This window comes from Sus scrofa, chromosome 7 (genome assembly GCF_000003025.6).
Source record: "Sus scrofa isolate TJ Tabasco breed Duroc chromosome 7, Sscrofa11.1, whole genome shotgun sequence".
Lineage (NCBI taxonomy): Eukaryota > Metazoa > Chordata > Mammalia > Artiodactyla > Suidae > Sus > Sus scrofa.
In genome coordinates this window covers 5047566-5309963 of record NC_010449.5, presented here as the reverse complement: position 1 = coordinate 5309963, position 262398 = coordinate 5047566, and the positions used below count along the sequence as shown (strand labels likewise).

The window sequence follows — 262398 nt, the reverse complement described above, 5'->3', positions numbered from 1 at the left end:
GAGTATAGTTGACTTACAAGGTTGTGTTAGTTTCAGGTGTATAGCAGGTGGATCAGTTATGCGTATACACATATTCATCCCTTTTCAGATTCTTTTCCCATATAGGTTTTTCAGATTCTTTTCCCATGTAGGTTATCACAGAGTATTGAGTAGATTTCCCTGTGCTAGACAGTAGGTCCTTGTTACTTTTTTTTTTTCTTTTTAGGAGGGCACCTGCAGCACACAGAAGTTCACAGGCTCCGGTTTAAATCGGAGCTACAGCTGCTGGCCTACACCACAGCCACAGCAACACCAGATCCGAGTTGGGTCTGCAGCCTACATCACAGCTCACAGCAACGCCAGATCCTTAACCCACAGGGCAAGGCCAGGGATCAAACCCACATCCTCCTGGATACTAGTCAGGCTCCTAATAGCTGAACCACAGTGGGAACCCCAGGTTTATTGTCTTATAAGCTCATTAGACACACTTGAGTTCTGGGATGTGCAGAAGTTACTAATCACCCAAGAAAGGGGTGATTCTTAGGACCACGTGGGTGGGAGACCCTCTCTCTCTCCTCTTCGCCCCTTCCCACCAGGGAGTCGTTATTCTCACTAATTAACTAATTCCTAATTCTCACTAATTCTCACCAGGAACTGGTCTAATTCGCCTAACTAACGAGCCTAGGCACACTTGATAGCAATCTCAGTGGGTGGGGTTCCAGAGGACCTTCCCCCCAGGAGGCGCTCGGGGAGTGCGGTTTGTAGGAGAGCAGGCGCTGAAGGTGAGTGAGTTATGCTTTATAAACCAGATTATCGGGTTGTGACTCTTTCCGTTTTGGGACCCCCAGTCCTTAGCAAAACCTTTTTTTCGATGTTCCCGCACAACCTCAGCCGCGTGGGGGAAGGAAGGAGGACGCAGGGAAGCATCCTGCAGGGGAGGGTGCCTGCGGTGCCAGTTGCCTCTCTTCCAGATGGAGGATTTGTCCCGCTGCCAGCCCAGAGCACCCGCCCTCAATTTTAGTAAAAGAAAAGGGCAAGTTCCTCTCTAAGTGTCAGGGACAGGAAAACCAAGGCCACCGCCGGTGACAAATAAGAGGCAGACTCACAGCTGCTGCCTGCGCACAGGCTCCATCCAGCCACCCTCTGTGTCCTAAACACACACACCAAACAAAGCTTTAAATGTGTGCAGAGGAAAAATGCATGCTTCCAACATCAGTTATAATCAATTAAATTTTATTTCCATTTTTCAGAAGATGAAAAGGTAAAGACTTAAAGATGATGCAAAATCATTAACGTAGCATATTACAAATGTGTGAGAACTGCCCCGCAACCCGAGACACGGTCCCTAGGCGCCACGTTCACCCTTTCGCCGCCGCTCCAGGTCTGCTCACGTTTGTAGAGAAACGCCTGGAGAGAACTACGGATATTTGGGGCTATGGCCACTTTGCTCACCTCGTGTTCTCCTCTGAGCCCATTCCAGCCCCCCTTTCAATGCCTCTCCTCCCCTGAAGCCCCTCTGGTCAAGGCCACCAGCCACCTCCATCCGGCCAAATCAATGACTGGTCCTCGGCTCCTGTTCTTTAGCCTCAGCGGCTGACACTGCTGGTGACTCCCTCCTTCAAGAGACACCCTCTTCACCCCGCTTCTCAATGGCTCTGCATTTCCACTTTGCCCTCCCTCCTCCCCTTCCCCTCCCCTGGGCTTCCTCTCCTTCAGCCTCTGATGGTGGACCTGCCTCCAGCCTCTCCTCTTGTCCCCTCGCTTTATCCGCTGCACAGGTGATGCCTCCAGCGCTGACTCGTCCCCTCACACAGTCCATTGCCCGATTAGCATCTCCACGTAGGTATCTAAAACCTGGGTCCAACTTCAGTGTCCGAACAGAACCCTGGACGCCTCTTCCTCCCAAACCTGCCCTTCCCAGCCTCCCCCCTCCGTCACAGCTCCGCAGATGATCCAGCTGCTTGGACCAGAATCTCGGCATCGATTCTTCCCTCCCACCCACCTCCAGTCCATCAGTTAGCCAGGTTGGCTCTGCCTTCATATGACATATCCCCTCCAGTTCCTTCCACCTGCTTGGCTCGACCCTAGGCCACTGTCCTGTTCTACCCGCACCCCTGCTTCTTCCCCACTCTCCTTGCTTTTAGGCCTGTCTCCCCCAGCCCCACCCCGTCCACTTCCACACAGCAGCCAGATAACTTTTAGAAAGTGCGAACCAGAAGTTCCGCTGTGGCGCAGCAGAAATGAATCCGACTAATAACCCTGAGGATGCAGGTTCCACCCCTGGCCTCGCTCAGCGGTTAAGGATCTGGCGTTGCCACAAGGTGCGGCGAAGTTTGCAAACGCGACCGCGATCTGGTGTGACGGGGGCTGTGGCCGTGGCCATTGCACTCCGATTTGACCCCTAGCCTGGAACTTCCATGTGTCACAGGTGCAGCCCTAAAAAGCAACAACAACAACAACAAACGTGCAAACCGCATCTTGTCATCCACTGACTTAAAACCCTAACAACACCCTCTCCCGCTCAGTGACATCCAGACCCCTTGCCCATGGCCTGCGGGGCCCTGTCGATGTCACTTTTCATCCCCACCCACACCCCATGCACCTCGCTTAGTCCCACCTGGTCACCCTGGCTTTCCTGCTGATGGGCTAACACACCTGAGCTCACTGCACCGCGGAGCCTCTGCCTGTCATGCTCTTCCCTCAGATCCACCAAGACATCCTCCCTCGCTTTCCTTAGCTCTCTGTTCAAAGGTCCCCTCCTCCGAGAGGCCTTCCCTGACCACTCAGTCTAAAAGAGCACCCTCGCAGTTGCACTTAATGTGTTCCTGACAAGAGCATAAGCCCCACGAGGGCAGGAGCCTTGTCTGCCTTATCCGTTCTGTATTCCCAGCACCCGGCCTGTGGGACTTAGTCGCTGGCTGGCTGGCTGGCTGGCTGGCTGGCTGGCTGAAATTGATGGATGGATATGCTGTAGTCGAGCACTTTTTCTTTCTCTCTTTTCTTTGTTTTGTTTTGTTTTTTTAGGGCTGAACCTGCGGCATATGGAAGTTCCTGGGGTCAAATCAGAGCTACAGCTGCCAGCCTACGCCAGAGCCATAGCAACACCAGATCCAACCCATGTCTGTGACCTACACCACAGCTCTGAGCAACACCGGATCCTTAACCCACCAAGCAAGGCCAGGGATTTAACCTGCATCCTCATGGATCCTAGTCAGGTTCATTACCGTTGAGCCACAATGGGAACTCCCTAGTCTAGCACTCTTTTCACCTGGATTTCTTTACACCAGATTTTTAAGTGTAATGTGAAAGAACTAAGGTATTTTCTTAATTGCTTAGTTCTACATTTGGTAATAGAGGTTTAATATTCATTTAAGGTAATAGAGGTTTAAAATTCATTTAAGGATCCTTAAACTTCTGGAATGACCATGCTAGGCATAGATAGTCTGTAGAAATGGTTTATTCTTTATTGAAGTATCATCTCATATGGCCCAAGGCATACTGTTCAAGGGAAAATAAAATCCCTTTATACCAACTTTAAGAAACCGAAGTTGAATTATAATAGGACTCTGGTGTTTCTGATAAAACTATTTCAATTCCAAGTGGGAAATGTCCGGTACTTCTCATCTCATTGACAAATCATCCAGTAATCATCTCTCGGGAGAGAGGGTCATTGTCTCATAATTGAGTGTCTGAGGGGAGTTCCCGTCGTGGCGCAGTGGTTAACGAATCCGACTAGGAACCATGAGGTTGCGGGTTCGGTCCCTGCCCTCGCTCAGTGGGCTGACGATCCGGCGTTGCCATGAGCTGTGGTGTAGGTTGCAGACGCGGCTCGGATCCCGAGTTGTTGTGGCTCTGGCGTAGGCCGGTGGCTACAGCTCCGATTAAACCCCTAGCCTGGGAACCTCCATATGCCGTGGGAGCGGCCCAAGAAACAGCAACAACAACAACAACAAAAAGACAAAAAAAAAAAAAAAAAAAAAAAGAAGTGTCTGAGGACCACAAATGGGGGAGAGTGGAGGGGTAAGAGTGTCCAGTCTGAGTTCCAATCCCACCTCTGCTCCGTACTACCCAGGGGGCCACAGGCAGGTTACTTCACCTCTGTGCCCCGGGACCCTCATCTGTAAGATACAGGCAGTAAAAGTGCCCAGACCCACCTATTTTGAGGATTAAATTCATTAACCTCTGTCATACATGTTAAATGGAGCCTGACGTATAAGTGCGGTATCTAATGTTTGCTTTTATAACAGTTTTATTATCATCCTCGCCATCGATTCTAGATGTTATTTAGGAATTTACTCTCTGGAATCCACCCATCAGAAGGCTGATAGGTCATGATTGCAAGCAGTTTAAGCGTCTTCAAGTGAAGCCGGGGCAGCTCCCCTTGGGCACTTCGCTAGCTTGGGCCGCTTTCTAGGATCCTAAATGCATATTAAAGCCAGAGAAATACTAGTTTTGTAAAGCCTTAGATGGCACACCCAAACAGCTGGTACCACCAATGACGTCACATTTCAGGAAGATCAGCTAATATATTCCATGCCCTCACAGGTACTTCTCAGGATGAAATGTGTTTTAGTTCCCAGGCTGGTCTTTGATTCAGACCCAAATGAGAGGAACATCTAGCCTTTCAAAGAACTGAACTCATTTTGATAGCACTGAATTTACTGGGGTTATTCCTCTCCCCATTTAGTGGTATCGGTGAAACGTCTCATTTCTCAAAACAAGTTTTGCCGCCGCCCTCTCGAAAGAATGTTACTGGTATGTGGGCAGGTTGTCCGGGGCCAGCCTCTTATCTGGAGACCTGATTCAAAAAGTCTGAGTGCAGCGAAGGGCCTGAGGCCGCCTGCTTTGGTTTTCTTTTGTTTAAAGAGCATGCACGGGTCTTGCTAAAGCACCGTGCTGTACCCCCATCCAGGAACCCCGCTGCACACATCACTTCCTGAGCGCCCGGAGTTGGAAGGCCATTATCTCCTCACCAAACAGGCTGAAACAACAGTTCCTGATATTCTTCTCAAATACTTGAACTTCCCAAGGCATCCGGAAAAAATAATTCCATGGGATGGTGTTGCGAATAAAGGTAGGATATTTCCGTTTCCTTGGCTGGAACCCAGGGACCAGCAGAAAGGAATTACTGCCCACTGAGTAATTGCTGAATTACGGAGGGGGGCTCGGGCTCCGGCGGCGGGGGGTGCTGTTTGTCTTTGTTTTGGGAGCCCTGCGCTGGACATGATGGCCTTGGGTTCCTGTGTGTCCATTTGTGGGAACCATCCCAGACATGACCTGCAGCTCCTGGAACTAACTGGTCTAGGACTTCGTTTCCTTGCACGCCTAAAGAGAATTCGAGACTCCTGGTTCCGACTTGCCAGATAAGAAAGGCATACTTTCTAGAAAGAATGAGTATAACCTGGTTTACCGTAGAGTGGGAGCTTTTTGCACCCTGTGCCTCCAGCTTTTTTGAATGTGCATTGGTAGGTTTTCATAATAGGAGCTCTCTCCTCTTTGACCCTTAACCATCAAGGCGCCGCCAAGGGAGCCTAATAATGGTCACGGCCAAAAAAAAAAAAAACAAACAAAAAAAAAAAACAATTAAGATGAATGTTTAGACACGGCCTTCTGGAATTCTCATCTGAAGAACAACTTATTTCATCAGGGACACACAGGCGGGTTTTCTTCGACGTGTCCTGAGACAAAATTGGGCACAGCCCTTTGGATGTTGAGCCTCAAGCATGTTGATTCTAAAGCTGTTTGGACATTTCCAGGAGATTACCTGCTTTGAACTTCATCTGAGTCTCTGGCTCTGTGTTGACCTGTCCTCCCTACTAAATCAAAGGTGTAATATATGGTGTGCAAGTGTCACAGGGAGTGGCAGTGAGCAGAATGAAGAGACACTCAAGATTCTGGAGCGTTAGGCAGGGAGATTGTGTAAGCAGTTTCTGGAAACGTCGACTATGTCAGTTGGCTCATCCTCCTGTCTGGAAGCTTAGGTATTGATTCAGTGTCTTTTCATCCCAATACTTCAAAGCACATTGTTTGATACTTTTCTCTAAGGAAATGTATAACTTTTGAAAAGGTAGTGTGAAATTGGCATTTAAAATTGTTCCTTTCTTTCTTTCTTTCTCTCTTTCTTTCTTTCTTTCTTTCTTTCTTTCTTTCTTTCTTTCTTTCTTTCTTTCTTTCTTTCTTTCTTTTTGTCTTTTTAGGGCCACACCCATGGCATATGGAGGTTCCCAGGCTAGGGGTTGAATTGGAGCTGCAGCTGCCAGCCTACAGCACAGCCACAGCAAAGCCATATCTGAGCTGCATCTGCAACCTACACCACAGCCATGGCAATGCCGGATCCTCAACCCACTGAGCAAGGCCAGGGCTTGAACCCGCAACCTCATGGTTCTTAGTTGGATTCGTTTCTGCTGCGCCACAATGGAACTCCTAAAATTGTTCATTTCTGATTGTGTCAGAAATCAGCCAATTCTTTAGAAAGAGTGGACTATCTAAACGGAGACTTTCTTCCTTAGAGACGTCTTTCCACTGAGCCTGGCCCTTTCTTGGCCGGACAGTGGGGTCGGCCGCCTCCATCCAGCTCCTCATGGCCACACGTCCACTTCGGAGGAAGCCTTGTCGCTGGACGTTGGCTCCTTTTGACTCCCACCCAGCCTGTCGCAGCTAAGAGATCAGACTGAGACCTACAGATGGAAATGGGCCGATTTGTTTCATTAAAATGTAAGAGGTAAAACTAAGACTGCACCACAGAGTCCCTGGCAAAATAAACGTGAAGGGAGCCCAGAGCCCACAGTCTGAGGTTGTGATTAAAGCCAGCTCTGTGGACAGACGAGGGCCAGGCCTGGCCTCGGGACTCTGCTCCTTCCGTGGCATCAGCTGGGCCAGGGTGCGGTGGTCTTCGGCCTATTTCGGGAGCTTAAGGAGAAGAGACTGTGTCTGGAGGCTTTAGTCAGTTGCCTTTGCTGTTTGGGCTCTCGTCTCTATCATGGAGTTACTCTGGCTTCTTATCTTGGCTCACTCCCAGGAGGGGCTTCGCACAATGGTTTGCCAATTCTCTAAATCCCAGTTACCGTAATGGTCTTTCTGACGACCCCAGAGGGAAATTACCAGCCATGAGTACAGACACACGGATGAAGCAGTTAAATCCTAATGGCCGCCATATATCTTTAGGGATGGGCGCCGTTAATGCTTCTGCTCTCTTCTTCTAGCACCTTCTTCTTGGTAACATAGCAGTTCCTGGGTGATAAGATATGTTATAGCTTTGTATTTATTTATTTATTTTATTACTCGATGAATTTATTACATTTATAGTTGTATCATGTCGTCCCTTTTAAAAGCCTTCGACACCTCGGTATATCACGGGCCGTAGGAGCCGAAACAAACCAGGTGTGCAACCAAGGTAGGAAAGTTCAGTTCCCGTTCATTCCTCATGGTCACTTCAGCATTACTCACGCTGGAGAAATGATAGGTGATGCGTCTGTAAATTAAAATAAGTACATGAAAATACAGAAGGAGGTTTTTCTGGAGTTCCTACTGTGGGTCAGTGGGTTAAGAACCCAACCAGTATCCAGGAGGACGTGGGTTCGATCCCTGGCCTTACTGAGTGGATGAAGGAGCTGGCGTTGTTGCAAACCTCGGTGTAGGTTGCAGATGTGGCTGGGATCCGGTGTGGCTGTGGCTGTGGCTGTGGCATAGGCCGGCAGCTGGAGCTCCGATTCAGCCCCTCGCCTGGGAACCTCCATGTGCCGTGGATGCGGCCCTAAAAAGACAAAAAAAAAGAGATTGCGGTTTGTCCAAAGCAAATCTGTCTTAGACTATATCCAGGGCCTGCACCGCTAATCCCGGCCGTTGTGTCTAGATCTTCTGATGTACTTTGCAAAGAACAGGGGCATGAACGAAGTAGGACACGGGGCTGCTGCCGAAGGGAATCCGTCAGGTGAAGAAGCAAAGACCGACTTACGGGAAGGGGCTGGAGAAGAGTTTCACACTCAATTGCACAACTCCTGGACTGTGGAGCAACCGCTGGGGGCCGACCTGGTTCATTTCCCCTTTGAGGGGGCTTCACGGAAGAGGCAGGATGTGCAAGCTGGGGGGGCACAGTAACGGGTCGGAAAAGGCAAAAGAAACATTTCAGAGCCGCCTTTGAACGTCAGACTCCGTAGCAGCTTCACACAGACCATCTCATGAATCCTGCAGAGCAGACATTCACAGCCCTGTGTATACGTGAGAATATTAAGGACTAGAGAGATGAAGCAGCTTGCTCGAGCTTACGCAGCTAGGGAGTTGCTGAGAGGTGGTGGCTAAGAGTATTGGCTCTGAATTCTCCCAGCTGCTCTACTGCCTGGCTGGGCTTATCGTCTTTCTACTTCAGTTTCTTCACCTGTAAACAGGGGGGAGCAATAATAATAGCTCCCTCATAGGTGCTGTATGATGAATTAACTATTTAGTGAGACAAAGAAGTTAGCAGTTTCTGACATAACTGTGCCCACTCAATAAATGTTTAAAATGTATGCAGGAGCTCCCGCTGTGGTGCAACAGGATCGGCAATGGGAGCTCGAAGACTTGGGAGCGCTGGGACGGGGGTCCCTCCCCAGCCACCCCCAGTTGTGCACCATGGATCTGACGTTGCTGTGGCTTAGTTCGCGGCTACGGCTGGAATCTGATGCCTAGCTCGGATCTGATCCCTGGGCCGGGAGCTCCCTATGCCACAGGGGCAGCCAAAAAGAAAAAAAATATATATATGGAGAGAGAGAGGATTCGACAGTGTCTCACCTCCATCTTGCCTGACTCCAAAGCCCACACGCCCTTTTAAAAATTTTTTGTCTTTTTAGGGCCGCACCCAAGGCATGTGGAAGTTCCCAGGCTAGGGGTCCAATCGGAGTGCAGCTGCCAGCCTACACCACAGCCACAGCAATGTGGGATCCAAGCCGCATCTGTGACCTACACCACAGCTCAGGGCAACGCCAGATCCTTAACCCACTGAGTGAAGCCAGGGATGGAGCCCGTGTCCTCATGGAACTAGTCAGATTTGTTTCTGCTGCGCCACAACAGTCAATCCTAAAGCCTATACCCTGATTCTGTCACCCCGCAGAGCAAGCAGGTAGAAAATTCCAGACTGGAGATTAAGTACAAGCAACGTGTCTGCTAGAGAACGGTGACTTCTCTTCCTGTCTGAGGTAGGGTTGAGCTGGTGAAGTAATGAAAAACGCTTGGCTAATCAGATGGACGCTAATTACGTCGGGCCTTAGACGGTGGCCGAGGATGGAGACTAGAGGCCCCCAGACCCGGAAAGCCAGTGAGCTGGTGGCTGGGCTGAGAGTGTGTCTGGAGCAGCGTGTGGGGTCACAGTGGGGGTTCCCAAACTTGACCCGGGACGCTGCCAAGTAAAGCGTGTGGTCATGTGGCCCCGCACTGCGGGACATCGCGGCAGAGAATCCCCCCAAGTGGGAGGGTGCTGGCACTGATGTCACCACGTCGCACGTTTGGCGGTACAACCTCAGACCCTCAGTACCGCCCTGGCTGCTGAGAGATGCCACCTGCTGCCGGGGGTGGGGGTGGGGGGCATGTCCCCCTGCTGTGGACCTGACCTCCCTGACTCCCCAAAGCTCCCATCAACTTTAAGTTAACTAGAGTTGATTCTGTAGCCATTAAAAGAAAAAGTCATCAATGTTTTATTCCAGATAAATCACAAAATCAAATGAATGAGAAAAATATAATAGGAGTTCCCTGGTGGCTCAGTAGGTTAAGGATCTGGTGTTGTCACTGCTGTGGTGAGGGTTCAGTCCCTGGCCTGGGAACTTCCTCATGTCTTGGGCCACAGCCAAAATATATATATGAGAAATAGATATAAATGAAATGCATATGAAATATATATGTGAAATATGTATGAAATAATATATATAAAATATATCAGAGGGTCTCAGGGTATAATTTTTTGGCTTCAGCAAGCCTTACATACTGTTTTAATGCATACGTATTTACTAAAGATTTAGTAAATTGACTACACTGCTCAAAATACTTGACATTTCTAGTTTTACACCCCATTTCCCCCATTTATTATATTTTCACCAGAAAGTTTATTGCAGTTTCAATACAATAATGTCCAATCTTCTTTCTAAGCATAGAGCCTAGTGTCTCTACCTCCTAAGTCTTATGATTACCTGCAAAGGTTAATACGTAAAGATTAAAAAGAAGTCAAGGAGTTCCCTTGTGGCGCAGCAGGTAAAGGACCCAGCGTTGTGACTGCTGTGGTGCAGGTTTGACCCCCGGCCCAGAAATTTTTGCATGCCTTGGGCATGGCCAAAAAAGAACAAGAAAAAGAAAGAAATCAAGCTGACTACTTCCTGAGCAAATCTTTTGTTTATTAAATTAAAAGCTGCCATCTATAGGAAGAGGTATTGCTAAGATATCAATTATAACTCTTGCAAGTGATTATAATCATTGTATGTTCAGCCAGTGGTTTGAATTAAAACATAAGAATTATAGTAGGGAGTTCCCATTGTGGTGCAACGAAAATGAATCCAACTAGTATTCATGAGGATTCGGGTTCAATTCCTGGCCTTGCTCAGTGGGTCGGGGATCTGGCATTGCCATGAACTGTGGTGCAGGTTGCAGACTTGGCTTGACTCCTGCATTGCTGTGCCGTAGGCCAGCAGCTCTAGCTCTGATTTGACCCCTAGCCTGCGAACTTCCAGATGCTGAGGGTGCAGCCCTAGAAAGGGAGAGAGAGAAAAAAAGAATTGTAGTAACAACAGGAATAGTTATATCATGTTAGGAAAGAGGACACTGTACTGATTAAGAATAAGGATTTAGAGCCAGAGGTCTTGGGCTGAGTTCTGTCCTCACTCCTCTGTCTCTAGCTGAATAAACTTTGCATGTGACTTGAAAATTGTATCAGGCATTAGTGTTTACAAAAAATTTTGCACAATACTTATTTATTTGAAAGTGTCAGACCCGTGAGGTAGGCAGAAAAGGTGTTACTCCTCTCATTGGACTTCAGAACTGAAGTTCAAAGCCACATGAAGTAACTTAATGAAAGTTAATTACGGGCAAATCCAGGACGCCGAACCTGGTGCTTTGTCCTCTCTGTGGTTCTGCTCTACAGACCAAAACCAAGAGGGTGACAAGGCACCTCGACTTTTGTGACTGTAAGAGCAGGTCCCTGATGGCGGTAGTTTCCAAGGGCCGGTCCACAGACAGCGATGACACTGTTTCCCTGCCTGTGTCATCCAGACGCTTGGGCTGATGGTGAGGTGAGAAAACGAGGGGCAATGCAGGGGTTTTAAACAGAGTAAAATTTATTCCACTCGAGGGACTGCCTTTTACTCTAAGATCGTATCTTTCCCACGATTTAGTGTTAGAATGGTCTCATGACACGATGAAAGAACCTCATGTCATAAGCCCAGTTTGTTGCGGTGGTGGTGGTGGACATTTCTGCTTGATATAGTAGAACTTTGGCAAAACCACATTGGGCCACAAAGTTTATTTTAGAAAATGTTCGAGTCCAAAATTTGAGAATCATTGCTCTGGCATGATTTCGTTTTTTTTAATGTATTCAAAGCTTAAATTTACGGTGTTATTTAGTTTATATTAAGCCATGACCTCAGGCACTTGGATTTTTATATACATTTAATTTTTTTCTCGCTTTTTAAAAATTACCTAAGTCACAGACGCTTAGCTTTTTTGGCAGAGGTCAACGTCCATGTTGAGAATCCAATGAAAACTGTGGATTCGTTTAGTTACCCCCACCCCCCAAAAGTCCCCCCACAATTACCGGTACAAACTGCAGTACTGAAAACCGCCTCTAGGCGGCGCTCGTTGGTTTGGTCTTGTTTTCTCCTGTCTGCTTTGCTCTGTTAGGTATTAGGGCTTGTGCAGGTGGCACTGATTTTACAAGAGACGGGGTAGAGGCTCAGTGTCAGGACCCAACGTGTCTCAGGAGGGCCCTACACTTTGTGTGGTTTTTAGGTAGTATTGTCATTCAGGGGAAGACTGTGAGTGGGCTGCGTCGGCAAGAAGTGGAGGGAAAGGATTCTTTATATAATTGATGACGGTATAAATTGATGTCATTTCTTTGGAAGGCAGTCTGGAAATATCTATCAGCATTGTATTTTATTTTATTGTATTGTATTTTTTTGTCTTTCTTCTGTCTTTTTAGTGCCGCACCGTGGCATATGGAGTTTCCCAGGCTAGAGGTCCAATAGGAGCTGTTGCTGCTGCCCTACGCCAGAGCCACAGCAACACGGGATCTGAGCCTCGTCTGCGACCTCTGTGACTGCTCACAGCAATGCTGGGTCCTTAACCCACTGCTCGAGGCCAGGGACTGAACCCGCCACCTCATGGTTTCTAGTCAGATTCGTTTCCTCTGAGCCATGACAGGAACTCCTATCAGCATTTTAAATGTACATACTTGTATTTGTATATGAAGACATGTATACAAAGCTCTTTGTTGGAGTTTCTCCTATATGAGTAAACTGCTGGAAACATAAGTATCTATCCGTATGGACCTGGTTAAAGAAATCATTATGTATTCTAACAAGAATACTACACAGCCACGAAAAAGGGTGACACAGTACTATTTATGACCAAATGGAATGATCTCCAAAACACATTGCTATATGAAAATGTATTTTAAAAGGAGGAAATGCACACACACACGTGGGCTTGAATATGCCAGGAGTTTACACTAGTGGCTGGTAATAGTGGCTGGCTTGGAGGTAGGGACTGGGGAGATAAGCATCTACCGTGGGAGAGATACTTACTCTTTCTATGCATTGTAGTGCCTGAATTTTAATTGGTAAAATGTATTTAATTTTTTATAAGCTATGTGTTTTGTGTGTTTTTTTAAGGGCCACAGGTGTGGCCTATGGAAGTCCGGGCTAGGTGTCCCATCGGAGCTGCAGCTGCCAGCCTACACCACAGCCACAGAAACTCTGGGTCCAACTGACACTGCAGCTCATGGCAATGCCGGATCCTTAACCCACTGAGCCGGGCCAGGGATCAAACTCGCATCCTCACGGATACTAGTTGGGTTCCTTTCCGCCAAGTCACAATGGGAAGTCCAATGAGCTAATTTTTAAAAAGGAATTTTTTAAATGGCCTGTGCAATATGAGAAAAAGACATTGAAGGGTATTTACATTCAGTGACGTCTGCCTAAATGAACGGGCTGATGCAAAAGGAACAGATTTTTCTTTTTCCCCATCCGCTCCCCTAAGAACAAGGGGACATCTAATGGCATGAAGGACTGGTCCATGAATAAGTCAAAGGACAAAGCTTTTCCCACCGCGTGTGGCCAGGCTAAGGAATTCACCGCCACAGGCAGTCATAGAGTCAAACACTGTGGCCGGATTTTTTGGGGGGTGGGGGCGCGGCGGGGGAAGTCTGGTCACTTCTGTGCAGTCATAACACTTGTAGTTATGCAAGAAAAGATAAGGGCAATCACTCCTGGTGGAGCAGGATGTAAGCTGATCGGTGCAAAGGAAGGAATTTCTCCCCAACCCTCCCTTCTTTTTTTGGCTTCTTCCAATGCCTCAGAATAAACATGACACAATTGGCGAGGTCCACTTTAAAGAATCGACAGTGCTTCCTCTGAATCATGAGGATTAGCCACTGCCAAGGGAAGGGCTCCAGACCTGCCTGGGCAGCAAAGCTCATCACTCTTTTTTTTTTTGCACCCAGAGTGAGGGCCCCTGTCGTTCAAAATTAAGCCAACCCTCTGCGACTGCGCCGTTCCAGCCATTCCCAGGACAGAACAGGCTCCAAGGGAATTACTGGGCTTCAGCCCCCCTCCAGGGGAGCTGGCAGTCTCGTGGAACCAGCAAACCCCAGATGATTGTGGGAAGGACTGAATAGATAGGAAATAATTCATGCTTTTTTTCTCTTTCTCTTTCCTTCTTTGGCTCCAACTGGTAATGAATCCCTCCACGGGGGGGGGGGGGGGCAGAAGACATAAACTACCACTGACCACTCTCATTTAGCCCCAGCTCCCAATCTGACATCTTGTGGGTCTCCTTTAGCCATGCAACTCAAGAAATACTGCACCCATGTACCTCTGTCTTGTATTTTAAGATCAAGAGGAGCGTGGAGCGGGTTGATTTGGATGTGAGCAAGCAAAGGCGGTGGAATATAGAGAACTGTGTCCAGGTGAGCAAGGCGAGATGCATTTAACAAAATCCACTGCAGCGAGTTCCCGGCGTGACTCAGCGGGAAGAATCTGACTGGCATCCATGGGGATGAAGGTTTGATCCATGGCCTCGCTCCATGGGTTAAAGATCCGGTGTTGCCATGAGCTGTGGTGTAGGTTGCAGTCGAGGCTCGGATCCTGCCTTGTTGTGGCTGTGGTGTAGGCCAGCAGCCACAGCTCCGATTCAACCCCTAGCCTGGGAACCGTGATGTGCCTTGGGTGCAGCCCTAAATCACACACACACACAAAAGAAGAATGAAAGAAAGACAGAAAAAAATCCACTGCAGAAGGACTCTATTCTGTCCCTCTGTGTGATCGGGTCAAGGGCAAACCTTTAGGCGTCCAGTCGCAAGAATAAAGGACTCTCTTGTTGTGAAGCGTCTCTGCCCTGTTGTGGGCTCCAGCAGCAGGCAGACGGGATTTGTTCAATGTGCAGGAATGAATGTGCTTCCCTTTGCCAGCACTTTGCTTTGCAGAGCCTCTGCTGTCAGCCTGCAGCTGGATGATGTCTACACAGGCAGTGATCCCAGCCCGTCTGGTGGCTGAATACAGAGGCACGACATCTTGTGTGTCCTACAGACAAGACTCAAAACAGATGGTCCGCCCAACACCCAAAGCCAAGAGCAGCCTTGTTTCTGTCATTATCGTGTGGCTTAATTACATGCTAGAAAGTTCCAATGGAACTTAAAAAAATCTTTTTGCATTTAATTATAATTCACTTTTCTGCTAGCCAAGCCCACTGGCACCACGTGCAATCCCAACTTCCCACTGTTTTAGGAGACCCGCTCGATGTCTAGTGTTGTCCCTTGGAAGTTTCTGCAGCGATGGAAGGGTTCTGTATCTGAGCTGTCCAGTGTGGCAGCCCCAGCCCCCAGGTGACAACGGAGCCCTTAGAATGTGGCTTGGGAGACTGAGGAACTGGGTGTCTGATAAGACCTGATTTTCACTGTAAACAACAATGCCACCGAAGCCCCAGGGTCCCTTATGTCCCAGCCCATTTTGACATCAGTGTCCCAGCGAAGATACAGAAGTGATGCAGCTACCTTCTTTCTCCCCGCCAGAGCTCTGGCTCTCTTTTTTTGCCAGTAAGATTTAAGGCTGCAGGAGTTCCCACGGTGGCGCAGTGGATTAAGGACCCAACATTGTCTTCATGAGGATGCGGATCCAGTCCCCGGCTTTCCTCAGTGGGTTAAGGATCTGGCGTTGCTGCAGGCTGTGGCATAGGTTGCAGATGTGGCTCGGATCCTGAGTTGCTGTGGCTGTGGTGTAGCCTGGCAGCTGCAGCTCCGTTTTGACCCCTAGCCAGGGAACGTCTATATGCCTCGGGTACCGCCATAAAAAGGAAACAAAAAGATTTAAGGCTGCTGTTGTGACTCAGGTGCTGTCACAGGAGCTGGGCTCACACCTAATACCTGAATAGTGACCTCAGTGAACAGCAGTGAGGGCTCCTTTTCTAAGTGGAATAACCTGGAGGAAAAATCTAAAACTCCAGTGTTGGCATAGCCAAGAGCACCACAGGGCACTGGGAAATGCCATCAGTAACCCAAGCAACTTCTTGGCAGCGACCCATGTCTTTTATCTGTTTCCTTAGTTCCTGGCATCCATTTTTTCTGAGTGCTTCTCCAGTGAGTGAATTTGTGTGTGCATGGACCAGTGAATATGGCTCCAAGGGATGCTGGTCACATACCATCCCCGGGTCTCTTGCTAAAGCCCCTGGTGCCCTGGCAGCTCTCCTTACCAGCAGATAGGTTATGGAAACATACAATGTAAGTGATAATGTTTTGCTCTCATGGAACCACTGATGCAACAAGGCTGCAAACTCACCTGTGGCTACTTTGAGCGCTGCATAGACGAAATGGTAGCCTACGTTTATAAAATCTGTGAGTCCTGGAGTTCCCGTCGTGGCTCAGTGGTTAACCAACCCGACCAGGATCCCTGAGGACACAGGTTTGTTCCCTGGCCTCGCTCAGTGGGCTGGGGTTCCTGCATGGCCGTAAGCTGTGGTGCGGCTCAGATCCCATGTTGCTGTGGCTGTGGTGTAGGCTGGCATCTGTACCTCTGATTTGACCCCTAGCCTGGGAATTGGGAACCTCTATATGCCGTGGGTGTGGCCCTAAAAAGACAAAAAAAAAAAAAAAAAAAAAGCACTAAAATCCGTGAGTCCAGATGAAAATTTCCATTTTTCCACAAAACTTTTACTTCTTTGACTTTCTTCTGTACAATAGGCTTCAGCGCTTCCTGGCCATTCCTCCATTCCTTCCACCTTGACGTGCGTTTTACCACCGCCCTGACTGGTGGCCGTGGCACTGCCTCCCTCTCTCACTCCTTTGCCCCGTGATTATGGGCAGTTGCGTGGAATTCCTTTGTCAACTAAAGCCCGGGGTAGTTCCCTTTGCAGATAGTGAGACAAGAGCCTTGCTTTTCTCTTTTAAGATGCACCCTCAATAGCGTTCACTGTCTGCCTCCTTTCTAAGAGCTGGGTAGCATCCGTTTTCCAGCCTGTCTGCTTTCTTCATTGTTCTCATCAAACTAGTCCATCAGGGAGCTCCCTGGTGGCCTAGCAGTGGTTAAGGATCGAGCGTTGTCACTGCTGTGGCACCGGTTCCATCTCTGGCCTGGTAATTTCTGCCTGCTGCGCGCACAGCCAACAAAACAAAACAGAAACAAAATAAACAAAAAAATAGTCCATCAGTTTCTTCACCTGATCAACCCATTCCTGCCTTGGAGGCTTGTTTCCCCCCAGCTCTACCTGATGATCTGAATGTCCCATCAGCTCAAGGGCTCTGGCCTCATTTCCTTCCTCGTATCAAAACATACTTGAAATTCCAACGTGTATGGAGATGCTTTCAAAGAGCAAGACCAGTGTGCCTTCTGGAAGGAAGAATGCCGAGCCTCAGGAAGTGTGATAACCGATTGAGAAATCCACTCGTGCCACCGGCTGGTCGTCCGGTCCCGGGGAGGCGACTCGCCTGGCCTGGGGTCATTTCCTACCTCTGTGGTATAGGGAGAAAGGGCTCGGGGTGGCCCACGTGATCCCATCACGTTCTGATCCGGGGGATGAAGCTACCGTTTGCGCCCCACCATCCCATCAAACCCCACGTTGGTGGCGTGCTCTCCACTGATCAAGCAGTGCTGCGCGTACATGCTGTAATGCATTAGAAATAATTGCCCCCTTGATTGATATGAAATGTATTACGTACACTGCTGGCATGTCAGCATGAGGCCACGGATGGACACGTGTTTAATAGATGATGAATGATGATAAAACACGTGTGGTGGGAAGTTGCTTCTGTTAATGGCAGGTCAACCCTCCTCAGAGAACAACAACAACAACAAAAAAATTTTAGGGCGTTCTCTGATGGCCTAGCGGGTTGAGGCTCCTGCGTTCTCACCGCGGTGGCTCCAGTTGATGCTGTGTGGCGTAGGTTCAATCCCTGGCCCAGGAATTCCCGCATACTGCTTGTGTGGCAAAAAAGAAAAAAAATACAAAACAACAACAACAGCAACAACAAAACAGAAACAAGAGAGAACCTGAAATAAATGTTGCAACTCTCATTTAAAAAAAAAAGTTTTTAATTGGTTGAATACATGGCCTGCTCACAGATTAGTGAATAATCATAGCACGAACATCTGGGAAAAGAAAGAATGACAGAAAGAGGCATTTGGGCTCACGCTTTCCTTGGGGACCTCTGTCTGTTCCACGGGTGGTAGCTGAGAGTTGGAAAAGCTGAGCAGGGACTGCGACAGACCCTCAGGACCTGGGAGCCAAAAATTGTGTGGGGTCCGTGATGGCAGCAGGCTGTGGACCACAAACACTTGGGACTGGCGAGGAGGACGTGCGTACAGAGATGGACAATCCCTCACAGATGCCGCAGGTCACCTGTGAATCATCCAGTTCCTGTTCGGAATAAGAGAATTGAGGTCGCTGTGCCCCCGCCCCGACGGCTGGCGAAAGTCAACTTCCAGGCCTTAAATTCTCACTGCAATATTTCCTATACAAGGCCCATTATTCAGTCAAATATAATCCTGCACGTGGCCTGAAGACAATGGATCAACTCCCAAGGGAAACAATAAACAATAGAAATAGACTCACAGGGGTCTCTAGATAACCAATTCTCTTACACAGACATTGGAGTAACTGATGAAGATGTTTAAGGAAATTAGACGGGCTTTTGAGCAGATGACATAGAGCTGAAGCAAGAATTTGCGGCATGGAAGAAACATCTTAAGAAAGTATCCAGAATGAAGCATGAAAAAATAAAAGTTTAGAAAATACAGAGAAGAGAGCTGGGGCAGGGGAGGGGTGAACAGGGAGGGAAGAAAAGGAAAAACATACCAGTGGGAAATAGTACACTTTCCAATTATTGGCTCTGGGTGAATTGAATATCCATATGGAAAAATAAAATGTGGCCCCTACTTCCATACCACACAAAAAATTAATTCCAGGTGGACTGCAGGTTTAAATGTGAAAAGTCAAATTATGGAGTTCCTGTCCTGGCTCAGTGGTTAACAAACCCGACTAGTATCCATGAAGACACAGGTTTGATCCCTGGCCTTGCTCAGTGGGTTAAGGATCTGGCATTGCCATGAGCTGTTGTGTAGGTCGAAGACCCGGCTCAGATCCCAAGTTGCTGTGGCTGTGGTGTAGGCCGGCAGCTGTAGCTCCAATTCAACCCCTAGCCTGGGAACCTGTATATGCTGCAGGCACAGCCCTAAAAAGACAAAAGACCAAAAAAAAAAAAAAAAAAAAAGAGGAAGAAGAAGAAGCTTCTAGAAGACAATTTAGGAGTGTCTTTTCATGAGTTTGGAAGGGAACAATTTCTTACACAGGACTCTAAAAGCTTTAACTGCCAATGACAAGACTTGACCATCTGTAAAGTTTACAGCTCTTTGTTTATAAACAATAACATTAAGAAAGTGCAAAGGCCACAGTCACAGAGTGGGAGAGTGTATTTATAACATCTCTACCCAGGGAGTTATTGCTAAACAAGTTAGTTATAGAGCCCAGTTAAAAAGATGAGCAATAGGAGTTCCTATTGTGGCACAGTGGAGATGAATCCGACTAGGAACCTCGAGGTTGCAGGTTCGATCCCTGGCCTTGTTCAGTGGGTTAAAGATCTGGCGTTGCTGAGAGCTGTGGTTTAGGTCACAGACATGGCTTGGATCCTGCATTGCTGTGGCTGTGGTGCAGGCCAGCCGCTGCAGCTCTGATTGGACCCCTAGCCTGGGGACTTCCATATGCTGCAGGTATGGCCCTAAAAAGCAGGGGAAAAAAAGGGCAATAAAGTTGAACAGTCAAAAAATAAAATAAAGTGAATTGGAATAGTCAGCTCATAAAAGAGAATATCCAAATGGCTAATAATCATTTGAAAATGCAAATTAAACCAGAGTGCAATATTATTCCAAACACACCAGAATGGCCACAGTTGATTTTTTAATTTTTCTTATTTTTAAAATTATTTTAAAACCATTTTTAAAAATTGAAGGATAGCTAGTTCTATTATTTTCGGGTTACAGCAAAGGGATTCAGTTACATATATATATTCTTTTTCAGATGCTGGAAATATATATTCTTTTTCAGATTCTTGTCCATTATAGGTTATTACGAGGTATTGAATGTGGTTCCCTGTGCTACACAATGGATCCTTGTTATTTATTTTACATGATAATCCCAAACTCCTAATTTATCTCCCTACCTCCCCTGTCCCTGTCCCCCCATCACCTTTGGTAACCATCAGTTTGTTTTCTACGTCTGTGAGTTTCTTTCTCTTTTGGAAATAAGTTCATTTGGATCATTTTTTAAGATTCCTCATATAAGTGCTATTATATGGTATTTACCTTTCTGTCTGACTTGATTCATTTAATAGGATCATCTCTAGGTCAGAATGGCTACAATTGAAAAAATTGACCAAGACTGACCATACCAAGGGTTGGTCAAAATGTGAAGCAATGGCAATGTATATAGTGCGGCCAGGAGTATAAACTGGCACATTCTGGGAAAAGCTGGACATTATCCGCTAAAGCTGAGCAGAGTCTGCTCAAAGACCTAGCAAGTCTCGCCCCAGCAGAAATGTGTGCCCAGGCGTCCCCTAAGACACACACAGGACTCTTTATCAGAGCATGATTTGTAAGAACCCCAAATTGGAAGGAACCCAAACAGATAGCAGCAGCAGAATGGATACATAAATTGTGATGTATTCATGCAATAGAATAGTGTACAGCCTCCGCAAATGAACTAACTCAGCAGCATGGGTGAATCTTACAAATGTAATGTCGCATGAAACCAGCTAGATACAAAAGTATCTCTCTGATATGATTCCACGCATATAACGCTCAAAACAGTAAAACTAATATCTAGTGGGAAAAGAAGTCAGAGGAGCGGTATCTTTGGGGTGGTGGGAGAATGTAGCAGTTGGGAGGGGGCTCAAGGTGGGGCTCGTGCAGTGCTGGTAATTTTCTAAGTCTTGACCTAGGTGAGAGTTACACAGGACTCTTCTCTCTAGATGATTCACTGAGCTGTATACTTTTTTATTTTTTCTTTTTTGGCCACACCCATGGCATATGGAATATCCAAGCTTTGGCTTGGATTTGATCTCTGGCCCCCGAAACTTCCATATGCCGCAGATGTGGCCGAAAAAGAAAAGAAAACACCTCTCCCCACCCAGTGATTAGGTTTATTCAAACTAGGGTTTATCATCTGCTGAGTTCTGGGCTAACCGGTAGAACTGCAAAGGTGCATCAGAGGCAAGCGTCTGGCATCCAGGAACTCAGAGTCTAGCTGTGGACACTGACTTATGGACAAATTACTGGGACATAATATGCTAATGACATGATAATGGGCCATCAAGGATCAATAGGCAGAATAAGATCAGGAGCAATCTTGCCGCATAGGATCACAACTGGTTTCTCTTAAGGAGTCAGGATGTACACGGCGTCTTAAAGTGTGATGAGCGTTGCAACAAATGAACAAGATGCTTAGGGATGGTCTAAGCAGAAAGGGCATAAGTAACACCAAGGTTTAAAAATGCGGGCACTTTCACTCAGCCACTAAAAAGATAATGAGAAAAACCCATCCTTATTCGGTGTTGCATCCACGCTGTCAGGGATAAAAATGCCAGGAGGACGGTCTGCTGCCGGGGGGATGAGGAAAGAGGAGTGGGGGAGAACCTTGTTAATCTTACGCTTCATGCCAGGATTCTCTTTAGAGGAGATCTGCTTTATTTTATTTGGTAGTAGCCAAGCACGGATAGAACTACTGAAAATAAAAATTGTGCATCTCTTTCGGGGGAAATGCTTCTGTGCTCCTGCTCACTCTGCTCTCCAGCGCTGATGGGGTTCCCAGGAGCACAGCAAGAAACACGTCTGCTCCCTGGATTTATGGTTTTCTGTCTGCTTGCATCACCACGCCACCACTGCACCCCCCTCTCGAGAGCTGGCGCGTGTCCCAGTTGATTCTCCAGGCGGGTGCACAGCTCCAATAAGCTGACACTTCTGCAGCATCAAGGTGCTGTTTCGTGCATCTCTCTGCTGTGCATTTAACACGGGGAGGAGGAGAGGGGTCGTCTACCCTGCTCTGTCTCTCATATTGTGGAAAGTAATGTCTTTTCAATCAAAAGAAATCTTGGTGACTCCATTTTGCTCCGGTTTTGGCTGAAACACCTTCCTGCGACCCCCCACCCCCCACCCCGCCCCAATCCTCTTTCCCTCTTCTCCCGGTAACAGTTTGTTTCAAATCAGCCATCCAAGAAGAATGTGCGCCCTGACCTGACCCATGGGAAGGGGACAGGTACATCACTCGCGTTAGGGATAGACAGGGAGGGTCTTTTCTTCTTTGCGTGCACTTTTTGAGCACCTGCGCCCTTCTGTAGAAGGAAAGAGCCTTGTCGAGATCTCCCCGTGTCCATGTGTCTCATTTTTCGACACTGGCGATCCGAGCCGTGTCCCCAACAATATCCACGTCCTTGTCCTTCTGCCCGGCACAGCGGCTGGCACCCTGTGGGTGCTGCACAAATGTTTGTTGAAACCACATTAAATAAAAAGCCCAGGTGGTGAGTGGCCCTAATATTGCAGCCATGGCATCTGGAAAGCTTACCTTGAGTCCCTTGAGGGTGTGGACAGACAACGGGGCTTATCACCCACATAAGGACACTTTTTTTTTTTTTTGGTCTTTTTGCCATTTCTTGGGCCGCTCCCACAGCATATGGAGGTTCCCAGGCTAGGGGTCGAATCAGAGCTGTAGCTGCCGGCCTATACCACAGCCGCAGCAACGCAGGATCCGAGCCGCGTCTGCAACCTACACCACAGCTCATGGCAACACCGGATCGTTAACCCACTGAGCAAGGGCAGGGATTGAACCCGCAACCTCGTGGTTGCTGGTCAGATTCGTTAACCACTGCGCCACAACGGGAACTCTAATAAGGACACTTTCGAGTGAGAAGAAAGGTGTTATGAATCCATAAGCCAGGGTCGACCTAGGATTTTCTGGAGCAAGCTGAGAGATTTGGTCACCCTCTTATGATGGTCACTGTAGGTTGACACAAGATGTCCCTGAGTCACTCAAGTCACTTCACATCTCTCCCGTAACCCCAATCCCGTGTGACACTATTCTCGTGCAGCCTCCATCTCTGAGGGGGAGGTGGTCCCGGGACTAGAGCAGGTGCCGGGCCCCTGCCCGTCTTCACGAATCCCACCGTGACATCACCTTTCAAGGCTGACGGCTCTTCTCTCGTGGGCCCTCAGGGTTCCCGCTGTACCCTGCAGCCTGGTGTCTGGACCACGTGCCACCCCTGCAGATACCGAGGGGGACTCGGTGCCCATGGCCAGTGGCTGAACCCAGCCTCCCGTGGTGCTGGCAGGGAACACACTATATGCAGCCACGCTGCCCTCTGCTTCTCTTCAGAGACGAGAACCTTCCCCAGAGCAGGGTCTCCTCCCCCTTCAGGAGCAGGCTTGCGTTTCCGTCTCACCGCAGGCACGTCCGAGGCCACCACAGTCGGGATCGGGACGGTTGCCCTATGGCACACCGATCAGTTCAGAGGACAATAAACTGAGGGCTTCCTGGTCCAGGAGGTCTGACCAGAGGGGAGATGAACGATGACGCTATAAAACTGCAATGAAAGAAAACAGCTCTCGCAGCACCCGCACATACTTTCCATGCTATGTAAGTAATCCACAAACACTGCAGCCGATTCCCCCTTGATAAACGAGGAACTTCCCCGTTCCTTTGATGGGAAGGCTGCGACGCGAGATAAAGCGGGGGCACGCTCTGAAGGACAAACATCTCGGCACCCCCGTAAACCTCCACATGTTTCTTTTGTGTTGTTTTCAAGAGCGGTTGCTATTTCCTCCGTGACTCTTGTTTAGCAACGTGTTGACTCATCCAGAGCCCAGCGCCCCGTTTCCACACCAGGGAGATGGATTTGCGCATCTGCCAAGCCGGCCAGAGATAACGGCCAGCGACAACAATGGTCTTCCTCGGTCCGGCGGCCAAAAACACTTTTGGCAGAGAGGGCTGAGAATAACTTATCGTCAGTGGCGGTTCTGGAAGCACAGAGGGCTGGTTTGCCAGACAGAGATAACAGGCAGGATGCGACGGAGAGCCAGACGCGCTCTGGAAGGCAGGGCTACACCTGGCACAGGCGCTGGAGAGGAAGGAGGGCCGAGCAGCCCATGAGCACATGGTTTCCTGGTGCCCGGTGCCTGCTGTCAACACGAGCCACTGTTCCCAAGTCAGCCAGAAGGGCTGAGTTTATTCCTGAGGCTTGCAAAGACGACGGCATGGTTTATACCAAGGGAAGAATTTCCTGAGATGTGATTTAAAAAAATAATAATAATACAAGCAATTCGTCTTGAAGAGGGAATCTGTTCATTGTCAGTTGCTTTGGTTAAAAAAAATATTTGAGGAGTTCTCATCGTGGCTCAGGGGAAACAAATCTGACTAGCATCCATGAGGATGCAGGTTCGATCCCTGACCTCACTCAGTGGATTAAGGATCTGGCTTTGTCACGAGCTGCAGCGTAGGTCACAGATGTGACTCAGATCTCTTGTTGCTATGGCTGTGGCCGTGGTGCAGGCTGGCAGCTGTAGCTCCAATTCGACCCCTAGCGTGGGAACTTCTGTATGCCACAGGTGCAGCCCTAAAAAGAAAAAACAAACAAACAAAAACAAGGACTCAGAGCAAATGTCAGAGCTGCATTATTGGAATCTTACTCTGTAATGGATGTTTTGAGAGTGATTTAAGATTCCAACATGAAAGCTCCCTGGTCAGCGGTAGGTGACTTAACTACACTGTGTATAAATACAGGACATGCTTACCTTCATCTAATCCCCACTCCTATTTGGGCAGTTACTATACAGTCGTCAGCGTCATCTCCAGAGGGATTTAGCAGGCATCTATCAGGGGTCACCTTGTGCTAGGGCACCTAAAAATGTTCCTCCCGACATTACAGCACTCCCTTTTTCTTTATATGTGAATGGATTTGTTTTTGTATCTTGGTCATTGAAATCCCCCGAAGAGAAGGATCTCCGAGTGGGAGTCTTGCTTCAATACAAACTATGATTCCTGGCTCTCCTATGACCTATTTGCAGTAAGATTTAACAAGTGACGATGAGGCTGAGCTGTGGATGGCTTCGGTTCGGGCGAGCACCACACCTCTTGGTGGAAGAATTTTTGTCATTAGCCTCTTGGTCTGTCTGAGACTGTGATTAGCCATCTGATCTCAGCGGTAGCCTGTTTCTTGGACTGGGCTGTTCACCACCTTCGTGTAGATATAACACAAAGAAATATCAAGGTTAGAAAGGCATAACGTAGGGAGTTCCCACTGTGGCTCAGTGGTAATGAACCTGACTGGTGTCCCTGAGGATTCGGGTCTGGTCCCTGGCTTTGCTCAGTGGGTTAAGGATCCAGCATTACCGTGAGCTGCGGCGTAGGTCACAGATGTGACTTGGATCCTGCATTGCTGTGGCTGTGGCCAGCAGCTGCAGCTGCAATTGGACCCCAGCCTGGGAATTTCTATACACTGCTGGTGCGACCCAAAGAAACAGAAAGAGAGAAAGAAGGAAGGGAGAAAGAAGAGAGAGAGAAAGAAAGAAAGAGAGAGAGAGAGAGAGAGAGAGAGAGAGAGAGAGGAAGGAAGGAAGGAAGGAAAGGAAAGAAAGGCATAACACTGACTGACTTGTTATGAGGGGGTTTTAAGGCCCAGAGCCCTAAAAATAGAATTCTGAATTTCGTGGCTCTGCCTCCCTTGGGCTGGCCATCTGGAGGGCCCGTGGGGAAGGACGTGGTGGTCCAGAAGCCCCCAGGATGTCTCCTGAGTCATCTTCTCCACGTAGAAAAACAGGACCTCGCGGGAAGTATCACCCGCTGGCTCCATGGAAGGCCTGAGGTTTATAAGTACACATGAGACCGAGCCGGTTCCTACCCATAGAAGGTGCCAGTGTGAAATTAGGGAAGAACTGCTTTCCAAAATTCGGCTAAGGTGACCATTAAGCATTTTTTTATTTTTAGAAATGCTTATAATAGAATGAAACAGGCCCTCGTCCAAGCTCGGCCGCTTTAGCCCCCATCTAGACAGTTATGCTTTGAGACAGGACTGTTTCAGAACAGAAAATGGATCAAGGAAAAAGTGATGGCGCTGAATACATTTTAGGCAAATCACCTGAAACCTGATGCTACCGTATTACCGTGTTTTCTCAAATCTAAGGTGCACTGGATTATTTTTGTACATGTTTACTTTCTGAAATGGATACTGACCTTACTGTGGTTGTCTGTATTTAACGTGGCAGAATTATCTTCCTTTCCCGCTTCCCCCAAAAGGCTGATATTAACTCATCATCTTAAAAGCCAGCGGGGTCTCAGCACTAAAGGAAGAAGCTAAGAATGAAGCAGAGATAACCTTTCCTATATTTCCTCAGAGTAAGTGTTTTAGATATTAAAGTGTAAAGATTAAGTTTTTTTCCTTTTTGATGGTTTGTTTTCAAAGGAGCATGATCATCCTGCTCTGTATTTCTTGGATAAAACAGATGCAAAATCATCGTCCATTATGACATTTAGAATGTCTTAATTATTGTCGGTTAATGGCTCAGAATGGTGAGAGAGAAAATATAAAACTCAGTGATGTTCCCATTTGGAGCTGGGCCTTTAAAAGTCCTTGTACACCTTCAGAACTGTTGTGTAACCCGTGTGTATACCACAGGCAGTGTGTAAATGCACCGTTTGCTCCCTGAGTGTGTGTCCTTCAACACAATCTGACACCCAACAGGGGTCACGGCTCAGTCTCCCAAATCTGCCGTCGCTTCCGACCCCAGCCGAAGGGCTCAGGTGCCCACCCTCCTGACTGACCTGCTCTACATGTAAGGGTTCCCCTTGAGTCCAGTAACTCCCTGGAGTAACTCCTAGAACTCAAGAAAGCACTGTCTCCCTGTCCATTTTCTTGTAAGGGATGCAAATCATGAGAAGAGATCCGCATCCCTTATAAGAAAGGGGAGAGGTGCTCAGGACAAGGTCAGGAGGGTCCTGGCACAGAGCTTCTGTGCCCCTCCTCGTGGAATCGGGGTGCACCACCCTCCCCACACATCAAGCATTCACCAACCAGGCGCTCCGGTTTTTTAGGGAGAGGGTGTCTTAACAGTAGGCGTAATGGATTAGACCGTTGGCCGCTGGATTGAACGCCATCTCCAGTCCCCCCTTCCTGGGGGTTGAGTGGGTCCCAAATTCCGACCCTCTGACCAAGGGGCTGGTCTCTCTGGTGCTGAGCCTCATCCTGATGCTTTCTCAGACCCACCTCGAGTCACCTCCTTAGCATCACAAAGATCCTCCCGGCTCCCTGGAAATCCCAAGGCTTTGGAGGATCTCTGTGGTGGGAATTGGGGAAAAAACCGGAGAGGTATCCTCCCTTGGGCCACAGGGCATAATCCAGATTTTGTATAAACTCTAGTTTGTGTCTCTATCTCTGCCTTTTCATGGCTTATTCACCGCCGGCTGCAGGCTCTGCGGGATGTCCCGCTGCCATCTGCAGCTCAGCCGCTCAGAAGGATGCTCAGCTCTGTCCCCTGAATCAGCTTGTCCTAAACCTCCCATAATGGTGCCTAGAAACCATGTCCTCCGGGGCACTGAAGCTCCAAGTTCAGACTCATCCTCGACTCTCTCTGGTTATTAAGACATCCTGTAAATCTTGTCTGGTCACATCATTTAGCTCCCTTGCCAGCGTTTTTGAGCCTAGGCTTCCTGCTAAGGGTTAACAGATCCCACAGTGAACAAGCCACTGGAATCCAGACCACCTTAACCCCTTAACCTCCACACCCTTCTTCACTCTGTCCTGCCTCCCGAGAGATTCCAGGCTGTCTCCTCTGATTGAGAATTTTGAGGCCAGATTAGAGCTGAGTCACAAATGCGACTAGCTGTCCTCAGCCCTTCCGAATCAAAGTCATTTTCCCAGGGAACCCGCTGCCGGGCCCTTGACTGCTGCGTCACCAACATCCTGCAAGACAGGTTTTGGGGTTTAACTCTGGGGTAGGGCTGTGGTTCGGGAGAGCTGGCCGATGCCAGGTTGCCAACAAATGAATCTCCATTCTCCTTCTCCTTCCTTTTCCTGCTTGTTCTCTTTTATACATCCCGCCAAGCCAAATATCCTGCCCCACTTTATTTTTTTTAAATATTTATTTATTTACTTACTTTTTTGTCTTTTCGGGGCTGCACCCGCGGCATATGGAGGGTCCCAGGTGAGGGGTCGAATCAGAACTGCAGCTGGCAGCCTACACCACAGCCACAGCCACATCAGATCTGAGCCGGGTCAATCTACACCACAGCTCACGGCAATGCCGGATCCTTAACCCACTGAGCGAGGCCAGGGATCGAACCTGCATCCTCATGGATGCTAGTTGGGTTCATTACTGCTGAGCCACAACGGGAACTCCCTGCCCTACCTCTTTAGTGCCTCTGTTCACCCACTCGATCCGTCGCTGATTCACCCGCCCCGATCTGTTGAGCATGTTCTCAAGACCAGGCACTGCTCCCCGTGAGGATGGAACAGCATTTAATAAAACACTGCCGCTGCCCTCGGGGAGACCCCAGGTGCGTGGCAGGGGCCACAAGTAAGGAAATAGAGAGATGCCAGGTGACTTCAGATGGGATATGGGCTATGAAAGGGTTAAAATGGGCTAAGATGAGAGACAGTGATGGGGGGGGCTCATGGAAAATTCTAAGATTCCACCGCGGTGGATGCCAGAGAGATATGGTTATTGAGAGCCTGGGACTTGGAGAAAAAGAGACCTGTCTTAGGACCACAAAGGACCATTTGAACTGAAAGAAATTGGACCAAATCTGTCCAGCTTGCGTTTGCTCCCAGTTCCCATCAGGGAACTTCTCTGCTTTGTGAGCGCTGTGTCCCTTGCGGGAGTTGGGCGTGGAAGGCCACGTGCTCCAGGCGCTGCGTCCTCAGGCACTGACCTCCCTAGTGTCCCCAGAGGCACCTCCGGGCGTCAGCCCTGGTCTCCTCTAGAGCGAGGGCTCAGGAAAGAACCTCTCTGCTTCTGTGCTTTCAGGGGAGGTTCCCTGTCTCTCTTTAAAGAACCTTCCTGCTGTTTCTTTAGGGTAGTGAGTGAGCCTCTATTTCGAGGCACACAGCGTCACAGTCAGCCCAAGGGCCCTCCCCAAGGCATTCTGCATGCAGGCATCCTGGTGGGAAGCTCACCTCCTAGGATTCACTGGAAAGGCAGTGACAGTGAAACAAGCAGAACGTTCTGGCGCGGGAGCCTCTGAAGCCACGTGGTGCCTTTTCAGAGGCAGCCGGCCCCTCAGGACCAAAGACTGATATTAAGTCATGCAAGGGGGAAAAAAAAATCGCTTTTGGACTGAAACCAGATAGGGGAACTTTCAACACCAAAGGCAACTTTCTCAGAATGTTTAAGGAGCGCTGTTGTACATTTCAAGGGCATAGAAGACCCAGCTGAAAGATACACTTCTGTTTTGTTGTCGTTTTTTCATTGTAGCTCACTTGACATCTAGGTACCTCCGTTTTCAGTCTTCTGCTTTGAGTCATTAGGACAATGTTAGGGTTTTGTTTTTAGCTTTTACTGAGGTATAGCTGATTTACAATGGTGTGATACTTTCTGCTCTATAACAAAGTGATTCGGTTATAGACATATCCGTTCTTTTTCAGATTCTTTTCCCATATAGGCTATCACAGACTATTGGGTGGCGTTCCCTGTGCCATACAGCAGGTCCCCATTGGCTAGTTATTCCATATACAACAGTGTGCACCTGCCAATCTCAACCCCCCAGTCTAAACCTCCCCCACTTCTCCCTTTCCATAACCCTGTGTTTGTTTTTGAAATCTGGGAGTCTATGTCCCTTCTGTAAATAGGTTCGTTTGTATCTTTTCTTTTTTTTAGGTTCTACATATAAGTGATATCATAGGCTGTCTTTCTGACTGATTTCACTTAGTATGATAAGCTCTAGGTCCATCTGTGTTGCTGCCAGTGGCATTATTTTGTTCTTTTTTAGAGCTTAATAATATTCCAATGTGTATATGTACCACATCTTCTTTATCCACTCCTCTGTGGATGGACATTTAGACTGCTTCCATGTCTTGGCTATTGTAAATAGTGCTGCTGTGAATACTGGGGTGCCTGAATCTTTTCAAATTATGGTTTTCTCCAGATATCTGCCCAGGAATGGGATTGCTGGATCATATGGTAATTCTATCAGGACAATGCTCTGTTTAAATGAATGTAATAGATTGTAAAATACCTTTTGGTCTATACTTGTGTCCGGAAGTTCTGGAAATTCGTTCTGGCTCCCTACGCTTTTCCCTCCATCCAGCCCACATGGGCTGTACATCCACCCCCGCCCCACCCCAGGCCAACACTCCATGTGGCCTCATAAGACTGTCTATCGCTTTCTCGCTCATTCTGATCCTTGAGCAACAGCAGTGGAAAGAAACAGAAATTCAAAGGGCTTTCTCACTGCTGTTCCCGAGGGATAAGCTGGGGTGCTTTGCAGGTGTGTTCCCTTCTAGGTCCCGCTAAGCGGACAGCTATGCTCCGTGTGAATCCACAGAGAAAGAGTCAGCAGAAGAGTGGACTCCAAAGCAGAGCGCTGGTCCGTACCTAGCTGTGCAACAGCCAATTTTGTAAAGACGTCCTTAAGTATCGGGAAAAGCCTGCCCGTGGATAATTAAATTAACAGTTGCCCAGAGAGACCATGTTCCATTCAAGAGAGCAAGTGGTAATGGTGATTTCGGTAGAAATAAATAAGGCAGCAATTCCCAGGACCGCTCTATCAACGGTGCCTTGAGCTGCCGAGAATGCGGCGGCCTCTGGGGTTCATTAGCTCGTGAAGCTTTGCTCCATACAGAACGGTCCTCACTATTGGGTGGTTTTCTTTTATTGAAGGGAAGTTTCTCGTGCCCAGTGGAATAGTTTTGTGTCTGGGGGAGAGGGGGAAGCGTGTGCAGATAAGACCCAGCCTTTTTTGTTTGTTTTTTTTTGGCCAATGAGTCGTGTGAGTTCTTTATGTATTTTGGATATGAACCCCTTATCAGATATAGCATTTTTCAAATAATTTCTCCAATTCCATAGGTTGCCTTTTTTTGTTGTTGATTGTTTCTTTGACTATGTAGAAGCTTTTTACTTTGGTGTAGTCCTGCTGATTTATTTTTGCTTTTGTCATTTGTGCTTTTCCTGTCATACATAGGAAATTGCTGCTGAAACAGGACAGGACAGTAAGACTACAGAAAGATAGAAAATGGTTTCTCACATTTTCTTCCAGGAGTTTCACAGTTAATTCTATTTGGAGTTAATTTCTGTTTTTAAAATTAAAAAAAAAATTTTGGGGGTCGAATTGGAGCTATAGCTGCGGGCCTACACCACAGCTCACAGCAACGACAGATCCTTAACCCACTGAGCAAGGCCAGGGATCGAACCCGCAACCTCATGGTTCCTAGTCATATTCGTTTCCACTGCGCCATGATAGGAATTCGTGGAGTTAATTTTTGTGAGTGGCGTTAAAACAGGGGTTGAAGTGCAGTGAATTAAATAAACTGCATGTGTTTAAATTGTACCATTTGGTGAATTTTAACATATATGCACCCTTGACACCATCATCACAGTCAACATCATAAATATTTTCATCAGCCCTCAAAAGAGCAGTTTCTTTTGAAGAACAAACTATTTTAATTTTGAGGTTCAATTGATCGACTTTTTAATTTCCGGTAAATGCTTTTATAGCAAAGCACTATGGTAAGTTCATTTTTGGAAATCTTTGAAATGTGTGGCCCAAGAGAGCAAAACGTCTATGTTTTCTCCTAAACACTTTGTATTTTTAACTTGTTCTTTAAGTCAGAGAACCATCGTGAATTAATTTGGGGGCGTAGAGAATTACCTGTACCTGTGAATTTGTTCTCAACCTCCGTGAGACTGTTTCTTCTTTTGTTCTATTCACTATGTTTTGTTTTTTTAGGTTGCACATATGAGTGATATCATACAGTGTTTGTCTTTCTCTGTCTGACTTATTTCACTAAGGATAACACCCTCCAAATCCATCCGTGTTGTTGCAAATGGCAGGATTTCATTCTTGGGTATGGATGAGTTGTCTCTTTTTCTGCCCCTTCCACGTGGGGACAGCAACAATTTCTGGTCTCTAAGGGAATCAATACCTAGGAGATCTTTCATAAATATTTGCAGAATGACTAATGCAATACCATTAATAGGCACTTGAACTGAAAGTACGTTTTTAATTGTTTTACTGTTTAACGTAATGAGCTGTACTGGTCTATCTCGGTGTGCCAGACTGTTGAAGTAAACTCCAGCCCTTCCCGCCTAGCCCCTGCCCTTCCTTCTCAGTGGGATGGCATCTTTAGGGGGAGGGGGACAGTGAGGGTTGGGAGGGTGATGCTATCTCATAGGCCAGACTCCATGGCAGCCTGGAGTGAGACATTTCATGACTTCTCACTTCTTTTTTTTTTTTTTTTTTGCTTTTTAGGGCCACAACATGCAGCATATGGAAGCTCCCAGGCTAGGGATTGAATTGGAGCTACAATTGCCGGTCTACACCACAGCCATAGCAACACGGGATTCAAGCTGCGTCTTCAACACCCGACCTACGACCCACTGAGTGAAGCCAGGGATCGAACCCACATCCTTCTGGATACTAGCCAGATTCTTTTCTGCTGATCCACAAAGGGCACTCCTGACTTCTCACTTTTATATTCTTGGCTCATTTGATATATTTAGTCATGATCTTGGGGCCCTTGTTTCTTTGCTCTGACAGGTCCCCTGAGACCCTGGCCACGGTGGTACCTCTGCGGGATTCCTGGTGTCCTGGGTCCCCAGGCAGCCCCTCTGCCCTGCCCTGCATCCCCTTTGCTCTCAACCTTCTGCGATGCCCGTTTTCCTACCTAGAAAAGAACCGGCTGACATTTGAATGTTAGGTTTTTCTTTTTCTGAGGACTCCTGTCCATATTCCATTTCAGTGAGTACTAATTCTTCTCTGCTCGCCCCTCTGAGAGGAGATTCTTTCTTTCTTGGGGGAATTACTTTCTCATATACTGTTGAGCAGTCTGCAAAGTGTTGGAATATTGTATGTCCTAGAATTGCTCTATGACATTCTGAAATATAGGCTCTGATCCCGAGACCAACACTGTCTTAGGATTGTGACTTATCCTCGGAAAAAATGATTTATTGGTCAAAGCCTCTGCTCGATAAGAGGTCTTGCCTTTCTAGAGCTCCAAAGTTGGGTCCTTACTACTTTTACTTAACTTTATTTCTTTTAAATATATATATTTTTGTCTGCACCCACAGCACATGTAAGTTCCCCGGACCAGGGATCAAACCTGTGCCACAGCAGTGACAAGGCTGACTCCTTAACCACTAAGCCACCAGGGAACTCCTCTTTTATTCAAATTTAACCAGCTGCTGTCCTTTTTCTAAAGACCATGATACCTTCTTTTGTTCCTTAAAATCATCAGCATTTATATCGGTGAACGCAACCATCTGCAGAAAAAACCCACTACTTAAACTAATACTCAGAACTCAACTTCAGGGAAATTGAAGTGAATTCCATAATAATACACAGATCAGTCTGTTTTATTTTTTGCTATTTTTCAATAATAACAATAATTTTGGAGTTCCTGTTGTGGTGCAGCAGAAACGAATCCAACTAGGATTCATGAGGTTGTGGGTTCGATCCCTGGCCTTGCTCAGTGGGTTGAGGATCCGGTGTTTCTGTGAGCTGTGGTGTAGGCTGGCGGCTACAGCTCCAATTGGATCCCTAGCCTAGGAACCTCCATGTGCCATGGGTGTGGCCCTAAAAAGACAAAAAGTCCGAAAATAAAAATAAAAAAGTAAATAAAACACAAGCAAACCAATCAACTGAGGAACTTGGGTGTGGCCAGTAGATTAAAATAATAATAGTAATAATGATAATTTTAATATTAGTATTGATTTTTTTCTAAAATGAATAGCTTTCTGTCTTCTACATTTGAGAAGAGTTTTTATATTACAGAATTTTTTTTTTTTTTGTCTTTTGTCTTTTTGTTGTTGTTGCTGCTATTTCTTGGGCCTCTCCCGTGGCATATGGAGGTTCCCAGGCTAGGGGTCCAATCGCAGCTGTAGCCACCGGCCTATGCCAGAGCCACAGCAACTCGGGATCCGAGCCGCGTCTGCGACCTACACCACAGCTCACGGCAACACCGGATCGTCAACCCACTGAGCAAGGGCAGGGACCGAACCCGCAACCTCATGGTTCCTAGTCGGATTCGTTAACCACTGCGCCACGACGGGAACTCCTATATTACAGAAGTTTATTTTCTTTGTAAAGTTGTGACAATTCACCAGTAGAACAACAATGTCCTACCGTATAGCCCAAGGAACTATATTCAATATCCTATGGTAAGCCATAATGGAAAAGAATATTTTAAAAAATATATATGTGTGTAATTGAATCACTTTGCGGTGCAGCAGAAATGAATACAACTTTTTAAATCAACTATACTTCAAGAAAAAAGAAAAAAAGATTCACCAGAACAAATATAGAGCCTACTGGGAACATTCTTTGTGACTGTTTAAATTTCTTTCTTGGAGTTCCCTGGTGGCACAGTGGGTTAAGGACCTGGCATTGCCACTGGTGTGGCTCTGGTCGCTGCTATGGTGAGGATTCCATCCCTAGTCCAGGAACCTCCACATGTCCTGGGCTTGGCCAAAAAAAAAATAGTAATAAATACATTTCTGTCTTGATGTTTGGTCTATTCAGAATTTCATCAATCTTGACAACATTTTTTTTCCAGAAATATTTTCTCTTTCAATGAGTTTGCAGATTTTGTAGGCATGTAGTTATATAGAGTCTCCTCTTATAATTTTAGTGAATTTTCTGATTATTTTTAGAAATTGAAAAAAAGATGAGGGAGATGGTTTTTATGATTGTTTTAATATTTTATTTGGCCAGGAAACCCAGAAATCTCCAAATCCGGCTGTGGCCCAGTTAGCCCTCTTTTCTGAAGAGGTTCCAAGGGAAATATAAGAACAGAGAACAATAGCAAAGTGAAACAAAGGAAAGCAAAGCCTAATTTCAGCTGGGACGTGTCTTTGCCCTGCGGGGCCAATGCGGCAGGCGGAGCTGGGTGTGGGTTACACAGCATCTTCTGGATAATGGAGGATGGGTAGAACCAGAGCCAGTTTCCAGGGCCCCACTCCAGTGATCCAGAAGAAAAGGGGCGCCAGGCAGAAGCCCTGGCCCCAGTGACTGGCATAAGCTGGCCTAGGCTTCTGCCCCAGGACGGTTCTGATTGGCCGCAGTTTCCTGCCCAGCTGCCACACTGGAGAAAAGATGGAGAAGAGAGAAAGAGGTGACAGGTGCCTAGGGACCCAGCCACAGACAGAGGCCTGGTTCCTGAATGGGCGGGGGGCACTGCGGGAGAGAGTAAGAAACCCTGAATTGTACATTTTATTTTAATATTTTCGCTGGGTATAACTTCATTTTTAAATGTATTTTATGGAAGTATAGTTGATTTACAATGTCGTGTTAATTTTCATTCTTCAGTAAGATGATTCAGTGATACGTACATATACATACACACACATCCTTTTCCATTACGGTTTATTACAGGAGAGTGAATACAGCTCGCGGTGCTGTACAGAAGGACTTTGTGCTTTATCCATCCCATTCATAACAGTTTGCCTCTGCTAATCCCGAAGTCCCCATCCATCCCTCCCCCACGCCCCTTCACCCTTGGCAACCACGAGTCTACTCTCTATGGCTGTGAGTCTTTCTGTTTCAGAGATAGGTTCGTTTGTGTCATAGTTTAGAATCCACATATAGGTGAGAGCATATGGGGTTTGTCCTTCTCTTTCTGACTGACTTCACTTAGTATGAGAATCTCTAGTTGCATCCATGTTGCTGCGAGTGGCATTATTTCATGCTTTGGTACGGCTGAGTAGTATTCCATTACATATATGCCATTATACGTGTATAACTGTATCTTTATAGATATGAATTTAACTACATACTATCTTTTTTATCCATGTGTCAGTTGATGCATATTTAAATTGTTTCCATGTCTTGGCTATTGTGAATAGTGCTGCTATGAACATAGGGGTGCATGCATCTTTTTGAATTATGGTTTTGTCTGGACATATGCTCAGGAGTGGGATTGCTGGATCCTATGGCAACTCTATTTTTAGTGTTTTGAGGCACCTGCATACTGTTCTCCACAGCGGTTGTACCAATCCGCACTCCCACCTTTTCTCCACACCCTCCCAGCATTTATTATTTAGTACAAGTTTGTCATTATTCATCTCAGTGTTGGCAAATGTGAACGCTGACATTATAGTGGAAGCACCGTCACGTCTCAGCCCTGTCGGCCCTGGTTTGCTTCTGAGAATATACTGGAACTCCTACCGGTGGTATGAAAGGGACACTCACTTTCAAAAGAGGCCAGAGAAAAGGCAGAGACTGGGGGGTGTCCCTCATTTTGTTCTAACACTTTCCTCTTTTCTTCAACTCTTAGAATCTTTTTTTTTTTTTTGTCTTTTTGGGGCTGCACCTGAGATATATGGAGGTTCCCAGGCTAGGGGTCTAATCGGAGCTGTAGCTGCCGGCCTATACCACAGCCACAGCATTGTGGGATCTGAGCCACTTCTGTGACCTACACCACAGCTCATGGCAATGCTGGATCCTTAACCCACTGAGCAAGGCCAGGGATCGAACCTGCAACCCCATGAATACTAGTTAGATTCATTTCCACTGAGCCAAGATGGGAACGCCTAGCATCTTTATTATATCTGGTTCATATAAGATTTATCATGGGTGATACTACACACGATTTAAGTGTCTTTCCTCCTTGTGAAAATCGGAGGGGGCAAAGTGGACATTTTGCTTTCAATTCGTCTTCACAAGATGTGGTGGATTGATTGCCACATAGGGGTTTTTTCTCTGAATTTATGGCCAAAATGGAATTTGAAACAAGCATATATATATATTTAAATGTAAATACTAACAAATAATTCTACAAAAAAATAGGCTGATGGTCTAATCTCCATTATATTATTCTTAACATTTTTATAAAATGGGTTGGCTAAAAAAAAAAAATCACTGTTTTTCCCAAAGCTATTTACCTACGACACTCTCTTAGGTGTTTCCATTTCCAGGCTTGTTCTCTCAGTATTTAACTCTTGGAGCCTTTTCTTGTCCCCTTTTGTATACAAATTAATGTTTTCCATGGACATTACGAATTACAGCCTCTTACTCTGGAATACCAAATATGCATTTACTTTTCAACGGACTGATAGAATTTGAACCTATAAGATGTATAGAGTTTTCATCAAAGTTTTATCAAGTGAGTATTCAGATTTTAGCAATAAATTAGACTGGCATGTCTTATTTCATACCCATGTGATGCTAATTGGAAATTTGGGTCACATGTTCATTCATGTCATTCTCAAATTAAAGAAGAGAAAAATAAAAGAGAATTCACCTACTTGGCCTTCCTTATGCCCAAGAACAAAGCTGAAGCAGATGAGCCAACATTTGCCACATTGAAAGCTGCAGCTGGAATTTGGGCCTTTGTAATTGATATTTACTTATGTTTTTCCTTATTTTTTAGAATAAATACATTTCTATTTATTATTGAGAATATAGTTATGTTGTTACACGGTTTTAACCACTTGATATTTGGGAGAATGTTTTTCAGAATTTCCAAATAGTTCTCTTTTTTTAACCAAAAGGATGGTTGCTGTAGTTCCTTTGTGTAGTCTGCATTTTATCAAAGACACTTTTTATTCTGTTTGCTGCATTTTGAATTCTGCCCGGTGTCTCATCCATGTTGTGGTCCCTGGTTTCTTTTGGCGATAGTACGCCTGAAATAGCATTTCCCCACTGCCTTTTTGTAATTGTGGTAAGACCTACATAACAGAAGATTCAGCATTTTAACCATTTTTAAGTAGACAAGTCATTGGCATCACGAGCATTCTCAGTGTTGAGCAACCGTCACCCTATCCATCTCCAGAAACTCCCACCATCCCGACCTAGAAGAACTCTGTTCTTCTTAAACACTAGCTCCCCAGTCCCTCCCTTTCCAGCCCTGGTAACCTCTGTTCTGTTTTCTGTCTCTGCGTTGGTCCTTTCGAGGTATCTCAACTAAGTGGACCTATACATATTTGTCCTTTTGGGTCTGCTTCACTTGGTATAATATTTTCAAGGGTTGTCCACGTTGCAGCCTGCATCAGAATTTCATTCCTTGTTACAGATGAAGAACGTTTCATTGTTCGTATTTTATGTCTTGTTTAGCCATCCATCTGTTAATGGGTGTTTCCATCATTGCTTATTGTGATCTACTGGGATGTATGCTACTCTGAACCCTGGCGTACAAGGGGCTCTTTGAGTCCTGGCTTTGAATTTGGAGGGTTTATACCTAGAACTGGAATTGCTGGATCATATGGAACCTATAAGTTCTTTGTTTAACGTTTGGGGGAACTGTCGATCTGTTTTCCACCGCAGCTGCGCTTTTTATTCTTCACGGTTCTGTCTGGGTCCCTTTTAGTGGTGTCTCTTGCAAGCAGTATGTAGTTGGCTTTTATTTTTTAACCCCATACTTTCTTTGATTTTAACCGTCCAAGTCATTTGGCAGGTATATACTCTTTTTGTTTTATTAGGGCTTGCCTTTAATGTTTTCCAAAAAAAAAAAAAAATAGTTTAGAACCTCTATTTTCTGACTTTAAAGTAAAAAATTTAAAGGGTGTTTTTGGACCTAGCTTCCTGCCTGCAATTCCCACGAGTGATCTGAAATTTAAATTGCTTTTGCTTCCTTTTTACTCCATACTTTGACCTCGAATCCTGATCTTCTTTAATATAAATAGGAATTTGAAATTGAGGTTATCATTGCTATGCTATAGTTTTCATAGATACGTGCATGTTCATTTTCAGATGTCATGTTTCACATTTGCCTCGACTTTAGCAGCGTATTTATGACAATATTTTCTGTAGCTCTATCTATAACTGCCTTGGTGCTCACAGCTCGTACTTTTAGGCTTGTTTTCAGCTTTCTTGGTTTCATTTATGCATCTACTACATAGACTATACCTTCAAATGACTATTTTTTCAGGAGGAAATGAGTTCCATGTATATTCAGATGCGAGATCGCTTGGCCAGGATGCCCATGAAGTTTAATTGGGGTCTTCTCTTTGGTAATTCCCTGCCGGTGCCTCATTCACAGAGTGGCCTTTGTAAAGCTACATCTTTTTTAAAAACCTCTCCTAATTGTATGTTAGAATCCACCAAGTTTTAGAACCACAAAGCCTGGATCTGCCCCGATTCTTCTTCATGAATCTCGGAGTATCTGCACCTATTGCTTTCAGGTGGGAAATGCTCACAGAGCTAAAATCAAAAACCAGTTAGATTTTAGGAGTTTCCACCACAGCTCAGCGGTAGCAAACCTGATTCGTATCCATGAGGTTGCGGGTTCAATCCCTGGCCTTGCTAAGTGGGTTAAGGATCCAGCATTGCCATGAGCTGTGGTGTAGGTCGCAGATGCAGCTTGGATCCTGTGTTGCTGTGACTGTGGTGTAGGCCGGCAGCTGCAGCTCTGATTCAACCCCTAGCCTGGGAACTTCCATATGCCACATGTGTGGCCCTAAAAAAAAACAAAAACAAATTAGATTTTAAAATCTTTCTAGGAAATTTTTTTTTTCCTATCCAGAATTCATGTGAGTTTTGTGGCTCTTTTTGGCTTGTTTTTTGTTTCGGCCATGCCGACGGTATGCAGAACTTCCTGGACTGGGGACTGAACTCCTGCCAGCCACGCCGGATCATTAACCCACCGCACCACAAGGGAACTCCTGAGGGTGTTTTTGGCCATTCGAAAATTGTGCTAGACTGCGTCACCCCCACTCTCCACCAATTTCTGCCCTGAGTTTCTTTTTCCACTTGTTCGGAAGAACCATTGAAAGCGAGTGTGCGCACTGAGAAGAGGACTGCCGTAGAATAACCAAAGAGGAGACAGCCAGATCTTCCTTTTATTTATTTATTTATTCATGCAGAGGTTCCCAGGCCAGGGATCAAACCCGTGCCCCAGCAGTGACAACACGGGATCCTTAACCTGCTGAGCCACCAGGGAACTCTCACAATTTTGGAACAATCTCACCACCTTAAGAAGAAAACCCATACTCCTCGGCAGTTGCCCCACCCCCATCCATCCTTGAGCAACCACTGAGCTTTCTGTCTCTATAGATTTGCCTACCTGGGACATTTGATAGACCTTATATCATGTCATGTGCAGTCTTTGCGGCTGACTTCTTTCCTTTCACAGCATGTTTGCAGGAGTCTGATGTGGTACCGCAGATCCATACTTTGTCCCATTTTTGGCCAAATAACATTCCACCAAAGGAGTGTTACGTTTTATTTCTCCGTTCATCAGTTGATAGACACGTGGGTTGTTTCCACTTTTGGCTTTTGTGAACAATGCTCACGTAAGCAGTGGGAAAAAGCGTTGATGGGCTTCACGTTTTCATCGCTCTTGGACAGGTACCCAGGAGAGGGATTTCTGAGTCTAACGCTGTGGCTAACCCTGGGAGGAATTACCTCGCTGTTTCCCAACAGAGCTGCCCCCTTCCTCCCGGGCAGCCACCTCTCCTTTCCCTTCCTCGAATACACGGGGCTGGTTCCTTCTGTCATTGGCTCAGCAACTTGTCACCTCTTGGCTGGTTCCTTATGACATTGGCTCAGCTCCTTGTCACCTCTTTAGAGAGGTTATGTCTCCACCTTACCCTTCTCTTTACCCTGGCTTCTTTCTTTCTTTCTTTCTTTCTTTCTTTCTTTCTTTCTTTCTTTCTTTCTTTCTTTCTTTCTTCTTCTTTTTTTTGTCTTTTTAGGGCCGCACCTGCGGCATATGGAGGTTCCCAGGCCAAGGGTCGAATCAGAGCTGCAGCCTCTGGCCTACCCTACAACCATAGCAAGTGTGGGATCTGAGCCACGCCTGCGACCTACACCACAGCTCACGGCAATGCCGGATCCTTAACCCATTGAGCGACGCCAGGGATCGAACCCACATCCTCATGGATCCTAGTCAGGTTCATTAACTGCTGAGCCACGATAGGAACTCCAAGATCTCTATTTATGTTAGAATTCATCTTTGTATGTTCTAAACCCAAAGATCATTTTCCTTCCCTTAACATGGCCGGAGGGGGGGCAGGAAATTCTGAAGAATTTTTGCCCCTAAGGTGGGAAACCATCAGAACTGAAAGGAAATTGAACTATAATAAACTGTAGGAGGCAAGAGCAGTGGAAATCTGGCTTGTAAATTAGGCTCTACAGCATAGGAATCCATTCTTCATGCTATCACTTAATTTACTTAGTGCTCAATTATTCCCACAGAGTAACTGAACCCAATCTGTATTCAATATAAGAAAACTTTCCAAATTTCCCCTGCCACTTTTATGGTTAAGAGTCATTTTTCCGCTATGGTCTTCCTTGCAGAGATGCGATCTGTGAAATGATTGTGGGCCCTTTATTTGTGCCCTCGTGGCGGGCACCCTGGGGTGTGGCCTGATGACTCATTCTGTGTAACGAACGCCCCTCTATCCAGGAACCCAGCCGTGTCCATAAATGCAGGCGCTCCAACACCAGATGTCAAAAAGTCAATGTTTATTTAGGAAAGGAAATATGTCATTGAGTGATTAACTCCTAGAAGCCATAGTGAAACTTTTGAATCATCCGAATTTATTTTAAAGTGATACTTCGTGTCTCTACTTCATAGTTGGAATTATGTACTAGACCTTTGGGTTTTCAAAGAGAAAACAGCAGAGACACCTGTCCACACCAAGAATTTCCTTTTCGGAGTTCCCATTGTGTCTCGGGGGTTAAGGACCCTATGTTGTCTCTGTGAGGATGCAGGTTTGATCCTTGGCCTTGCTCAGTGGGTTAAGGATCCAGCATTGCCACACGCTTTGGTGTAGGTCACAGATGTGCTCAGATCCGGTGTTGCTGTGACTGTGGCGTAGGCTGCAGCTGCAGCCCTGATTCAGTCCCTAGCTCAGGAACTTACATATGCTGCAGGTGTAGCAATTAAAAAAAAAAAAAAGAATTTCTTTTTTATGGTTAGTCTCTAAAATTAGCCTGGGAAATTCAGCTCTTCATAATTTCCTGCTTTGAGAGGAACTTTTGAACCTTATCAAGATTGTACCTGGGTGGACTCCACTCAGATATATATTCCCAGAGGCAGGGAACAGCCTGTCCACGCGGAAGGATGCTGGGGACCAGACCCACGTGGCTTAGTGACACGAACAGTGTAAGCTGGTTATAAGAAAAGTTTCTTTCAAGGAATACGTGGCCCCCCCCAAATGTTTCGCAATTAAGAAGGAAAAGCAAAAAATGGCCAAATCCTTTCATTGTACCCAAGTCACAGGCTATCTCAGTGACTCGGCACACACTGGGCTGAGAGGCAAAAGCAAGCTCGCTGGGTTGGCTTGGTGGGTTACAGCTGGATGCTAACAGGGCCCAAAGATGCCCTGTCTGGTCCTTCTTAAGGAAGATTCCTTGGTTCAGGGGGAGAGAGTCTAACCCAAGGCCACAAGCATTACCCTTGGCCATCCACCTAAACCTAGACACTCAAGATTTTGCTACACAGATACATTCTTGGTTCCATAGAAGGAGGTAATATCACAGCCTGTAGAAATCTCTTCCTTTTTAGGTTTTCTTTTTTGGCTGCTCTGTGGCATATGGAGTTTCTGGGCCAGGGATCAGATCTGAGCCGCAGTTTTGACCTAAGCTGCAGCTGCAGCAATGCCGGATCCTTAACCCACTGTGCCGGGCCCAGGCTCGAACCTGCATCCCAGCACTTCCAAGATGCCACCGATCCTGTTGCGTCATAGCAGGAACTCCAAGAAGTCACCTTCTAAATACTACTTCTTGGTTTGTCTAAGTTCCAAGTTTATTTCTAGGGAGAAATATGTCTTCATCTGGATGAAGGCATTTTAATAACTATATAATGGGGAAAAAATACAGATTATTATGCTAGTGATGAGCATATTATTTATAACAAACAAAACAAAACCAAATGCAGCAAGCAAGAAATATTTCATAACCTTCAAGATTATTTCCATAAGATAAATTCTTAGACAGAGTTCTGAAAACACACGACATAGAGGACAGATTTGTGGTTGCCAAGGAGGAGGGGGAGAGGGGAGGGGAATACTGGGAGTTTGGGATTAGCAGGTGCAGATTAGTGTATATATGATGGATAAAAAACAAGGTCCTACTGTATACAGCACAGGGGCTCTATTTACTCTCCTGTGATAAGCCGTAATGGAAAAGACTCTGAAAAAGAATGTATACGTATAACTGAGTCGCTTTGCTGTACAGCAGAAATTAATACAACATTGTATATCAACTATACCTCAGTAACATTTAAGAAAAGACAGAGTTCTGAAACCAAGCACTTGAGCAATTTTAATAGGCCTATTAATAGGTATTGCCAAGAGAATGTCCTTTTTTGCATCCAATGTCTATATTTCTGAAAAATAATGATGAGCTTATATTTTTCCATCCTGTAAACCATCTGTTAATTTAGGACACAGAGTGAACTATGTCATTCTTCTTGGCCTGCCGCTTCAGCAGCTGCAGCTTTGGTGGTGCCAGCAACTCACCAACCTGGCAACATCATGGGCATTTTGGCCATCATCAAAAACCACACAAAGCTCTAATGTTGGTCGGGATATAGAGAAAAGGGAACTTTTCTACACTGTTGATGGGAATGTAAATCGGTGCAGCCACTGTGGAAAACAGTATGGAAGTTTCTCAAAAAGCTAAAAATAAAGCTACCATATGACCCGGCCATTCCACTCCAGGGTACATATCCAAAAAAGCAAAAACACTGATTTGAAAAGGTACAGGTACCCCAACATTCACAGCAGCATTATTTACAATTTCTAAGAAATGGAAGCAACCTAAAGTGTCTGCCAACAGATGAATGGATAAAGAAGATGTGGTATATATATTCAGTGGAATACTACTCAGTCATAAAAAATGAAATTTTGCTATTTGCGGAAACATGGATGGACTCGGAGGGCATTGTGCTAAGTGAAATAAGTCAGACATGTAACAACAAATGCTGTGTGATTAACACATACGGGGAATCTAAAAAATACAACAAACTAGTGAATATAATAAAATAGAAGCAGACTCAGAGATACAGAGAATAAACTTGTGGTTAGTGGTAGAGAGGGGGATTACAGGGATGGGAGGGGGAAGGTACGAATTACTGGTTGTAGGATAGGCTCAAGGATGTATTGTACAACATGGGAAACACAGCCAATATTTTGTAATAACTGCAAATGGAAAGTAATCTTTTAAAGTTGTATAAAAAATTAGGAGTTCCCACTGTGGTGCAGTGGAAACAAATCCGAATAAGAACCATGAGGTTTCGGGTTGGATCCCTGGCCTCACTCAGTGGGTTAAGGATCCAGTGTTGCTGTGAGCTGTGGTGTAGGTTGCACACACGGCTTGGATCTGGCGTTGCTGTGGCTGTGGTGTTAGACTGGCAGCTGTAACTCCGATTGGACCCCTAGCCTGGGAACCTTCATGTGCCTCGGGTGCAGTCCTAAAAAGAAAAAAATAATTACAAAAATAAAGTGTATAAAAAATTTTTTTAAATCATGGACATTTTATTGGGCTCATGGTACCTACTTATAGCACTGGGGGAGGCAATGAAATTGTCTTTCTTTCAATTCAAAGAAATGAGTTCTACTAAGTTCGTATAAATTCAAATACTGAAGGTAAGTTATTATAGGTTAAAACATACTCTGCAGTGTTTTCCCCATAGGCCCTCCTATCGCTAGAAAATCCAGTCTCTGAGACATGGTTGAGGAATTAGCAAGAAAGACTGGAAGGAGAGGGCAGTCTAGCCCAGCAATGTAGGGCGACTTGAACTTGCAAATCACGTCTGAGGATCTTACACCCTTGGGGGCTCTGGGCATCTTGAAACTTGCAGCATCTACCTTCCGCCCTGGAAAGGTCCCCAGAAGGTTCTGGATGTTCTCAACATCGGTACCACGGAGATCACTTCGATCCTCTGTGTGACTCACCAGTGTCCTGTAGCAAGTGATCAAATAAATACGAAGAGCACGTGTCATGTTCCCATCAAATAGCGGAGATATTGAGAGGACAACTCGAATATACCCTTCACACAAAAGAAGTTTATATTTGTCTTCTGAGACCAAAGAGGATGCTGGTATTGGTTAAATATTGGAGAACTGTAAAAATTCCACCTTGGGAGACAAAAAGGATGAAAATGTTTAGGTACATTTGACCCCAAACCTCTCCTCCACTTTTAGGCTTTCTGGTTTCCTCATTGGTGTGGATTTTATTCTGAAACCTTCTCTCTGGCATCATTTGTGACTTCGTTTTGTGCCCTAGAGAAAATGGCATAATGTAATTAGAAATCTTTTTTATTTTTATTTTTTGTCTTTTTCTAGGGCTGCACCCACGGCATATAGGTTCCCAGCCTAGGGGTCTAATTGGAGCTGTAGCCACCAGCCTATGCCACAGCCACAGCAATGCCAGATCTGCGACCTATACCACAGCTCACGGCAATGCCAGATCTTCAACCCACTGAGTGAGGCCAGGGATCGAACCTGCAATCTCATGGTTCCTAGTCAGATTCGTTAACCACTGATCCACGGTGGGAACTCCATGTAATTAGAAATCAAAGAATTTTTGTTCTTACAAAAATACCAAGCACCAAAGTTAAAAAACGGGAGTTGCCTGGTGGCTCATCAGGTTAAGGACTTGGTGTTGCCACTGCTGTTGCGAGTTCAATCCCAGGCCCGGAAACTTCTGCATGCCATGGGCACAGCCAAAAAATAAAAATAAAAACATAAAGTTAAAACAGTTAAAAAACAAAACAAAGAAAACCCTAACTAATTGAGTCTCTCCCCCACCAAATGAACAGTTAGACTCAAGTCTGGGTTTTTTGGAAAGGAAATTCATTGGTAAATGGCTGGTAATGATAGTTCCTTTTTCTCTGCAGAATCAAACAGTAACAAATGGTTAAATGTCACCTGCACAAGGGGGGGCTTATCAGTACTTTGAGAGTCAACACTACCTCCTCCATTAGTTTAGAAGGTGGGGTAGTAGGAGTTGCCGTCGTGGCGCAGTGATAAGAACCCAGTTAGGATCCCTGGCCTCGCTTAGTGGGTTAAGGATCCGCTATTGTGAGCTGTGGTGTAGGTCGCAGATGTGGGTTCGGATCCGGCACTGCTGTGGCTGTGATGTAGGCTGGTGGCTACAGCTGTGATTCGACCCCTCGCCTGGAAACCTTCATATGCCACATCTGCCGCCCTTAAAAAAAGTCAAAAAAAAAAAAAAGTTTTGGTTTGCTCCAAATTATATTACTCGAGTCATTTGTAATGGGCTTCCTGAGTTCACACTCTCTCTACCCATTTCAAAGAAGCACTTAGAGTCAATCCAGAAGTCTTTCTTAGGTTACATTATTTTTATGGCTAAAAAACCTTCTTGTACCATCCACGGTACATTCCATAAACATCTTTTGATTAGCTTGTGGTTTAAAAAATGATTTTTTTCCCCTTGAGGTAGAAATAAAATCATGAATTTAATGTAAAGGAGGATACTTTTGTGGCTTCTGTTAGATTTCGCTAAGCCCGAAAGGCTATAACTCCCGGCATAACATTTTATTTTTTGTTTTATTGTATTTTATTTATTTATTTATTTATTTATTTATTGCCATTTCTTGGGCCGCTCCTGTGGCATATGGAGGTTCCCAGGCTAGGGGTCGATTCGGAGCTGTAGCCACTGGCCTACGCCAGAGCCACAGCAACTCGGGATCCAAGCCACGTCTGCAACGTACACCACAACTCACGGCAACACCGGATCCTTAACCCACTGAGCAAGGCCAGGGATCAAACCTGCGACCTCATGGTTCCTAATTAAATTTGTTAACCACTGAACCACGACGGGAACTCCCTGGCATAACATTTTAAAGTCTCACTATTATACATCGAATTATAAATACTGATGTTGCTTTCCAAACAGATTTTCCATTCAAAGCATCGCTGTTTCAAAACTTCTTCACGATGATATTTATTGCTCTAATCCCACGTTGGAATACACCTTCGTTTTTAGAAGGAACGTTAACGATGATAAAATAAGGAAAAACTTATTTTTTCAACAACCTTCCAAAAAGAGCTCTGCCCAGTAAATGAGCTGATTTGGCTGGTGTGAAACCTGTTCAAATGTACTGTAGCTTCAGTGCTTACGTCATATTTAACAATATCTTTTCCTGTGTTCAGTGGGCTTAGACTTATTTTTCCTGTTCTTTAGAGCAGGCACACACACACACACACACACACATACACACACACACACACACACTTCTTACAGCTGGGGACAATACTTTCAAAAGAAAACATGATTCTTATATATGCAACATGATTGTATTTAGTAATTATGTATCAAACACTTGTTACATGCCAAATCCTTACAATTTTGTTTTTGTTAGAGGTGACAGGAACTGTGAAAAAAAAAGTCTTTGTTCTTCCCTTTTTTACAGCAATTAAACATTCAGCCTTAAAATGACGCTCGTGGCTGCTTTAGTTATTTGTGGATGTGTCCATGTTTAAAGATAACTTTGCTGACAATTTTCAAGGTACACAGAAATGCTTAATTTGGGATCCCCTTATTGTTATTTTGCGTGTGTGTGTGTGTGTGTGTGTGTGTGTGTGTGTGTTTGCCTTTCCTTAAGCTCCTTCATCCCCCCCCCAATTCCCAATGTGTGGCTGGATTGTGGGAAATTATATGCCTTTTAATACACCCAGAGTTGTTGCAAAATCCCTCTTTGTGACACTTCTTCCTTCTCTGATGGATTTCCTTTCAGGTTCTCTCTTGAAAGCTGCCCATACCTGACTAGATTAAACTTAGGACTTCCAAGAAACATGTGGGTAACTGAAAGAATATAGAACTTAAAAGTGGGGGCAGGTGTTCCTGTCGTGGTTTAGCAGAAATGAATCTAGTAGTACCCATGAGGATGCAGGTTCGATTCCTGACCTCGATCAGTGGGTTAAGGATCTGGCGTTGCAGCGTGAGCTGTGGTGTAGGTCGAAGATTGGCTTGAACCCCGCGTTGCTGTGGCTGTGGTGTCGGCTGGCATCTGCAGCTCCAATCTGATCCCTAGCCTGACTGGGAACCTCCATGTGCTGCAGGTGTGGCCCTAAAAAGACAAAAAAAAAAAAAAAGTGGGGGCAGAGGGGACCAGCTTCCAGGAACTTGGCTGTCCCCTGAATCCACCTCTGGCGTGTAGCTCCTTTTCCCCTGAGATGTCCCCCAGCACCAGAGATTGGGGTAGGGGGTCCCCCCTGCTCCTCCCTCCGATGATCACAAGGAAAAGTAGTCAACCAGAAGCAGCTTTTCCACTGGGGGCCCCAGAACTGTGTTAGGCTTTAGGGAAACAAAAATGCAGAAAGACAATCCAGGACACTTCTGAGCTTCCAGTCTGGGGAGGAGATGGATAATCAGCAGGTGACGTGCGGTGAGCACTCTCTGAGAGCCCTGGAAAGGTCGGGAAGAGAGAAATGTCTGCTTGACGTAGAGGCAGAAGATCAGGAATGTCCCTAGAAGTCAACATGTGAGTCTCACGGAAGGAGCTGGCCGGTCACAAACACTCATCTCTTATTTTTAAAAAGCGTTGTATTGGAGTGGAGTTGACTTACAATGTAATGTTAGTTTCAGGTGAACAGCCAAGTGATTCCGTTATATATATGTATTCATTCTTATCCAGGTTCTTTTCTCATATAGGTTATTACAGGATATTAAGTAGATTTCCTTGTGCTATGCAGTAGATGCCTGTCACTTAGCTACTTTATGTACTACAGTGTGACTATGTTAATCCCAACCTGCTGGTTTATCCCCAAGCCCTCACATTTCCCTGTTGGTAGCCCTAAGTTTGATTTCAAAATCTGTGAGTCTGCTTCTGTTTTATAAATAAGTTCTCTTGTGTCATTTTTTTTTACTAGGTTCCAAATATAAGTGATATCATACGATATTTGTCTTTCTCTGTCTGGCTTTCTTCACTTAGTATGATATTCTCTAGGTCCGTCTATGTTGCTGCAAATAGTAGTATTTCATCCTTTTTTATGGCTGAGTACTATTCCATTGTATGTTGTTAACATATCTTCTTTATCCATTCCTCTGTCAGTGGACACTTAAGTTGCTTCCATGTCTCAGCTATTGTAAAGAGTGCTGCCGGGAATACTGGGGTGCATGTATATTTTGAGTTACGGTTTTCTCTGGATATAAGCCCAGGAGTGGGATTGCTGGATCGTATGATAGTTCTATATTTAGTTTTGTAAGGAACCTCCATACTGTTTTCCATAGTGGTTGCACCAATTTACATTCCCACCAACAGTGCAAATATGGTTGCACCAATTTACATTCCCACCAACAGTGCAGGAGGGTACTGTTTTCTCCACACTCTCCAGCATTTATTTATTTATTTATTTTTTTGTCTTTCGTCTTTTGTCTTTTTGTTGTTGTTGTTGCTATTTCCTGGGCCGCCTCCGCGGCATATGGAGATTCCCAGGCTAGGGGTTGAATCGGAGCTGTAGCCACCGGCCTACGTCAGAGCCACAGCAACTCGGGATCCGAGCCGCGTCTGCAACCTACACCACAGCTCACGGCAACGCCGGATCGTCAACCCACTGAGCAAGGGCAGGGACCGAACCCGCAACCTCATGGTTCCTAGTCGGATTCGTTAACCACTGCGCCACGACGGGAATTCCCTCCAGCATTTATTGTTTGTAGGCTTTTTGGTGATGGCCATTCTGACTGATGTGAGGTGACACCTCACCAAAGTTTTGATTTGCATTTCTCTTATAATTAGTGGCATTGAGCAACTTTTCATGTGCTTTTTGGCCACCCATCTCTCTTCTTTGGAGAAAAGTCTTTTTAGATATTCTGATCATTTTTTTGGTTGGGAGCACTAATCTCTTATTAACAGACTCCATTTGATACCACATTAGTAAAACAAACCCTCATCTTTCATGATAACCCTTTGCTCCTGGGAACTTTCTCTACTTGCCTCAAGGATGATACGTGGGGAGATTTCTGGAATATGCCTGGAAAATTTCTTCCTCGAATGGGAAAGGCTTTCTTTATTCCTGAACAGATGTGTTTCTGGAATGGGGAGGCACAGAGTAAAAGCCACAGAAGCCAACCACAGAAGGAGAAGGAGAAGAATGCCTATTCCTTCTTAGAATTCAGTTTAAAGACAAACAAACAATATGTGAAGTTATTTGCCCTCTTGGCTGAGAGTGGTGATGCAATGACGATCCTGGGAAAGATGATTTTAGAGGAGCAAATTCAGTGAATTGCACCCATTTGTAAGAACAGGACAGTGATTTTAGAGCAAATGAAATGGCCAGTTGAGGAGCTGCCGGGGAGGGGCGGGAGGGAGGAAGGATGAGATGTTATTGAAATCTGGCAACTCTCCTTGGCAAATGCCCCAGAACTGCCAGGAAATTGCGAGGCTCCCAGGCTGAACTGGGGCAGGAGTCCGGGGGAGCAGGTGGGTCCCTGGCAAGCTGGGAGACTTGGTCTACTTTGATTTAGGTGAAGGCAACATCCATGCATCAGTGACCCCTGGCCCTTGACAAGGCATTAAGGGTCTGCACGGCAGTAGCCTTTGTGACAGCAGAGAACACAAGGAACGGTGAGACTCGGAGCATTTACGGGACTGTCCCATCTTTGCCAAGTGTTGGCTTTCCATCACATGCAATAAAAATCTTAGCTGGTTTTTCCCATCTCTGAACATGGGGGATGCTGTCAAGATGGACCATCAAGGATGCAGTAGGGTAAGGGTCAAGGGAGAGGACGGAGGTGCAGCCCCTCGTGGGGGACTTTCTGCAGATAAGATGTTGCACTTTGCCTTTGGTGCATCTGCGGAGCTTCTAGGAGGTCCAGGGAGCCCCGTGAAAGGAAACTCAAGATGACAAAAGGGGAGTCATTTCAGATGCCTTTTGCTTTATCTCTATTGTTAGAATGTTAAGAGTCTCCCCCAAAAAAAGTATCAACAGATGTCTTAAAAAATGTTAAAAACGGAAAGAGTACAGACATACAACTATTTTTTTAGAGGACTATTTGATCAGTTAAGGAAGTTTTAATGTAAAAGAGGTAACTTTTTTGGCTTTTCTCTTTGAAGAGAGGTCCACAATCCTTCATTGTTCTGAAACCCAAAGAGTGTTCACAAGAAATAATTTTTAGAGTAAGTTTTCAGTGAACGTGTTTGATGGGAAAACATAACCTGAACTAATGCTAAGCTAGTCTTTATTTATTGCTTTACCCATACTTTCCGGAATGGTACAGACTAGTCGCATGCTGCGTCATACATAATATAAGAACTGTTTGAACTTTTTGAGAATCTGAAAAATTCTGATATAGGTTGACCCTAGGGGTTTCATATCGGGATTGGTGTGCCTGAATATGCATATTCAACTCATGAGTAAAACAAATATTCTAGGGGCTCCTGCTAGAGATTTAGTTAGGAAAAATGCAAATATCTCAGGTCTGGTAACTTCTCTGAGAGCATCATTCAATAAGCATCTCTCACTGAATCAGTACTTTGAGAAGAATGTTGAGATTTTTGCCCCCATGAAACTCAAATCATAGCGGTGGATGCCTTGCCCCTTACACGTAATGCAAATTACGCTGAAATCAATGCTATAACAGGTTGTCATCAGAGACCAGAGATGGGTGAGGGTTCAGGAACCCCATGGGATGGGGAAGGGGTTAGACCCCTTGGGGAAATTTGAGAGAGAAGGCTGTAGTGCCGCACCTGCAGCATATGGAAGTTCCCAGGCTAGGGGCTGAATTGGAGCTACAGCTGCAGGCCTACACCACAGCCACTGCAATGCCAGATCTGAGCTGCATCTGCAACCTACACCACAGCTCATGGCAACGCTGGGTCCTTAGCCCACTGGGTGAGGCCAGGGATCAAACCTGTGTCCCCATGGATCCTAGTCAGGTTTGTTACCACTGAGCCACCACAGGAATTCCCAGAAAGCTATCTTTTTTTGTTTCATTTTGTTTTTGTGGTTTTAAAAAAAAATTTTTTATTGATGTATAGTTAATGTACAGTGTTGTGTTAATTTCAGGTGTACAGCAAAGGGAATCAGCTGTAATATACATACCTCTATTCTTTTTTCCATATAGGTTATTACAGAGTATTGAGAAGGCTATCCTGAGTCCTGATATTTCCACTCCATTTTCTTTCTAAGTAATACATTGCGTTGTTGACACTGTGAGTCTGAGGCCTTAAGGAATCAGCATTGCCCAGATATTCCCAGAGTTATGAGATGCACTTTACGTGCAAGCACTGGGGAATGGTTACCACTCCTTTAGAATGAGGGCGAGCAGTGGTGAAGAGTCTTCCTAACCAGAGGGGGCGCTGTTGCACCCAGATCTGGGGTTCCGAAATTACACTGGTCCCTGAAAAGGTCATGTTAAAGCCTCATTTTCTGGGTGGTTGACATTAAAACACATTCATTATAAAGCCACCCAAGATAGTAGTGGCGAGTGAAGAAACAGATGTCTAAGACATAAGTACAGCCACTTTTCCCACTAAACCCTAAGCACATTAGACCAAGTCCTGAGAGGAAGTAAACGGGAGACGTAGGAATTTTTTCTCCCCCCAAAGTCTCATTTGTGTCCAGTTGCTTCATGGTTCTCATGCTGTTTGTTCCTTCGAAATTGCACCTATTTGATTTCTTCCCACTTTTATGACTGCCGGCATATGCCATTCCATAACGTGGATATAATGGCATATCCAGGGTCACAGTGACCTGGGAGCCCTCGATGCAAAGGAAGTGTGTGCCTGTTTAAGGAAGAGAATTTGAGCATAGAAAAAAATGTGTCCAGCATTCCATCAAACACAGGAGAGCAGCTGCAGGACTCGCAGGCAGGAAGCCCCCTCTTTCTGACCTGTGCCCATTTCAGTCTACACGGGGCATGTATGGGCACTGGAAGCCTAACAAGAGTCCCTGTGGTCAGTGGGATTGCAGGCAGTGTTGCTTAAGGACTAACAACACAATCGCGTATGTACTTGTTCCGACCCGAGCCTCCTGAGCCCCCGGTTGTAAGAGTTCTAATGAGAAAGGGCTCTGAAACTCACAGAATTCCTCTAAAACTCACGGAATTCCTCACGGGGCCGGAGGGGGGAGCAGCTATAGATCATGGCGCCAGGGGATGCCAGTGGCTTGTTGTCTTGGTCATAATTTCATCATGGTGACAGTTGCCAAACCAAAAATGAGCCCCAGAGAAGCGAGTAACTCTGACGGAAGTGTTGCCTCTCGAGCTTGCAAAACCTGTCAACTTAGCTGGAGTTGTCTTCCTTGGAGCGTCTGCCGTCTTCTGGGCCGTCAGGCTCCTAAGATTTGTGGGTGGCGAGATGATGTCATCTGCTTGCAGCAGCTTGCAGTAATTTCCACTCCCAGCCCCCCTGAGAGGTTGAGATTATTGCCATAAATGGGCTCTGAGCCTGCAGATGCAAGCGTCACCCTTCTTTTCCACTGAGATGGCAATAGCCTCCTCTTTCACGGGATGACAATTGTGCTGTCACCAGCACTACGTCAGGCTATCTCCCTTGAAATGGCATCATCTAAGCGTGTGAGCACAGCTGTGAAAACAAAACATATTTGACTGGGAGCTTTGTAAATCCTCAAGGCACTTATTAATTCATTTGCCTTTTGCAAGGAATATCAAAAATGTAATATAAGAGGCATGCCTGCTCAAGTGAGTCAGGAGCGAGAGTCAGGAGCTCAGAAACGGAGAGATGGGGCCTGGGTGCAGTGGCTGAGCCCCGCTGGTGGCATTCCTGTCGTGGGCTTTGCCTGGCAGCAAGGGTTCCATGAGAGATGGGGGAGGGGGTCCCCAACAGCCCAGTCAATACCACCTACCTGCCATGAAATTCATGCTCAGACCATCGCTGGTTATTTCATATTCTGAAGACAACGCTGACCCTGCTGCTACTGAAATCTGAAAAGGTGAGTACCCTTTACAACTCGTGATCCCAAATCTAGAGACACATCATCAAATAAATACAATGGATGTCTGGTGATGGATATGGTTTCCTGGCAGTGCAAGTGGAAGCTTTCCTGATGTTGGAACGACGCTTCAGCCCACATGATGTTATGTCAAGAGATGGGAGAGGATGCAAGACAGCTCAATGTGAATTGGAACGTGAAGCAAAGGGAGGTTCGTGTTCTTTGTTCCACAAATGGCAAAAACTGTCTAGCCTGCAGACACTGCCTTCTCCGTGGCCACCAGCAGTGACTTCACCCATACTGTTATGGAGTCCAAGCTCATGCTGCTCACGTCAGGCCAGTGAACCCAGAGGCAAGATGTTGGGGCCAAGGTACAGCGACTTTATTGGGAAAACCAGCTGACGGAGAAGATGGAGGACTCGTGTCCCAAAGAAACGTCTTGCCTGGGTTTGGATGCTAGTTTCCTTTACAGAACAAAGAAGTGGAAGGGGGGAGGCAGAGTGAAAGGCCATCAGTTGTTGTAAATATTTCCCAGTTCTAGTCAGACTCCAGAGGGGGTAGAACACAAAGGTTAAAGTAGAAGAAGCAGATCCAACATGGAGTCTGATTTGTTCTTCTCTATTAAATACTTTGTGAGAAGACCTGCCTATAGAGTCACAAACCAGGTGGGCCATGAGCAGCATGGGGCTGCAAGCTGTCCCCCTTCCCAGACAGCAGCGACTGGAGCTGGAGCTTTCTTAGCAAATTTGCTTGGCTTGCTGATCACTGTTCTCTTATTTGGCCATGTTAAAAAAATGCAGAGGGGAGTTCCCTTGTGGCTCAGCAGGTTATGGATCTGGCATTGTTACTGCTGGGGCTCAGGTCACTGCTATGGCAAGGGTTTGGTCCCTGACCCCAGAATTTCTGCAGGCACAGCCAAACAAAACAAAACATAACAAAAACAAAGCACAGAGAGGAGGAAAATAAGAAAAAGGGGTTCAACACGACGTTGGAGAAGAGGTGCCACCTTCAAAGGGCTGCGAACCCACAGGCAGAGGCCTCCTAGTCAACCATTCCCGTTCCTGGGGTGTGAGGCTCCTTCCAAAGCAGGAGGATGTTCTGAGTGTCAGTCTCGCCAAGTGAAGGGAAGACTTGGATTGTGGTTGACTTTGCCTGAGTCGCCACAACCAAGTATCACAGACTGAGTGGCTAAAATGACTGCAATGTGTTTTCTGAAAGTTCTGGAGGCTGGAGGGCCAAGATCAGGGTGCCAGCGGGGCTGGTATCTTCAGAGGCATCTCTCCTTGGCGTGCAGGCGCCTGTCTTTTCCCTGTGTCCTCACGTCATCTGACCTCCACGTGGCTCTGTCCTAATCTCCTCTTCTTTGAAGGATGCCAGTTAGATTGGGGCCCACCCCAATGACCTCAGCTAACTCAATTACTTCTTTTTTTTTTTTTTTTTTTTTTTTTTTTGGTCTTTTGTCTTTGTTGTTGTTGTTGTTGTTGCTATCTCTTGGGCCGCTTCTGTGGCATATGGAGGTTCCCAGGCTAGGGGTCGAATCGGAGCTGTAGCCACCGGCCTACACCAGAGCCACCGCAACGCGGGATCCGAGCCGCGTCTGCAACCTACACCACAGCTCACGGCAACGCCAGATCGTTAACCCACTGAGCAAGGGCAGGGACCAAACCCGCGACCTCATGGTTCCTAGTCGGATTCGTTAACCACTGCGCCACGACGGGAACTCCTCAATTACTTCTTGAAAGTTCTCATGAGCTTAAATACTGCCACATCGCAAGGTACTGGGTGTCAGGACTTTGACACATGAAGGGACACGTGAAGCAGGGAAGGGATACCATTCAGCCCGTAGATAACAGTGCCCTCAGCGTCGCTGCCTCCCTCCCAGCTAAACTCATGCACACTTACTGGCCGGACTGGGTGACACTGCCATGTTGCAACTAGGAAGGACCCCTCAAGAACCTCAAAGGGGACCCCATTTGGACTTGGCTTTAGGGTCAAGTCCTGTCAAGAGGCTTTTTTTTTTTTTTTTGCACATAAAAAACAGCTAGTGTCAGAAGTTCCTGTTGTGGCTCAGCAGTGACAAGCCCAACTAGTGTCCATGAGGATGTGGGTTCGATCCCTGGCCTCACTCAGTGGGTTAAGGATCTTGCCTTGCTATGAGCTGTGGTGTAGGTCACAGACTCGGCTCAGATCCTGTGGCCATGCCTACGTGGTGGCCACCAGCACGGAATTGCTGTGGCTGTGGTGTAGGCCAGAGCTGCAGCTCTGATTCACACCCTAACCTGGGAACTTCCAGATGCTCTGGGTGCGGCCCTTAAAAGCAAAAAAAAAAAAAAAAAAAAAAAAAAAAAAAATTTAAATAGCTATTGTCTTATGCAGGGACCAAGTTCAGAGCTGCGGTGGAAACATTTTCTTCTAGGGAAAGACTGGGTTTCTTCCTTTGCTTCTTCCAAAAGAACTTTCCAGGGTGTTGGGCATTTCTTAAAAATCCATATGAGGTCCCTGTTATTGTGTCTGTTTTGCAGACAAAACACTTTGCCAGGAAGTTGCTGGCAGACACAGCCCCGTAACTCAGAAATTCCAGCTCCTGAGTCTCCATGACAGATGTGACTCCTGTGCCCTTGGGAGCTGCCTGTCTGCACGTAGCAGGGCGCCACCCCGAGATGCCCGGGTTTCTGCCTTGATAGGAAAGGGAGGATGCCGCCATGGGGGTTGGGATTTGGCTGGAAGAACAGGAACAGCACCACTCTGTTGATGCAGATGCAAAGGGAGTTTTAATGGAGCAGAGACGTTACATGACGTCACTGGGGTCTGCCCATCACTAAACGCACTCGGTTTATTTTATATTATGTCTGACCTACATGTGTGGGGCTGTGGATTCTTCCGTGTTTATTCTACTAAAAAACACTGAGCAAGGAGGCATCACTGACTAAATACTCGATCATCAAGACCTAGTGTTTGATGTTGGTCAAAAGATTCAAGGTTCTCCTTTTATTTGTAAGCGTGGGGACCCAAGACCTGATTTTCTTGCCTTGATGGAAGCAGTTATTAAAGTATCTTGAAGTTAGTCTTCTATTCACACATGGATTTTAGAAAAGAGAAAGAAAAAAATAGGAGCTAATGACATATCCAGAAGAAATTAAATTTGGTCTAAAACCCTTGAAAAGGAGATTTTTATTTCTCTGAAGGTATAATTTCATTTAAAATTTGAAAAGAAGTAAAGTAGATGAAAATGTCCTGGTGTCTATATTTGTAAAACCTTTCTCATGAGGGTCTCTGTTTATAAACAAATTCAAAATGAATTTCATTGCCTAAGCGCCAGAAATTCTGACTCAGAGGGAATTCGGAGCTGCTTATTAAATCAAATATACCCTAAATGAGACATCATTCTTTGACGTTGAGAGGAATGAATTGACGCTTCTTTAGGCACTTGTACATACAAGCACTGAGAAGTTTTTTTGTTTTGTTTTTTTACTGCTGCATGCTAATTCACTCTGAATTGGTATCCATATAGGAAGTGTTACGATATTTCTAAATCAGCTATTTATGAAATAAAATACAATACAGCCTAAGAAATCTCTCACTGGAGCGTGAGGGCATTGATTTTCACTTGAACTTCTCACTTCAAAGCAACCAAGTCCATGAACAGATTCTCATTAATCATGTAGGCAATGACTAACTGACAGTCCCTTTTATCTATGATGCAAAAGGGGACCGGCCTTTCTAAGTTTTCAAGTTTAGAATGTGCTGTTTAGGAAAAGCCGTGTCATTGTCAAGCAAATAAGGGGAAGGAAACTGCTATGATCACCTCATCTAAAGTAATTACGCTTTGGAGTTCCCGTGGTGCCTCAGGGGCATTGAGCCTAACTAGGATCCATGAGGATGTGGGTTCGATCCCTGGCCTCCCTCAGTGGGTCAAGAACCCGGCGTTGCCGTGAGCTGTGGTGTAGGTCACAGATGCGGCTCAGATTCCCACCTTGCTGTGGCTGTGCTGTAGGCCAGCAGCTGTAGCTCCAATTGGACCCCTAGCCTGGAACCTCCATATGCAGCACATGTGGCCCTAAAAAGCAATAAAATAAAATAAATAACTATGCTTTCATTAAAAAAGAGTTCCAGGATTTCCTGTCGTGGCTCAGCAGTTACAACCCAGGCTACTATCCGTGAGGATTTGGGTTTGATCCGTGGCTTTGCTCAGTGGGTTCAAGATCTGGCATTGCCATGAGCTGCAGTGTAGGTCACAGATGTGGCTGGGATCCCACATTGCCGTGGCTGTGGCTGTGACTGTGGTGTAGGCTGGCAGCTGCAGCTCCAATTCAACTCCTAGCCTGGGAACTTCCAAATGCCGCAGATACAGCCCTAAAATGGTAGAAGAGAAAGAATAGAATAGAATAGAATAGAATAGAATAGAATAGAATAGAATAGAATAGAATAGAATAGAATAGAATTTCTAGTTGATTCTTCTTACCCATGTGTGTGGTCCTAGCATCTCTTTCTCCTGAGCTCTGCCATAGAGGAGTCAGTGTTATGTCCCATTTTTCCTTGGAAGGGCCTGACTTTCCTTAGATTGAAGGATACAGGTTTGTCCTGTGGCCTCAGCTCTCTCATAGGTTCATGAAAGCCACAACAGGAACTCCTACTTGTAGTTATTTAAATTTAAAATACCTATTGCCAAGTTGCAACTAAAAGGCATTCTTTAAAATTAAATCTAAAATTTTTCAATTACAGAAATATAAAACTGATCATGAAAACATGCATATTACAAAAAATTCAGATGAGCGTTCTCATTGCAGCTCAGTGGTTAACGAACCTAACTAGTATCCATGAGGATGGGGGTTCGATCCCTGGCCTCGCTCAGTGGATTAAGGATCCGGCATTGCCGGGAGCTGTGGTGTAGGTCAAAGATGAGGCTCAGATCCTGTGTTGCTGTGGCTGTGATGTAGGCCGGCAACTGTGGCTCCAAATTGACCCCTAGCCTGGGAACCTCCATATGCTGCAGGTGTGGCCCTTAAAAACAAAAAATTCAGATGGCAGGGTTTTTTTCCCTATGGCTGCACCCACATCATATGGAAATTCCTGGGCTAGGGATTGAATCTGAGCTGAAGCTGTGGCAACACTGGATCCTTTAACCCACTGCGCCAGACTGGGGATGGAACCCAAGCCTCTGCCGTCAGATTCTTAACCCACTGTGCCACAGTGGGAACTCTGACAAATATTTCATATACATTTGTACTCGCGCACACACACACACACACACACACAGCTCACTCTAGTCCTGTTCCAATCCCACTCCTGTCTCTGGACCTCCCTCTGTCACGTGTAGTGTGTACAACAGGTAGAGTGTGAAAAGCAGAGAGAGCAATTCCGAAATCATAGTGGGAGCAACATCTGGCTGGGGGAATAAGGAAACCAGCCTTTCTGGAGGAAAGTTACACAGGATAAGAAACAAGTTTGCCAGAGTAGAGGGAGCTAGGAAAGCCATGCAAAGGGTTTGCGATGCCACATAATAAGAGATACAGAGCTTTTCTTTATTTGGGGGCAACAGGGATGTGATAAGCCTGTGGTCTCCAGGTGCTCTTGGTTAAAATAGGTGCACATTTTTTTTTGCGTGTTTGGATGGGAACGCATAGAACCAGTCGTAGTAGCCAAGATCCTAGAAAGGCCATCCAGCCAGGAAGGGGGACGACCTGCACTGAACGGGGCTGGCAGAACTAGAGGAGGCGGCACTGGAAAGGACTTCCCAATAAACTAATTGACCACCTTAACTTACCGAAGATGTGATGAACTCGTGTACTGTATGCAGACACGGCTAAGTTTCACAGCTTCTTGAGCTCATTGTTTGATTTATCCAGCTACGATTCCACGCTCACGAGCATCCCCGCTCGCTTCCAGATGCATTCACTCTGCCGCCTCTCTCCTTTGCTACCTCCCTTGACTAAATCTCAATGCTGGATAACCCCAACTCCTTGTCTACTCTGTGGCTGCACCGCACAGCCGAGCATACCTGCAGGGAGTCCACGTGTGGCACGTTGGCTGTAGATGGGTCCCCAAGGCCACCAGGCTGTCACGTTAAAGCACTCTGGTCCATCACGCCCCCACGTTTTTCTAGATCTGGACGTCAGACTTTCTGTGCCCTCTCCAAACTCCAGCACGTCCCCCATCTTCAGCCTCAGCTCATGATACCACCTCCCAGGACAACATGGAAGCATCCAGAAGGGACCAGTGCCAGCTCTCACCACCAACCACATCCGCCCACCTCGCTGGACCAGTGCTCACCCTGGGGTCTGCCCTTCTCTTCTTACAGACAGCTGTCCGTATCCTGGAGCCAGCCAGCCTCTCCTTCTGTGCACCCAGTGACATCCCCACCCCAGTCAGGGACATGGCTCCAATTATCCCTTCTCTCTCCCGTAGCATCAGTGTGGCCTTCTTTTCTGGACCATTCCCATTGGCTTAGAAACAGGTGGACTTTTCTTTCAGGTTAAAACACTTGGGATAGAACAGGACGAAAGATAATATAAGAAAAAGAATGCGGAGTTCCTGTCATGGCGCAGTGGTTAACGAATCCGACTAGGAACCATGAGGTTGCGGGTTCTATCCCTGCTGATCAAGGCCACCGGGGACCTACACACGGCCAAAAACAGAGGCTCATTACACCTGACTTAACTGTAGGGGGACCTGTCACCTGTTGTCCAAATGGGGACACATTCAAGGGTGAATGGGATGCTGGCAGTGATTAAATCCAGTCCAGAGGTGTGAGTGGGGCTGGTCCAGGGGAAACCACGACAAACCAGCAGATTTGAAACCGATGCTCACTGCCTCCTCCTTGACGCCTTTCGGCCCTTGGCCTTCGGGGCCACAGTTACAGGCTGTCCTGCCTTCCTGGCGGCTCCTTGTCAGTCTTTCTCCTAAACGGTGAGGTGCCCCAGGGCCCAGCCTTTGTCCCTCTTCTCTTCCCCACACTCCGTCCCACGGTGACCGCATCCCAGCTCAGGGCTTGAAATGCCATCTAGATGCTGCTGCTGACTCTCAGATGTACATCTGGTCCCATCTCTGCCCTGAACCCAAATATCCACCTGCCTACCCTAGGTATCTGCAGACTCCTCCAATTCAATATATTCAAATATATTCATATTATATCCAAAGAATATATTCAAATATATTGGAATAAATGCATACAGAATATATTCACTCTGTAGTGACTTTTCCCTCCCCATCCTGTTTCCCACTGAAGTTCATGACATCTCAACCCTCCCAGGTGCTCTGGCTAAAAACCTCAGAGTCTCACTTTCTCTATGGCCCTTCTCTGCTCACAACCAGCGAAGCCTGTTGGCATTTCCGCCAAAGCAGATCCAGCATCTGACGACTTCTTATCATCCTACTGCCTCCTCCCTGGTGGGAGTCACCAGCATCTCCAGCTGGGATTGTCATCACAGCCCCTAACTAAGTGGTTGCCTTATGCCCGCCCTTGTCCCCTCCCCATTCCTCCATAAGCTCTCAGAGCCACAAGACTGCCACCCAAGTCCAAGCATGTTGTTCACCTACTGAAAGCCCTCCGATGATTTCCACTCGCATTCACAAAAGCCATCCTCCTCCACCGCGCACCAGTCAGAATGGCTGTCACCAAAACGTCCACCAACCACAGATGCTGGAGAGGGTGTGGAGGAAAGGGAACCTTCCAGCGCTGTTGGTGGGAATGCAAATCGATGCAGCCACTGTGGAGAACAGTATGGAGGCCTCAGAAAACTAAAAACAGAAGTACCCTACGATGCAGCAATCCCACTCCTGGGCTTAAAACTCTGAAAAGACCCTGCCTCCCAATGTTCACAGCAGCACTCTTCACAATAGCCAAGACATGGCAGCCACCTAATGTCCATCCACAGAGGAATAGATGAAAAAGCTGTTTGTATGTACATACAATGGAATATTACTCAGCCGTAAAAAAGAATGAAATATGGCATTTGCCGCAACACAGATGGACCTAGAGATGATCATACTAAGCGGAGGCAGAGAAAGATAAATATCATATGATGCCGCTTGTATGTGGAATCCAATGAAATGATACAAATGAACTTATTTCCAAAAGAAAAAGAGATTCGCGGACATAGAAAACAAAATGATGGTTATCAAAGTGGAATGGTGGGGGTAGCGATAAATAAGAGTTGGGATTAGCAGATAGAAACTATTATACATAAAACGGTTAAACAAAAGGACCCACTGTGTAGCACGGGGAACTATATTCAGTATCTTGTGATAACCTATAATGGAAAAGAATCTGAAAAGGAATATATATCTATAGCTATATCTGTATCTATATACATCTCTCTATGTATAGATCTCTAGTTGTCTATCTATGTCTAGCTAGCCAGCTGAATCATTTTGTTATACATCTGAAACAGTGTAAATCAACTATACATCAATCAAAAAAAAAAAAAAAAAGAAAGAGAGAAAGAAAGAATGAGGAGTTTCCACTATGGTACAATCCCCAGCCCAGTGCAGTGGGTTAAGGATCTGGTGTTACTGCAGCTGTGGTGCCATAGCTACGGCTCAGATTCAGCCCCTGGCCCAAGAACTTCCATAGGCTGTGGGTGCAGGAAAAAAAAAAAAAAGATTGAAACCACCAAAAAAGAAAAAGAAAAAGCCGGAGTTCCCGTCGTGGCGCAGTGGTTAACGAATCCGACTAGGAACCATGAGGTTACGGGTTTGATCCCTGGCCTTGCTCAGTGGGCTAAGCATCTGGCATTGCTGTGAGCTGTGGTGCAGGCCGGCGTCTACAGCTCCGATTAGACTCCTAGCCTGGGAACCTCCATATGCTGAGGGAGTGGCTCTAGAAAACGCAAAAAAGACCAAAAAAAAAAAAAAAAAAAAAGCCAACATTCTCGCTGTCAACTGCCTCACTGTGCCCAGGACGTCTCCCTCTGACTGCCCCTCCTAAGCCTCACCCCTTCGTCCTTTCTGCTCTGAGTCCTTTGCAGGCGCCATTCCCTCAGCTGCTCTGCTTATCCTCCAAATATTCACATCTGTCCCTCCCCCACTTCCTTTACACCTTTACCAGAAACCTGCCTTCCCAGGGAGCCCTTCAAATTTCAGCCCCCTCTGAGCTCTGACCCTTCCCATGCCCCTGCCTGCCTTTGTTTGTGCCTTAGCATTAACCTCTGGCTAACAGAGAATGTGTCTTCATTATCTTGTTACCGGCTATTTCTCCAGCTAGAAGTGAAGTTCCATTGCTGGGGGCTTTTGTGTCTCTTTCAGTCCTTGCAGAATCCCCAACACTGGAACTGTGCCTGATACAGACTAGATGCTGATAATGTATTTGAGTGAATTGCCTTGCAACAAAGTACATGAAATGCGGGAGGAGCAGATGTTGCAGCTACAGCAAGGAAAAGAAACCTACATTCATCTTCAACAAAGCTTTTGGCAAAGGGTCCTTCAAAGTGTTAATGACCCAAGATAAACCACAAGCAAAAAGGAGTCTGTGGTCAAAGAAGTCTGGGGACACCACACAAAAGGTGTGGAGAGGTTCATAGCTTGCATCTTTCTCATGTGTATCTTTCTCTGTCTTTCCCTATTACCACTTCATCCATCTGACCATTCTGTTCGGCTGCCTAGCTTTTTGGAATGCCTTTCCTATGTTCGTAGGGCTTCCTAACTCACATCCCTAGGTTAGAACTGAAATGTAAACCACTCAGCCTTAAGGCAGTGAGGCATCCATGGGAAGCCGCTTTTGTGAAGCAGCAGGTGTCATGGGAAGTCCACGCCTTTGATGACGGTAGCAGGCTGGAGGTTGTAGGGGCCGAGTCCAGTGTCCTGTACCAGAGGTGGGATGGGCGGAGTTTGCAACCTGAGTTGTTAGAGAAGTGCCACTCCATTCGGGTGGTGCTATGGTATAATTAAGGCAATGTTTCTGGTTGCTGTCTTTTGCTTTGCTTTTGTTTCTTTTTACAAATACATTTTATTGGAGTAGATTACAAAGTTGTGTTAGTTTCCAGCGTACAACATTACACATATGCATATATCCATCCTTTTCAGATTCTTTTCCCCTATAGGTTATAACACAGTATCAAGTAGATTTCCCTGTGCTGTATAACGGGTCCTGGTTACCTATCTATTTTATATATAGTAGCATATATATGCCAATCTGTTTTTTTTTGTTGTTGTTGAATTTAGGTTTTGTTCTTTTTATTTTTGTCTTTTTAGGGCTACACCTGCAGCATATGGAGGTTCCCAGGCTAGGCGTTGAATCAGAGCTACAGCTGCAGGCCTATGCCACAGCCACAGCAAAGCCAGATCCAAGCTGTGTCTGCGACCTACACCACAGCTCACGGCAGCACCAGATCCTTAACCCACTGAGCGAGGCCAGGGATCAAACCCACAACCTCATGGTTCCTAGTCAGATTCGTTTCCACTGTGCCACAGTAGGAACTCCTGCCAACCTGTTTTTAATTTTTATTGAAATACAGTTGATTGCTGTTGTGTGAGTTTGAGGCATACAGCAAAGTGATTCAGATATACACATACCATAACTACACAAACTATAACACATGTACATATATTATTTTTTAGGTTCTTTCCCATTAGAAGTTATTACAAGATAACTGAGTAGCATTCCCTGTGCTATACAGTGGGTCCCTGTTGGTTAGCCAGAAATATACTGGCTCTGTTGAAACCCAGTGTTCTGCAAACATGTCTGAGTAGAACACTTTTCTTAAGAAAACACCTCTTAACTTCCTGGGAACGCCAGCGTTCCTTGGTGGTCTGCTCAATGTCTGTGCTCAAAGGGCCCTGCAACACCCCTGTCTGGGGCAGCAAAGCCAGAGACCCTGATCCCAGGGCTTCCCAATGCTGGGAGCCGGGCCGGGGCATCAACTCTGTGCTCAGACACAAGTAATGACAGTTTGAAGCCAGAGCTGAGAGCCACTGGGTGAGGTCCACCGTTTCCTTGGATTCTAAATTTGGAATAGGGTCCTGGGATTCAGGCAGCCCCCAAGAGCTGGCCTCTGAGCACCTTGAGAAAAGCATGTCCCCATGCTCACGTGCAATGTCACAGACCATGGCCAAGGCCATCAGCACCAGCCAGTGTGGCCCAGAGAAAAGACGAGCTACTTGGTGAGCGGCTTTTGTCCTCGGTGGGCAGACCACTGCCCTGTTCCCGAGCCTGGATGCTGGCGGGTAAGCATCTCATCAGCCTGTTGGCCCGGCACCCAGGGAATCTGTGGGAGAAGAGCCACCATAATAGGATCCAGCCAACGAGGAGAAAGATGGGGGAGCGCGAGCAGAAGACTGGCAGGTGACCGACTCCATAACCAGGGGAGGGATGGAGCCAAAAGTCCACAGACATCAAGAAAGAGCATGGTTCTTTCAGCTTTGTGGTCACATCCAGTCAACAGGGGAACTCTTAATTTCTCCCCTGGCATGGATCCCATATGCATTTGGAAAGATTTATCTCCCAAGTAACTGATTCTGTTATTAGAATGTCTCTTCTCCTGCTTCTTCATTGTTTAGGAAGAGGTGGGCACTGTGGCCCAAGGAGATTATGTGGGTTGCAAGTAAATACCAACTTTCCAGTAGCCACCTGAAAACACTAAAAATAGGAGCTCCGTGCGGCTCAGCAGGTTAAGCATCCAGCGTTGTCACTGCAGCGGCTCGGGTCGCTGCTGTGCTATGATGTTCCGTCCCTGGTCTGGGAACTTCCACGTGCCACGGGCATTGCAAAAACAAACAAACAAACAAACCAAAAGAACTAAACTGAAAATCATTCCGCTTTTCCGAGTGACACTAGGCTGGGGAATTGGTTCGGTTTTTTTCCTTTGGACTTTCTGCTGAGAGCAACCCTCCAGCTACCTTCTCCCCCAACCACCACATTTGAAGAGTCATAAAGCTCGTTGAGAAAACCATGGTTTCTCTTCTTTAGATGCACTTTCCAGAATGTTTGGACCAGCTGTTAGAACAACAGGATGTAAACACTTTCAGTACCTGCCTAAAGTAGCGTTTGCAGCCCAATAATAACTCAGGATGCACCTGTGAGAGGGGTTCAAATGGGGGCGTTTTGGTTTCCATATTAATAGAATGATCTGTGGGGTCCTCTTCCCAAAGTGGAAACACACCGGGGTTCATTTCATTCTCAGGGGGTGGAAAACAAAAGCTGTGATCCCCCCCAGCCCCCTCCATCCCTCCTCCTCTGCCCCCCAACCCCTCCATCCCTCCTTCTCCCTCAACCCCCTCTGTCCCTCCTTCCCCCCACAGCCCCCTCCATCCCCCTCCCCCACAGCCCCCTCCAGCCCTCCTCCCCCCCAGGCCCTCCTCTTCACAGCAGTTCCTCCCACTGGAGTTCTCGGGTACTCACTGGCACCACAGCTTTGCCCCACACCGCTCGGGCTGCTGTGGGGACCAGGGTACAGCGCTTGGGAGGCTGCGGATTTACAAGACGACAGCAGTGCAGCAGCGCCGTGGGGGGTGGTAACACAGACTCGCAGGCCCACTGTCTGCTGTTTGGAACGAGGCTTTGATGGTGATGGCTCTTTCTGACGGAAGCCGTCATCTGAGGGAAAACAGATGTGACTTTCATGCATTCATTCAACAAACGAAGTAAGTGCCTGCCCCAGGCACCATCTTCGCATCTCTTACCCCACAGAGACTCATGGGAAGCCTGACACTACCTGCAAAATTACTCAAACACCTGATCACTATTCTGTTCAGGGGTCTGGAGAAAAAGGACAGATACTAGGAGAGCATAGTGGAGGGGGTGCTACCCCTGCTGGAGGTCAGAAAAATCTCCCCTGAGAGAACCGCATTTACTTCGTTGCCAAAAAAACTCAATTTATCGGAGTTCCCATTGTGGCTCAGGGGTAACAAATCCGAATAATACCCTTGAGGCTGCATGTTCGATCCCTGGCCTCAATCAGGATCCAGTGTTGCTGTGAGCTGTGGTGTAGGTGGCAGATGTGACTCGGATCCTGCATTGCTGTGGCTCTGGCGTAGGCCGGCAGCTGTAGCTCCAATTAGACCCCTAGCCTGGGAACCTCCATATGCCGTGGGTGCGGCCCTAAAAATGAAAAAAAAAAAACCAAAAAACAATTTCTCCGAGTTCCTGTTGGCTCAGTGGGCTGAGGACCTGATGTTGTCCGTGTGAGGATGTGGGCTCAACCCCTGGCCTCTCTCACTGGGTTAAGGATCTGACTTTGCTGCGAGCTGCGTTGTAGGTTGTACATGAAGCTTGAGTCTGGTGTTGCTGTGGCTGTGCAGTTGCAACTCGGAGTCAATCCCTAGCCTGGGAATGTCCATATACCACAGGGGTGACTGTAAAAATAATTAATTACACAGTCCATTTCTCGGAGTTCCCGTCGTGGCACAGTGGTTAACGAATCCGACTAGGATCCATGAGGTTGTGGGTTTGATCCCTGGCCTCACTCAGTGGGTTGAGGATCTGGCGTTGCCGTGAGCTGTGGTGTAGGTCGCAGATGCAGCTCGGATCCCATGTTGCTGTGGCTCTGGCGTAGGCCAGTGGCTACAGCTCCAACTGGACCCCTAGCCTGGGAACCTCCATATGCTGTGGGTAGGGCCCCGGGAAAGACAACAAAAGAAAAGAAAAAAATCCATTTCTCTCTTTTAGGCTTTCTTGAGCTGGAAGGCGGGCTCTGAGGTGGGGGTCTCAGCAGGGCATTCCCAGCTGCCACTCTGCTCCAGAATCAACATCCACTGTGGGCCCTGGGAGTTCAGAGGATGCTGAGTGGCTCTGGGGCAGGGATGTTGGTGGGTCACGGAAGAAGGGCAGGCCTGGGATTGGAGCCATTCCAGGCACAGGGAGCAGCTTGAAGGATGTTTGGGAATGAGTAAGTCATGCGGTCTTCGTGGAGCCTGGGAGAGCGAGGAGTAGAAAGACAGGCTCTCTGATGCAGCACTTTGTCTGCCACGTGCCAGGCCTGTGGGTGGTAGAGACGGAGTGGTGAGCGTGGCTGGTCCAGCTGTCCTCCGGGGGTTTACTGGTGGAGAGGAGGGCCAGTTAGCACACACATCTGCCCAGCTGTGAAAGGGCCACGAAGACCCTGAACTGTGCAGCGATGGAGTTCCTGCAATGGTGCAACAGGATGGGCGGTGTCTTGGGTGTGCTGGGACACAGGTTCGACCCCCAGCTGGGCACAGTGGGTTAAGGATCTAGTGCTGCTACAGTTGCAGCTTAGGTCGCAACTGCAGTTCAGACCTGATCTCAGGCCCGAGAGGAGGCCGAAATAAATAAACAAATAAAAAATAAAAATAAATAAACTGTCCGCGAGGGAAAAGTGCGGTGAGCAGAGGGTGGCAGGTCCAGAGGGTGCTCAGGGGTGGTCTCCCCAAGGAGGTGAGATGGGGCAGGAGAGCTCAGGGGCACCTTGAGCCAGTCACAGGAAAAGATGAGAGCGGGCGCAAGCTCGGGCCCTGCAAAGTGGTGGCGGGAGATGCCAGAAGGGATTAAGAATAATCCATGGGCTAGAATCCAGGGCAGGAGAGGGCATGGGGTAGGGGTGGGATGGCAGCCTTCCTGAAGGCCCTGGAAAGCCCAGGCAAAGGGCTGGGATTTTGTTCTAAGAGGAAAGGAAGCCACCGAAGGGAGTTAATCCAGAGTGCTAGGGTTCAGCGGTAGCTGCTGTGTGGGTGGATTGGAAGGACCTTGAACTTAACGGCTGGGAGACTCGTAGATGAAGTAAGTGTCTAAGTGTCATGGACCCGTGGGAAGCGGGAGTGGACCGGAGCCGTGTTTTGGAAACAGAAGAGACCCAGCCTGCTGACGTCATGTTGGGGGTGAGACCCGCAACTGGAAAAGCAGAGCTAAGCGTGCTCTGGGTTTCTGGCTTGAACCAACAGCAAGGACGTATCTTTTTTTTTTTTTTTTTTTTTTTTTTTTTTTTTATGTCTTTTTTGTCTTTTCTAGGGCCGCTTCCCACGGCATATGAAGGTTCCCAGGCTAGGAGTCTAATCGGAGCTCTAGCCACCAGCCTACACCAGAGCCACAGCCACAGCAACACGGGATCCGAGCCATATCTGTGACCTACGCCACAGCTCATGGCAACGCTGGATCCTTAACCCACTGAGCAAGGCCGGGGATCCTCACGGTTCCTAGTCGGATTCGTTAACCACTGTGCCATGGTGGGAACGCCCTCTTTTATTATTATTATTATTATTGGAGTAGAGGTGACTTACAATGTTGTGTTGATTTCAGGTGCACAGCAAAATGAATCAGTTAGACATAAGCGCATACCCGTTCCTTTTCAGATCCTTTGCCCATTTGGTTATCACCCAGTATTGAATCGATTTCCCGGCGGCTACAGTAGGTCCTTGTGACATGTTTATTTTTTATACAGCAGTGCATGCATGTTAATTCCAGCCTTCTAGTCTATCCCTCTCCCATCAACCTTTCCCTTTAGAGAAACACCACTGTTTGAGATGGAGAAACGGCAGGCCAGGTAGATTGAGGGAATCCCATGTGCGGGTTTGGGCTCGGCCTGTAAGAGAGACCGCCTGTAAGGTGGTGAGAGCAAATAGACAGTGAGAGCTGGGAGAAAGGTCTCTGCAGGTAACCTAACTGTTGAGTCACCAGCGCTTAGAGAGCGTCTCCGCCAGGACTGTGAATGACAGTGAGGAAGCATGGGTGACGTCACCTGAGGGAGGGCAGGATGGGTGGCTTGGAGGCTGAGAAGCTGGCATCTAGCGGCTGGGGGGAGGGGCTTTCTGAGAGGGGGGTGGGGTGGGGGCACGCCCGAAGAGTGTGGGCGCAGAGGCAGCCGGTGCTGATTGTACCCAAGCTGTCAGGAAGCCCTGTAGGAGGTATGAGCATGGCATTCCTTGGATTTGCTAAGGTGGACACATATCTAGTGACTTTAGTATATGGTGGGTGTGGGCACCAGAGGGGCACAGGCTGAAGAATGAACAGACAGTGATACGTGGATAGTTGCAGAAAGATTTTACTCTGAAAGAAAACTAAGGAATTGGGACGGTAGCTAGGGGGGTCAGGAGGTCAAGGGCTTTTTTCTGGTTTTGGTTACTTTTTCATTATTTTATCTTATTTTGTTTTATTTTATTATTTTATTGCCATGCCTGTGGCATATGGCAAATCCCTGGCAATTCCCAGGCCAGGGATTGCATCTGAGCTGCAGGGGCAATGCCGGATCTTAACCTACTGTGCTGGCTGGTGATCGAACCTGAGCCTCTGCAGTGACCCAAGCCACCGTGGTCAGATTCTTAACTCACTGCACCACAGCAAGAACTTCTCTTTCCTGTCTGTAAGTTGGGAAATACTATGGTATGCTCTGGGCGGGGATGCTCTAGCAGAGAGGGAGCGGTTGGTGAGGAACGCAGGAGACAAAGTGGCTGGAGGCGAAAAGCCCTGAGCAGGTGAGCAGCTCTGACCAAACACCACCAACCCCGGGGGCATAAAACAACACACATGCCTCCTGGTACAGTCTGGAGGTCAGAAGTCCAAATCCGTGGACTAATGTCACATTTCAGGAGGGCCAAAGGTCCCCTGGAGGCTCTAGGGGACCCTCTGTTTCTGGCTTTTCCCGGCTTCTGGAACGGCTTCCTTGGTTTGTTGTCACGTCTCCATCTGCAAAGCCAGCAGGGAAGCATCTCCAAACCAGTCTCTGCCCTGGTCACGTCATCTGCTTCTCTGTAGTCAAATTTCCCTCTGCCTCTCCTGTGATCACGTGTAGGACCTACCTCAATGTTCCAGAAAAACCTCCCTCCCCACCTCAAGATCCTTAATTTAATGACACTTGCCAAGTCCCTATTGTTCTGTAAGGTAACGCTCAGAGGTTCCAGATTCGGGCCCTGGCGATCCGCGGGGACATTGTTCAGTGGACATGGTGGGGGGGGGCCTCTGGGGTGCCAAGGAGGACTGGCCTCCACTAGGAAGGGGACATCCTTCTTGTAACCAGAGGAAAGAAGGGAAGGGACGCATGCAGCTGTGTGGACGTGGTGGCGCAAAGATGACGGACTTCCTGGTCTGGGCTTCAATTTTCTGAGAAGTAGGAGGTCACGTGGACCACGGAGAGGGATGGTGGCTGAAGGGGGGAGGGACTGGGGGGGATGGAGGTCTGGAAGCATTGCACGGGACCCTAAACTACCCCTCAGGCCTGGCCAGCATCACTGCGGGAGCCCGGCCAGGCAGAGAGGATGAGAGTCCCTGAGATCCAATCAGGAGATGGGCAGACATCTGCCTGATGGCCTGTAGGAGGCTGGGGACAGGGGTCGGGAGCTCAGAGGTCAGGATGAGGGGACCCAGAGGGGGGGACACGGAGAGGGTGAACTGTCAGCACAAGAGCGCTTGGGCAGAGTGGGGTACCTTTCGCTTGGATTCTGGAGACAGTGCATTTTCAGGTGAGACAAGTTCTGGGGTTCTCCTCGGGGAGGGTGTCACTGAGGGGCCGAGAGCTGGGTCACCTACCTGGATGCTGGAGAAAAGGGGAATGAGGACAGGAAAGAGGTGGCCAGGAAGACTGGGAGGTGGGAACCAAAATCTCCAGGGACCTGGAAGAAGGTGGATGCGGGAAGTGGGTGGGCAACCAGAAGTGGAGGAGCAGGTTGAACCGTGCCCATGGGAAGGGAGCTGGGGGTTTGGGGAGGAGGGAGGGGAATGGTTTGGGAAGAGCAATGCGAGCAAGGAAGTCCTGCTCTTCTTTCTGGCTCTGAGGGAGTCAAGGTGTGAAAGACAAGCACTACCACTCGGGGAGCTCCCGTGTTTCCATGTTTGTATTAAGATAAGGAAGAAGTTGATGCGGTAAGAATGTGTGCTGATCCTTTGGTGGCGTTTCCGGATAGCGCAGTGGAAGAGTTTGGGAGGTACGAGGTTCTGAGGTGCACAGGGATGGGAGTTTGGCAAACATTCGCTTTTTGGAGAGGAATTTTTTTTTTCTTGTCTTTCATCTTTCTAGGGCCGCACAGGCGGCACATGGAGGTTCCCAGGCTAGGGGTCCAATCGGAGCTTTGGCTGCCGGCCTACACCACAGCCACAGCAAGGCCAGATCTGAGCTGTGTCTGTGACCTACACCACAGCTCATGGCAACCCCAGATCCAACCCACCGAGCGAGGCCAGGGGTTGAACCCGCAACCTCATGGTTCCCAGTTGGATTCATTTCTGCTGCGCCACAATGGGAACTCCCTGGAGAGGATTCTTGAGATGTGAACTGAGGAATCTTGCGTTTTACCCAGTAGGGAGGGGTGGGGGAGGGTGCTGAGCAGCAAAGTATCACGGTCAAAGGCAGGCTTTGGGAAAACTAACTTTCCAGGCTTGTGAATGGAAGAAGCCTTTAGAAAGCTACTGCACAGGCCAGGATTAAGGTCTCATCAGGCATGAACCCTGAGAAGGGTGGAAAGAAATGGTATCAGGAGAGAAATGTGGTTGGCTTGTATGTGTAGGAGATAAGGAAAAAGAGGGAGTGAGTGGCAGAGTTCCCTGTTTCAGGTGTTACTGGTTAGGAGAAAAAGTCTTGAGGGGAAATTGATGGTTTGTTATTTGTGCATCACTGTTGAGTAGTGGTTGAAGCCAAGGCTGGAGGGGAGTGATGACAGGTGAATCACTGGGCGCTTCCCCTGCAGCCGCCAGGAGTCAGTGGGGTTTCCCAGATTGAAAATAATCAAGGAAGAGCAGGAGCCCAGGAGGCAACCTAGTGGGGCTGCCTGATTGAGCTTCAGATTCCCAGGGCAGGGCCTAACCTTCAGTGACCCAGGCAATCAGGCGTGTGTGCAGGTGTGAACTATGAGGCACCCGATTCACACCTGGGGACCCCTCGCAGTGGTTCCACCGGGGCAGGGCAGCCAGCGTTGGGGTATCGTTATCACCCTGACACACCTGGGGATTTGGAAGCAGAGAACACCAGCCAGTCGTTGTTTGGAGGAGGAGCCCTGCAGGATTTGTGTCGAGGACGCAAGGGTTTTGCTTGGGAAGCAGGTTTCATCACACCTCTGAGCTCAGGCCCAGAATCACAGTTGAGGCCCGGCCGACAGTTTGAGTCATTCAGGTGCAAACCCCTCCCACTTTTGCTCTATTTTCTGAATTCTGCTGACAGCAGCTCTTTCTTCCCTTTGCCTGAAATCCCACGTCTTTGTGTACGTGAAGATTCACGAGGCTGGCAACCCCCCCCCCTGTGGCTCTGGGCCTGGCCTCTGGGACCATCCAGTACTCAGCCCTGCTCTGGGCGGAGCGGCCACAGCTTGGGTTTGGGGAGGCGCGGGGGTCCCGCAGGATGTACCCGAGCGGTCCCGGAAAGTGCTGGAGGTCCGACAGGCAAGTTCTCCGGGGCGCGAACCCACGCGCTCCGCGGGGTCCCGGCCGGGCGCCCCGGACGCGCGCGGACCCACCTCCGCGGGGAGCGGGCGCGCGCCCGGCGGGGCGGGGCGGGGGCGGGGCCTCAAGGGCGGGGGGCGGGGCGTGGGGCGGGAGGCGGCGGCGGGCAGCGCGGAGGGGACCGGCTGCCGCGGCGAGAGCGCGCCCAGCCCGCCGTGATGCCCGCGTGCCCCGGACGCCTCCTCCCGCCGCGGCCCCGGGCCCTGGCCCCCGCCGCGCCGCCGCTGCCGCTGCTGCTGCTGGTGCTGCTGCTGGGAGCCGGCGGCGGCGGCGGCGGCGGGCACTGGGGCGTCCGGGCCCAGGAGCCGGGGGCGGCGGCGGCCGGGCCCCCGGCGGCCGAGGGCGAGGACGGGCAGGACCCGCACGCCAAGCACCTGTACACGGCCGACATGTTCACGCACGGCATCCAGAGCGCCGCGCACTTCGTCATGTTCTTCGCGCCCTGGTAACTGGCCGCGCCGCCCGCCTGGGGCTCCGCGGGCGCGGGGCGGGCCGGGGCCGGGCTCTGGGCGCGCGGGGGGCGCGGGCCGCGGCCCGGGGGAGCTGGGCGGGGGGCTCGGCGGGCTCCGGGGGGTCCGGGCCGGGAGCAGGGGGCCGCGGGGGCCGGTGCGAGTCGGGCGCTCGCGGCTGACGTGGCGCCAGGCGGTCGGGGCGGAGCGGGAGGGGGCGGGCCGCGGGGGCCGAGCCGGAAAAGGCCGTCCCTCCGGCTCCCGACGCCCCCTCCCCGACCCCGGAACGAGGCAGGGGGAGGGAGGGACGTCGCCCCTCGGGGCCGCTGAGAATCCGGCACCCGCCGGTCCCCTGTGCCCCGGCGCCCAACTTCCGCGCGGTGCTGCCCGGACCTGGGGGCCGCGCGCCGCTACCGAGGGTTCGGCTTGGACCCTTGGACTCGCCGAAGGGCAGGTCCCCGGCCCGCCCGAGGGTTTAACTGAAACACGGGGACTCAGGAACTCGTGATTTCCCATTTTGTGGCACAGAGGGTTCCTGCGCTCCCCCGGGAGGCGGCGAGCAGTTCCGATTCTGGGGTCCCTCCGCGGTTCCGGGTGCGTGGGGAACTGTGCTCTCGGTGAGAGGAGCCACTGACTCGGGACTCAAGGCTGACTTCTGGCCCCTGCTCCCCTGTGCTCTCTTGAGGCCTGGTCGTCTGCAAAGTCACCGCGTTGAACAGAGGTCCCTCCTGCCGTGGTTCCTGGGTGGGGGCTTTGGTTGGGCCTCAGTGCCAACCACAGAGACCCCTGCCCTGGGAGTTGTCCTCAGAAGCACTCCCTGCCGTTCACAGGATCACAGGGGCCTTCCCCCGGGGGGCCTAGATGCCCAGTGTAGGGGGTCCTCACTGGCAGAGCAGATGGCCAGGCTGCAGAATTTGGCCTTCTTCCCCAGGGCAGACGAGGCTCCTTGAGATTTGGGAAGGGGATGGGATGGAGAAGGTGCCCAAGGAAAACGTCCTGTTCAGAAAATGTGCTGAAAAGTTGGAGGAAACTTTTTCTCCCTGTATTCAGATTATTCAGTTAAATCAGCACTTTTGCTCAGGGTCTCTGTCATTTATTAACAATGTGTCCATGGGATACATCCTTATTTCAAGTTCCCTCCAACCGACTTGAATTTTTAGAACTACCCCTGGTTTGGAAAACACTTTGTAACATAAAATAATCAATCGTGCTAGTTACTTTGTGAAGGTGTATTTATTCTCAGAGTAGCTATTCCAGTTAAACTGCTTCATTGGAGGTTGTGGCCCAGCAGAAAGGAACCGGCCTAGTATCCATGAGGGTTTGATCCCTGGTGTCACTCAGTGGGTTAAGGATCCAGTGTTGCTGTGGCTGTGGTGTAGGCTGGCAGCTGCAGCTCCGATTTGACCCCTAGCCTGGGAACGTTCGTTCATGTGCTGCAGGTGTGGCCCTAAAAAGAAAACCAGACAAAAAACTGCTTAATTAGTAGCCGTCCTTAATTAGAAGCCTACTTATGTGGAATAAATCTGTCCATAGATTCTTTTCCCCCCTTTATCTTTAAAAGAAAACTGCCATGCAGACATAGTAGGCCCATGCGGTGCCAATGGGCTTTTAATTGTGGAGTCTCTATAATACTCACCAGGTTGCATAAGGGAGAGGACTGGATACATTCCTGTTTCACTGTGTGCAGTTTATAGATTTTTAGGTGGATGCTCCCAGAAAAAGAAACTTTTAAAGTTTATATTTGCTTGCTCCTTAACAGTCTACTAAGGAAGTACTTAAACAGAGGCATGTGAGTTCCCGCAACGACATTTAAAAGTGCGACTTTAAGAGGAGATGGGAGCTCTCATGGAATACATTGGGGGCTGCCCCTGCTCTCCTTCCATCTCATCTCAGGAATGTTGGGAGCCCGCAGGTGATTTGGGGGCAGGAGCACCCTGTGAACAAAACATTGATCTGTGTGTGTTTGCTCTGAACCTGGCCGAGGTAGGGTTGCTCTACTGCTGTCAGTTTTGTGCCAACATCAGGCCATAGCTTCTCTGTGGCCAGTTTCTGGATCCCACTGAATCTGGTGACACTGAGGTCAAGGTTGGGGCCGCCTCCTTGAAAGGACGAGGTGGTGGTGCAGCTGCTGTCTCAGAGGTTTGTACTGTAGCCCCAAGGGTCCAAAACCAGATGTGCCAACTGCACGGCACCTGTGGCTCCATCACTAAGAAATTGCCCAGCACTTAGTACATGCCAGGCACCTGCTAGACAGTGGGGATGCAGTTGTAGAAAGGTCAGTGCTTGCTTGCTTGTACCACATAGGCTTAAACAGCATGCTGGTTTTTCCCTCACCATTACCTTCCAGAAAAGAGGGAATCGTGTTGTACGTGAATCTTTACAAAACAGGATTCTCTTCACTGGCCAAGAACGTACTGCTCAGGGAAGACAGGTTATAGCACGAAGCGCATTCCTCCAGTGCTGCTTCAGATGTTTCCAGGTGAGGTCACCTGTCAGAAAAGAGGCAAGGAGACTTTTTTCTCCTTTTTTTTTCCTTTGGCCACACCTGTGGCGTAGGGATCGAATCCGAGCAACAGCTGCTACCTACGCTGCAGCAGTGACAATGCCGGATCCTTAACCCACTGTGCCAGGCCAGGAATTGAACCCGAGCCACTGCAGAGATGCCAGTTCCTTAATCTGCTGTGCCACAGTGGGAACTCTGAGGCCAGAAGGATTTTTAAGACTAATTTCTATTGTGCACTTACTTTGAGGATGAACTCAATTACAAAGTTGGGTGTTATTCAGACTTGGGGTTGCTGGGGCAGGGGGACTGGGAGGTTCGGCTTAGGAGATGCCAAACTTTGCATTTGGAGTGGATACGCGGTGGGGTCTTCCTGTAGCCCAGGGAACTATATCCTACAGTCACTTGCGATGGAACATGATGGAAGATAATGTTTGAAAAAGAATTGTATATATATATGTACATTGTGACTGGGTCTCTTTGCTGAAATTGACAACATTGTAAGTCAACTATAATAAAAGAACAATAAAACCAAAAAAAAAAAATTCCCATGAAAAGCTGGGTATTCTTACAACACTTTTAAAAGTAAGACAGCAAGTAGTTACATTTTAGATGTCATGACTACACACTTAGCAGGTGAATGAAAAGAAAAACCCAAAAACGTAAGCACCCACATGCCATAATGCTATGTGACTATACTTGAAGCTTGAGATCAAGTGTAATTCACATATGGTGTGCTGTGGCCAGCTGTCAGAGCAGGTGGTCAACTGTGTGACTCAAAAAGTAGCTTTAGTGACAGGAAAGATGCCGATGCCGTCAGAAAATGTGACAGGTAGAAGCAGTCATTCTAAGTTAATGTATTATTTTAAATGACAGGTGATTTAAAAATATTTGTGTAGAGTTAAATACATACAGTGAATATTGTGGGCATACATGCTGGCATATTTAATCTAGAAGTTGGAAGTGACCTCACGCTTTTTTCAAAGGTTCTCACTGGAGGAAAGGCAGAATGGGTTGCCTTGCCCTTGAGGAGTCTCGGTTCTGTACCAGGGGTGACCTGACTGTAAAGGAGCTATGGGCATAGCTGCTGCCCCAGGGGGGAGGGGCGAGGGAACTTTCCAGAAGAGGGGGACAAGAGCGTGGATCCCAGAGAGCCTGGGGTCGGCGGCGACTTCCTGGAGGAAGTGACGCCCAAACTAAGGAGCAGGAATCAGCCAGGTGGGTTTAGGGAGGGAGTGTCAGAGAGGGGGCGCTGATGCCCGGGCCATGCTGTGGCCCTTCGGGGAGGCCGAGGCCGGGGGTGGGTGGGGGGTTCGAGTTCATGCGAGCCCTGTGCTGGGGCTCTCCGGAGCGGGGACGCGGGGGAGCCGGGTTTCGCGGTCCCTGTGAGCTGTGCCCTCTCTGCATGTTGGTCACCGTCACCTCGTTGCAGGTGCGGACACTGCCAGCGGCTGCAGCCCACCTGGAACGACCTGGGAGACAAGTACAACAGCATGGAGGACGCCAGGGTCTACGTGGCCAAGGTGGACTGCACGGCCCACTCGGAGCTGTGCTCCGCCCAGGGCGTGCGCGGGTACCCCACGTAAGTGCCCCGGCGGCCGGCACCCCGCATCCTCCGCCCCCGCCAGCTGCCTGCGGCCGAAGGAAGTCCCCCTCCAACTCTTGGCTGCTGCTTGGCGGGTCGGCAGGGGAGGGGGGGATGCTGACTTCAAGCAGTCCGTCCCTGTTGTCAGAGGAGGGTTGTGTTTACACTGTGTCCCTGGTAGGTGCGCTTCTGTGCTTTGTGCGGGAAAAGCCTTTATTTTTTATTTGATTTATTAATTTTTTTAGGTCCATACCCGCGTCATATGGGGGTTCGCAGGCTAGGGGTCCAATCGGAGCTACAGCTGCCAGCCACAGCCACACCAGATCCGAGCCACGTCTGCGACCTACACCACAGCTCACGGCAACACCGGGTCCTTAACCCACTGAGCGAGGCCAGGGACCAAACCCACAACCTCATGGTTCCTAGTCGGATTCACGTCTGCTTCCCCACGACAGGAACTCCTGTTTGGGAAAAGCCTTTAATTCATCAGTTGGGTTTTCCTGTTTATAAAAGAATGTGTCTGCGAGACAAAAATGACATTCTCTGTGCGGTCCCATCACATGTGCTGTTGACATGTGCATTTACACATTGAACACCGACTCTGTCATGAATTTTAGTCCGAATCCTTAGCTACTTTATGAATTCTTAAGCCTTCTTCCTAGAGTCGTTTCCCACGTGACCAGAACCACGGCTGTTTCTGTCGGAAAGTACAGCTGTTCTGACAAGTGGTACTGCCCACCTCCTTGACAGCTCACATAGTTTTTGGGGAGTTCCTGTTGTGGCTCAGCGGGTTACAAACCCACCTAGTAACCATGAGGATACAGATTCGATCCCTGGCCTCGCTCAGTGGCACCGTTGTCGTGAGCTGTGGTGTAGGTCACAGACGCAGCTCGGATCCCGCGTTGCTGTGACTGTGGTGTAGGCCAGCAGCTGTAGCTCTGATTTGACCACTAACCTGGGAACCTCCAAATGCCATGGGTGCGGCTCTAAAAAGACAAAAAACAAAACCAAAAACACCCCAACAGCAAATAAAGGAAAAGCCACATGGTGGTTTGGCATCAGCAGAGGGGTCTGGGGTGCACTTGGTCCCTGAGCCCCGTGGTCCCTTCACCTCCACCGACAGTGAGATGGAAGCCGGAGGCCCCCACGAGGGAAGTGGTTCTCTTCCTCGGCTGTGTGAACTCAGCAAGGATCTCGGACTTGGGCAGGTTGGGAAGATGTTTCAATCCAACAGCAGGAAGAGAATCACAGAGTTAGTTTAGCTTTGCTCAGTGCACATCAAGTTAGAAAAAAAATCACAGGGTAGGTTTGACTGCATTTTAACTTCAGCAAAGAAGTGGGGAATGGGTTCAGCAGTGCCTGGTCCTTTCTGACGTTTGGAGGGTCCATTCATGTCCCTTCTGATGTTTGGAGGGTCCATTCATTTCCATCCCGAAGCACTTTGGTGGGGGAGGCACTGGGAAGTGGGGGGGGGTCAGGTGAAGAAGCACAGGAAGCCTCCCCCAGGCCTGTGTGGGCAAAGCACACCCTGCCAGGGCTGCTCAGGTGGCAGGTGCAGTGTAGCCCCGGTGGGGAGCGCAGGTGTGGGAGCCGCTTGACATGTTAAACTTGACAAAGGAGCAGTTGAACTCCTTGACAAATTGAGTTAGACTGTGGCTTTTTGTCACAATTATAAAGCTCTAAGCCACTAGGAAGGAGACCTAAGTTCTTCACTGGAGACACATCACGGCTGTCCCCAGCCCATCACGGGCTGTGAGCTTCTGGGGAAGGCCAGGAAGCCTGTTTTCATCTGAAAGCCTTCTGCAGGTGTTGGTTTTCTCACTTGGTATGAAACTTCATTTTAAGACCTCTGTGGGGTTAGCTATTCACACTTACAGTTCTGATTCTGCGTGTCTTTTTTGTTTGTTTTCCTTTCCTTTACAGCCGCACCTGCAGCACATAGAAGTTCCTGGGCTGTAGGGGTCAAGTCAGAGCTACAGGTGCGGCCTCCACCACAGGCACAGCCACTCTGGGGATCTGAGCTGTATCTGCAACCTTCACCGAAGCTGCGGCAATACCAGATCCTCAACCCATGGGTCAAAGCCAGGGATCGAACCCACATCAGGGGGTCCATGTCAGGTTCTTAACCTGGTGAGGCACAAGGGGAGCTCCCGATTTCTGCATCTCTTAACCTTCATTCAGATGCTGCACATTGGGCGGCTGCTAACGAAATCCACCCATGTGCCGAGAAGCGTTCAGGATGTTTTAGATGAGTAGGCTTGCCCCAAACTGCTAGTCTGTGTTTCTTTTTTTTCTGTCCGTAGCCGCATTGCCCCCTCCTTCCTCGACACCTTCTATTAATTCTAGCAGGAGAAGGATTATCTCGCTCCCTCCTCCCATTCTGTGACTTCTCCTAGTGAGTTTTATGTAGAGCACGTTGTCCCAGCTCCCGTGGAGTGACACCTGGTTGAACACTCATCTCGGCCTCGGGTGATGTCTTTGGTCCCCACGAAAGGCAGGGCTCTGTGTGCCACTTGCAGAAACTTTCAGAGGCCAGGATATGCGGGAAAAAGAAAGATTCCGGAGTTCCCATCGTGGCTCAGTGGTTAATGAACCTGACAAGCATCCACAAGGTTGCGGGTTCCATCCCTGGCCTTGCTCAGTGGGTTAAGGATCTGGCGTTGCCGTGGCTGTGGTGGAGGCCGGCAGCTGTAGCTCTGATTCGATCCCTAGCCTGGGAACCTACATGTGCCGCTAGTGCGGCCCTAAAAAGCAAAAAAAAAAAAAAAAAAGATTTCTTTTCTGGGGCAAGTAATGGAGCATATCAGGCAATGTCAAGGTTGTCCTAAGAGCTGGACACGAGCTCTCACAGGACCTGCGTGTTCATACTTTGGGAGGGTCAACTAGCTGACAGGGTAGCCTGCAAGTACATTTATTGCAGAACAATAGTATTTCTGCTCCAGTTTTAGATTTTTTGGTGAAAGACGCAGAACAGAAAACCTCCTGGTGAAGCCAAGGAAGGTAACTGGGACCAGGCGAAGACAGCGGAGGCTCCCACCCCCCAGCACCTGCGAGCTTGGGGTTCGGCTCACGGCCTTAGGCCTGGCCTCTTCACCGTGGGGTTTTGTTTTCTTCTTTCTTGAATCACATGAGAAACTTTTAAAAGTTCATGCTTAGGTGACTTCGTTATCTCCGAGAACCTTCTTTTTCTTTCCCCAGTGTCATCAGAGTGGCAGGTACGCGCAGGCCATTTCACTAAGTGAATAACTGGCTCCCTGATAGAGGGCACTCTGCTCAGAGAGGTTGGCAGCACGTTAACCTCTGCCCTTCTAATCCTCTGTGGTTCTTTCAGTTTGAAGCTTTTCAAGCCTGGCCAAGAAGCTGTGAAGTACCAGGGTCCCCGGGACTTCAAAACGCTGGAAAACTGGATGCTGCAGACGCTGGATGAGGCGCCCCCGGTGAGTGCACAGAAGGCTACCCTCTTCTCTTTCTTCCTGCGTTTTTGGGAAAGTAAAGAGGCCAGTTCAGGTGAAAAATTAAGCCAGCCATCCTAAAGCAACTTTTAACTTTAAAAAAAAATTTTTTTCTTATGATAGCTGCTTTACAGCGTTGTGCCAGTTTCTGCTGTACCGCAGAGTGACCCATTCTTTGTCTAACTCTTTACCCTGAGAACTCGTTGCTGTTGTAATTGAAGAGTCCCTTCTTTCTCATTTGTTTTTTCTTGTGGTAAAATACACACACTATAAAATTTACCTTCTCAGCTCTTACTAACTGTGCAGTTCAGGAGGGAAACACACTCATGAGGCTGTGCAGCTGTCACCACCTTCCATCCACAGAAACCTCGTCTTCCCACCTGAAACCTTGTCCCCATTAAATACGGGCTCCCCCTCCCCCAGCCCCGGCACCTGCCACGCTATTTCCTGTCCCTATGAATTTGACTACTCTAAGGACCATGTGTAAATGGGGAGAGATTCACTTGTTAAATCTTCTTATTATAGAAACGTTCAAATGGGCACAAAAGTAGGAAGACGAGTGGGTGCATGATGGAGGGGTGACGGGCCAGAGGGAGGGTGGGTGCAGGTGCCCATCCCCCAGCCTCGACTGTGACTTCCATTCTACTGGCCTTCCTGTGTCATCCCCGCCTCCCCACCCCCTGTTTTTGGCTGCAGAGTCAGTCCTTGTGGAGTGTCACTTGTGAATATTTCAGAATTCATCTCACAGATAAGCACTTACTACTTTTTTTATGTAAATTAATTTTTTTTTATAATTTTTTAATTTTCCCACTGTACAGCAAGGGGGTCAGGTTATCCTTACATGTATACATTACAATTACATTTTTTTCCCCACCCTTTGTTCTGTTGCAACATGAGTATCTAGACAAAGTTCTCAATGCTATTCAGCAGGATCTCCTTGTAAATCTATTCTAAGTTGTGTCTGATAAGCCCAAGCTCCCGATCCCTCCCACTCCCTCCCCCTCCCATCAGGCAGCCACAAGTCTCTTCTCCAAGTCCATGATTTTCTTTTCTGAGGAGAAGTTCTTTTGTGCTGGATATTAGATTCCAGTTATAAGTGATATCATATGGTATTTGTCTTTGTCTTTCTGGCTCATTTCACTCAGTATGAGATTCTCTAGTTCCATCCATGTGGCTGCAAATGGCATTATGTCATTCTTTTTTGTGGCTGAGTAGTATTCCATTGTGTATATATACCACACCTTCCGAATCCAATCATCTGTCGATGGACATTTGGGTTGTTTCCATGTCCTGGCTATTGTGAATAGTGCTGCAATGAACATGCGGGTGCATGTGTCTCTTTTAAGTAGAGTTTTGTCCGGATAGATGCCCAAGAGTGGGATTGCGGGGTCATATGGAAGTTCTATGTAGAGATTTCTAAGGTATCTCCAAACTGTTCTTCATAGTGGCTGTACCAGTTTACATTCCCACCAGCAGTGCAGGAGGGTTCCCTTTTCTCCACAGCCCCTCCAGCACTTGGTATTTGTGGATTTATTAATGATGGCCATGAGGTGGTATCTCATGGTAGTTTTGATTTGCATTTCTCTTATAATCAGCGATGTTGAGCATTTTTTCATGTGTTTGTTGGCCATCTGTATATCTTCTTTGGAGAAATGTCTTTTCAGGTCTTTTGCCCATTTTTCCATTGATTGATTGGTTTTTTTGCTGTTGGGTTGTATAAGTTGTCTATATATTCTAGAGATTAAGCCCTTGTCGGTTGCATTATTTGAAACTGTTTTCTCCCATTCTGTAAGTTGTCTTTTTGTTTTCTTTTTGGTTTCCTTTGCTGTGCAAAAGCTTTTCAGTTTGATGAGGTCCCATGGGTTTATTTTTGCTCTAATTTCTATTGCTTTGGGAGACTGACCTGAGAAAATATTCCTGAGGTTGATGTCCGAGAGTGTTTTGCCTATGTTCTCTTCTAGGAGTTTGATGGTGTCCTGTCGTATATTTAAGTCTTTCAGCCATTTTGAGTTTATTTTTGTGCATGGTGTGAGGGTGTGTTCTAGTTTCCTTGCTTTGCATGCAGCTGTCCAGGTTTCCCAGCAATGCTTGCTGAATAGACTCTCTTTTTCCCATTTTATGTTCTTGCCTCCCTTGTCAAAGATTAATTGACCATAGGTGTCAGGGTTTATTTCCAGGTTCTCTATTCTGTTCCATTGGTCTATCTGTCTGTTTTGATACCAGTACCACACTGTTTTGATGACTGTGGCTTTGTAGTATTTCTTGAAGTCTGGGAGAGTTATGCCTCCTGCTTGGTTTTTGTTTCTTAGGATTGCTTTGGTGATTCTGGGTCTTTTGTTGTTCCATATAAATGTTTGGATTGTTTGTACTTTTTTTTTTTTTTTTTTTTTTCTGTTTTGCTTTTTAGGGCTGCACCTGCAGGATATGGAAGTTCCCAGGCTAGGGGTTGAATCGGAGCTGCAGCCGCCGGCCTGTACCACAGCCCCAGCAATGCCAGATCCGAGCTGCACCTGTGACCTATGCTGCAGCTTTCGGCAACACCCTAACCCACTGAGCGAGGCCAGGGGTCCAGCCCATGTCCTCATGGATACTAGTCAGGTTCTTAACCTGCTAAGCCACAACAGGACCTCTCAGCACTTCATCACCCTTTAACATACCCTCTGTGCCCCTCTCACATGGAATTCGGTGCCCTCAGATTCCTCAGCACCAGCCATGGACTCGGGGCTGTCTGGGGCCAGGGCCAGCCTCCGCCAGGGCATCCCTGCCAGGCTGGTGGAAAGACTTTTCCTCCCTAGGACCTCGGCCACCACCTGCCAGGGCTGCCAGCTCATCCTCGCACCCACCGGCCACACCCATAGGGCAAATCTTTCCTTTTCTCCTCATCCCTCAGCCCCCGGTCCTAACTGGCTTTGGACACAGTTCAGTACCCTAGAGCTCTCTGTGCCTGAAGTCCCCTCCTCTAAGGATGATGTCAGGAAATTGTGGCAACTGTGATTTCTGAGATAATTTTTAAAGACACAGCTGTGTGTAGAGGGTTACTTTGCTTCCTCGGGAATTTACAACCCTCCCCCTTGCCAGCTGACGTCAGGAGCCTTAGTTTTGCTGTACATCGTTGTGATCGGGAGCCCTTGGTGCGGCGTCCCTCTGCGCGCCGTGCTTGTGGACGAGTGCAGAGGCCCTGCTGGACTGTGGCAGGAACAGAAACATGGCCAGGGTTCCCCTGCTGCCTTCTCTGACTGGCAGGTTGTCTGCGCCACTGGCCCCATCCAGGGGTCTTTGGGGCGGGGGCGGGGGGGGGGGGAACTCTGCTGCTGGTGTCATCTTCCAGGGCGTCTGTGTGGTCCCGCAGCTCCCCCCATCCCCCACCTCAAGTGAATTCTGTGTGGAGGCCACAGCTAATCAGAAACCCAGATGCTTCCCAGGTGTTGCTTGACCTCACAGTTTAAAAAGTCTAGAATCATAGTCTTAGTCAGTAATCTGAATAAGTGTTGATCAGAGTCGTAGCTAATTTTAGGTGACGGGGGAAACCACAGGCCTCCCCGAGAGGAGATTTGCATCTTTGTCAGGGCGTGAGAGCTGCCCCGGCAGGTGCACCTTTCATACAGACTTCAACTTATTTCCTCTGTGGAAATGTTCTCAGAGGGGAGAAAGCCACTGTATTTATTTTTTTTTCTATTTTTTTTTTTTTTTTTGCTTTTTGCTTTTTGCTTTTTAGGGCCACCCCTGCAGCATATGGAGGTTTCCAGGCGAGGGGTCTGATCGGAGCTCTTGCTGCCCGCCTGTACCACAGCCACAGCAACGCCGGATCTGAGCCGTATCTGCAACCTACACCACATCTCGCAGCACTGCTGGATCTTTAGCCCACTGAGCGAGGCCAGGGGTCGAACCACAACCTCACGGTTCCTAGCTGGATTCGTTTCCGCTGTGCCATGATGGGAAGTCCAGTATCATCTTTATATTGATCGTGTTTTATATTGTGGATTTGCCCTATTTCAGCTCTTCTCTATCATTGGAGATTTAGGTTATTTATAATTTTTCTGTCATCAGAAATGCTTTAGAGAACATGTTTATCTTTCTCAAGGACATTTTTTTTCCTTCTTTGGAGTGATTCTTAGAATGTATTCCCAGACGTAAGATTGCTAGGGAAAAAGATCAGCAGACCACTTTCCCGGCTCTTGGAGAACAGTGCCCGATTGTTTTCCCAAGTCTCTGTAAGCTCAGGCGAGCGGGGTGAGGGGGACCTCTCTGGTGATACCTGTGGGTTCTGTGGCACTGTCCCCCTGCCACAGGGCACGAAGTGCTCTCCGGGCGTCGTAAATGAACATTTAATGCCCGTCCCTTTGACCGTCTTGGAAAGGGTGGCAGGAAGTGCTCTCTTTCCTTCGGCTGCACTCGCTGTTCGGCCAGCCATCAACTCTCGAGGGCATCTTTTCGAGTTGATGCTTGGCCCTTTGAACGTTCTGTCGGGTCAGCAGCAGAAAAGGAAACTTCTCGCAGCTCTGTGATTACAACCCTGCACAGCTTTGAGCCGTCTGCATTTTTAAAGCTGTGCATGACTGCGCTTGGATATCCTTTTTAAGAGAAATTTCGGCCACCAGATGGAAACTGAGTCCTCCAGGCACCCCCCCACCCCCGGCTCCAGCCCGGTGGTGCCCTAGTGAGCTCTGCCCCAGCCCCGGCCGTGTGGCCTGAAAAACGGAGACGTTTCCAATCGTATTGGGGTGGTGGTGACTCCTTCACTGTCACACTGCTGTCTGCTCAGGTACTGCCAGAAACGCCTTTTAAAAAGCCCCTTCTTGGGAGTTCCCGTCGTGGCTCAGTGGTTAACAAAGAACATGAGGTTGCAGGTTCGATCCCTGCCCTTGCTCAGTGGGTTAAGGATCCGGCGTTGCTCTGAGCTGTGGTGTAGGTCACCGACATGGTTCGGATCCCGTGTTGCTGTGGCTGTGGTGTAGGCTGGCGGCTACAGCTCTGATTAGACTCCTAGCCTGGGAACCTCCATATGCCATAGGAGCGGCCCTAGAAAAAGCAAAGTCAAAAAAACCCTTCTTGTCCCTTCACGGCCCGTTTCTGTCCCAAACTTAGTCCCGTGACATGTTCCTTCTTAAAAGGGTGGCCCACGCCTGCCCTGAGGCCTGCTCTTTGTGGCCTTGCATCCGTATCCGTATCCGCCTGACTTTCCCTCCCCCTCCCCTTTCTCATCAGCCCTCAGACTCGTGCCTTCCTGCCCGGTTTTGCTGACCGTTTGTGCACAGAGTGCCAGGCCGGGCCCCTGTCCCCCGACAGTTCCCTCTTCTGTCTGGTGCGCTGTCTTTGCTGCCCCTTCCGTCTCTATTCCACGTGGAGCCCCAGAGACCAGGACAGGTGCCCATTGGGAGTGGCCACTCGTCGTTTGGTTGGCTTCGGGGACCACAAAGGACCCGAAGGTCATGGTGTGGGGACGGCTGTCACCCGGCTGCCCCGGAGCGTCCCTCCCTGAGCGTTTGCTGCGGGTGAGGCTGGCGAGGGGCTTCTTGCCCTGACAAGGTCCATTCCTGCTGGACCCCCCCCCCCAACACAGCAGCGTCCCACAGAGGTTCGAGGCAGCCAGGTGCTGGACTAGAGCCATAGAAGGTTCCAGGTCAAAGCCTGGGGCTCCCCTGCGTCGTCACACACAGACCTGGTGACTCTTCCCCGTTTCTTCCCACCAGACCTCAGAGCCAGAAGCGGAGCCGCCTCGAGCCCCCGAGCTCAAGCAGGGGCTGTACGAGCTCTCGGCCAGCAACTTTGAGCTGCATGTGGCGCAAGGTAGGCGGGCGGCCCAGCGGGGGGCCTCTGGCCCTGGTTCCTCTTGTCCAGCCCATTAGCATCCGGGTCCAGTGTCCTTCTTCTCAGAACCAATTTCTCCTGTAGTCTCTGTCCTTATAGAAATGCCAGTTTCTCTTTTTCCTTCTTCTTTTTTTTTAAATTTTTTTAATGGCCATGGCATGCAGCGCCTGGCTGTGGGATCTCAGTTCCCAGAGCAGGGATCGAACCCGGGCGGTGGTGGTGAGAGCACCATGGCCTCACCACTCGACCCCCAGGGAACTCCCTAGAATCGCCGGTTTCACTGCTAAGCCGGAGCCTTAGGTGTGGGAAGCTCACTCGTCGCGAGTGTGAGCCCTGACTTCATCTGCCCCCGGCTGGACGGCGCCCCGTGGGTAAGAAGGTGTTGGCTGTGTTGGCGGTAATTGTGTGCTTGGTGACCTGAGGCGGAAACCCGGGTTTCTCTCCCCGGTTTAAACCTGAACGGCGTGGGGCGGTTACAGCATGAGAGTCAGAGGGGGCGTTCTTGACACTTTACCTCGTTTTCGATACCACAGCTCATTTTTTGGAAAGCGTCTCCCACGTATCAGAGCGACCTGGGTGTAATTTCTAACCCCGAGAACGTCTGAGTCCTTCCCTCGCGCGTTGGGGGGCCTTGGCTCAGGCGTGAAGGGCCCAGAAGCCCGTCCCGCCGCCTTGCCCGCTCCGGGGGGACTGCTCCCGGGACTGGGGGGGAGACGCTGTTGGCAGGGCTTCACGTCGGGTCTGGCCTCGGGACCTCACGCCTGCTGGGAGCTGAAACCTCCCCCTTAAGGTCTGAAATCGCGCGTTGCGAGGCCCTCAGCCCTTGTCTGTTGCTAGTTGAAGGGTCTTCGTTCCCTGGTCCCGCTGCTCGGCAGTGGAATTCAGGGGTTCTCCCCTCCGGGGGTTCACTTTGCTTAGAGCCCGGTGGGGGCTCGCTGCAGGGTGTGCTGCGAAAACACCCAGTTAGAGACCCTGCCTGAAAGCCCAGCCCCGTCCCGCCCTCTGCAAGTCACCTGAGGGGCCGTGGCCCAACACGTGGCCTCGTGCTGCTGGTGAGGGAGACGTGGTCCCCTGCCCTGACGGCTCCCCCGATTGTCCAGTAGGTCCTGGACCTCCTGCCTCCCGTCACAGGGCACAGCAGGCACACAGCTGTCTGCAGAGACACAGTTTCAGCCTTGCCCATCAGTGCCAATGTCTGCTGTTCCACATTTTAATTTTATTTGTTTGAAAATGGAAGTGCAGTTGATTTACAGGATTGATTTTGAAGGACGTTTTTCCCCATTTCCCTCCGAGGCGACATTGCTGCGGTGACAAGATGCCGCCATGAGCATTGCCATGGCAAGGTCTGACTCTGAGCGTGACGTCAGCACCCGTTGCTTAGTGCTCTCCTTGGCCACCGCTTGATGTCGGTTTGGTCTGGTTTGGTCTCAGCCTCTCTGGCCCTGGAATCTTCAAAAGTAGAGCAGCCAAGATCAAAGGCTTCCGTGTCTAAATCATGGCATTGTGATTCTTCTAGTCGAGGGCTTCTTCTAGCCGAGGGAGGGGTATTCAGGTGTTTCAAAGCTTCTATTTTATTGTGCAATAAAACACAGACACAGGAAACAAATGTAGGCTGTAGTGGATTGTTTCAAGGTAGTCACCCTGTAACCTCGGTCTGGCTCAAGACATAAAACTGCCAGCTTGCTGTGCCTTGCCCTCCCCCCCCCCCCCCCCCGTCCCCAGGAGGCCCCAGCCCCCCTTCCGCCCCCAGGAGGCCCTGCCCTGACTTGGGGGAAACCACCAGTGGCTTTCTTTTGGGTTTTATCACCTGGGCATCTTCTTTAGCACAGTAGTTTAGATTGGTCTTTTTTTTTTTTTAATGTCTCTCTTTATGTCTCTCTTAGTCTATGTATTCCCTCAACTTCCCTTTTTCTTCCTTGTCTGCTCTTTGCCGAGCTCATTGATGGTCTGCCCTGTACGGTCCCCCAGGCGGGGACCTGCCAGGCTGTAGCCCCGTGGCGTGGAAGCCGGTTCCCCTGTACACGCCTCCTGGGTGCCTCTGTTCCCTGGGACCTGCCCGCTGGATCTAGGGATGCTCTCACTTTCTGCGTCACTTTTTTTTGGGGGGGGGGGGCGCGGGTGGGGAAGGTGAGCAGGACGACTTGAGAGCCGCAAAGTCCCGGCGGCGTGAGCAGCCGCATCCGTCGCTGCCCGGGATCCACAAGGCACTGGGCGTCCGGTGCTGCTTCGTAGGTCGGGCACCCCTTCCTCTGGTTTTATCCAGAGCCACTCGGCCGTCCCGCAGAGCCGTTCGCAGGCAAAGACACGCTGAGGGCTGGATTCTTCGTTTTATCGCCCATTTTCCAAGTGATGAGTGGGTGTGACAAAGGAGCTTTTGTGAAGGCTACTCCTGAACTCATAGATTTAGACGTTTTCGGTGGGGAGTCCCTCTGGCCCCGTTGGAGGGCTCCCCCTGAGCAGGGCGTTTTGCGGGAGGGCGGAGGCCAGCTGCTTCCAGCCGCTCTCCAGCGGGCACCTGTGAGTCACCGCCTGCCCTCCTCTCTGCCCTCCTCCCCCCGAAGGAGACCACTTTATCAAGTTCTTCGCCCCGTGGTGTGGTCACTGCAAAGCTCTGGCTCCGACCTGGGAGCAGCTGGCTCTGGGCCTTGAACATTCCGCCACTGTCAAGATTGGCAAGGTAAGCGAAAGCCCTGATTAGACCCAAAATAGACGGCCTTTGGCTGCGTTCATCCGCCGAGTAGCCCATTATTCATTCTGTGTGCAGAGTCGCAGCCCTGATTTATTCATTCCATTTAGTGTGCCACTTGATAATTCATTTCACCTCCGCAGATGGCAGCCCGGTTTCGAGTGTGCTGGCTTTTCCACAGCCTAGAGATAAAATATGGCTTTGGCTCCTTTGTTTATTTGGAAGCAGGGGCCAGTTTGGAACTGGCAGCCCCGGAGCCCTTTCTGCAGAGATAGGGGGCAGAGCCTTTGAGAATGTTCGCTGGACGCGCTTGGAGGCTCTCCACGTTTGATCTCACCCGGGAGCCCTTGCCTCGAGGCCCCTCGGCTCCAGACTCCTACAGGCTCTCCCTGCTGCCCGCAGTCTTGCCTGCCTCACGAAGGGAAGCCTGAGAGCCGGGTTTTCTGGAAATAGCCAGCATGGCTTCTGGGTCTCCAGGCATGTTTAACCTCACCATCCTCCGGCACCTCCTGGCCCCCTGCCTGGAGCGCTTTTATAAAAACCTCGTCTCCTCCTCGGCCAGCGGGCTGATGTATATGCTCAACTCCCGCTCTGTGTCCGGGGTCTGTAGCTGAGCAGGATGATCTGCCCGGCGCCCTGAGCTGGCCCAAGGCGGGAACTTGGCATCCAGGCCCACGGGGCTGGCCAGTCGGAACAGCTGCTCCTCGCCTCAGTCTCCCTCTTGGCAAAACCAGGATGAGCTCTCACCGCGTGGCGGTCACGAGGATGACCGTGAAACACCGGGCACGCCGCTGGGCAGGGGGCAGAGGCCTCAGAAACCGTCCTCATTGTCGTCAGATGAAGTTCTCACTGTCACCTGTTAGACGCACTGAACTTGACATCTGTATTGTCATCGTCGTCTTTTTTTTTTTTTAGGGCTACATCTGCAGCATATGGTAAGTTCTCAGGCTAGGATTCGAATCAGAGCTGCAGCTGCTGGTCTGCATCACAGCCAGAGCAATGCCAGATCCGAGCCAAGTCTGTGATCTACACCATAGCTCACGGCAATGCTGGATCCTTAACCCACTGAGCCAGGCCAGGGATCGAGCCTGCATCCTCACAGGTACCAGTCAGGTTCATTCCTGCTGAGCCACAATGGGAACTCCTGTTTTTATCTTTATCGTAGACCAAGTACTTCTATTGAAAATTGACTTCTAGCTTCTTCTTGATTCTAAAACTCTGAATTTGAACCTGAGACGCGTCTAAGCTGGCTTTGTGCCTGGCCTGGGTCTCTGTTCCCGACAGCTGGGCGCTTCCCCCTGCATATGTCAGGCGAGGCTCCTTTTCTCCGCTGCTCACTCAGGATAAAGTCTTGATGCCTAAAAACTGGCATTTTTAAGTGCATTAAAATGAGTCACGTCTCTAAAGCCAATCCCGTCATCCGCCCCTGGACTCAGGTGTATTTGGGGGTTGCTTTTAGGAAAAGTCTCTCCAAAAGCTGCAGCTTGCCGGCAGAGATGCTACACATGGAGTTTGAGAAGTTTTCTATGTTTGACAAGGTCCCGAGTGTCCAGCCATCCACTTCTCAGGAAGGCTTGGGGGCCTGACGGCCGTGAATCTTATTCCAGGTGGACTGCACGCAGCACTACGAACTCTGTTCTGGAAACCAGGTCCGAGGGTACCCGACTCTGCTCTGGTTCCGAGACGGTAAAAAGGTACGTCCTCCTCTCTCTATTTTGAGACAAAACGTGTGTCTTGAACACCGTGGGCTCAGGGTCGAGCAGCTGCTGGGGCGCTGGCGTCCAGGGACGCACATCGCGGAACTGGAGTGCCCGTCCCTGTGAGATTCGGGTGGTTGAGAAAGACTTCCGGCGCTGGACTCTCCGGAAACACGTGCTGGCTCAGGTTATCTCCAGAATAAGCCGAACCGACAGTGCTGGGGTAGCTGTGCTGATGACAAGCTTTGGGAGGGGTCAAGCCTGGTGTTTGGGCAGGCTCTCACCCCCGGGTCCCCGGCCAATGGGCGGCGCCCAGACCTCTGTGTCCCTGCGCTCTGCAGGAGGAAGGAAGGAGCCAGAACATCCTTGCCCGGGGCCACAGTTCAGTTTATAATCTGTACTTTGCATTTAAATGTGAGCACAGGCCCTGCAGAGGCCACATGCCCATACAAAGGCGCCTGATGGGGGCGGGTGTCTGGCGGGCCAGGGGTTGCAGGTGCAGCCCTGAGGCGCGTGCCCGTGTCTCGCGCAGGTGGATCAGTACAAGGGGAAGCGGGACCTGGACTCGCTGAGGGAGTACGTGCAGGCCCAGCTGCAGAGCGCGGGGCCGGGCACCCCCGAGACCGCCCAGCCCTCGGAGGCCCCGGCGCCGGCCACCGAGCCCGCGGCCGAGCAGGTGAGTGCCTGGCGCGGCCAGCCTGGCCGGGAATGGCCTCAGGTGACCGCGTGGGGACAGCACAGAGAAATCTGTGTGGTTGGCTGGGGCGGCTGTTCAACTTGAAACACGGGCTTCAGCTGCTTTTAGGGGCTCGTGGGGTGGACGGGAGCAAGCATCCCTTTAAAGGACCCGAAGTAGGTGTGAGACGGGGCAGCTGGGGGTAATCGGGGTCAGAGCTTCTGGCCACTTCTTCCCTTGGGTTCAGCGGTCACACACTCGAAGGTGTTTGCGGTGGCCGCTTGGCGGCTTCCGCCTGCTGGGCTGTTTGCATCTCGAGCAGCGGCTGCAGTCAGGGTGGGAAAGGCCTCGAAGGAGCAGCAGCAGGGGGGCCTGTGCGCTGCAGAGACTCGGAGGGTGCTTTGCGTCTCTGACTCGGCCAGGTGTCTCCTTTGTCCATTCAGAGTGTAAGGTTTTTGGTTGTTGCATTTATCAAGCCCTTGGCCACCAGGAAGCAAAACCCAGTAAGATCGTTTTCTGCCTGGGAAGGGTGGCAGGTCTGGTGGGGGTGGCAGATGGGAACACACACGCGCAGGTGTCATAGGGGCTGCGACAGAGGTGGGGGTCGATGGGTCAAGACGTGTCACCGAACGGCTGCTGAGAGCGGCGGCGGCGGGGGGCCTGTGTGTGGAGGTCACCCGTGGCCCAGCCGGCCAGGCCAGCAGCGGGTGTGGATGGGGTGAGGGGAGGCCCGGGGAGCCGGGTGGTGGGGGTCTCATCAGCCAGCCCAGGGTCTTACACTTCATCCGTGTTTCTAGGAGCCGGCGGGGGGGTGGGGGGTTCGAGCACATTCAAATTTTAAGGAGCTGATAGCGGTGTGTAAGAAGGGGTGGGGGGCTCTGGAGGCGAAGGATATTGAGACCCCACTAAGGCTGTGACAGTGGAGACGGAGGCAGGGGACATAGTGTGGGGAGCCCAAGTCCATGGAGCGCAGTTGCGGGGGGGAGGCGCAGGGGGCGGGGGCTTCGGCACATCCGGTAGGCAATGGACCAGGCCCAAGGGGAGGCCCAGAGGGCAGGAGGAGGGGCTCCCATCATCAGGAGTCAGTTGTCAGGCAGGGGTGGGTGCAGGTGGCTACAGTTAGGTGAGTCTAGAGCTAAGGCAGGTTGTCTACACTAGGTTCACGTGTCTGTTGAGGCCTTGGGTGAAAATGAGATGATTCAGGGGGCGTCAAGGTGGTTTCCTGATCCCAGGAACACAGTGCTGGACTCTCCGAGCCAAGAGCCGTAAGGCCTGCTTATCAGCCTGGTTCCAAAACAGCGGCCTCATGTTGCTGCTTGAGTTCACCTGACTGCCCTCTGCTATGGATCAGGTTCTCACCCCGGGTGCGGGGCCAGCCCCAGACCCGCCACCCCCCAGCATGCACGCACACACACACACATACCCACACACCCACCCAGTAGTGCTGAAGAGAGGGTGACTCGCTGAGCCACCCCGCCCTGAGGCCCGTGGTTTGGAAAATCCAACAGCCACCTGCCCTGTGCTCCCAGGGTGGGGCCGTGATGGGCCCCCTCCCCCCGCAGCCCAGCCCTCCGTGGGACTCTCGTGGGTCTGACATTGCACGGGTGTTAGTTACAAGTTGAAGTTTGGTGTAAGAGGTAAACGTGCGACAGTGCTATTCTGGACCGCGTGTCCGGGGCGTGTGTGTCACGGCGGTTACAAAGGGCCTCCACGTTGCGTCTAATCATGACCTATGATGGTTTCACCAAACAGAACAGTTTCTATCTGTAACAAGGTTTTCCACCATCAAGTGGGTCTTTCGCCGAGTGTGGCCTCATGTTTCTGGAGGTAGCATCTGCGACGGGCGCTCGGCGCACGTGGCCGCCCAGGCATGGACACCCTGCCTGGTGCCGGACTCGAGCGGGGCGGCTCCGGTCCCTTTAGCCGTGTGAGAAGTCATCTGTGTTCTTGCTCTCATGAGAGGGTCACAGATCCGCTTTTGGAGAAACAGGTGCAATTCTGTAGAGAGCCGTCAGCATAGAGCCGCCTTGGAGCAGACAGCTCTGGGGCTCCTCAGCCCTAGTCTCCACCCAGAGTTCAGATGAGCAGTTTTCACACTTGGTTTGAACTGACAAAGGGAAAGACGGCTGTTCTCTGTAAAGCACCTTCGTGGCCTCTGCGTGTGCACCTAAGAAGCTGTTACACAGAGACCAGCTTAGCAGTTTGTGGTGTGAGTGAGAGAGTCGGTGAGAGGAGCAGCGGGTATAGGCTTTCGGAGGCCAGTTCAGCAGCTGCTTGGACTCTGGTCTGTATTCGAGGGGTGGGCTCAGGCAGAGCCCAGCCAGAGCCCTGGAGACAGCGGCTGCCCCTGAACACACTGGGCTGGTCGCGGGCAGAACGCTGGACACGTCCCACCACCTGCTCGCAGCATCGCCTGGGTTGGGGACCATGGGACCTGTGATCCGTCTCTGTCTTTTGGTGGCACGGGTGACGTGCTGTGCATGTGGCTTTGGAGCACGCAGAGCTTTTTAAAAGATGCCCCATTTGTCCGTCCGCAATCCCAGAGCACGGTCCCGTCCACTCTGCGTGGTGTGATTGAATTGTGGCTTCTCCCTCCCCCGAAGGGCGCCGTGTTGGCACTGACGGAAGACAACTTCGATGACACGGTAGCGGAAGGCGTGACCTTCATCAAGTTCTACGCCCCCTGGTGAGTGGCTGGTGGCGTCGAACCTCCTTGGTCCTCCTGCACCGAAGTCGCATCCTCCAGACCCCGGGGCTGGGCGGTCGCACCTTTGCGTGCACGTCCGTTGCAGGAGAACGGGCAGTGTTGCCGTCGTGCTGCTGTATGCAGACGGGTTCAGGTTTGGGGGTGTTCGGACGCCGTTACGGGGAACGAGGTTAGCGTCCAGTGCTGCTTTGGAGAGAACATACAGACGGAGGCATGTCACGGCTGTGCGGGACCCGCACTGCTGCGGTATCGGGGCGCTTTTCCGAGTAGGTTGCTCTTTGGGTTAAATGCACCGCGAGCTTTGCTGCTCCGTCTCCCTGGATGATCTCAAAAGACCTGGTAGAGCTCGGCTGTCAGAGCCAGTCAGTAGGTCAGTTAGCTGGCCTTCTGGCCCCACGGCCCTCGGGGCCCAGCGTAGAGCGGGGTGGCCCGCAGCTGAGACCAGGGGGCACCTGCACGAGGTGGGAAGATGCAGGCTCCAGGGTGGACCGGGAACCACCGGGAAATCCTTTGAACGCCACTTCTCAGCTGAAAAAAATGGAAAGAGCTCTTTGTCCTCACAAGTGAAGCAACCTGTTTGGAAAACCAGAGTTGAGGAGAGTGTTACGTCGTCTTTATTTTTTTTGCTTTCTAGGGCTGCACTTGCGGCATAGGGCGGTTCCCAGGCTAGGGGTCCAATCGGAGCTGGAGCTGCCGGCCTGCACCAGAGCCACAGCCGCACAGGATCTGAGCTGCATCTGCAGCCTACACCCCAGCTCACGGCAACACCAGATCCTCAACCCACTGAGCAAGGCCAGGGATTGAACCTGAAAGCATCATGGTTCCTCGTCGGATTCGTTTCCACTGCGCCCCAGAGGAAAGTGTTAGGTCTTGAACAACGAAGGTCACGTCATTGCTGCCCTTCAGTTTCTTTCATGCCACGTGTTCGTGAGAAACAGTCCATGCAGAACTGGAAAGCTAATGAGCAGGTGACTTGTAGGAGTTACGCAGTGTTTCTTCTAGAAACACTAGTAAACGATGCCTTGAAAACTATGGCGTGCTTTCTGTTTAAAAACCACTAAAGCTGAATAGGTCAAGTCCAAGGACAGAAGGACCCCTGGCACCAAAGGGGGGCGGGTGGAAGCAGGGTTTGAACAGAGCTTGGTAGGGGCCACAGCGCTCACGCCACATCCCCAAGTGCCCGGGCAGCTTTGAAGTTGTTTTGAGCGTGTGAGGCCATAATCCATCAAGTCTTTGTGGCATTCAAGTGAGCCGCGACGGGAACACCTGCCCCCACGTTCAAGTTCTATAGTCTTTCAGTTACCCACATGTTTCCTGGAAGTCCTAAGTTTAATCTAGTCAGGTTTGGGCAGCTTTTATCTGTTTGTTTCTTTTGGCTTTTTAGGGCTGTATCTGCGGCACATGGAGCTTCCCAGACTAGGGGTTGAATTGGAGCTGCAGCTGCCCACCTACCCCACAGCCATGTCAGGTCTGAGCCACATCTGCAACCTACACCACAGCTCGTGGCAACGCTGGATCCTTAACCCACTGTGCAAGGTCAGGGATCGAACCTGCATCCTCATGGTTGGTTACCAGTCGGGTTCGTGACCCTGAGCCACAACAGGAACGCCTCCAATGATTTTTTACAAAACTGTGCTTCCTGTTCCTCTCCTTCTGCTCGTGCTGTGTTCAAAATCCAGTTTGCCCGCAGTGCCTCGTATCATGGAAATGGCCTCAAAAGCTGAACCTGTGCTCAGACCCGCTTGTTGCTGTCGGGTTGTCCGGAAGTCTGCTTTGGACCGGGTTGGACTTCTCTGGGATGGGGCGAGGGGGGCATCCGTGGGAGGCGCTGCCGTCTTCGACGCTTCTAGGCCATCGTTGACTGCCCTCTATGGAAGAAGCAAGGCCTGGTCGCGAAACGAGGGTGAGTGAGCGCGACCCAGGACCCCCACAGAGCTGTCGCTGTTCTGTCCCCAGGTGTGGTCACTGTAAGAACCTGGCCCCCATCTGGGAGCAGCTCTCCAGAAAGGAATTCCCGGGCCTGGCGGGCGTCAAGATCGCCGAGGTGGACTGCACTGCCGAGCGGGATCTTTGCAGCAAGTACTCGGTGGGTCCGCGTGGGTGGACACACTCCTGGGGTCCCTGCTGGGGCGGCTCCCTGGGAACCTGTGCCCTGGGGGCGTTGGATGGACTCCCCCGGGGTAACGCGCCCTGCCCTCATTCTCTCAACCAAGCAGTTGCTGTGTCCTTTTGAGATTCTGGGGTTTTTTTCTCCTGGAAAAATCTGAAAAGCCAGAGAGCTGCTTGCTCCAAGGAAAAGCTTTCTTGGAGGTCCTCCGTGGGTGGGCGATTCGGCGTGAGGGTTGTGGGCCAGCCGGGCCTAAGGCGGGGCGGTGGCTGAGACTGAGCTCGAGGCCAGCGCGCCACCTTCTCGGCCACTCTCACTGGCTGACCAGTCCGCGGGCTCGTAGCCTTCATCCTAAGCAGCCGGTGGCTTGTTTTTCACACACAGGCCACCTTCCCTAAGTGCAGCTCCACACACAGGGAGCACTGGATCCGACGCTTCCTCCTGAGAGGGCCAGGCTGGGGCTTGGCTGGTTTATGTAACTGTTGCCTTCTTTCCAAGCCATCTGCACCGACTAACAGCCTAGAAGATCTGCAGTTTTTTTTTTTTTTTTTTTCCCCTCTTTTTATGTTGTTTTCTTAAGATGCTTTTGAGGCCTCTGGAGTTAAAAGATGTAGCAGTACTTATTAGAAGATACCAGTCTTTTTTATTTTTAGGATACCAGTCTTTTTTTTTTTTTTTGGTGCTTAACATTTTAAGAGAAGAGCAGTGAGTTACAGCTGAACGTGTGTCCTCGAGGCCCATGCTCGGTGTGGTCCCCAGGAGGCCTGGCCGTCACCAGGAGCTCGTGAGGAATGCAGAGTTTCAGGCCCTCTGCACCTGCCCCAGCTCCCTGGACGACCACATGCACATGAAGGGCTGAGACCCTCCACTTTGGGGTGAAGTCTCTCCTTTAGGAGAATCTTTTTTTAAAAATTTTGGCTACACCCACAGCATGTGCAAGTTCCCAGGCCAGGGATGGAACTGGCATCACAGCAGTGACCAGAGCTGCTGCAATAACAATGCTGAATCCTTGACCCGCTGCACCACAAGGGAACTCCTGTTGAGGCTCATCTTTTTGTCTTTTGTCTTTTTAAGGCCACACCTGCGGCATATGGAGGTTCCCAGGCTAGGGGTCCAATCGGAGCTATAGCCGCCGGCCTACACCAGAGCCATAGCAATGCTAGGCATCGATCCTGTGTCCTCATGGATACTGATATGGGTTCGTCAACCACTGAGCCACGATGGGAGCTCCTTGTTCAGGCAGATCTCGAAGGTAGTTTTGAACGGAAGGCGACTGCGACCCCCGAGGCTCTGGACGGTCTGTGCCTTTTGAAGATGGAACCGCAGACATTGCTGGCATCCTTCTCGCGCCTTTTCTGCTTTTATTTAAGAAGCGCTTTGTGTGAGAAGATTTGGGCCACTGGTTTTCAGGCTGTCTTTTCCCTTAAAGGTACGCGGCTATCCCACGCTGTTGCTTTTCCGGGGAGGCAAGAAAGTCGGCGAGCACAGTGGAGGCCGAGACCTGGACTCCTTGCACCGCTTTGTTCTGCGCCAGGCGAAGGACGAACTGTGAAGCCCGCCGGACGCGCTCCCCCTCGGGCGGACGCTGCCCCTTTGGGGGCGCTGGTGATCCAGAGGCACGCGTGTCCCAGACTCTGCTCTGCCCTCCGTGCGTGCGTTTCAAGCCAACACGCTCTACTCCTCCGTTTCTCTAAGTAAACACGCAACTCGTGATCCCTTTGCAAACCGAATATTTTCAGTGGCGACCCTGACACCCTTCCCCCCCCCGGCCTTCTGGTGGTGAGGTCTGCACGCGCTCCTGAGCCTGAGCCAGACTCTCTCTGGCTCCTGCGTGATGTAGAGGAACGCATCGTCCAAAGCTTAGCTTGTGAGCCACCCCCGAGTTCTGGAAAGGTGGCCTCGGGGCAGCCTTGGCGTTGCGCTGACGGCAGGTCACGGAGGCTGGCCTCTAGCTTCAAGCAGCTTTGAAAACACCATTCCCCCCACCCCCTGCCCCGAGAAGCGGCTTTCCAGCCCGCCTGGAAGTCCGGTTTCTGTTGCTACCTCCCCCGTGCAGCGGGGTGGACGCCGTGGCACGCTCGACCCGTGCCTGAGTGAGACGACACTGGCGCTGTCGTCCCGTGTGCCTGTACTTGACAGATCACTTGTCTCTGCTCCCGGGAGGCGTCTGTCTCCCCCGAGGGAGCGATTTCATTAACAGGAAGCCAGAGTCCACGGGAACTTTTAAGAGTTGCTGTCTCCCCTGGAAACTGTGGAAAGTTCCACACGGCTCGTCCTGCCCGTCCTGTTAACTCCCAGGAAGAGTCTGGTCATCTTGCCCCCTGGGGCGAGAGAAGAGGTGAGCGTGCCCAGGCCTGGGGACCAGGGACCGAGGAAACCCCACAGCCCTGCTAGGGAGCCCGAACCAGGAGAAGCTTCAGCCTCAGCAGTCCTATTTTTCCTTTCTTTCCCATTTCATGGCCGCATTCGTGGCATATGGAAGTTCCCGAGCCAGGGAATCGAATTCGAGCCGTCGCTGCAACCTATGCAGCAATGCTGGATCCTTAAACCCACAGAGCCGGGGATCGAACCCACACCACTGTGGCAACCGGTGCCACTGCAGTCAGAGTCTTAACCCACTGCGCCACAGCAGGAACTCCAGCAGTCCTTTTAGAGGCAGCATCCTCCACTTTGCCTTCAAGGAGGGCAAGCCTTCTGCTGGAGGAAGAGTGGGATTAACTTGACCTCAAGACCAAAGACCGAGGGGGGCAGGGCCACGTCAACCATCCTTAGAATTCGCGCCATCCTGCTTAGGAAGCTTTTCCCCCACCACCCCTGGCAGTCAGCAGCCGTAGGACGAGGCTCCCGTAAGGTACGTACCTGCAGGCCCTCTGCTCTCCGGTCGCTCCCTGTAACGACCCCTCTGTGTCCAGGGCTCCGGAGCCCGCCGCCCACGCTCGGGGATGTCACTGGGCACAAAGCAAGTGGCAGTAAGAGCCTTAGAAATAAGACCACGTCTGCCGTCTGTGGCAGATGACACAGCAGGACTTTGGTCAGCCTCTGCCTTAAAGGAAATCTTTATTAATCATGTATGGTTCACAGATGTTCTTCAAGAAAAAAACAAAACAAAAACCCCAACTTTCTAGAGAACCACAATCCTCATGAGTGGCTTCAGCTTCGCATCATGAGTCTTGTTTTAAAAGAAAAATCAGAGTGGTACAATTTGTTTACACTATGATACTTTCTAAATAAACTCTTTTTTTAAAAAAAAAAAAAGTCTGGTCTTTCCTTACATGTTACAGCAAAACAGATATAAAATAGACAATAAATTATTATAGTTTCTATTTACAAAAAAGCTGTAAGTGCAGTTATAGATCATACATGTATTATTTAATCAGTTTAGTATGAAATCGGTTTCCTAGTACATCATCGTGAAAAAGACACTTGAAAAACATTCTAAGACTGCATCGGGCGGGGTCTTGCTTTCTCCAGGAGAAAACAGTGCCAAGCCCTTCCCGAAGGCTGGGAGCCCTTCCTGAGCTCATCGCCTCAGCTGGTCTCACCCCGAGACCTGGGACCCTGTCGAGTCAAAGGCAAAGAACCAGTTTATGGACACAGATGAGAGCTGACATCCCTGAAGTGACTGTGCTTTTCAAAGAGCTTCCCCCAGAGGAAAGAGGTGCAGACGTGTCACTCAGTTAAAATGATGGCTTTTAAAAGGGCTTCTGGTCCCCAGAGCCTGGCCTCAAAGCGTGGTCCCTCTCCTCTCTGGTTTTGGTCCTAGCAACACAGCAGTGGCGGGGGTCGGGGAGGGATGGAAATGATGGGGCTTAACTGAAACCAGCATGTTTTCACACCGACAAACGGCAGCACAGACACCGAACAGCACGACAGACGAAGGCACTTGCAGGCCGCCCGGCTCGCACCGGGCTGTGGGTCCCACACGAGACCGACCTTCCTGGGAACGAGCTCCGGACAGAGGGCGTTTTCCCCTGATCCCCGTTACCTGTAAAATCTACCTTTGAGAAACTACTGAATCCACGGATACTTGAGCCAAGGAGACTTTTACTTTTTTAAGATGATTGTCCCTGTTTACTCACTAATGCCACAGATGGGGGATCAAAAGCAAAACCAATTTGGTGGGTTGTTTCTTTTTTGACGGGGGGCGGGGGGGGCAGAGGGGAACCTTTCCAAGTTATCTTGCTGAGGTCACCAGACGTCATGCCACTGGCCTTCACACTCCCTCGGCTTCCTACAGAGCGGCGGTGGCACCCGTGACATTTACTGTGTAAGTTACACAAGCAGGGTCCTTCAGATCCTCCTGGGCGGCGGGGCCCCAGCCGGCTCGGGGTGGTGCCGGCTCTCCTCCCGCTGCCGCTGCGCTTCCGTGCGGGCTTTAAGGCAGGTGTCATCCGGGAAACCAGAGCAGGGCGTGTCCCCAGCAGCCTGTTCCGAGTTAGTGGCATCCACAAGCTCTTACGACCATATTCCTGTACTTTTTCAGGATGACGTTGGAGTTGTCATCAAAGTAAAGAACCGAGATGGCGTTGAGCTTCGTGGGCGCGCAGCACGGCTTGGGGACATACTCAGGATTCATCAGGTGAACCTGTCCCGAAAACGGGGGGAGGGAAAGGGTCGCTTGGAAACCATAGCGGGTCTGGGCCGACTCCCCCCCCCGCCCCGGTAGGGGAACCGCGCTCACCAGGGTCTGCACGATGGCGTGGTTGGTGGCGTTCATGTGCGCGTTGAGAGGGAAGGAGCACTCCCCGTCACAGTAATTGGCCGCGTAGCCCTTGGGTGCGATGATCCAGTCCTTAACGCAGAGCCAAAGGCAGCAACAGAAAAAGGGGTTAACACACATGCCTGGCATCACCTGTGCCCTCTGTAAACCTCTGGGGAGGTGGCGCTCACCCTGGACAGCGAAGGAGACACACGTGGGATGGCAAGGTCACAGTCGAGGGCAAAGCTCGGGTGTGAGCCTGGGCTGACCCTGGAGCCGCCCCCTCCCACAGGCCCCCCGACAGCCCTCACCTGCGCCCGTGGCCTGGAGGCCCGCGGGGGGGCCGGCTCCAGGCACTTGGACCAGAGGAGCCACTGCAGGGGCCCTGTCGCCAGGATGCCACCTGCACACAGTGGAAACGATCATCTGCCCTGTCACCTGGAATTTGCCTCTTAGGAGCTGGCTCTCAGGTCGGGGGCAAAACATCCATGCTCTTCCAGTTGGGGTGAGCCAGTGAAGGTGACATTGCTTCAGCTTTTCCAGCCCTTTCTTGGAACACAGTGAGCATGGGTTTAGATGCCCAAGAAATACAGGCCCTGTGGACCCTGACAGGAGGGACTAATACTGGGAAATGAGCTATTGCTTTGGCGGGGCAAGGAGCGTGGCCACCTGGGCCTCCCTGGAAAGGTGCCAGGGGCTTCATGCCCGAGTCAGGGGCCGTCCCACCACCTCCTTGAAGAGCCATGCACCCGGACAGGCTCCTGGGTACCTGCACAGCCCTGAAGCTCAAAGTCTCTGATGGCTGCCACCACGGAGCTGAGAAGAGACTGCTGAGTGGGGAGTTCCCGTCGTGGCTCAGTGGTTAACAAACCCGACTAGCATCCTTGAGGACACGGATGAGATCCCTGGCCCCACTCAGTGGGTTAAGGATCAGCATTGCCATGAGCTGTGGTGTAGGTCGCAGACACCACTTGGATCCTGCATTGCTGTGGGGTAGGCCTGCAGCTGCAGCTCAGATCCAACCCCTAGCCTGGGAACCTCCATCTGTGGCAGGTGCAGCCCTAGAAAGACCAAAAAAGGGACTGCTGAGGGTCCCTTGCCGCCCCGAGGACCCACCTGCCAGCCCAGGTCCTGGAAGCTGACGTAGAGCTCGTGCTTCCTGCAGGCCGTCTTCAGCTCACTGCTGTTATAATCTGCTGGGTGACAAGAGGCACCATAACTCATGTACCCGGACAGCTCGCCACCCGCCAGGTGCTGTGCCGGGCTCAGGAGGCGGTGCCCAGGCCCCGTCAGGTACACACACACACGCACACACACACAATTCCTGATTCAGAGGGGCTCCTTTCGACCACAGATGTTTGCTGTGACCCCGGGGGTGTGCATGACCTAGAAAGGGGGCGGACCAAGGTGCCTGAACCACTCCCCTGCCCCCTCCTGGGTCGTGGCTCAGAGGACATCACAGACACACCTGAAGACAAACGCACCAGGCAGGATCCTCTCGTGTCAAATGGGGCCCATCCTGAAGCTGCACGGGGACTGTGAGGACAGCGGCTGGGCCAGGACCGCCTCCTGAAGGGAGCCCAGCCCGCTGCACTCAGGCAATGACCCAGGACCGGATGCCAAGGCCCAGGAGCACCTGCTGAGGTGCACACAGCCGCCCTGAGTCGGAACCTGCCAGCCCGGCTTCATCAACCTCATCACCCGCTGGCAGGAGTGGGGCCCGGGAAGCAGCTTCTGCGCGACATGCCCCTGCGAGGAGCCCCAGCACACGGAAGATGCGTTCGACGAGGCTGGATGTGTTACCGAGTCGGAGAGAACCACGGGGGCATCTAAGAGGAGGGCAGTTGGGCCGCCTCGAAGGGAACTGAGCCCCTGACCACGGGCAGCTGTTCCCACCCCAGGTGGTGGTCGGGACTGCTCTGGACCGTAGGGCCCCTTGTTGGTGTCAGAACCAGGCAGGGACAGTTTCTGCTGGGTGGAACCAAGACGGTGCAGGAAAGGGCCACTGCCACCTTCACCCATAGTCCCGCTGTCTGTGAACCTGCTCATCAGACTCACTGCTTCACAACGAACCTTCTCCACAAGAGCAGCCGTTTCTCCCAGAGCTGGACACGGGCATTTTTGTTGTTAAGAATAGTTCGGGGACAGGAAGTTCCCATCATGGTGCAGTGGTTAACAAATCTGACTAGGAACCATGAGGTCGCGGGTTCGATCCCTGGCCTTGCTCAGGGGGTTAAGGATCCGGCATTGCCATGAGCTGTGGTGTAGGTCGCAGACATGGCTCGGATCCCGTGTTGCTGTGGCTGTGGTGTTGGCCGGCGGCTACAGCTCTGATTGGACCCCTAGCCTGGGAACCTCCATATGCCATGGGTGTGGCCCTAGAAAAAGAAAAAAAAAAGAATACTTTGGGGCCAGAGGGAGGAAAGGGAGGAATTTGACGCGCCCGTTTTTCTTCCTACGGATGCTTGAGGCCTCACTTACGCTTCCTCGTCAAGTGCTGGCAAAAGATGGATGCGTATCTGTGAAGGTCAATGCCCCAGACATAGCACCTGCTGCGCAGGGGTTGTCGGGTTTAGTCGGCAACACATTGTTTTGGGTTTTTTTTTGGGGGGGGGGAGGTTGACATGCTGCAGAAAACATCCCTCCCACCCTTGATGTTTGTTTAGATGAGTGGTCTGGAGAGGGCAGTGGCAGCTGATCCCGTTCAGTGTAACGGGAAGGTGCCCACCTCAGTGGGTAAAGGAAAGCAACACAGCTTTGTCCACGCGGGTTCCTCGGTTGAGGGCAGAGAGTCTAAGAGACACACATACATACACACACGCACAGTGACAGAACCACGCCGGACACAGCCATTCCCTAGGGCACAGACTTTGCACTGCCTCCCTGGTCGCCTGTGTCCAGCTCCCAAGTGTCACTGGGGGTGTGAGCCCCGTCCCAGATTCAATGAATCAGAATCTCTGGAGGCGGGTCCACTGCTGCCCAGGCACGTGCACAGACACTGAACTTGAGATGCTGCCCTTGAGCACAAGGCCAGAACCCAGCAGACAGCTCCGCCCGTTCACACGCAAAGCCCGTCTTCAGGCACCAGGACGCCCTGGGCACCCCGGGGTGTGTCTGCAGTGATGCCCTTGGTGCCCAGAGAAAGTTTCAAGGCTTTTTCAAACTTGAACCCAGAAGGTAAAAGCGGGCTCTCCAGTCACTCCAGGTAATTCTTTGGAGGGCAAGCGCTCAGTGACCAGCTGGGATTCTAGCCCAGCCAGACCAGGTGGGTTTGGGCAAAACAAAACAAACAAAAAACAAACACCCCAACAGTGAAATGACCAGGTGACCAAATCTAACAAACATCAAAGCCCCTAGGACTAATTCCCTCCCTAACCAGAAGAAGGAAGCACCCCGGGCTCGTCTCACCAGATGGTCAAGCTTCAAATACATCGGGAAGACATCAGTCCCCTTCACGGCAGGCTTCCCACCCCCTCTTAAAAACTGCTTCTGTAGAGAGACCTCCAGACAGGACCGGTTGAAAAAAACCCCAGTCCTTCTTCTCTTCTCCAAATGAACATTTTGACATTTGCACGGCGGTTTTAAATGGAGATCTAAATTGGTTTTGTCTCGGAGTCCCCGCTGTGGCACAGTGGGTTAAGGATCTGGCTTGTCTCTCTGGTGGTGTGGATGCGATCCCTGGCCTGGGAGCTTCCATATGCCATGGATGCGACCAAAACAGAGAAAACAAAATCAATGGGTTTCGTCTCATGGTGGGGTGTGGGGGGACCATCGCGCAGTAAGACCAGGGGCGCGACGAAGCAGGAAGGAGAGAGAGAAGGTGAGACGAGCCACGGCCGACCTGCCGGGTTGCTCCCCTAAACGAAGGTCCTGCAACCGGAACGCGCATCACTCTGTCCTGGGAGAGGCACCGGGACCGTGACTGTGGGGCAGAGAAGGTGCAAAGAACAGATGGGGGGGAGGGGGGGCTGCGGGGCGAAGCCCGTTCCTTATTCGTCTGTATCCTTCCAGTCCTTTGCTGAGTGGGCCGTGCCCTGTTGACCATTAACCCAGTGATTCAGAGACACACAGAAGGGTCACATCCATTCCCAACAGCCGAACTGGTAGCCAGTATGTCCCAGTCTCCCCCTGAGACTGGTGACAAGAGGCTGAGGTGGTCTGATCAACCATTCACCCTGGAAGAGGCCCAGGTACCACGGATGGTTCTGGAATCACTCCCCACGCCTCAGGCGTGTCATCCTGGGTACACCTGGAGGCGTTGGGAGGCCGAGCCGTCCAAGGTACGTTTTCTCGGAGTCCAGCTGATGGGCGGGAGGGTGTGGTGACCAAGCCCCTTGTCCTGGCATGTCACACGGCACCAAGGTCCCACGTCTGAGAGGGGCCACTCGGAGGCTGGTGGTTAGGGTCCGGGTGTCAGCAGGGCCAATGCCCAGGCTCTCGCTGTACCAGCTCTCGGCTGACCCCTTCCCCGTCCTCACTCCTGCCTTTCTGCCCCCGCCCTTCTCATCCCCCTCCCCCTCCAGGGCCTGGGCCACGTGCACGCCCCAAGCAGGCAGTCTCCCCGGTTCTGGCCAGGAGCCCTGACACCCAGGCTCATGGGTGACAGCCTGCCCTGAGCTCCTCTCCTGGGGGTGGCCTGAGGTGGGGGTTTACCTAGAGAAGAAACAAGTGGAGGCCTGGTGGCCCCTTGGCACAGGGTGAGCTGCCATCTGGGTGGCACCTCCTCACGGCAGCCCGTCCCCAGGCAGGGTCCTGTGCAGCAGCACCTGCTCTGCCCTGGCATGAGGTCACATCCCACGGCCCCAGGGTCCTCCTGAGGAGCCAGACACACGGTAAAGCATGAAGGAGCCACGTGAGGGGAGCTTGGGCCCAGCACCGGCTGTGGGTGAAGCTGAGCCCCACCTACAGTGACATGCGGGCTGCCCTGGAGCCTGGGGCTGGGACAGTCACACGGGAGGCGGGGGCCTGCACGAGAGGGAAGGGCACGGTGGGCTCCCACCACGCCCATCACCACACACCCGGCCCCGGGGTCTGGGCACCCGGCCTGTCTTCTCCAGAAGCAGAGAGACAAAGAGGAGACACGTGGCAAAGGGAAAAGGCAGGAGAGAGACAGAGTCAGGGCGGCCGAGGAAACCAGGGGGACAGGAGGCGAGGCAGGAGCAGGCAGGGGGCCACCCGGCATGGGGAGCTGACCACCCGCGCCCCCAGGTCACGCCAGCTGCGGGCCCCATGCTCAGCTTGGAAAACACTAGACCAGCAGGAGCTGGGAACAGGGCAGGCTGTCCACACGCCCAGCTTTGCTTAGCTCAGGCTTCTGAGGCTTCCCAGAGGAGACCTGATTTCTAGAGGGCACAACTGGCTGCCCTGATTTGCCGGCCCCCGAGAATGACGAGGGGGCACAGAGAGCAGCCGTGAAAAGCACACCTGTCTTCGCCGCCTGGCTGTTCTTCCCTGAGTCCAGCCCGATCCACTGCCTTGTCCCAAACCGGCCTCTGGCTCCCACGTCCCCACGGGATCAACACAGCCGCTGCGATCCTGCCGGAGGGGGCCCTGCTCCTCTGCCTCTGACGCCGCACCCCCTGCCTCCTCTGGGACCCCACTGAGACCTGATTCTGATACCCAAGACTCTCCGAGTGTAGGGGAGGTGGAAACAGCCAGATTTTCAGTCTCGATTTTGTTTGCCACCGGATGGTTAGCGCAAGAGGCGACAGTGAGGTCCTTTTGTGGCTCCAGGATTTCCAGACCTCATGAGGCTTCACTTAATCTGGGCTTTGGTCTCTGCTCAGCCTTCGTCTTGGTGATAAAGGAATATGGAGCTGACTATCTTAAAAGCAGGCAGAGGCTTCCCTATGGGCCTAACACCCCCTGCACCCCATCTACCTCGTTCCTGGTTCCCTCCCAGACCACCCCCTGCCCCCGTGCCTTCCTGCCAGTTAGCAGTAGTTGGTGAATTCCTGCAGCACCTGTTTACGCCTCGTTATTATTCAGCATCACTGGTCATGAACACATTCACAGGGGATGGGGTAGGGGTCGGCTTTTACTCAGCTTCGCTCCTTGATAACGCTTCTCCTGAAGGGGCTTGACGGCAAACCAGAGTCAAATATTTTAATTACGGAGTTTGAAACAATTCTAACTTTCCAGTCACTCCTGCCGTGCCTCGCTCCACAGCTGGGCAGAATTAAGTCCTGATTTCACATAGAAAGCCCCGGACAAGCCTCTGCCTCCCAAGGGAGACATCTGGAAGCCAAGCGACAGGCCCTAAAATGTTCATTTAGGATCAGAATGACAAATGACGACTCCCAATGCCTTTGAAGAAGGAGCAACAGCTACTTCACAGCCCTGACCACTCGTCCCGAGCCCTGGGTGACTGTGGGATGTCAGAGCAGTCATGCACCTGCCAGCAATGAAAAGGCCAAGCAAACCTTGATGTGTGAGAATAAGACTCCCCCTCTGTGGACTGAAATTCCCTGAAATCTACAGCAAAAGAGATGAGAGCCTTAATAAAGGACCCTCGCTGCTGTTTCGCAAGTGCTGAACTCAGGCTCCTTTTCTTATGCCAGAAGCACAGTGAGGGGTCCCGACTGGAAGTTTAAGGAATAGAAGACGTGAACTAGCAACAAGAAGGCCCGTGGTGTATTTACGTGTTGAAAAGATGCACCTTTTCTCCCAGGATCGGGTGGGTTGGCAAAGGAAGGAAGAAGAACTTAAGAGATGCTCATGGGTAGCACTGAAATCAACATTCTCAGGGACAGAGGGGGGTCTCGAGAAGTTGCTGATTCATAGGCTGTCGGCAGAGCTGAGTATCAGCAACGTGAACATCAAGGGCCAAAGAGGCCCAAAGCCCAGCTCATCCGATCTTAACATGAACGATAAAAAGTGGCAGAAAATGTTTCTAAACCCTTCACCTCCCCAAAGAGCAATTCTACGTCACTGTATTGGCAGCCAGTTGGTAGATGTGGCAGAAAATCTCAGATTCACCAGCTGGGCGGAAATCACTTCTGTCCCACCCCAAAGATGTCTGGGAAAGATGGGGGCAACCTAGCTAGAGCGGTGTCTAGAATCACCCCACGGAGCCGCCCTCGAGGCCACTTGGTCAGGTGGTGTCACAGTCCCCCAGGAGACGATGCCATGGGCCCCAAGAGAAGATACGATGAAAGAGGGGGGATGACTGCAAGTAGAAAGAGGCCGCCCAGAAGCCACAGGCAGGGTGCCAGAGGGGGCTGTGGGCTGGTCACCGCAAAGGCTGAAAAGAATCGCCAGAGTCACTGGACTCCCCAGCGGGCTGCACAGCACGGCTTGAACCGGGACAATGGATGATACTGTTCAGATGACATCCAAGGCCACCAGAGGAGGGCAAGTCAGCCACCATCCATCACCATCCATCACGCCCGGAGCGGACAGCGGCAGAGGTGCCAAGGCAAGTGAAACGCAACCAGGGAGACGTCGGTCCAAACCACTGTTCGGTGCGTGTTTGCAAGATCCAGCTTGAAGGCCAAGGACAGACGGGGAAGGAGAAGGCGCCGGGCGGTGGGGTCAGCCTCTCGGCCTTTCCCTCGCTGGCGGCTGGTCCTGCCCTCTCCAGCCTCGGCAGCTCAGCTCCAGAAAAGAGCCATGATCGTCCTGCCGTGGTTCATCCCGACACCAGGCCGTTGGGTGGAGGACGTCAACGTCTCCCCCAGGGGCAGGACGGTCACTGCTGGGCTGTGTCTGCTGGTGGGCGTTTCGGCGGAGAAATATTACTTCCCCGGGAGCACACACTGCGGAAGAAGGGGGGCAGCAGAGGCCATGCTATCTCTCCCTGCAACCTCCCAACAGACTGACGGGGGCAAGTCCTGCCTGGAGTCACACCAGAGACCACGGCTTTGTTCTCGGCAGCAGCCGCCTGGTACACGAAGGCCCTGCAGCATCTGGCAGCCCGAGAAGAAAGCACGAAGCGGGCGGTCCATTCGCAGGGATGGCAGGCCATCCTCCTGGAAGTCCCTTCTCCAAGGACAGCCTCCTCTGCAGGTCTGTATCCACTAGTGGCAAGAAGAAGTCGGGAGGAAGGAGCCCGACAGGTGAAGTAGCACCTCAGTGGGGGCCTGATCCGGGCGGTTCCTTGGACCAGCTGGAGAGGGGCTTTAAAGCGATGGCGGGAGGGAAGGGGGACCCTCGTGAGTCATACTTTCTTGGGGGCCTGAGCTCTTAAACAGAGGGGGCCGGGCTGTTCCTTATGAACCCTTGGCCCTGATGATGTTGCTGAAAGGAATAAAGCAGGTTTGAAAGAACAGGGTGGGGGTGGAGTGGAAAGACCCAGCAAAAGCAGATAGACTTGCCTCTCATTACAAATCAGACCAACTTTAATATTCGTATTTAATTCAAACTCATTCAATCGGAAAAAAAAAAAGGTTGAAAGGGATTTGGAAGAGACTAATTCAGTGATACCCCTAAAACCAACATCAGAGATGACATGTTTTCTCAATTAAAAAACCATCTGCAGGCACTGGTGGGGGCGGGGAGGGTGCATACATCAAGTGAAATTTTCATTTTAAAAAGCAATCACCAACGCGAGGGCTGCCTTCCTGTCTGAGGTCCCGGCACCAAAGTGACCACAGGCCATTAACGAACAGACATCAGCCACTGGCCGGCTGCACCCCCATCCCCCGAAGGGGACCCAGGGACAGGATGAACCGTTCAGCAGGCTTCCTCTGAAGCAAATAAAGAGAAGCCATCATTTCTTCTCTTTTTCTTCAAACCCCGGCCCTGACTGTTTCTAGGGGTAAACACAGGAACACCCATGCTGTGCGATGCTGCGAAGAAACACCAGGATGACAAGAAGCAAAATGTCACATCACAGCGGGTGCGAGATCAAGTTCCACGGCCACGTGTGACTGGTAATAGAAATGGCCCAGCCTGGACCCGAAATGAAGCACGCATTCCCGAAGGAAAACTGGGTGCTTGGGGAAGCTCCATGAACACGTCACAGCCACGGAAGACGACGTTTTTAAACCGTCGCCTGGAAGGAGGAATGCACCTTCCAGAACTATTTTACGGCCCTCCCCAGGACCCTGACCTACAATGGGATGGAGCTCGTCTTTGAGCCCGAGCCCTGCTCCTCCTCCCATCCCAGCGCGTATCCACCGAGGATCAAACATCCCGACTGAACAGCTGGATAAACTGAAGCTGAACGGGACTAGGTCTGCCCAAGGTCCCAGAATAGAAACGGGGCGGGGGGAACAAGACCCCCAACAGCAAATCCCACAGCACGTCTTCAATTTCATGCCTGATTTCTGGCCTATTTAAACGGCCAAAGGAAACCCAGAAGTTGCAAGTGCTAACTTTGGAGTAAGGTACACCTGGGTTTGAATTCTGTACTTAGCAGCTTCTGAGAGCTGGGCAGCAGGAAGGAACAGGAGTTCCGGCAAGTGGACTTTGGTGCCTCGTCCCAAAAAGGCAGAGCGTGGGAGCCTGCATTTCTGAGGGACCCCTGAAGGGACACTCGGGCTGTGGGAGCCGTTGCCTCTCTCTTGCCCTCGGCACCTGCCTGTTCATGGCAGGAGGGGGCTGAGCCCATGCCACCTCGCTGCAGGGTGGGCCCCTGGCCCCAGCCTCTCTCCTGAAGCTGAGGTCGCCCTCCTGGCCACTACGTCGGAATCAAATTTCTGAGAGTCATCACCAGCAAAGGAAAACAGGGATGCTGAGTATCACCTGAGCCCAGGCATCTAACCGTGTCAAAGGCAGAACCCTGACCTTCCGTGTTAGACCAGGCAAAGCCGTCCGCCATCGAGCGCCGTCGGAGGTCACCTTCCATCACTTCCAGCCGAGCGCGGTGACACATACGAGCCCGTGTCACATGAATATACAGACTTTGTTTGAACAGCACAACCTCCCAGGCGTGATGGCACTGGGAGAAAACCCAGGTGCTCTCAGGATCGTTATGGGAATGAAAAGAGGTGGAGAAATCTGACCCAATGGAAGGATGCTTCTCCGGAAAACCACCGAGGCTGCCTGCAGCCTGTGGACACCCTTTGGGTGACTGGTGTCCCCTCTGATGGCTTTAGGGGTCGCCTAGATAATCAGGGACGGGGACAGGCACCTGCGGGCTTCCTATGCGCCTGCGGAAGCCGGGTGCATCTGAAACCATCGGCCTATCCCGTGTCCTCATGGGCGCCCCAGAGCCCACAAGGCTGCCCGCCAAGACGGGTCCCTCCAACCCACCTGAGGCGCTGGAGGCCCGCGACACGTCCTGGGCCTGCGTGGAGCGGTTGCGGCTCTGCTGTCGCCGCCGCCCGGTGGCCGACCTGGCGGTGCGCACGTGGACCTCGCTCACCTTGAAGAAGGCCACCATGAAGGGCTGCTTGTCGTAGGGGCCGTCCCGGCCCACCAGGCCCGCGGCTCGGGGGCTGATGCTGAGCCCTTGAACGCAAACCAAAGCACACCTCTGTGACGCCACGGAAACTCCCGCCTGCAGCTACACACCTGAGCCTGCCCTGCCTCCTGGGCGCGATCGCAGAGGAGGGGGCGCCCTCTGGACAGGGCACAACCGCCCCTCCTTCCTGCCCAAGGTCCAGGAGGCCAAGCGGGGGCGGCGGGAAGCCCTGGCTCTCCCACCTCCACTGGTCTATTCCCTTCCGCCCGTCTTTCTTTCTGACCATATACCTCCCACCCAGTGAGGCAGCTTCACAGGCAGACTGGGCCGGGACCGAGGGTCCGTCAGGGGCCCTGGAATTGCTGAGCTTGTATGCTGCGGGAGCAAGCGGGGTGGGCAGGGCCCCCCAATCTACTCAGCGGCCGAATTTAGCCCCTGCTCCCACCTTTCTCTGAGTCTCAACCTCCTCTCACCGCTGGACTCTGCCGGGGAGCCCTGCCCTCCCCTGGGCACCCTCGGAGCCTGGACCACCTGCCCGGTTCCCAGTCCTTGCTTGGAGACCTGGGGGGCCAGCTTAGCTTGTCCACAGTGGCTCTGAGGGGCCAGCCAGGAAACCACCCTGGAGCAGATGGACGCCACGTCGTGGGAAGGACACCAACGCCAGCGACCCTGGGCCCGTCTGGGCAAACTCACCGTCCTGCGTCACCACGCCCAGCTGCAGCCCCAGGTTGTGCTGCGGGGTCAGGACCCACAGGTTGCTGGTGGCCGTGATGTCAAATTCCAGCCAGCCCTCCTCCGAGGCCCACACGACGCGGGTGTCCAACAGAAACAGGTCAGAGTCTCTGGAAGACGGAAGAGGTGACACGATGAGGCGTGCCCGGCCGGCTCCTCCCCAACCGGTGCTGCCTGGTGCTGGACGCAGGCCACCACTGGGTCAGGGGCAGGGACCCGCCATGGCCCTGGCTCTGTGACATCATACAGGACACAGGCCCGGCGCAATCTGGGGAGACAGGACGAGCACGCGCGCGGGGGCACCTCACAGACACAGGGGCCTCTCGGTGTCACCAAAGGCCTCGGAATGGCTGCTTGCGCCAAGTCTTTTTGAGAATTAAGGAAAATTTTAAAAAGTTCCATACACCTCAGTGTGCACAACAGAGAGCTCTACCCAGGGTGCTGTGATGTCTCCGTGGGCAGAGACTCTGAGAGAATGGATGTGGGTGTCTGTGTGACTGGGTCACGGCCGTGTAAATTACCTCGACGTCCACAAACTTAAAAAATAACATCCACGGGAAAAATAAATCATCATACAGTTGCCTCCTTTAAGGCTCATGAATGCTAAAAAGAGAGAAGGGGGGGGCAGTGAGGAAAAGGATGAGGAAGATATTAAAATCAGGATGCATAAAGAGGAACATTTACTAAGTTGGGTTTGGCCCTTTTTTATTTATTAAATTCCATCACTTAATTTATTGCTTTTCTAGGGCCACACCCGAGTCGAGGCATATGGAGGTTCCCAGGCTAGGGGTCGAATCGGAGCTGCAGCTGCCGGCCTGCGCCAGAGCCACAGCAACACCAGATCCGAGCCGCATCTGCGACCTACACCACAGCTCATGGCAATGCCAGACCCTTAACCCACTGAGCGAGGCCAGGGATCGAACCTGCGTCCTCATGGATACTAGCGGAATTTGTTACTGCTGAGCCACAACGGAAACTCCTTCTTTTTTGTTGTTGTTATTCCCTTTTTTTTTTTTTAAATTAGGACCTGACAATCCCCACGTGTTAGTTCCAGTGAAAGAAGGAGAAGCCAGGATTCACATCCAATTTCTGAGTAACCATCCGTTCGTTCCCTTTCATGAAGGCCTCCGAATGGTCTACACCGAGTGCCAAGCCCTTTCTTATATGGACCGTGGGTGGGTGTGGAGTGACTTTTAAGTCTGTCCCGGCACGGCTGGGAGCCACCGCTGGAGTTCTTCGAGGCAAACGCACAAGCCCCTCCCTGTCTCTGGGGCTCCCCAGGGACTAGTTTTATATATATATATTTTTTTACAGTTTCCAACTAACACAAGCCTAGGGGTTGTGGGAAGATGGGGTAAGGGACCCACATGCCATGACAAGGCAGCGAGGGATGGTCACCTCGGCGTGCTGCAGGGACACTCAATCTGAGCTGACGTCCCAGGGTTACTGGCACGAAGCGGCCTCGAATTCCCACGAATTCCAGGGAAGGGGATGTGTGAGCCATGGGAAGATTCAGATCCCCTGGTGCTGGAAATATTCTGCTGCCATAGCTTGCAGGACAGAAACACTCCTAGAATTCAATACTAATTTGATTGATATTCAATACTAAATTGATAAGATGAGCATCCCCACGCCAACACTGTATACACTTAAAAGGGTTACGAATCACTTTCGTCTATTTTGCTTGAAGCACCCAGAAAACGAGGTGCAACAGCATTATCCCCATTTGCCAGCTGGGGAAACTGAGCCTCAGTCACCAGTTTCCAGCCATGTGGCCAAGGTCAACGTCGGGAAGTGGAAGAACCAGCTGGAGAAATGCAAGCCAGCAGGTTCAGAGTTTTCCACGAGACTTACAGCCTTTTGAGATCATCAGGAAAGACAACCTGTAACCAGTGAATACAAGGTACCCCTGTTCCGTCCACTGTGTTCGAGGCTGGCGAAACATCTGAGTGTAAAAAAAATGTTCCGTTTCTCAGAGGGGACACTGTTCCTGTTTACATGGCTCAGGGTTCGAAGGACACGCTATTGTCATCTTTTCCGAGCTTAAAGCAGGAGGTGCGGCTCCAAGCCGTTTACTCAGCTGCAGGACGGCGTCCGCGGGGGTCACGTCCAGGCGTGCCGTCTTGAAAGCGCTGCCCCCCACGTGGGTGTCACACCCCCTGTTGACAAATTAGCCCCCAGCCCCGAGGTGGCTGTGAGCAGGCAGACAGGGGGTGTTCGTGGAAAACAGCGAGAGGGGACAGCGAGTCCAAGGCTTTGAAGTGAGGATGTGAAAAGACATCTACTCTCTCCCGGAAGGTCGGGGACGGCCTCTGTCCAGAAACAACGGACGCCCCGCACAGCAACGTGGGAAGAGCAGCCTGGACCCGAAGGAGGCCCAAGACACACTTCTCCGGGGGGAGGGGGGGCAGCTTCTAGAATGAAAAGGCAGAGGGAACGTCAGAGCAGCACTGGGCTGCCTGGGCGGGCAGGAGGGTTCGGGTGGGGGCTGCGGCCGAGGGGCACTGGTCCCCGCTAAGCCTGGATGGGCCAAGGGCACAGACGGTTTCAGGGATGCAGGAAGACACCGCTCAAGACGTGCGCGTGGCAGCGCTGGTGGAAATCGCTGGAATAGGCTTTTATTTTTACAGAGTAGAGTTTAGGCTAAAGGAACGGGGGGTCTGTTCCAAGAGGAAGTGGGGGATGGAACCCAGGGTCCTCATCGGAAAATGGGGGCGAGGAAGCAGAGGGAAGGAGAGAGGCGTGGCTTAAAGAGGGAAGAGGAGGCAAAAGCTAACCCTGGGGTTCAGGGGCAGATTCCTCCCCACGACCGGGAGGAAGTGCCGTCCCAGGGTGGGGGGGCTGTGGAGGACGCGGGAGCCCAGGTTTCCACCCTGAGGGCTCGGGCATCACGCGGGGGGCCCAAGAACTCGTGGTGCCTTTCAGCCACTCTGTGGCGGTTGTACAGTAGGGACGATGCCGCTCCAGGGACCCGGGTGAGGGGTCCATGGAACTGGCAGGGTGGTAGCTGAGCCTGGACAGGTGAAAGGCTCGGGGCTCAGGGCACTGGGGCAGGCTCAAGTTCAGCTGCTTGAACCTCGGATGCTCAGGTCCCTTGGAAGGGAGGTGATGGAGGCTTAAAATAACTGGACTAACCAATACGTCCTCTGTGGGCCCCCGCCCAGAGTCTCCCTCTGCTCCCCGAGAAGCCCGGGAGGCAGGTCCCATGTCCTGATTATGGGTGTCTTCTACAGCTGAGGGCATGGAGCCTGGAGAGGGTAGGAATGCTAAGGTCACACAGGTATTCAGTGGAGTGACCAGCGCTTGAAACCAGAGCCCAGGCTCTCAGCCACCACAGCTCTAAGAAGTAGAGTCAAGGAAAGCATAGGGCAGACAAACATCATGTGATAGCACTTATTTGTGGAATCTAAAAAAAAATGATACAAATGGACTTACTTACAAAATAAGAAACAGAGTCACAGACATAGAGGACCGTCTTATGGTTATACCAAAGGCAAAAGGTGGAGAGGGATGCTGGGAGTCCGCGGTTAACAGGTGCACATTACTGTACATAACAGAGAGAAACAACAAGGACCTACCCTACAGCACAGGGTGTTATTACTACCTCATAATAAACCATAACGGAAAAGACTGAGAAAGAACAGATGCGTCTGTATAACCAAGCCCTTTTGCTGTGCTCCTGAAACACACACAATACTGCACATCAAGTAGATTTCAATAAAAAAGAATCTGGTAAAACGTGTCGGGCAGAGGTAGTCAATGCCCAGCGAAGACTCATCAGGGTCAGAGTAGGAAGGGGTGAAAGGGCACGCAGGAGGGACCCCGGATGCCTAAAGCCTGCTGCTGGGACTCTGGTGGCCTCCCCAGTCTCACCCTCCTCCTCCTCTCAAGCCCCCCGCCCTCTGTCTAGACAGAGCCCACCACCGAGGCAGACTCACACAGCCACTCAGCAGGGGTGAGGAACTTTCCAAAAGAACGACAGCTCTGGGGAGGGACCTCACTTCAATGCTGCCAGTGACTCAGGTATTTAAGAGACATGATGGGAAGTCACTCAAACGGGTCTGGGCTGTTCCTTTTCCTCAGTGACACATGACCTTCTTAGGCTGCTGACTCTATCAGAGCACTGTCTCAAACAAGATACACCTGGTTCTGCTATGTGAGCAAGAGGGACTCCCTTCTAAACCCATTCCAGGAGTTCCCATTGTGGCTCAGTGGTAAAGAACCCAACTAGGATCCATGAGGATGTGGGTTCGATCCCTGGCCTCGCTCAGTGGGTTAAGGATCCAGTGTTGCCATGAGCTGTGGTGTGTAGGTCACAGACGCGGCTCGGATCTGGCGTGGCTGCGGCTGTGGTGTAGGCCGGCAGCTGGAGCTCTGATTTGACCCCTAGCCTGGGAGCTTCCATATGCCACGGGTGCAGCCCTAAAAAGACCAAATAAAAAAAAAAAAAAAGAAGAAGAAGAAAAAAAACCCACTCCAGCAGAGTCAAGGTCTGTGTGTCCGTCTAAAGGACAGGCTGCCAGGGGACAGAGGATCCTGAGGCCAGGCCCACGCGACCCCTCGACTGGATTATTTACATGATGTTTGACACATTCCAGTTCAAATATCATGAAAGAAAATCCTGAAACGAGAGAGAGACCATTCTGAATGAATTTACTGCCTATTTTGTTCTCACCCAACACAGAGGCCCCATGTTGTTTCATGATGAAAACGTGTCCCAGCCTCAAAGACACAGCAATGTTATTTCTCAGTGTTTTTCCCCTCGAGGGCATGAGTTTCCTCGTATCTCCATCAGCCTGAGCAAATCAAGTTTGTTTGTTTTTTTTTTTTGTCTTTCTAGGGCCGCTCCCTTGGCATATGGAGGTTCCCAGGCTAGAGGTTGAATTGGAGCTGTAGCTGCTGGCCTACACCACAGCCACAGCAACGAAGGATTCGAGCCGTGTCTGCGACCTACACCATAGCTCATGGCAATGCCAGCTCCTTAACCCACTGAGCAAGGCCAGGGATCGAACCCGCAACCTCATGGTTCCTAGTCGGATTCATTAACCACTGAGCCACGACGGGAACTCCCAAATCAAGTTCTTAATGACTACTAAGCCTGACGAGATTTCTAGAAACTTTCCAAAATTCACCCCGGGGCTAGAATTGACTGGCTGGCTGGCTGGCAGGCCGCTTTCAGGACTTGTAGACATGATGCTTGTGAATAAGGTCAACCCTGTATGGTCCCCCCACCACCCAGCCTTCAAGGCACCAGCCCCCCTGGTAATGCTCCGTCCGGCCAAGAGGCAGCAGGTGCCACAAGCACACAGTAGGTCTTTTTCTTCTTTGCCTTGGAGAAGGGCCAGGGCGTCTGAGCTCCTGCAGGCCCAGTGGCTGACCTTTCCTGACAAGTGACACCCACTGAGTCTCACTGCCCTGGAGAAGGTGTAACAGCGCTTTCCCACTATTTTACTGGGGAAAAATGTCCTTGATAAAAATGGAATTTTTAAGTTTGAAGAAAGGAGATTTATGAAAAAGTTGATAAGGTGACTCCGTGGTCCTGTTTGTTTCATTGTAATAGAGGCCTTTGCCGTTGACGTGTCTGGATTTAATGATAAACAAAGATAGAAAACGGCATTCCTACGTGGAGGGGCCACCTACCAGAAGGAAAGTACCATTTTCCAATAGGATGGGGGTCAAAAATCAATCATTTTAGAAAATCAAGGCAAGGATTTTTACTTTTCTCTTTTTAAAAATTTTTCTTCTCTTTTTAGGGCTGCACCTGCCCTGCAGCATATGGAGGTTCCCAGGCTAGGGGTCAAATTGGAGCTGCAGCTGCCGGCCTACATCAGAGCCTCAGCAACACAAGATCTAAGCCATGTCTGCAACCTACACCACAGCTCACGGCAACACTGGATCCTTAACCCACTGAGCGAGGCCAGGGATCGAACCCTCAATCTCATGGTTCCTAGTCAGGTTTGTTTCTGCTGCGCCATGATGGGAACTCCTAGTCGGGTTCTTAAACCTGCTGAGCCGCGATGGGAACCCTGGGACTGATAATCAGAATCACAGGTAAGATCAACTCTGAAGCAGAAGTCTGATCGGAAAGCTTCCTTTTATGTGTCCCCCCCGACAGGGAGAGTGGGGAAGGCGGAAGACTACTGTATGCAAATTCATGGCTGCTAACCTGTCGTCTTCGGCTTCATAAACACAACAACGTTCCCACACACTGGGGTGTGTACTCGTAGTGGTCAAGCACAGATGAAGGGGTTCTGTCCCCCTTTAAACAAGCCATGTGCAAATCTTATGTTTTAGTTCTCATCACCAACCCGACATTCACGTGCTTGCCCAATATGGGGCAATAAAACAGCCAAAATACTGTTAATTTGTGATTTTAAAAGAAATAACAGGAGTTCCCGTCATGGCTCAGTGGAAAGAATCTGACTAGCATCCGTGAGGACCCAGGTTCGATCCTGGGCCTCTCTCAGGAGGTTAAGGAGCTGGCGTTGCCCTGAGATGTGGTGTAGGTTGCAAACGCAGTTTGGGTCCTGCGTTGCTGTGGCTCTGGTGTAGGCTGGCGGCTGCAGCTCTGATTCACCCCTAGCCTGGGAACCTCCATATGCCATGGGTGCAACCCTGAAAAGACAAAAAAAAAAAAAAAAAAAAAACGGAAAGAACAACAAAAGACTCTTAACCACTTTCATGGCCTGCCTCTCACAATGCTGGACATCCTGGTGAGAAGGTGCCAGCCAGCAAAGCCACCCTTTTCTGGAATGAATGACATAGAAGGCATGGTTTCCAGAAACAGCCACCTGTTTTCTTTTCTCTTCCACATTCACCAAATGGATAAACAGTTCCCAGCCAATAGCGCCTCCTGCCCCCTCACCCTGACGCTCCCCCCTCCAGAGCCTGGCACAGGTGTTGAGTGTATACAATTCTTTATGATCACATTCATTCCTCTCTAACCTTCTCAGCTACCCTGAGCCTTTGCAAAGAACAGAACGTAGACAGGCTGAGGAAGAAGGTTTGTAGCTTCTAGAATCTTCCTCTTCTTTTTTAAAACTCCAGGCAGATCATTCTAAGTCTAAAGAATATGCTCTTGACTAAGAAGACGAAATGAACCAGTTACATAACAGGAGCTGTGGGTCAGAGTTACATCACCCTCTTTTCAGGGGCAAAGGAACAAATCCCGAAAAGGTCAGGACAGGCCTGGGGACCCCACTGACTGCGCCAGAGATTATCAAGCCAGCAGTCCGGTTTCAGGAGTCCCTAGGGATCAGACCTGTGAAAGCCAGACACAGCAAATAGGTGTGGCTGGGCAGGGTGATAAAAGGCTTTGATTTTCCTCTGCCCAAAGAACAATCGGGTTCACCCATCCTGGCTTTCTCAAATTTGCCCTTCTCTTCATAAAAGAAAATGGTCTCAGGTGTCTCACTTTCATGCCAGTGGAGATAAGAGTTCATGGAACTTCCCTTGGGTAGGCAGCGAGGAATACCCAACAGAATTCATAGAGCGACTGGCCCCTGAGAGTCCGGCTCTAAGAACTGCTTTTCTAAGAAAACTGCTCTCCTAGATCCTGGAACTGGCTCAACTGCTGGGTTCAGCTCTTGTTTGCAGAACTATACTGTTTGGTTAATGACTCAAACATCAACATTTGTGGGAGTTCATTATAAAGATTTCCAAATAAAAATAATAAAAATACGATACTTCAGCGACGTATGCTTCTGGCTATGATGTATCAAACTAACACGCACACTGAGAACGACTGAAAAAACAAACCTGATTGAAGCCATCTTAGAGCAACCTAGAAAGGCAACACCGGATGGATCAAGATCTCAGAGAGAAGAGAAATGCATTGAGGTGAACTTTGTGTTTGCTGTGGCTTGTTCATTTCAGGGCATTTGGTAATTCTGAGCATGACGCAAGGATGTCAAACAGAAAGGAAGAGCAGCCTAGAACGTAGAGCAGTGTCGCTGGCTAGGGACAAAAACTGGAGCTTCAGAAAGTTATGACTTGAAGGACTAAGGTCCCAAAGGAAAGGGGCTGCAGAGAAGTGAGCTCATAAAAGTGAGCTCATAGAAGTTTGGGTTCACCTCCTCCAAGACCTTGGCTCCTCAAGTCCTGGCTGCCATGATCTCCAGTATTTCCACTTGAGATATCTGCCAAATATTAGGCTGTGTTTGCAGGGGGTAGGAAGCTGAGAAAACAAGCAGAAAGAAACCGCTTAGAGGATAAAGAAGCAAAGCAGAGTTTTTGGCAGTCTCGAACTGCTGGGGAGTTAAAAATTCGAGGTCAGAGCCTGCCAAGGAATGGAACTTCTGATAAACAACCTAGACCTTCATCTGAGGCCCCTAAAGAGCTAAATTGCAAGAGAAATAGAGAACCAGAAACAGAGACGCTTAACACATCCGAAATCCAGCCTCTTTTGATGCAAAAGACAAGGTAATCTGCCTGCCTTCTGGAAGAAAATGAAATCCAGCCCGGAAGGAGATACCACTATCTAGAACTGTTTTTCATAATGTTCAGAACATAATTTTTACACAGTATCAGGCATGGCAGGAAGTCAAACTGAACAAAGGAAAAATCAAGAGAACAAACAGATAATGGAAACAGACCCACAAGTGATCCAGATAATAGCATTTTCAGACATGATCTTAGAATCTAAGTCTAGCCTTATATAAAAAGGATAATAAATTACAAGTTGGGGTGTGTGTGTGTGTGTGTGTGTGTGTGTGTGTGTGTGTGTGTGTGTGTCTTTTTGGGGCCACACATGTGGCATATGGAGGTTCCCAGGCTAGGGGTCGAATTGGAGCTGTAGCTGCTGGCCTACTCCACAACCACAGCAATGCCAGATCAGAGCCATGTCTGCAACCTACAGCACAGCTCATAGCAATTCCAGTACCTTAACCCACTGAGCGAGGCCAGGGATCAAACCTGCATCCTCATTGATGCTAGTCAGATTTGCTTCTGCTGAGCCACAAGGGGAACTCCCACAAGTTGGGTTTGATCCAGGGGTGTGAGGTTGGTTAACACTTGAGAACCATTTAATGTAGTATATCACATTAACACTGTAAAGGGGAAAAAATCACATGCAGACATCCCTCTGTATCCATGGGAGACTGGTTCCAGGACCCTCCGTGGACAATAAAATCTGCATATGCTCAAGTCGTTTATATAAAAATCACACAGTATTTGCATATAACCCACCCAATCCTCCTGCATATTTTAAATCATCTCTAGATTACTTGTAATACCTAATACAATGCAAATGCTGTGTGAATAGTTGCCAGAACACAGCAAATTCAAGTTTTGCTCTTTGGAGCATTTTGGAATTTTTTTTTCAAATATTTTGATCCATGGTTGGTTGACTCTACAGATGTGAAACCCACAACTATGAAGGACCAACTGTAATCATCCCAAAAAATTCAGGGGAAAAAACCTGACAAACACATTTTCTTGCTCTCTTAGCAGCTAAGTAATATGTGTGAGTTACTTAACCTCCTGTAGTTTCCTCACAAGTATTAAGAAGATGCATTTCTTCACTTCTTCAAGACTCTGGAGTTAGGATGAATCATACAAACCAGACTTAAACACACACACACACACACCACACACACACACACCCCACTTTGCCTGTTTGCAAACAGGAGTAAATTGAGATACTGCATATACCAGGAGGAACTGAATTTTAACGTTGGTAATTCATTCTCACTTTAAACGTCTTCCAAAAATGACAGCATGATAGAACACAAAAAAGTAAAATCACATGCACAGAAGTTAGACTTCACTGCTAAGTGATACAACTGCCAAAACACACGTGGTAGACTGGATTTCAAAATGAGCAGAGGCCCATGTGGCCAATCCAGGTACCAAACAGAACCATCTTTCAGACAATGAAAACATTTCTGGCTAGCTTTCAAGAGATGCTGTTTGACCTTCTCAGTATACAAAACTGAATTCAGAAGAGCCAAAGTATGTCTTCAACCAAATAAGAAATGTAGATGAAAATGATATTCTTAAAGGCCTCCAAATGCACTGTTAATATCAAGGTGCTATTAGGATCATGAGTACATGCTATGAAAAGCTACCAACACGCTACCATACAGGACAATGGAAGGTGGACAGTTAATCGGAACAGCCTTTACCCTCCAAGTACGAAGACAGTTGAGTGTGTAGGAGATGCAGGAGAAAAGGGTAAAAAAGTAAATGGCCGAAGACCTAATACTGTGAATAAGTACAGGTACTTTCACATAAATTTATTCCAATCTTTCTTCTCCTCCACAGCCCTCCTTAGAAAAGCTACCAACAGATCCACGATTGACCAATAGGTCAATGCAGGTTTGCAGGGTTTTCCACTGAAAGGCCTCAAAAATCAAAATACCAGGGCCTGAATTCTAATAGAACCACTTTTGCCCCCCGACAGAGCCACCTCACATGCCATCCAAACAGAAGTATCCTTGAGATGTTCACAGCTAAGCTAAGGAGATGAAGATACAAAGTGTGCCATAACGGACCCGCGGATGTCTTTCTGGAATTTTGTCTTTATCTCAACACTCTCCCCATGTCACTGGGGTGACTTTTGGGAAGCAAAGCAGACAATAGCTTGGGCACAACTTGGACTTGGCAGAATCTCTATGTGCCACGTTTCATCCTTCTCAAAGGGTAACCTGCCTGCCCAACTGTCTGATGTGGTCATGGCTAAATCCTCACGATGCAACACAGAGAAGGGCTTTTCCAAACTCTCGGCACTACGTAAATGCCCATTTCCACCAGTGTCATCATCAAAACACGACAATTTATGACACCAGATAGTAACACCAAACTCATCCTAAAAATCAACATCACATCATAACACAGAGTCAATTTTTAACATAAGCGATAAAGGGTAAGTACCTTGTGCCACTTTGATTGGACTGTGTACACAGTTGGGTTGCTGACCTACAAACTGTTCCAGATCTTTCATGGACTTAGAGTCCCTCCTAGGCTTGTTCTCAAGGTTGGAATGATGGGTCACACAGTTCCCTGATCTTCCTCAGAGCACCATCCATGCCAGTCATCCCCTTCTGAATGTAGTACGTGGTCCAGGGATGTCTTAACAGAGTCAGAGGAATCGGCTTCTGCAGGGTTCACAGCAGGCGCCTATCTTCCAAAACTCTTTTCTGTCCCTCCCTGGGTCAGGCTTCCGGAGCTGCCTTTTGTACCAGGAGGCCCAACCCAGAACTTCTGCCTCAGCCGCGAGTCTGACTCAGCATCGAAAAACCTGCCTCTTTTTCTTTTTTTTTTTTTCATTTTCAAGGAGGCCAACTGTTATGCAACACACACATTTGTTAAGTTAATCCATCAAATACTGCAAACGTCACTTAGACATTAGACAAATGTGTTTCTTCACAAGCCTGGAGAATCCTTTTTAGTCCAGACACCCCTAGACGGTACAGATGGGGAGAGTGGACCCTTCCCCAGAAGGGGTCCCGCAGATCCAGGCGGAGGCCTCTGGAAGAACAGGAGGAGACCACAGGCAGCCTGGGCTCCGGGCCCACCGATAAGAAGAGAGAAATCTCCTCCCGGCCTGCCTGGAACTCTTCAAAAGCATGACATTCTCCCAATTTCTCCAGTTCTTCCCCTTTCCTGTGCACAAAAATGAAACACATCCAGTCACCAAATATCTCCATCCTAGAGGGCAGAGGAGTTACAAGCCTGCTTTGACAGCGTCAGCAAAGGTTGAGCCCATTTGGGAGTCTGTCTGCCAAGCTCACGGCCTGGAGAAACGACGACACCAACCACCTTAAGCACAAGGCAGCTGTTCGGTTTTGGCCGGGGTTCAACATAAACCTTACAAGAGGTCTGCTAGCGCGTGCTCTCGCTTTTCCTAAATAATAATAATTTTGAAAAATTCCACAGTCACAACCCCTCCAATCTCGTGTTTTCCCTATAGAGCTTTTCCTGCAGAACAGAGAAAACTATGTTTTCCAAACAAATGACTGAGCCAAATAGGCCCCAGCAGAGAAAGACAAGAGGACAAATCATTAGACAGACTGAACGTCCAGGGCGAAAGCAGTTCCCAAGCATCGCTGATGATCGAAAGATGAAAATCTAACAATGAATAATTTGCTTTTCACAAGAGGCCCTGAAGAGATAAGTCTTTGAAGACTCTTTTATGTGGGAGGGAAAAATCAGCCATCAGAAACCCTCCCGTCTGTTACGGATTTTGGTCAGTTATAAAGATACCACAAGGGCTATATTTTGTTTATAATTTAACCGGCCCAGCTACGAATTCAGGGCAACCATCAGTGTGCACCTCCACCACCATGACGTGTCCCCAAAGCCTGGCGTGTCCTTCTTCTCTGGTTCCTCATTAGGGACCTGGATATGCAGCAGGGCCGAACACTGGCAGGGCTCTCCAAACGATCCTTTCACGGGGCAAGTTCACGTTTGGTGTTTCAGCGTGTGCATTGGAGACAGAACCCCGCCCCGCCCTCCCCGCGATAACCTAAGGGCAGGAGAAACCAAACGCATTCCTTTGGACTTTCTTGGAAAGTCACTAGATGTCCAGGACCAAAAGGAGGACTCTGGACTTGGTTTATAGAACCAGAGCTAAGAGAGGCCATGAAGGTGGGGTGCCCCCCACCCCGGGCCTCCGCCCCCGGCATTCTCTTCCTTTCTTATTTACCGTAAATACCCAGGCTGTCATCCCACGTGCCCAATTCTGACCTGCTGCCCACTGAGAGCCACGCACGCGCAGTGCCCACCTCTGTCCCAGGGGGACCCCCTGCCCTGGCTGGACCACTCAGCTGACCCCTACGGGCCCGGCAACAGATCAAAGTCATGGGCCTGTCTTCTGGGTGCTGTAGGATTGAAATAACTGCTGCCAAACTTCATCCCTCAGCCCCTCCAAGTCTCTAAAAATCACCCCTGGGAAGTTTTCTTTATTTGTGAGGCAGGCCCAGGAACACACTTCACTGTGGTTCTTTTGTAAAACAGTGTGGCCTCAGAGTTCCTGTCGTGTCTCAGTGGTTAACAATCCGACCAGGAACCATGAGGTTGCGGGTTCGATCCCTGGCCTCGCTCAGTGGGTTAAGGATCCGGCGTTGCCACGAGCTGTGGTATAGGTTGCAGATGCGGCTTGGATCCAGTGTTGCTGTGGCCCTGGTGTAGGCCGGCTAGGGAGATTAGATCCCTAGCCTGGGAACCTCCATATGCCATAGGAGCGGCCCAAGAAATGGCAAAAAGACAAAAAAAAAACAAAACAAAACAAACAAACAAAAAAAACCCAATGTGGCCTCATTTCAGGAAACAAGAATAATAGACAAGAATAATAGAGATGTGGGGGGGGGGATCTATTGTTCTCTTGCGTTCATGTGATAAAAAATACATTTAAGACATACATGGACAGCCTTTCTCATTCAAAGACATGTTTATCATATATACATGATACATAAATGTATATACTGTATGGACAAGAACAGAGCCTTCGAATCCCCTGATTCAGCAGCATTGGTGAGCATCCTCCTATCATTTTCATGTGTGAATTTATGTCCCCCTCCCCATCACTCCAGGTAAAGATGAAACAGTAGCAGGAAACATTTTATCCCCAGGAAGTTCTATGTTTTCTGATTGGAAAGGATGCTTAGTAAATACCATTCACTGTCTTGCTTCAGAAAAGTAGACTCTTTGGAAAATCGTCAACTTAATAGCAAAACACCTTCTTGCCAGCTAAATGCCACCACTGGGAACACTTCCCTCCTCATGCTTGTGGGCTGCCCTTGAAGGCCAAGCCACCTTCCCCAGACACACATGGGGTGCTGGGATGACAGGGTGAGAAACGGGGGCCAGCCCCCAGCCCCACCCTTCCGGGTTCCTCGAGCCTCCGTACCTGTGTTGACGCTGCTGTAAGACTTGATAAATGCTGATAAGAAAAGTTTGGTTTTTAAAACTGCCCACAACACAGTCCTTGTAGATTCGGAATTCTGCAGCCGTCACCGCCTCGCCCTCAGGAACCTGGGACAGGTTGAACTTGAACTCTTTGTGGTGTCGCTGGCGAGGGGAGAGCTCCTTGTCGTACTCCACTATAGGATTAAACGAGAGAGAGCGACAACTGTCGTTACTTGCCTAAGTGCCACAGGATCACCTCCAGAAAGCGCCCCCGTCCTCATTCGTAAGTGGATTAGCGGGGACCCACGGCTTATTCGAGGGACCAGGGGGTGGTGGGAAGAAGCACTGGCTAGGCTGTCGGGCTGAGATGAAGGTCCTTCATTTAACCCAAAGAGTGAGATGCTTAGATTCGATTTAAAGACGTTCAATACCCAGTTTGACCAAGATGCATGGAAGCCAGTGATTCAGACTTTGGCTTCAGTCTTCCCCACATCTGAACCCACGGCAGGAAGAGGGCTCCACAGAGAAGTGGAGAGAATTCAGGACACAATGACCGTGAACCCTCTGCCGCCCGGGCCCCTCGGTTCCCTCCAAGGCCCCCCTTCCTGCTCCTCTGCCCCCTCACGTTGGCTCCTCCTCTCACCATCAAGCAGTGGACAAGACCAAGGAGGGCCCTGAGCTGACCTTCCGTGGGGGTCCTGGTGGAGGGACAGGGTGCCTTTCGCCTGGGCCTGAAGCTCCAAGCGTCCTCAGCTTTTGCCCGACGCCCAGTGGGAAGTCTTATTGATGGGTTTCACGTAAAGCTTCATGGAAAATCTTTTTGTTTTTGTGTGTGTCTTTTCAGGGCTGAACCTGTAGCACATGGAGGGTCCCAGACTAGGGGTTCAATTCGGAGCTGCAGCTGCTGGCCTACACCACAGCCACAGCCACGCCAGATCTGAGCCTCATCGGCGACCTACACCACAACTCATGGTAATGCTGGATCCTTAACCCACTGAGCGAGGCCAGGGATCGAACCCACAACCTTATGGTTCCCAGTCGGGTTTGTTATGGCTGAGCCACAACAGGACTCCAGAAAATCTTGCTCCAACTCAAGTCCATTGTCTTCCCTCTACTGGGAGCAAGGGAAGGCTGGACGGCTCTGCGGGGAGGGACCCTCCATGCGGTGGGTCAGAATTTAACCCACGTGGAGAACCCAAGCGTGAGGACAGAGAGGCGGAAACACATCACCAGCGGGAAAACCGCTATTTTCTACGGCTGTTTGAAAAACTGGGAGAGGACAGAGACCAAAAGCTTTTTATGATGAACCCTCTTCCCTGCACGAAGACAGATTACGGAAAACTCCCAGTACTGATGATCATTCTTCCGAGTCAGCTTTCAGACGGCGATACAAAGCCCTGTGTGAGAGAAGCGCCAACAGCCGCAGATGCTTGATGCATAAGCCTTGTAGGAGAGAAAAAGGCGCAGCCCTCTTCCCACCACAGATCCCGAATCCTCCGCAGAGCCGAGGGATGCTTCTGCCCTGCGGTCCCCGGGAGGTTTTTCTTAATGGCCCCTGCAGTGACATTGCCGGAGCCAACGAATCCTCGATGGCAGTTTTTCCAGGGCTTGAGGGTAGAAAAAAAAGCAAGGTATCTGCCACCTCCAACAGCCCATTTTCTCCCACACGTGCTCTTCTTAACAGTCAACCAAAGAGAAGCTTTGCAGATTTAGCTTCTTCAAAATGAAAACAAACAAACAAAAAAACCCAGTGACTCTTTACAAGAATTTGAGACCTCAGTGGCACTGCAGAAGCTAGGGAAAATTAAGCCATCCATTGGTACAAGGTTGTACATAAAGAATTTCTGAAGCTGCCATGTGACTGGGCCACAGATCTTTTAGATTCAAGGGAGGGGAGAGGGAGTGGTGAAAAGAGAATAAGCTTTGGCTTGTGTTAAGAGCTTGAATATAAGTACAAAGAAAAAAGGTCCAGCCAGCAAGTAAACCATAGCTCAGTCCCAACGAGAGAACAGGTTTTTTAATTAGTGGCTGAGCATGAAAAGCAATATTGTTGGGGAGTTCACCCAAGGACACCCACGCATCCTGGGGGATCACTTTTCTCTAAAACCGATCTGCCTTTTAAGTTTGATATGTTATCATCAGTGGTTTAAAAGTGAATTGAATCTGATGTCCCAGAGAGATTTTCTTCAAACAAACAAACAAACAAAAAAAAAAAGCAGTCACAGAGTTTTTTCATAAGCCTTCTTGGACGCTTAAATTAAAAAAAAATTTTTTTAAATTTTATGGCCACACCCAAGGCATATGGAAGTTCCCGGGCCAGAGACTGCATCCGAGCCATGGCTGTGACTTACGCTGCAGCTGTGGCAACACCCCAGCCGGGCAGGGGACCGAACCCCCACCTCCACAGTGATGAGAGCCAGTGCAGTCGGATTCTTAACCCACTGGGCCATAGCAGGAACTCTGGGTGCTTACATTTTAATGTCTATAAATGAAAGCATCTTCTTAAGATTCTTTTGAGAGAACGCATGAGAATTCCTCAAAAGTCTTTCAATCACTTTTAATATAAACAACAAAGAGAAAGAAAAAATACAAATGCAAAGTAAGAGATAAAACAGTGACTTCAGGGAGCTCCTGTTGTGGGGCTCAGTGGTAATGAACCTCACTAGGATCCATGAGGATGTAGGTTCGATCCCTGGCCTCGCTCGGTGGGTTAAGGATCCGGTGTTGCTGTGAGCTGTGGTGTACGTCACAGACGCAGCTCGGATCTGGCGTTGCTGTGGCTGTGGGGTAGGCTGGCAGCTGTAGCTCCAACTGGACCCTAGAGCTAGTCTGGGTGCTTCCATATGCTGTGGCTGAGGCCCTAAAAAAGGAAAAATGAATACATAAATAAATAAAAATAAAAAGATAAAGCAGTGACTTCAGATATTTCAGTTACAGGGAGTAGAGAAAGGGGAGGACATTCCAAATACACAAGAAATATGTTAGCTCATCTTCGGGGAGCTGGGCCAGGCAGCCCCAAACCACACCTTCCCATATTCATGTCCCTTGGGTGGTGTCTCTCCCCTGGGCTGGCTCTGTGACCTTCTCTGGACCAATAAGAAGTAGCAACAGTGGTGCTCAGTGACTTCTGAAGAGAGGTCATTGGCTTTGAACTTCCTCCTACTTTGGTGTCTTGGATCGCGTGTCTGGGGAAAGATCATGACCGCGTGGGCAACTACCCTGAAACCCCAAGGCTGTGAGGAAGTCCAAGCGAACCAGGAGGCTGTCTGGTACATGAACGCACACAGAGGGAAGGGAGGAAGGAGAAGAGAGTCCAGTCAGTTCCCCGTCCCCTCCGCTGGGGGACAAGACACGGTACCAAGGCGCCATCTTGGTTCTTGGATGTGCGACCAGTGGAGACTTGGGATGACCCAACCCAGCCACCACCTGGCTGCAATTGCATGAGAGACCTGCAGGGGGAGCCACCCAGGTGAATCCAGTCATTTCACAAGATTGAGAGATGGTAACACCCCTCGGTACCAGCAATGTTGTTTCAAACCTCTGTGTGTTGGGGGGGGGGGTGGGTTGTTACAGAGTAACAGGCAGTAACCCAAGAAGAGAAGGGGGGGCAGGAGACCAAGAGAGAAGGGGAGCCTGACCTTGCTAGGAAGGGGAGAGACTGCATGTAGCCCTTAAGGACGAGGGATTTCGAAATCCTGGGAGGCAGCGTGTATGACTAAGGAAGAATCCTGGCAAGTGCTCACAGACAGATGTGAAGAGATAGACAAGGAATCTGAAAATGAGAAAAATAGAAGCACAGTTCAAAGCCTTCCGTTTTATCACCGTGTGAATTGGAACTAATTGCCTCATATGTGCCTTTCCCCAATTCTCCTCCACGGGATCTAGAAGGACCCAACGTCCTTCTGCTTTTCCTCTCTCCTTGGAGGAGACCTGGGGTCTCCCCTTCAGTCTCGTGCGCCTCTGCTCGCTGCCCACCTGTTTTCAACTCTCCCACCCAAGCCTTTTATTGTCTCCAGAACCTCTTCTCACACCTCTTAGCCCCAAGGGCCCCATGTTCCTTCCTCTTCCCACCATAGCTCAGCCACTGGTCACTGGCCTTTGCCTGGAACCGCTCCCTTCTCCTCGAATCTTCTGCCTCTAAGTGAATTTACACAGTGCATTCGCTCGCATCTCCCGGGGACACAAGACAGCAGTACAATGAGGTCACTGCCTGCAGGGGCCTCTGAAGACCACCAGAGCAGAACAGTAGTGGTTCCAACGAGCTTAGCATCCCCCCCTCAAGCTCTGCGGACTGGGCTCCTTAAATATCAAGCAGCTCAAGAAACACGAGACAGGGCTGAGGTCAGGACCTATTTTGCAGCCCCCGCATTTGGCCTCTTAAAGGAGGGGGCAGGAGGCACACGTGTGGATACAATGAGGTAGCAGTCAAGAGCGTGGACCAAGGGTTAAGCTCCCCAAATGGCTTTGAATCCCAGCACCCCTTTTATTACTTAGGTGATTCTGAGCAAGCTATTAGTCAAAGCTGCATTTATCAGTTAAAAGGGAATAACGACATTTCTGAGGATTAAGTGAGACAACCAGTACCAAAAGTCAACGGCAGAGCAGGTGCTCAAAAAATGTTAGCTGTCGGTGTTGGTCGCTGATATTGAGAACGTAGCTCCTCGGCAGAGAGCGCGTGTTTGCTCCTGAGTAAAAGTGAGTTATTCAGATTTACTCATGAGTCTTTACAGCCGATTAAGGCTTCCTCGAAGTGAGCTGCTTAAGCTGGAGGAGATGGAGTCTTTGCAAAGTGGAATCGCTGTCTTGAGAATTATCAGCCTTGGGGTTCAGCTACTGAAAACAGGGCTGTGTTCTCCGAGGCAATCACTCCTCGAATGTTTTATGTCAAGGACCAGTGAAAACATTTTTTAATGGCAATGACCTTACACAAGGGCATCTACTATTTCTGTTTGCCGTTTGTAAGGACAACAAACAGCATCCTCTTGGTGCCATGATTTTCTTCTTAAAGGTCCTTCGAAAACCAAATCAAGTAGGAAGGACAGAAGAATATAGACAATCCTTGAAGTTTAATCAATTTTGCTTTAGAAAACCCACCTCAGGGAGCTCCCGCTGTGGCTCGGGGTAATGAACCCAACTAGGATCCATGAGGACATGGGTTTTTGATCTCTGGCCTCGCCAGTGGGTTCAGGATCTGGCATGGCTGTGAGTGGTGGTGTAGGTCGCAGACGTGGCTGGGATCCCGTGTTGCTGTGGCTGTGGTGTAGCCTGGCGGCTACAGCTCAGATTGGACCCCTAGCCTGGGAACCTCCATATGCCGTGGGTGCGGCCCTAAAAAGACAACAACAACAAAACACAACCAAAAAACCACCCTCTTTGCCTTAGACCACACCAGCTGAAATTTCAGACCCGTGCCAGAACTCTGGCCGACATGTAAGAGCCACAGCCTGAAGAAGTAATCATACATGGAAATCAGGTAATACTGTACATGCAAAAGTATGTATATATGTAATTTATGGAGGCCACAAAGCATAATATTAAAGCACCAAGGAAACAACACCCAACTGAAAAACCTGAAAGGGACCAATATTCCTCCTCAGTGCCGCCCCCACCTCCACCCAAGAGGGACCTCGTATCATGAATAATGTCTGGAAATCCTCGGCCTTTTGAAAACTAACAGTTTTATTACACACGTGTGCATCCGTAAATCACAGAGCACATGCGGCTTTTCTTCTTTCTCTTCAAGTCTTTCCTTCCAGACATAATGAAGTTTTACAGGCACAGAGGGAACATCGAGGCATGGCCACAGCTGAGCGCGAAGGCGGCCAGGCGGGGTCTGCACGCCTATCAGCTGGTGGGCTGCTGAGGTTCTATGGGAATAAAAAACTAGCAACTCTTCTCCTTCTGCAGCCCTACTATGTGGAAAGCAATTTAAAAAACATGGGCATTTTCTTTACAGCACCATTACTCACAACGGCCAAAAGACAGAACCCAAAGCCACGAGGGAGAAACAAAATGTGGTTTTTATACAATGGAATCCTGTCCAGGTATCAAAGTAGAAAAAAAACGTTTGGCCACGCCCATGGCAGGTGGAAGTTCCCAGGCCAGGGATTATCCTTGTGCCGCAGCAGTGACCCAAGCCACTGCAGGGACCCCACCAGATCCTTAGCCCACTGTGCCACAAGAGAACCCCAAAAGGAGAAATTTGGACACACGCTACCACATGGAGAAACGTGGAGGACATTTTGCGAAGTGAAATAAGCCAGTTTCAAGGGACAAATATTGTAGGATATCACTGATATGGAATCAAATTCTTAAAGAGAGAAAAGGTAGAATGATGGTGTCCAGGGGCCAGGGGATAAAACGAGTTAGTGTTGAATGGGCACAGAGTTTCCGGTGGGGATGATGAAAAAGTTCCAAGCACGAGTGGTGGCCAGGGTGGCACAATAGTGTGACTAGACTTAATGTCACAGAACCTGCACAGTGAGATGGCTGAAACAGTCTATGTTCTGTTGTATTTTTACCATAGTAAAACAACAGCAACAGCAACAATAATAATAACGGCCACTTTCTTATACAATCCCAATTTATGACCACACCTAAGTTCACATAATTCTTCACCGTCCTCTGATACCCAATCCGTCATCACATTTCCTCCAAGGCCTCAAAGACTGTCTTTTGACATTGGGTTTATCGGAACCCAGAGCCAAAAGGGTCCATGCGTTACATCTGGTTGTTCTGCCTCTTGAGTCTTTCTTTCCAAGCAGCCAACCAGGAATAGAAAGAGCCCCAGCAACCTGAGAGGTGTCTACACCAAAGCCATGCCAACAACATTCTTCACGGGACACAGTGGAACCACTATCTTTAAAACAAGGAAGAAGGTGCGGACACGCATTTTCAGTGGGGGGTGGCGTCCAGCTCTGGATGGCCAAGTGAAATCGGAGGAAAGGCGGAGGCACATTACACACTGGGGCCCCCCAAAAGGAAGCTCAGCATCCTGCTTCTTTGACAGGCGCAGCGAGTTGGAGCTGCTGTAACAAAAAGACTACGGAACAAAAAGCTTTTCAGATTTTTCAAAGAGCAAACACTGATTCCTGGCAGTCCTGGAGGCTGGAAGGAGGAATCAGGGCACCTGTTTGGGGGGGGGGGGTCTTGCCAAGAGCCCTCCTTCTAGTTTTCCGTGTTCACACACAGCCTTCCTTGGAGCATGTGTGCAGAAGGAGAGGGCACGCGAGGTCCTGTCTCTTTTTCTTATCAGGCCGCTAAGCCCATCCTGGGGCTCCACCCTGGGGACCCCACCTGGACCTCACCGCGTCCAAAGACCTCATCTCCTAACGCCGTCATGGGGGATGAGGGTTTCAACACTATGAACTTGGGGACACACACACACACAGTGCAGAACGCTGACCTGAAAGGGTCATGCCATGTGTCCCACTAACCTTCCAATGTACGGTTTGGAATTTTGCTTTTTTTTTTTTTTAGGGCCACATCCTTAGCATATGGAAATTCCTAGGCTAGGGGTCGAATCAGAACTACAGTTGCCGGCCAATAGCACAGCCACAGCAACGCGGGATCTGAGCTACATCTGTAACCTACACCACAGCTCACGGCAACGCCAGATCCCTGACCCACTGAGTGAGGCCAGGTATCGAACCTGCATCCTCACGGATACTAGTCGGATTTGTTTCCACTGCGCCATGACGGAAACTCCCTGGTTTAGCACTTTTGCCTTCATATTTACAAGCAATTATCTCAGAGTGTTTTTCGGTTTCAGGTTAACACTTGCTCTTATGACAAGTCAGGGAATGTTTCCTCTCCTTCTTTTCAAGAAATGATCTCTTCCTTGAAAGTTTGGCAAACTTATCTGTAACATCATCCAATCTTGGTGCCTTCCTCTGTCCCCCAAGTATTTTATTTATTTATTTATTTTTGCCTTTTTGCCTTTTCTAGGGCTGCTCCCGCGGCATATGGAGGTTCCCAGGCTAGGGGTCTAATGCCGGATCCTTAACCCACCAAGCGAGGCTAGGGATCAAACCCACAACCTCATGGTTCCTAGTCAGATTCGTTAACCACTGAGCCACGACAGGAACTCCCCCCGTGTATTTTTAATTACCTGTTCATTTTCCTTTAGACATATAGAAGTATCTAAGTGATCTTTTTTTTTTCTTTAAGCCACTGTGTGTTTTCTAGAGATTTGTCGATTTGGCTTTAACTTTTCAAATGTATTGCTAGAAAGGTTTTCAGCGTATTCTCTTATTATTTCTCTTATGTTCTTCTCATTCTAATATTATTGGTGGCTTCCCTTTTTCTTGACTCATCTTATTGAAGGTCATTTTCTTAGTTCTCATTGCTGCTTAATTTGATTGTAAGAGGATAGTTTAATATAGGTATTTTCTGAATATCATCCCATAAAATCAGAATTGTATCAATGACCGCTGTCTAGAGAGAAGTAAGGGCATCAGCTACTTCCACTGCAGACACACAAGAGAGAAGGAGGGAAAGAAAAGAACAGGGCACTCTATGTAATACATGTATGAATAGTCACATATTTACTCTTCTCACTAGCTGGACTCACTCAATGGTTAATGCAGCATAGCATAGTTAAGGGAATTAGAGTTGACCCTTGAACGACTCAGGGGTTAATCTGAGCATAACTTGTAGCTGGTCCGCCACATCCCCAGCTCCTCTGAATCCAGGGATTTAACCACCCAGGGGTCATGAAGTATGCACTTTTTTTTTTTTTTTCACTTTTTAGGGCTGCACCTGCGGCATATGGCGGTCCCCAGGCTAGGAGTCGAATCAGAGCTACAGCCACCAGCCTACACCACAGCCACAGCAACACAGGATCCCAGCCACGTCTGTGACCTACACCACAGCTCACAGCAATGCCAGATCCTCAACCCATGGAGCGAGGCCAGGGATCGAACCCACAACCTCATGGTTCCTAGTCCGATTCGTTTCCACTGTGCCACGACGGGAACTCCTGAAGTATTTACTATCGAAAAATATTCCCAGAGACGTGGACCCGCACAGTTCCCATCCCCGTTGTTGAAGGGTCAGCTGTGCATTCATTTTCCAAATAAATTCTACATTTTCCAAATGCTTCATGCGTCCACGAAACTTGAAAAACCTTTAGAACCCTTTAAATGAAAATCACCATTCCCACTGACAACTATAAACATCGTTCCATGCTGCAGCACATGTTTATTTAATTTGAGGCAACCTAGAAAGTTCCGGCTAGTTTTCCAAGGTGGCCTTTTGACTTCTATGTTGCAAGCTTACAACCTTAAATAGTAACAGACTCACTGAGTTGAAGTCTCCACCTCACTTTTCAACCACAGAGCCATGACCCTTTACCCCCCAGGGTTCACCAAATATGTCTAAATATTTGTATTCATGGTCTAGGAGAATCACAAATATTGAGACGAAGCTAGTTTTCTGGCTGCTATGCCCTCCATGACCTTTTTCCCCCCTAAACTTTACTTTTTATCTGAAATAATTATAGATCCAGCAATGATTGCGAGAATAATTTTTCGAAGCAGAGCGGGCCCGCGTAACATCTTATGTAACAAAGAACAACAGCAAAACCAGGACACACACTGGCATTAGCACCTTAATAAGATGACAGACCCTCTTCTGGTTTCCCGAGCTTTTATGCGCCCCTTTTGGGGCAGGAAGGCACGTCATACCCAATGCTGACATTTTCTCACACGTCCCGATCCTCCAACCACCAGCACAAGCCAGAAATGGGATTTTCAGCCACAAAAGGCATGCCCGAGGCTACCCTTTGACTCCCAATGACTTTTTTTTGTTCTGTCTCAGTAGCCTATTCTTATTTTTTTTTAAATATCTTCATTTTTTTAATTGTTATTGCCCCCATCCAATTTTTCTCCTACTGTACAGCAAGGTGACCCAGTTACACATACATGTATACATTCTTTTTTTTACATCATCATGCTCCATCGTAAGCAACTAGACCTAGTTCCCAGTGCTACACAGCAGGACCTCATGGCCAATCCATTCCCAAGGCAATAGTTTGCATCATTAACCCCAAGCTCCCAAATCCACCCCACTCCCTCAAGAAAATCATGGACTTGGAGAAAAGACTTGTGGTTGCCCCAGTGACTTTTTCAGACCAGACTCAGTACATACGTGACAAAGAGCTTTAGGATCAACCTTTCATTAGGGCCTACCCAGCATCGTTCGCGGGAAGGGTTAACCAAGTCATCTTCTTATCTTGTGAACCTCATTTCGGAACCTTTTTCCAAAGCCCCAAACAGATACAAACATCACACGAGGCTGGGAAGCCGCTCAGGAGCTACAACCACGCACGTCTTACAGTGGAAACAGGGCGCAGACCTCAGCAAGCTCAAGAGCGGGCCCTCGGGCGCAGAAGGCAACAAACAGGAGCCAAGCCAAGACCCCATAGGGGTGGGGTCCCACCGACAGCAAAGACCCACGTGTTGGCCTCTGTCTAAGGACTGCTCTGAAGCAGCCATCAGGGGACATTTAGTAAACAGCAATATACACAGCAGGCATTTTTCCCCCTACAGATCAGAAAAAGTTGAACATTTTTGGTCAAAATGCACAGATGGGACCATCCGGAGAGAGAAAAATCCAGACCCTCCCACACCTCCAGTTCCACCTGCACAGAAACATGGGGCAGAAGGTTCTTCCTGGGACGGAGAGGAGAAATGTAAGTCTGTATTCATCACATCAGACCCATCTGTCTTTTCTTTCTTTTGGGGGCCGCGCCTACAGCATATGGAAATTCCTGGGCTAGGGGTCAAATCAGAGCTGTAGCTTCTGGCCGACACCACAACCACGGCAACACAGGATCTAAGCTGTGTCTGCGATCTACACCACAGCTCACAGCAGCGGGGGAAACCCGCATCCTCGTGGATACGAGTCAGGTTCATTACTGCCGAGCCACAATGGGAACTCCTATTTGGTGATTTAAAAAATTTTTTCCAATAGCTTTATTTATTGTCATCATTGCTGTGTGGTTGACTTGGCCATTTTCCATTGTCCTGTATTACTATCATGTATTATTATTATTATTATTATTGCCTTTTCTAGGGCCTCTCCCGCAGCATATAGAGGTTCCCAGGCTAGGGGTCCAATCGGAGTTGTAGCCGCCGGCCTACACGAGAGCCACAGCAACGTGGGATCCGAGCCGCATCTGCGACCTACACCACAGCTCACAGCAACACCAGATCCTTAACCCACTGAGCAAGGCCAGGGATCCAACCCGCAACCTCATGGTTCCCACTGGGGTTCATTAACCACTGAGCCACAACGGGAACTCCGTATCATGTATTATTACACTAGTCTTCCTTCTTTGTGTATTTCCTACATAATTGTCTCTTACATTTTGTTTTGTTTCTTCCTTTTTTTTTTTTTTTTTGGCCATGGCATACAGAAGCTTGATGTGGGATCTCAGTTCAGAGTAGGGAATGAACCCGGGCTGCTGTGGTGAAAGCACTGAATCCTAACCACTGGACCACCAGGGAACTCCCCATAGTTGTCTCATATCTTCAAACTTGGTGTCTGTTTTCTGATACATGAAATCCTTGGGGAACTTCATCCACCTTGCCCTCCCATCCCTCTGATGACTGTCATTTTGCTAGTTTTACGTTCTTGGCTGTTTGGAAATTCTTAGACAGTGTTTGATTGAAATCCATCCAGGGAGTTCCCCTCATGGTTCAGTGGGTTACAAACCCGATGAGTATTGACAAGGTTGTGGTTCGTTCCCTGGCCTCATTCAGTGGGTTAAGGATCCACTTTGCCGTGAGCTGTGGTGTAGGTCACAGATGCGGCTCGGATCTGGCGTGGCTGTGGCTCTGGCCTCAGCTGCAGCTCTGATTTGACCCATAGCCTGGGAACGTCCATGTGCCACAGGTGCGGCCCTAAAAAGAAAACAGGAAAAAGAAATTCAGCCTGGATGTTTAAATTGATAATGCTTTTCTTAAAAAAAAAAAAAAAAAAGTACAGCTGCTTCTAGGAGGACCACTCAGCCTGGAATCATGGCTTTCCGGGGGGCTAGACGGCCCTGGCTTCACCTGGGACCCTCTGGGGCCGCTCCCCCGTCTTGGCCCGGCCCCCGCACTGGTCTCGTGATCTGCGCGGATACTGGTATTCGCACCTGCAGAACGCCGGCTTTTATGTCTGTTTGTTGGCAGTGACCACCTCGAGGGAGCCCTCCAAGATGTCTCGGAGTCCCTGACATTCGTGCTGGGGACATATCTGCCTCTGTTTATCCTGGATCTGGTGGGATTTTAGCAGGAGGGCCTTACAGACTATCCAGCTTGCGACACGTCCAGAATTTGACGGCTTTAGCTTTCGTGTTCAGAAAATAACACCTGGAGCACATTCCTCTTGACTCCTAAAGATATTACAAAACCCGCCAAAGGTGTGAAGCGTTTACAAGCATCGCCACACACGTATCTCATCCGCTTCTCAGAAGAGTCCCGAGGAGCCGGGCTGAGCAAATGTTATCCCCAGGGTGTCCACGAGACTCTGGGGCCAGATGGGGGGGGGGGTCTCCTGCCACCACTCACTTTCATGATTTCAACCCCGATCTCATGCTGCTGCCCCCCCGCCCCACGTCCATCTCCAGCCCACGGCTCTCCCCGCAGGCATGTGTTCACCTTACTGCTGGGTATGCGTCTCCATCCAGATGCGCCCTGTGCACCAGATGCCCCAAGGGGCACAAAATGAGACTCCTCAGTAACCCAACTAAGCCGCTTTACCTCTGTCCACCCTGTCAGCCCCAAGTGGCCCATGTGCAGCATCTCTGACTTCACCCCCCAGACCTGGCAGCCACGCTTGCCATCCAACACGACCGTCGCCCCGGCCCACGGGCCGCCACGTACATGGGAAGCCCCTAAAGTGGGCAATTCAGTTCCTCCGTCACACCAGCCACGTCGAGAATGCTCGGTGGCCACGTGTGGCTGGCGAGTACTGTATTAGGAAGCCCATCGGCAAGCGTGCCCATCATGCCAGAAAGTTCTCCTGGACGGCACTGTGCTGAGAGTCTCTCTCACCCCCACGTCCTGCCGTCCCCAGGGACGGCCTCCAGTGCTGCCCCCGTCCATCGAGTCCCCACACGGCAAGAGGACCACAGTCACAGACCTGACCTTGTGAGTCACCTGCAGAGAGCCTTCAACCCAATCTCCGACCCCCTCCCCGCCTCGAACTTTACTCTTGGGAGGATTAAACTGCTCTGTTTTGCTGACCACACTCCCTGGGAACTCACGCCATTGCCTTACAGTCACCTTGCCCTTGAAAAGAGCTTTCAGATGAATGATGAAGAAGGCGTGGTACACACACACACACGTCTGTGTACACACACCTCACACACACACCCCCCCAATGGTCTACCACGCAGCCATAAGAAACAATGAAATTTTGCCATTTGAAATGATATGGATGGACTTGGAGGGCATGATGCTTAGGGAAACAAGTCCGACGGAGGAAGAAAAGTACTGTATGTGTTCACTTAGGTGTGGGATCTGAATAATAAGACGAATGAATGAATAAAACAAAACAAACACAGAAGACTCACTGATAAAGAGAACTGACTAGTGGTCACCTGTGGGGAAGAGGGGTAGGCGAGGGGGGTAGGCGATTAAGAGCCATCGACTGCTGTGTAGAAAATAATAAGCCACATGGATATTTGTACAGCACAGGGAATATAGCCACTCTTTTATGATAGCTTCAAATGGAATATAATCTACAAATATATCGAATCACTTTACTGTTTACCTGAAACTAACATAACACTGTAAATCAACTATACTATAGCCGTAAATCGACTTTATAACTTCACAGTTATAAAACTGTAAATCACCTATACTTCAATGAAGGGAAAAAAAAAAGATCCTTTGGCGTTCCTGCTGCGGCTCAGTGGGTCAAGGATCTGGCATTGCCACAGCTAAGATGCATGTCACAATACAGCTTGGATCCAACTTGAGCCCTGGCCTGGGAACTTCCATGTGCCACAGGTGCAGCCAAAAAAAAAAAAAAAAAAAAAAGACCCCTGGGTCCCCTCACCTCTGGGATGAAGACTTCACAGACCCCTGATTTTGAAAACGCTTTGGTGCTCCTATGCAACTCTAAATAAAAGCAACTTATTAAAGCCGTAACATAAGGTGAGGTGGCCAGAGTTCTTTTCTTCCCCCCCCCCAAATTATTAATACTTTGGTGAAAGATAGCAAACTGAAACTCTCTTAAAATTCAGTTTCAAGTGTTCCTCTTTTGCTAGACCTCTAACCATGACTTGCCATATTTAGTGGGTGATCAGTAATATTTTAAATCTTCCTTTAAGGTTGAATTCCAGGAAGCCTCCTGAACTGCCTGTCTTCTCCACCTGACTCCCAGCCCCCATCGGCTTGGGGCTCCTCACTCTAGGTGCCCATAACGTCCCATGGAAATTGCACCCCGATCTCATACTCAGATGACCAGCTATTCGTGTGGCTGCCGCCCTCACCTGCTGGACCGTGAGCCTCTCAAAAGCAGGGTCCATGACATGTTCACCTTCCTACTCCCAGGAGGGCTCAGGAATGTTTGTTCAATGAATGCTGGAGCCAGGACTGAGGTCTGCCTCGTGCTGTTTCCTGGGCACCGTAATATCCCCAACAGGCAAAAGGAGCCAGAACAAACTCGGGCTTTGCACTCTAGCCCTGGCGATCTTTCCACAAGCCCCAGGGGCCTTCTCCAGAACACAAACAGCAAAGCTGGGGGCTGGCCTGACACATCTGTCCAGTTTTGGTTTTTGAAGCTGCAGCACTTTGGACCCAGGATACCGATTTTCATGTTACTTTGTGCTCAGCATTCATGATGCAAACGCCAAGCATGTTAAATTTTAAAGAGCAAAGGAAAGAAATTCATCGGCTCAAATTACTTCAGTTATACTCAAGCCTCTCACAAGGGCATCATGAGCAGAAAGACACCATGGATTTTTAATCTCATCCTTAATTCAAAGAAATGACCTCTGCCATTCTTTCTCTTTTTCTTTCATTCTTTTTTAAATGGAAGTGAAATTTACATAACAAAATGAACCACTTTAAGGTGACCAGTTGGGTGGCATTTAGTACACTCAATGTTGTGTACCTGTCACTGCATATGGTTCCAAAATATTTTCATCACCCCAAGAGAAAAAGCAAGAGCTCCCCATCCCCTGCTTCCCCCACCCCCGGGGGTACTGGAAACCACCAATTTCTGTCCTACCTCCATGGGTTTGCATATCATAGAAATCTCACGTGAATGGAATCATTCAATCCTTTGTGATTTGCTTCCTTCACTTCGCATGTTTTCTAAGATCATCAGTGGTGTTAGCATATATCACTATTTCATTCCTTTTTGTGGCTATATAATATTCCATTGTATGCACATACCACATTTTGTTTATCCATTCATGCACTGATGGACAGGCAGCCTGTCTCCACCTTTTGGCTATCATGAATAGTGCTTCTGTGAATGTGCATGCGCATGCATTTGAGTGCCTGTTTTCAATTATATACCTCTTTCATTCTCTTTTATTCTTCATATCTCCTTCTCAGCCATATATTCCCCAAAGTTAATTCTGGAGGCACTAATGATTATCTATTAGAGTTTAAACACAGCCTGGGAGTTCCCATTATGGTGCAACCTGATTGGCAGCATTTTTGGGAGTGCTGAGATGTAGGTTCAATCCCCGTGTGGTGCATTAAGGATCTGGTGTTGCTACAGCTATGGCTTAGGTGGCAAACATGGCTCGGATGCGATCCCTGGCCCAGGAACTCCATATACCTCGAGGAGGCCAGAAAAAAGAAAAAAAGAAAAAGAAATCTAAATGTATACACAGCCTATCCCAAACACTAGGGTGATTAGCTAAACATCCTGGACCAAGCTGGGCAGGACATCTGAGCAGAGAGAGGTTGGAGAATCACTCAGTGTTGAGTGAACACACCCAGCATCTTCTCTGGGGCTTTGTCAGTTCACAGTAAATGTTTGCTGAGTCTGCTTATAAAGGTGGTTAATCCAAGGAAGTTACAGGAGAGTCTATGAGAAGAGAAATAGATGTCACTGACTAAGAGTCAAGAGAAGGAAAGGGTACCTCACAGGTCAACAAAGTGGGAAGGGTGATGAGACATGAAAGGCAAGCAGTGATAACAGAGGAAGAATCTCACCAGGAGACATCCTGGGAAGGGTGGGGAGGGAGGAAGCCTAATCAAATGGCAATTGTTTCCTGTTTGGAAAGTCAGGAGTCTAGTAGGTGGGAAGAACACTCGACTAAACCTGGCCAAGGGGTGAAGGACTTGTATGCTGAAAACTGTAAGACACTGATAAAGGAAACTGAAGACAATTCAAAGAAATGCAAAGATATCCCATGCTCCTGGGTTTGAAGAATTAATATTGTTAAAATGGCCTTACTACCCAAAGCCATCTACAGATTTAACATGATCCCCAGCAAATTACCCAAAACATCTTTCACAGAACTAGAACAAATAATCCCAAAGTTTACATGGAGCCATAAAAGACTCAGAATTGCCAAAATGATCTTGAAGAAAAGGAACAAAGCTGGAGGCATAACCCTCCCAGACTTTAGACAATGCTACAAAGCTGCAGTAATCAAAACGGCATGGTAATAGCACAAACCTGATTCATGGAGCAATGAAACAAAATGGCACAGAAATAAACCCACACACCTATGATCGATTAATCTTTGACAAAGGAGGAGTTCCTGTTGCAGCTCAGTGGTTAATGAATCCGACTAAGAACCATGAGGTTGCGGGTTCGATCCCTGGCCTCACTCAGTGGGTTAAGGATCTGGCATTGCTGTGAGCTGTGTGTAGGTCACAGATTCGACTTGGATCTCATGTTGCTGTGGCTGTGGTGTAGGCTGGCAGCTGTAGCTCCAATTAGACCCCTAACTTGGGAACCTCCATATGCCTTGGGTGTGGCCCTAGAAAAAGACAAAAAGATAAAACATATATATAAAAGGAGACAAGAATATTCAATGGAGAAAAGATGGTTCCTTTGGTGCCGGAAAAGCTGGACAGCCACATGTAAATCATTGAAGATAGAATACACCCTCACAGCATACACAAAAATAAACTCAAAACGTCTTAAAGACTTAACTATAAGATGTGACACCATAAAACTCTTGGAAGAGAACAGAGGCAGAACATTCGCTGACATAACTCATATCAGTGTTTTCTTAGGTCAATCTACCAAGATAATAGAAATAAAAACAAATAAACAAGTGGTATCTAATCAAATTTATAAGCTTTTGCACAGCAAAGGAAATCATAAACAAAATGAAAAGACAGCCTACGGAATGGGAGAAAATATTTGCAAGTGATGCAACCAACAGGGCTTAATTTCCAAAATAAACAAACAGCTCATATGGGTCAACAACGACAATAAAAAAAAATGACCCAGAAGTTCCTGTTGTCACTCGGGGGCGGGAGGGGGGGGATGAGTGACATAATGAACTTGACTGGGATCCACGAGGATGTAGGTTCGATCCCTGGCCTCGCTCAGTGGGTTAAGGATCCGGTGTTGCTGTGAGGTGTGATGTAGGTTGCAGACATGGATCCTGCATTGCTGTGGCTGTGGTGTAGGCCGTCAGCTGTTGCTCCAATTTGACCCCTAGCCTGGGAACCTCCATATGCTACAAGTTCAGCCCTAAAGAGCAAAACAAAAAACAAAAAAAAAACAAACAAAACGAAACACAAGAAAACCAAAAGACTCAATTAAAAAAATGGGCAGAATACCTAAATAGACATTTCTCCAAAGACATAAAGATAGCCAATGGGCACATGAAAAGATGCTTGATGTCACTAATTATTACACAAAACTACAATGAGGTATCACGCCACACTGGTCAGAATGGCCATCATTAAAAAGTCTACAAACAATAAGTGCTGGAGAGAGTGTTGAGAAAAAGGAAACTTCCTACACTATTGGTGGGAATGTAAACTAGTGCAGCCACTATGGAGAACAGTATGGAGGTTCCTCGAAAACTAAACGCCATATGATCTGATCCAGCAATCCCACTCCTGGGCATGTGTCTGGACAGAAACATAATCCAAAAAGACACACGCCCCTCAGTGTTCATAACAGCACTATGTACAATAGCCAAGACATGCAAGCAGCCCGAATGTCCACCGACAGATGAATGGACAAGGAACATGTGGCATGTATGTATAAGGGAATACTATCCAGCCATAAAACAGAATGAAATAATGCCATTTGCAACAACACGGATGGACCTAGAGATTATCACACTACGTGGAGTCAGATATAGACAAATATCATATCACTTATGCGTGGAATCTAAAATATGATACAAATGAATCTATCTGTGAAACAAGAACAGACTCACAGTCAAGGAGAATAGACTGGTGGATGCTAAGTGGGAGGGCGTGGGAGGCATGAAGGGGATTGGGAGTTGGGGATTAGCAGATGCAAACTATTATATAGAGAGAATAGATATAAACAATAAAGTCCTCCGGTAAAGCGCAGGAAACTACATTCAATATCCTGTAATAAACCATAATGGAAAAGAATATATAACATGTCGACACGTATAACTGAATCACTTTGCTGTACAGCAGAGGTTAACTCAACTCTACCTCGATAAGATAAATTTAAACAATAACAACACTGGCCCAACAGGCAAGAGGCAGCTTCTTTCTGGTCCCTTGCAACATCCACGGAGTAGCTATAAAATCTGGAAATAGGGATTCCCACTGTGGCGCAGCAGGTTAAGGATCCAGCATTGCCACAGCGGTGGCACAGGTATCAGCTGCAGCTCAGATTTGATCCCTGGCCTGGGGAACTTCCATATGCTGTGAGTGCAGCCATTAAAAACACACAAAAAAAACCCCAACCAACCAACCAAACAAAAAAACCCAAAAAAAACCCAAAAAAATGGAAACAAAGAAAATATATTACGTACTAGAACAAAATATCAATAGCCCACTTATTTTGGGTTATCATGCCTGTGTTTATGGATTGGGTGACCATCCTCCCTGGGTGGGAGAGTAACTTCCATCCATGGAGCAGAGAAAATTCAGACCCCGCACTCTAAGATGCTCAGACAATGCCCATCAGGGCTCTAAAGTCCTAGATGGTAACTTATTTTTATGAAGAGCACTGCTAATCCAGATCACACCCATTGGGGCTTTTCTTCACATACATCCTTTCCAGCCAATAAATCCTACTGCCTCCATCGCGGCTTCTGCAGAGACAAAGAAAGAGCGAGAAAAATCCACAAAACAGAAAATCAGCCCTTAAATCAGCACAAACTGATCTACATCGGGCCAGTTTCTCTCGCTGGGTGGCAGCTGAAACACTTAAATCCTGCCTTTTTCCACAGTGGACTTTTGACCATGACAATGGAGCTATTTGGTTTTGATGAAACATTCGAGTTTTTAAAAGTTAAGAGTAACTGACAGGCCAGCTCCTTGCTCTGGTTCCCAGGGTGTCCGGGTTTCAGATTCCTAGTCAGTTACACCGCATCAGATGACCCGTTATTATTCTCAGCCCAGCCTCGGGCGTGCCAAGCACGGGACGTGGTGAGGGGGGGCCTTTCTCATGTTCCCGTCCAAGCCCAAGGTGGCCTGACTGCTGCGGGGGGGACGGCAGGGGAGGGGGCACCGCACACGACCCTCCCTCTTCACCCCAACATCACCCAAACCCATGGCCACAGAGAAAGAAGACACAGGTGTACTGGTACTGAGGTCCAGGGTCCCCTCCCGTGTACGCCCATGGGCAGGGCATCTGGCTTTGTCCCCTCTGTGTCCTGAGTGCCTGGACCAGCACCTTTGCAGAGCAGGTGGCCAACGTGTATTGGCTGAACGCAGGACCCACCCACGTGGAGGTGACAGGGTCGCACTTCCTGAGTGCCATCCTGGCCACGACAAGGAAAGAAGCTTGAACCTCTCCTGGTGGACCTAAAACCTGCAGTTCTGAACAAGATGTGGTCACAGCTGCCACATCCTAGAGAACAGAAAGGTCCCCCCACTGGCAGCGGGTACAAGGTCCCATCCAAACACAGAAGCGGGGCATTCCTTTCCTTTCAGAGACAGAACTGGGATCCCCACATCTTTGTAACGACACAACAAAATGCTTCTTCCGGGACTGTTGTTGGAGGGTCTCTTCGCCCTCCTGGGGCACTGAGACCTCCTGGTCCCTTTGGAGCAATAGCAGTGCTGGCGTGTGCAGCCCTCACTGACGCCCAGGGTTTGTCGACAAGGCTTCCTCAGTTAAAACAACAGACACACCAAAGTTGAGCATGTGAATGTAAGATTTGGAAGAAAAAAGAAACTAAAAAATGTTTAAAAAAAAAACAAACCACAACAGGATTTCCTGTCGTGGCGCAGCAGTTAACGAATCCGACTAGGAACCATGAGGTTGCGGGTTCGGTCCCTGCCCTTGCTCAGTGGGTTAACGATCCGGTGTTGCCGTGAACTGTGGTGTAGGCTGCAGACGCGGCTCGGATCCCGCGTTGCTGTGGCTCTGGCGTAGGCCAGTGGCTACAGCTCTGATTCGACCCCTAGCCTGGGAACCTCCATATGCCGCGGGAGCGGCCCCCCAAAATAGCAAAAAGACAAAAAAAAAAAAAAAAAAAAAAAAAAAAACCACAACAGAAAACGCCTCTGAGAGGCTCAAAAAAGTGGGAAAGACAAGGCCTTCTCGCACCCATCTTCCTGATCCTAAAAGAACCACGCAACTTCAGTGTTAACCGGATAAGCCCTGCCTGGACGACCTAATTTCTCAGGCAGTTTTATTTGAAAGAGGTAACAGGGACCCCAAACCACCAAAGTGCCCCTGCGTCCTCTGAGATGATGCGATGATGGCTGATAGCAAGAAAGGCAGGAACGAGCTGGGAAACGTTCAAGTGTGGCAGATGGGCCTGATGCACGTGCTTGCGTTTTTCATTTGATTCTAGTTTACTGGTGAACAAGGGGGCAAGGACTACATCTCTGGGTTGAGCTGGACGCTCGGGCTCTCCTCTCCCTGAAGCTTGTCTCCTCTTCCTAAAGCCCCTGCAAGCCATCACCTGGGATGCACCGTTCTGCAGTCATCTCTGTGTCTACCACGACCGTGTCACTTCACTGCAGGGCTGAGTGCAGGTGAACCCGGGCTGGGGAAGAAGATTCTTATCCGGGCATCTCCCTGTGGGAAGGAGAAGGAGGCAGAGGAACTGGGAAGCGACAGCCAAGAGTTTCTCAGGAGCTCTCCCTCCCTCTCCTCATTCAAAACACTGCACTTCGTCACGGCTGCAGCACCAGGGTACATTCTTTGCTCTGTTGATGGACCTCGCTTTCCTGAGAACACATCCGAGAGAGGCTCCCAGTGTAGAGTTACTGATTTGCCCCCCGATTACATCCAAGGCAAACTGCTCTCTTAACATTTTGTTTTCCCCGAAGCGCAGCAGGTCCACAGGGTGGGGGAGCCCGAGGGAGTGGGGGCCGCTCCCTCTGCCAAGTCACAAGATCTGGCCCCGTTAGGGATCTCAGATCACAGGCGGAGGAGCCCAGCAAACAGGCTCGGGAGAGGGGGGGCTCGAGGAAGAGGCAGGGAGGGCTGCAGAGCTCACAAGAATCCCCGACGGCACTTGCCCTTGGCGTTCGGATGCACAAGGGGCCGTGACTGGGTTGGACCAAGTCCAGCCGCAATTGTGCACTGAAATGATGAAAAGTCATGGTTCTCGGGACCAAAAAAGACAGAGGATACGAGTAGAAAGGAGACTGCCTGGGGACCCCGGCGAGCATCCCATGCGAGTCGGGAAGCACATAGTTAACAAAGGAACCCACTGCGCAGGCGTGGAGGGACGAGTCTGGTTCCCACTTAAGGGACCACTGCCCTGGACCCTGCTCTCCGCACAGGGGGCCATGACCCGTGCACAGTGGTACCACCAGCTACTAGATTCCGGTTCACCCCCGTGGTGCTCCCCTTGGCTTTTTCTCTTCCTGTCTGGTATTGGCGAAAATCAGGCACGTCGAGTTCAAAGGAGAGTAAGAATGAGAACAAGGGCTGAGTACTTAGTCGAACGACCTTTGATCATCAGGACCCCACAAAAAAGCTTTTCCGCCAAAGCAACTGGTCATCAATTCTCAGGCTGGATTTTAACCTCTCCCTTTTCTGAGGCTTCAAATGCCTGCGCTGGGCTTAAGGCGCACAGCGCTAAATAAACCGCGATGGAAATAACTAGCTCTCGGGTACTTCGAGCCCAGGCTGATGAAGGCATTTCTGCAGCCCCTCCAAGCGTGGGACCACGGCGGCCCCTGTGAGAAAGCCACCTGGCAGGTAAATGCATCGAAGGCCTTTGCCCCCCGAGAGAACAAGAACAAGAGAACATGAAGGTAAATCCTCTGACAGAAGGGGTTTGACTTGCCTCGAAGTGATGTGTCAAGGGAGAGAAAAGGAAGTTTGAACAAGAAACCGAGCGAGAGCCAGCCGGCCCCACCCCTCCCCGACTGTCCTGGAAGGATCCGCAGCTGCGGCGACATGGTCCCAACCCACAGACACCGGAGTCCCCCCATCGCTGAGGTCCCCCTTCGTCCCACTCCTGGCTGGACAGCCTTGGGAGTGGACCAGGCAGGACCCCAAAGGGAAACGCGGACCCTAACTGTGGTGGGAGGGCTCTTTGAGGCTCGGGAATGACATTTCCTGGCTGTGGCTCAAACAAAGCGCCATCAGGGAAGAATCAGAAGCTGTAAAGTTTCTCTCCAATGGGCTACAGCAGATGGGGGCTACAGCAGGTGGGGTCTCTCAGAGCTGCGTGGTCGGAAAAAGCCGTGCGTACTTCAAACAACTTGGGAAAACACTTTATCTTTCAGAACCACTCGGGTTTCCTTTTTGTCTTTTTAGGGCGCACCCACAGCACATGGAGGTTCCCGGGCTGGGGGGTGAATCAGAGCTGCAGCTGCTGGCCTACACCACAGTCACGGCCACAGCGGATCCGAGCTGTACCTGCAACTTACACCGCAGATTGTGGCAACACCGGATCCTTAACCCACTGAGCGAGGAGGCCAGGGATGGAACCCACATCCTCATGGGCGCTATGTTGGGTTCTTAACCCTCTGAGCCACAATGGGAACTCCTAGAACCACTAAGTTTTAAAACATACCAGATCTGGTTGGATTTTATCCTGACCTGACCAATGTCAGCAAATCCAGCAAAAGAAGTTTCTAGAAGGTGAGTGTAGGTTGGAAGCTTGCTCACATTCAACCATGCAACAAGGGTGTGACTCTCGAGGGCAAATGCCTGGGATTCGGCCTGGAGATGCCCCTGCACGTCCCCAGCCCCGTGGGTGGGGAGCCGACGGGGTCTCTAGGAAGTGCCTCTGTTTTTCACTTTGCCCATCTCAGAGTCCCCATCCACAAAGCACTGCAAACACCACCACTCAGCCCACCTGAAAGTGAGGTCGGACTCTCATCCTCAGTACTGGACAGAGAGTGAAAACAGACATGTGCCAGAAAAAGCCAAACAAACCACCAAGCAGGAGTTCCCTGGTGGTCCAGTGGTTAGGATTTGGTGCTTTCACCACTGTGGCCTGGGCTCAATCCCTGGTCGGAGAACGAAGATCCCACGTCCAGCCGCAGCAACCATTAAAACAAAAACAAAAACAAAACAAAAAAACCACTCAGGAGTTCCCATTGTGACTTAGCAGAAACAAACCCAATTAGCATCCAGGCGGATGCAGGTTCGCTCCCTGGCCTCGCTCAGTGGGTTAAGGATCTGGCATTGCCATGAGCTGTGGTGTAGGTCACAGATGTGGCTCAGATTCTGAGTTGTTGTGGCTCAGATTCTGAGTTGCTGTGGCTGAGGTGTAGGCCGGCAGCTGGAGCTCCAATTAGACCCTTAGCCCAGGAACTTCCATATGCTGCAGCTGCAGCCCTATTTAAAAAAGAAAACACTAAATTGAACTAAGTATGTACCGTACGTCTGTCATCTACAAGGCAAACTAATAAGCCTTTGATGTTACCAGTGAATTCTCTACGGAGTTCACATTTGCACAGGAACAATTTTCAAGGTCATTAACAGGTACATACTAAGGGACGTATGTAACTGGATATACAGTTACAGCTCCCCCAGCCCCTCCATGTCCTTGAAGTAAATTAAAAGAGTACATTACTTTTCTCCTCTTCTGTTTTCCGATCAGAAACTATCGATACAAGCCTATGGTCAGAAGTAAGTTTGACAGAGAGAGAACCGGAGTCTGGTAGCAGCTGTATCACTTCTTCGAGGGTCACAGCATCCACAGGAAGATGTGCCCAGCCAGAGGAAGACCCTGCTCATCACGGACCCTGGCTCAGAATGTTCTGGAAAGAATGCCGGGAGGTCTAGTCACCCAGGAGGTCAGGCCCTGCCATTAGCTGACGACATGACACCCCTTCTTGAACCCTTCCTCTGAGCCTAGAGCCCTCTTTGACCTCCCCCCGCCCCCCTTTCACAGCCACCTCTGCCTGCTCGGTCTTCAAGACTGACCTGAATCCAAGCTACTCCCCAGCTCCAGGTGGCCATCGGTTGTCTCAGCGATTGTGGTAGGGGCTCAGCGTGTCTTTCTGGTTCTGCTCTGCCTCCACGGCCTATTCTTCTTTTTCTTTTTTTTTTTTTTTTTTTTTTTTTTGGCCTTTTTAGGGCCACACGTGTGGCACACGGAAGTTCCCAGGCTAGGGGTCCAATCGGAGCTGTAGCTGCCGGCCTACACCACAGCCACAGCAACGCCAAATCCGAGCCACATCTGTGACCTACACCACAGCTCATGGCAATGCCGGATCCTTAACCCATTGAGCGGGGCCAGGAATCAAACCCGTGTCCTCATGGATACTAGTCAGGTTCGTCACCACTGAGCCACGTTGGGAATGCCCCCACGGCCTGCTCTCCACACAGCGGCCACAGTGATGCTTCACAAACATACTTCAGATGGCATTCCCTCCCCCCATTCCCCCCAGGGCACAGCTCTCTGATGCCCTCTCTCCAAGAGCTGGAGTACAGTGTCACACCTTTGGGTGGCACACCAAGCCCACCCCGACTCAGGCCCTGGCTCGCTCTCCAGCCTCACCTCACCCCATCAAAGATGGTCTTTACTAGAGCAACCCCATGAATGTGCCAGGCACGCACCCGCCCCAGGATCTTGGCACATGCTGCTCCTTCAGCAGTAAGATGCTATAACGCTCACTCTGTCACGTCCCACGTCTGCCAGCTCAAAGGCCACCTTCTCAGAAAGGCCTCCTCTGGCCACCTAGCAGCACATCTGGCTACTCCCTGGCCTCTTTAGAGGCCTGCTGGATAGGTGTCCACGGCATGGGTCACCGCCTGGCATGACACTGAGTTTACCAGCACTGTCTCCTTCCCCAGAAGGCACATTCCACGACCACGACACATCTACTGGACTTGACACGTGGTTGGTGGCCAATGGCTCTTTTGAACGAATGGGTAACCTCCTTGATTTTATTTTTTCATGGGTGAAAATGAAACAGTTCTGCCTCTCAGAACTGTTCAGTACTTCAGTGAGATAACGTATGCAGGAGCATTTGGAAAGCATCAAGCGCAAAACTCTCTAAGGGAAGGTATCTTTCATTTCCATTTGCCCACTGGCCTGGGGCAAAGCAGAGTCAGAGTCTGCAAGTGAGCTGGGGAGATGCTCGGGGGAACAGGTTTTGACACACGGTGGCGGCGACTGCAATCCCTCAATGGAGAACTTGTTCGGTGCAAACAAACAAACCAAAAAAATAGGGTGAATACAAGACAGAAACGTGTAGGGCACTGAGCATTATAGCAAATGTGGAGCAAATTCTGCTGGAGTATGTACATTCCATAGGCACACACTTTAAAACGAATCAGTGCCAGGAGAGGTGGCATATGCCCTGGAACAGGCACAGAGAGCCCGGACCCTCACCCCCCACCTCCCCCCGGCCATGCACAGGGGGGCTGCTGTGGCTTCCACAGCTAAGTGGCCAAGAGGACGCAGCACCAGGACTTAAGATTCCAGCACATCGAAAGCCTAAAGGTGACCCTGGCGACCTCCGTCCCTTGGGCTTTGCAAAGTCACATCACTCTTTTGGGAACTCATATGGCTTTGCCTCATCTTGTCCCGCAGCTCCCAGGGGAGTGGTAACCTGAGGAGGAGACTGTGAAAAATGCTGAGACACCAGGGCGGGGGGTGGGGGGGGGACGCCCAGGGGTTGACAGCGCAGGAAGAGGAAGGGGCGGCGGGAGGCTGTTTCCACACCCCCTTCCCTGGGTGAAAACAACCTACAGAAGGTCAGGGAAGCAGCTCCGGCTGTGATCTGGGGCGGGATGAGCCTCGGGAAAGGGGCTCCGGGTGTCCGGAGGTGATGGGCAGGGGGGATCTCATACACACCACACAAACCCTGCATCCCACCCCCGCCAAGTGCCAGGGTCCCGGAGAAAGGACATCCCCGGGCAGGACAGCAGGTGGTCAGTCCTGGGCTACACAGGGCGGAGGGAGCACGCAGCTGAAATCCACGCCCTTAAGCCCTAGGTCAGGTTCGATCTCCCAGCAGCTCCTCCTCCTCTGATCCCAAGCGGCCCAAGTCCCTTCTCAGATCCCTTTTTAATGTACCTACCGTCGAACTTTCTTAGAAAGTGGAGATTGTCTGCCTTGAACAAAAATATATGGACTCTTGGCTGTGAGCCAGATGCTCGGCCACGTGATGGACACGTGTGGTCCAGCCTCAGCTGCATGAGGCCCGCGGTCAGCGGTCACCGTTCCTACCCCATTGCTCATTTGGGGACACAGACTCTCAAAGGGGCAAGGAAGCGGCTCAAGGTCATGTGACTGATAACTAGACTTACAGTGGTGAGCACTTGGCCGTATACACAAATATTGGATCATCACGTTGCAGACCTGAAACAAACATTCTCTCTCAATCACATCTCAAAAAATTTTTAAAGAACAAACCTTTGCAAAGTATCTATGAAATTGCTGTATGGATGATACCATTTGTAGCTCACACATATATGAAAATGTAACACACATACAATTTTAAAAAGACTGAAAGGAGCTACCACAAAATCAAGGTAGCTTGGATGGTAGATAGATTATGGAAAATTTATATTTTTAGTTATTGCTATTTTACTTATTTATTTATTTATTTATTTATTTATTTATTTATTTATTTATTTTTTTTGCTATTTCTTGGGCTGCTCCCGCGGCATATGGAGGTTCCCAGGCATATGGAGGTTCCCAGGCTAGGGGTCTAATCGGAGCTGTAGCCACCAGCCTACGCCAGAGCCACAGCAACGCAGGATCCGAGCCGCGTCTGCAACCTACACCACAGCTCACGGCAACGCCGGATCGTTAACCCACTGAGCAAGGGCAGGGACCGAACCCGCAACCTCATGGTTCCCAGTCGGATTCGTTAACCACTGCGCCACGACGGGAACTCCAGTTATTGCTATTTTATAAATTATTCACAAGGTATTCTATTTTTGGTAAAAATCCACTGCATTATTTAAAATTAAAAAATTAAGTAGATCACTTAAGTGGATGCAAAGGTCCCCAATTCTGACCAACTCTTTATCTCTCGAAGAGGTTATTAAATGTGTTTGGGTGTCTAGGGACAGAGTTGGGAGGGTTCTTTTGATGTAATTTAAAAAAAACCACTGTTGCCTAATTTATGTAACTCTCCTACAAAAAAAAAAAAAAAAAAAAAAAAGGCAGCTTGTTTCTGGTTGAAAATCACAGTATTACCTGGAAGGTGGAAAAGCATTTCAGATTGAAAGACTATCTTTACTAACATGCTGAGGTTTAGAAGAAAATTGTAATGGGGAAAAAAATGAAATACAACTAAGAAGGGTTTCCAGAAGGGATGCTTGGTTCCCATTGGTCCTACGGCACGACTGAGGCCCTCTCGGCAGGGCCCAGGGACCCCAGCCCAGCACTTTCCATCCTCCCTTTTTTCATCCTACGTTCCCGCCTTGTGTCTCTATTTATTTGTCTAAGTTTGCCCAATTCAAGCAATTGGCAGAGCTCTAGATCTGGTGGGAAAATACGCCATCAGCAGGCACGTGACCCCTAAAACATTAGCACGTACACTGCCCTGGAAACTCCAGCCAGCCAACCGCGAGCGGTAAGACAGACAACGAACGAGCCGGGTAATTATGCTCTGAACTCCCCGGCATCATCGCCACCAGCTGGATCCTAAAGACGAGTCTATCAATAAATACCACGTCCACTGACCTACCGCACCAGTCGGCCCGAGACTGCGGGGTTTCCTAGGACGTGGGCCTTCCAGGGCTCGAACTGGGACAGTGTCCCAGACAATCCAGGACACACTGGTGGCCGTACTACTGAGAACAAACCTCAGACGCTAGAGGTTCCCTGTGTCCCCGAGCAGGCACCCCCCCCGACACATGTGTGTACACACACACACACACACACACACCCCTGTACGGATGGACCGGTGTGTGCGTGTATCTCACAGCACTGCTGGTCCCTTTCCTCCCCTCATTCTCCACTCCAGCCAATTCACACAATTCACCTTGTCATTATAAATATTTCTCCTGCTCAGGACCCGTGTTCGCGTGGCCCTGCTCAGACGTGGGCTGGATCGGAAATCTGAAAAAAACAGCTTGACGATTTCCTGCGCTTGGGTGCTTTGTCAAGTGCAAACATCAGCTCACGAAAAGGATCTCCTTTTCCCAGATCAGTGGCCTTTTCCTTTTTTCGGTATTATCAACAGGTCTCCGTTTGCCCTCGGACCCAGGTGGACCCTGACAGTTGTACGGATTTGGTCCTGAAGCTAACCAGCAGCTCCTCCCCTGCTCCCTTTGTGTTTCTTGTTTGTTGGCTGGTTTCTTTTTAGTCTCACCTGCAGCGTATGGACGTCCCCAGGCTACGGCTTGAATGGGAGTTGCATCTGAGGCCTATGCCACGGCCGCAGTTCGGGATCTGAGCTGCATCCTTGACCTACACGGCAGCTCGTGGCAGCGTGGGATCCCTGACCCACTGAGGGAGGCCAGGGATCGAGCCCGCATCCTCATGAGACTAGTCAGGTTCTTAACCCCCTGAGCCACAACGGGAACTCCCTTCTGTTCGCTTTGAAAACAAGGGCTACAGAGCGGGATCCCAGGACCCCAAGCCCTGGGTGGGGCATCTTTGAGAAGAAAACAGGGCTCTGGGTCCATGTGACCGTGACCACGCCAGCCCGGAGCACATCCCTGCGGGGCTGGTTAGTGACCGGCGTGTAATCAGAGACAGTGTCCATCCGTGAGAAAGGAAACCTGGAAAAATACCAGGCCACAATGAAGAATCGCTTCAGTTCTGGATGTTGACAACACACAACTTGCATAAAGAGGTCAGTTGCTGCTGGCAAGTTGGGAGAAAAAACTCCCCACATCGGAATCGGAAGCACTGAAATGTCCACAAGGGGTGGGAGCAAAAGTTAAAGAAGCCGATGCTACAGGGAGTCTGAGAGAGTCTGCCGTCTCTTCTGCTTTTCCCCCACATCTCCTTCAGCGGAATATAAACCGTCCCCAAAATATAAAACAAACACGACGTTGCCGCTCTTATCTTGTACAAAAAAAGCAACGGTTAGGAAATTCCTGGTAGTGGGATTAGGAAATCTAAAAGGCTTCCCTGGCTCTAATTTGTCTGTATTTGCTTCTTTTTGATCTACTGCAATGCTTCATGTTTTGTAGAGTCTGAGAATTATCAGCAGAACAAAACAGTCTAAGCCACGGATTTGGTCTATTTCACGCTTTAAATTGTTTTTTTTTTTTTTTCAAGGAAAGAGTCCAATTATAAATGTGTTAAAAACAAACAAACAAACAAACAGAGGAGTTCCCATCATGGCTTAGTGGTTAACGAACCCGACTAGTATCCATGAAGGCATGGGTTCGATCCCTGGCCTCGCTCAGTGGGTTAAGGATCTGGCGCAGCCATGAGCTGTGCTGTAGGTCACAGACGAAGCTCGGATCTGGTGTTGCTGTGGCTTAGAGTCAACCCTTAGCCTGGGACCCTCCATATCCTGCAGGTATGGCCCCAAAAAGACAAAGAAAAAAAAAAAGACAATCTGTGGGCACAGAGACATGATCTGAATTTATTCACCTGTTGGCTGCATAATGTGATTACTTGTAACAGACGGGCTGGCAGGCTAAGTCACGTTGGGCAAACGGCCTGACATTCCAGACCTGTTTCCGCACTTGCTGATGTGCGGTGGTTGGACCAAATGATTCTCAAAGCCCATTCTTTCCAGCGCTGCATTTCCAGCATTACAGGAGGTGTTGCGGGAAATCTAATATTCCAGTCAGCTGAAGGTTAAATAGAACTCCAAGAAACACATTTAATTCAACTTTAAAACCCACGGCAGTTTTCTCTTAATAAACATATACATTCTTCAAGGTCTGAGGTGCCTAAAGAAGGTTCTATGCCAGTTCTGCTGAAAAGGAATGTAAGAAAATGCTGTTTCAGAGTTCCCGTTGTGGCTCAGTGGGTTAAGGACCGGATGTTGTTGCTGTGAGGATGTGAGTTTGATCCCTGGCCTCACTCAGTGGGTGAAGGATCTGGCATTGCTGCAAGCCGCAGTGCAGGTGGCAGGTGCAGGTGGATTTGGGTTCAACCCCTAGCCAGGCAACTTCCAGATGCCACAGGTGCAGCTGTTAAAAAAAAAAGGAAAAGAAAAGTTTGTCTGGTTGAAAGAATTTTTTTTTTTTCTTTTGAGTCCGGCTCTTTTTAGTTGAGACGAGTTTTATTCAATCCCCCTCTTGGGTTTTTTGGTTTATTTTGGGGAGTTTTTTTTTTGTTTTTTTTTTTTTTGGCTGCGGCATGTGGAAGTTCCATGACCAGGGATTGAACCTGCACCACAGCAGTGACAATACTGGATCCTTAACCCTCTGTGCCACCAGGGAACTCCCAGCTGAAAGAATCTTGAAGACACACAAAATGTGAGAACTGCATGGGCTCATTCACGCTGCAAAAGCATTTTACAAATGTGTAAAGTTCACAAGCAAGGCACTATTTTAAATCAGACCAAGGACCGCCTGATTTTGCCAGAGTGATAATGATGGAGCCTAAATCCTGGCTTGCCTTTGCGTTTTTTTTTTGTTGTTGTTCTTTTGCTTTTTAGGGGTGCACCCACAGTACATGGAGGTTCCCAGGCTAGGGGTTGAATTGAAGCTACAGCTGCTGGCCTACACCACAGCCACAGCAATGCAGGATCTGAGCCGCATCTGCCACCTACACCGCAGCTCACGGCAATGCAGGATCCTTAACCCACTGAGTGAGGCTAGAGATGGAACTTGCCACCTCTGGTTCCTAGTCAGATTCGTTTCCGCTGCGCCACGACGGGAACTCTCCTTGCCTTTGTTTTTGAATTTGTCACTTTCTTTCCTTGGAAGAGTTGGGAATAATTAGATGATCCGATTAACTGAAGGACCTGATCTTAGTCATGAAGTATTACCATCATAAAAACACCAACCAGCTAATAACCAGTATTAGGAAGAGGAGAGGAATAGATTTTTGCATCTTACATGATTTTCCCGATATTTTAGTGGCTTTCCTTTTTTTTTTTTTTTTTTTTTTTTTTTTTTTTTTTTTGTCTTTTTGCTATTTCTTGAGCTGCTCCCATGGCATATGGAGGTTCCCAGGCTAGGGGTCCAATCGGAGCTGTAGCTGCCGGCCTGCACCACAGCCACAGCAACGCGGGATCCGAGCCGTGTCTGCGACCTACACCACAGCTCACGGCAACGCCGGATCCTTAACCCACTGAGCAAGGCCAGGGACCGAACCCGCAACCTCATGGTTCCTAGTCGGATTCGTTAACCACTGCACCACGATGGGAACTCCGGCTTTCCTTTTTTTAACTTAACATCTAACCCCTCTAGGGAAACTGGACATTAAGGGGGGAAAGGAAAGCCCCAAACAGCCACCCAAACAAATTACACTCTGATGGGTTAACACACGTTACCAAGCACAACCAGTCCTCTTCATTTAATTAGCTGGTTTAAAACAAAGGTCAGCATGCCCAGAGCACAATTATGGAAAGGGGTCTGAGAGACATTCCACTGGAATACTCTCAAATTTGGCTTTGACTTCATCTCCCCCCTCCAGATACACCACGGCTGAGGGTTCTGGCACTTTTCGAAGTATGCATTTTATTTTGGACCAGCATCCAAAGTCACACACCAGCGGAAAATGCACGGGTTTGGGGAGGAGGGTCAGACCGATCTGGGTTGGAATCCCAGCTCCATCACCTATCAGCTAGCAGGACCTCGGAAAGCTATGGGACCTCCGAGCTTGTCACTTACCTTTCACCGGGGGAGAACATCTCCGGACTGTCGAGAGGACTTAAGGATGCAGGCGTTAAACAAAGGCGAATGCCCTCCTCCTCCCCTACCCATCCTACTTCCTTCTCCCTTCCTTTCTTAATGGATCTGTCACGAACACACACACACAAGCCTCTCGAGCACTCCTGCATCCTCACCGAGGACTTTGCCACCCAGAGGGCAGGCACTGTGGGGACTGCACTGCGGGAAACATTTTAACAAAGACACACGCCCCTCCCCCACAAGGGTCACCGATGCCAACTGCAGTCCCTCTGGCAGCAGGCACAGCCTAAGCCACATCAGTACACGAATCATCCGTACATGCCCTGCCCACCATTTGGTTTCCGGCCAGAACTACTATTTCTCCACTACTATGTTCTACTTCCTCTTGTTCTATTTTTGGATAAATGGGTTGTATTAGGAAGTCCAGCAACCACGGAGACAAAGATGTCAATATTAAGTACATCTTTGCTATGAACGGCTCGTTATTAATTATAATACGGGAGTGAATTTAGCCATTTCCTCCATTCTTCAAGGTCTTGTAATAGTATTTACTATTAAAAAAATCAGTATTAATTAATGATTTGACTATATGACCCTTCTATGAGCATGTTCATCTTAGAAATTTCAACCAAGAATATGGCACTGTACAGCCACTATTAATTCTTAGAAAGGAAAGCAACAATAGCAACCATACCGAACAGTTATTGGATGCCAAGCAGTGGTAGGCGCTCTACAAACATCTTTTTTTTTTCCCTTTTAAGATTGCACCTGTGGCATATGGAAGTGCCTGGGTTAGGAGCTGAATTGGAGCTGCAACTGCCGACCTACACACAGCCACAGCAACCCAGGATCCGAGCCGCATCTGCAGCCTACACTGCAGCTTGCAGCAACGCCAGATCCTTAACCCACTGAGCCAGGCCGGGGATTGAACCCGCATCCTCATGGACACTATGTCAGGTTCTTAAACCCCTGAGCCACCATGGGAGCTACCAAGCATCTAATTCCTTTTCTGCCACAACCAATAGTGTTCTAATTACTGATAAGAGACTTGCACAAATTCCCAAAGCTTATCAGTATTAAAAGCAGGATTTCATCCCAGACTTTTTTTTTTTTTTGTCTTTTTGTTGTTGTTGTTGTTGTTGTTGTTGCTGTTTCTTGGGCCGCTCCCACGGCATATGGAGGTTCCCAGGCTAGGGGTTGAATCGGAGCTGTAGCCACCGGCCTACACCAGAGCCACAGCAACGCGGGATCCGAGCCACGTCTGCAAACTACACCACAGCTCACGGCAACGCCGGATCATTAACCCACTGAGCAAGGGCAGGGACCGAACCCGCAACCTCATGGTTCCTAGTCGGATTCGTTCACCACTGCGCCACGACGGGAACTCCCCAGACATTTTTTATTGCAAAGTCTGCGCTCTTAGCTCTCTGCTATCCCGCAAGCAGGTGCCACACATTCCATGTTATCTCCACATCCATCGGCTTATCAGAATTTTGGTTCCACAGCTTCCAGGAGGCACTCTGAGGAAAAGCTCCAGCTGCTCAATGAGAGAATTTATTGATGATCCCTTGATTCAGTCCGTGGAGTTCTCGGTCTTCTCATGAGAGGAAAGATCTCAGAAAGGGGAGAATAAATTGTCTCACAACAGGAAACTTAGGCGCTTGGCATCACATACGTTGACTATTTCAGAAAACATGTCAATGAGCTCATTTTATACCCCAGCCCGGTTAACGGAGACACCCGAGGACACGAAGACACGAAGGGATCAAGCCACATCCTTGCTTTAGGGACAGACTGGGTCTCCTGACTGCGGGATCACCACACGGCTCCCCCCAACGGCCTGAGCACAGAGTGGAGAGTAACAAGAGAAAAAGTGGAGGCGGATACTCCCTGCGGTTGCCCCGGAGGCATTCAGAGATGGCCAAGGGATAATGCAGATGATATGTGCTTTACGCGAAGAATACAAAAATCCCGAAAAAAAAACTAAAGAAGAGCAGAAAGCAGGGAACAACAGAAAGAGAAAATGAGGAACATAAGAAATACCTCGCCTAAGGACGAAGAAGCGTTAAGAGTTTGGGCGGGGGGCTGTGGTGCACAGACTCCTCCAAAGGACCCCTAAGACTTCTGGCCTTAATCCCTGGGACGAGGGGCCCAAGACAAGACAGCACATTTGGTCATGTCACCTTATCTGGGACAGGGATTTTGCTAATGTCATTAAGGCTACCAATCAGTTGATTTAAAGTTAACCCAGGTGGGTTTAATCTAGTCCCAGGAGCCCTTTAAAAGCAAAGTTTTCTCCAACTGGTGGCAAAAGAGGAACTCAGAGAAATTCTCAGCATGATGTCTTTGCTGGCTCTAAAGACGGAGGATGATCTGTTGAGGCTTCTAGAACCCTAGACGGCCCTGGCTGACAGTGGGCCAGAAAATGGGAACCACAGGAGACGACTGCCTCCCAAAACGTGGCAGCGCTTCGAGGCAGATGCTTCTCCAAGGTTTTCAGAGAGGAGGCCAGTTTGGCTGCAGGTTTTTTTCTTTTTTTTTTTTGGCTTTTTAGGGCCACACTCACAGCATATGGAGGTTCCCAGGCTAGGTGTCAAATCGGAGCTACAGCTGCCAGCCTACACCACAGCAACGTGGGATCCGAGCTGTGTCTTTGACCTACACCACAACTCATGGCCACACCAGATCCTTAACCCACTGAGTGAGGCCGGGGATTGAACTTGCAACCTCATGATTACTTGTCATATTCGTTTCTGCTGCGCCACAACGGGAACTCCCTGCTATCTTGATTTCAGCCTTTGAGACCCTAAGCAGAGTACCCAGCCAAGCCCCCCAGACTTATGACTGAAGAACAGTGAGCTGACGAGTGGAGCTTGTTTTAAGTCCTTAAATTTGTGATCGTTTGTTCTATGGCAGAACACTGATATCTGGCTGACCTGGGTTCAAAGCTTCGATCTGTCCTTTCTTCACTTTGTGATCTTGGGCAAGTTACCCAAGTTAGCTCTGTCTCTCCAGCTGTAAATAGAGACCCAGGGGCACAGCCCAGAACGTTGGTGGGAGACTGGATGAGCTGCCTGGTTCGGGCACCTGGAAGCTAACACCTCCTACCGGAGAGGAAGCCTCAGAATAGCTGAGTTCCCCTAATTGGCCACCAGGTGGTGCCACCAACCAAGAGCAGCTGGGTTTTCCTTCAGAGTCTCAGGCGGGACTAGGAGAGGGGAGCAGCGGTGGGGACAAGGGGACGAGGGGAGTACAGAGAGATACTGCAGAATACCCCAGAAGCTGCAAAATATTTTATGTAATGAGTTACTTAAAACTGTGTACCTGAGGGAGTCTACAAACCAAAATCACCTACCAGGATAAAAATTACGAAGCGAGAAAACTGGGGGAAAGAAGACAGGGATATGCAAACCGCATGGTATTAAGATCTTTGACCCCCATGCTGAGGACGGTGTCTGACCTTCCCTGTAATCACTGGAAGCAAGGATGCAAGGACGTTACACCACTCACAGAACAACCTGCTCAGAAAAAGTGTACAGGAGTTCCCGTCGTGGCGCAGTGGTTAAGGAATCCGACTAGGAACCATGAGATTGCGGGTTCAGTCCCTGCCCTTGCTCAGTGGGTTAACGATCCGGCATTGCCGTGAGCTGGTGTGTAAGTCGTAGACTCGGCTCGGATCCTGTGTTGCTGTGGCTCTGGCGTAGGCTGATGGCTACGGCTCCGATTCGACCCCTAGCCTGGGAATCTCCATGTGCTGCGGGAGCGGCCCAAGAAATAGCAAAAACAAAACAAAACAAAAAAAAAAACTGTACATCTGGGGGAGTGTCCTTGTGTGGGTCCTTAGAAACCAGATGCCACATCACACTGGGAAAGAGTTGTTGAAAATACGCCAGAGGTGTTCCCGTGTGGCTCGGTGGGGAAGGATCTGGCATTGCAACTGCTGTGACATGGGTTCGAGCCCTGGCCTAGGAACGTCCACATGCCGTGAGTGTGGCCAAAAAAGAAAATACATCATAGACACATATTTCTTTCTCGATTTTGGGGGGGTAACTTTTGCATATTTTAAATTCAATTTTTAGTATTTTTCTTCATGCTTTGCACGGGTTTGTTAAGAAGCATGGCTTTGTGTCTTATTTGTTCTGATATTTGTACCAGAGTTAATCTCACACATGTATTTGTTGAATTTTGTTTACATTTTGACATGAGTGAGTTTTAAATTTTTACGGAGTCTGATGTGTAGGTATATATTTCCCTACATATATAGGTAACAAATATATATATACATATGGACCTATTTTTATACAATAGCCTATTACTCTATAGCTAGAATGCATGTTTCCAGCTCGAGACCAGTGAAATAACTACCTTTATTTTCTTCCAGTTTGCAACGGGCTTAATTTTCAAAAAAATCTCTGTTGCCTAAAGGCTAATGAATTTCAAAATGCATCTGAGGTTCAGGCCAATGTCAATAAGGACCAGAACGGAGCGTGTTTTTTAAGCAAATGAAAGGAACCTTTTTCTAAGATTGAAAATTTAGATATTTGATATCTGGAAGGAATTCACTATCAGTCCTGAGAACAAGCACAGGGATCCCTTCTTTCTTCTCCCTGCAGTCCTCCCATCTTCTCAGTCCAATTACAACACAGCCCTAGCAGAGTATATTAAACGTACCCAGCCTCGATCCAACTCAGCCCTAACCCCAAACAGCCCAATCGATGTTGAATTTGGAAGCGCCGTCCTGGGTTGGCCAGCCCTGAGCCGTTTTCCACTCCCTGAACACCTGCCCGTGTTTACACAAGGCTCTGAGTAGGGCCACCACACCTCGGAGAACCATCTGCAGAGCTGTCATTTTCCTATATACATTCTTTTCCACTCAGTTAGGAATCCCAGTTTCAAAACAAACACCTACGGAGTTTTTCATCACCAGAGGCTTTCACGGCCCAAAGAGAAAATTAGGTGCTTCCATGACAGAAGTTATCTGTAGAAAGAGTTCTTACCTCCGCGGGAATTGAACTGGCAGAGTGTGACCGAGGACAAAGAGAACCCATGTGAATTTAATAAATGGGGGGGGGCGAGGTGGGGGGAGGATAGACAATGAGGCGGCCTGGCATCAATCAGGGCAAATCATACCCTGCGTTACTGGCCAGGGGATGGAGCGGAAGAGACGAGTACCCCGAATTGAGAGACCCTCTGTCAGGACGCTGCGGGCTGTACACACAGTGTCTCCCAAACCACGTTGTCTCAGAAGGTGGATCACAAACAGCCCCTGGAAATGCTTCTCTCCAGGGGATGGACATTCACCCCAATGGGGGGGCCACCCCCACGGCAACTAGTTCCCAGGCCGACAGTTATCCCTACAAGTCAGGTTTTCCTGCCAATGCTTTTTTTTTTTTTTTGTCTTTTTTTGTCTTTTTAGAGCTGCACCTGCGGCATATGGCGGTTCCCAGGCTAGGAGTCTAATCGGAGCTACAGCCGCCAGCCTACACCACAGCCACAGCCACAGCAATGCAGGATCCCAGCCACATCTGCGACCTACACCACAGCTCACGACAATGCCGGATGCTTAACCCACTGAGCGAGGCCAGGGATCGAACCCGCAACCCCATGGTTCCCAGTCGGATTCGTTAACCACTGAGCCACGACGGGAACTCCTCCTCCCCATTCTCTTTTCCCATTTCCTCCTCCACCGTTGATATCTCTGCCCATCAGCATACCCCCCTCCACAACCAGCCACGGACCATCTCGGTGTCCCCGTGGGCCTCCACGCCCGGCTGACTCATCCTCCAGGAACCCGACCCTCAGGACCCCCAGTTCACGCCCCTGCGCCCCCCGCCACTGCCCGAGGAGCTGGGAGTGAGGGGCATCCAGGAAGGGGTGCCCTGGATTTCTGGGCAGAGGAGCAAGTGGGGTGGGGGATCTGCTCACCCAGGCATCACTGTCACAGAAGCGGGGGTCGGGGGCCTGGCGGGCTGTGTGGAGCCCGGGACACGGGGACAGGAGGGCGCCGTCGGAGGATGACAGTCATGTTTGCCTACTGACCTGTGACTCCACTTAGCATGAGCTTCCTAACTGACCGAATGGGACACCTTCACCACAAAGTGTGAGCTGAACTGAGGCAACTGCACTTTCAGGGCCTCGACGTGGCCTTTCCCAGCAGGGGACGGATGGTCGGCTGGGCTGGCGGGCGGGGGGAGCTCCATTTGGGACCCAGGGTTTCAAAGCACGGCCATGGCGGGGTTAGAATCCAGGCCCAGCAGTCACTCTGTTGCTGCGACACATGGCGGGAACACACAGTGAACCTGTTTCCCCTCCAACGCCTTGTCCCCAGGAGTCAGTGCTGGCCAAGGGGTGGCCTCGGCCACACACTTTGAGATCTCTCAAGAATATATGTAATTTTGGAAGCAACCTAAATGTCCACAGACAGAAAATAAAGACGATGTGGTGCATATATATATGTATATAGCCAGTGGAATACTATTCAGCTATAAAAAATGAATGAAATAATGCCCTCTGCAGCCACATGAATGGACCCAGAGATCATACTAAGTAAGTCACAGAAAGACAAATACCGTATGATATCACTTATATGGAATCTAAAAAAATAATACAAATGAATTTATACACAAAACAGAAATAGACCTACAGACATAGAAAACACACTTATGGTTACCAAAGGGAAAGGCAGGGATAAATTAGGAGTTTGGGATTAACCTACACACATACTTTACATAAAACAGATAACCAGCAAGGACCAACTTATAGCACAGGGAACTCTCCTCAATATGCTGTAATAACCTACCAGGGAAAAGAACCTGAAAAACAACGTATAACTGAATCACTTTGCTGTACACTTGAAACTAATACAACATGAAAATCAACTATACTTCAATTAAAACTCACCCAAACACCCCAAACAACTATTTAAAAAAATGCATGTGTTTTAATGGACTAGAAGCACTTTTAGGAAAATGTAAGGACGGCCACTATCACACAGAATGAGTCCTTCAGAGAAGAATCTTCCTAAGAGCTCCTCTGGTTAATTTCCCCACCTTGCAAGTTTCCACTTTGCTACCTCTGAGGAATAAAACTCTAAGATGAATAGAAGTACTGTGAGTTACTCCAGCTCCTGGGAGCAGCTTTCCGTCTTTTTTTCAGCTGCATCCACAGCAGATGGAAGTTCCTGGGCCAGGGATCCAATCTGAGCCGCAGCTGCTAATGCTGCAGCTTGTGGCAACGCCGGATCCTTAACCCACTGCACCAGGCACCAGGGATTGAACCCGAGCCACCTCAGAGACAACATCAAGTGGAAATGCCTTCATTTCTTTTGTTTGTTTATTTGGGGGGGGGGGGTTCTTTTCTTTATAGGGCTGAACCTGCAGCATATGGAAGTTCCCAGGCTAGGCGTTGAATCAGAGCTGCAGCTGCCAGTCTACACCACAGCCACAGCAAGGCGGGATCCTACACCCACTGAGTGAAGCCAGGGATTGAACCTGCATCCTCACGGACCCTACTCAGGTTCTGAACCCACTGAGCCACAAGGGGAACTCCATCCTCCACCTTGTTTATTTTCCGTGTCAGTCACTGAATTCAGCACTGGCCACAACCAGGTCGGTGCCTCGGCGAAGTGCTTGGTGCATGTGGGGCATCTCCCCGGTGGGAGGCCATGCGCCCCCCCCCCGGCCCCCTCCCCCAGCAAGGCAATTCCCCCAGCTACCGGGAGCCGACCTGGGTTCAGCTCCGTGTTCTCCTCTGCCCATGCAGGCTACTGAACTGCGTGTTCTCAAATAACCCTTGGAGCTTAAGGGATTCTGGGACGCTCTGTAGCTGTTTTCTGGAACCTTGGACATCACACAACACGAGCAGCACCATTTTGTTATTTATGGGTGCGATGAGCAACTTGGCGGGGAGAAAGTGTCTCCCTCTTATTCTTCAGTGAGCCAAACAAATGCGTATTTACAGACAATTTTTTCTCTTGATACATACAATTAACCAAGAAAATAAGATCCAACTTTGGGAATCTGTAGAGCAGGCAATGTTAAATGTGTGTGTGTGTGTGTATTTCATTTATATAATGTATTTTTCATTTATATAATACATATTTTTTTTAATTAATTTATTTATTTATTTTTTGGTCTCTTTTTTTTTTTGTTGTTGTTGTTGTTGCTATTTCTTGGGCCGCTCCCACGGCATATGGAGGTTCCCAGGCTAGGGGTCGAATTGGAGCTGTAGCCACCAGCCTACGCCAGAGCCACAGCAACGCGGGATCCGAGCCGCGTCTGCAACCTACACCACAGCTCACGGCAACGCCGGATCGTTAACCCACTGAGCAAGGGCAGGGACCGAACCCGCCACCTCATGGTTCCTAGTCGGATTCGTTAACCACTGCGCCACGACGGGAACTCCATAATACATATTTTTAAGTTTTATTGAAGCACAGTTGATTACCATGTCATGATACTCTCACATACACATACACACACGCATCCATTTCTTTTTCAGATTCTTTTCGTATATAGATCATCACAGAATATTGGGTAGAGCTCCTGTGCTATACTATATATATACACAAATGAACTTATTTGCAGAACAGAAACAGACTCACAGACTTTGCAGATAAACTGATGGTTACTAACTGGCAAGTGGGGGAAGGACTGGGGGTTTGGGACTGGCATGTACACACTGAGGTCTCTGGAAGGACTGGCCAGTGGGGACCTGCTGTGTAGCACAGAGAACTCTACCCTGTGTGTGTGTGTGTCTGTCTGCCTACCCATCTATTTAAAATTGTATATATAAGTGCCTTAAAAACTTTGGGCTAACAATTTCTAGCTTTGTGCGTAATAAGCAGCCATCAAATAGTCACTCGGTGAACATATGTATGACTAAGTGGTGTCACCATTTCCGAGATGTGGGAGGAGTAATCCGTGTTCATGGCCCGATTCCATTTCCCTTCATTTTGCTGTCTGTGCTATTTCATTCCCTGGAAGGCTTCCGAAGCCTTCAAGCCAGTTAGGCTAGTTGGTACACAGCCTTTTTCTCAAGCTTGAGTGTCGTATAAATTCGAACACAATCGCCCACCGTTGGGCCGTTCGGCTCTAAACCCCCAAACACAGCAAACAGCACTTGCACAGTAATAACCGGGTGGATCCGCTTTCCCGAGCTGAGGGTTTCCAGTGAATGGCGGTGGGTGAGATGCGGTCGGGGGTCACGAGCATCTCCTGGAGTCAATGCTTTCTGGCATCTCTCAGCGAAGGACAGCGGTTCATCTGCATTTCATTTTTAAACCACATTTCATCCCTTTCTGCCCCGACACAGCCACACACAGGAAAAAAAAAAAATCCTGCTGCTCCTGCTACGCATTCTTCTCCCAGTTCTTCTGGGCTGTTCTTCCATTGCTGTTTAGAACAGCTAATCTTCCACAAACCTGGACGGAGTGCAAGAGACACACCTTGGAATCGCACTCGTCACACAAACATCAACAACACTGGGCCACTCTTAACCCCTTGAAAAACCAACAGCTTTCTCCTGGCCACAGACCCAAGGAATGTTCAGGAAACATATGAGACCTATTTCCCTCTCATTCCAGTGAGTTTATTACAGGGTGCGAAGAAGCTACCAGGGAGTTTCATCTCACGCAAAGAGTTTTTAAAGGATGATGGTTTAAGCCATCGCTTTTAAATCACTATCAAAAGGGGTATATTTCTGTACCATACATCCACGAGATGAAACAGGGCCAAAGCCCTGTTTGGTTTGATTTGTTGTATTTTAAAAAGTTCATTCTAGTTTTTCCTATGGTCGCAGGTTCTCTGGAGTCTCAAGGCGCTGAAGTGCTTATGGGCAGCGCATACTTCTGATCACAGCAGCTGAATACTCGCCTGGTTCACTCGGTCAAGGTAAATGAATCTGACAAGTTCGGAGCTAGTTGGGAAGGCAGAGGGGAGGGGTTTCAGAGAGCAGCCAGATGGTTTTTAGAGCTCCCGTGTCCTAAGAATAAATGCAAAGTCGAAAATGGACAGCTAAGAACTTGCAGGCTTGAGATGTGGGCTGCAGCACAGACGTTCCAGGCGATTGGGTTTTGTCCATTGGCTGTTCCCCCCTGCACCACCCCCCCGCCCCCAGGAGGCACTGAGCAGTTTCCAGTCACAGGAATAAGCGGGGTTTATTGGTCCATTTGAGAAATGCTTCTCCACCCACCCATCATTTTACCAAAGTTCGACCTCTACCAAGGGGAAGCATGAACCGACTCTGATTCTAAGTGCAATCCTTTATGTGCATACTTATTTTCTATTTTTAACATTTAAGACCCTTAGGTTAGTAACAAAAAAAAAACCAGCATCAGAGTTTCCCAGTTGCCTAATGGTTAAGGATCCAGCATTGTCACAGCTGTGGTTCGGATGACTGCTGTGGTGTGGGGTTGACCCTAGGCCCTGGCAACTTCTGCATATGGTGGGTGTGGCCCCAAAAAGAAGTGGCATCATTCACAGGCCTGGGGGTATGGCAGGGCTGCTTCCATGCTCGTCCTCGAGAGGCCCTTGAAATGGGCTGGAGGGCCAGGGAAGTCGGCCTTCGTCGGGTGCTCTGAGCTGTCCTCTCCCCTCTGGGACTGTCTCTCCCCAGCTTTCTCTACCACAAGGGTTCTCAGAGTTAGATCCATCAGAATTATCTGGAGCATCAGTTAAAACACAAATTGCTGGACCTCACGCCTAGAGTTTCTGACTCAGTAGGTCTGGGGAGGGGCCCCAAAGTCTCAGGTCTAACAGCTCCCTAGAAGATGCTGAGGCTGCTGATCTGTGGACCACACTTTGAGAGCTGCTGCTCTACGTGTATGGAAAGGGGGAGAAGGGCCAGGGGCCATGAGGTCCCCACAGGACACTGTTGTGCCCCTCAATACAGTCCTAAGGCGAGCATGACCTAAGAGGGTGACTCCTGCTTGCTATTCGGGGGAGTAAATGGAGACGTGACCACCCAAAGCAAGGGACGTTGAGATGGGTGCTCACGGCGTTAAGGTTCGAAAGGCATGGCAGGGAGACGGCGGGATCCCCTCGTCAGGAAGCTATTAAGACCAGAGGCAACTTTCAGTTCCACACTATGATTTAAACAGAAGACGGGGTGCCAAGCAATCCCTCCCCGTCTCCTTTCCCCCCTGCCTACCTGCCCCAGATCCATCAGCCTCTTGATGAAGCAAGGAACTTTTATTCTAAACTACCTTTTTGTTTTAAAAAGTAATCTGATGACAGATGGACTGTTAAGGGGGAAATGATTTCTTTAGGATGTAAAATATTTAGAGGTGTCCAACTCAAAGAAAGAAAAAGATAACCAAGGAAAGGCCTCGATAGCCACAGATTTACTGGGCACCAGGACCCACCATGGGTAGCAAAATCCAGAGATGCTCAAGCCCCTTACATAAAAGAGTGTAGTATTTGCATATAACCTTTGCACATCCTCCTGGATGCTTTAACTCATCTCTAGAGTACTTACGCCTAATACAATGTAAAATCTTTATAAATACAACATAAGTGCTATGTAAATAGTTGCTGGCGTGGCAAATTCAAGTTTAGCTTTTTGGAACTTTCTGGAACTTTGTTTTCCCAAATATTTTCAATCCACAGTTGGTTGACTCCATGGAGGCAGGACCTGTGGACACAGAGGGCTGACTACACTAAAAATTCTCTCTAGGCTACTCAGACATACTCCCTTTATTTAAATCCCTGGAGAGGAGGAAGCATCTTAAGAGACCCTGTGGCCTCGCCACCAATCAATCAGAAGAAAGCCACACGCCCTGCAGCCCTCACCCCAAATTTTGCCCATAAAACTTCTCCCCCAAAAACTATCAGGGAGTTTGGGGGTTTTAAGCATGAGTCACCCATTCTCCTTGCTTCTCCCGGCGATAAACCTCACTCTGCCCAAAAAAAATAATAATAATAATTAAAAAACAAAACCAAAAAAACCCACCAAACTTTCTTTCCTACTTGTCAGGATCAGTAGACATATGTGTTCCTTAGAATCAGAGAAAATATCATGAGCCACTAGGATACGTCGGTACAACCAGGAAAGCCACACGTTTGCAAGTCAAAAGTCTGGGTAGGGAAGAAGTTAGACATTACACCTGAGAAGAACTACAGACATTCTCAGGATGAGAATGTGCAGAATGAGAAAGGTGTTTGTACTCAAGGAAATCAGCTGGTTAGCAATCTGAGAACTGGGGCCCTAACTTGTAGGCTGGCTTCCCTTGCTGAGAAGTGGTCGCTGGAACAGAAATCCACGGCATCCAGCTGGCCTGGATGACAACGCCCGTGTCACCATCAGGCGAAGATCCTGCTCCCCCAGGTGAAGATCCTGCTCCCCCAGGTGAGAGGGAGAGTCCCCTGGGGGCTGAGAAGCCAGAGCGTCCCCCTCACCCCCCGCTCCTGGGGCCTCTGGGAGGCTGGCAGCGAGCGGTTAACTGGAGGCGCTGAGCAGGCTTTGCAGAAAATGTGGTCGATGCTAAGGTCCTGACGCCGTGTGCAACCCCGGGGCAGAGCCCGTCTCAGGACGCAGCAAGGCTCACGTGTGGGGACCTCATTCTTTCCAAGTGGCCACTTCACACTTGAGCAGCAATGAGACGCAGGGTGGCCCGAGTCGTGCGTCCTTCCAGCCGGAGATAAACAGACCCAAACACGCCGTGTCCACCATGACCCCGCTCAGTGTGGGAAGCCTCGCTGGGACATTTTTCACATCGCAGCGTGTTTAAGATTTTAACGGCCTTGTGACTTCTGTGCTGGAAGAGTCTGTGATCTCCGCTGACCTTGAAAATGCTCTTCATGGCGTTTTATTTTGCCTTACATGGTCCGACAAGAGCCCTCGGGAGGCTGAAAAGCTCTTGAAGCCGATATTGACACTGTTTGTTTTCCCTGCTCAGAATGAAATATGCGCTCATCGATTCCCGCTCGCTCCTGTTACTTGAAACCTCGACAGAACTCTAATGGGGTTAGATCTGGTTTCCTTCCAGAGTATCTGACGCATCTATACAATTAAAATTCCATCCACCCTAAACCATTAAAATAAGACAGCAGGGCAGGCTTGGTGCTTTAAAGGAATCCAGCAGAGCAGCACGAAGAGCAGTAGCATTTCAGAGTCTTGGATTAAAAAGATACCCATCTCAGGCTACGTTTTAAGACGCCTGCCACCAAGATTTTGGAAAAAAGTGTTGAATGGATACAGACCACTTCGCATACCTGTGTGTCATTGGGTAGCGCTGGAATCCAAAAGATAACATTTATGAACTCCTCATTGTACCCGGCATTGACATTGAGCCCGGGGTACCTCGGACCTCACTGCACCGATGACAGATGAAATGACCAAGGAGGCTCTGTCGCACAGCAAAGACTCAGGCGGGACTCCTGAGCCTCTGTGTTGCTGGCTACCAGATCTAACTGCCTCGCTAGGAACGAGAAACTCAAAGGAGCAAAGTCACAGGCAGATCAACAACTGTATTATGTACATAGGGTTACATTTTGAAAAATAAAAGAGCTTCAAAATCATCATTTGATTTCTCAGAAAGATTATTTTTTTCTTTTTAGGGCTGCACCTGCAACCTATGGACGTTCCTGGGCTAGGGGTCAAATTGGAGCCGCAGCTGCTATGCCACCACCATGGCAACGCCAGCTCCTTAACCCACTGAGCAAGGCCAGGGATTGAACCCACATCCTCGGAGACTACATCCAGTTCTTAATCCACTGAGTTACAACGGGAACGCCCACCTATGAAGGATTTTATCACTCTGGTGTGGCCAGCAGGTGAGGTTATAAACATCTGGTTGGTGGAAAAGGGGGGCAGTGTTTCTGGGTGACGGCTGTTTTAAATACATGAAAAATGAATCGCAGGGAAAGAAAAGGTAATTTTTAAATCATCCACTCTGGCCATGGAAACCACCTAATTTCAATCAATTCCATACAGAAGGTTATCTATACATGTTTAATGAGAATCCTAAGTGTTTTCTTTCACTCCCTACCAGTTCTCACTCACACACACACACAGAAACCTCCTAGCCAACTCTTTATGTTTAAAATAGAAGCTGCTGGAAGGAAGGGAACACATTTTCATTTGTGTGTTTTTGAACCCAGCCTGGTAACTGGGATGCAATAAACACTAGATGTTTGCTTAATGGATGGATGGGGGAATTTTCCAGTAATGGAAAAGAGACCTTCAGCCTTGCCCACGTGTTTTTGAGATCTCAAATCTTAGCCCCATTGAAGTTCAGGTTCCACGTGAAATTACTAATTTAAATAAAGGCTTGAGGTAACTGGTCCCAGCTGCCACTGGGCTGCCTGACAACTCTGCCTGGACATTCACTATATGTAAGGCTCTTTCCTGAAAGCAAAGGAAAAAGGGAAGGAAGCATTGACTACCAGTTTAAATGGCAAGATGGCTAGTGGGCAAAGGAGGAAGGATTTTTAAAAATCTATGACAGTTTAAGTGGAGAGAATGAAAAAAAATAATCAGAAGGGATGGTTAGAAGCAAATGAATAATAAGCTTCTCTTCGGTTTACACTTCTGACTCAAAACTCTGCTTTGATTTCCTACTCCAGTGGCCAAGTTCAGGCTACGACAACACAAATACCATAGACCGATGGTTCATGGACCACAGAAACTTGCTTCTCACAGTTCTACAGGCTGGGAAGTCCAAGGTCAAGCTGCCAGCACGTTGGTGCCTGGGAGAACCCGCTTCCTGACTCACAGAGGAGGAAGAACGCTCTCTCCAGACTCAGGCAGGCAAATCCCACTCACGGGGGCTTCGCCCATTCGACCTCATCCAACCCCGACTACCTCCTAGGAACCCACCCCCAGTGCCACACTGCGGGCTAACGATTCCCCGCAGAGACCTGGTGGGGGATACAAACCCCAAGAGTGGCTCTGCATCTAACTTGGGGTCAGAGATAATCCGAGAGGAGATCAAAATTCTTCAGCTTGGGGTTTGAGCTCTCCGCCACATGGGTCACCCACTCCCTTCTGGATGTTTCCATCTCTTACAACATGCCAAGTAGGTCCCTCAGATCTAACTGGAGTAAACTCTATGCTGTGTCCTGCACATTCTTCTCTCATTTAGCATTTCTAGTTCATGATGGAGCGCTACCTTGGCAAGTCAGGAAGTGTGCTTCCCTCAGGATACAAAAAGGGGTCCCACACGGTCCTTAAGCTCAGAACCCACATTTCAGTAAAAAGCGGTTATACGGATTACCATAGTACACGGTAGACTGATTATTTCATCCAATCTAAGATGCTACTGGTTGTGACAAACAGCATATTCATTCACGCACCTGCTAAGGAAGTTAAAAGCTCTGCCAACGAAGTTATAATACACCGTCAAGTGTCAGACACACAGCCTAACTTCAAAACACATGCATTGTGTTTGGAGTAGATAAGCAATGAGATCCTGCTGTATAGCACAGGGAACTACATCTGGTCACTTATGATGGAACATGATGGAGGATAATGTGAGAAAAAGAATGTGTCTATGTGTGACTGGGTCACTTTGCCATACAGTAGAAATTGACAGAACACTGTAAACCCACTATACTAGAAACACATAAAAATCATTTAAAAAACCCCAACAAAACGCATGCATCCTGAGATTACTGAAATACAGCAGAGAAGGGAGATCCCAGCTGGGCAGGGATAACTATTTAAAAAAAAAAAAAAAAAGGTGTGGTGAAGGGGATGTCACTTGGACAGAGCTTCCAAAGGCAGTAGGTTCTCTGGGGATGGTGATAACGGCGCAAACAGAGGCTGGAGGTAGGAGACTTCGGGGACGAGAAGCTGCCGTTACACTGGAGCTTGGTCTGCGGGAAGGGAAGAGATGAAAGCCTAGGATGCTGGATGCCAGCTGGAAGCCGTGGGGGGCGGTTCCCGAGGAGCGGATGTAACAAGTGAGACACAGAGACCCCTAATCTGAGAGTGGGATCTAGGCTTACGTCACAGCTGGATCCAAACGCTTCGTGGAAGTCTAGTTAGAACAAAGCCAAACTCCGTTTCAAGGAACCCAAAGCCCTGAATGATCCAGCCACAGCCTCACCCCTTCTCCCACTCAATTCAGCCGCACCTGAAGCAGCCACGCTCCCCTGCCTCGGGGCACCTGCACCTGCTGTTCCCTTTGCCTGTGATGCTCCTTCTTGGCGCCTCACCGAGCAGGTCCTTCCCATCCCTCGGTTCCTTCCTCACCTCCTCGGATGGAGGGACCAGCCCTGGCCAACCCCATCCAAAGACTGTTCTCTTCAACCCTCGCCATGTTTCCTTCCTGGCACCCGTCAAAGCGTGAGGTGAGGTTTTCATATTGTTTACTCCTTTTTGGTTTGTTTCCCTCCTTAGAATGACAGGTTCATTGGTGGAAGGACCACGTCCCTCTTCCCTCCTGGTCTGTCCCAGCACGTGGCAATGTCTGGTATGAGGCAGGCTCTCCACGCGGACCTGCTAACCGAGTGCCAACCCCAGGCCTCCCCGTTGGCAGATGCAGTCTGAGCCGGAAGGCCAGCTGGGCCCCAGATTGACCCAGTCTCAGCATCTGGAAAGAGGTGTTGCCTAAAACCGTCTCTCTGGGATGAAGAAACCATGGTGATGCTTCAAGGTCAGAAGACAATCGGGAAGAGAAGCCTCAGTCCCTTCAAGGGCACTGCCGCCTCCCCCTCCCCTTAGCAGCTCGGAACCTCACAATGTCACCAATGGCCACGCCATCTCTGGCCAGGTGACCCCCCTGCCCTTCTCCCTCTCTGATGGAGGGGCCAACTCAAGCCCATCAAAGAACAGTGTTCTAGCTCAGCCAGGCTTCAAATCCAGGGTCACGCTCAACGTGGTGCCCATTCCAGTTCAATTCTGACAGCCCTGTGAAAAGCCCCTTGCTTGTGAATATTCCAAACCCCTGAAAACCAGGGTTCAAGAAAGATGAATGCCCAGGGCTACCCTTGGTCTCTGCATGACACTCCGTATAGGAATCCACAGACAGAAGGCCAAGTTCACAGGTGTTTAGCTCACCGCTGCACAGCCAGCGCCAGGAACACGGAGGGACTCAATATTGATGAAGTGAATGAATGAAAACTTCCCATGAGACACTCTGCCCGGTGGGCTTAATCTCAACTTTCTTTTGCATCCCCAAATCTGCCAACAAGAGGGCTTTTCTTTAAGGATGGATGATAAGAGACGGGCTGAATTAGGCAGTGAATTAACGGGCTCACATAAGGTTCTCATTCAAGCTGAAGCGCCCCTGAGCCGGCCACCAAATACCTTCTAAATGGGCTGTTGGCAAGGTCCTCAGGTTCGGGAAGCGGATTTGGAATTCGCCCTCTGGACCTCCGTCTGGTGGAGGCACTCCGCAGCTCCCCGGCAGATGGGTTTTCTACCCACCTCGGGGCGGTGTCCGTGTCTCCACCACCCGGACCAAGCCGACCTCAGGCATCAATTCTAATGCAGAGCCCTCTGTGCCCCACTTTGCGAGATGGCAGGCAGCCTGCCGCTCCTGCCAACCCAGACCTGCATTTGCCACGTCTTCTCCAGAACCCGCTCGCAGGGGAGGCACGCCCGGGGCCAAATTCTGCGGACACCTCATGGAGGCACAGAAAGTGTCTGTGCTCAGTGCCACACTCTGCAAAGGCCGACCTTCCCACCTGCCCTGGCCTGGCCCGGCCCTCGTCTCCCACACTGGGAGGGAGAAGGGGAGAGCGTTTCCCCTGACACTGCCCTACTATCTGCACAGACCTCTTTAGCCCTCAAGCTATTCCATGAAGCCACCTGAGATCACCAAGACGCCAAGTCCGGGGCCAAGGACGACTTGGCAGCATCTGATTGTCCCCGGGCCGCCTCTGACCACCACCGCGGACCTCAGAGCTCCATGTTGACCAGAAGGGAAGGATTTCCTGTTCACCTGAGTCTGCTCTTAGGATGTATTCAGACCTGGCCTGGCAGGGCCCAGTGTGGACGTCAAACCCTGCAGGTGCCCCTCTCTCAAATTTCTCAGTGCGTCACTGCTCCGTGATGAAGAGCTGGATTGAAGTCTGATGATACCAGGCAATGCCAAAAACGAAAGGACTGGTCTTCCAGAAAACAATCAATAAAGCAGTGTGGGGATTCAGCAGGAAAGTTTACAGAGGGTAAGGTTTGAGTTAATAAACACTCTATTGAAAAGTTAAGGGAGTCCCCACTGTGGCACAGTGGGTTAAGGACCTGCAGCTGGGGTGTAGGTGGCAGCTGAGGTTTGGATTCGATGCCTGGCCCAGGGAACATCCATGTGCCGCAGAAAGAAAAATGGGAAAAAATTAAAACCTGAAAAAAATTAAATTAAAAAAAAAATTAGAGTTCCTGTCGTGGCTCAGCATGTTAAGAACCAGCTAGCATCCATGAGGATGCAGGTTCAATCCCTGGCCTTCTTCAGTGGGTTAAGGATCCAGAATTGCCACAAACTGTGGTGTAGGTCACAGATACAGCTCAGATCCTGCATTGTATGGCTGTGGTGTAGGCTGGCAGCTGCAGCTCTGATTCAACCCCTAGCCTGGGAACCTCCATATGCCACAGGTGCAGCCCCAAAAAGAAAAAAAAAAAATCATCCAGCAGCTGAAAAAAAAAAATGAAAATTAAAAAAGGTTAATGCTAAGCCAACAGAATGAAAGAATACCATTCATGTGCACAGGAGGGCTCATGCACTGAGAAATGGTCTGTTTTGCCTTCATTAACTACACTCTGGAATGGAGACACATTGCTCCTTGAAAATTCAGGGGCCAAATGAGAACCACCTCAATTCGGAAAAGCATACGTGCAGCTCCCTCTGATGTGTTGCGAGCTGACGCTCTTCCTTAAAACTCAAACAGAAATGGTTGGGACTGACCAGCCCAACTGACTGGAGTCAAGGCCAAAGTCCAGGATTTGTGGTCAACCTTGGATCTGCTTTATTTTATGGCCACAACCTGAATACCTCCCCCTGACTGTTCAGGCAAAGAATCCCTGGCACTAGAAAATATGCATTGAATGTAACTTTTTATTCTTTCTTTTCAGGGCCGCACCCATAGCACATGGAAGTTTCCAAGCCAGGGATGGAATCAGAACTTCAGCTGCAGGTCTATGCCACAGCCACAGCAATGCCAGATCTGAGCCGAATCTGCAACCTACACTGCAGCTTGCAGCAATGCTGGATCCTTAACCCACTGAGCGAGGCCAGGGATCAAACCCCTATCTTCAAGGACACTATGTTGGGTTCTTAACCCACTGAGCCACAACGGTAACTCCTTGAATGTAATTTTTTAAATTCCTGAGGTATTACTGAATCGATTGAACCCGTGGGTTTGAAATACCGACATTCCAAGAAATAAGCTAAGCTCCTGCACATGGGAATAAAACAGAAAACTCAAGGAACCCCGGCATCACTGAATATATCACCCCACCCCCCGAGAGGGAAAGGAAACTTGGTCAGTTCCTAGGAGAGCTACCACTGAGGTCCCAGAGCTTCGTAAGTACAGAACCAGGAGATGCTGCCATTCTGATGTGGTTCAAAAGCTGGCTTTCCAGGACTGTGCCGAGAGATGGAGGGCAGAGGACCAAGGACCTGGGGAGACACATTTTTAACAGAGATCTTACGAGCAAACCTCCGCCAAGAGTGGGGACCGGAGCTTAAGTGTAACATTGTTCGGATGTTAACTGTCAGCTACAAAGTTTCCCGCAGGAACCACTGGACTTGCCAAGACAGTTTTTCTGAGTCAGTATTTAAAAGCTCTCTCCTTAAGCGGTCAAAGGGTGTTCGTGTTTATTTCCGCCTTTATCTCTACTCTGTACCCCAAGGGCGAAAGGCAAAGGATTATCGCGTTTTACAGCCTTTATCGGAGCCACAGGAGAGTGGTCCCTGTGTCGTGTTTGGAGGAGGTCCTGAAGGGAAGAAGGCTGCTTTTACATCACACACACACACACTCACAAACACACACGCATGCACTTTTTTTTTTATCGGAACAGCATTTGCCTCTTCGGGATGAGAGAGGCGATACTGATACAGGTAACAGGGACCCCAGAAAACCTCAGCATCAGCCCCACATCCTCGTCAATTCAGGGCTTCCTTACCCGGGGGCGTCTGCTTCCCTGACAGCACCTGACGGGTCGACACGTGCACTCATCAGTAAGCAGTGGCAGATAGTAGGACAAAAAGAATGTATGCGTGTGTTTCACTGGGTCCCTTTGCTGCACAGCAGAAACAGAAGATGGTCAATCAATGACGCTTTGACTAAAAAATTTTTTTTAAAAAAACAAGCAATGGGTCCCCTTGGCAAACAGGAAAATGACACCTGTGAAGGGACGGGCTCAGCTCTTAAGGAGGGTGGGGATTAAAAATCAAAGCTGCTTTCACGTTACAGTGATTCTAGGATCCTATACGTTTAAGTGCTGTAGACTTAAAAAAAAAACAAAAAACCAACTTTGTAATCTTAATATAAGGGAAAGTAGGTTTGGACTGGTGCTCTTGTCAACTATAAATCATGACTGTCTGTTAGCATCAGTGACTGGTCGGGCTGCTGGACTCGCTGGTTACCCGTTACTGCAGGTGTTTGAGGAAGGGCCCTGTGCTTACGGCCAGCCAGCCCTGGAAGCTGCTTTAGAATTCATCTCTCCTCCTCATTTACAGGGAGCCCCCGAGGCCCAGAGCTAAGTGACTTGCGCAGTGACACTGCGCTGGCATCCAATAGCCTTTCTTTGGGGAAAAAAAAAATTCCAACGTTAATCTCTTCAATAATTTCAACAGGCCTTCCCCCCCACATCCAAGTTCCTGGCAGTTTTCTGGATTCAACGTTCTATACAATTACTGACTTAGCATCGGACCCAGACCCCCGGCTCTGACTGGCTGAGACTTGGTGGCCCATGAAAAATCCACAACATAAATAACCCTTGAAATGGATAATTACGAACCGAGGGTAGTAATTTTAACAAATGAGCTTGGCACCCAGGCCTCGGGATGAGGTTATTCTGTTGAGTCAGCGCCTCTCTCCGCTCTGGCTCCTTTGGAGTCCTGGCCAGATTTTATAACCCAGACCTTGGAATTCACGGTAGCCGCGGCTTTTGTGCTCCACGCTGGAAAGTTCCAGCAAGCCTGGTACTCTTAGGCCACCGACCAATTAAAATCAGTCCATGATGCGGCGAGTGAATGAGGTCAAGAGGTAATAATTAAAAATGACGTGATACGAATGACCCAACGTCCCCAGGCCTGCCAGAAGGCCCATCGCGGACCGCGGGCCTGGTTCGTGTGTATCCCTCAGGCCACGGACTCTGTGAAATAAAGCCCCTGTCATAAAGCACGGGTTTCTCAGGTTTCTAAGCTGAAGGGAGTCATGATAAAGTCTGAATCTAGGAGTTCCCACTGTGGTTCTGCGGGCTTCACAGGGTGTAGGATGGAGGACTGTTGAGAAAGAGTTCACACTAGCAGGTGTACGATTGGCTCGTCTCCCCCCACCCCCAGGCCCAGAGCAGTCCCCCGTGCACAAGCGTGGGAGGGGATACCTGAGGTTCCCCCCACCCCCGTGCCAGAGGAGCAGGATAGAGACGATGCCACGGGCTTTGAAAGTAGGACAACACAGACCCAGGAACGCATGGAACCCAGACACTAAACGGGTCCATGTTGGCTTGCTTCCAGCTGTGACCTGGGATCCGTGATGCCAGGCGGGACTGGACAGGGGTCGTCCAGGACCAGCTCTAAGAACCTGTGCGACTGTGAACAGGCACCTGCTAGTTCACAGGCTCAGGTCTGCCCCGTACGGCGAAGGTGATGCCAAGACCACCTCCGCGAGAGACGGAAGGCTTCTATCTCCCCGGCAAATCCGTATGTGGCGATCCTCATCCCCAATTTGAGCTGATGGTATTGGGAGGTGGGCCTTGGGGAGGTGCTGAGTCACGAGGGAAAGGAGCCCTCTCGAATGGGATCGGTGCCCTTAGAAGAAGAAGAATAATAATAATAATAATAAAATAATAATGAGACCCCGAGAGCTTCCTCATTCCTTCCACTCCAGGAGGATTCGGCTGAGGACACAGGGCAACACGGGTGTCCGAGCCTGGTTAGGAAGCAGACACTCACCGGATGCCATGTCTGCCAGCGCCTTGATCTGGGACCTGCCAGCCTCCAGAACTGCGAGAAAGAAACGTCCCCGCTGTTTACAAGCCAGCCGGTGTCTGGTGTCCCGTTCTAGCCGCCCTGACCACCGAGACAATCTCTGTGGTTCCTGCGGAGTCCGGAGTCCTCAGCACTCGCTCGGGTCTCGCATCCAGTTCTAAACTTATGACTCATGGTGAGAACTCGGCTGATGTGGCCTCAAAGCTGCACGCGGCCCTTAAGCTATAAAAGGGCTGATGGAAACGACGGAGATGAGTGTACCCTGTTCATTCACATCTACACGCGAAACTCGGGGTCATGGCCATTATCAAGTCCAAGGGCTGATCTCCGTGGCAGGTCATTCAACCAAACCAGTCATCCCATTAGGAGACCAGCTTATTAAGCTGCGACTCCTGGAGAGTGGCTAGAGGCATGTGTAGCTTAAGGGAAAGAACGGCAGAGACGCACAAGGCCCACCAACAACAGAGCCCGCGGAAGTCGCCCGATTCCAGGAAAAGGACAGACCAAGGGACATGCCCCGTCCCTTCAACGGCTCATTTCGACACTTTTCAAAACATCAGGATGGAACAAATTATCATGGGGAAATGTGTTTAGTAAAAAAGAAATACACATGAAACACGTCGAGTCTAAAATAACACTTTCCACCTTGGGGAGCTTGAAAGCTTGCGTCAAGCCGCTGTTTGGTTACTGCTGTTAATAAAGCTGAAGTCCAGGAGATGAACCAAGCCATCTCCTGGCACATGGCACGGACTGCGCGTGTGCTCTGTGCTCCAAGAGAGATTTACAGACCCAGGGAGGAACATAAATCACAGGTATGCTTGTGAATAACATCCAGCGAGAACAGTGGTGTGATGACATGTCGCCATCTGAAGGTCGATGCTTTATGGCTCCCTCTCAGCACCCACTCTTGTTTCTCACCCAAAACACAATTTCACCTGGAAATAATTTACAAGCATCAGTGCGCCACAGTCGATGGCTAACCTTCACTTTCCACGCGCCGAATTCTTAGCTGCTTATTAGGATTAAAATACATCACCTCTCAGAATATTAGTTCCTGGGCTTTGGATGCCAAGAGAAAGTCGGGGCGACTACACACTTCAGTGCTTGGGATCTGTAACAGCCCATGTTTTGGGTGGTGGATGGAAGGCGGGGAGCTGCCCGTGCTGGATTTATTTTGGAGACTGCGAACTTAGGGTCGCGTTAAATAGAGCATACATTTAAAAATAAGCACCTCCTGAACTTTCCACGTGTCATCTCCACGAAGAGTACGATGAGGTATATTTGTTGTAGTTACTGCAGAGTTTCCTATTGCTTTACCAAAGCCTCCTCATCACTGGACTCGCGAGCCCACGTCGAAGCAGATTCGGGATGGGTAGTACTTCATAAGGGTTCTTTACAGAGGGACATGAGGTCCAGTATTTCCTAGCTTCTGTTACTAAATCATCAAAATAAACCCCACTCCACATGACCAGAAAACTGCTCAGGGTTCTGTGTATATTTCTCAGACCGCGCCCGCTATCTGGTAAAGAGAGCCGATTGTCTAGAAAGATCTGGAGAGCTAGGAATTGAGACTCAGAAGGCCGTTTCACTGGATTATTCCACTAATTGACAAAACTTAAAGGTTTGATTCAGGTGGGAGTCCTGCAATCCTCTTTGGTTAAAAAAAAAGTCTGCTATGAGTTTCCTCCGAGTGCCCGCTCTGTGAAACGGAATATGTACACTGCATCACGTGTCGCATTACTAATAACTGGACGGAGACTGAAGCAGTGAAAAAAGAGCACAACGTTGTTTTATACGTGGGCCTTTTTCTGGCAAACTAGAAACTTCACTATGATTTCTAGGCCCCATAAAAGTTAAAGACATTTGACACATACGGATAATTTTTTCTCTCAACAGTCTGTCTATAATACAGACAATAATCTTCCAACACGGCAAATGTGGGGGGCCCCTGGGACTCTTAAGGGATGATGTTTAGAGGGAAGTTAGCATCTGGTGAGAGAGTGAGTTCTGGGTTAGAAACACAGACCTAGGAGTTCCCGCTGTGGCACGGTGGGCTAAGAACCCAACTGCAGCGGCTCGGGTTGCTGCAAAGGCATGGGTTCGATCCTCGGCCTGGCTCAGTGGATTAAAGGATCCATCGGCATTGCCACAGCTGTGGTTCAGATTCAAACCCTGACCTGGGACCCTCCACATGCCACAGGTGCAGCCATTAAAAAAAAAAAAAGAGAGAGAGAAAAAAGCAGAGTTAACAGACATCACTTCAGAGCCAACTGAAGCCCTGCGAGAAGGTGAGGTCTCCATGCAGAGTGCAAGGCAGTGAAGTGGGCCAAGGGCAGAGCCCAAAGAACTTGAACATTTAAGCCTGAACAAATGATGGGGGAGCGGGGGCCGGGAGAGGGGAGAGCAGACGCAAGACCAAGAAGGGGAGTAGAGAAGCCAGGGGACAACCGTGCCTCCCAAAGGGCAGGAGCCACAGCCACCAGGACCCAGGGATGGCGGGGTGATGAGAACATCCCGAGGATGGCGGGGTGATACTGGGGGGATTCTCCAACGTGGGGGAGCCGGGTGGGGGTGTCAGCAGAGGGAGCCAGAGGCGGCGGAGGGCGGGGAGGCGATCTGGGAAGCGCAGACCAAAGGCTGCTGGAGGAGCCTGCAGAAAGCAGGAGTTTGAACCCGTGCAGGGGAAGGAGGACCCATGGGTCTGAGACGGGAGCCCTGGAACTGGCGGGCAGAGGCGGTGAGCCCTGCCGAGTGACAGGAGCCAACGAGGAAGAGATGCTCCTTCAAGAAGCTTAGCCGTGTGGTGGGAAACCCTCCAGGAAGGAGCATCTGGAGACACAGCAGCATCTCACATGCAGTGAGAGAGGACCGGGGAGGCGTTCGTCTGGTTTGCTTTGCTTTTGCTACAAAGGCCTCCGGGATGGAGAAGACACTGGGAGACTCTGCCAGCACCGTCGACCTGACCCTGGCTGCCAGATGCTAGGAAAGTTCTCCCAACATCGAAGGGGCAGGAGCAAGGGGACCACGTGCAGAAAAGGCTTGAAAACAAACTTGAACAAACACACAGGCACCAGCAAGAACAGCTGTGTGTGCGCGGTCCCGGGCCAGCATCCCAGCAAGTGGCCCAGATTCCGAAACGCCGCTGAGTGAGGCGACTGGTAACATACAAGCCGCCCCTGAAAGCCAGGGCATCACTCCCAAGGGACGGAGGGCATGGCCTCAAGGGAAAGCCTGATGAACCCTGAGCCATGCCTTCGGGACTGGTCACACACGGGGCCAGCCCGGCAGCACCCCCCCCGCCACCGGCCAGCTGGCAGGTGTGACAGACACGGCCCTCAGTTCTGGCAAGGCCGCCGCAGACCGGCCCAGGGTCCGCAGGGGCCCTAAAGAATCCTCTGTATCTTAAAAAGATACAAGGGTCATTCTGCAAAGGCCAGCCAGGGAGAGTCTCTGAAGAAATCCTACAAGCTGGGAAATGATTACCAGAGCAGAGCACTTCCAGAAAGGAAGCTCTCAAGACATTTTGGAACTAGCCTCCCAGGAGCGAGTTACCCGCTGTCCTTAAGCCTCGGCGTGTTTGCCAGCCCGTCTGTCTCCCCTCCAGCACTGTCCCTGCGTCATGTGAACCACAGTCTCATGGGTCTGACTCTTCTGTGCATCTTACTAGTGATTGTTACGCTTCCCTCTCCTCTTCAGTTAATTTTACTTTTTACAGTGTTTTTGGAGGCTTTGACTTTTCTTTCTACAGAGACGGCTGCAAAGCCATGTGCTCTAAATCAGCAAACTCCCAACTGGAGACCACAAATCCCTGGCGGTGGGGGGCGGGGCGGGGTGATAAAGATTTTTCTGGAGCAGGGACGAGCATGGATGGTTGGTTTCGAAAAGTAGATCACACTTCCAGAACCTCAGCTTCCAAATAAATTCTTTCCTCAACCCAACGAGCCTGAAATTATGCTGATTCTTCTTTCCTCCTTCTGCTCCTGAGTCTTAAAGCACATTGATGGGAGTGGGGGCGGGGGTGCATGTAGAAGCATCTGGGGTTCCAAATAAAAGACAGTAATTCAAGAATGCATTCCTGAGGGAGAGCCCTGCAGAGAAAAGTACAGAAAACTTCTCTTCAAAACAAAGAGAAATGATATAATAAGGGCGGGGGGTCTTCTTTCCACCAGGTGACAAAGGCACGGCAAGGCCCTTGCCTTTCTGATCTTTAGAGTTTAAATTCAGAAGTCAGGGAGCTGTTTGAAGATACACGTTGACATGTGTACTGAAACGGAAAAAATACAGGACCTCTATCCAGAGAAAACCAGGACTCGAGAAGACACACGGACTCCAATGTTCACTGCAGCACAATGTACAACAGTCAAGACATGGAAACAACCTGTCCATCGACAGATGTGGTCATCTACACAAAGGAAGATGACTCAGCCATCAAAATGAAACAAAGAACGGCATTTGCCACAACATGGATGGACCTAGAAATGACCCTGCTAAGTGCAATCGGTCAGACAGTGAGACACCAGCATCAAAGGCTGTCACTGACACGGGGAATCTAAAGAAAGGACACAATGAACTTCTTTGCAGAACAGATACGGACTCCCAGACTTTGAAAAACTTACAGTCTCCCAAGGAGACAGGGTGGGGGGTGGGGGATGCGCTGGGGGTTGGGGATATGGAAAGGCTATAAAATTGGGGGGTTGTGATGACCGTTGTACAACCATCGATGTCATCAAATTCCCTGAGTAAAAGCAAAAACAAAACGGAGAAACACTCGGCGACCACTTCTGATGAGCTTGGTCTGTTTTAGAATGAGGACTGGCTTTGCCGCGTGTTTTACAGCGACAGACAGTTTCCAATTACGAAAATCCCGAACTTCCCCCGCTCCGATGAAACTCTATCGAAAGGGGATATACTCGGCCACAGTGGAGCTTTGACACGATTCAAGTGAATAAGGAACCTTTCTCTCACTGTTGGCTTAACCATGTGTCAGGGGCTCACTGTTTCTGTATATAAAGGGCATACGGGACCATATAGCATCTGTACACGCACATACAAGAGTATACACCGTGTGCCTTCTTTGAAGGTAAGGTTGCTCGGCATCCAGAGGGTCCAGCTGGAAAGACTGATCCATGACCCCCAGTTCTTTCGATGTCAGATACAAATAAAGACTCTTCTTTTTCTACTGGCCTCGGCTAATTGCTTCCAAGGCTCTCTGCCCAAGAAGACCTCAAAGTCCAATTTGATGGATTGACTGAGCTCCAGCAAAAGACTCCTGTCTCACGCCACTGATACAAGAATTGCTCTCTAGACTTGGGCAAGGACTCCCATACACTCGGGGCTGACAACACCTGTAACTCAACGTTCATCGTCACTTCCCGTTATTTGTGACAGGTGACATCTTCACGTGTGGTGTGAAGGGACCTACACGTGACACCAGCCACAATGCCTTTCGATCAAGAGGAAAAAAAAAAAAAATCCACCTTTCACCCTCAGCCATCCAGAAGGTGGATAAAACATGCCAGATATAAATGTGAGCCCACCAACCAGGAAAAAGGAAGGCGACCCAGGGACTTATGTATGGGATTCTGGGTAAGCAAGCTCATGATTACAGTAATGAAAGTAAGAAACATCCCATAGGAGGTAAGAAATATGAGTTCCAGAAAAGTTCTACCAGTGTCCAATATTTACTAAACTGAGAGTCTTCATTCCCACAACACACAAATCTACCAGAGTCAAATGTGGCCTTGACCCTTTCAGGCGGGGCCAGAAGTGGCCAAAAAGCCTGCTCCCCGCCCCCCCCCAGTGTGCCCAGCCCCTCGCGTGGCTGATGGGGTTGCAGGGAACTGACCCCCAGCTCCGAGTGAGCGAGGCGTCCAGCAGATTCCTCTTAGAGCTTTTTCGCAGCCTGCAACAATTCATCTGTCAAAAAAAGTGCATGAATGGGAAAAATCCAGCATCCGAGCCAAGGACTGTGTTGCAAGTGTCTCAGATTTTTGAGAGCTGGCCAAACACGCCTTTATGGATTGTTCTCACTCTCTTGGCTTTGCAGCCCCCCATCCCTAAAGACCGGATAACTGTTTTTAGAGGTGTAACTCCATCTCAGACACTGACTCGACTTGGGCCCTTTTAGGGGAATCCATGCACACCTTTCAACACAGATGGTGTGGCTGCATGTGACCACTGGCAACGGGAGAAGTCAACGCATTCTCCTCTTCCTAAGAGCGGACCCACGCGTCCCGGGCCAGCTACCCAAAGACCAGTCTCCTGAACGCCTTCCTCCGTTCTGCCCCCACGCCCCCTCCCCCCCTGCCCTCTTCTGGTGGATTTACTCCCCCCCCATCTCTTCCTCAGGAGGCGACTTCAAACTAGTCCATTGAGCTCCCTGCGTCCTCTCTGGGGAACAGGATCGCCCAAGGAGGAGGTGACAGCCGTCACCCTGACTCGGGGATTATCTGTGGATCTTAATTATTCCCGTTCTTCCCACGTCAAAAGGTCAGGGATGATTAACAGCTGCTGCTGGTGGCGGTCCACATGGGACAGCCTGTCGGGGTGGGGGGGACCTCAAGGACATCCTTCCTTGGACCCCTGACCCGGGTCACTTGCATGGGGCTCTTCCAGCAGATGCTCTGAAAGCCTGCTATGAAGTAGAAGTCATTGCTTTTCCTTCCACTCTCCTGAAACGCGAGGGCGGGCTTGCTGGTCCCTGGGGGCTGTCTGGTCTGGGCTGATGGAATCTAGGGAGGGAGGGCTTGGGTCCCGTGCATAAAATTGCTTCTAATGCACCGAACAGCCCCCTGCGAAGTCGATGGCCAGCCCAGAGCAACAGGTGCGGGCCAGGAGCATGGCAGGGCGCAGGACGAAGGGCTTCTACTAAGCAAGCATCGCCAAGGATGTGAGCTGAAAGGTTTCCGGAGGGATTTTATTTAAAAAAAAAAAAAAAAAAAAAAGGAAAAACAGACTAAAGAAGGGAAAAGCAGCTGTTTGGAAATAAACTGTAAAACATCTGTAGCACACGACCAGAATTCTCCAAGTATGAGCATGCAGTTTTAAAGGGACCTCATCCTGCAGAAATAACACTCCAACTACGTAGCAGACACCCGAGGCAGTCCGTCCTCCGAGGTGTTCCTGGAGGAGCAGAGGAGGGTGTGCCCAGATGGGCTATAACAGGGGCAAGTCCAATTTCCCTGGCAGCCGCTGAGCACACCTGTCCTCAACCACACCAAGCCCCAAAGAAGCGAAAATGCAGAGGCAACATAGTGACCCTCCAGTATCATCTGATCATTGAAAGAACCAAACACACGCGGACCTGCTCTCCCTCCACTGGGAAGCCCGGGCTTCTGCTTTGGGCATTTTCAGGACTCTCTTAGGTCCATTCGTCAACCCAAGGGCAAAGAAACTTGCTGCAGAGTGTGTTTGGCTTCATTTGCATCCCTGCAATAGAATTCAGGGATTTTTTTTTTTTTTAATCAAGGTTCAAGGGTCTCAGTAGCTCAATTTATTTTTCAGTAACTAAGTTACCAGAAACTTGTAGCGTGGCTGTATTTATTTTCTCCAAGAGGCTCCAAGTTGGCAAAAGGGTCCTTGGAAGGACATATTTCTTCATGTTCTCTTGATCTCAGTGTGTGGAGATTCGCTTAACAGCTGTTTTATGTACGAGTGTTTTTTCAGCCATGTCCTCCCCCTCCATAAACAGACTTTTTTCAGGCAAAAGCAGCCTGCAGGACACAACAAAATGCAAGGCTGCTCCGCACGCCTCTGCCAGCGGCAGACAGAAGAAGAGTTTAAGACGACGGTCGAGCTGCATCCCCCATTTATTCCTCTCATCGCTTAGGGGGAACTTGGACTCGGAAGCCAAAGAAGCTCCCGCCCCCGCAGTGTCAGCTACAGGGGCCTCTCCCCCTGGACAGCCTCGCAAAAAGACAGTCTGGATGAAAAATCATCATAAACGCACCCATTCCACTAAGTGTCTGACAATTCTGAATTTCAAACACAAAGACCCCTTTTCTCATTTATCAAGGAAGCAAAGAGGGAGGACTCCGATGAGACCCAGGCAAAGAAATGATGAGAAACGGGCCGATTCAGCCTCACTCTTTAAGCTCTAGCTTTGCATTAATTACAGCAATAATTCCTCGCATTTTGGAAGCATCATTTAGGGTAGAGAGAGCCAAACTCAGCAAGCCCGTTCGCTTCCTTCCCTCTGTGGCCCCGGGAGGGGAGGTGGCAAGCACGGTTTTTATCGAGTGGAAGGGCATCATCAGAGAAAGCTCTCTGGTACAGCGGTGCCCTCTTCACACCTGACGGCCCGACTCCAGCTGCCTGGAACAGGTGCCTGGGGGTGGGGGATGGCTTTTTGCCGGAATTAGTCTATGCTTTCTCGTCTCCATGACCACTCCTGTTGGTTTGCCAGTGAGGTCTCAGTGACCCCGTGCTAAGTAGGTGGCAGACCCTCCCAGGGTGGCCCCCCGCCACCCCCACTTCCTCAGCACACTCTGGAGCCAGGGAAGGAGGACGTGGCCAGGGGACTGGTGACCCAAGGCGGGAGGCAGGGGTCTCGGTGGGGGACCACCAGTCCGGCCTTCCCTCCGCTGCTCCGACAAGCCCAGCCTTTGTGTCCTACTGAGAAGCAAGTAATGGGTTTCTTGCAGTCCTTGCAAGATCAGCCACACTTACTGCACTTCCTTCGCTTCTGCGTTTGGCTTCCGCAGGCCTGTACCAACTACTGTCGTCTTGGTTCCAAGGATTTTGTAAGAAAAAGTAAATTTCACCAAATGTGTGATTCAGGGGGAGAAAAAGGGAATTTCAGGAAAAAAATCTGCGTTGAGGCCTGCATTTTTAAAAAATGTATCCTGGCACAGAAAAGCTTTGTTTTGCAATACGACTTGCGATAAGAGTCTAAACTCATTACTAGCACATGATGCGAACACACACACAGACACCTGCACCCAGAGCCAGGAAGCTACGATTCATTTTAAAAGAAACTGGCCCTGAAGATCAGCAGTGTTCCTATTTCCTGAGAGAGAGACAGATAAGAGATCTATCTTATCTATGATTCCGATAATAAGCGGGGGGCGGGGGGGAGGTGCAAGAAGATGAATCACACATCTGATGATGAAACGCAAAAAAGTCAACAATCACCGAAGGAAACTGGAAAGGAGGAGGCCGAACCTTAGCGTGGAACTAGATTAGGAATAAAGGCACCTTCAATTTGTACGGGATATACTAGATCATTTACCCAAATTGCTAAAGAATGTCTGTATCCACTAACCACACAAGAAGAAATACTGGGTTAAAGAAAAACATGATTAGGGAGAATGAAAACTGAAAGAAACCATTTTTCTCTTTTTTTGGCTTTTTAGGGCCGTGGCATGTGGAAGTTCCCGGGCTAGAGCTTGAATCGCAGCTGCAGCTGCCGCCCTATGCCACAGCCACAGCCACACCAGACCCGAGCCTCGTCTGGCACCTACACCACAGCTCACAGCCACGCCAGATCCTTAACCCACTGAGCAAGGCCAGGAATCCAACCCACATCCTCATGGATACTAGCTGGGTTTGTTACCATTGAGCCACGACGGGAGCTCCCAAAGAAACCGTGTTTCGATGTAAAGGAAATAAGTGGCAAAGAGGAGTAAATAAAAATCATTAGAACTTTTCAGACCAGAAGATGAGACCCTTGAACGAATCCAATAAAAAAATGATTAACCCCATGGACGATGAGACCATCAACGGTTTTGAGAACTTTACATGTTACCCCATTTAATGTTCGGAATAATTCTATGCGAGAGAGATTTCTATTTTACCTTCTCAATCATCTAGTCTTTCCCTTGTAGAGTCAACCCCCCTACCAACTGGATCCTTCGCAGGGACAATTTCAACAGCCTCAAATCTCCACCAGCGTAACCACACCAACTCCGCTTCGCAACGCCCCTCTGCAGTTAAGCCCTTTTCTCTCTCCTCCCCTTTAATCCAGATTTCCCGGGATCTGTCTGCACCGTGTCGCTTTGGTGACCTATTATTCTTACAGTCACCCATCCCAATTTGACCTCTGCCTGCATCCCCTCCATCAAATGAATCTCATTTAAAATGGATAAGCAATGAAGTCCTTCTGTAGCGCACAGGGCACTGTAGCCAGTCTCTTGGGAAAGACCTTGATGGAAGATAATATTAGAAAAAGAACATATATATTCAATATTAGAATATATATGATATTAGGAAAATATCATATATATTCATATTGAATATCATATATATTCATATTTCATATTAAAATATCATATATATTCATATTGATATATAAGATAATATTAGAAAAAGAACATATATATATTCAACTGGGTCACTCTGCTGTACAGCAGAAATTGACTCAACACCATAAAGCAACTATATCGTTTTTTTGGGGTTTTTTTGTTTGTTTTTTTTTTTTCTTTTTCGATTTCTTGGGCCGCTCCCTCGGCATATGGAGGTTCCCAGGCTAGGGGTCGAATCAGAGCTGTAGCCGCTGGCCTACGCCAGAGCCACAGCAACGTGGGATCCCAGCCGCATCTGCAACCTTCACCACAGCTCATGGCAACGCCGGATCCTTTAACCCACTGAGCAAGGCCAGGGATGGAACCCACAACCTCTTGGTTCCTAGTTGGATTCGTTAACCACTGAGCCACAGTAGGAACTCCAAACTCTACCCTAATTTAAAAAACAAATTTAAAAAAAAGCCCATTATACCCACACGCCAAACAGAATCAATGATCCCCATGTTGCAAAACTCAACCATTTCAAGTCCTTATGACCTCGGTTCTCTTCTCACAATCTCTCAGCAGTATTTGAGACCGCTTTTTTTTTCTTTTTTTCTTTTTTTGGCTCTTTAGGACTGCACCTGCGGCATATGAAAGTTCCCAGGTTAGGGGTCGAATTGGAGCTGTAGCTGCCAGCGTACACCACAGCCACAGCAACATGGGATCCGAGCCGCACCTGTGACCTACACCCCAGCTCACGGCAACACCGGATCCTTGACCCACTGAGCGAGGCCAGGGATCGAACCCGCAACCTCATGGATCCTCGTCGGGTTGGTTACCGCTGAGCCACGGTGGCAATGCCCCACGCCCGCCTCACTGACACCACACACCCTCTTCTCGAGGCTCCTGTTTGCTTCCTCCCTCCCGGCTGCTGCTCCGCAGCTTCTTCCGCAGGCTCCAAGCTAGGCCGCCCTCTCTCTCTCTCTGCACTTGGCCTCCGGGCCAGGTCACGGCTGCTCACTGCTTCCAGCACTTGCCCACACAGGGGGCACCAAGGTCGCCGCTTCCTCCACCTCCTCCTCCAGACTCCAGAACTCCAGACCCAAGGCGTGCTCAACAATCTCCCCTGGATGCCTCAAAGACACCCCGCACGCACCTGGACCGCAAGCGACACGCTGTCTGCCACCTACCTATGTCGTGGGCCTCCACAGTCCCCTGCCTGGATGAATGAGGCGCGGACCATCAGCTCTGCACGCTAGAAACCTTGCCAGCCCACCCACACCCGCCCTCGCCCCTCCACCTCTCATCCGGCAGGTCCACCCCTTCTCTCCATCTCCTCTGCCGTTCAAGCCACCGTTTCTCCACCTGCTGTGAGACCCGCTTCCTAAATAAGCCCCCCCCCCCCCGCCTCCACCTCCTCCTTCTGGCCCTTTCTCTGCAGCAAAGCACAGGCTGGCTTTTGCCAAATGCAGATTTGACCCAGTCTGCCCCCCTCACCCCCGCCCACTTCTAACCTTTCAGTGACCCAGTGACCTCCCACTGCTCTTGAGATGAAAGTTCCTGGAAAGTTCCCGCTCCTCATGGACACACCCTGACCAACCACCCTTCATCCCAGGACCTCTTCCCCGAGCCCCAAGAACCAGTTCAGAGCTTTGCTGCTACAGCCCTGCCCTCCGTTGGTCACTCTAACCAGTACTAGAGGACGTGGCTGTCACCCATGTCTGTTTTTGACTTAGTTGCGGGCTCACACGCAGCTCCTAGCACCTGATGGGCATGCCACCAGCATTTCTTACATGAGCAAATGAAATACCGTGCTGAGTCAGCAGGCGATGCTGAGCCAGGTGGATTCACGAGCCAGCATCTGCACAAATACACTGAAAAGGACACGCTCAGCCTTAGTCCTGTCGCCAAGCTGCACACCGTGATGCTGGCAAAGAGCACATAGCATGATGCCCGTGAAGGAGTATGGGCCTAGCCATTCACCAGCTATTGTGAACTTCAGTTCGCTGCTTAATCCTTCTGGGCCTCTGTTTCCTCGTTGTAAAGTGGCATTAAGAGAAACAATGCATGCTGTACTCCATGGAATACTACTCAGCCATCAAAAAGAACAGGACGATGCCATTTGTAGCAACATGGATGGACCTAGAGATTCTCATGCGAAGTGAGGTCAAAGAAAGACAAATATCATATGACACCACTAACATATGGAATCTAATAAAAATGATACAAAAGAACTTATTCACAAAACAGAAGCAGATGCAAAGATTTCAACACCAAACTTAGGGTTACCAAAGGAGAAAGGCTGGGGGACAAACTGGGAGGTTGGGAGTGACATATACACACAGTACAAAACCTGGAATGGATGAGTGACAAGGACCCACCCTATAGCACAGGGAAATTTACCCAATACTCTGTAGCGACTCATGTGAGAAAAGAACCTGAAAGAGAAGTATGTGTATGGATAAATGATTCCCTTTGCTGTACTCCTGAAGCTAACACAACACTGAAAGTCAACTATGCCTCACTCAATTATTTTTTAAAAAAAGAAAAAAATTTGGTGACATAGTCAGCCCTCCGTATCTGCAGGTTTTGCATCCACTGATTTAACCAATCATGGACAGAAAATATTCAGGGAAAAACATTCCAGGAAGTTCCAAAAAGCAAAACTTGAATGTGCTGCGAGCTGGCAATGATTTACGTAGCATTTACATTGTATTTACAGCTATTTGCATGTCATTTACGTGGTGTTAGGTATTATAAGTAATCTAGAGGTGATTTAAAGTATACCAGAGGATGTGTGTAGGTTATAGGCAAATGCTAAACCATTTTTATAGGGGGGACTTTGGATCATCTTTGGATTTTGGAGTCCATGGGGGTCCTGGAACTGGTTTATGGCTGGGAGATGACTGTGTTTATGCTACAGAAATTTAATGAGGATTAAATAGAACAAAAAATAGTCTCTCGACGATTGACTACTGAGCGTTCAATGAGAAGAGGCTAAAGCAGCAGTGGCATCTGCTTTAACAATGTGGGCACATTAAAGACTGCAGTCATCCCCCCTCATCTGGGGGGCTGCATTCAGGATGCCTGCACCTGCAAGTAACACCAAACCCCACATATGCTCTGCTTTCTGCTAGACATACATACCTATGAGGAAGCTTAATTTCTAAATGAGACGCAGTAAGAGAAGAACCAAACTGCCAGCATTGCTACTCGTGCACTTTGGAGCCATTGTATCTTTCAAGGCCGTGCCCACGGCATATGCAAGTTCCCAGGCCAGAGGTGGAGGTGGAGTTGGAGCTACAGCCACCGGCCTACACCACAGCCACAGCCGCACCAGATCCGAGCCGCATCTGAGACCTACACAGCAGCTTGCGGCAACGCTGGATCCTGAACCCAGTGATGGACGCCAGGGATCGAACCCACACCCTTGCAGACACTGCTCAGATTCTTAACCACTGAGCCACCAAGGGAATGCCTTTGAGGCCATTCTTAAGTAAAGTAAGGGACACTGGACCACGGGCCCTGTGATAAAGCCAGAGTCAGCCTGAGGTCCGATGATCAGGCAGGACTCACGGAACGAAGAGAGCATTCACAGCTCAGGTGAGAACAAGATTTCACCCTCCTACCCAGAATGAAGCACAATTTAAACGTATGCGTTGTTTAGTTCCGGAATTTTCCAGGTATTATTTTCTGATGGCAGTTGACCTCAGTAACTGAAACCTCAGTAAAATCACGGACAAGGGGGGTCTACTATACACCGTGTGGGGGAGCAAGTTGCTAAGGATACAGGATAAAATGTAATTGTCCCACTTAACAAGTACTAAGTGATGGCCTCCTAGGTAGAAGCTGTTGCGTACACGAAAGGATTAGACTCACTCAAGGGTTAAGGGACACTAGGGTCGCCCTTACTTTATTTTTCTTTTTTCTTTTTTTTTTGGTCTTTTTAGGGCTGCACCTGCGGCATATGGAGATTCCCAGGCTAGGGGTGGAATTGGAGCTGCGGCTGCCGGCCTACACCACAGCCACAGCAGTGCAGGATCTGAGCCATGTCTGTGACCTACACCACAGCTCACGGCAATGCCAGATCCTTGACCCACTGAGTGAGGCCAGGGATCCAACTCGCGTCCTCATGGATACTAGTTGGGTTCCTTACCGCTGAGCCACAGTGGGAACCCCTCCCTTATTTTTCAAAAGAATCAAAAATGCTATGATGGGTGGACCATCTGGGACCAGCAACACACAGCAGGCAGGAGACGTGGAATGAAATGGGTCACAGCAACACCGCACACAGACAAGAACACCTCGATGCCCTGGAAGACGTCGGGACAAAGCAGCGCCAGAGTTAAAGAGAAGCAGCACAGAAATAGACGATGGGGTGTGTGCACTATCGAGAGTGTACATAATGCAAACACACACTCAACCACACGCACCCATGAAGGGAGGTGGAATGAGGTGAGCCAGGCTTGCAAACTGGTTTCCCAAAGGCAGCCTGTGGTTTCAGGGGAGGAAGAGCAAACGCGCCCAAACACGCCCCCCAGACGCCACAGAAAGACACGGTGAGCACCAGGGAGGCACCAGAAAAAGGCTCTTTCTCATCAATCCCTTCTTGACCTTAGATGGCATCTTTTTGCTATTTCAGTATCCTGCCGTCTTCAGTGTCCCCATCTCTGAAACGGGGCCATAGCGTCACAGAACATACACCTGAGAACCCTTTGGAGAATACAGAGCTCTGGGCAAGAGTAACAACGTTTTATTACCATCCTTAATAAATACACAATTTGCACATTTAAAGCTCCTTAGAGGAGAGATCCACCCAGGTGAGCAGTGGAGGTAATAACCTGAGCTTCCCCCAGAGGGCGCCATGGACACCACACCACTACCTGGGCGCCCACCACAGACACCTGCTGGGCTGGAAGGTGGGGGGCAGGACCAGCACTCAGATCCTCCCGCTCAGCTCCAGGGACACCCACCGGGATCCAGAAACTGCCCAAGATCACCCACCCACCAGCACCAGAGTCCGAAATTACCACTCCTCCTCCCCGAGCTGAATGGCACGCCTAACGTTACACGAACATCACAGATACCCGATTGCTCCCATGTTTGAGGTGCCAGACTATGAGCCTGGGAAATAACAAGGAAGTTGGCCAGTACCTGCCCTCACAATGTTTATAATCTCATTGGAGGAAAAAGGCTTGACTAGAGAAGAAGATAATCAGCGAGGCAAGAAGATGACTCCGTAGCAAGTGAAGGAGAGAGAAGAGAAGCAGAGGAGCCCGATGCCCCAAACCTGAGACAAGCACTTGCCGCCCCGACGCATTCAGTGAACCGGGACGTCATTTCACAGAACCAGGCGCCAGTGCAACAGTGAGGGTGAAAACAAGATCACTGCACTCTCTTCTCTGGGTCTGAAGTCCCCAGACTGTGACAGCAGCTCCAGCTGCTCTGCTTCCTCAAGTTTTTCCTATCCTTCGTTTTAAGAAACTTACAAATGTTGCAGCCACAGAAATGAGGTCCAAGAAAGTGCCCCCACATTCACGCATTGACACAGAGGCAGAATCTCCGGGGGGTCGAGGGGTGGGATTTGGAGTCAGACCTGCCTGGATTTGGCTGTCGCTGGCCGTGAGATCTGGAGGGTTGTCATGGAAATAAAATCGGCACCTTTGAAGGACGCAGTACGATGTTGCTGCATCACACTCAATCGAGGCTGTTAATCGTGTGCATGTGTGTCTGTGTGTGTTTTACGGCCACACCCACAGCATATGGAAGTTCCCAGGCCAGGGATTGATCTGAGTCGCAGCTGCAACCTACGCCACAGGTGTAGCAACATCAGATCCTTTAACCCACCGCACCAGGCCGGGATCAAACCCGTATCTTGGCAGTGACCCAGGCTGCTGGAGTCAGGTTCTTAACCCACGGAGCCCCAGTGGGAACTCCAATAACGTTTGTGTTTTAAAGTTACACACACAGACGTCTATTTCCCTACAATGTGTGCATTTACCCTCCGTGGACTCCCCGAGCTTTGAGAAGAGAGTACCTATGAGGTATGTCACGTCTGTACGACACACCTCTCCCCACAGTCTCACATTGTGCTCTGAAGGTCGGCCGATGGTCAGTAAACAGTTATTTAAAGTAATTTCCAAACAGCACGGCTGCCCACTCCAAAGAGACGCGCCTCCGAATGGGAGCAGGTAACCAGTCTTCTGAACCAACAGGTAATGTTCCTTTTATAGAAGTTATTAGCGCTCATTTTGGGAAAGGAGGAAAAACAGAAGGGGCAATGCCCTTTGCTATGTAACCTTCTGGAAGCCAAAGGAAACAGCAATGTATACGGGCTTGTCCCCAGCGGGCGGGGGCCCCAGGGCTGAAAGTCAGGGCTGCCCGGTGAGCAGCCTCCGAGAAAGGTCACCCAAGCTGCTCCAGCTCGAAATAGAAAGACGTGTTTGCACACAGGACTACTTTGGTTGTCCTGATGTGTTTGCTTGGGTTTTATGCTTTACCTCCAGCTTTTTCTCCCCTGTTTATGAAAAAAAAAATAATGATGATGCCAGAAAGATGCAGGGCTTCATTAGGTCTATGTGTTTGTGTTGTTTTATTTTAATACTGGCTCAAGTTCCTCCCTCTCTTCACTCCTCTCTCCCACCTCCCTTCCCAAGCCTGCAAATGCCAGAAGTCTTCTAAGAAACAAGGCTCTCCCTATGTCTGCAACTGGCCTCTGGGAGCTCCGCGTACCCCCCATCTCCCCATCCCAAGACAGGTAGAGGCAAGAGGGGGCTCTGAGCTGACACGGGGTCCCTCTGCAGGAGCTGCAGAATGCTCTAAAGAACATGTCCTTATAAAGCAAGTATTCATGGGTTACTGTGTATAATTTTTTAAACCGCAAGGTGTAAAAACATACCCAGTCCACACTCGCTTAACCTGATGGCTGCCTGTGTGAAGAGTGTGTGTGTGTGTGTGTGTGTGTGTGTGTGGTGCACACACAGGGTAAGTGTTAATGGTCTGACAGCTGAGGTCCACTGGGGTGGGGGGTAGGGGGTGCACCTGCCAGCACCCAGGGCTGACCTGGCCAACTTAGCTAGTGCCCCTGTCCTCCTCCACCTCGCCATGTACCCTGACCAAGAAGATGCCTGCCAGTTCCACGGATGACTTCCTCCGCTGGAAGAGGTCCTTCCTGGATGAGGCAGAGGAGATGCTCCACTTCCTGCTGGAGGCGAGCGAGGCTGTCATTCGGAGCTATGGGACCATCCCCAGCTCTACAGCATCCATGTGTCTGACTATGACCTCCCCGCGGTGTGGTCCTGTGGGTACTTGACCTTCTATGAAAAGGTCTGGGACTAGGTAATTGTGACCATACTCTCCCCTAAGGGCTTGATTCTCACTCTACATCCTTTGTGTGTATATACACCCCCCCCAATTCTATTCCTAATGTCACAAGGAAGTCAGGGTACAGCCTGAACGGCTTCCCACATCAACAGAAATGTTAATATAAGATACATTATCTAAACATATATTATCCCTAATACTCTTCATTTGACACCGACCAATAGTAAAGTTAGGAAATGAAGCATAAGAGCAAATTTGAGGGGGCAAACCACTCTGAGGGAACAGCCCTGGTGAGTGACCTGACACTGTGAGATTCTTCCTCCTCAATGACAGAGCACTGGCCAGGGGGTCACTGACAAAATAAAAAAGAAGGTTCCTCTGGCATCATCCTTTTCCTGGGGACCCAAGAAAGCAAGCCATGCATATAAAGCAGAAAACCCAGTGTCATGTTACTTTCCCTGTTCATTTTTTCTTTTGGCATCATATCAAAGTCCCTAGGAAAATCTCTTTTGAATGTGTCGGTCCAGTCTCAGCTAATTAAAGCTCTTGGCTGAAGTGAAAACATAGAAGAGACAGTGCGAGAGGCTCCGTCAATGCCTTCATGTATTACTTAGGCGACTATCTCAATGACCAAATTCCTTATTTTGGCTCTGAATTTTGCTTAATCACCTTGGGTAACCACCCCTCAAAAGTAAAACCTTTCATTTCCAAGTGCTGAAAGACCTGCTTTTGTTTCCCTCCCTTGACTATATAGCAAATTAGAAGCACCTTTGAATGTTGTAGGTAATCATTTTAAAATTAAAGAAAAATATAGAAACTCCTATATTTGAAGTGCTCTTTCACCCTAATGTGAGGAGAATGGGTGGAAAGTAAGTTACTAAAAATGCATCCAAGTTCTTAAGAGACAATGAATAAGGATGCCTTCTTTGCTGCCCCCGAATGTTTACCTTAGTTGCTTTAGAATCATGGAGAGGAGATTGTAAAGACTGAACTAAGTCACTGGAATCGATGAAGAACATTAGTGATTTCATCCCAATAATCCAGAAGAGCTCATCTGACCTGAAAGGCCAAGCAACAAAGGCCAGCTCTGATTGGGGAAGCAAGGTGGGTGGGAAGGTGACCATATTGGAGCTGATCTGCCACCTCCCTCCAACTGGGGGTCAGGAGCCCAGGGTCCCTAGACTCTCTGCCAATGAGCGGTGCACGTCATGGGCTAAGGGTGCATTTTACTTTACCAGGGAGTCCATTTTACTCACTAGGAGGTAACTTACAACATTCTTTTCCATTCAAAACAAGCGAGGTATATTATGGACAAAAAGCAAAATTTGCATGGTTTTTTGCAAGAATGTATGAAATGGAAAAACGACAACAACAAAAATAAGAAAAACCTTAGGCCCTTGGTGGTGGCTGCAGGTGTTCCAGACCTTTCCAGAATACCAATTGGGTATCCGTAGCCACGGAGGTCACTTCAGCAGACATGTGATTCTCAAAATCCCTCACCAAGGTCATCCTTGGAGTAGAGGAGAGAGAAGTTTTGTGACCGGATATCTCCAGCTTTGCTAAAGGCCCACGATTGAAACTTTCATGCCTTGTCTTAAACCTTCATGTGCATTTCCAGTGTGTTTCACAATATATCCATGTTTGTTTTCATAAAGAAATAACACCTTAAGGTCTTTTTAACGCTGAGGAAAATGGAGGGTCTGGGAAGATGCGCTAGGCAATCTTTGGACCTTGGGAATCCTCCAAGGACATGCTCTCCTATGGAAGCAGCAGGTGGAAAGAACCCTAGACAGGAAGTTGGAAGATCTGGATTCTATTCCAGCTCCTGACACTAGGCAGCTGTGGGACCCTAGGCCCATCATCCTACATCTTTGAACCAGATAAGCTCTGCAGCTGGTGAATCTGATGTATCAGCTTGATTGGACCACGGGGTACCAGATTGTGGTCAAGCATTCTAAGTGTTTCTATGAGGTTCTGGTGTCTGGGGATGCGCTTAGCATTTCAATCAGTAGAGTGTCTAAAGCAGATTGTCCTCCCTACTGTGGGTGGGCCTCACCCAACCAGGTGAAGGCTTGACTAGAACAAAAGGCTGACTCTCCCGCAGGTGAGGGAGAATGCTCCTGCCTGACATCTTGCAATTGGAAAATCAGCTCTTCCTGCCTGATGGGCTGGGGCATCAGCTTCTCCCGGTTCTACGGCAGCTTCCGGTCTTTGTTCTTGAATTGGAACCTTGTGTCTACAGATTTCAGACAGGCCAGCCTCCATAATCACAGAAGCCAATGCCTTACAACAAATACACACACACACACACACACACCTCACTGGTTCTGTTTCTAAGGAGAACCTTAATACAAGCTCTAAATAAATCCCTACCACCTCCCAAATACGAAAACTGGAATCACACACTCAATGCTTCTCTCCCCAATTCTAAAACCACCCGGCATTGACTCACTGGACGTGCTTTGCTCCTTCCTTCTTCCAGCTTCTTCAGCCCTTAACCTAGTATTGCTGGGCTCGGGAGGGGAGAGGGAGGAGAAACACTGTTTTTTATAGGAAAATACACCATTTCGTAGAATTTCACAGTGTACCTTCATGTGAACAGACTAAGTCTTGCAGAAATAAATCACATAAAGGGTTCGAAATCCTTTTGTAAAAAAGAAAATATAATGTCTGTTAATGCCACCACAAACACTTAGCGCACGATCTGAAAAAAATGGCCAAGGGGAATAACTGTTGACGTGCCACAGAAAGGCCTCTCTCCCCACCTGCCCCCCACCCCTACCCCTAGGCAGTGTGGACACCAGGGAACTCAGTGGTGGTTCACCCAGGTGGCCATACAGAGGGAAGTAGGTAGTTCAATTCTTACTAAGTGCTAGGACGTCCCGTCTTCTGTTTCTCCCTGGCACCGACCAAGGGGGTGACAGAGGAGGAATTACCCCTCCTCGCTTAGTTCCTTCCAGCTGCCCCGGGGCTTCCAGTTGAATCTAAACTCCCCTGTAGGACCCAGGATAATTTATCCTTGACCCACATTCCCATGAGGTCAGGGCTAGTACTTGTCCTCTATCGTGTCCGCTGGTCTAGCGCCAAGACTTTTGTCCATCCTGGATCCCCTGGCATAGTGTCTAGCACATAAAAACGCACTTGATACATATCTGTTGGATATATAAATGAACGGATATAAATGCAACTTTCCAGCATCTGAACGTAAATCTGACAGCCTTCTGGCCATGACGCTGGGAGCCCATTACACACTACGTCTCTCCAGAGATCTCAAACTCTGGGTTGGTGACAGTAACAAAGACTAAATAATCTCCTAGGACTTGGGGGTGGTGGGGGGGTGCACAAAGCATATGCGACACAGTGGATCCGGGCCGACTTAACCCCCTGTCTGCTGCAGCTTCAACTGGGACTCTGAAGATTCATGGAGTTGGAGGGCCGGCAGCACCAGGACAGCCTGGACTGAACGGGCACAGGGGCACGGCCACCCCCTCGGCTGCCCAAGAACCAAGCAGGCAGCCCCTGCTGTAAGGGTGGCAGCCACGGGGGCAGGTGACAACTTACAGACCGAGACACCGAAAGCCAGAAAGCACCAAGAACCAGCATCAAGCCCTGTGGCCCCACTTACGGGAAGACCAAGGCCAAGAGTGGCCAAATGACTCGGCTCAGGCTAGAGGCGTCACAGCAGGGACTCGCCCCAACTCTCCCGGTTCCAAGGCTGGTGTGTTTCCTACAGTGCCGTCCGCCTGGGCCTCACGCGGGCCTTCCACCTGCTGCCGAGGCTTTGAACACAAATGTTTTGAAACTGTTTTGCGAAATTCTTGGAAGCGTCTGCTCACATTCTTTCAAGCTGTCAGAGTCTCCGGGATGCATGTGGGATCCACCCGGCGCCCCAACACGCACGGGGAGTGATTTTTCCTGTCCCACTGCCGTCACTCGGGGCTGTCAGGACAGCAGGTCCTCGGCGTGAAGTGATAACATCAGCACATGCATGTGAAATTACTACAAAAACATGCTGTTTCGAAAACCGTTTCCTGAACGGGGCCTGGGGCGGGGGGAGGCGTGGCAGCAGAAGCGTAACCAGGACACATCCTGCTGCCTCTGCCACATGCTCGTTGTACACGGACGAGCCCTGCACTATGCCACGTGAAACAACCCAGACGAACACAAACATTGTATGATCTCACTTATATGTGGAATCTAAACGAAAAGCCAATGCCCTCGTAAGGTACACAGAACAGACCAGTGATGGTCAGAGGTGTGTGTGCATGCAGGCTGGGGGATAGCTGAAGGAGGTCAAAAGGCACAAAGTCACAGATACTTTAAAAAACAAAACAAAACAAAAAACCAATAGGCACACAGCAGTCTCACTGGAGCCTGCCCCTCCCTCCTAGCCCAAGCCACGCAGCTGCTGAGAGATACCTGCCTGACCAGTGCCGGCAACTGCCCGCAGCCAGGCCCTCTGTCTGTGCCCAGCTCCCTCCCAACCCCCGATTCCAAGACCACCCTGGTGTCACTTTCAGACAAGCATCCTGACTATCCCCCACCCCAAACTCCTGGGAATTCCTCTTTCTGCCTGATCCCAATTACTTGAGCCGGATTCTACCACCTGCTACCAAGGGAGCTGGCAGCTCTGATGTGATGGAAAGAACCAAAGAAATGGGTTCAAATCCCGGCGCTGCCACCGACAGCTGAGTGAACTAAGCTCAGCTGCTGCCACACATGGAGCTTTAGTTTTCTAATATGTAAAACTGTGAGTCTGGGAGTTCCCGTTGTGGCTCAGTGGAGACAAATCCGACTAGTATCCATGAGGATGCAGGTTTGATCCCTGGCCTCGCTCCGTGGGTCAGGGATCTGGTGTTGCCATGAGCGGTGGTGTGGGTCACAGAGGCGGCTTGGATCCCACATGTGGTGTAGTCCAGCAGCTGTAGCTCCGACTGGACCCCTAGCCTGGGAACTTTCCGATGCCGTGGATGTGGCCCTAAAAAGCAAAAGCAAACAAAACCTGTGAGTCTGGTCCACAAGGATATTACAAGATGCGGAGACAAGATATCCCAAAGCGTCTGATCGTGCACCCAGGTCCACATCCTTCATTCTTTGAGTTTTTCCTGCTGCTTATGGCTTTTCCCACCTTCCCTGCCCCCAGATACTTGGGGATGAGCAGGGCACGCCTGCCATCAACTGCCCACCTGTCTGGACCTCCCCTGACCACCTGCTTCCAGCCCATCCCGGCCGGCAGCCCCTTCCAGCCTGGTGGCTTTTAACAACAGTGAGTCATAACCAGATGTAATAAAATCCTAGCGTCTACAAGAGCCACGTTTCGTGTAAATAAGATGAACCGAGGCTATCCACGGCACTCACACCTCGATACGCTTTCTTGGGCGCAAAGGAAGGAGTCGGGATGGAGTTAGCGAGCTGAAGATTCTCTCTGGCGTGGACTGGGCGCCCCGCGGATCTTCACGAAAAAACAGTTCCTTTGGGGATCCTTATTCTAGCCTGTAGGACTCATGTGGGGAGATCCAAGTTACACCACAAACTGTGGTCCACTCCCCAGCTAGGCTCAGAACAAGCCCTCCCTGGGCCGGCGAGGCTGGAATGCCCTAGACCCTTCTGGACACAAGCAACGTGATGGTCAAAGACACGCAGGGCTCCCGGCCCTTTCATACCGTTCATTGCAAACTGGTTAACAAGCCATTACCCCCAGATTCCAAATAGGCTTGAGAAAGAGAGATGGAGGGAAAGAATGCAGCACAGTAACTCTGTCCAGATACAAAGACCGAAAACAGGAAAGCAAATGTGGAAATCCCAAACGAAGCACTCACTTGCAGTGGCCTGTGGACACCGGAAGGCTCACCTTAGAATTCCCTAATAACTTACATTTCTAAGTCCCATGCTTCAGTCTACCCATTCTTCACACTCCTTATTTCTCCTGTTCCTTTAAAAGGCTTCGGCTTTCGGATGCTCTTCTGAAAGTCTGCAAATGCACGTCAGCATTAATGGAAAGAGCTCTCTGGTATACACCCTACAGTCATTTGGATAATTTGCATATTCATTATGAGCTATGTTTATGCATAGCTCAGGCCTGCGGTCAAGTTTGGCTTACCTGTCCATCCTTTTCCTGGCCCTGATCTTGTCTGTGGGGTACGCTCCACAGTGATCCTGCTGGCCCGTTATTACCTCCAGAAGCCCACCCCACCAATTTCGCATGAAAAATGCCTTGTGATGAATGAACACACTCATAGGAGATGTTTCCCGCCCTTCTGCTCCACCGGGAAATAGGACTTGCCCGGCTTTGCCATTCTCTCCAATAAAACTGGGTCTTGTGGGCTGTGTACAAGTGTGGAGATGCAGAGGGGGGCGCAGAGGGTTACGGCGGGGTTTCCGTGCCTCACTTGAGAGCGTGCACGAGCGGAAACCACAGGAACAGCACCAGCTGGGTGAAATTCTCTGCAAACCGAGACTCTCAGCTCTTTTAAGTATTTTCCTTCTGCCATTTTCCTGATTGGGACCAGCAGAGAGGGAAGACGGGGAGGAATTCCCTCTGAGAAGCTGAAGAAGGAGACAACAGCCTCCGGAAAATGAAATTTTACCTCGACCCACAATGCATCCAATTCAGCATCGGGAAAGGGCAAGACCTGCTCCCAGGCTCACCAGGCATGAGCGTCATCAGATCAAACGGCCCCAGAAAGAATGTAAGAATGTGCTAATCGGTGGGGAGCAAAGCGGGAACCTGTCACCTGTTGGTCACTGGACCTTGGGAAAAAAGGGTCCAGAGATTCAGGCAGACAAGGTCTACCCAAGCCCTCCAGAGTTAGGGGAGCCCTGGCCTCGAGGTTCAGGGCAGAACCCCGATCTCAGAAGCTCCTGAACGCTAGTTCCGTCCGCCTCATCACCTGGTTCAGGGGACACAAATCTGACTAGTATCCATGAAGACGCAGGTTCAATCCCTGGCTTCACTCAGTGGGTTAAGGATCCGGCATTGCTGTGAGCTGTGGTGTAGGTTGCAGACTCCGCTTGGATCTGGTGTGGCTGTGGTGTAGGCCAGCAGCTGCAGCTGCGATTAGACCCCTAGCCTGGGAACCTCCATATGCCTCAGGTACGGCCCTCAACAGACAAGAAAAAAAGAAAGAAAGAAAGAAAGAACGAACCAAAGAGAAAGAAGGAGGTAAAAATCATAAGAATCAGAGCAAAAAGAGGGTCTCTGTCTCACCTGTTATGTAAAGAGACAGAATCAACTCAGTTACATTGTCTTGATTTTCCGGCAAGAAACTGACTCTCAGCCGTGCCGAAGGTCAAGGACCCTCAAGGCTGGGGCTGAACATGCAAAACGCCTGATGCCCAGGCCTCCTCTCCAGGGCACGGAGTCACTTTGTGGGTGCAGCCTGGGTGACAGGCATTGCAGAGCTCCTGCTGGGTTCTAATGGGCCTTCCAGGTTGAGAACCACTGGGTCGCGAATGTTATTCTATTTCCAGGTGGGCTATTCCCCAAACTCTCTCACTAAGACATCACCGGGGGTACCTGCTGACTCTACACGCTCCCCAGGCCCCTCCCCTGAGATTTCTGAGCTAGTAAACCTGGGGGGGGGCAGGACCCCGCATGTTTATAAACACCCCAGGTGAGGCAGATAAGCAGGGAGGTGCAGAAAACGGGATGCACTTTTCGCCAAGGGTGGGGACATGACCACGAAATCAACAAGGAAGTTAAAGTGTGAATAACACCCTACGTTCTGCTCGGCAGTGCAGCCCCCTGAGGTCCCCTCTGGGGGTTACTTCCAGGACCCCGAGGGACAGCAAAATCCACAGAGGCTCAAACCCCCAACACTGGGTCCTTCACATCCTCAGATATGGAGGGCTGACTCTACTTATTTTCATTCCTCTCTTTGGGGTTTTATTCCAATTCCAATCAATATCCAGGACTTAAATGACAGACAAAACAAAACAAAACAAATTCCCACCTCTGGAGCTCCCACTGCAGCACAGTGGGTTAAGGATCTGCTGCTGTCTCTATGTCAGCACGGGTTCAATCCCCGCAGCAGTGGGTCAAGGCTCTGGCATTGCCACGGCTGCGCCTTGGACGTGATCCCTGGCCTGGGGAATTTTCATATACCATGAGCGCTCCCTTTAAAAAAAAAAAAAAAAATCCCAGTTCTGCAGATATTCAATCTTTACTCGGTGGGCCACAGGCCCAGAGAGGAGAATCACTGTTACATGCGCTTTCTGCCTCTCCCCGAGGGATTGGTTTTTTCCACTATTATTTGAACCAAATCACCAAGACCTAGCATTTTAAAATGATGTAAGCTTTACACACATCACTGAATAAGCATTTAGGTAGCAATTCACGTAAAAGTATGTTCAACTGCTTCAAAATAGGATGTGGCTTCTTTTTTAAAATTTTATTTCATTTATTTATTTATTTATTTATTTATTTATTGTCTTTTGGGGGCCACACTTGCAGCATGTGGAGGTTCTCAGGCTAGGGGTCTAATCGGAGCTGTAGCAGCTGGCCTATACCACAGCCACGCCAGATCCGAGCCACGTCTGCAACCTACACCACAGCTCACGGCAACGCCGGATCCTCAACCCACTGAGTGAGGCCAGGGATCGAACCCGCAACCTCATGGTTCCTAGTCGGATTCATTTCCACTGAGCTACGACGGGAACGCCGTCTTTTTTAAATTTTAAATGTTTTCGACTGTATTATTTAAACTGTTTCATGCACTTTTTAAAAAAAAAAAAAGGCAGAAAGCTTCCACACTCATTTAAGTTCACCCTACAAGTAGCTCTACGGACCCTGATGTCAAAACTGGACAAGGATGGGGAGAAATGGACATGTACAGCAGTCTCATTTGACTCGATCCAAGGACCCTAAGTTTCATAGTCTATGAAAACAGTTCTAGGGAAGGGTTTACCATAGGATGCACAAACGAGTCAATATTAGAAAATCTGTTTTAGGCACGTCACTGCTGTGAAGGATGCTCATTGTTGCCATTACGTGTTTTATAATAAAAAAAAAGTTTTAGGACCTCTCAGAGGTCCTGGACAATAAATGACAAGGAAAAGACAGTTAGGAATCTCGGAAAGAAAACTGCAAATTTATCTTTAGTTGCCGAGGACAGAGTGAGTGGTCTACTCCCTCCAAGAGCCAAGAAAATGGACGTCTCTGCCTTTTTTCTTGATTTTTAAAAAATCATTGTAACCATAAAGTACAATTTACACATTATACCAACACTCTTCCAAGTTCTTTTCTGACATTCCAAAACTCTGATCACACCCTCCTGAAGTATTTTCCCATTTTCGATTTCTCTGTGACCCTACCACGTACGTCTTTCAGATGTTCAATTCAAAGGCCAGACAATGCAGAGGTCACGTCGGTAGGGAGGCGAGGCTCACAAACACCGCTGTGGAGCTTGACCCCAACTCCCCACATCCGACGCCTAAGTCCCTGGCCTTCCAGCTCGGCTCCTCATGGGGCATCAGCTGGGTACATTTAAAAGGGTGTGAAGAGAGTTCCCGTTGTGGCACAGCGAAAAGGAATCTGACCAGTATCCATGAGAACTCGGGTTTGATGTGCAGCCTCGCTCGGTGGATCGGGTATCCGGCGTTGCCATGAGCTGTGGTGTGGGTTGCAGACGTGGCTTGGTCCTGAGTTCCTGTGGCTGTGGGGCAGGCCAGGAGCTGTAGCTCCAATTCGACCCCTAGCCTGGGAACTTCCACATGCCTCAGGTGTGGCCCTAAAAAGCAAAAAAAAAAGGGGGGGGGCGGTGAAGCCCAGCTCCAACCCCCGACACTGTGACCAACTTAGGGTGGGTACAACCTGGGCATTGGGTTTTTCAGAGCACTTGGGGTGGTTCTAAAACATAGCGAAGTCTGGCAAGGCTGGCTTGGGCAGCTCCCAGGTTGCTCAGCATCAGGGGAAGTCTGGGCCATGAAGAGCTGAGAGCACGGCTCTGCTTCGTCCTTTCCAACCCCGGGCTCTGTTCCTTTCCCTGTAACCCGTCTCGGTTCTAATTCAGAAGCTGCTGGGACCCTTGAGCCCCGCGCTGGCCTTTGCTTTGTTATCCCATGTGACTGCCAGCACTGTACATACCTACGGAATGTGCCAGGCGGGGGTGGGGGCGGTGATGGAGCATGTGACCCTCTGGAAGAGCTTTCTCTGATTGGCTTCTATCCAATTTACGGACTGCCTACACGCCGGTGCTGTGGGGCGACAGCAATGATGGAGGGCCGAGTCTTTTTTTTTCTTTAGGGCCCCATCTGCAGCATATGGAAGTTCCCAGGCTAGGGGTCAAATCAAAGCTGTAGTTGTCAGCCTACACCACAGCCACAGCACCGCCGGATCCGAGCCACATCTGCGACCTACACGGCAGCTCATGGCAACGCTGGATCCCACTGAGTGAGGCCAGGGATTGAACCTGTGTCCTCATGGATACTAGTCAGGTTCTTAACCCACTGAGCCACAAAGGGAACTCCTAGACTCAACCTGGAGCCCCCCTGGTGTTCACAGTTTACAGTGTGGCAGAAAAGGACACAGAAAACCACCACAACAAAACACATGACCAAGCATCGGGACCTGGGATGAGACCGATGAGGCACCAACACAGTGGAATCGCGGCTCAAGGGCAAGAGAATCGTCCCTTCACGCCGAAGAATGAAGAGACAGGTAGGAGCCGACATCCCTAGAGGGCTTCTGAAATAAGAAAAAGGAGCCCCTCGGGCCCCTGGCCGGGTGGGGAGAGGCGAGACGGTGATGCCAGCATGGCTGGGGCGGCCACTTTTCAGAGGAGCCACAACCATCAGCAAGAACCAGAGAAAAACCAGGAATGAGGCATAAGCTGGCCAGAGGGCCCGGGGTCGGGGGGCCTCCTCAAGGCTGCAGATCTAGGCTCAGAAGCAGGTCAGCAAGACCAGAAGACAGCCTGGAGGCACGGGGCAGAGGTCAGGGGTTCTGGAAAGGCCCAGCTCTGACGAAGGCACCGACGCAAGGGAAGCACCCCGCTTTCACTTCCCGTTTCCCGACCGGCCTATAAAGGATCTGGAGGTCACCTGTCCATCCCAAGAAGGGAAAAGCTCAACAAAGTGAAAATTGGCAACTCTTCTCATTCCCGTCAGAGAGGGGAGGACAAGGGCCCTCGGAGAGACAGAACCCTCGGGCGGAACCAGGGCCGGGGCAGGAAAACCTGAACTGGAATCGGCGAACAGCTGCGGGCTCCGCGGGGACAAGTCTGAGAGTTAAAGACCCCAGGAGGACCCCATGCCTTTGTGAGTTTTCGCTTCTCCAGGACCTGGCTCTCCCAGGGGAGATGGGAGCACGACACCCAAAGGAAGAGGGGAAAGCGGTCCCTTTGAAATGCACCCGAGCCCTCGGTTCTCCCTCACGAGGCCTGCGAACCGGGAGCTGTTATTTCACTAGAGCCCGACCACCTGGGAGAGAAGAAATACCCCACTCCTGCCCCCTCTAGCCATCCTGCCCCACCTAAGCGGGTAGAAGCTAAGGGGCCCAGTGAAGCTCACGGCTCAGGGCACAGGTTCGCTAAAAGATGGATTCCTGGGAGTTCCTGCTGTGGCTCAGCAGTAATGAACCTGACTGGTATCCATGAGGATGCAGATTTGATCCTTGGCCTCACTCAGTGGGTTAAGGATCCAGCATTGCCTTGAGCTGTGGGGTAGACTGCAGATGTAGCTCGGATCCCACGTGGCTGTGGCTGTGGTGTAGGCCGGCAGCTGCAGCTCCAATTTGACCCCATAGGCCATGGGTTGGGCCCTGGTAAAAGACTGATTCCCAATCGCAGGACTGGAGAACCCCTCTCTCTCTCCCCTCCCGCCACCACCACGTTCCTCGGGGCTTATTTACTGTAGTTCCTTTGACCCAATACTTCATGTCTGTCTTTCAACAACAACAACAACACATGACAAGGCATACTGAAAGACAAAACCAAAACCAAACGGTTTGGAGAGACCCAGCAAGCATCAGCACCAGGCTCCGACACGGCACAGATGTTGGAATTATGGGATCGGAAAATTAAAACAACTAGGACTGTCGGGTCCGAGAGATCAGCCAGCAAAATTCTCTCTGCCTTGAAGACACCAACAGCAGTAAATTTTCACCTAACAAATACGTTACAGCTTTGAATCAGGGAGACAAACAGCAGAGAACTGAGTTTCCTGAGCACTGGCCCCTAACCTAGTAAATCCAAGTCTGCGGGTGGGATTCAGATAGGCTGGGCATGGTACCCCACTGCCTTCAACTATGGCACCTGGCAAAGTCTCCTGCACAGAGGACACACCTTCAAATATATATATATATGCACTGATTTTACTTAGCTGTATACATTTTTCTAAAAAAAAAGCCAGTCTACATTTAGGCTCAAGTAAATAGCCTGCCATTACACACTGTCTTACACATGATTTCTAAGAACCCGCTTCAGCAAACTCATTAGAGGCAGATTGTAAAGCCACTCAGAAAATCAACAGCTGAGATACAAAGACCGCCTGGGAGGAGTCCCCTCTGTGATGCAATGAGATCAGCTCTGCAGTACTAGGGCACAGGGTCGATCCCTGGCCCGGCACCATGGGTTAAAGGATCTAGGGTTGCCACAGCTGCAGCAAAGGTCACAAGTGCAGCTCAGATCTGACCCTTGGCCCAGGAACTTCGTACGGCTCAGGGTAGTGCCACCCCCCACGCCCCCAAAAAGGACATATGCTTCTCACTTCTCTCTCTTGAAAGAAATTTGGAAACTGATACATATCATCAGAGGAAAAATATACATGTTATAGACAACATGTTATATCTCAATAAGGCTGGAAAAAATTAAAAAATGAAGTGATATAAAGAAAGGACATCAAAAAAACAAAACAAACAAACAAAAAAAATGGAGTTCCCATCGTGGCGCAGTGGTTGACGAATCCGACTAGGAACCTTGAGGTTGCGGGTTCGGTCCCTGCCCTTGCTCAGTGGGTTAAGGATCTGGCGTTGCCGTGAGCTGTGGTGTAGGTCGCAGACGTGGCTCGGATCCCGAGTTGCTGTGGCTCTGGCGTAGGCCGGTGGCTACAGCTCCGATTAGACCCCTAGCCTGGGAACCTCCATATGCCGCGGGAGCGGCCCAAGAAATAGCAAAAAGACAAAAAAAATTTAAAAAATATATAGAAAGGACATGACTGAGGAAGTTATCCAAGTAAAGAGAGGTTATGCATCCATTCAAATTACAACCGCCAACAACAGTGATACAGGATAAGTTACTCAAAATATATAAGAATACGCTATTGTTCAGCTCAGGGAACTATATTCAATATCCTGTGATAAAATCATCATGGAAAAGAATCTTATATGTATAACTGAGTCACTTTGCTGCACAGGAGAAATTAACAACACGACACCGTAAATCACTTTTGCAGTGTCTTTAATCACAGTGTGTTTTTAATCACAAACACTTCGGTTCAAAGGAAAAAAACACCACCTGGGAGCGAAACTCAGTGCAGACAGAACCTCCCACTTAAATGCGGTCCGTCACCATAAGGCACTCAACTTACTGCAGCAGAGAGAACAGAGGCCCCCGAGACAGGCACACCCTCATCACGTCCCGGAGCCAGGGGATGTGTCACCTCAGACGGCCAAAGGGATCCTGCAGGTGCGATGAAGTCATAGATTTCATGATAAGGAGATAGTCCCAGGTTATCCAGTGGGACCCAACGTCACCACACTGAGTGACATTGTGGGAGGCGGGAGAGTCAGAGGAGAAGAGGTGATGAAAGGGTGAGAGAGAGAGAGCTGAGGGTGGAGGAAGGGGCCACAAGCCAAGGAAGGCAGGTGGCCTCTAGGAGCTGGACAAGCAAGGGGATGCATTTTCCCCCAGAGCCTCCTGGAGGAACGCAGCCTGGCTGACACCTGCAGTTAACCCAGTGCGCCCCACGCCTGAGCTCCACGCTACGGAACTGCAGGAGCATCAGCCTGTGTTGTTTCCACTCACTCATCGTGGGGTCGTTTGTTACAGCAGCAACAGGCAGCACACGCACCATCCGCCAGGGTGCGTGAAGGGGTCGGGCCAGCAGGTTACTGGGACAACAGGGACCGGGGGCCCTCGCCTTGGGAGGTGCTGATGCTGACAGGGCGAGGGATGAGCTTTGGCTAATGGGTGCTGCTGACGCACTTGCATGGTCTTGCTAATGTCAGGCGGGATGGCAGAAGGGAGTTAACACCTGAACCGACAGAAGAACCAAGCAAGCACCAACCACCTAGGTCACCAGGGGAGGCTGGCTGATCTCTTAATCTGCAACAGTTGAGAGTCAGTGCCATCGCTGCCGCCCTCCCTCAAGTCCCAAGAAGCAGGTACAACAGTGAATGTTTCAATGAATCGGGGTCTCCTCTCTGGGAAACCGGCTCAGCCTCTTCGCGAAATAAACCTCCAGCCCCAGGCCTCCCTGTGCCACCCAACTAGCCCAGCCAATCAGGACGAGGTGCAGACACCCATCATCGGGAAATTCGAGGCCTTGGAGTCTTGAGACTGGTCCCTGCCTGGATCATTTGGTGAGTCGTTGTTTGTTAGACGCAGTTTCACAGCAAAAGGACATGAGATGCGCACCAGTGAGAGTGAATAGGACACAGGACACTGTGTCTGCCCAAAGCTTCATCGTGCAGAGGGGCCCCGGGGCAAGAGTCACCCCCTGCCCCTGGAGCTGCGGTCCAGCTGACCACTGCAGGGCGGGCCCCACGTTGGCCTCTGCAAAACCAGCCACAAACCACCACCTGATCAGTCTTAGCAACTCCAGAGAAGGGGTTAAGGAGCACGCCTGGATTGGCCCTCTGGCGGGGACGCAAGTTAGTCAAGCCAGACATTTTAAAAGTTCCACCTACGATGCCTCTTTATTATTTTTAATTTTATTTTACTGCCACCCCTCGTGACAGGTGGAAGTTCCTGGGCCAGGGACTGAACCCGAGCCTCAGTGGCGACCTCCATGCAGCTGGACCACACGGGATCCTTACCCCAGTGCCCCGGCCGGGGAGCGAGCCCGAGCCTCAGTGACCGGAGCCGTTGCAGGTGGGTTCTTCACCCACCGCACCACAGCGTGAACTCCTGTGATCCCTCTTTAAAGGACCAAGGGCCAAGGTGACAGTGACACCCTAAGTATGATACTGCAAGTAAGGAGGGAGAGGAAAGCGATGGGAAAGAGACGAAATCCAAACGTCGGGAAAGCCTCCCACTCCAGAGAGAGGCCTTGAAGTCAGCGAGTCACCTGCACACAGTAGGTATTTAATAGAAGTCTATTCAGTGCAGCAGAACAGAACCCCCAGGCTGTCCACGGCGCAGGTGACAAGATCTCCAAGCACAAAAGAAATCCCTCTTCGGCGTCACTCTCCTAGAGCCCCCATCGGTCCCCCACTGCCATGGCTCCGGCTGGGGACCTGCAGAGCCAGCAGCAGGATGGGGTGGCAACTAGGCCACAGAAGCCTGACCTCCATGTAGCATCGCCTGAACGGATGGACGCACATCCCCAGAGCGTGCTCTCCGTGCGGCACATGTGGTCTCTCCAGGTCGCAAACCTGCATCTGCACGTAAAGGGGAAAAACCAGGCGTTTGGCCTGAGCCCGAGTCTTAGTGGGAATTGTTATAAACAGGCTGCAGGGCCCATGCATTCCTCATGTCTTTTTCTCGAAGCTGCAGATGATATTTTAAAAAGTGGAGAGAGAGAGAACCACACCCTTCCATCACCTCCAGAAAAGGCCAGCCCCCGGCTTGTATACGCAACAGAGGTTTCATCCGAGGAACGTGGATGATGTTTTAGGCTCCCTTCCCCCCACGAATCCCTCTAAATACTTTGGCTGTTGGAGTTCCCGTCGTGGCTCAGCGGTACTGAACCCGACGAGCATCCAGGAGGATGCGGGTTCCATCCCTGGCCTCGCTCCATGGGTTAGGATCTGAGATTGCTGTGAGCTGGGGTGGAGGTCGCAAACACGGCCCGGATCCCACATTGCTGCGGCTGCGGTGTAGACCGGCAGCTGTAGTTCCAATTCCACCCTCAGCCTGGGAACCTCCACAGGCCGTGGGTGTGCCCTGAAAAACGGCTAGATAAGTAAGTAAATACTTTGGCTGCCTCAGCGGAGCACCCCAGAGCTGAGAGCACACCCCCGCCACCCAAGCCCTCTCCCCGCTGCGGGCCCCCTGGCGGGACACCGCCGTGTTCTCCCACCATCTCAGAGAGCAGAGCCTTCGCTCCACAGCTGTGTTTGTTTACAGGACGAGGAAGGACCGCCGGACACACACGCCTGACCCAGCGGAGTGCTCCTCCTGGCATCCCCTTCCCCAGACTACACAACCCACCCGACCTCGCAGTCCTGTTCTAACCTGCCATCAGCCTGAGCCAAGGGGGTGCGCGGAGAGAGCAACGCGGTGCAGAGAAACCTCGACTCATTCGCTCCAAAGACAGAAATAGATGCTTCCTTCATGTGGGGCCGACAGGCCGACACCTGCGCGTCCATCGGAATATGCCACCTCCTTACGGCAGAGGGACAGTGTCCTGCTTTGGGGACCCAAGGGGATGGGCGGCTCCGAGTCCCTCGGGGGTCCAGCCCAGGCACGACAGGGCCAACTTGGCTGTCAAAGGCCACACACCACACTTCTCAATCCGGCAAACTGTCCCGCAGCAAGCGGCTCTCTGCAAAAAGCTCGCGAGGCTTTTCCTTTTTTAAGTGTTTTTTGAAAGATGAGGGTAAAAGACTTTGAGGTTCAAGAAAAGGCAACAAAGAGTTTTGGCTTTTGGTGTTTTTTTCACTCCCGTGTGACACCCCCCCCCCCGCAACTTTCCAACTGTTTTCAAATAAAAGCATCTAGAAGAGACTCATTATAAAAAGCCCAAACTTTATTCTTTTTTTTCTTTTGAAATGAATACTCACAGATCCTCTTATTTCAAAATAAAGGCGTGTCTTGTGTTTTCATTTCTCTGCAATGTCTTTCAGACTACTGCTGCGAAGAGCAGAGGCTGAAAACACGGGTGAGTTTTTTCCAACTTCTGAAATTGCTTCGGGGATGTATGCTTTGTCCTTCAAACTATGGGTTTTTAAAAGCCCACCTATTGGAGATTCCCACTGTGGCTCAGCAGTAATGAACCCGACAGTATCCATGAGGATATGGGTTCAATCCCTGACCCTGCTCAGCAGGTTAAGGATCCCACGTTGCCGTGAGCTATGGTATAGGTCGCAGATGCGGCTCAGATCTGGCGTGGCTGTGGCTGTGGTGTAGGCTGGCGGCTACAGCTCTGCTTCAGCCTCTAGCCTGGGAACCTCCATGTATGGCAGGTGCAGCCCTAAAAAAGCAAAAATAAATAAATAAAACCCCACCTATTCATCCAAGGACCTGAGGAATTGGCAGGAGTCTCTGCAGAGCAGGGTGTGGGGGCGCCAACTTCCTGGGGATCGAGAGGGCAGGTGGGGAGTGGGGCCCAGTGTACACACTGATGTTTCATGGCTTCCACCCCAGGTGTTCAAAGCTCCCCGGCTGAGATCCCAGGACACCTCGACTGCAGAACAGACTTCAGCCGCCTGCGCCCTGGTGGCACCAGGCAGCTTCAACATCAGGTCAACCACGGAAATTTCCCGACCTCTGACGTGAGAATATGGGTTCTGATAGGACATCATGGACATGGAAAAACTTAAGCTGGGGGGAGGCCCACGCTCAGACAGGCACACCAAGTCTAGTATCTTTTTACTAAATCAGAATATAAGCAGTGTAGATGAGCGCCAAAAAGACTATTTCATATGCCACCGATTAAACTCGCATTTCTAAGAGCACAGATAACCCATTTTACTCAGCTAGCTTTTCCAACATATTTATACCTTTTTGTTGTATGTTTACCGCGCACTCCAAGAGGTCAAAGACTACGATGCATCAGGGTTTGAATCTCACGCACACAGAGCCTTAGCAACAGGAGATGCTCAGCGATGCTGTGAAAAATACCTTCCTTCAAAGCAAAGCTTAAAGTCTGAAAAATAAAATGTCCACCCAGGAAGTCATTGGCTGGACCTGGACATGTCCTTTGAAAAAAGGGCAGATAACATTTCATGAACACGTGGCATGAAGGTGAGACTCTTCGTGTCCTCAAGGAGGTGACAGACAAGTAGAGGAAGGAAAACGAGAACAAATGACAACTGAGCCATCAGAAAGGGCCACCCAAATGCTATGAAGACTTCAAGGCAAGGGAGTTTGCAAAGGGGCCAGCAGAAGCATAAGGAAGGTACTAGAATGTGAGATGGGCCTTGAAGGTTGGCTAAGAGCCCACAATGGAGAGCCAAAGACGGCGAAAGCTGAGCGTCAGAGCCCACTCCAGGGGCTGTGTCTGGGGCCTCTGCACTGTCCAATCCAGTCGTCCACGCCTGTGGTCTCTGCTACACACAGACCGTGGCTGCTGGGCGTGCGCATTCCTCAGCAGGACTGGAATTTTCTGTGCGATTAATTGATCACACTGAGCCCATTACAGAAGATCACACGTCCTTCTCAATCTTAGCAAAAGAGACACGCACTCGGAATTCCATTTTAAAATAATACAGGCTGTGCTCCTTCTGACTCCGGCCCAGTGATCTTATGTTGGAACACTCTGCTGGAAAACTTACAATAACGACCAGCCCAGCGCTGAAGGGCATAATGTTTTGACTGTCAAACAGGTTGTACATGATGCAAACATATGACTTAAGAAGTGACTTCACAAACCTTTTGGTAACAGTGTGCTCTGACTCATAGGCTCCAACGCAGTCTCATCCAACAGCTGCGTGTGTAAGGAACCCAGAGACGGGCCTTGAGAAACATTACAGAGCAAAGCCTCAAATAAGAGGTGAAGGCTGGAATCCTGACGAGACTATCATGTCGCAGTGCAACGTTCATCTGATGCAAGATGAAGGCCAAGTCACCCGTGCCAAGGGCCATGCAGTGTTGATCCGGGGGAAAGAGCACATGTTTAGGCTTAGACGATTTTACAAAATTCATCGGAGGCATTAATGGGAAACACCCATTCATTGCAGCATTAGACAAAGAAAATTCACTTGGGAGGTCTCCTGAGATAATGCTTATTTCACGCAGGATTTTCTGATCCATTGGAGACTTTTACTTTGATTTTTAAGTTGCAGCCCCCTGGCCCCCTGCTGTTTATGTGCCAGGACCCGGGGGAGTTAAGCAACTTGACCCATGTTGCCCAGCAGTAAAGTCAGGGTGGGAGAACCGTGTCCTTCAATCCACTGATTCTGTCCTGTCCTCCACATGTAGACGGACAGAGACACTCAGGAAAAAGGGCCAAATACAAAATAATTCTGCATTTTCTGTTTCAGCTTCACTACTCTGTTTATCACAGCAGCTCAAAAAAAAAAAATGTGGAAGTCTGGTTTCTTAAAAATAAGGATGGAATCAGCAGGTGTTTCAATTTGACCTCTTTGTTCTTTTACTCCACTTGGGCTTTTAAAATCCGATTTCCTTAATCCCACAGAACGTGCCCCTTATTTCAAATTCAAAGCAAGTTCAAGCCCAAAGCCTTAAGAAGCATGTGTTTTAACTGATGAGGCAGCTGGAATCTAGAAAGGTTGAGTGACTCCACGGTCAGCAGCGAGCGAGGGGCAAACCGGGACTAGAGAATGTTCTGGATTTCAGCATACCACGTGGTGACAGAGGACCTCAGAAAGAGCCGAGTCCTGCCTCCAGCAGGTGGCTTGCATGTTTTTTTCATCCATGCTCTGACAAGTTCCGTCTGCTCTGAGCTGCCCAAGGAGCCATCCGGCAAAATTCACAGCTGGTGGAATCATTTAGGGACAGCGTGTGACCTTCCTAGGGACACGGGTTTCCGCTAAGATCAAAGACATGACCAGCGTTGAGAACACGTGTGGGGTCCTCAGGGACTTGATGGACCTCCCGAATCACTGAGTTTTCAGATCAGCAGGGATATTCTCAAAAAGGAAGGACGTCATTGACCACGTTACCACACAGAAGATAATTCCATCGCTAACATGCGCCAGGCTCTGTGCTCAAAGATACGTGGGAGCAAGACAGCTGCTGCTCTTAGGGGCTCTGGGTCTCGGGGTGGTAAGCAAACAGACACAAGACCGCTCTGCTGGACCACCGCCCACAGCCTCCTCAAACCACAGATGCACCTGTGGACAAGGTGGGGACACAGAGAAGGGGGCATGGGCCCGTGAGCCCGTGGAAGGTGGGTGGCGAGAGGGTGAGGGGGTTGTGGTCGGGGTGACAAAAAGCCAGGACACCAAGCTTGTGAAGCAGAGCCTGACCCAAAGCCTGCACGTCCCTGCACTGCATCAGGTTGTGCAGCTGGCCTCCTGTGGCCGGTCCCTCCCCAGCATCCCAAAGCTGTACCTTTTAGCCACAGCTATTCACGAGAAGTCAAAATGAACACCCAGAGACCACAAGGCACTGTAGGGAAGATGGGGGGGGGTTGTTGATCCTGTTTTAAATAGGCTTGGTTGCAAACCATCGCTGTCGGGGTGGCTGTCTTCCAAAACATGCGTCTGGTGAGGTCTTACAAGGACCTAATAGAAAGCCAGAGGCATTTCTTCGGTCTGGTGGTGAGTGTTCAGCCAGAATGCTCTAAATCTGTTCCGGATTCTGCCAGTCATTTCCAGCCTTGAGTGGGAATCTTCTTTCCCCTCCCTGCCTGGAGAGCCAGGAGAGCGCTGGGCTCCTAAGCATGTGGGCCCATCCTCGACGTGCTTTCAGAGGTGCTGGAGTCTGTGTGGCTCTCACCACCTGTCCCGAGAGAGGCTGAGCGATCGCCCTGGAGGATAAGGTGAGAGAGCTTCGTGACCCACGTTCTCTGCGGGGCTGGTGTGGTCTCACCAGCGTTCGTTCTTCTCTAACCAGAAAGACCAGTTGGCCATGATTCTGTTTCTCATCTGCACAGCTTTGATCTAGAAAAGGAGCCACTTCTAGAGAACTTGTGAGGACGAGGTGAGGCAGGATGCTCCGACCTGTGGACTTTCAGAGAGTGGCCGGTTTCACAGGCTGGCCAGTGGGGCTCAGGAGTCGTGGTCAGGACGGTGGAAAGAATGAGGAAACGAGAGCGGGTCTCCTCCCCGCTCGGCAGTGAGCCTCCAAAGGAAGAGCCAGAGTGTCCACAGAGCTGAAGCTCTGGATGTCGCTACCAAAGAACATGAAGAGTTGGCAGGAGGCGGGTGGGGAGACATAAAGGCAAGGTCTGAAAAGAAGCAGGCAGCATCTCTGCAACTAGTCTGATTTCAGCATAAAGAATTTTCCTGTGGGAGTTCCTGCTATGGCTCGGTGGTAATAACCCCGACGCGTATCCATGAGGATGCGGGTTCAATCCCCAGCCTTGGTCAGTGAGCAGAGTATCTGGTGTGGCTGTGAGCTGTGGTGTAGGTGGAGGACACAGCCTGGACCCTGCGTTGCTGTGGCTGTGGTGTAGGCTGGCAGCTGCAGCTCTGATGATGCCACCCCTAGCCCAGGAACTTCCATATGCCACACTTGAGGCCCTAAAAGAGAAAAAAAAAAAAAAAAAAAAAAAAAAAAGATTGTTCTCGTCAACGGTAATACAAAGGGGAGTTCCTGTTCCTCTGAAGGAGAATAAAGAAATTAGAGACAACTGACAACATCAAGGGATCAAAGGAAGTTTGGGGACTCACAATTGCCATATGTACTGGATTGGACAGTATATCCACCCAAAAGTTATACCCTTCCCAAGACCTCAGAATGGGACCTTACTTGCAAATAGGGTCCTTGCAGAAATAATTATTTAAGATGAGGTCATAACTGGAGTGGGGTGGACCCTTAATCCAATATGACTAATATCCTTAGAAGAAGATGCAAAGAGACACAAAAACAGCACGGACAAAGAACGCCACGTGAGGACAGGGCGGAGATTGGACGGTTGCTTCTACAAGGAAGGTGTACCAAGGACAGCAGGTACCACCGGAAGCCGAGAGGAAGGCCATGGAACAAACTCTCTCCCAGAGCCTTCGGAGAGAGGGAGCACAGCCCCGCCAACACCTTGATTCTTGATTTGCAGACTTTTCGCTTCCGGGACTGGGAGAGAATCTATGCTGTTTAAAGTCACCCAATTTGTGGTCCTTTGTTGGGAAGCCCTAGGAAATGAACACACCCTTCTATGCACTGTGCAAATGAAATTATACAACTGGTATAGCCTTTAATTTGACTTCTTTATACATACCACACAATGGGCATTTCCCTTCCACCTGTGAGGACTTAAATGCTATGCAACTGCCCTCCCACTGTAAAAAAATAATAGAAAATCAATGAAAAGGAGTTCCCGTTGTGGCTCAGCGAAAATGAATCTGACTAGGATCCATGAGGCCCCCTAGCCTGGGAAACTCCATATGCCCTGGGTGCGGCACTAAAAAAGACCAAAAAGAAAGGAAGGAAGGAAGGAAGAAAGAAAACTAATGCATAAAAGTTATAAAACAAATGATGTGAGCCCTACAACTGTCCCCAGATCACTGCTTACAGAGACTATTCAGCAGTGGGGGGGCTATAAAGAGCCCAATAATCTCAGTGAGTTCGGGAGACTGAGGCTGGAGGGTGGGGAAGCCACAGTAGCCACAACTGCAGGGCTGCATGCCAGAAAAGGGGGAGCTGCCCAGAGATTTATAAGTCTCCAAAGAGTTGCCAAAGCATCTTCTCTGGCCTTTATGGTATTCTGAACTGCTCATGTCTGAGAAAAACCTCCAAGGCATGGAAAGAACTATGTAAGTTAAAAAAAAAAAAAAAAGAAAAAAAGAAAGAAAAAGAAAAGAAAAAATTACCAGAGTTCATGCAAGGCCAGGAGGAGTCTGTATGCCCAGGAACCAGAGTGTAGAGTATTATAATACACGGTGCACGGGTCCAAATCTTCAGAAAGAACGTGCCCCAGCAGGGGGATAAATTATTCCTAAAACGAAGGCTGATCCATGTCTAAATTACAAGCACAAAAGCAAACTTCAAAAGAATCCTCAAATAGATCTGCAAGTTACTTAACTGCATGCCAAAATAAAGTTTAACTTTCCTTAGAGGAATATAACAAAACCCAGCGGCACACCACACCAAATCAAAAGTGAATGGACATGCAAAGAAACAGGAAAATATAACTCATAACCAAAAGAACAAAAAAAAAAAAATCAATCAATAGAAACAGTCGGTAGGCAAGGTCCTTGAATAGCTTATTATAAATCTTTAAAATATGCTCAAGAATACAAAGGAAAACATCAATATGCAGAGGAAATAAATGGAAGATACAAAACATGCAAAGGACACTTCTAGAAGTTAAGTGAAAAATGCACTGGATGGGATTAACAGCAGTTTAGACAGTGAAAAAGAAAATATTCGTGAAAGTGAAATCAAAGCAACAGAAACGATGCCAAATGAGATGACACAGAGACAACAACAACAAAAAGACTGAAAAATAAATGAACAGGCTTTGGAGAACTGTGGGACAACATTAAGCAGCTTAGAATTGGAGTTCCCGTCATGGTGCAGTGGTTAACGAATCTGACTAGGGACCGTGAGGTTGCGGGTTCGATCCCTGGCCTCACTCCGTGGGTTAAGATCTGGTGTTGCCGTGAGCTGTGGTGTGGGTCGCAGACACAGCTCAGATCCCGCATTGCTGTGGCTGTGGCTGGTGGCTACAGCTCTGATTGGACCCCCTAGCCTGGGAACCTCCATATGCTGTGGGAGCAGCTCAAGAAAAGGCAAAAAGACCAAAAAAAAAGGCAGCTTAGAATTTTGGTAATTTCGGTTTCTGGAAGAGGGGAATCAGAGGTGAAGGCTGAAAAGTGATCTGAAGACGTAACGGCTACATTTACAAACAAAACTATGAACTCACAGACCCAAGAAACTCAAAGAACTCCAAATAGAATAATTACAACACCAAGGCACATGATTTTTAAAAATTGATGAAAAATGGTGATAAAGTTAAAAATCCAAAAAGTCAGCCAGATAAAGGAAGATACATTAGGCACAAAGGAACAAAGATAAACATGAAAGCAGACCTCTCATCAGGTCATTCCGAGTAGAAATCAATAGAATGATATCTTTAAAAGTAGAGAAAGAAAATAAACACTGTCCACTTCAAATTATTTTAAAAATTACAAGTTGAAAGTGAAACTCTTTCGAAAAAGAGTTTTTCAGACTAAAAGCCGAGCGAATTTATCACCAGCACACCCACATCACATGAAATGTTAAAAAAATTTCTTTAAACAGAAGGACGATGGAAATTTAGATCGACACAAAGAAATAAAAAGCAAAAGAAATGGAAAATACGCAGATAAACATAAAAGACTTTTCTCATTCGGCACCTCTTTAAGACATAATTGATTAAAACAAACAAAAAGAGCAGTGTATGAAGAATTTGTAACATGTGTAGAAGCAAAATATATGACAGCAATAATACAAAGGACAAGAAGGGGAAATTTAGGTACACTTGGTAAAGGTTTTACATTATATGAGAAACGATAAAGCATTTAAAGGTAGACTGAAAAGTTGATAGAAATCCTAAAAAATATACCATTAATCCAAAAGAAGGCAAAGAAAGAGGGGAAAGGAACAAAGAACAGACAAGGCAAATAGAAAACAAACAGCAAGATGGTATATTTCAACTCAACTGTGTTAACCACACCAACTGTAAAAGGTCTAAATACTCCAATTAAAAGTCAGAGACCCGGCAGCTCATCTAAAAAACAAATCTAATTACATGCTATTTACAACAACTCCACTGTATATGTAAAGACGAAAGATACAGACACCATTAAAAGTCAAAGGATGGAAAATTCTGCCCTGCGAACACTCGTCAAAGAAAGCTGGAGTGGCCGTCTTCATTCCAGATTCCAGATGGCTTCAAAATAAAGACTACCGCCAGAGATAAAAAAGGAATATTCTGTAATGCTAAAGAGTCCAGCTCATCAAGACACGGAACAGTCCTGAATGTGCGGTGCCCTCATGACAACGCTTCAAAGCACATGGAAAAACAAAAACCAAAACAAACCCAACACAACTGAAAGGAGAAGCGGGCACGTTCTTAATTATAGTTAGAGATGTCAACCATCAGTAATCAAGAGAAGCGGACAGAGAGCCAGTAAAGACAGGAGGGCTTGACCACCACTATCAAGCCACTTAACCCAACTGCCACTCATGGCACACGCCCCCCAACAGCAGCAGAATATATGCCCTCGTTAAGCACATAAGAGATGCTCACCGAGCTACGGTTCCCAGACAAGACTCAAATGCAAAATGACCAAAATCAAACTGTGTTCTCTGATGACAGTGGAATTCAACTAGGTGGAATCAGTAAATCCTCAAATATTTCAAAACTAAACAACATACTTCTAAATAATCAAGAGGTCAAAGAAGAAATCACAAGGGGAATTTTTTAAATATTTTGCCCTGAGTGCAGATGAAAACACAACAAGAGGACAAGCTGGTAGTGAGAGGGACGTCTACACCCTGTAACACTTAAAAAAAGAAGATCCACACACCAGAGTGATGAGTCCGTCCTTACAATTTGGCTTTCAGAATCATTTGAATTTGGAGATTTCGGGGCCAAGTCTCAAAGCCACGGGAAGCCTGACTTCTCTCTCCCACTTATCTCCCAAGAAAACAACTTCAGCTCTTTTTAAACATGGGCATTTCTGAAACAGAGACACCCCTGCTCTGTCCTGTCTATGAAGAAGGATGGCTGTGAATTAGCTCCGTGCCTCTCAAACTTGAACGTGGCCCATCCATTGCCAAGGGGTGTTGAGTTCGGCCTGGAACAACGCATTTCTAAAAGCTCCCTGCTGAGGCAGAACACACTTTCAGAGGCAGGGCACAAGGACCCTCTGCCCCCGAACACCACACAAGCCTCATTTGAACCAGGGACAATTTCTCCTACCCAATCTGACTTTTTACTTCCTCCCCTCTTCTCCGAAGAAAATGCCAAGAAAAGGTCAGTGGGTGATGGCAGCAAAGTGACTTAATGCGGAAGTGCCAGGGCTGGCCAGGGACCATTTGATCAATTAAGTAGCAGGTGCCTGACTTGAGAGCAACCGCTTCAGTAACCATTCCTTGAAAGGCTCTGAAATCTTTTTAAAGGCCTAAAAGTACTTTGGACCCAGACCAGTAATTTTTTTTTTTTTTAACAGCAGCAGTGCTATTACCACGTATAATGAGCAATCTTTAAAATGAGGCTGGTTCTGTGCTTAATAGAACCTACTTCTACAGCGTCATAGACCCTGACTCCTAGCTGACCCTGTTTCTCGATCCCCTGAGCTAGGTGGAGGTGTTTATTACGCCCAGCAGAAAACACTCTGGCGCATCACGTCCTAGGGAAGAGACTAATCTGCAGAGAGGAAAACACCAAGGAAGCAGTGCTCACATCGCTCTCCTGTGCATCACCTGCCTTTAGAGTCCACGGCACTGAAGGGTGGTTGTATATTCGGAGCCATAAAAACATTCTGCCCTTTGGGGGTGAAGGAAAGTCTTTGCCTGCATCCTCCTCGTCTCCAACTTGCCAGCTCCTGGCAGAGAAAGCTCAGTGAGGGAAGCCTGAGAGCTCTTTCTTGGAGTTACGGCTTGCTGGCATGAAAAATTACACAGTGTGAAAATCACCCCCTTTTAAAGAGAGAGAAAATTTTAATTCCAGGTATAAATTCATTTCTATTAGGACTTAAAGACTTTGGTAAGAGTGACTGAATGGCCTTAGACAGACTTTCTTAATTAATTCATCCAGTGGAGAGGAAGGGCCCCTACGTATGTCATGGAACCAGCCTGGAATTCGAAGTTTGAGTAATTCATATTTAGGACCTCGACTATACAGCTGTAGAACAGATGCCAGAAAACTATAGCCCGTGAGCCAGTCACCTCGTGTTACCAAAAAAAAATTTTAATTCGAATACAGCTCCTCCCATTTTTTGAAGCGTGGCTTCTACATGACTATGGCAGAGCTGGGTAGTTGTGACCAAGTCTGTGCCGGCAAAGCCAAAAATATTTACGATCTGGCCCTTTAAGAAAAAGCTTCCAACTCTTGCTCTGGAAGCATGACCGAGAACCACGAAATTTTAAGGAGATGGAAAATTATCCTGAGCAGAAAGCTATTGACCATCACAGGACAAAACTTAAATGAAGCACCTCTGTGAAGTAGTGCGTTTCCTGTAACATGAAAGGTTTAAGCATCTCCTAAGTGACCACGATGCTAGATCTGTGGGGAAGGGGATGAGGGCACCCTTCGAAGGGCTTCTTGAATCACGTCTGTGGTTCTGTATCATTTTAGGCCATCAGTTGCAAAGAGGTCCACATTCGATTTCTTGAAAAATAGTCCCACTTGACTCACAAAGAAAAACATCTTCCATTAGAGCTAAGAGAGTCTAAAGAAAATCTGCATCCTGAAAAGGAGAGCCCTGGGTATCCTCTGGTGGCCAGCTCGTCTGTCACTGGCCCAGAGAAGTGACTCTGCTGGACAGAAGCCAAGCCTAATCCTGCGGCCATTATAGCTCTTAATGTGCCATGATCGCTCTACAGAGATTTGTAAATACAACTTAATGATGTCTCCGTGTAATCCGGATTGCCAAATCTTTCTGCCGTCTACTCTCGGGCAGAGAATGTATGGGTCAACCTAATTACACACTTTGAAGTATCTGCCGCACTGCTGGGATCCTTTTGAACAACAGTAAACACAGTTTTCTAGAAATCCAGGTGGGTGGGCTTGTGGGAAAACAGGGCCTAAACAGTTAAAGGTTCATCTTTGCTTTTCATTTCTTCCCCAAACTGCTTTTCTAACATAGCAAATTAGGAGGGTCTTTTTTTTTTTTTTCCTGAAGCTTCCAATTAAAGCATTTGACCTGTCTACTGCATTTTAGGTAGGGAGCCCCATGAGATCAGGCTGGACTCCATTCCTCTGCCACACTTTGCAGTGCTCAAGCCAATTCTTTCTCTGACCAATTTGGCAGTGTGACTGGCTGGGCTTGCAGGTAGTAGTGAGAGCAGAGAACTCCCAGTAAAATGTCCGTTTTTATGGTGTTGGCTTTCACCTGAACACTGGCGGGAGGCAGCACTGCTTGGTCAAGTGCGCCTTCAAGCCACATCAAAGGCACTGAGCCTAACGTGGCGGAGTACAGACTAATCCAACAGCATTCAAAGCTTTGGGCTGTCGCCAAGACAAGGAGGTTGAGACTTTTAGTCCTGGCTCTAGATTAAGGGTAGCTTGAGTAGCATCCCACGATGGCTCCCTCCACCATCACCATGGAGATAGTCCAGGAAGAGACAAAAAGGAGATGGAATCAGAATTCTGACACTGCAGAATTGCGGCAGACGTGGAGCTGAGGAAGGAGGTCACCTGACCTTTAACCTCAAAGTGTTTGGTGCCCATGGAAACCAGACTTAAAAAAAGAGTAGCCAAATTATTGAAAATCTTACCATTTATTAAGTCTGTCTTTCAAATAAAGAAGGTTCACTTTGTTTTTAAAGAATAGAGAATAAAAAAAAAAAATCAAAGAGACTTTGACTTTTTTTTTAACTATCAAATTCCAGGAACAGCTGGAAAAATATCAAGATACACCCAGTGGAGGTCCATATACGTATGTAGTTCATCTAATTAAGTAGCAAAAAGACAGGTAAAGCACAAGCAGACCAGCCAATGAAAATAAGAAGTTATTGTAAAAGTCACCCTGGGGCATCTCACGCTAAATCACGGCCATTGTGCAAGTTTAGGAACTCAGAGGAAGGCAAATATCTGCTCGACTTCCAGCTTCAGAACTCTCCTGCTTCCACTTCCTGTCCTTATCATTCCCTCCTGGTACACCCCAAATGTATTTCTAACACAAAAGCTGCTACCCTCCAGAAGTCCTGCGTATCTGCACATCAGCTCACCCTTCTGAACAACCTGGACCATTCCCTGGCAACTGGCCAATCAGCTGGCACGCCCTATGTTTAAGTGGGTGGATACACGCATGGCACTGACTGTAGGATAAGTGCCCTCAACATACATGGTATCTCCTCTTTAGGCTCCCTGTCACCCATTCTTGCCCATTACCATAATTTGTGCCTTTGCTTCTGTGAGTTCTATCATCTGGAGGGCACCATCTCCTGCCTCTAAATTCCACCCACCCTTCTGGGCAGTGCTTCTCAAAGTCTGGTCCCTTGAACCACTCGATTAAAAACCCATTTAGGATGCTTCTTAAAAAGCAGACTCCTTGGTCCCAGAGCAGACACACTCAATCAAATCCTCTGGGAGGGAAGCCCAGGCTTGTCCATCGTAAACAAGCGCCTCAAATTATGCCACCACCCGTGATCCACTCACAAAGCACATGTAATGTCAAGTCCAACCTGCTGTAGAGTTCATCAACCAGGCAATGTCACACTGTCCCCTGTGCACTGGGGACTGTGTATGACACATGACCACGTGGGAAGACTCCGGACAGACAGACAGACACACACACGACATAACAGGATGTAGGCTATTTCTTTAGAGAAGTGTCCTACAGGCATGGCCACAGAGGCAGGTGCGCCCAGGGCTCCTGGCTCCCATGACAACAAGCAGGGGTTTCTCTGGCGGTTTACTATTGTTCTCAAGCAATAATGCATTTCTCCCCTGCCTCAATTATCAGAAATCCAGTTTTACCAAATAAACATTCAGGAGATATGGAAATGGAACAAAAGGAAAACAGAGCAAGAAAATAAGACAAGGTAAATATAGAAAAACATACAGTAAATATAGAAAAATAGAAAAGTACAGAGAACTACCTTACAAAGTAGTTCTGAGTTTCCTGGTGACCAAGAAAAAATGGAAACATGACATGTACAACATTCTCAACAGTCACAAGAGGAAACAATGGTTGGCTAGAAAAAAAGTCTTGAATTTCCCTAATACTGGCCATTGGAGCTAAGCAGTGCTTCAAGTCCTTAAAAGTACACCTACAAAGATGTGGTATATATACACAATGGAATACTACTCAGCCATAAAAAAGAATGACACAATGCCATTTGCAGCAACATGGATGGAACTAGAGACTCTCATACTGAGTGAAATGAGCCAGAAAAAAAAAGACAAATACCATATGATATCACTTACAACTGGAATCCCTAATATACAGCACAAATGAACATCTCCACAGAAAAGAAAATCATGGACTTGGAAAATAGCCTTGTGGCTGCCTGATGGGAGAGGGAGGGAGTGGGAGGGATCGGGAGCTTGGGCTTATCAGACACAACTTAGAATAGATTTACAAGGAGATCCTGCTGAGTAGCACTGAGAACTATGTCTAGATACTCATGTTGCAACAGAACAAAGGGTGGGGAAAAAAATGTATACATGTAAGGATAACTTGATCCCCTTGCTGTACAGTGGGGAAAAAAAAAAAAAGTACACCAACAGCATGCAATGCCAATCCCCCCCCTCCCCCACGGAAGGGCAGCGGTCCATCAGTGGTTGTGTTTTGCAGATGCAACACACCCTAGACAACAACTTTCTACAACAAAGTCCTGAGCACCTCTCTGGCAGGACAGAAAAACCAGCAGCATCAGTGTGGGCATTCAAAGAGGCAGTTCTAGAGATTTTTCACGCTTGACTAGGGTGCCTGACCTGGTTAAATGATGTAGGGATTTCCAATTTTTTTTCACAGGTTCATCCTCTATTGATTCCAGGAATAGCACATCATTCAAACACAGCTGCATACTTGCAACCCTAGAAACTAGGGCCATCACGGGACGCAAGAAAATTACAGGACTCTGGAAATCATGGGACTGTGGAATTCCACAATTATAGGCCTATGGAACTGGAATGTTTCTCAGGACATGACGACTATTCAGACATCGACAGTGAGTCTTGGATCACTCCCTTTGGAGATGCTTAAAACCAGCCAACATCTCCACCCAGTCGGGATCTGTGGTCCCCACGACTGGTGTAGCCCCCAGGCATCCTCTTTGATCTTACCTTAGGTTGACAGAGCACGTGAGACTTCGAAATTTCGCTCAGCAACACTATTTCCTCAAGTTCCAGAGAGGACATCATGCTTAAGTGCTGTCCGGAAGGACTTTAGAATAAATATCTACTGCCTGCTGTTTTCCAGGTCTGCTTTTTTTTTTTTTTTTTTTTTTTTGATGATTTCCTACCCTCAGCATCAGACAATAATGGGTTAAATAGTAGGACAGGCAAAGAACACGAAGGTTTTTTTTTTTTTATAAGGCCTCTAATTGCAAACACATCCAACAGCAGTGTCTAACGACTGAGCACTGAAGATGTCCCAAGTGTGGCGCTAAGTTTGAAAATCACTTAATCCTCACAAGCACCCTGGGCACTAAGTACAACTGCTGTTTCCTGTTTATACAGGGGATAAAACTCAAGCACAGATGACCAGGGGGCAAGGCTGACATCCAAACACAGGCAGTGCGTCTCCACCACTCCCATGTTCTAACTCAAGGAACTCCGCTCCGCAGGACCAAGGTGTTGGATAACTACCACTGGATCCATTTGTTTATTGCTGCTGTAACACATCTCCACACACTTGAAGCTTTAAACACACACCTAATGCCTCACCTTTCTGTAGGTCAGGAGTCCAGTGCATCTCACTGGACTCAAACCAAGGTCTCAGCAGAATTGCTTGCTTTCTTTCTGGAAGCTCTACAGGGAGGATCAGCTTCTTCACTCATTTCAGTTGTTGGCACATTTCAGATCCTTGTGGCTGTAGGACTGGCGTACCCGTTTCCTTAGTGGCTGTGAGTAGAGGGCTGGTCCCAGCGTCTAGAGGCCACTGTGGTTCTGGGCTCAGGGCGTCTCCCTTCATCATCCAAGACAGCAGAAGCAGCTGTGTCCCCTCACACTTGGAATCACTCTTCCCCTCCTTCTGTCACATCTCTCTGGCTCTGCCACCGCCGCTGCTGTTCCTAAGGGCCTGCAGGAGTCACCAGCCAGGACAGGCTCCCTGTTTTAGGGTCCGGTGTCTAGCCACTGGAATTCCCTTTCACGTGGAAGGTAACATATGCACATGCTTGACGCCAGGAGGTGGGTACCAAGAGGGCCAGAATCCTGCCATTGCAAAATACTCCCAACACCCACCATCCACGCATGTGGAAGGCAGCTCTCACACACAGGGTTGTCCTCGTTTGTGCATATCCAGAGGTAGTGACATCTTGTGAGCTGGACATGGCCAGCAAAACTTTCTTCGGAGGAGGTCCTTGGGCGATTAACTGGGGAGGTAGGAAGGAGAAGAGCGTGCCACCTGCAAGGATGCGCACTACCGCCCAGCCCCAGGAGGTGACACCTCTCTTTCATGCTTTCTGTCACCAGTGGGGGTGGGCCAACAGAATGGAGACCAACCAGGCAGCAAACGAAGCTGAATTTCAATCTAGCCATTTCTGCTGGGCTGAGCAGCCTGTGGACGAGGCACGGGTCACTGCTGAAGTCTCCTCATGAGCCAACTCGTTTCAGAAATGGATACCTTCTCTGCCTCACGACCCTGGGTCTAGGCTCACAAGTAGGTGTTTTTATTTTATTATTAGTATTATTTTTTGTCTTTTTGCCATTTCTTGGGCTGCTCCCGTGGCATATGGAGGTTCCCAGCCTAGGGGTCTAATCAGAGCTATAGCCATCGGCCTACGCCAGAGTCACAGCAACACGGGATCTGAGCCACATCTGCAACCTACACCACAGCTCACTGCAACGCCGGATCCTCAACCCACTGAGCAAGGCCAGGGATCGAACCCACAACCTCATGGTTCCTAGTCAGATTCGTTAACCACTGCGCCACGACGGGAACTCCACGAGTGGGTGTTTTTAATTGGGAGGAGAAATGAGTTAAGAGTTCCAGGAAGACCAAGTCGAGTCAAGTGTCTCTTTAAATCATAACCTTTTAGATTTTCGTTTCTAGGAGGAGTAATTTTTCCAGCAGTTATAATCTCTTAGGTGCTATTCGTGAATTTGTCACCTGAGCTCCCCTCTTTATTAAACATGCTAAACCTAACTGAAGGGAAGGAAAAATGCAGGAACCCGCTTCTCTCTACACTCAGCCTGAAGGTCACAGAGTGTCCCCTGTGACTTAATCAGCACCTCCTCGGTGCTCCCGTACTGTTCTGCTTTTACCTCGGTTATGGGCACCACCATACAAAGGGGTTGGAGGTCAGGGTCAGGGTCCAGGGACTGCCCCCTTCCTTGAACTGCCACGTTCACCTGTCTTCAGCCCTACTGCGGCCAGCACGGAGCCAGGTGCCCTCAAGGGACCCCGTAAACATGGGGACAGCCTGTCTAACCTGTGTTTCCTAGTAGGGAAGATGATCCCTGGGTTTCAGGAAGCTTCTTTCAGGGTGTGTCCCCCAGAACGACCCAGATCCATCTGGTCAGAAGCACACACTTTACCACTATGTCCCCCAGAGTGTGAGATGGGGCCACAGAGCCTACATCCATCCTCTGTTCTTTATTTTATTTTATTTTTTTTGGTCTTTTTAGGGCCACACCCACAGCACATGGAAGTTCCCAGGCTAGGGGTCAAATTGGAGCTGCAGCTGCTGCCATGGCCATGACCAGATCCCAGCCGCGTCTGCTTACTACACCCACAGCTTGAGGCAATGACGGACCTTTTAACCCACTGAGGAGGCCAGGGATCGAACCCACATTCTCATGGATACCAGACGGGTTTCTTAACCTGCTGAGCCACCAATGGGACCTCCCAAACCTCTGGTCTTCATTTCTCTCTGTAACTCTTTCACAAAGAAATCTGTCTTGCATTCAGTGGCGTGTACAGAGACAGCCACCGTAACACCTTCCCAGCTTTTGGCACATCTGAGCATGTTCACAGTAAAATGCTGGCAAAAATTGAGAGGCATCACAACGTGGAATCTGCTTCCTCCAAAAGATGCAGAAAGTCAGTCCCAACGTTTGCAGGAATCAAAGAGAGGAAGGTAAAAAAAATGCCTTGTGGAATTGTAAACGAAGCACGCTGAGGTGAGAGTCTGGTTAAACACGTTTGCTCCCCAGTAGGAAAAACCATGTCCTGTAGTTGACCTTCGAGTCATGGAAATAAACTCCTCATTCCAGTGAAACGTCCTGGTGACATATTTTATTTTTGCAGAGTGCAGCGGGCTACCCCGGCTGTCCCTGTGGTTTCAGTGACGCAAGGTGGCACTTTGGGAGGAGCTGTGATGCTGAGTTCAGTTCCCGGGAGCCGGGCGTCAAGCACTGAGAACCAGGGAAGCAGGAGGCGAGATGGGGGAGATGGAGCGAGAATGGGTGCATGGGAACGAGCAAGCATCTCCACCGTCTGGAAGACAAAGGCTTCTAGGAAAAGGAAGACAAGGCGGGAGCCACCTGCTTCAGCAAAGAGTGTCTCGGGTCCTGAGGACAGTGGCAGTGCCGTGGTCAGCATGCGCCCTACAGACGCAAGAAAAACTGTGCTTATGGAAGCCCAGGGGGGAAACCACAAGGGGTAGATGTTACAACAGCTGAGAACCCTGAGCCTTGTGAGTCCCAAATAACACAGCATTATACACTCTTACCTATTCATGGAGACGGCCAAAAATAAAAACACGAAGCAAACCTAGGGAACTCCAGGTCATGGAAGCAACCTAAGTGTCCATCAATGGGTGGAAAAGAAACACATGGACTATGCACACCATGGAGTAGTATGCAGCCTTTAAAAGGAAGGCAGCCCACCCACTCTCGACAAGGTGGATGAACCTGGAGGAGGTGATCCTGAGTGAAGTAAGCCAGGCACAGAAGGACGAACGCTGCGGGATGTCACTCGCATGCAGACTTGAAAGAGCCAAGCTCATGAAAGCAGAGAGGGCAGGGGTGGGGGCAAAGGGCTGGGGGAGAGGGAGAAAGGAGCAGATGCTGGTCTGAGGGTGCAGAGTTTCCGTTACACAAGACGTGTGCATCCAGTGAAAGATACTGTAACAGAGACGTGAAATTTGCTAAAAGGATAGATCCTCCCTAGTCTCAACCACCAAAACGGAAAGAAAAGGGTAAATAGGTGAAATGAGGGATATGTTAATGAGCTTGGTTGTGATGATGTTTCACAATGTATCAAATCACCACCAAGGATGCCTCAAATATACACAATTTCTATGTGTCAGTTACATCCCCACAAAGCAGGAAAATGTATCCATCAACCACTCCTTTGGGGCAGGAGGTGTAAAGGGAGCCCCTGCTGAGTAATACACCTTCCTCTTCATCTACATGTATTGAAAAGTATAAAACACACCAGACCATCACCTGATGGGACTCCAAGTCTCAGATCACTTTCACAGTTCCTGCGGCTACACCCCCTGAGGCCCCTCCAGTAAAACATGAAAGAGAACAAGACTCCATATACTTCTTCTCCGGCTGCTCTCAACGCCACTCCCCCCTCCCCTCCACACCAAGGCGCATGTATCTCCTGGAAATGAAGGGGTTGACCTCTGGCATACTCCGGTAGGGAGAGCAAAATTTAAGTGGGATATGGATGGGGAAAAAAAGAATTCTCTGTTCCAGGACCTACCTGTCTCCTGATGCGTAATTTAAGTACTGCGGAGTTGTTCAATATTAAACAGCTTTTATAACAGCCTATAAAAAGAGCTCCATCACATGGCGAATACGCTGACTCTGATCCCACCCTTTTGCCGACCTCTGTGGGTGCACCTGCGCCCACTTCAGCCGTCTCTCCGCACTGGCGGCTCAGCGTCTCATTCTGCCTGACTCGGTTCGCCCACGGTCTGGAAATGCAGCCAGGTGACAAGGCCCGTCTGTTCTGGGCACCCGACCAAGAGACTACCCTCTCCCAGCCAGACCTCGATGCTCCCGAGTCCCAGGATCTCAACCCTGCTCTCGGCTGGGATCTGGGTCTGGGTTTTTCCACGCTCCCTGTCACCCCGTGGGGAGCTGAGAGACTCTGCTTCAATAGACATGATGTCACCCCCTCGGCCCTGTGTAAACAGAACGTCTAACACCTTGGCGATGGAGGCCCAGCCAGCTGCCTCCGGAGACGCTGACAAGATAAGTAGTTTGCATCGGCACCTGCAGGCGGGGGTGCAGCGCTAGCAGGGAACTTAAGTGGGGATCCAGCAGCACTTCTGACTCCTACGAACACTTACTAAAGTCAGAGTGACATCAGACAGAGGGCGAATAACCTTTCTTCTTCCTGAGGTCTTTTTCCCCCCTTCCACCACCTAGAAAGTCACAACATAAACCCTGGGAGGAGGAGGCAATGTCTATTATGACCCCTGATGCAAGGAAGGTCAATAAGCTTTCTTCCTATCAGGATGCTGCCTCAGCTTGGAGTTCTCATTTATTTTGTGTGTGTGTCTTGTTTTGTCTTTTCAGGGTTGCACCTGCAGCATATGGAGGTTCCCAGGCTGGGGGTCCAATTGGAGCTGCAGCTGTCAGCCTACACCACAGCCACAGCAACGCAGGATTCAAGCCATGTCTGCAACCTACACCACAGCTCACGGCAACGCTGGATCCTTAACCCACGGAGCAAGGCCAGGGATCGAACTTGCAACTTCCTGGTTCCTAGTCAGATTCGTTAACCACTGAGCCATGATGCGAACTCATTTTTTTTAAACAAACTTTTACTTATTGCTTTTTAGGTCTGCACCTGTGGCATATGGAAGTTCCCAGGACAGAGGTCGAATCACAGCTGCAGGCACAGGCCTACACCACAGCCACAGCAACACCAGCTCTGAGCCACGTCTGTGACCTACACTGGGCTCACAGCAATGCCTGATCCTTAATCCACTGAGTGAGACCAGGGATTGAACCCTCATCCCCAAGGATACTAGTCGGATTCATTACCACTGGGGCACAAGGGGAGCTCCTTCTCTCATTTAAATGTTTGATGTTATTAGTGACGAGAGAGAGAAGACTGCACATTTGACTTTGGAGAAACTGACCCTTGTTCATTCCACGAAGCATCTACTGAGTATCACCTAAGAGAAGGCAGGCACCACATTAGGTGCTTAGGGGAGGAGGGGGGGTCAAGATGAGCAAAGCGTTGTCTGATAAAGAATCAAAAACATTCAGGAGTTCCCACTGCCATCTGGTGGGTTAAGAACCTGACTGCAGCTCATCTGGTCACCACAGAGGCTCGGGTTCAGGCCCCAGCCCTGCACAGTGGGTTAAGGACCTGGCATTACTGCAGCTATGGCACAGGTCGCAGCTGCGGCTCAGATTCAACCCCTGGCCCAGGAACTTTCAAATGCCACAGGTACAGGCCATAAACATAAAAATTCCAAAAAGAATCTGCGACATTTACCTAAATCCACCCAGCTGGTGGGTGGCAGCACCCACGCTGGAACTCAGCGCTCCCCACCCCTTCCGTGAGCCACACGGAGCTCTTCTGCAAACCCACACCTGACCCGCAAACACTGCTCCTCGGGGAAGGTCACGAGGCCCCCACGTGTGCTTCCCCAGAGTCTCGGCGTGCGGTGAGCGCCTTTCCCAAAGGCTTCCTTGAGGACATGGCAGCTGGGCTGGGGTTTAAACAACGGGGAGACCTGAGATCGTGGGGATGGGCAGTGGGGCCACGCAGACAGGAGAAATCAACAGAGCAGGCCAGAGGGAGGAGGTCTCGGGGCTGATTGATGGTGGATACGGGGGATGGCTGGGCAGCGGGGGTAAAAGGCGTGGAGACAGAGTGGCTCCCTGGCTTCGGGGCGGTGGGTCAGAAGGAGCCCGTGAAGGTGATGGAGGCAGGATAACAGATCCCATCTGTGCTACAGAAACTCTGGCGCTCACGCCAGGATGGCTTAGCAGGAGGGGAGTCCAGCACAGAAGTCGCGGCCAAAGCTCATAAAGACCTCATCTGGGGGCTGTGGGGAGAGGAAGGAGAAAGATCATGCGAAGATGGGAGTGAGAGGTTTCAGGAGCCAACATGAACCGCCTGGGTGTGGGCATCGAGGCAGAGACAGGCTGAGCCCGGACAACGAGTAGCCGCTTCCCCGTCCTGAGTGCTACTCCCGTGTCAGAATGCAGACCTCCACAGCAGGCCCCTGGGCCCAGCCAGAGCCCAAGAAGATTTTTCTTTGCATGTCAGTAAAAATGAGACACCCGCACCGACCCACAAACGCTGCGAGACTGTCCTGCAGTGAGCTGGGTGTGGAGACTGTCTGGATGGTTTTGTAGCAACTTGACCAAGCATTTTATATCAGTGGAATCTGAGAATTAAAAACAGGTTTGGAGTTCCCATTGTGGCTCAGCAGTAAGGAACCCGACTAGTATCCATGAGGATGCAGGTTCGATCCCTGGCCTCACTCAGCAGGTTAAGGATCCGGCATTGCCTTGAGCTGTGGTGTAGGTCACAGACGAGGCTTGAATCCCATGTTGCGATGGCTGTGGTGTAGGCTGGCAGCTGTAGCTCCAATTTGACCCCTAGCCTGGGAACATCCATATGCCTCAGGTGTGGCCCTAAAAGGACAAAAAAAAAAAAAAAAAAAAAAAAAAAAAAAATTGAGCCTTGACTTTATATGCATTTTGTTTTTCCCATTTCACCTCTGTTCATTTTTATGAAGTTGACATAAGTATGGGTCCAGAGAAATTTAGTTATTCTTAAAAACCAGACTGGGTCTTGCACAAAGAGGGTCTGAGAAGCAAACTCTGAATGCACAGAGGGACACACAGGAGGGGCTGAGAGGCCTTCCTGGGGCTGGTACCTGGCCGCCTGAATCCACCAACTGCCAGGTCCCTGTCACCGTGGCCCAGTTAGCCTCTACCTGTGTCACCTGAAAGCGGGCACCCAGCTGCCACCCACCCTGTGGCCGCATGTTATCTCCTAATTCCTGTACTGCCTGTGCTGCCCCCAAACCTACTGCCACCTGGGCCCCACGCGTAGGTCAAGGGCCACAAGTCAACCCTTCTGAATCACTTGCCATTTTTCAGGAAATGTCCCCAAACAACAATCTGGGGGAGAAAAAAAGAACCAAGAGTGAGGAGTTCCCTTCATGGCGCACTGGTTAACGAACCCAACTAGGATCCATGAGAATGTGGATTCAGTCCCTGGCCTTGCTCAGTGGGTTAAGGATCTGGTGTGGCCACGAGCTGTGGCATAGGTCACAGACGAGGCTTGGATCCCATGTTGCTATGGCTGTGGTGTAGGCTGGCAACTACGGCTCCAATTCCACCCCTAGCCTGGGAACCTCCAGAAGCTGTAGGTGTGGCCCTAAAAAGCAACAACAACAACAACAACAAAAAGAACCAAGAGTGAGCAAGCAACATTTCAGAAACCAAGGAGAGACTTTCTTAGAAAGACTGTATGGGGTGGGGGTGGGGGGTGAAGACTCAGGACGGAGTAGCTAGTTGCTTCTGATGAAAGAATGTCGCAGGCGATGGGGACAGAAGCCAGAGCAAGGAGACAGGAGAAAACGGGCGGGAAGGAAAGAAGCGCTTCCCTGAACAGCGGGAGGCGGGACAGGGAGCTAAGGAACTTCTATCACGGGTCCGGGTGCTGTTTGGAACATGAGTAACTTTCTCCCCAAATCTCCACATTCCCCCTTATCTGCCTGCTAAGGGTTAATGTCCATTGGCAGCTATCAAAGTCTGCTTTTGCCTTGCTGAGATAAGAGGATAAGAAGCGACAGCAGTCCTTCTCTACGGTAAAAGGCCATAAAGAAATACAATCCTTAGGTCTTTTTATCCCACCCCGTCCCCACGAAATGCAGTTTCTTTTTAAGGTTAAAGAACATTCGGAGAAGGATGAGCAGGGCGGGGGAAGGCAGGCGTCCACTGGAGTCTGCGTACATTTTCTTGGACTTGGGCTCTACCTGAACTGCCAGAATCTACCACGGAAACCCAGGGAAGCATTTCTGTGATGTTTTCCAGAAAGATCAGGTCTTTTCAACTTGGGTATTGGGAAATCAGATGCCAATGGGATCACTGGGAGTTTCCATCGTGGCTCAGCCAAAACAAACCCGACTAGGATCCATGAGGATACGGGTTCGATCTCTGGCCTTGCTCAACGGGTTAAGGATCCAGCGTGGCCAGGAGCCGTGGTGTAGGTCGCAGACATGGCTTGGATCCCCCGTGGCTGTGGCTGTGGTGTAGGCCAGCAGCTGCAGCTCCAGTTTGACCCCTAGCCTGAGAACCTCCTTATGCCGAAGCTGTGGTCATTAAAAAAAAAAAAAAAAAATCACTAACCATCCCAAAGTGCCCCAGATGCTTGATCTTGAAATTAGAAGCCATGTGCCTAGTTTTGTTACAGTCTCCTAAAATAAAGATGGGACATAGGATAAGGGCCAGTCACCGCTATAAAGAGCGGGCTGGACCCCAGAGTTCTCTGATCCAAGAGACCCATTCACAAACATCTTTGGCGAATTCCATTCTTAAGGCTGTTCAAAGCATGTGAGATCAGAGCAATGGCATCAAGGAAAGACGGGAATTTTCACTCCCTTCCTCTGTGTTAGGATCTTATGTCCCTTCCTGGCAGGTGAAACCAGTTAAAAGAATCCTTCTGGTTATATTCACTATCGAGTGGGATGGTTTCAGAGGTGCTTATACAAGTCAAAGCTGATCATACTGTATGATAAGCAGCTTACTGTATGTCAACTCTACCCCAAGCAGTTTAAAAAAAATCACAAATACACAATAGGAAACACTCCTAGAATGAATTTTTTTAATGGCTAAAGATGTGGTGCATACACAGGATGGAATATTACTTGGCCATAAAAAAGAATGAAATAATGCCATTGGCAGCAACATGGAAGGACCTAGAGATTATCATACGAAGTGAAGTGGGTAAGAGAAAGCTGAATATATGATACCACTTGCATGAAGAATCTAATAGAAATGATGCAGGGGAGCTTGTTTATAGAACAGACAAAAGCAATCTTATGGTTACCACAGCGGAAACTATAGGGGAGGGGGAGGAATTAGGAGGATGGGAGTAACACATACGCGTGGCTGTAGAGCAGAGATGATCAAGGGGAACCTACTGTGTAGCTCAGGGACATGTACTCAATAGTTTGCAATAACCTATATGGGGAATATACACATATATTATGTATACATCAGAAATATACACATATATGTATGATTCACTTTTCCATGTACTTGAAACTAATCAAGTCAATTCTACTCCAACAAAATTTTAAAATAATAATTAAGTGAAAAACATCCTACGGTGTGAGCTTTCTTTGCTGTGCTCCAGAGAGTGAAAAGACCACAGCCATGCAGGCCAGCCAAGTGTTTACAACAGAGGGAATTGAAGGCAGGGGCCCAGAGGTATCGCAGAGGGAAGGGCAAGCAGGTTAACCATAGATAAGCCACAGCCAGAAGCCACTTCCAACCCCAGGAAAAGGAAGACCTTGGGCCACCAGCTGAAGGTGGCCCCAGGCAGCCCTTTCAGAGCAAGTCAGGTCCACAGAAGAGCAGGAGCAGGTGTAAGGCAGCTTCCTGGGGTCCCACCCCTGCCCTCAGAGAAGTCCAGGTCTGACCCAAAGGTGTTTCAGGAAAAAAAAAAAAGCGGGGAGGTTACAGAGCAAAAGTCAGTTCCAAAAACTCCACTGAAGCAAGTAGGCAGACTTGCTCACAGCAGGGCTTGTATGGGCTCATGGGTGTGGAAATCTCTAAAAGGAATACGCCGTAAAGTGCTCCCACAATCTTCCTCTGCGGAGCATCTGGGAAAGAGTTCCAAGCGACGTGATTTGGAGAACGCCGATCTAGCCCCAAACTCACACTTTACAGATAAGACCTAGACACCATTTGGTGAAGTGGTTTGAACGTGACATCGTAAAAAGGGATACCACGAAGACGAGGGGCATAAACTTCCCGAATCTTAATCTCGTTCTCTTTCCCCACCTCTACACTGAAGCCGCCTTAAGCACCTTCTAGAAAACCATCAAGAAAACCAGCTACTTCGGCACTCCAGGGAGCGACACCTCATTGTCGCGTATAAACTACCAGATCCCACGGAGGCGTGTACCACCTGCTGGTAGATCAATGACAACCAAAGGCGTCAATATCATGGACAATGAGCAGATATAAAAGAGGAAATAAAGGCAATGGAGTTGGCAAATTTATTAATGGGAGGAAAAGAAAAACAAAAAAAACAAGAGGCGAGAAAGGGAGCCTCTGCTGGGTACCACCCTGCCTCCTGCAGCTGTGATGGCATTTCTGTGCCTACAGAACAAGAGTCAAACAACCTCCACTAAATAGATGAAGTATGCCAGGCACCAGCCTGGTGGGATGAGTTCCCAAAGCTGGTAACAGGGGATTCTGTCCTCCACAGAGTCCAGAAAAATGCAAAGGCCAGTTCCGTTGCCCTGGGAAGAAAAGCAATGCTCCAACTAGCTGCAGCCGTGACACCCGCGTCCTCCCCACTGAGTCTTCGTTCTACCTTTGGTGTCATTTCACTTTGGGTCGGATTAAACATCTACCCCGCCAGGCAGAGCGGTGGTTAGACCACAGCGCATACCAGGTCAGGTGTTCACGGAACAAAGCCGAATTTCTCAAACCCACGGAGACCACCCTGGTCCCAAGCTCCTCCTTTTGAGAAGTTTCATTTCCGTGGGGATGCGGGAAGAGAGAACGGGTGGGTGATTTAGCTCAAAATCGTGGGGAAAATACCCCCAATAATATGGATAGCTGACACAGGAGGAATGGGGAGAGAGAATTCCCAAAATGTCAATATTTGTACAATATTTAGAAATATTTGTCTGTACAGACATTAACAGCCATATTACTCTAGGATCATCAAACATAATTTTTTCCATTTGCACAGGGATAACGCACTGTATTAAATATGCAAGGTCTTATCTACAGGAGTTTGATGACAAACTAATCAAGTATTCTCTACATAAAAAATATTTGTCAGTATTTGCACAATACTGACAATATAAAGAAAGGCTCCCACGTTTTAAACTGCCTCAAATGAATTGCTATTTGCTCAACAGTCCTCTTTAGGCTTTACTGTTACTTGCTGATATCACTGCATTTTCTCATTTATTTACCATTAATCTGCGTAGCCGTTTCTCAGAGCAAACAGTTCAAAGCAACAAAGTCCACTCCACAAAGACCTCTGGTTTATGGAGTCCTTATTAATTTAATTTTAATCTGATCTCAACAGTCTCTCCTGAGGAAACCTTTGAGAGCCCCCCGATCCTGCCATGAGGCCCAGTAAATGGTATTTCTGTGAGTTTCTCGATGCAAAAGTCACCCTATGTTTTAATGTTATTTTTCCTTCCTTTCTGAAAACTTCCTAACCCCTCCCCAGCAACTCCCCCAATTTTAATAATTTACAAGCACAGAATTCCTCTAATTCTTGTTCATTCTTCAGGCCTCTTTCTTTACTCCCCCCCCCCCAAATCCTGCCGCGTGTGGGTCAAATAGGGTCCAAGCCAGGGAGAAATTTAATCGCTCCCATCTCTCCCTGAGGGACCGTCTAGGTGCTATGGTGACAGACACCTCACTGCAAGTATGTGGAGGAAAAAAGATTTTTAAACTCTGAGACTTAAAAAAAAAAGAGAGAGAGAGATTTCTAATGGATTTGGTGTCAACAAACCAAAACACAAAATAAGGCCTGCAGAGTCCATCAAAATGATTCACTTATATACCGAGGGGGTGGAGCCCCAGAAACAAAACTATTCTCGACAAAGAGACCTTATTCCTCTTCCCCCAGGCTCTGCGTATTTTGAATTTTAGGATTTGATTTTTTTTTTTTTTCTGGCTAAATGTACAGCTTCTACACAAAAGGTGTTCAGGGCAGTGCAACTTCCCCTGCAGTAGAGCATAATGATGGGTCCTATGTCATGAGACATTCATTCAAACCCCCAGCGCGGAGAACACCGAGAATGAACCGCCAGCTGTGGACCCTGGGTGATGCTACCGCATCAGTGTAGCTTCGTGGATTGTTACAAGCGTGCCACTCTGGTGGTGGGTGTTGATCCTGGAAGAGGCAATGCCCAAGCAGCGGCACAGGTATGTGGGAAATCTGAGCTTTCCCCTCCATTTTACTGGAGACCTAAAACTGCTCTAAAAAGCAGTTTTAAAAATGCAGCTTCTCTGCTAATTTATTCTGACAGAAGAGTGTTCAATAAGCTCTGATTAAAAAAAGGAAAACGTTAATCCTTCATTGTATCACGTATGAAGCTCCATCATTAGACTTTTTCGATGTAATGCAAAGATTTCAAAGGGGGGGGGAGAAAAAGGGGGGAGTCTCTGTGATGGAGCAAGTCTGATTATTTAAAAACAAAAACAAAAACACTCTCCCAGCCTAATCAGCACAGACAACAGCTCCCGCACCCGACTCAGTGTGTTCAGGCTCTGCTGATACACACACGTGGGAATTTTCGGCCAGCCCATGTTCATGAACAGGAAACCAACAAGACTGTCAACACAGGAACAGCAATCACCAAAGGCAGATGTTTAAGGCTGGAAGTTACATTCTGGACAAGGTGAAAGGGTAAGTGGCAGCAGCGTCCTAGGGCAGCTCCGGGCAGCGATCAAAGTTCAGCTGGGCACTGGGCGGCCCAACGGCTGTGCCTTGGGTCTGCGGTGAAGCCACCCGCTCCTCCCCCCTCGGAGCCCTGGGATGATGAGAAAACAATCTGAACGTCAGGCCAGCGCTGGGCCCTTGCAGGCAGAGGACAAGCCCGACCTATCTGGCAGGATCGGCAAGGCAGGGCGTGTGCCCGTGAACCCGGGGCAGGAAGGCTCTCCCCCTCCGAACCAGAACCTCACTCTGCAAAAATGTTTGATGGGGAGACTTCAAGGCGGAGGTCTGGGGCTGCGTTAGAAATAATAAGGCCACAGGGACGCATCAAGGAATGACCTGAGGCAGTTTAGATACCATCTCTATTATGGACGGGTCTCTTTAATAATGGACTTGGGAAGGGCAGGAAGAGACCAGTGCCTGAGGACGTCAGTGGAACAATGCCACTCAGAGCAACATCGTTTTCAACACTTCAACTCGCTTTTGGAGCAGGAAACAATTCTTTAAGGTCAGTGGTCCTTCCACATACCAAATGGGGATATTTATAGAGATGCATAGTTTTTTTTTTTTTTTTTTCCTTTTCTGAAAGCAGAGGCGAGAATACCATGTGCTCTCCTGCACGCTCCAGATGTGGGCTCCCACCTCTCCCCCAGGGCTGTGCTCTCCCGTGCTTCTGTCTCCACCCCCCCCCCCATTATCCATTCTCAAGTGACCAACAGCATGCTGACCTGGCCCTCTGATGCAGTAGAATCTCCGAGGTTCTGTGGGCTGTTCCCTCAGCCTTAAGATGGAACAGCAGCAAGGAGAAAATGGTCCTGAATACATCTAGCAAATTTAACCGCAAACTGAAGAGGGAACGTGATACTTCGAGAACCTTCCAAGCTGCAAATTCTAGGACCAATGGCTATCACAAATAGACCCACAACCCCCAACTGCCTAGTGAGAGAGGAAACCCAACAGAAAACCAGAATGTCCGTTGCTGGACGTGTTTCTCCAGAAAAACAATGTCATGGCCCCCAGCCAGCTCCAGAGTCTAACTTCATCCATTAAGGGGGCTGAAACTCTATTTGCAGGGGAAAAAAAAAATAACTGCAGGCAATTCCTGGCAGGCACACAAACTCTGAAGGCTGATACAGCCCTACTTCTTAAGTAACTAATTTTTTATTATTATTATTACTAAATGGCTGCACCTGTGGCATACAGCAGTTCCCAGGCCAGGGACTGAATCTGAGCCCCAGCTGTGACCCACACTACAGCTGCAGCAATGCCAGATCCTTTAACCCACTGCACTGAGCTGGGGATCGAACCTGCACCTCTGCAGAAACCCGAGCCATTGCAGTCAGATTGTTAGCCCACTGCACCGCAGCGGGAACTCCTAGTAACTGATTTTCATTAAAACAGGAATGGCTTTCCTTCTCCTTGACAAAACTGTCGCCTCTTTTCATACCTTCCAGTTTAAGACTGGGACCATTTCTGGGTCACGAGTTTCTGAAGGGCAAGAGTATCAGGAGTTAAGAGAGCACAAAAGGGGATGAGAAGAGGCCAGCTGTCCCCCATACCAGGCCCTGGGTGACGCCGCGTGACCAGCGCAGCTGTGTCACCTGGTACCTGGCTGGGCTGAACAACGGCCTGGCGAGCGGCAGTGGGGGCGAAAGGTTAATGTGTAACCGCTGTTTACAGGCACGGGGACTCTGTCAAGGGCTCGTGTCTTGGGAGGGTCCATACTGAGTCCTGTCCCTTTTTCTCAGATACTTACGGAAGCTTCCAGTCAGGAACACGAGGATCTGATTCAAATATCGCCAGCTTTCCTTCCCACTGCTGGAGGCACCAAAGGTGGTGACGTCACAGAGTCAGACAAGAGGAGAGGATGAGAAGCCAGAACGAAGCTCCAAGACGGCAAAATGCAGAGACAACTGCAGTGGGTTTCTATCAAGGGAACGGAGCTCGCCCCCGAACAATCCGCTTGCACAAACAGGATGGGAGGCAGGAGAAGACTGACTTGGGAGAACATTACCAGAGGCTGCTTAGTTACCCAGGAAGGGGTACTCAAGTCACTTTGCTAACTTCAGCTTCATCAACAGATGAGATGCAAAGACGGGGCTGGTCACCTCTGCAATTCCGTATTCACTCTCCTACCCACTCCCCCATCCAAGGAAAATAGTGATCTGAAACCCCACATTCCAAGTCCTAAACTCGGGGAGTTCCACCGCGGCTTTAACGAACCCAACTAGAATCCATGAGGATGCGGGTTCAATCCCTGGCCCTGCTCAGTGGGTTAAGGATCCAGCGTTGCCATGAGCTGTGCTATAGGTCGCAGATGCAGCTCGGATCTGATGCGGCTGTGGCATACACCAGCAGCTGTCGCCCTGATTCAACCCCGAGCCTGGGAACGTCCATGTGCCACAGGTGCGGCCCTAAAAAGCAAAAAAAATAAATTAATTAAAATAAAAATTTTAAAATAATAAAGTACTAAACTCATTATTCACCGTCACAAAACAATCCTTACAAGCTGAAGGAAGTGCTGAATACAGGGTTTTTTTCCCTTACACCGATGATTCTATCACTAGGATCCCTTCCTCCACGCTAATCAGAGGTAAGCAGCCAAGCAGAGGAACTAAGAATGAGTCAGCACATTTAGAAAGGATTTATACCCATTCTTAGAAGGACAGCCAGAGGAAACACCATCCGGAGGTCTAAACAATAGTATCTGCTTGCCCTTTGATCCGAGTTTAAGAACACGCTGTACAAGGTTTTTGTTGTAACACCACGGAAATCTCCCATGTACCACTTAAAATCTCCTTAGGAGACCACACACTTGCAGTCAGATTCTCCAAACGCTTTTTGCTCTGAATAGCTTGCCGGCCTGGATTAATCTTCTGCTAACAAAAATCTCCATTAAGTACAGGCAGCTTCCATGAAAAATAGGACGCCTAAGACAGTACAGTGGATCTGGTTACACATCCAAGTAGGGAGTATTCTGTTTTTCCTCTAATTTATGATTCCCAAGAGTAATTCAAAAGATGGCCCGTATTTTTAGCACAGTACGTTTCTTGTTACTCGTACTAATATATGCTGATTCTCCTTTCTGACCGTAATTTGAGGTTTTTTATTTCGTTTTCTCCTAGCATCTGTAGATCAGCAGCTCATTAATTTAGAATAAGTAAATAAAGTCTGAAATGCAACGTTAATGAAACCTGGGAGCTACTCTGAGATGTAAAGCACATTACACATTAATATACACGTGAGTAATTAACAAGGAGGTATATAAACAAAGCACCATGATAGGAGTTCCCGCCGTGGCGCAGTCGTTAACAAATCGGACTAGGAACCATGAGGTTGTACGTTCGATCCCTGGCCTTGCTCAGTGGATTGAGGATCTGGCGTTGCCGTGAGCTGTGGTGTGGGTCGCAGACGCGGCTCGGATCCACGTGGCTACCTACACCTGTGGCGTAGGCCAGCGGCTACCACTCTGATTGGACCCCTAGCCTGGGAACCTCTATATGCCCCGGGAGTGGCTCAAGAAAAGGCAAAAAGACAATAAAATAAAATAAAATAAAGCACTATAACAGACATTAGATGTCATGAGTTTCAACCCAGCTTCCCTTCCCTCGCATGTTTTACTTAGGAAAAATCAGGTGTGCCATTTGCAAACGATCTCAATAAAATCAGGTGTACCCTTCCAGATTCGCAAAACAAGGATTTTAAATGAATGTGTCTACTCTCACTCATTCAGTCTTAAGCTCCTTCAAGATGCTCAGCTCTATGCCGGGAACTTAGGTTATGATGATGGATAAGCCCGGGGGCTTTTAGAGGCTGACATCCTACAGGGGCGACAAACAAAGGAGTAAGCACATTTTCAAAGGAATAAAAAAAAAAATACTCCTCGTGAGAAGCGCAACCAAGGAAATAAACAGGGCGCTGTGATGGTAAATAAGTGGGGGGCGGGGCGGCCCGGATCTCCACGGAGTGGTTAGAGACGGCTTCCTCTGCGAGGTGACTTTTAAGCTGAGACCCGAGATATTTCAGCAGACCTCGCCAAGGTCACCAGATTGGCAGGCTTGCCTCCGAGGCCCTGATGGAATGCAGGTTCACGCGTGCACCCAGCTTGCCCGGGCACTCTGCACACAGCCAGTAAGGACTAAGGTCCCCAGACTACGCACCCAGAGAGTGTGCGAAACCATCACTACAAACAAGTGAGCAGCCTCTGGGATGTGCAAGAGAAATTCATCCTGTTGATTCAGACTTCCTGCCAGCCAGCCACTCTGACCTACACGCCTCCAAGTGTTTTAAATGTATTTTATGAGTAAGCAACTCCCCTGCCCCTGGGGAAAAAAAGGATGTTTACAACTATATAACACATTCCTTTGTACTTTCAGTTCCTCACTTATCTAACTCTGTAGGTATCAGAGGATGGAAAGCCCATATGCTGTAACGTTATCTTTCTGTAGATTCTATAGTCACACAGTGCAGTAGCCAATATGCCATTGACACAGAGTAATAGATCTGGGGATGCCTCCAAACATCTTTTTTTTGGAGAATCCAGGCTGCTAAGCACTTGCTTTCTTCAAATCAACTGTCCTTATGCTCGGAGTTATGATAATCAGATTTCATCACAGTTCAGCTTCTCATTGTGACAGGCTCCTGTCCTACTGCTAAATGGATTAAGAGTGAATGGAACCGCCTGACCGGCAGGTGGCATGGCTTGTGACTTGGAGTCTGCATCACCCCCGGAAAAGGTTTTCTCCTCTAACTACCCACGTGGAGTCCAGGATTGGACCTACAGATAGCTACAACCTGCGGTCAGAAAGGCCAGTGGGATGCTAAGAGGCCCCGTGGGACACAGTTCCCTACTCGGACATCTCTTCTGGATCAGCCTGTCCCTGGCCTCAAATGACACTACTGATGAGCTCCCTTGGAATTTTTCAGTGCTATTTTTTTTGAAGCTTTAGAAACGCTTTATGGAAAATGAAAATACCCCTAGGGAGATACTATGTTAAACCATCACTGTAGTTAGCAACCCGCTTCAAACAGTGTGACAGTGTAGCCCAGGAAAGGTCAGAAGAGCAAGGGAGAATCTGGAGGTCACTCAACACAGGAAATGTCACCGTACTTTACAACCTGCCCCAAGCCAATGCTCACAAATACCAGTGGTTCAACATTGGAACCACCTGGGGATCTTGATTTTTTTTTAAGAGCCGCACCTGCAGCATATGCAAGTTCCCAGGCTAGGGGTGGAATTGGAGCTGCAGCTGCGGGCGTAAATCACAGCCACAGCCACGCCAGATCCTATGCTACAACTCACAACGACAACACTGAATCCATTACCCACTGAGTGAGGCCAGGAATCAAATCCCCTCAGGTTCTTAACCCTCTGAGCCACCCTGGGAACTCCCACCTGGAGATCTTTTAAACTGTGGATATCTGGCTTCCACCCCAAGAGTTGACTTAATTGACAAGGGGTACCACTTGAGCATCTAGACTTTAAATTTTTGTTGTTGTTGTTGTTTTGTCTTTTTGCCTTTTCCAGAGCTGCTTCTGCAGCATATGGAGTTTCCCAGGCTAGGGGTCTAATTGGAGCTGTAGCCACCGGCCTACACCACAGCCACAGCAACACCAGATCCGAGCCGAGTCTGCGACCTACACCACAGCTGATGGCAACGCCAGATCCTAACCCACTAAATAAGCAAGGCCAGGAATCGAACCCACAATCTCGTGGTTCTTAGATTCGTTAACCACTGAGCCACAACAGGAACTCCCGCATCTAGACTTTAAAATTTCTCCCGCCCCCCCACCCCCGGCGATTCTATGTACAGCCATGTTTGGGAGCCACCCACATCAGGAAGCTCTTGATAGCTTTCTCAGATGATTTGATTTCTTTCCGACATCGAGATCTCCTGTGACAGTGCTTCATGACTATCCATGGCAGCCTATTAGAAAAACCTTAGGCACTCATTTTAAAAAGCCGCAACTCACCTGCTCAGATTCTGACTTAACTGTTCTCAGGAGCAGCCCAGCACCCCAGGTGAGGCTGATGGACAGCCAAGGGCTAAAAGCCTAAAGCCTCGACCTGTTTTCCGGAGGCTGTAATATGATTGTCCCTGAAGGAGCCAAAAGGGTCATTCTTCCCACTTTGCCCAGGTTGGGACTACCCCTCAGAATAATAAAACCCTTCCCCAAGGCTGCCGGGAAACGGGGCAGGGAGGCGATGAAGGAGCCCACGCGAGGTAGAATTTGCTGAGCCAGAAGCAGCAGAGATGTTATAATAAGGAAAAGCACTGGTCCCTGCCCCAGGCCCAACTTCACTGACTGGCATGAGAATTTCCTTAGAATGCTTCCTGGAGGTGGCTCAGCCTTGGATTTGGTCCCAATAAACTGTGACGATTCCTGTCCAATCAGAACCCCTGGCACTGGGAGGAACAAGACTGGCAGGCCTGGAGCCTCCACTCCCTGTGACAGTCTGTTTCATGAGTTTCCCAGGAGGATTTCTGCACCACTTGGATGCCAATCGCCCTGCTCCACATCCTCCCCAACCTCCCCCCTCGCCCCCCACTCCTCCTTTCCTCCCCCAAAGCAGTGGAGCTAAGGATCATTTCCTAGACATACTTGTCAAGGACTCACTTAAATTCTTTCACACGGGAATCATTCAAGTAAATCATGTCCTTCAAAGAGGGCTGTCTGCGACCGTGTCTTGGAGACGCGGGTGCTACTTTGGCCAGTGTCTGCTAACCCACTCTGGAGCCTGGACAGGGCCACACGTCGCCCACCGGAAAGAAGTCCGCGGAGACCCACCCCACCGCGCTGCTGCACCCACTCCGCGCGTGGCTTCTGCGCCCTATTCCTCCCAGCGGAGAACGCGCTCCCTACACCGCTTTGTCTACGCTGAGTCTGCTTATGAATGAAGAGCAGCGCAGACTGGAGGCACTGACTCTGGAAAAGGCCTTCCTTACACGGTTCTCAATTACAGATGAGACGACTCTAGGGGGAAAAGGCTCAGTGACTCCGTCCGGGTTTGCCACAGAACATTTGTGGCTGAGCCCGATTTAGCCGCCCTCGAATTTCCATTCTGGTTGCCTGGCAACCGGCTCAGACCAGCTCAGGGCCCAACCCCGGCCCCCCACCCGCCCCCTTTCTCTGCTCTTGCAACTTCAGCCGCACCGATCAGAAGTTCAGCCTCTTGGGGCGCTGGCCAAAAGCAAGTGAGCGAGGGTACTGGGTGGGTTACCCCAACTGGGCTCGGGATCCGGCCTCAAAGCCGCGCGAGCCCCGCCTGGCTGGGACTGGCGGTCCTTTCGGGACCTCCTTCTGCAACCCTCCTCCCCCAATTCCGTGGATACCGAATAACACAGTCATGTCAAGTTTCCAAAGTACTCAGCTGCTGTCGGATTCCCTAAAAGTCCCGGTGGGAACCCTGGCACTCAGAGCGTTGAGGATGCAGAACAAAACAAGAGGGGAAGGTTGTTGAAGAGCCTTCTTCCCAGCTGGAGCCAATCCTGCCCCATTTTTCTGCCACAATAGAGTGAACGGGGCCCAAACCGGGCACTAGTGGGGAAAGCGCGGGACGCGCTCAGGCCGTCACCGAGACGCGCCCCAGTCTGCCGGCCGCCTCCCGCCGCCCGGTCCGGCGCGCGGGGAGTGCCCTTGCGGCTCCCGCAGCGCAGGTGACGGGAGGGCAGCCGGCCTGTCCCCGCATTCCCGCCGCGCCACCCCGGACCCCCGAGCCAGGGGGCTTCTCCACCCTCTCAACCCCACTCCCTGGGCCAGAGAGACTGGAAAGGAGAGAATATTCCAGCCGTTACGCTACCCCCAGTCCTTACCCAGGTTCACAAAGCTCATGACCATGTCGGCGTCGTTGAGGAAGGCGCTCTCCTGCGCGCTGGTCAGTGGGGAAGCGCTGCCACCAGGTCCGGCGGCCAGGAGGCTCCTGCTGCCGAGGGGATGCGCGGCGCGAGGGGGCGGCTGCCGAGGCGGGGACGAGCCAGTCCCTCCGCGCAGCCCGGGCTGCCCCATCTCCTTGTCCGAAGCCAGGTCCTCTTCGTCGTCGGCGGACAGGGCGTTGTACAGGTCCAGCATGAAGAGGGGCGCAGACTTCAGCCGCCCGGGCGGGGGCTCCCCGTGAGTCTGCTGCTGCTGCGGGAGCGCAGGGGGCTGCGGCTGCTGGAGGCCATGCAGGGGCCGGGGCCGGTGCGGGAGCCCCAGCACCGAGAGGATCTCCTTCTGCATCTCCCGTTTCTCGTGCGTCTTGAGCCGCCGGTAGAGGAAACCGGAGGAAGAGGTCTGCGGCGGGGGCGGCTGCTCCGCGTGGCCCGGGCTCCCGCCGTCCCCCAGCAGCGCCCCCCCGGCGGCGGCGGCGGCGGCGGCGGGCAGGGGCGGCCGCAGCGACGGTGGCCCGCAGCAGCTGCACAGCAGCCCCCACCACCAGCACAGCCACTGCGCCCTCCGCCCCAGGCCCGGCATCCCCGCCCGGCCGGGCTGGCCCCGCGGGCCCCGCGAGGCGTGCAGCGGCTGAGCGAGGCTGGAGCGCGGCCGCTGTGGCCCTTGGCGTGAACAGCCCCCGCCAGCTCCCGGCGGGCTCGCTTCCCCTTCCTGGCCCTCAGTCCTTATCTCTCATGGTCGTCTGGGGCGCCCCCAGATGCCCAGACTGGAGGGGAGACGAAGGGGGCGATCCCCGGGAGAACCACTGGAGAGGAAGGGGGAGCCCCGCACTCCCGCGCAGATCTCCGGAGGCTGACGGTCCAGACCAGGTGCGTCCGAGTGGGGGCCGCGCTGCCGCCAGCGCCCCCGCCCCTGGGCGGGTCACGGCACGGTCTCTCTCGGGTCTGGCTGCCCGCGCACGTGCGCTGCCTCGCGCCCTCCCGGGAGGCTGAGCGGGACCCGGGACGGCGGGGGAGCGGGGCCGCTCACCAGCTGCGGGGGATACCCGTCATCATCCTCGCGCACGCCTCGCCCCGACTCGCGCGGCCGCGGTGAAGTTTACCCCGCCGTAGGGCCCGGGCCGTGGCGACAAGGCGTCCCAAGATGCCAGCCTTCTCCGCGAGGCTGAAACTTCCCAGTCGCGCACAAACTCTGCGCCCCTCCGCCCTCGGGCACTGCCGCTCTCGCTCAAAATCTCCACGCGCCGCTCGACTCCCCAGGCGGAGGCGGTGAGGCTCTTGCTTTCCGTTCGGTGTTCGCCGGGCTGCCCTGCAAACCCCCCTCGCAGAAGGGACGAGAGGCAACCGGACCCGTGCTCAGGACAGCGCAGTCGGCGCGGGGTTTCACCGGCTCCCGCCTCCCAGCGCGGTGCTGCCGGCAGCGGCCAACGTGGGCTTTCTGGTGCGCGTCTAGCTCAGGTACCGCACTCCAGCCCCTGGGACGCCCCGCCCTCCCGAGTAACGGGCAGGCCGGCGGCCAATAGAGAGGCGCGTCTCGTCTGTATTTAAATAGGCCCGCCCCCTTCTTTCACCCTCCCTCTCCCCCGAGGCGTTGCCTCCGCAGCGCGTAGGTTTCAAGCACCGAGAATTCTCGCCAGCGCCCAAGGAGGGGCGAGGTAGCAAAGGCAAAGAGATCTGATCAACACCCCAGTGCGAACCTCTCTTCTTTACGATCACATAAAAGGCCTAAATGCTGCCTTAACTAAATAAAAGCAAAATCAGCTGTTAAATCAACGCCACCTGAATCAACTGAGGAAGACCAGAGAAGTATGGATTTCCCATTTCTTCCTTATTTTCGCTAATTGATGTTATATAGGCGTTTAGCGTGACTTCCAAAGGCAGCTGGTGGAAGTTGGGACACACCCTCGCAGAAGCTGCTCCCAGACGCCACAGAGAGGACCAAATGTAAGCCAGACCCAGTGTCCTGAGGGCTCCGGGACGGGGTATTTTGATTTATCTCTTCATTCCGGCTTCGACTTGGCTTCTAAAGCTGGCATGCCAAAGGAGGAGGATGTAATCAGTATAATAGAAAAGCCCCCCTCCCCCCAGCTTCTTGGAAATGTGTCTCTGCTGCTCCCGTTTGTCTGTTGATGTCGCATCCTAAAGTACTGAACAGGATGCAAGATCATTAAAACTTGAGAGGTGGTAAAGGCAATTTCAGAAAGGGGAGGGGCTTGGCATGCTCCCATGCAGGATCAGAGACAGGGCCCTGAAACTCAGGTGGCTGGGAGCATGAGGCAAGGCCCAGCAGGTAAAACCTATCATAGCCCACTTGGGTTGCCCACTTCTCGGTTAAAGACACTGTCCCCTCACCCAAACACTCCCACCACCATCTGCCATTCAGGATGCAAGTTCATGTGCCTTTACCCTACCTGAGAATTATCCACCTGCCCAGTGATTGGTGGATCCTAGAAGGAAGGGCTCCTAAAAACGTCATCTTTCACCCGGTAAAGACATGTACATTCGAAATCAAAGCTGCAATGCTGACCTGGCAGCCTGGGTTCACATTGTTGAAGGCAATTGGGAGCCACACCAACCACACACATATATGGGACTTGTGAACTTAGGAGATCATGAGGTTTCTGCTTCCCCAAAGCTTAGAGGCTTTTTTATATTATTTCAAAGAATCTGTTTTGAATGGATAAAGGTCTTTACCTCCCACCATCCCTGGATTGCTCTTAGTGCGTTGTTCTGTCTTGGCCCAGACAAACTCGTCTTTTTTTCTTTTCTTTTTTTATGGCCACACCTGCAGCATATGGAAATTCCCAGGCTAGGGGTCAACTCAGAGCTGTGGGTGAGGCCTATGCCACACCCATGGCAACAGTGGATCCAAGCTACATCTGCAACCTATGCTGCAACTTGTAGTAACACCAGCTCCTTAACCCACTGAGCAAGTTCAGGGATCAAACCCGCATCCTCACACACACTATGTCAGGTTCTTCACCCACTGAGCCACAATGGGAACTCCCCAGACACAGCAGTCTTTAGGATAGACTTCAATTCTACAGTTGTCCCATAGCCTCTGCTCTCAGGCAAGACAACATCAGCAACACTGAAGGCCAGTCTTTAACCATCTGCAGGGATTCTTCTCATCTGAAAAGAGAATACATCACTATATGCTCTGGGATGCCAGGCACCTTAGAATTCAAGAGCCTCCATCACTTTTTCTTCTGTCTGGGGCTGGTTAATGACCGTACACATTCACTGCAGTGCATAAAATCACAGCAGCCAAGCGCTCTGATCGGAAGATCTGGAATCTCAGCAAGTCTATGTAGGCTTCCTGCCAAGGGCCTCCTCCTTTCTCAAACCCAGTCACACCTTCTTAAAACTTCTAGGGAGACACGAACAGAGTAGAAGCAGCTCCAACCCATCCGGCCAGTGGATAAAGCACTGGAAAACTGTAAAAACCCTGAGTGTGGGCCACCAGGGTTGGGCGACGCCATTTAAAAATGCAAAAGTCAGTTGTGACACACCTGTTGCATACCCATCTGTTATATACGTACATGATCCAGTGGAGAACACACACAAACACCCCATCTTCCGCTTTTCTTGGGTTCGTGGTCAGAGGATGATGGGCCTGTATGACATGGGTCTAAAATGGCTCTTAGTGATTCCTTATTAATTAACCTCTGAGCATCGACCCTGACTGAGCTCTGCCACGGGCTCCCCACCCCCGCCCAGTTGGCCTCGGAGGTCCTGTTGTATGGCACTAGAAAAAGGGGGTGCTTCCAGATGACACACACAAGAGCACATGACTCTTTGAAGAGCCAGAGGGAAAACATGTGACTTGAGTCAGACACAGGGACATTCAATGCAGGACCACAGAGGAGGCTCTTCTCACGTCCCCTCCGCTCCCCACATACACCCATGTTTGTCAGAAAACACTCAGATACAACTTTGGGTCCACTGGGGCAAAGGGCATAAAGCAATGAGGTTCTGAAGTTTTCATAACGTCAACATAGGGACCACGGCTTCTTCAAGCCACCTGGAGCTGCAGGTGGATAAGGGCCTCCTCACCACCACCTGCACCCACTCCCTGCTTCCCTGACCCTCCCCATCGCCCACGCAGATGTGATTCAAGAGCGAGGGAGCGAGGGTGAGACACAGGTCTGGCTTCAGCGTCGGCTGGGATGTGTGACCAACCAGAAGAAAAACCAGAGGTCCTTCGCCCCCTGCAGGACACCGAGATATCACCGCCCCTGCCTCTGTGTGCCTGGCCAAGCTTCATTAAGTTCTCTGTCCGTGTCTCCAAAACATCTGGGTGGAGAGGGGAGGAATTCGGTCAAGCAGCCGGATGTGGAAGCCAATCCATATCAAACATCTGGTTGCTTGGCTGCCGGCTCGTGCAGATGGCCTTCAGTTTTCTGGAAATAGGTTGCCAGTCCCAGCCCCACTCCCACCCACTAATTGGGGGCGTGAGGAGCCCTCGCGGTAAAGCCAAGCTTTCCCCTGGGCCCTTGGTGTCATTCATGCACCTGGTAATTCACACCTGCTTTAAAAGCGCAGTTACCCACCTTCCTTTCGCAGTGGGAGGGTTTCCATTATACACATGCGACAGTTTCTATTGTAAAAGAGGCTGTTCAGTAACCTGATATATTAAATATTTTATACACTCTGCTTTCCTTTGAATGATATTGTTCGCAATAAATTGCAGTTGCCGTCTTTGCTTTTTAATGGGAAACCATACCTCGGTCCCTTCCCACGGACCTTGCTAAAGATGTTAAGTAGCTGCTTTTAGACACTAATTTAACATTAAATTAGTGTCAAAAAGCCTGAGGGCTGGCCGCCTGGAATCCTTGGGCAACTCCCCTTAACTTACTACATTTTCATCCTTGACAATGTAAGGATTTGAGTATTTCTTCATGTGCATTTCTAAATATCATAATTTGCTCCAACTTTCAAAATAGCAGTTTGGAGTTGAGAGAAAAGGAACTATGGTAAGTAGATGTTTGCAGAGTATGAGAAATGAAAATTTGAGAGTTAAACAAACATTGCTTCTGAAAGCTACACCTGTAAGGCAGCCTTCAAAATACGCGTCTCATCCAAAAGTCTGTGGTAACACTTACACGCAGTCACACTTTCCTTTCACTGTCAACTATTCAAAAATACTGGGCATTCAAGCTTCAAAATATCATTCGAGCCATCATATTTTCCTACTCGTGAAGGACATCTGGCGGCAAAGTGAAAAACTAATACATAAATCTGTTTCCAGAGATTTTTTTTCCACACTGTAACCCAAATGGCAAATCCGTTACTTGTGTGTGCTTCAGCCTTTTCACACCAGCTCAGCTCTTGATCATCCTAGGATTTGGGCTGGCTGCACAATATCCGGCAAAGGAATCTTTAGAAACATCCAGAAGCTTCTTTTCGACATTTTCACGGAATAACTGACATGTTCCGACCAAGCCTTATTTTTTTTTTTTTTTAACGGAGCAAAACAATGCGAAACCCCGTTCCATGACTAGCGCCACTATCCTGAAGAGTTTCGTTCCAAGAAGTCCTCGGAGAGTTAGCTCCACTGGGCTGTGCCTGAGGCTCATGGCTTGTGCTGGCCTCTGAGCTCCACCCCGTTCTGTGGTTCCCTCTGTACCCCTTGTCCTGGACCTGCCTCTTGTGTGTCAGTGGGGAGGTCCCTGAAAATATGACATTACTGGGCTGCGATGCCTCTATACCAGCAGAGCTGTAACCAGCAGTGTGTGAGGGCCAGGGAAAACCACACAGACTGGATAAAAAGGGGAAAGTGAAAATCAAGGCCATCTTTTAAAAAGGAGGAGAAAATTTGAGAAGATGCCTACCACTGGGAAAGCAGATGTTAAATACCAGTTACCCAATCTTCACTCATCCATTCATTCATTCAACAAATATTTGAATGCCTACAATGTGCCAGACACTCTTCTAGGTTTGGGGATCTGAAAGAGTCAGATTGGAGGAGTTCCTGTTGTGGCTCAATGGGTTATGAACCCGACTAATACCCACGAGGATGCTGGTTCGATCCCTGGCCTCTCTCAGTGGGTTAAGGATCTGGCGTGGCTGTGGCTGTAGCGCTGATTCAACCCCTAGCCTGGGAACTTCCAAATGCCACAGGTGCAGCCCTAAAAAAGCAAACAAAAACAAAAAACAAACCCCCAGACTTTAGAAGACTGACAATAAGCAAAATAACTAAGGAAATGTACTGTGGTAGGCAGGATGCCATCTGCATCATTTTTGCCCCCCGTGTCCCCCCCCCCGTGGCAATGAGGGGACTTTGCAGATGGAATTAAGTTTGCTAAACAGGTGGCCTTAAAATAGGAAGACTATCTTGGAGGGACCCAGAGAGCCCAACATTATCACAGGGGTCCCTAAACATAGAAGAGGGAGGCAGATGAGGGGGTGAGGTCAGCAGCCTGAGAGGGACGGGTCCCCCTCCTCTGCTGGCGTCCGAGGTGAAAGGCCCACGGGCCAGGGGCTGCAGGGCCAACCTCAGCCACCAGCCAGAGAGAAAACAGTCTTCATTCCGGACTCTGTCAACAACCTGAATGAACCTGGGGGCAGATTCGCACCCAAGACTCCAAGCAGGAGCCCTGGGCAGCTGACTCCTTGGTTTTAGCCTGGGGGAACCTGGAGCAGAGAAGCCTCCAGACAGCCCACATACAGGACTGTGAGATGATAAGTTTGTGTTGTCTTGAGCCCCTACATGTGTGGAATTTTTCGTCCCAACAATGGGGGACGAATATATATACATAGGACAGTGACAAGTGCTGCGGATAAAAATCAAACAAGGCAGAGGAGATGGAGAGTTTGGGTGGTCAGGAAAGGCTTCACTGAGAAGGTGACACTCAAATCCAGACCCACCAGAGGACAGCCAGGAGGCTATCTGGAGAGAGGGCTTTCTGGGCAGTGCAAAGGCCCTGAGGCAGGTGCGTGCCTGGTGAGGTTGAGGAAGAGCAAGGAGGCCAGTGAGGCTAGAGCAAAGGAGAGAGGGAATAATGAAAGAAAATTACATCGGAACTCCAAGGAGGGTGGGAATTGGGGGGAAAGGGGGAAAGAATTCAGTTTTATTATTATTTTTTTTCTTTTTTTGCCGCCCCACAGCATATGGAGTTCCCTGGGCCAAGGGTCAGATCTGAGTCACCACGGCAGCAATACCAGATCCTTAACCCACTCCGCTGGGCAGGGAGGTCAAACCTGCATCCTGGCACGGCAGAGATGCCCTATATAACCATCACACCACAGCAGAAACTCCAAAAATTCAGCTTTTAAAAGGCATAAGATGGCACAACAACATGGATAAGTCTCACACATATAATGTTGAAGACAGACATCAGACACAAAAGAACACATATCATAACTATTTACATAAAATTCAAAAACAGACTATTCTAGAAGTCAGGCTAACAGTTACCTTCAGAGAAAAGAGCAGAAATAATAGGATGAACCCCAGAGGCATGTTCTGGTATCTTCCATTACCTTGGTGGTGATTACACAGAAGTGGTTGATTTTGATAATTCATTGCATGGTACACATATCATTTGTACACTTTTTCCACGTGCATTACAATGCAATAAAAATTTGCTTTAAAAACAGTTAAGTATAGGACAACCACCCCCAACAATAAAACACATGAGGAGTTCCCAACGTGGCTCAGTAGAAACAAACCCGACTAGTATCCATGAGGATGCAGGTTGGATCCCTGGCCTTGCTCAGTTGGTTAAGGATTCAACGTTGCCGTGAGCTGCAGTGTAGGTCACAGATGTGGCTCAGATCTGGTGTTGCTGTGGCTGTGGTGTAGGCTGGTGGCTGCAGCTCCAATTCAACCCCTAGCCTGGGAACCTCCATATGCCTCCGGTATGGCCCTAAAAAGACAATTTTAAAAAATGTGAGATGGTTGGGTCACTGGATGCTTTTGAGCAGAGTGACATGAAGGACTTAAATTTTAACAGAATCGCTCAGGTCACCGTGCTGAGAACAGACTCTAGAGATGCCCACACAGAACCAGGGGGCTCTGTCAAGAAACTCTCATTCCTGCTCAGGCAGGAGCTGAGGACGGCTCCCAGGGAACCTCAGAAGAAGCGGTGGAAAGAGAAGTGTTTGGATTCTGGACACATTTTGAAGGCAGCCCCCAAGGCCAAGAGAATGTACTAATTGCAGGTAAAAACAAGTCATGCCATCAACTTCTGCCCGTGCACAGAGCCAGCAAAGCGCCATCTCCCCCCATCGCACAAGGCCTGGGGAAGGAGTGGGAATTTTCAGCGAACTGAGGAGGAAAACAGGGTTCAAGGCTTAGGGACTGAGAGTTAACACAGTGGTGGTGATGAGGGGTGGCCAAGGGGCTCTATTTAGCCAACCTATCATCTCCATTGGCGCCCACAACAGAAAAGATGCTCAAAATAAAGATGATTGCAAAAAAAAAAAAAATGCCTTGGGAATCCCCTGGTGGCTCAGTGAGTTAAGAATCCAGCGTGGCCACTGCCGTGGCTTGGGTTCAGTCCCTGGACCAGGAACTTCCACATGCGTGGATGTGGGGAAAAAAAAAATGTTCAGGAACAGCTCCAAGACAAATGCCCTGATAGGCTTCATGCAAGATTCCCTGTGATGTAGTAATATGACAGCTTCATCTCTAAACATCAGTCTTTTCTAAGAGGTGAAGAGTGGCCCTTAGGAATTAATTTTAAAAGGATTTCTATAAATGTAGTATCCTATATGAAATATTGCCACACACAAAGGATATTAGGGAAAAGAAAAGATAATGGAATCTCCATAAAGGACAGAAGTAGCTATAGTAACAATGTATCAATATTGGTTCATTAGTTGTGACAAAGGTACCATCATAATAATATGTGTTAACAACTGGAGACACTGAGTATGGCATATAGAGGAACTCTCTGTACTCTCTTTGCAACTTGTCTATAAATTTTATTATTGGGGGGAGCTGCCGCTGTGTCATGCAAAAGTTCCCAGGCCAGGGATTGAACTTGAACCACAGTGGTGCCAATGCTGGATCCTTAACTCATTGAGCTGCCAGGGAACTCTCCTGTAAATTTTAAATTGTGCTAAAAGCAAAAGATTATTTGAAAGAATATCCCTGTAGCTTTAATCTTAAAAATATAATAATTAACCCAGCAATCCCACTCTTGGGCATGTATCCAGAGAAAACCATAGCTTGAAAAGATACATGCACCCCAATGTTTACTGCAGAACTGTTTACAATAGCCAAGACATGGAAGCACCCTGAATGTCCATTGACAGAGGAATGGACTAAGAAGATGAGGTACATATACACAGTGGAATATTACTCAGCCATAAAAAAGAATGAAATAATGCCATTTGCACCAACATAGATAGACCTAGAGAGTATCATACTGAGTGAAGGAAGTCAGGCAGAGAAAGATAAATATGATATCACTTATTAGTGGAATCTAAGAAAAAATGATACAAAAGACCTTATGTATAAAACAAACTCACAGATTTTGAAATCAAACTTAGGGTTACCAAAGGAGAAACTGCTGGGAGAAGGAATGAGTTGGGAGGATGAGATTAACGGATACTCACTACTATATATAAAATAATTGCAAGGACCTACTGTGCAGCAGTGTTGTATAATAACCTATGAAAAGGCATGGGTATATGTATAACTGATTCATTTTGCTGTAAACCTGAAGCTAATACAATGTGTAAAACAACTATAAATTTTAAAAAATATATGTGTATATAAAATGATGAAAGCTTGATCACTTCCTCTTCTATAGAAAGTAATACTGTGCATCTTTATTCCAAATCCATTTATAATAGCAATGGTTCGGCTCTGTTCGCTTGCAGCCATCTCTTTTCTGTTTTCAGGTTGGGTGAACTCCGCTGGATGTCTTGCAGCCGAGTGACTGTCCTTTGTGACCTCCACTCTACCAGAGCCCACGTGGCTAGGTTTCATTTCTTGGGTTTTTGTTTGTTTGTTTGTTTGTTTGTTTGTTTCCTGTTGCTATAGTCTTTCCATTTGGTTCTTTTAAAAAAAATAACTTCTGTTTCTTTGCTGAGATTTTCTGCTTTTTCACTTGTTTCCAGGGAATTTGTAAATGACTATTGAGGCATTTTCACAACAGCTGCTTTTCCAGCCTAGAGGATTCGGGTGAGATGGGACCTTTCAACATCAGATTGATCCCGGGTGGCATCAGTAGACTCTCTTTTCTCATTCAAGTTGGGATTTTCTTGGTTCTTGATATGACAGGTGCTTTAGGATGGGGTGTGTTTGAGTTTGGGTTTGGAGGCGGTTGTTGTTTGTGTTTTGGGAGGGTTTTTAGTGTGTTTTTGGTTTGGTTTGGTTTTGCAACCTGGCCATTCTATTATGTTACGAGTCTTTGGCTCCTGCTTAAATCTTTTATCAGGCAGTCGCCCTGCCTAGGTCTAGCAGGCAGGACCTGGCCTCCTTTTGTAGGCTGTGGTTCCAATGGCAACTTAAGCTTCAGAGGCTTTGTGGGATTTGTATGGTCTGTGTGGTTTGTCTGAAGCCATTGAAATTCCCATCACTCCTGCTGGTGCTGCCCGAAGGGCCAGAGGATCTGATCCCCCCATGTCTCTCTGCGGGGTGGGGGTGGGGGGTCCTCCTGGGACAAGGAGGCTCCCTTGGAGTCAACTTTTAAACACCCTATAGTATTTGATGATCTATAATAAACTGTTGGCTCCAAGACAGGTTCCACCAATGGCTGCATAAGGGTCATTTATTGTGGTTGTTATGCCATAGACGCCATGATTTCATTGAGTTTAACTTAACTTTCACAAACATAAAGAGAGGTGGCTTCTGGTATGACAACACAGTTCAAAATAAATAGGGAAATCTGAAATTTTAGGTTGGGGTGTTCCCGTCGTGGCTCAGTGGTTAACAAATCCAACTAGGAACCATGAGGTTGCGGGTTCGATCCCTGGCCTCGATCCGTGGGTTAAGGATCCGGCGTTTCTGTGAGCTGTGGTGTAGGTTGCAGACGCGGCTCAGATCGGATGCTGTGGCTGTGGTGTAGGCCGGTGGCTACAGGTCCGATTTGACCCTAGCCTGGGAACCTCCAAATGCTACGGGTATGGCCCTAGAAAAGGCAAAAAAAAAAAAAAAAAAAAAAGAGAAATGTTAGGTTGGAACCAAACGATCACGGAGGTACCTAAAATCATAACAGAAATTAAACATCGTATTTATCTCTGAAATTCCTAGGAGACGAGACAAAAATGGAAACAGTGGCTTATATAGTTCTCAGAGTTTAATAGAAAGAAGGCAATTTTTCCTGGAGAAATTTTCCTCACATTGAATCCTAGGAGGAATTTTTTAAAAATATAGATCCTTCTAGAAGAAACTCCCTTCTCCCTGTTGATGAAAACATGTTCCATTTTCCTTTTACTGAATAAGCCAGATCCACTCCATAAGATTCATATAATTTATCTCAGCAACAAGCAGACAGGGTTCTTTGAGCTTTAGGGTAGCACTATTTTCCCAAATTCCGTTTGGAGGCTAGTGAATTTACCTCGTTTACAAATGAACTATGGTGGTGGGCTGAGCAGGTAACAAATAGCAAATTTTAAGTCACTCTCCAGATCTGCAGCCTGATGAATGCAGGTGACAAGCTGCTACACCTTCCTTCTCCTCAGCCAGAAATCGAGACTGGAAGCTCTTCTGTGTCCCAGCACAGTGCCTGGCATAGAGTTAGGTGCTAAATAAACATTTGTTTAATGATGGAGTTTTACTGGTTAACGGCTTGGATGGGGAAAGAGAATGCAGAGGACACTTTTCTACCACATACTTTCTCTACCGTGAGAAGATCCCAAAACATAGAAAAGGAAGTGCATCTCTAACAGTTAAACTAAATTTCAGCCAATGATAATAAATACTACAATATTCGCTAAATAGAAGCAAGACGCCAAGGCTTTAAAACTACATTATTCTCTGCACAGACATTAGCCTGGGATC

General features: G+C 49.5%; 2 protein-coding genes and 1 long non-coding RNA gene across 3 annotated transcripts; 2 read left to right on the top strand and 1 right to left on the bottom strand.

Moving 5' to 3' along the window:
- Nucleotides 73107–99772, top strand: TXNDC5 (thioredoxin domain containing 5). Its single transcript, XM_021100160.1, has 10 exons — nt 73107–73438; nt 77375–77524; nt 80859–80964; nt 86670–86766; nt 89349–89464; nt 91081–91167; nt 91703–91846; nt 94450–94532; nt 96510–96639; nt 98090–99772. The coding sequence occupies exons 1-10, from the start codon at nt 73152–73154 to the stop codon at nt 98210–98212; spliced, it is 1323 nt and encodes a 440-aa protein (XP_020955819.1). The 5' UTR covers nt 73107–73151; the 3' UTR covers nt 98213–99772.
- On the top strand, nt 86773–88393 carry LOC110261772. Its single transcript, XR_002346290.1, has 2 exons — nt 86773–87158; nt 88081–88393. It is a non-coding gene; the product is annotated as an uncharacterized LOC110261772 (long non-coding RNA).
- BMP6 (bone morphogenetic protein 6) lies at nt 101096–251147 on the bottom strand. The gene is given in 7 exon segments (NM_001168001.1): nt 101096–101245; nt 101342–101452; nt 102476–102552; nt 111557–111754; nt 112401–112549; nt 126289–126481; nt 250383–251147. Coding segments are annotated over 7 exon segments (1518 nt in total). The 5' UTR covers nt 251023–251147.

Excerpts from the sequence above, each read along its gene's own strand:
- TXNDC5 (XM_021100160.1), top strand. The coding sequence starts at position 73,152 with ATGCCCGCGTGCCCCGGACGCCTCCTCCCGCCGCGGCCCCGGGCCCTG. Across the intron at positions 77,525-80,858 it reads GGCGTGCGCGGGTACCCCAC|TTTGAAGCTTTTCAAGCCTG; the intron begins GTAAGTGCCCCG and ends TGGTTCTTTCAG. Across the intron at positions 91,847-94,449 it reads CCGAGCCCGCGGCCGAGCAG|GGCGCCGTGTTGGCACTGAC; the intron begins GTGAGTGCCTGG and ends CCTCCCCCGAAG.